The 288,358-nt window shown below is 35.3% G+C and overlaps 1 protein-coding gene across 1 annotated transcript; it reads right to left on the bottom strand.

Moving 5' to 3' along the window:
• Nucleotides 1–172,458: 172,458 nt before the first annotated feature.
• On the bottom strand, nucleotides 172,459–272,934 carry TUSC3 (tumor suppressor candidate 3). The gene is made up of 9 exons (XM_062493526.1): nucleotides 272,808–272,934; nucleotides 237,594–237,763; nucleotides 228,727–228,844; nucleotides 226,830–226,970; nucleotides 226,132–226,272; nucleotides 218,057–218,146; nucleotides 187,373–187,436; nucleotides 174,845–174,919; nucleotides 172,459–172,553 (listed from the first exon to the last, which is right to left on the bottom strand). Exons 1-9 carry the CDS (start codon nucleotides 272,931–272,933, stop codon nucleotides 172,459–172,461), a joined length of 1,020 nt encoding a protein of 339 aa, XP_062349510.1. The 5' UTR covers nucleotide 272,934.
• Nucleotides 272,935–288,358: the final 15,424 nt, after the last annotated feature.

Genomic DNA, 288,358 nt, shown 5'->3' with positions numbered 1-288,358 from the left:
CTTCTCAGAAGACAAAGATCACCTTCTGGTGTCAGCAAATATTCTGTGTGACATCAAAGCTCATCAGCTAAACAGGAACAGGGAACAGCACAGACAGTCTTTGTGAAGGACTGTGATATGCTATCACAAGTGTGAACTTGCTGTTCATAGTTCACTCTGATATGCTGTACTATTTGGGAAATCTAAAGCCTCATTTCAAGTATTTTGGTGGTATTATGTATGTTTAAAGCATCATTGTGCTGAATTTACTGCAAACTGAAAAGATTTTCATAAAGATGATTTACTTGAGAATATTTTTGAGTGTTTCAGTAGAATTTGTTCCCCTCAAAAATTAAATTAGTGGATCCTACTCACAGAGGTAAGGGATAGCTTACTATCTAAAATACTGAGGCACACTTAGGATAATATTTTTTCACAAGTTTGAAATGTATCATGCATAAAGAAAGTTGCTGTTCCTCTGGTTAAACAAACAAACAAGCAAACAAACAAAGTTTCCTATGGATTTTAATATTTTGTAGTTTTGGGTGGAATGTAGGGTCCTTTCCATTTCACTGCTCTTCAGGGTAAAATCAACAATATTGTTTCTAAATGCAATGACTGAACTGCAATTGCATTAGCAATTAAACTATAATTATTGTAGTTTTTGTGCAACATCCTTTGGAATCAGAAATGAAAAGTTACCATTTGACTGGCTACCTAGCTTATTTCAGAAATGGTTGTTTAGAAGTTAAGCCATTGTTAATCTTCAAAACACTGCATAAGTCTAATGTATTCAAACCTTTCAAAAAAGTCATTCTGCCAATATTTTATTTCATTCCAGGATCAATAAGTATGCACAAGCACATTAGAAATAACCCCTCAGTGTAAAAAATTTTCATCTCTTTTTTAACATTTTTTTGTGTCAGTTCTTCAAATGATAGAGATCATATTTTACGCATAAAGAGGAAGTGGTGAGAATTGGTTTCGTAGCTTGATAAATGCACATTTATGCTTATGTTGGTTGCTAAGTTTATGCTGTCTGTGCTAAGAGCTGACCACTGATTCAAGTTATTTTAACTGAACCAAATACAGGACAAGACAGAGGGGGAATGCTTTGTCACCTAGGGAGGTGGGAATCTCTGACTTCCAGTAAGTTATTGCTAAGGTGTATGCCTAGAAAGTGGAATAAAACTTTATCATCCATTATAAGTTGTTTGATTTTGGAAGTTACTCAGACATTTGAGTCATGATTTGAATTTGTATTTAGAGCTAAGTTGGTACTAAATTTCTTGTTACTGTGAAGGCCAAAGGTTGTGGAAACCAAAGAAGATGAGCAGGATCAAGCAGAATGTGCATTGAAGCCTTTTAGACCTGAAACACCTGGGGAACATGTAGACCAAGACAGTTAATGCTCTGAAAATATTTTAGGATAATACAAAATTCAAATGATGGATACATCAAATGATGTTATATATAGCGCATAATGTATATTATGGAAAGCAGAAAGATTTTTTTAATATTACAGGGGCTTTTTTTCATGTGTTGTTTTTCTATTTTTTCCTTTGCTAAGAATTCACCTAGGGAATAGTGAAAAGATAGTATGTTGGAAAAGAGAGGGAACAACATCCAGGGGGAAAAATGAAGGGATGAAAGAGTGACTACAAAGCAGTGTGGAGCCAGCATGAAAAGATTTACAAAGATATGGGGCATGACTAAAGAACACAGCCCATCAGTGTGTGGTGTACAAAAGGCAGACAAAGCTGATAATATTTTCTCTCATTAGCAGCCTTTGCAGCTGTCATATGCATCTTAATTTCTTCTCCCCAGAGCCTTTTTCTAGATGGCTTACTGGGTGCGAATGCATCACATTCAAGCTAACATCTCCTGAGGGAATCTTTCTAGTGGTTTCTTGGGATCATAACAATTTACAGTAAGGTATTACCATGATTAGTTGTCATTTCATATCTCCTGTCTCATCGTACCTTGTTCTGTTTCATATGGTTTGTAGAATATGGGCTATTTGCAGTGCATAATGTTTGTAAATTTTGCCATGTCTCTCTTCATATATTATTAAAAATGCATTCTGATTGTATGAACATTTGTTTTGGAACTTATTAATTGAACATTTCTACATAAACATATCAAGCTATGAGTTGTTAATGAACTATTTGTTTTGATTTCACTTTGAAGTCCTGTGTCTTTGTAGCACAATTGCAGTGCATTGCAGTAGTATAATCATTGCTTACTCTTCTGTTCATTGCAGGTTAAACGAGATTTCCTGCTAGCCATACAGAAAATTGTGAACTAGGTACACAACAATTGCAAGGCTATATTTCTCTTACATGAGAAATAAAAGAACTTATTTAGATATTCTTAAAAATTGAAAAGGTTCTCAACTGCGTCAAATTTCATTCATAGTTTTTATTCAAATGAATGCATATAAGCATTCTTTTCTCAGTATTTATTCATGTTGAATTGTATTGATAGATATACTCTAAGGAGAAAACAGTGTTATAACTTACCCATGGATATAAATGCTGTATCTTGAATAAAAGTAATGACTGTGGTTTCACTGTCCTGAAATTGTTGTGTCTGTTTGTAAACACAGGGATCTATTCTCCTCCCAAAGGCTGTCCACCCTGCAATAGAGCATGGCAGTGGAGCGAGGCTTTTTGCAGACTGAGGGAAGGTGATAACAGCCCAGTGAAGGTACTGGTTTACTAGTCCATAAGCCAAATAAATGTCTGTGATAATCCAATTCTGAAATTTTGCTGAGGAACAGACCTGAGAATTTCGCCGTCTTCCATTAATCAATCTGCCTTTTTTTTTTTTTAATCAGGGCAAGACTTAGATTTTTGTTAAAATAAAAGAGTTGTTAGCTAGAAACATTTTTGTCTTAAATTAAGGAGTGAATTTAACATCCATATCTACATCAAAATTACTTAGATGATCTTTTTTGACGGAGACTGAATAAAGGTAGCCTTGTAATGGAAAATGGAGGAAGAGGCATTTGTACTGATTAAAACCAGAACAGAAACCTGCCAAAAAATTAAATCAACCAGATAAGAACATGGATTTACTTTCTGAAACTTTCTACATTGCTGAAAAATAATATTAAAACATGATTCAGCAAAGAAAGACATAATAGGTGTATTGGCTGAAATTTAGAGACAATTTAGAAATAAGCACAAGCATCCCATGGGAAAGATAATAAAGCATTTTAACAAACTATCAAGAGAAATTATTAATTATATATCTTTTCTAAGTCATAACTGGAAATCAGTTTTTAGCTGCATCCATTGTTGGCTTCAGTACAGATGGATGTATATCTTTGTCTGCATTGCCAGAAGACGTAGGGTATGTGACTTAATAGTACTTTCTAGCTTCAAAATCTATTCTGTTATTCTAGGTTTTCCAACAGGATGAGCAGAGAAGGAGAACAACTGTGATGTATGTGTGCAGCCATGACAGCTACAGGAACTTTTATTACACATTTGGCAGCAAAAAGATTGCTCTAAAACCACTTCTCTCTTCTTCCTGATCCAGGAAGTCTCTGTCTCCCAAATCAAGGGAGAATCTGTATGTATCTGTGGCTGATTTTATTTACAAAATAGGTGCTAGAGAGTAGGCTATACCATCAAGCCTTTTTACGATACGCAACCTCTGGATCTCAGAATATTTTCAGTGATATTCTGCCTGTATGATGTATTTTAATCTTTCCTGTTAATGCTGCCCTTTCACATGTGAAGCAGTGGCAGGCTTTACATAAATAAAATGTGTAATAGGTTTGTCATACTTAGAATCTTTGAAAGCTTACCGCCACATAATTTTATTTTATTTGACTAAACCCATATATTTTCTGCAAAGCAATTCCAATTTGCAGCAAATATACCAAATGACTGGCAGACTGTTGAAAGAGGTGAAGACAATTTTTTCGACAAGAATGCTAATACTGTGAGAAATTGTGATTTATTTAAGAAACTTGAACCTTCAAAATCTCTTTGTGATATTCTGCTTCCATTTTGCTGTGCTATGAATGTGACAGTACATATTAGCACAGGGTGATATAACAGTGCTACTCGAAGAGTTGATATCTGAAAATTGTAAGAGTTAATGGTGACAGAATCAAATTGCTAGTGTCCATAGCAAGTTTGCTACTTTAAATGGATATTTTAGTTATGCAAATTAGCTAAACATCTTCCAAGCAGCTGTTAAGGTCACTGGCCAATGCTCTGAGTGAAGTCCAGCCATTTACTAAGCTTTACCACAGACTTTTGCACAATCATCATTTGTGGAGGAACAAAAGGAAATTTAAACAGAATAATTGAGCCAAGTCTCTCTTTCTATGTGAATTTAATGTAAAATAATTATAAACTTATATGTTAGTACTACATAATAATATTACACCAGTTTTATTCTCAGTACTTTTTTACGCCTTTGAATTTTTATATTATCAAAATGTGAATTTTATACTTTAATAAAGCATACTTTTGAAAATTGAATCAACATGTAACCTGTTAAAGGATTGCACACATAATTCCTTGCACTAATATTAAGAAAAAGGAAAGAACAGTTTCTCTGTGTACTGAATATTTGTCTCCAGGGAAAATTTGCAAAGTATTAACCATGCAATTTTTAATTTCATGAATCCACTGCTTTCATCCACAGGTGGAAATTATGACTTTATGTTCAGACAGAGAAGGTGAAGGACAGATATAGTAAAATTAGTTATTCTTATCTGCTACGTTTGGATATCTTTGAATATCAGATATTTAATAATAAATGTGTCATTAAAAATTAAAAGAAATTATTATAATTACAATGAGAATTAGATTCTAATACTGAAATACAGTTCTTATCATAATTTTTAAAATTTATTTTTGGTTTAGTGGAATGCACATTTAGATTAAAATGGATAAGGAACAGAAACCGAGCTGGGAATCAGAATGCAGTAGCCCCTGGTATAATTTTTATGGGTGCCACTTGGAAACTCTGTGGGTTTTGCCCACTAGTCAGATATTCAATGAAATTCTTTAAATTTTCAATGTTGAAAATTTCTGAAAAGGAAATTTTTTGCAGTTTAAAAACTTCTAGCCCAAAGAAAATGTAAGACACTGGTAATCAAACAGAAGAATTCTAATTAGCTAAACAAAAACCAGTGCAATGACCACTCCAGTAGGACATATAAATTATAAGGAATATCAAAGGCAAAAAATAGCACATTTTCTCTCTTAACCTTTACAACTCCTCCTCAAAATAAGGAAAGAGAAAACCACAAGATTGATGCTTTTGTGATGCCATACCTTTATAGCAAATCCATACCCAATCTCTCTTTAAAACAGCAGGAGTTTATTAACTGCTTTTGAAGCATAATTGGATAACGTAAACCACCGACTTAATTCTTTCATAGAATGTTTTTTAAAGTCTACTTTATAACAATATAAATCACTTTGGGACCATCAACAGGGCAATCAAAGGCACATATTCTGACCGCAGTCATGCTTCTGGAGTAGTTGAAGGCACTATCTCTTAATATTCAGACAGAATATCCCCTCACTGTGTTTCATGTTCATGCTGCAGTCTTGAGGTTCAAAACCTAACACAAGAATGAATTAACCTAACCTGCTCTGCCAGGTACTGCTAGCATCCATCCAAAGAATGGCTTTTGCCAACGTTCACTTTTCACTTGCAGGCACTGCAAACAAAATCTAGACTATGTTCCCTGACTGCCAGGGAAATGAAAAATAATTCAGTAAAGTAGTAAAAAACTGCTGTTGATATTATGGCAGCCACATCATTATATCTGAGGATATTACTGTTGTTCTTATAATAAAAAGAATACCTAATAAACTCTAATAATAATATACCTAGTTATCCTCTCTTACACAGAGCAAAAATAGACTTTAATATATGGTTTCAATATATCATTCAAGGCATATTTATCTTGATATATTAAAAAATGGAAAGCTGTGACTTCTTTTGAGATATATTTATTTACAAATAAAAGCATATTTTAAAATAGTCTGTCGTAAGGTCAAGGAAAAGAGAAATTAATTTTTTTAAAAGGAAACTCCCTTTTAGGCCTAAGCCCATATTTCATTTTTTCAAGGCCTGCTTCAACTGAACTTTGATGGGTTTCAGGTAACTGTCCCACTATTTTGGTAGTTTTCTACTGAACAGATATCTAATTTCATTCCACTTTCCTGCTAACATTTTCCCTATTCCTTTACAAGTATCTGATATGCAGCAGCAACAATAGGAAACTCTCTTCCATGTCCACCTGTTTTCTGTCTACTAAACATATAATTGGGAATCAACCAGGTCTTATTCTTTAACATTATTGTTTTTCCATTCAAATAGATGAAAAGCACAGGAAAATATTCCTCATTTCATTAAGAGCAGCATTTACTGATTTGTTGCTCCTTGCAGAGCTGTAAATGAATGCCTCTTTCTTTAATTTGTTTTACCAGCAGAAAAGAGAGCTGAAAGGATTTGAGTAAATGTATCTACCCATCTGCTATCTATTGCACTTTGATTAGCTTGATGCTCCTATGTTTTCCAGTATATTGCGTAGGATAATAATTTTGTGAGGCTGGATAAGCTTGGATACTTGAAAGGTGCCTGATAAATCTAAGATTTCCTTATGAAACAATTTTTTTAGCTATTATGTAATTCAAGTTTTTTGGCCTAAAAGTCTTCTAGTGGATGATCATGATCTTAGAGCATGAAAACCAGTGTCCCACTGTCAAAATTTGTCTTGTTTTAATATTTATTCTCTGGAAATTTCAACAAGTTTGACACATGACTGCAGCAGTATGCCCTTCTGTATTCAGGATATCAGATATTGCACTGTAGTGCTTATCCTTGCAAACCCTGATAAAATATTTCTTTCTGCTTCAGTGAGTGCTTCAAAGAATTTGGCGATTTTCCTGGACTGTCTGCAGCACTTGCTTCAACTTGTCCAGTAATTGCTGGTCCTTGGCAACCTGAGATTCCAGGGATGATATCAGTCATGGGTCTGGGCTCTGACTGGTGGGAAAAGAAGACTTTGGAGTGGTCTAATGTGTCAATAAGAAAGTGAAGAGCACCAAAATTAAAGCAAGTTGGTCCTGCTTATGGAATGCCAGTAAGTTCCTGTGAAATTATAATAAATTGATCAGGGTCATAAGTAATTTAAATAATATTTTCTACAATTAATTAGTCCTTCAATATTTGTTCCATTAAATATGTATGAATAGTTTATTAGGTAGGTCAATGCCAAATGATACACCAATACCTTAATGGCCCTTAATGTTGATCAGAAAATAAAGTGCTTCCTCAATGGTCCTAAAATTTTACCCTTATCAAAAATAATGATGTTTTCCAAATGAATACATTAAAAAAATAGTTTGCTCTTTTTTTTTTTTTTTGGCGGATGTGTGTTATGTTTTTGGAAAAATCCATAAAAATAGATAAGAACTGAATTTGTAGTTAGGGTTAAATATATATAGAATATGCTGATTTTGTAACCTATGCCCCAAAGAGCACTTCTGCATTTATTAAATTGATTGTATTGTTTTTACCTTAAACAGAATGAAACCTTAGTCTGAAATGAAACTGATATGCTGAAAGAAAAGTAAACTTTCCTTATATGTGTTATCTTTCTGGTGAAACTGTATATTTGTTTGCTTTCCAATAAATCAAATAAATTATGGACAGCCTTTTAAAGTAGATAAAAGTTTTCTCTCTTCATTAATCAAAAGTTTTGGAGGTTTTCCTTTTAATATAGCAGGGATGCATCCTCTGGTTGCCACAGAATCAGATTTTTATGTCTGAAATTATGCAGAAACTGATTTAAGATGTGATGAAACCTCTTCAAGTTACAGTTGTCTGGTGTACACTGTAGTAAATTTTGACCTTGTCAGGTGAAGACAGGTGAATTATGATCCAGCTTCTGTGAGAAATGATATGTCTACCATATTAGATTAATTTCCTGTAAACTTCACCCTTTTGCATTCCCAAACCTTGTAAATGTCATCTTTATCCATCATCATGCAATATTTTGATGCTGCTTATGAAGCAGTTCTTATTTAATTTTCACCTTTTTTAAGAGTTCTATTACACTGTTAAAATATGCTTTTTAAGTTCTGTATTTTTATTAAGTTTTGTCTAAGTCCGTGCAGCAGCCCTTAAAAAGTTAATTAATGTGGCTTAATTTCATGGATTTTTTTGACAGAACTTCTCTCTGAGAAAAACTGGATTATTTCATTCCTTTTTCTCATGTCTTCTGTGAAGAATAAAGGAAGATCTATATTGTTTTCATAATTAAACTGAGGAATGAAATAAGGAAATTCAAAGATTTAATATAATATTCAATATTCTTTCGAACTAGCTGTCTGTTGGCCCTTAACTTAATATGTAGCACTACTTTCCAATAAGAACTTAGATCTATGAGAGGAAAAGAGAGTAACTTATGGAAATCTGAAAATCCAAATATATAAATTAAAAATAAAAACTAAGACCCTAAGGACAGTCCTTTAAGTCTGTACTCAAAGCACTTTTTATTCTGTGAAACCTGTGTGGAAAGTACTGATGAACAGGATTTACTCACCTGATAAATTACATTGGTTTTGCCAATCAAAACCACAAGAGAAATATCCCATTTCCCAGGGCTTATGTGAAGCAGAAATTCTTGCCCATCTACTTTAATCCTTCAGGTATTAACACTCTTAAGAAATTACATTCCTAATGAGAATGCAATGTTGCAGTTCAAGCTAACATATATTACTAATTTATCTTACTAAGCTGAATCAGAAGGTGAATTATATCTCTTTTGTTCATATTCTACTATTAAATTACTAATATTTATATGGAATATCCATATAATATCTCCTTCCAGTTAATCATCTAAATGGGGTATTTAGGTGTTTCTTCAGTTTGCCTCTTCAGCTCCTCATAATCAAAGGTGAGAATGTAAAGGTGTTGCCTTTAAGTGAGATTGCTCTAAGCTTTATCATGTTGATTGTATTCATCATCAAATACACTGTACACAGACAGTTTACTTTCTGCTTCAATTTTTTAAAAAAATTGTCATTTGGAGTATATCGATCAAACTATTTCATCTTGTAAATAAAATCTGAGTTCAAGAGAAACTTTTCTGTCACATTTGAAACAATATCTCTTCTTGTTATCTTCTTGTGAAGAGTTTTCATTCAATTTTAATTAAAATTTATAAAAAATGCATGTGATTTAGGAGACATATTTCTAAGTTAATTTTTTTTTCAATTAATGATTTTAACTTCCTTTTGTGTTTTAAAACATTTTTTTTGCCTTCCCAGGTCTTATGAATATGGGTCACTGTCCTAGTTTGAAAGACAGGTGTTTGCTCAGGAAAGCAGAAGCCTCCCTTTGAACTGAAAAATGTGCTCCTTCCTTCCTACAGATTATTATGATTTTGAAATTAAGGGAGCTCTCAGGCAAAGATATGGGGATAGGAATAACAGTTCTTTACTAGTATATCTAACAAGACAAACAAGAACAACAACAGCTATGAAATTACCCACAAACAGAACAGTAACTCAGTCCCAGTGTTTTTTGGCTGCAGGCACCTTTTCCCTGAGCTGCAGTTCCCGGTGCTGGGGGCGGGCAGGTCCCGCAGAGCTGCAGGAGGGCTGGGGGTGATGGCAGAGCTGTCCCAGGGGGAGAGAGAGATGGAGAGAGAGCCCTCTGCTCACGGTGTGGGTCCTGGTGCTCAGCAGAGTGCTGGATGGTGGCAGGTTACAGTGAGAAGGCAGCAGGGCAGGGTCTGACAGCAGTGAGGATGGCTCCAGGTACTGGGATGGCAGGGATGGGACAGAGGTGGGATCGTCCTTCTCATCCGAACTCCGCAGGGGAAATGGGGCGAGCCAGAGCCTTCTGTCTGCTCCTCTGGATGTTTGGATATCGAGGGGTTTCCCTCTTCCCTCCCCCTTGTCACCAGGGCCCAGTCAACAGGTATCTTAGCATGACAATGGGGAAAATTCCACAGAGGGAAAAGGGAGAGAACCAACCCCCAACAGTCACATCCATCTCTCATGTATTGTGTTAGCAGTGGTAAACACCTCTCTACTCACTTGAGCTCTACTATTTGGTTTCTATAATGTACTCCAACACTTTCCATTGTAGTGCCAATCTGTTCTCTCATTCTTTTCAGTTTCTGACACATTATTTGACACCAGTGTTTTCACTAAAATACATATGTTTTTGTTCTCAACATTTTTGTGGCTGAAATTATACATTTGAGGTAAAATTGTCATGCAAATTAGAAAAAAAAAATAAAAAAAAAACGCCCCCAAAACAAACTGGAAAAAGGCTGGGAAGGAAAATTATAGGTTTGATAGAGATTGCATTTCTTGAAAGTGTCATTTCCTCATTTTGTTTCTTCTATCCCCTTTTTTATTATGATTATTTTTCTTCATTTCTAAACTGATAGTTCTTGTTTTCTGTGTGGATTTTCCAGAAGAGGGAGCCATGTGCATGTACATTTAAAATGTATACTGCAAAATCATAGTCATTAAAGACTAAACAGCATTTTTATGAGATTTATGACACAGTTTTTCTCTAAACTAATGGTTGCTAGGTGACCTGTGGCCAACATATTGAAAATTAGCAGGAAGCACTGGGACAGTGTTCAAACAACCTTGTCAGGACAGTGTAAACTTCTCATGCTCATGGAAGTCCTAGAACTCATTAGGGTGTTGATATGTTTTGTAATTTAGAACACACAAGTAGTACATTTAATGACATTTCCATATGTTAGATGTTGAGCTAACTTCATTATTTAATAGTATGGACAAGGATGTGCTTGAGACCACAAACTTTTTAAAATGTGAATATAGGTGATAAGAAATGCTTTTGAAATAAAAAACTTTTAGCTATACTTTTTAGTCAGGATGGTCATATTATAATAAAATTGCATGCTATTTGCTACATTTTAGAGATAAGTAGTATATTTGGGAATATGTTAATTTTTAAAGCCTTTATAACATATTGCACTTCTCAGATCAACAGTCTAAGTTTCAAAAAAAGAAAGGGCAATATGGAGGGCTCAGCATAGAAGCTGAGTACCAGAGTGCTAATTCCTGTTTAAGCCTCTTGAAATGCAGAAATCTGGAGTCCTGTGTTTGTGAAAACAACCTTTCAATAATGTTGAAGACCATGGTGGAAATGCTGTCTCTTTTAATCCAAGCATCTTGATGGTTTCCTTTCCTCTGCAAACCTGACAAAAACCCAACAAGCCAAAAGGTTCCCTGAAACCTAAGGACAAAGACACACTACCATACCAGTGGTTTGATAGCCCATGATATGTGGAGAAAACTACAGTTCAAGTTTGTGGGTGCTTTTTTATATTACTAAATGTGTGATTGTATAGCTCGCCCAATCAATTCCTGATCTGATGTTCATTCATGTTTAGGTTTTCAACTGCACCAATCTTGATGAAACTCTTTGGAAAGTTTTTCAATATCTTTCAAAGACTACAACACCCTGATTTAAAATCACTGCTTTGGCTGGCAGGCACTGAATAGCAACAGGAAATGGGCCATGTGTGCAGACTCCTTGCTTGCTGAAGCACAGCTGGCTGTGGCCACTACAGGCTGAGACCCAAGGTTGCTTCTGCAGTGATATGCCAACATGTTGGGCAACGAGATTCAGGTGACTGCACAAATCCTTTACATAGAGATCCTATCACACATCAGAGCAGTTTTCCCTTTGAAAAAGCCCCTTTTCAAGCTTTTCAGGACAGTGAAGTGGACTGATGTGGCTAAAGAAAGGGGTGGTAATACAATTGTCATCTCTGAACCTTATTGAGCAGGGTTTGTTCCTTTAAACTTGTATCTGAAGCAACAACCATGATTCCAAACAATGCTAATGTATGTCAAAATGAAAAGGTAAGCACGCTTCAAGCTCCCCTGATTTTCAGATTCAGAAAGTCAACCTAACTCCTTTTGTCAGAGATGTTTTCTGAAAGGGATTGCTACTAAAGATCCTATTTTGCTCTGTGGCCAGCTCATAACTAAAAGCCCAGATGACAGCAGCACAGAAGAAAAACTTCAAAGAATACATCTGATTCTGTATTAATTTATGCATAGTGTGGAAATAATTGTTCGTCTGGAATTGAGTGAAGTATGAAGTCTGGTAACATTCAAAATGACAACAGATTTGAAAGTCTTTCAGATCTCTAGATATTATAAGATGACTTCTGAGTGGCTAGCTATATGCTTTTCTTAGCAGTAAATATATTGTGTATATATATATTATGACTTGTGAAGTTGCAAGGGGGGAAATCCATTTCCAGCTTCTTCTAGTTATGTTCAATCCTTTAGAAAATCTATATAACAGTCTCTATCTGAAATGATTAAAAAATCTATACTAAACTCCTTTTTTTGAGAATTGTGTTTTGATAACCTTTCTACCTGTCTGTTCTAGACATCCTTCACCACTTGCCTGGCTGCATTTTCTGTAATTGTCCTTTAATAGCCTGAGACTAAATTATTAGAAAATAATTTCATCACCAGGGAGTAAGTGTTGTCAGATACCAGTGAGATGTAATACATCAAATGCTGCTGTGTACAGCCTTATCTCATATGCTATTTGTTTAGTTTTTTTCTTAGTTTTTTTTTGTTTTGGTTTTGTTTTTTTTTTTTTTTCAAATTGAGCTTTTGACCCTTGTAACTTATTCTAGTTCAGAAGAGGTAAAATAATGAATGCAAACCTGCATGCAGATCCATAGAATTAATGAACCAATCAGAACGACAACACATTGGATAGAAAGTTCCTGACATGAAAAACAGATACTACGGAGTTTCTTTTTATCAGGGCTTACGTTATTTTTTTTTTCCTCTTTCTGCAACTAAAGATGGAGTTCTATACAAAAGTTTAGAGAAGTTTGTTTTGCTACCACAAGTTATTTACTGTGCTCCTCCAAAGAACTCTGCTACTTGAAACACTTGGACCATAGTTCAACAAGACCTGGACAAGTTCTTCAATGCCTGAGTTTTAATTCTGGCTAAGCAATTTACTTTGTAATTTAGGGGAAGTATTTAACTGCTTTATATATTGACTGTCTTATTGCCAACATAAAAATATTAACAGTTAACAGCTAAATATAGGTTAACAGAATCTAATTAGGGTATTTTGGTAGTGTTTTGGTATCCACCAGCATGTCTTGGTTTATGTAATTTATTTAAATTATTTAATGAGTTTTAGTAATTGTCTCAACATATTATCAAAAGTAAGATCTGGTTGAAAATGCACCCTGAATTTACTGTTAGGACAAGGTGACTCTTCATTACTGTACTTCGAAGACAGGAGTGATGTCAGGTTGGATGAGTTTATGGGCAGTAGGAAAAGAACCTTCCTCCATAGATTAGTGCTGGCTAAGTCAGTGCTCACCTTTGTGTGAAGGATGTTGGCAGAAACCTGAGCAAGAGGGAGAGGAAGCCCAGCCTTCAAAGGTGAGAGATGCTTCACATGCACAGCTAATGTGCTGAAGTGCAGAGTGGGTGGCAGTGCAGAGTGTCTGCTCACACTGTGGCCAGGAGTCTTCCTTTTCTTTCTGGGCAGACAGTAAGAAAATATATGTGGTGGAGGAGCAAAGGTATATAAGATCAAAGCAATTTCTTCTTTATTGAAAAAAGGACAGAATATTTGCTTCACAGTGTAGGGAATATGTTAGAAGAGGGGTAGTTAGGCAACCTGGTCATAGCATGATCATGTGTTTTGCTGACACAAGAAGCTAAGATTTCTACCTACTACTCTCTGGTGTTCATGCCTGCTTCACGACAAATAGGAAATTTGTTTTGGCACTACTTTATATGGATGCAGTGGAGGTAAAAGCCTCTGTACAATATCACCATTCCCCAGAATGCACAGGATATAGTTTAGTTACTCAAGTTTATCTAAGGCCTCCAATTAATTTCCTTTTTTAAAATTTATTGTGGTACTCACCACTCTGTGCTTTACTGAGTATACACTCCATAAATATTTGTCCTTAATACTTGGACTGTTCTTGACTTTTAGGAAAGAGATTACAAGAAAAAGGTTTCCTGAATGGCCAATTTATCTGTGACAAACGCAGTGAAAAATACCATGGCTGATTGTGATTTTATCTGAGGATGGAGTCTCAATTTTGGAAACAAAGGCCTCAGAAGCTTAGAGTATAAATCTAGTGAGAACATATATTCTGATTTTTAGAGGAAAAAAAATGGCTCAATGTGCTCACTACTTTTGTCAAGCACTGTATATAAATTTAATGCTATTTTGTCTTTTTTGGGGGGGGGGGTGGGGGGAAGGGTAAGCTGTTTTTACCATAAAATTCATTATTTAGAGAATTGAAAGGGAAAATAAATATTTTTGAGAGCTTATTGAATATTTTCTTTTGTTTTAAAATAAACTATTAGCCCAATCCAGAATGAAATAACAGTTTTATGCCCCTAATAATTTTATTATTTCATTAAATGTTACCATTCATCCCCAAGTGCAGGGGAGGTAATGTGGATTCTGTCATTAAACTCAGTGGTTTTAGGACCTGACTTTTGGACTCTTTGAGAAAAAAAGCCAGTTGTGCTCAAGATTTTTGAAAAGTATAATTAATTAAAAGTACCTTTTAATTAATATATCTGTTTTATATTACATTATTGGGACAATAGTTCTTGAAAGATATTAATGATAACCTGGGACCTGCTGAAATCAGTGGGAGTTCTGTGCTAATCTTACGGCCAAGATTCCATCAACTTTGAAATTCCCTAGATGTTGCTTTTCAAAACTTTAAAGAGAAAGAAAGCAAAACTGCAAACTGAATGATATAATTACATACTGCAACAACCACCTTTCAAAAGTTGCTATAACAAAACATAATTGTTAGTGTTGATTTTGAAACAAGATAAAAGATGTGTACAGCTCTTGTATTTCTCTGATTTCATAGCTTATGACCCTGGAAAATCATGATGTAAAATATATTTTATAGAAGTCAGTTATTTGCTTCAACCAGTTGCAAATATCTCACAGGAGGAGGGAAAGATTATTTTTGTATCAAAAGAAAGAAACAGTTATCAGATATCCATATTATTTACGTGGCAGCTGTACCATAGATCTTAGCTTGGAAACTGAAAAAACCTAGCTCACAACTCACAAGCAAGTTTTGAATAACCTTCAGAAATCTATAGTTTGCCTTTTTGCTACACACTAAGTCCGAGAAAAATGAGAGAGATTTATAATAGAAGTTTGATTTATGTTTCCATTTATTTTACCAATGGAAAGGTGAGACTAAAGCTTAGAATAAAATTTACAGAATTAGGTTTCAGGTTAGTTCTGAAGCCAGCTACAATGAAAATTTTCTCCTCTAGATGTGATTTTGTTTCTGAAACTTTTGTGAATATTCCACTATTGGCCCAGTTAAAAACTTTTCTCTGAAAGAACTGCTTCTAAAGAAAACCACATTGGATTCATGCATTTGGAATAGCTCTGATATTAACAGACATTTGATGTTTTCCAAAGACAGAAACCAATTGATTGTTTTATCAAGTTAAAAAATATCCTGTGTATCATACGCATGGTGAGCTGTAGTGAAATGTACTATTTTTAATCACTATTTTATTGTTTCCTTGAAATACTCTTGACTATTGCTGTGAGGTGTGACTGACATATTTACACTTTGGGAGGAAACATAAACCTAAAGGTTGTGAGGTAAAAGGCACAATCAATACCTAGCTAGTAGAATTGTTCATCAAACTTGCAACAAGAGAATTGTGGAATCAAATGTTTGTTTCTAGAAGAGTATCACAATAGCTCTGAGATTTTTAGACATGAGGAATGTATGGGAAATATTTTCTCCTTGGTATTTGTTGCACACTAATCACCTGCACAAGGTACATGCATTGTTTCTAATGTGAATATGATCAGGGGAATTTTGCAAATAGTATTCTCTTTTCAAAAAGTGCCCAAAGACAAACATACATACATGTGATTTTTTTTCTTTAAAAGAACTGCAAAACTGAGTTTAGATGTTGTACAAGAAAAACAATAAAGTGCATATTTAATCTGTAGAAAGAAATTAAATACAGTTATATGGTCATTGGATTGATTTTTATGTACACTTTTGAAAATTAAAAACTGTGTCTATGTGTATACATTTAATATTATTTCCTTTATTATAAGACTGTACATAGAAATTAGTACTGAGAATGTTTTAAGAAAGCGAGAATGATGTCATGTTTGACTCCCAAAGAGAGGGAATTTGGATACAGTGAGATTATAGAAAAGAAAAATTATAAAGGTAAAGAAAACAAAGGTGGAAATGTAAGGAAATCTGAAATTACTCAAGAGCCTAAAAATGAAGTGACTGTATCAATTTCATAAGGCTGTAACCAGAAGAATTAAAGTAGAGGCTGTTTTGACCAAACCAGCAGGATAAAAAGCATTTTGTGAGTGATCTCAATGAGAACAAGATGCATGTCACTGAAATGAAGTGATATCATGAGTAGCTATTTGTCAAGGTAAGGGCATTTACTGCACTCTAATTTAGGAGAGGGAAGGAGTGAAAAGGCAAAAATCAGTTGGTTTTAACAGCTTGTTTGCTGGATGAATCAATAAATCTTTGGTGGCAGGGCCAAGTGATGACTGAATAGAACTAGACTGATAAAGTTGTTAGGTTAAAAATCAGGAAAAGCTTAAGTGATTGCACTTCCATCGAGGTAGAAGTTTGCTTTTCAGGGAGCCCATGCAGAGATACCTCAACAAATTGGAGGTCTGGGCAATCATCAACCATATGAAGTTTACAGGGTCAAGTGCTGCATTGTGCACCTGAGACAGAGCAACCCTGGCTGTGTGTGTAGGTCAGAGAATGAGAGGCTGGAAAGCAGAGCCATGGAAAGAGACCTGGGGGTTCTGGTCAATGCCCTGGCAGCCAGCAGGGCCAACCCTGTCCTGGGGGGTATCAGGCACAGCATCACAGCCAGGCAAGGGAGGGGACTGGCTGTTTTGCTCTGTAATTTGGCAGCCTCACCTTGGATAATGTGTGCAGTTTTGGGTGCCACGATATAAAAAAGTATTAAACTATTAGGGAAATTTAGGGTAGATATTAAGAAAATATTTTTCACCCAGAGTATGAACGAGCACTGGAACAGGCTCCCCAAGGTAATGGTCACAGCACCAAGTCTGGCAGAGTTCAAGAATCACTGGGACAATGCTCTCAGGCACATGGTTTGATTCTTGGGGTTGTCCTGTGCAGGGCCAGGAGTTGGACTCACTGATCCTGATGGGTCTCTTCCATCTCCATATGTCCTGTGATTCTATGATATGCTATGGTTAATGATGCAAAGATATTGACAGTGCATGGAAATCTCTTTTAACACAGATTCCTTAATCCAGTATTTTTCAAACTATTTATAATAGCATCTTAATTAGGATCCACTAAGATTTCTTATGGTACAGTGCTTTGCTTATGAGCAATAGATTTTGAGAAAAACAGCTGGAGACTGCTCATACTTAAAAAAAAAAATCACAGAAGTATGCAATGAGCAGATTAAAATGATTACTTAAAAATGCCATAAGAATGATTTTAAAAGAGATGGAAAATAATCTTAGAATCTGAGAAGAGGTATAAACCCTTTACTCCTCCTGGACTCCTAAAGGTTTTACAACATATTCAATGGCTGTTTTTATTTTAATTCAGAATTCATTTTCAGTACAGAAATAATTAAAGAATTTTTTTTTAAAAGAAAAGCTAGATTGTAAATAAAATTTTACACTTGAATTTCTTTCAGTCTTCCTGCCAGCAAATGAAAAATGTGATACAGATGCAGATACAGGGTGAAATTTTGTTAACTGCCTTTGGTGCCATGGCAGTCGGTGGTCATTGTTCCTTCAGCTGAGCTGAAGGTGAAAAAACACCATGTGAAAAAAAACCCAAAAAACAAACAGGCCTCTTGGAGGGCTGCTATTTCTGTCTTTTTAGGTTTAACACTGCTGATTGTTTGACAAGATTTGGGATGTGGTAGATAGGGTGTTTAGAGCAAAATTTGAGCAAGATACAGAGATTATTGCATGTATTACAGCTTTATATTTTTCTGAAAGCTGCATTTATTTTAGTTATTATAATGCAGAAACTCACTTTAGAGAACAGATGATTGGAGACCAGTTTATATAACCAAATCTACCTGAGTCATAAGGACAACCAGAGACTTTCTTTCTAAAGAACAGGGACCTGAAAGAATGTGTTATAAACCTATTTGTAAATCTTGTACTGGCAACTGTCTGCATAGTAAGAGTCTACATTCCTGTGAATAAGTAAAATTTATTATTGCATTTTTATTTTTCAGAATTTTGATGTGTGGTCTACAGTCATAATTTTCTGAGATTTTCTTTTCTGTGGAATCCCTTCTTACTGCTAATATGCAGAACTTGATTCAGGCATTTAATGATAACTTTCCCTTGAAATCAGGTCACTGACAGTAACCATACAACACTATTACTTTTCCATCACTGCTTTGATCATGTTACTGCATTCTGTCTTTCTCCCTCTCATCATATTAAGGTTTGCCACATTTGCCACAGAAGAGAAAAGCTGGAGACTGCTGTACTGTTTATAAACACAGACTGATATTTTGAATCATTATACATTTGTTTAGACAGGTAAAAATATTATTTACATTTAAAATGATGCATCAAAGATTAGAAATAATGGTTAAATTAACAAAATTTTATCAAAATATATTTTCTTTAAGAGAGAATTCAGAGACTAATACTCTTCCTAAACAGTTAAGGATGGTGCTACCATATTGAGGATGAAGAGTGGTTTGCAGCGCACAGCACAGGCTTATGGCAATAAAATAATTTATGCCAAACTGTGCAGTTTGGGTACAGCTGAACTCTTTCTGCTATTTCTATTTCTGACCTATCTTTTCCTTTTGAGTGTTTCCGTACAAGGGAAAGCTGTTGTTGCATTGAGAGCAGAGTAACAGGATGCTAGCGCAGAAAGAGATGAAATGCTGGGGAAAAATATTTTCTGTAAATGATTAATGATTACAAATTTTGTTTTTTCTTTTTTGAGCAGAGATTTCAAAATTCAGACAGCTAAGTAAGGCCCTGTAAAGAAGGTAAAAAATACATCTGCATAAAGCAAAATTGTTTTGGTAATTATTGTGCAACATTTATATCTAGTGAGATTGTATAGCAGTCAAAAGACAGGACTTGTAATACTGTCTATTATTCATTGGATGTCTGCATTGCATTCAGAGGAAGGTCCAACCTACAGACCAAGGAGCTTTGCTGTCGTGTTTGTGATTAATGGTTGTGGTATTCATGCAGAATTGAGCAGCTCAGTTTCAAAGAGCTGTATCAATAAAATGGATACTTAATCAGAAAAAAATCCAATAAAAATAACATCATTTATAATGAGGCTTGGTAGGTTCTAGAATTTCATTGAGGTTTTTAATCTATTTTTAAGAGGACTTTATTGGGAATGGGTAAAATATTGTTGAATTCTCAACTGGGTATGGTAGATCATACATTTGTGTTTCATTTTTTAGTTGCTGCCCCACCTGTTGTGTGTGCTTCCTTAATCATCAAGATGCCAAGAGAAAGACTGTCCTGGGGAATGCCATTTTAGAGCTCTTTTGGCAGAAAATCCTTCACCTGTGTGCAGACTCACGTTCCTTTCTCAAACTCAGGTTCAAGCTGAGTCTCCTCCTCTCCTATAATCAGACAGGGTAATTGTGCAGATAGCTGCAACTGCACTGATAGATTTCAATTAAACACTGCATGAGTGTGAATTATAATTTTTTTGTCTTCTTGGCACAGACCAGACATTTGTCAGTGAATATACTAAATACAATTACAAAAGATACAGAGAAAAAGCATAAATGTGCTACTATGACAGAAAGGCTCAGTAGATGACACAGAAGCTCCAGTTCCCTGATCACAGAAATGAGATATTACCTACTGTACTGTCTCCACCACCTTCATTAAAGCCATTAACAATTCCTGCAACAACTATTAACTGTGGTCAGTATTCTTGCATAAATTATAACTGTAGCATTTCTCATGGTTATTTCTGAAACTTTTGGGTAAAAATGACTATATTTGAAACAATTGTTAAAATTAACTGGAATAAAAGGAGAACATACAAAGACCTTGCAAAAAAATTCCAGTATTAGTGACAAGCATTTGCTCTTGATTTTTCAGGAACGAGTATTTCACAATGAACAAGTTATCCAGGTTCTAAGCTTCTATATCCTACTAACCAAGGAAAATGGGACTGAACAGGATTCCCATCTATTTTGACAGGAATGTCTTGAATTTCAAACTATTCTTGAGGAGCATCTCATGATTTTTATTTGGCTAAAGGCAGAAAAATTTCTTTGTGGCAATATCAGTGAAAGATTATTTATGCAAAGTTTCTTATTTCAGTACAGAAACTTATTGTTTTGGCTTAATTGCACCTGCATACTTAATACCAAGTGGATACAAATCAATATAATTTAATCCAGACCATAGCTAAGGAAGCATCATAGAAATTACATTCAGACTGATCAAAACTTAAATGAAGATATCTCTATTCATGGAGCACTGTATGACAGTAGTTCAAAGTTTGTTGGGCTGAAAGGATGAAAATGTGATCAATTTAATGAGAGACACATTTTCTTAAAAGAGAACAACATTAAAAATATCTCTCAAGCCTGTTTTCCTCCTAAACCTTTTAACTAATGTTTATGCAGTTTAGTGAACCGTCTTTAACCATCAAGGAAAGTGGTTGCCATCCCTTTTCCCTTCAAGTTCTTGTGTTCACAGTAGCACAATATTTGATGTTGGGTATGGTGTATATTTGCCCTTTGATAAGTGTTGGCTTGGATGGCCCAGATGGGATTGTTTGACTTGGATGCATTGGAGAGAAAAGAACAAGGCCAGAGGGTGTGGAATCTAAAGAGCAGGAATAGGAAACAAATTAGTTTGGTTGCTGGAAGGGGATGATCAGTTCCTGAGTAGAACTGATGAGCTGCCAAGGACTGTCATAATGAAACATGTCATTGCCTCCTGGGGGACTGTGCTGCAGACTTCCCTCTCAACGTGCCTTCGAAGGAATTTTGAACAGACTGATGCCAGACAAATTGCTATTGCTCTGCTGTTCCCCTCTTGTTGTAAATGCCGGAGTTATTTATTAGAAAAGGCCTAGGACTTTGACATCTTTCTAATGTAAACTGTGGTGGCTTATTCTGTTTGAATCAAAATTTATGTATGCCTTGATTTGGCAAGACAGAGTGTGAAGCTTTAATTTTGGGTCTGACTATCAATTAGTCAGACATTAAAAGGAGTTTTAAATAGAAAAAGCTGGATAGATACCACAAACACTGGAAAGATTTTTTAGTTGCTTAGATAAAAATATTTTCTATTTAAAGACACCTAATTTTTAAATTGGCATCAGAATGTCACTTTAGCTAAAATATTTTGGTTCCTTAGCGTCCTTTTTGATTCATCTATAAAGAAAACATATTTATAATTTCACATGATTTTTGGTAGTGCTAATAAAACTTATCTGTTGGATTATTTTAGGTATACTGTTAGTGAAAAGTGCTATGTATTCTGAAGTGGGTTTTTTTTGGTTATTTTCACCTCCACTTTTCAAAATCGTAGATACAATCATTTATCTTCTGATAGTAGTTCATATCTACACTCTTTCTTTGTCCCCAGAGTTTTTGTCAGTTTGCAGTAAATTGTTTTCCAATTCAAAATTTTGAAAATTTAATGTAGTTATCTTGACAATGAGTCTATAGAGATGATGATTTTGGCAGAAGATTAGCTTTAATTTGTTTTTACTGGTATTTAGAATGATACTTTACATAATAGTAATCTGAAATAAAAGAAACACATTTACAAAAAGTGAAAAATAATTTCATTGTATTTTACACTTGTCAAAGACTAAAAGATTAGAGAAACTGTTAATTTTGGATTGTAAAATATGCAAATAAAGTAGATACTGAAGAAGCTTTATGTAAAATGAAATAAATCCCTGGCCTTGTATTTGTCTCTTTCTTGTAGCCTGAACAGAATCTTTGTGTATTCAATAGAGACAACATCAACAAAGAATCAGTTATTTAAATAGAGCTAGATATGCCTTAAAAGCGTTCTTCAGTTGCAAATTAATTACTAATTCCACCATTACTAATCCATTGCTAATTCTACTAATCCTACAGTAGTGAAACTATCATCCCATTATAAGCACAAATGTTTTACTGTCTTTGCTTTTAATGTCTAACCTTAGGCCTAGATGACTCATAAAAAAGAAACAGTTTAGAGTTGAAGCTGAATATTCCACATTTTGTTACTATATTTTCTTTTATATGTAAAATGCTGTACTTCTCAACACAGAATTAATTATAGGAAAAATGGAATTTCTATTCCACTATCTGTCCAAGTCAAGCATTTTATTTTTTCTCTAATTCTAACCTGATTTATCTGAGGTTTAGACTATTCTCAATCTTTTACTTGTCACATTTACAAAACCCAAATTGATTCTATAAGTTACTATAAACAGTATCACAAACACTTCAAATTTTCATTTAAAAAATCTTTGTTTTGAGTCGGTTTTGGAAGGTTTTATTTTGTTTCAGAAAAATCCTATTCATCTCTGTTTCTTCTGCTTCCTCTGACATCATTAAGGCTTTAGTATGACTCTCATGTTTCATCCCAATTTGAGTGCATTGCTATAGTTTCCTGTCAGAAGGAAAATCTGCAGAGTTTGCCAGCACTGAAGACTCCTGAGACTTTCTGCCATTTCCTAGCGTATCTCTCTAGTCCCTCTTAGGTGCTGTGGGGTCTACTGCTGAGTCTCCAAATAGATACCCAGGAGGGAGAGAGTTTCCCACAGGTTCTGAACTGTATCTGCCAACTTCATGCTGATGTTTCAGCAGGTCCCATGTGACACTTGGTTCTTTTAAGTGAGCAGCTGTAGTCAGCTTTTGTTTTGATTTATGCGCCAGGACGCCGAAGTTTGCAATCCATGAAGATAACTATATTGTGGGTTTGCGTAATTAAAAGGCTTCTGTGTCTCCTCCGTGATGACTGCAGACACTTCCTTTCTTTATTTTCTCTTGTCTATCATCATAACCATAATTTCTCACAGTAACTGTAAAAAGCAATTTCTTTCACTTACACAGACAGGATTTTTTTTTTCCCAAGAAGAGTCAGCATCCAGGTGTGTTGAAACAAAACACTATAGTTGCATGATAAGAGCATAGAGTAAATTGGAACTTTGTTGATGCAATATATCAAATAAAGTTTTTATTTTCTTTCTTTTTCTTTTTTTCCTAGCACACTGATTTTAATTTGTTTTTCCTTGAATTACAGTGAATTTTGGTAGACTGGTTTAACCCCAGCCAGCAACCAAGCCGTACACACCCACTCACTCACTCACACACTTTGTTCAACACAACAAAACTCTATCCCAGCCCAAACCAGCATGCTGGCAAAGAGAATTTAATTTCTCTAAATTTAGGGAATATGGAGAAATTGCATGTCATTCTCAAAGGATATCTGGAAAACTGATACACTTCCATCATTCAGGAGTTTAAATAATGTTAGCTGAATTCTGGGCAGAAAGCAAGCTATTGAAATTTTGGGAAGAAAAATTTCAAAAATACAACACAAAGGAGTAGGACATGTAAAGGAAAAATTTTTCTCCCTTAAAGGATTTAAGAGATGCTCACTGCAGTAGCCTGAATTTACTGAAAAAGACTGAAAGGAATCAGGAAACAAAATTTTTCTGTTTTCTTCTTCCTAATCTTTAGGGTAAATGAAAGTGGAATATAAATGCTACAATATACTATGATTTGGGGTCTATGCCTAAATAAGACCAAGGACTTTGGGGGGAGTGGGGGGAAATGTATATTACATAACTTCTTATATGAGCCATGGTTTTTGGACAGTGTAGATTATTTATGAAGTGGCATGGGTTTTGAACTACTTTTGCAAACCCTCAGTTTACAGCAATAAGCCAAGTCATCCTCAGGACAACTGGGCTCCTGAGTTGACAGATAGGGACAGGAAAAAAAATTGTCCCCCTTTAATCTAGGAGGAAGCAGTTAGTGACCTGCTGAGCCACTTGGATACTCACAAGTCCATGGGACTAGATGGACAAAAGCTAGGATGATGAGGGAGCTCCATTATTTATAATCAGTCCTGGCTCACTGGGAAGGTCCCAGATGACTGGAAGCTGACCAGTGTGACACCCAACCATAAGAAGGAGGCTCTAGGGAACCACAGACCTGTCAGCCTGAACTTGGTGCACATCAATATTATGGAACAGATCATCTTGAGCATGATCACACAGCACCTACACAACAGCCAGACAATCAGACTCACCCAGCATGGATTTAGGAGCCAACCTGCCTGATCAACCTGATCTCCTTCCATGAACAGCTGACCCACCTATGGGTGTTGTCTACCTGGATGTCAGTAAAGCATTTGACACAGACTCCTGCAGCACACTCCTAGAAAAGTTGGCAGCCCCCGGCTTGGACAGGTGCACCCTTGGCTGGGTTCAGAACTGCCCAGATGACAGGGACCAGGGAGGGGTGGTGGATGTTGCTGCATACAGCTGGTGTCCAGTTGTGTTCCCCAGGGATGAGTGTTGGGCCCAGCCCTGGTCTACCTGACCTTAGTGCCATGGTCTAGTTTACAAGATGCTTTTAGGTCATAGGTTGGACTCAGGGATCTCAAAGGTCTTTTCCTACCTAGCTGATTCTGTGATTTTTTTTGTTCTATCTGCTACCTCCTACCTCTTCACCTCTGAATGAATATCTGCCAGTTATTTGCATGCTTTTGAGAGTTTCCTTATACACTTGATGATGATCAAAGGATGGAATTTTTTTATGGTACTTAGGCTCATGAAGATGCAGATAAGTACCAGTGAGAATTAGACACTTAGGTACCTTTGAAAATTTCATTTGATGACTGTTAAGAGCTAGAAGTTCCCTTAAAAATCTTGTCATGTATACTTAATGCCTATCCATATTACAGAAATGGACTGTGAATTGGGATTTATGTAATAATTTTTTTCAGCTCATTTGTAAGCCTTTGAGAATAGATCAAAATTCACTTTGATTGACTTTCCAAATGGACATTAAATCATTCTTTCATCAACCTCTTATTTTCAGCTGAATAGCTGGATAACAAGAAAGGAATTCCATTCTTTTATTACGTTGTACAGAAGAGGGAAAGAGGTACAGTGCAGAGAAAAATGGCATGGAGAGGGAAAAAAACTGTAACAAGGACATTTCTAATCCTGCTATTCATCCTCTATGGTAGGCAGAGGGCTAAAAACAGGCTAGGGGTTTATTATACTATGGGAAGTATACTATGCAAACATACCCAAGAGAATTACGATGTAACCAAAAACCAGAGTATTCTTTTCTTCCCTATATTTCTGTTTCCCAGTGCCCTTAGAGGCAGCGCCTAAGGCAGAAGGCTGAGCTGTGTATGAGTCTTTTCTACGTACCACAACTTTAGTCAGTGACAGAGCACCCAGAGCTGTGTCTGTACTAATGGTCCATAGCAACTGAAATGCTCAGATCCTGTGGCAAAGACCTGTGCTATCCATCATCTCAGTTACAGCTGTTCACACTGTGAGCATTTCCAAGTCCTCCATAACTATCCCAGTCTCCAAATGGATGTGTGATACCCAAAAAAGCAGAATGACAGCTTCCAGGCTACGTGTTATTGAGCTTTAGAATGTTATGAAGAGTTTTAGGCTCTTCATAAACGGAGGTTTTTCGTAACAGCTTGGTTCTCTACGAATCATGTTTCTTCCTCAGAGCTATGTGTTTGGACATTGTGTCCTCCTCAGACCAGCTGCCCCAGGGCTCTGTGGGATTTCTGAAACAAGTTTAATTTTAAAATGCCTTCTAGAGGTGGGTTAAATTTTGATTTAGTTTATAATGGCTTCTGTCACAGCAAGCATTAAAAAACTGGAAAATCCGATTAAGGCTAGTCTTCCATTCCCTTTCCTAAAATGCACAGACCTTGTACCTGTGTTTGAGGCTGTGGTATCTGTGGATTTTTGGACTACATAAATATAAAACCCTTTAATTTTATCTTCACAGCAGCTGCAGAAAACAGAGACAAAATATCTCCACACTAAAAAAATCTTATTTGTTTTTGATTTTAAAATATTTTCTGTTCTAGTTCAGTAAGTTCTACTGAAAGTTTGTTAGTCTTTTTCTTTTCAATTTTCTTTTATTATAATTTTTAACTTTTGTACCACTGTTAAACACTTTTTTAGTGTCATGTATTTAAAAGCGTCTGGACTCTGTGTTTTCTGCAAAATGTAGACAATAGGTGCATAATATAATGAACCAACAAAAGGCTGTGCTCCACCTTTCCTAAAAACAGGATTTTTTTTCCCATGTGTGGAATATTCAGGAATCTACAGTAATGTGTAGACCCCAAGAAACAATAGAAAAAGGAACCGCACTGTAATAAACTCATTCACTTTTCAAGAAATTTTTAATTTCAAGCCATTTAAAATATTTCTTAACTTTTTTATTTTCCGTTTGTCATGAGTCATGTCTGTGTCCACCCCATCTCTGCAATATCATGCAGCATTCCAAAACCTTTTATTTCACTTTCTGTAACTTGTATTGTAGAGCTTGCAGAATGTACCATAAAATAGAGATGTAAAAACCACTCAAACTGGTTATGTTAATAATTGATTTTACTCCAGATCAAGCAGACAACATTATGAATTACACAGAGCTAGCACTGCTGCTACTAGGTAATTAAGTGGAAGAAGAAAGTGTTATTATGAGGCAATACAAAAACTATGTTAGAAAACACATAAATATTTACTCATGTTTCTGATTTTCAGGCTATACATAACATATATTTTAATTCAATTCTGACTACCTGGTTCAATCCTTTGCATTACTTGAGGGTCATAAAATTATACATGTATCAGTAATTTACACCATATAAAAATTTAAAAAAAAACCAGCAGAATTGAGTAAAAAATACTAAAATAAGCATTAATTTTCATCTCTTATCTTCTTTGAACTTTGGCATTATTTTTGAACACTGATATTTTTTTCCCCCTGGGGACAGTACATGCAAAAGCCATTGTATTCAAAATGCTTCTTAGTATTCCTGTTATATTTTATTGGTTGGGTAGCATTAGGCTTCTTTTGGTTCTGTCACATTAGGATTCTTTAAACTCAAATGTGACTTCTTCATTAGACAATGAAGTTTTTAACATTAAACGTGTAAAAAGTCTAAATTTCTGCTTTCTTTTACTAAAGGAAAGTCACTAATGAACTTGCATATATGCTTTAATCTATTCATTTTAGTGTACCCTGTTTTTATTAAGTATAAGATGGTTTAAGAAGGCTGTGGTTTAAGAAGGCCATGAACCATAATAACTCTTTACCTGATGTCACTTTTTGATCCTACAAAATCTCACAGAAAGTTTTTGGCAATTATTCACCTTGTAATACCATAGTAGTACAACATTTCCTCTCGCTGTTCTTTTTCTCCCTGCAAGTAACATACACTTTTTCATGTTGTGCTGTTTTTCACAATGCTTTAATAAAAAAGTGTGGTTTTTTAATATGTATGTTAAATAAGAGAGCTTTTTTAGAGCACTTTTAACTCATGCTTGAAAACAGCATCCCAGCACTATCTTCCAGACAGATTATTGCAAGGCAGTTTTTAATTCATTATAAAAGGTTTTAAGCCAATGAAAAAAAATATTTCAGCTGCATATAATGTGATATACTGTATATTTTGATGATTGGTCAAGCAAACACTGCATTTCAGAAGGATCTAGTAGGGCATATAGTGATACTACAAGGGACGTGCCTTTAATCTGAAGGAGCGTAGATTAAGACTAGCTGTCATGAAGAAATTATTTCAGAGGGGTGAGACAATGGAACAGAGTCCCCAGTTGTCCCTGATCCCTGGAGCTGTTCAAGGCTAGGCTGGATGGGGCTTAGTGCAAGGTGGTCTACAGGAAGGTGCCCTGTCCATGTCAGGAAGGGCTGGAACTAGGTGGTTTTTAAGGCTACTTCTAAACCATTCTATTATTCTATGATCTTTTACAAATCTGTGTAGCTGGGAAACTGGGATAACTGGGAAACATATTTTGTCAATAAATGGAAAAACAAACTTTCAAGTTGAGCAACTAGAGAACTAATTTATGATACAGATTGTGAATTTGTATTCTTGTTTGTATTTGTTTGGCTAAGATTTCTTTTTATCATTCAAGCTCAGTATATGTCATTCATCCAGAGATACCCCACAGAAAGAATCTCATTAAAAAGAAAAACAGCAAAAAACCCAGGAGACCTCTGGGAAAAGCTGTTGTGCTGGTGGGAAATTAAGCTGCCTTTTCTATTTGTTTAATTTTTTTTTTGTTTGCCTTTTATCTGCTCAGACCATTTTCTTTACTTTTTAATATAATTTCCTCTCTATTTGTATTATGAAAATTCATTTATCATTTATCAGTCATATTTCACTGTATCTGTGGTGGTTTAACCCTGGCTGGGTGCCACATTTCCACCATAGTTGGTGTGTCAATTGCTTCCTCAACTGAACAGGGAGAGAAAATAGAATGAAGGACTTGTCCATTCAGATAAGGATCGCTCACCTATTACTATCATGCATAACACAGAATTGACTTGGTAAAATTAACTGAATTTATTACCGATCAAATCAGAGTAGAGTAGTTAAAAATAAAACCTAAATCTTAAAACATCTTCTTCCTACTCCTCCCTTCTTCACAGGCTTACTTTCTCTCCTGAATTCTCAACCTCTTTCCCGTTTCAGCAGCACATAAAGGTGGGGCAGGGGGGTTGTGGTAGGCTCATAATGTTGGTTCTGCTGCTTCTTCCTTCTCAGTGTGAGGACTCCTCACACCTCTCCTGCTCCAGTGATTCTCCCACAGAGACAGTCCTCCATGAACTTCTCCAATGTGATTCCATCCCATGGGCTGCAATTCTTCATTAATTGCTCCAGCGTAGGTCCATTCCATGGGATGCAGTCCTTCAGAATTAAGTTGGTCCAGTGTGGGTCCCCTGCAGGGTCACAATTCCCACATACGCTCCTCTCTCCGCAGGTCCTGCCAGGAGCCTGCTGCAGCACTGGCTTCCCACATGGTCACAGCCTCCTTTGGGCATCCACCTGCTCCAGCGTGGGGCTCTCCATGGACTGCAGGTGGGTATCTGCATCCCCATGCTCCTCCATGGGATGCAGAGGCACAGCTGCCTTACCATGGTCTGCACTGTGGGCTGCAGGGGGTCTCAGCTCCAGCACTTGGAGCACCTTCTTCCCTTCTTTCTTCACTGACTTGGGTGCTGCAGAGCAGTGGTTACCATGTATGCTCACTCCTCTCTGTGGCTGCTAATGCTATGGGAGAATATTTCTTTTCCCTTTAATATGTTATCCCAGAGGTGCTACCACCTTCACTGATGGACTTTACCTTGGTCAGCAGTGGGTTTACCTGGGAGACGACTGGCATTGGCTTCACTGGATGTATGGGAACCTTCTGGCAGCTTCTCAGAGAAACCAGATGTGTAATTCCCCTGCTACCAAAACCTTTCCATACAAACGCAGTACACTATCAAAGAAACACTGACTAGATTTAATACAAAAATTAATGGTTATTTTATGGTATACTGTTAGTTAAAAAACTAAAGAAAGAAAATAATGGGTCAAACATTTAATAAAGGATCATTTATTTGTCTGTTTCAGTTTGGGAACTGGATCCAAAATCTTTGCAGCAAGAGCTCAGCAGCCACACTAAATAACTCACTTGCTAATACTGTGGGAAAGCATATAAAAATAAAAAAAATCACAGCAGGACTAATAAATCTGTGTTGCAGGTAGTTAGTGGACTCAATTCATCCCTGACGTAACTTCATAGCAGAGAATGAGGCAAATCTGGCCTCTCTGTATTTGTGCTTTATCTGATTCATAAAACACACAAAAAATGGCATTAAGACAGTTATTTTTTTTTTCTCTATGAGTCCTAAAACCCAGAAGAAGATATGTTCTTTGTAAGCTATGAAGCATGCACTCAGTATTATTGTCATTTTGGGATCTCTATGTAATAGTGTTTAAGAAATATGTGAGAAAAAATATTAGTAGATGCAGTTCTAATATTCATGCACCTATAGCTTACCAGCTGCAAACTGGGGAGTTTAACCTCAGGATGCAACATGATACTTGTATGATATCTATACAAAGAATAAAATGCGTGGTAGAAAGGTACCAGTCCTCTGATTTCTTGCTCCCTCTTCACATTTCTCTTTCTGATTCAGGACTCATCTGATATTACAAATGCTGCATAAGCTAATGTTTGAAATTGTTTCTCCAAAGGCTTATATATATTGAAAACAAATTACTTGTTAGTAGATTTTTGAACTTTTAGGCAGATGATTTTGTAAACACAAGTGTGCATTTTTGAAAATGAATTAAATTCAACTAGTTTAATTTCCATGGAAGTTAATGACAATTATAAATTTCAGTAAATTTCAATTATTATTTCCATAAATACAGAATGGAACCTAAAGAGAAATAATTCTATTGATGAGTTAAGTTCTTAAAACAAAATATAATAGAGAAAAGCAATACATAAAAGAAGAAATGTAGTTTTCTCATGGAAAATCTGTTTTTTTTAGCATCCTTATAAAATCTGAGAAAGAATTTGCATTCAGTTATCACAGGCGTGCATCAGAAGTCCAAGGTGTCAGCCTTACAATTTCATTGATATTCATGCTTTCTATAATAAAAATTACAATAAAGTTCAAATCCATCTTGGAATTCCACTTTACATCTTTTAGATGACATGAAGAATTTTCAAAGCTTTGGCTTTTAAAGTATTACAAGATAAAACATGAGAGTTACTATGTCTTATATTGTGTGGGAGACTGGAGTGTTGGCATGTAAATTTATGTGTCCTTACACAAGTTTCTTCAAAAAGATAATTTCTTTTATCCTTCTGTAACAGCAAGGGGTTTTTACTGTACCATTTTAAACTGTGTGAGCTCAGTGTCTATTAACATGTTTTACTGCATCAGATTGATTGATTTAATGAACCAAAAAAATATGGAGATATGTGTGATTTTCAAGTAGTAAGATGTAATGCTCTAGAAAAGATAATTCAATAGTTTGCTCTGACTGGAGTGTGCTTTTGGAGCACATTAAATAGAATATAGGTGATATGGCTGATTTGAATACAAACTTTCTGCCAGTTGGTATATATTTCTGTGCATACTAATGACCTCTTTTTTCCATGTTATCTTCCTCCTTGTCTGCTTTTCAGTCTGTGTCCCAGGAAGAGGAGTAGCATATAGGTACACCATAATAGAAATATTGCTCTAGAGGTTGCTAACAGGCTCAAATCATGATGTGGGTGAAATCTGAACCTAATTTTTCATAAAATGTTAAGGGCTATAGTCATAAAAATACAAATGTTTGTGCCTCTGGTAGATATAACTTACTGCAAAATGAATAAAAATTCACCCATCCACTTTAATTTTTACAAACCCATTTTTTGCCTCTGGTAATGACTCATTCTGATTTCATTCTACATTTTAAGAGGAAGTGGGAACACAAATATGTTTCTCACACCATACATGGGACCACAAGGATTGTAGTGTTCTATTTCTCATGGATGTTATGTTCTATTGTTGTGTTAAAGCTGTGCAGCCATGAAAAGCATTGCATTTGGGTAACTATACAACAACAAAGTGTGACTGAATAGCAACTAACTTATTTTCAAAAGCAGGAAAGAATTAGGATATGGAGATACAGAAGGAATTGAGGCAATAAAGTATGGATTCACTTTATTGTCAACAGTAGCATGTAGGAGTTTGGGAGCTGTTAATGAAACACAAGACGAAAGGACATAATATCTCAGCTGACAGATTAGTTCTCTTTTATTTCTGAATTGTTTTAATTTATTTTTTTATTCAGAAGAAAGCATTGTGCCGTGTGACTGTTTTAACTTACCTATATTTTCTGCAAGCACAAGATCAGCATGCAAGAAATCTTGCAAATTACTCTGCTTTGCAGTCCTCAGATGAAGTCCATTTTATTCTCCCTGTTATATAATTCTATGCTGTCATTTATTTATTTGGTGCTATATACTTTTTCAAAAACGTCCCTGAAGTAAGACTTCTTATTAATCCCAAGATATGCTTTATATTTCCATTTAATCTTTGTAATATTTGCATTTATGTACAGTTTCTGCATATGTTGTAGCGCACATCTCGGTACTGGATTCAGTCCTGCATCCTCACACCTTTTTCAGTGAATTTCCATAGGAAATCCGTAATTTTCTACACTTAAAAAAAAAGAAAATGCAAAACTGACAGCAAAAAGAATCTTTCCTTTCTGGGACACTGCCAGTCATCCTAAACTTGAAGGACCCCATCCAGGTCCCAGGCCAGGTGTCTACCCACTTTTATTTTCTACTGTTGCTGCTGCAGTGACCTGGCACCACCATGTCCTTCTCTGCAGCTGTTCCCTTTTAGATGTGGAAGGGGGGGCTGTTTGCAGGCATTTGGTGTCCCTGCAAGCTGTCACAATTCACTCTTCCAGAGCTGGTGCTGACTATCAGCAAGCCATTCTTAGCAGCATTGCTGAATATTTTCCATGAAATAATAGCCACTTTTTCAAAATACAACTCCTGATTATAACCAGAATGTAATTTTCAGTGTTTATAAAGGAGGTGTTTTAAATGACAGAACTGTTGTTTATGCAAAACCAAACTTTCCAACTATGTTGTCTTACCAGTTATTCCAGTTAGTGAGATGTGTATTCTGAGGGATAGGGTATGCCTAATATTGTATATATTAAGTCCCAAGTACCATTGTATTGATATTTAATTAAGGAGGTTTTGAGACACTTACTCCTATATACTTTAACTATATACTTCAAATATTTCCTTGAGTGCATTAAACGAGATTGACCACTTCTGACTGTGGCTTCACAATTTAACCTATAGTTTCATTTCTGTTTTTTGGAATTTTAAGTCTCTAATTAGCCCAAGATTAAGCTAACTTTTTTTCTTTATTCTTCTCTATTTAATCTGAAGAATTATCTTATTTATTTCACCGTTCATGGTAATCTGCTAAATCTGCTATTCTTACATGTAGTTTTGTTTCTTGTCAATCTTAGCTTCCACTAATTTGCTTATTTGTGCCTTTATAGAGGCATTTTTATGCACTCTGTAACATGGGATCTTCCTCTTCTCTTAAAGTCAATATTTGTGAAAAATTCCAAAATTCTTTAATAAATGCCTTCAAAATGTTCTTATTCACAGACTTTTGAATATCATTTAAACTCTTTTGTAAATTAATAAAATAACCCATCCATCTTCTTCCTTTTTAGAACATATGGAACATGTATTGATATTTTTTCTTTGGACTCAGACTTCCAATACTATGATTAAAACATAGATTTTGTTAATTTGCTTATTTTCAAATAGGAAATTCCCTGGGCCTTTTCCTTCCAGCAAAAAAAAAATAGCAATACCAGAATTATGGGCAGTTTTTTATTTTTATTTTTTTTTTAGCCTGGGCTTGAAGACTTTTCTCTATAGTTAACATTTTTTTTTAACTGTTGTGCCTCCCTTTTTAATTTTTTGATATATTCACTTCAAAGCTTTACTGCTTAGTGTGTGAAATTCATCTGTCTTCTGACAAAATCCAGGCTTTCAATTTTGACAGTTTATTCAGTGTGTTTATTATTTTCTGTATGAAATAATTCACTTCCCACTACCCACTTGCATAGTATTTACTTTACCTTTTTTTTAGTATTAAGTCATTGCTTAGTCCGCTCTTATATTCTGCATTAAAATATGTCTCCAAATTATCAGAATTGTTTTCGGTCATGCATATGCAGTTTATATGCAGTATCCAGGATTTCTAGCAGAATACATTACTCTCCAACATGTCTATAGATAGGCTCTGTGAAGGATCTTGCATAGATTCAGATGTATTTCACAGAATCACAGAATGGGTCAGGTTCGAAGGGACCATGCTGGGTCAACTGGTCTGAAACCCTTGCTCATGCAGGGTCCTCCTAGAGCACAGGGCACAGGGTTGTATTCAGATGGTTCTTGAATATCTGCAGAAATGGAGTCTCCACAGCCTCTCTTGGAAGTCAGTTCCCGTGCAGGGTCACCAACACAGTAAAGAAGCTCTTCATCATGTTCAGGTAGAACTTCTAATGCATCAGTTTCTGCCCATTGCCTCTTGTCACCACTGAGAAGAGTCTTGCTCCATTCTCTTTATGAGGTGCCCTCCAACTTCTCTCCAGGCTGAACAGACTCAGCTCCCTCAGCCTTTCCTCATAAGTGAAACACTCCAATCCCTTAATCATCTTTGTTGCCCTCCACTGGACCTGTTCCAGGAGCTCCATGTCTCTCTTGTCCTGAGGAGCCCAGAACTGGACACAACTGATGAACTCCTGATGTGACCCCACCAGGGCTGAGCAGAGGGGCAGGATCACCTCCCTCAGCCTGCTGGCAATGCTCTTCCTAAAGCCCCACAGGATCCCACTGGTGTTCTTGGCCACCAGGATGCACTTCTGGCTCATGGACAGTTTGCTGTCCAGCAGAACCCGAGGTCCTTCCCTGGACAGCTGCTTTCCAGCAGGTCAGTCCCCAGCCTGTGCTGGTGCAGGGGGTTACTCCTCCCCAGGTGCAGGACCCTGCACTTGCCTTCACTGAATTTCAGAGTTCCCAGCTCTCCAAGATCCTTCATAATCATGACTAGAAATCTTATTTACAGCAGCTACAACAAACCATGCTCCCTGAAATTAGATTTTAGAAACTACTTCAGAGAGTGAAAATGCTGGAACTTTACCCTTAGTCACTTATCATTTTGTTCAGTTCTACTCTTTAGGCTGCAGTGAATTGCAAGTAAACTTCAGAAAAAGCTTTCCACGATCTCTCCTAAATTTTCACCCTTTTGGTTAGCTTTATAGAAACACAAACAAAGCTTTATGTTGCTTTTGAACGAAAAGTAATGAATTAGCCTGTTTTGAGTCCGGTTTAGTTGTATTTATTTTTGGTTTTGTTGGTTTGGATTATTTTTTTTTTAAGGGATTGGTTTTCTTTCAACACAGATGTATAGGAAATGAAGATAGGTCAGCTAGGGAGTCCATTAAACTATACCAGCATTTCCATTAAAAGTTATCAAATAGATAAGGCAATGAAACAAAATTTTGTTTAGTGAGAACTAATTTGTTATATGAGTGAGAGCAGGCTATGACCAATTCCACGGAAATAGATTTTGTGGTATAATTAAACTGAATATTAGACACAGTCTCTAGCTTAATATTGTGAAACTGTTATATCATAGAAATATTGTATATGTTTGTAATTCTCCCTTGCTTTATCAGCACATTTAGTTCTTAGATGCATTCTTCAGAGATTTGTTCTAAGATGAGAGTTAAAGACCAGTTCTCATTGAACTGCCATGAGATTATGGTACTTACTTTCTGAAAATCTTATGAACGCTTTTTACTTTCATTTTCTTCTGTGGTCTTTTTGAATAGAGCAATACTAGCAATTTACTGTCATGTTGTCCTGTGCAGAGACTAAGGTTAACACTTGGACTACAAATCAAAAATGGCTGTTTCTTTTCTTTTTCATTATCCTGTTCTCTTTGTTCTCTCTTTTTTTTTTCCCTTGGTGGGGTGCATTTTGGATTATGTATTTACCCTACTGAGAACAGCAGTATTCTGTAAAATCTGTATTGAAACCCATGTCTTCATCATTATCTCACTCTAAGTATCCTTATAATCACAAATGTAGCAGGGTTTCTGTTGCTTCAAAGATGAAGAAATTAATCTCAAGTGGTCCATTATCAAAGGTGAAAAAAGCCCTCGTTTTTTTTACAAATGTAAAATAGTAATCCGTATTCTGATTACCAGAAAACACTGATTAATTGCTATTAAATAAGCACTATCTGAAAAATCATAACTATTCAAAATGCAGTTGCTTTTTAGGTGTATTTAAGGAAAGAAATCACCATCATGTCCATATGTATATCTCCCCCATATAACTCCTCATAATACCAAACTAAACTATAGCCATTTCAACTTTAATACTATTTTTCAAATTCCTGAAATACTCAGCAGTTCCATCATAGGCCCAGGGGAACATAACTGCTGTATTTACAGACAGCTGCTTTAGTATATTTAGATAATTCATCAAAAGGCTTTCACTACAGGATAAGGAGTTTGAATTACAGTTGTAGTCAGTACCATGGAGTTAATAGATATGGTGATTTTGGTCAATAGTGTCCTACTCCTATTGCTTTGTAAGCCAAAGAGTGCATTTCTTTGGGCAGCCAGGAGTGAGATAGACTTTGAGTCCTAGATTGCATAAGCCTTTGTATGAGGAGTCTGCATGTATGGAGAGAAAAGAGAGAAAGAACTTACTAAAGAATTACTTCCTCTGATATTCTGACATTTTAAACCACAGTAACCAATGCAAATATAGTTTGTGCTAAGCACTAATAACAGTATGTAAAGTCTGTCTACCTGTAATACCTGTAATATATTCTTTTTTTCCATTTATAACCTCCTACTGTTGTAATCAGAAAAATATTGGTTAGAACACTATTCACTCCATTGTAGAAATATATTATTTTTATATTTTAGTAAAAACATGCTTTAGGGTACATTTATACACAGGTGGTTGGCAACTAAGAATGTATAAGAAATATGTATTAATGGTATATTTCTCCAGCATTTCTATTTCCAATTTTAACATCCAGTTTTATCTTTATGAAAATACTTTCACAGAAAATGAAGAGACTTGTTCCTTTCTTGCCCAGTGCTGTACATCAATCAGTGTTCTGGCTGTAAGGGATAACACAGACTGCAATGTATGAGATAGACAACTTTTCTTAAAAGAGTGACAAATACACAGCATAACTGGAAGAACACTTCTTGCTGCATTCTCTCTCATCTTGATTTTTTTCAGGGTATGAGTTTCCTTAGATGTTAAAAACCTTCAAGTCTCTCCCTCTTCCTCCCACCCAGCTAGGGTCTGTACTGTTTGCCATCAAGCCACATCATCTAAATAACATGCTGGAAAAGAGTGTGTGCTCTGCTCAGTGCATCACTATCTTGAAATGCTAGTGCCTCCAAGAGAGCCTATTACTCTGACAAAGGAGAAGAATTAATACTGAACTCGATAATCAAACAGATGTGAGCATAAAATAAGTTTCTTTAACCTCAATTCCAAAAGTGGTTCTTTTTTTTTCCTTTTATGACTAGGAAGCAGATGCATTTACTGCAGTAAGCAATAACTCTACCTCTAGGAGTGTTATAGCAGAACATAATATATTTTTGTATTATGTACACCTTCATAAGGGGCTAGTCAAATAGAAGATAATTATTAATTTTGGGGGTTTATGTCAGCAGCATTCATGCATCTTCTGTAAATATTTTTCACTTAGACATTTCCTTTTCACTTACAAAGAAATATCAGTTGCTGGATCCATGGATTTATTGATTACTTCTGAAGATGAACTCAGAGTTACCTTTATGTCAATAATGACTATTTTATGGTTTACCATGTTTGCAATTTCAAAATAAATAACACAATTGCATTTTGTCCTCTGACAGGAATAATTAACTACCTCTGCACAGCATTTCCATAGCACATATCTGCCAGTGATTTAGATTGTTTGTGTACTCATGCTACAAGTGATAAGGGCGAGGAAGAAGACATCTGTCATCTAATTTATTTTTCACTGCATTAGTATATAAAGTAAATGCTGGTTATGCATTAATGTTAGTGAGATAGAACATTTCTTTGCATATTTTTTTCTGCTTCTAAACTGCCACTTTTACATCCTTATGGTTAGAAAATAAATGAATGCCTTCTACGCCTTCTGTTTCCTGTAGTAGAAATTTCAGAGCTCTGTTAGAGGGAAAGATCTAATAGGACCATGTTCAATGAGTCTACCCTCTGACGGATAGATTTGTCTTATTTGTAGTGAGTGTAGAATGAAAAAGACTTTTTTTTATTCACTTCTTGTAGGGAAGTAGCTAATCTGTTGTACTGTCTTCCAGTCTGTAAATATTAATTCCAGCATTTCTATCTGACAGGTGCCAGACTCCTCAGGCATTGACTGGTTTAAGCACTGGTCTTTGAAAAATGAGTCACTGTTTCCATATGAATTATTTCCCTCAATAAAATTAGTAGTATATGAATAAAATTCTTCTTACCTTTATGTTCTGCGAAGTTTCACAATACTTCAGGACAATCCTACAGATTGATTTTAATGCGTTCCTCACAATTTCAGTCTGTTTTTCAGACTGTTTTTCTATTTCAGATAGCAGTTCGGGTCTGCTATCTGTTTTTGTCCTTGGCTGAAAAAGAACATGCGCACAGAAAATCTTCCTTCCTTTTTTTTTGAGCCTCAAAAGTTACCTCTCTTTAATTGCTCAGTAACAAAATAAGTAGTGAACTTTTAAAACCACAAGGATAATAGGAACATTCAGAGGTATTTGCAAGATCTTTTGTTTCTTTTTATCTTAGTACATTTGTAATTATGGTTTTTATTTATATTACAGAAGTGCTGAAGAATTCCAGTTAGGAATGGGCCCCTTCTGTATTAATGTTCAATTGAAAACGGATTGTGCCATGCTCTGAGGAATTTGCAGTTTGATTTAATTCACAAAACTGACTTAATTTAGTAATTTGAAAGAATAGCTGTTATAAAGGAAGTCTATTATATCAGTCTGTGTGATTTTAGCTATGGTGTTTTATGCTTTACTTTGATATTTAGCTTTTAAAGTCAGATGGACAATCTGCTAGCCTCACTTTGGTAATTTTTACCCACCCTAACCTCCCCCCCCCACCGGAAGATTTAGTCCTTGCACTTAGAGACAAAAGCTTGAAAAGGTGAGATTTCTAGATTGAAGTGAAGAATGGAAACGACAGTTTGAAAGCTATCTGATGAGATTAGGGCCTTTTCAATTTTGAATTTTTATGACTTTCAGTAAGGTGAAAAATTCATAGCTTAAGTTGGTTAAGCAGAGTTATACAATACTGAGTAGCATAAATACAGGGTGTTTTGCATTTATATTTCCAGGACAGTTTAAAAAGTGAGTCAGTTTAAATATGTAGAAGACTGGTATGCACACCAAGAAAATACCCAGACTGTCATTAGTTTTAAACATTATTCATGTGTCATCACTAGTTCATTTTCTTTATAAAGGTTTTCACTGAAGTCCTACTCTCGCTTTTGTAGTGCCACAACTACAGTGTGCATCAGGAAAACCTCATGAGCAACAGGAAACATATAGGAACAGATACAGTATGAAAAAAATCTTAATTTTGTGGCAAAATAATTTGATAATTTCCCTGAAATTACTGGAATCTTGTGTCAATTTTTCACCTGATGCCCTAGGACACGCAGCGAGTAGTGGTGCCGGAATCATGTCTTAAAACATATCCAGATGCCAAAACATCTGGTTGAAACATCTGATGGGGAACTGTTTTGATTCTAAGTATTCATAAATAATATTTTACTATGCACAGAAAATTAATATAAAATTCATAGTCACTGATTTTTTTTTTGTCTGGGTAGATGTTGAATGGTGCTACGGCCCTAAGAGAAACCATGTTATTTACATTTGTCACACTGATATTTTTCAGATTCTATACTAAAAATTTTATATTACAATATTATAATAATAGGATAGGTGATTTTTTTTCAGGCTAACTGAATGTAGATGAATAATTTATTTGAATCTTACTATTTGCATATTTATTCTCAAAAATCTGTTTATGACCAAAAACAAGATCACTGACATAATCACACAGGATAGTATCATTATAATTCATATCTGTATTACCAAAACCTCTGTTATAGACCAGACCTCTGTGAGTCTAACTTTTCTGTGAGTTAGAGACAAAGTATACAACCAAGACAACACAAGTATAAAGATGATCAGGAAAACACAAAGATTCAATTAACAGCTGCAAATAGGCTTAAAGTTCAGTGCCAAATGGACATTTTTGCCTTTACACGCTGTTTTTTATGTAACAACATTTAAATAATATCTATTAACATTTTACAACAAAAGTGATCTTCTTTCATAATAAAAAAGAAACTTTCTGATAATGATAAATATTTCCTTAGTCTGAATATTAAGATGAATACTAAATCATGGAGATATCTCCTACCAAAAAGATGTCCCTAGACCAAGTGGTAGGGTAGATATTTTTCTGTAAACCTCTGCCTCTCTGTTTAAGATCCTCTGTTTAAGGAGATGTTTAATCTCCTACTAACCCAATATAGGCCATATGTGGCTTTCATTTTTTACCAATAATGTAGGCCACTATAATTTATAAGTGGGTAATAAGGACAGACAAAGCAGCATAGTATATGAGAAAGTGCAAAAATGTATTTGCTACATTTATTGTATACCTTAATTTATGTTTTGGAGTACTCAGCAACCTGGCTCTGTCTTTTTTGCTAAGAAACAAGATTTCAGCTCCCACCTATATATCTTAAATAGGCTATTGAACATTTCTTGATGGAATACAACCATAGAATTGCTGTACAGTCAACATAATAATTTAGTTATCCCCTGCAATGTTATTAACTTTTCTTTTTCTCTTTGAGAGAGAAAAAAGTGGGGTACCAGTGCTCATAAAAAAGAAACAGATCAATAAATATTCACTAGAAAAAGAGGTGCAAAGTTGCAAAGTACACTACAGAATTATTTTCTTCACTACAGCTCCTAAATTATTGATTTTTTTACCACTTTTTTGTTTTAGGTCTTTAGAACTATTCATATAACCTGTTAGTTTGTGTTGAGAAACTTCACAAAATTGTGCTGCATGGGATTTTTTTTTTTTTAATATTTAAGGATAGTTAGCATTTGTATGTCATAGAAAGTTGATAGTTTTTTCCTTTATCGCTAATTTTTGTCCTTTAGAACATGTTCCAGTTCTATGTCTCTCCTTTCTCCTTTCTTCATTTCAGGTTTATATCTTCTAATTTATGGATCAAATGTTGCTTGCCAGCCTATCACTGCAAATATTTCATTAGCTGGTCTGGATATACGCTGAGGAAAAGGAGGGAAAAATGGCTTCATGCCTCTTATGTGGTGTAATCTCTTTTCACTCTAAAATACTGCATCTCCAAACATGGAGCAGATACAAACCCCCCTGGAGCTAATAAAAAAGCTGTTGTCCATGGCAACTCTTTTCAGCCAGAATCTGTTGCTGAATTCCTTCTTCCTTTTTTGGTGCCATTTGCCAGATCCACCTCTACTATTTTTGTTTCAATACTTCCCAGAGGGATTTATCTTCTAAATTCTTTAGTTGCGTGTCTTCTTGCTCTTGTCCATAAAGTTCATGTTTTCTGTCAGCTCACTGAATCAAAACATGGGACAATTAAACAATTACTTTGAGAGTCAAATACATTTTTCTCCTAATCCTGAAGGCTGTCTGATCATTTACACTAAGTAAACACCAATTGCAAAAAGAGGGTATGCAATTTTTAATATAATTAATATGTCAATTGAATTTACTTAATTATTTTAAAATTCCTGAGCCTACCATTTTCACAGAATTTTTAAACATGTATCTTTATTACAGCCAAACTGCTTTTTTACCTAATTGAAAAATGTTATACATGATACAGGACTCACAGAAAGTTTTATATCCAGTGAGATCAGCACAGAAAAGAACAATTTTCTGCCCTCTAATAAATCTTGTAAGTCTCCACTAGTTATCTGCAAGCGTATTCACTCAGAACAGAATGTGTTACTATGTACTTGAGGCCGTATTTCACAAAAAATAAATTGTGCCATGCTGGGTTTCTTTCCAGGCCTTTCTGTTGTCATGAATCTGGGGGCTGCTCTGTGATTCCCTTGCCCAAGGACCGGGTGACAGAGTGGCAATGCCCAGGTGCCAGCAGCTGTCAGTGCCCCAGAAGTCCTGCTGTGCTTCCTGCAGCCTTGCAAATAACCCTTGCAGGAATTTTCTCCTCTTACCCCATTCTCAAAAAGTATGAAGAAATTAGAGAAGTGCTGTTAGGCGCAAACCTCTCCGGCTGACTAATCTAAAAATTGCATATTAGCCTGTGAATCTGTAGTACTTCCATTGTCATTTTCATTTGACACAGAAAACAGCTGTCAGTGAATATTTACCTCAAAGGAATCTCTAGGTCATTCAAACAAAACCCTTAAATTTTATATTTTTCAATATTATTTGGAGTCTTTTATTTTATTGTTGTTAATCACATTTAATATAGAATTTCTATAGATAAATGGATTAAATTTTTTATGTACTTCAATTCTGCTAGGATGGGACTCGTTTTGTTGTGGTTCTTTTTTGTTTTTCTTTTTTTTTTTTTTTTGCAAACAGAACAGGCACGCTCAGCAGTCACAGAAATGTTTCACCTGTAATCAGAAATTCCCCTCTAAGTCACCTATCATACTGGAGATGATAAAATCTCAATTTAAACCATTCCTATTTGATCTATCTTGTAACTGGTTATACTATCTAATTAGAACTTGAGGATTAAATTTTGAAATGGATTCTTTTAATGCAGCTAAATCGCTCCAGGATCTAGAAAGTAAACCCAAGTGACATTTTATTTTAAGAACTACTGTACTGCTTTTCATTTGAACATTGACAAAATTAAGCATATTTTTAGATGGAGTAGTTCATCTACCAGTAACACCTAATATGTACTAAATACTAGATGCCACAATTCTTCACATCCTGTAAAGACCATGATTAAGGCTTATTTAATATACAGGAAAAATGACCAAAAACTGTTTAATTATTGAACTTCTATTAAATAGCTTAAGATGATTAGTTTTCTTTTTTTAAAAGGAAACATTTTATATTTTAAATATTAAAAAGCCCCCACCTCATAAAATACAATACTGATTTTCTCAACAAATATTTTGCATTCTGGGCTATATGGAAAAGAATTTTCAGGATGTCTAGTAATTTTTTTTCCTTTTTTTAATTAACACTTCAAATTTTTGAGAGACGATAGTAATTCTGCTTTCATATCAATAGATGTATGACCTGATCTTGGATTTAAACTGCTCTGGAAAGAGGCAGTGTGGTGAAGGAGAGAAGCTCAAACACTGCCCTGGGAATGAGGATATTGTGGGTTGCAGTTTTAATGCAAGACCTTTGGTTAGCTGGGTAATTTTTAGTGTAAGAGTTTTCTACTTGTGAAACAAATACAGTAGTATCCACCTAGGCATTAAATGATTTTTCACTAAAAAAGCACTTGCAAAAGAGAAAATTATTTAATAATTAAAAATAACCAAGGTTTCTTTGTAAGAGAAAAGGTGAATTTATGGTAGTAAGAAACATTCTTGTGCAGTGTCTTATTGAAATATTGGAGAACAGTGTGAAAAACAGATTTTTATTTAACACAAAAAACAACAATTTACTCTGTAATTTTCTGTCAAAGACAGTATCACTGTAAATGTTGAGCTGTCAATAACAGTGACTTGTCAAAATTCTATCTCCAGGCAAACAGGAGAGAAAACTGTACGGATGGAATTATTTTTTGTTTTCTTATTTTCATTTTATGTTTAAAAGGGAAAAATAGTGTGGGTGAAGGCTTACTTGCTAACAGAAAAATTGCCAGTGGAAAGAGGAGTAGAAGCAGGCAGTTAATAACTTAAAAATCTCTCTGATGCTATTGGAAGACAAGCTGTAGGAAACTACCATAGTTCCGTGCAGCGGAATACTCTGCATAAAACAAATTGTTACACAGAATCTGGAATGCACAAAATAACAAAGATGTCTAGTGGACTTTTAGGCCATCTAGAAAGTATATTGTTTTTCTCAAAATAGAACTAATTTATCATGTTTCCAGTCATGACAGGACAATGAAAGCATGTTTTTGTACAAAATCAAGAAAACAGCTGTTTATATACGTGCTTCTGTGTCATGCGCCTGCCACTCTGAAGAGGCTTCTATCTAGGATATGGCAAAATAAGATTTGGTATGAGAGAACTCCTCGACCATCTGGAATTTTGGTAGGAAAAAGCCCAGGACCAGCCGCAGGAAATTTGGTTATGAAAGGTGGCACTTTTGCATAGGAAGCCAAACTCAACAGCCCAATTTCCAGGCGCCATGTAGCAGGGCACATTTGGCACTCCGATGGCAGCCAGGTTTGGTGGAGGGGGCATCTTTGGTGTGGGAGAAATCCTTGACCATCTGGAATTTTTGTAGGCAAAAGCCCTGGACGGGCCGCAGGCAAGTTGGCTACGAAAGGTGGCACATTTGCACAGGAAGCCAAACTCAACAGCCCACTTTCCAGATGTCATTTTGGATGGCACACTTGGCACTCCAATGGCAGCCAGGTTTGGAGGAGGGGGCAGGTTTCTTGTGGGATAAATCATTGACCATCTGGAATTTTTGTAGGCAAAAGCCGTGGACGGGAGGCAGGCAAGCTAGGCCAGTTGGCTATGAAATGTGGCACTGTTGCACAGGAAGCCAAACTCAACAGCCCACTTTCCAGATGTCATTTTGGAGGGCACATTTGGCATTTCGATGGCAGGCAGGTTTGGAGGAGGGGACAGTTTTCTCATGGGAGAAATCCTTGACCATCTGGAATTTTTGTAGGCAAAAGCCCTGGACAAGCCACAGGCAAGTTAGGCAAGATGGCTACAAAAGGTGGCACTGTTGCACAGGAGGGTAAGCTCAACAGCCCACTTTCCAGGCTTCATTTCGTAGGGCACATTTGGCACTCCGATGGCAGCCAGGTGTGGAGGAGGGGGCAGCTATGGTGTGGGAGAAATCCTTGACCATCTGGAATTTTTGTAGGCAAAAGTCCTGGATGGGCCGCAGGCAAATTAGTCAAGTTGGTTCAGAAAGGTGGCACTTTCTCACAGGAAGCCAAACTCAACAGCCCACTTTCCAGATGTCAGTTCGCAGAGCACATTTGTTAGTCCAATTGCAGCCAGGTTTGGAGGAGGGGGCAGCGATGGTGTGGGAGAAATCCACGACCATCTGGAATTTTTGTAGACAAAAGCCCAGGATGTGCCGCAGGCAAGTTAGGCAATTTGGCTACAAAATGTGGCACTTTTCCACATGATGCCAAACTCAATAACCCACTTTACAGAAGTCATCTTGGAGGGCAGATTTTGCACTGCAATTTCACCCAGGCTTGGAGGAGGGGGCAGCTCTGGTCTGGGAGATATCTTTGAGTGTCTGGATTTTTTGTAGGCAAAAGCCCTGGACGTGCCGCAGGCAAGTTGGCTATGAAAGGTGGCACTTTTGCACAGGAAGCCAAACTCAACAGCCCACTTTCCAGATGTCGTTTTGGGGGGCGCATTTGGCACTCTGATGGTAACCAGGTTTGGAAGAGGGGGCATCTTTGGTCTGGGAGAAATCCTTGACCATCTGGAAATTTTGTAGGCAAAAGCCCAGGACAGGCCGCAGGCAAGTTAGGCTAGTTGGCTATAAAAGGTGGCACTTTTCCACAGGAAGCCAAACTTCATCCTTTATTAACCCTAGATTGCATTATTAATTGTGAAGGTATTGAGATTGAAGTTCTTAAGGTGCATGTTCTTTCTTTGGGAATTCTAACAATGGGAAATTTTAAGATGGAGCTGATACATAATCGTATATGTGGATATAATATCTGACTCTGTCAATTTCGATTGGGGTTTTTGTCTGGAAAAAAGGTTGCTTCCACCAAAGGATTGATTTCCCGTAAAGAGAATAATTTACTAATTTCACAATACGGAAGTATAAATCCAGGAGCCTGAATAGTTCTTTTTACCAGCTTCCAGCACTTTATCCTGAGTTAACTTCTGCCTTAGAAAATATGTATTTTTTGTTTTGCATATACTGTGTTTGTCATTGACAGAGCAATTCATATGAGCTACCTGACCCCATATGACCATCTGTCTGTTTTGGCTGGGCCATGATGCCTGTAAGCACAGATCTGACCTCAGCTACTGGCATGTTACAAACAAGGTCATCAAACCAGCTGGAAGCCTTGCAGGAGTCAGGCTGGATGGTGGAAAACTTTTGAGAGGTCCTTTCCCAGCAGCCCTTCTGTCAACCACAGGGGCAGCAGGACTGCAGTAGCAAATTTGGGAAATCCTTTGAGTGATGAAAATCAGAGTCAAGGTTTGTGGTTTTTTGGTTTTGTTTCTCACAGTAAAAAGTTTTTGACTATTCATTAAGTTACACCTTAGAGCTATTTTTTACAGTCAAACCATCCAGAACCTGGTATCTATACAAATAGCAACTTACAGTGATTAAAATACACAGTTAATATGAATCAAATTTCCAAAGTAGTCATTCATGTTCTTACATTTGTGCAATCTCTATTAAGTTTTTAAATTACTTACAGTTGCTCTAAAAACACTTTTAACTATGAAGATATGCTTATATGCATATCAAAGAAAAAGGCTCAAATAAAGTTACAAGTTAACTCTGTTTTTATTTTTCTACTTGTTGTGAACTGAAAATGTGATTGTATTGAGATTATGAATAATAATGCTGTTTATGTCACATATTCATTAAATGTTTTTTTTCCTAACAACTGCAGCTTATAAATAACGCATAAATGGTATAAATGAAAGCAATTATTTTATCCTATATATTTGTGAATATGGTTTTAAAGAAAGCTTTCTCTGAACAATTACAATATCTCTGAATTGGTATGTAATTTTTAAATAATTTCTGCATATTTAATCCTTAGTATCCTTGGAGTAATAATATCTTCCCAATCCTCTGGACCAGGACCATTTAATTGTTCTAATGATCTCCTTGCTGACTACTAAATTGTTTAATTAAAGATTCTTGTTTTAGCCCTTTTAAAATACTGTCTTTCCAAATCTGGCTCAAGTTACCCTGTGTACTAGCAGTATTTTCAGGCTCAATGATACACTGAATATTTCATTATTGACCAGCCTGAGTCCTGAGTGATTTCCTGATGTTTTCTCAGCTGAAGCTGCTTATGCTTAACATGTTTATTTTTTTGGGTGTCCTGAGCAATTTTTCCCCCAAAAGAACAAATTAATTCCTCAGCAGAATGGAAGATTTCTATCTTTTGGTAGTCCAGTGAGAGAGAAAGACCTGGACTCAAGCAACATCCAGAGGGGAAAGAGCTTAAATATTAGGGGAATGGAAACAGTGAAGCACACAATCTGTAGAATATTCCTAGCAGAAGGAAATTGAAAATCCATCTTTTATAGTGAGCTTAGTTACTGCTGGTCTTTCTATGAGTACTGGCACTCTTTTTTAATTGTTTAAGTCCTTGATTAATTAGTTATTTTATCTGTTTCCAGACAAAATGTCTTTTGTCTTTTTCATATTCATTTAGCTCTTCGGAATGTCCATATCGATAAATGTAATAAGTAGTCCTTCTGTAGTAATGACTCAGGCAAAATACTTTTTATTTACAGAACCATAAGAAAAATAGAATTTCCTTTCATTTCTGCTTGTTTCCAATTTCAAAAGAGTCACTCAGAGGAGCTGTGGATATTTCTGACTACCCTCATTGCCTTTTTGCTTGTTTTTGCTGTCATTGTTGCAGTCATGCAGTGTTATAATGCACATTTATGGTTTTGTGTCACACTGAGGATGGTTTGTTCTGTTTCCCCTCTCGGTTTGTAGCGTGGTTCTCCCCTTCCCTTAATCCCTCCCTTTCCCCTGGCCAGCCCTGAGTGGCTGTGACCCGGGGTTCCTCTGCCCCTGAGTTGAATTGAAAATACCCCGCGTTTCCCATGCTATCTCTCTTCTCCCTGGAACATTTCAGGACAATAAACTTGGATCATCCCGGGAAGGAGAGCCTCCTCTAATCTTTTGCCTTTGTCCATGCCGGATAAAAAACCCCTATCTCTCTGACCCCAGCTAGCCAAGGCAGGTCAGAAAGACCAGGGGAATTCTAGCAACTAGGCAAGTAAACAAAACTTGCTTTTCATTTTTTAAAAATAAGGCTTCTGTTGTGGATAATCTTAAACAATAATCTCATCAGATCATGTGTATACCACAGATCATTCTTACAGAACTGAAGAATAGTTAAAGGATGAGAGATGATTACAAATCCTCCAGGATGATGCACTTCAGGATGATGCTGGAACTCACGGTCCTTGTACCCTCTGAGCCTCAGCTGTGGCTGTTATCAGCCTCCCTGTGTCCCTGCTCCCAGAGACTTCTGCAGACCCCTGTGCTCTTCTCTTCGGAGCAGAATAGCAATGCTCACCTGCTGCACAAGCTGACATCTGATGGGATACTGACAGCACAAAGATGCTGAGGGCAGTGGAGAGCTCTGTGCCTCAGTGAACCACCCTTATCAAGCTTCTTCTCAACTTCAAGAACTATTGCTATGAGAAAGAAAACCACCTTTTTCCCACATGAAGTTAAACAAGGTTTTTTCAGTGTGTCAAAGAAATTCAGTGTCTGGTTTGAATAGAACCTTGCAAAGGGATATCAAAATTGTGGATATGTGGGATGTTACTTGGGGAAAAGAGACTTTTTTGTCTTCTGTGTCATTGATACTGAACACATTCTTTATTTGAATCAATTAAAAGTATTTTATGAGACTGTAGATTTTAATACAATTTTTAGTTCAAAGAAGCATTCAGATTTTGCTATAGAAAAAGCCTGCTGCATGACATTTATTTTCTTTTTAAATAGATCTTTTGTTATGATTATGAATAATCTTACTTCTTTTTGCCTCCTAAAGGGGGTGGAAGTGTCTTATAAAACCAGAATTCTCAATTACATTATATATTGATTTTTTTTTTCCCTCCTATCATCATGTGACCTGAGTCAAAAGCCAAGATGAGTTCTGTTATTCTCCTTCTGGAGAGAACTCAGAGTAGTGCGAATGTAGGATTCATAGGAATGAGTTCCATGCACAGGGGGCCACCCTCTCTGAGAGTGTGTGAAGAATGAAGTGAAGAATGCAGAAGTCAAAACAGAATTCCTGAATGTACTAAAGCCTCATCATCACAGAGAGAAAAAAATATCATGGACTCCAGGAAAACATATTATCTCAATATTCTTTGTGGGATACAATCCCCAAAGTAAACTATACCACTAGTCTCCCTCACAGTGTGAAATACTTAGCTCTGCACATTTGAACCAGGATTAATAGCAATGGTGCTATTTTATGCTCCATAAAACATGCTCTGCTCTGGTAACCTCCTGCACTTAATTTTATGAAATATTTACTTTTCTTTATCTCTGGTCCATCTTCTTCTCCCAAGATCTCTGTAAGGGCTACAAAACTCTCATTAATTTCAAGCCATTTATTCCCCAGTCCTTTTGGCTGCAGGTTTCCAATTAATGTAGGAGCAGTCAATTAAGTGTTTAGGAAAATATATGAGCCTCTTTCAAATTCTGTGGGGCAAAAGGGAAAGAATGGAGAGGATTAGAGATCCATGGTGGAAGCTAAGAGAAATGAATTCTTTGTTTTTCCAAGGATACACCTCTGGGTGAAAAATGTTGTACTTGAATACTGTACATCTTCTAAAGTGTTTTCTCTTAAGTCAGCAGACTCATCAAATTATTGCCCCACGTTTCATACCTCCTTTCAGCTGGACCTACCCTCTTGACTCTCCAAAGCTTTTAGGAAATGAAACAGGATGAGGGTCTGGCTGCTCTCTGCCTGGGGCTGCCAGGTGTCTGCAGCACTCATGTCAAGAGGCAATGTTTCCTCACAACTGGAAGAACACATCTAGAAGAAACAATCTTGTTCTGCTGAACAGCAGACAACTCATTGGTCCTTGTTTTCTTATGGCGTGTGAATGTGTAGTACAGTACAATAGATCTGGGAGAAAGCCTTATTACAAGCTGGCAAATTATTATTTTGCATTCAGGAGCTTATCAAGAGGTTTCTCAGTAGCATGTTGGAGCAGGATAACAAGGGAACAGTTAGTATATTCCATCTAAGATGGACTCACAAGCATTTTATTTCAGCTAAGTTATTGTTCTCTAGTACACATGTGTTGTGTGTGTTCTTCAGGCAGGATTAGTTCTTGGCCCTGCTGATGTCAGTGAACTTACAGCTGTAAAAGTTTGGCTAAGCTGTTTTTCCACACTTTGAATGAATTCAAGCCCCTGAGAATTATGAAGTTCTCATTTCTGTGTTGCTTATGAAAGCAAAAAAATGCCTTCATTAAAGTAAAATGTTTTAAAAGAAACACAAGGAAATGTTCCATGAAGTAGCAAATAAGAGGAAACAAGGTTCTTTTAATGTTGACATTGATCAGAAAATATTTCATTTCCTATGAAGAGAAACTGATGCCTATTAAGTCTGACAAACTTCTGAAGTGTCTATTTTTGTACCTGTTCATATCAGCGCCTATTTCACCAGCAATACAAAGCAAGACAAAAAAAAATTGTGTCTGCCTGGTACGTAGAATAATCTTCTCTCAGGATATCTGCATCTACAAAAATCCTGCATATGCCTGTAATGCATCTAAAGAAATAGAAGATTAATAACTGGCTCTTTCTGTCCTGAGAATTATTTGTGGAATTTGATTGCCCACAGCCCACATGGAATTTAGCCTTGCCTCACTGTGCATCACAGAGAACACTTAAGCTGCTTTACTGTTGCTATAATCACCCAGAGGTTTACCACAGGGAAAGGAAGGAGAGGAGGGAAAGGAGACCCAAGAGGTACACAATAGCAATCCTTTGGTCATCCCCTCCATAGAAAACATCACAACAAGCATTAATTGATCCCCTCCTAGCTAGAGTCCACAGGAGATTGAATTCACACCAATCCTATTGGTGGTCTATTAAAGTATCACCTCTCTCCATAGACCTTTTCTCCTGTACTGAAACACACTTTTTTGATGGGTGCGATCCCTCTCAAGTAACCCTAATTTATAGTGAGGTTTAATGTGACTTAGGATGCAATAGAAGATGAAATTATAAACTTCCATTTTGATTGTCACCCAAAATCATTCAGGGCACTCAGTTCATATACCAAAATTTAATAATGATTTTTCTCCTTTAAAATGTATTCAACTAGAAAAAAAAGAAGGCAGTAACAAAAAATGCTCTATTTAGTTATGTAGGAAAAATTATATACCCTAATTTTAAAAAATTGTGTTTTAAAAATATTCTTAATATTCCACCATTTTTTCTTCTGAACTCTGTAATGAATTTATACCTTATCATTCATTATTCTACCTAGAAATCAAATTTTCAAAAGTCATACCTGTGATTTTTTGCTGAGATTCTTTACTGATTTTTACACTCTAAAATGTAAAAATATCCATCTGATTTGGTGACATTACCACAATGACACACGGTTTCCTCCAATTACATTTGTGGTAAACTATCACATTTCTGTTTGATTAAAATATATTTTAAACAAAGGAGATCAGTTTTGAAATGAAGTTGTCAAGAAATGGATAACTATTCTTTACCTCAGTAATTTATCTTGAGAATTAACCCACTAGCCACTCTCATAAAGACAGATGTACACCTTTATTTTTTAATATAAATCTGCATGGATTTAGTGGCCAGACTTTTAAAGCATGATTTTTTTTTCTATTAAAGTAATATATTTTTATTGTTTAAAAGGATGGTATTGTATTTTCTTAGATACTTTGGTTAAATAATATCTCAAGGTTCTTTTTTGATGAAGTAAATTGGTTTGCCTCCTTAGTTATCTTCCTCTTGCATTTGTACCTCAGTTAAGATTTGGGTTTCTTTGATTCTCTTCAATTTGTCAATCTCCCTTTTACATTGCAGATGTCTTAATGAGCTGTAGTACTCTAATTTTATTTTCACTGGTGATCATGCAGATATATAATACCCAATTATTTCAAAATTACTTGCTGCTCACATTAGCTTCCTGGGTATTTTTGGTTGTCAGTCCTTATGGAAATATTGCCACTTTCATATAAATTACTTGCTTTAGGCATACAAATTCTAACACACCAGTATTCCCTCCAAGAAACTCATCCAAAAAAAGGAGCTTGATGAAGTGAGAATTTAGTATGCCCTGGGGCATCTATTGACTTTAATGAGGCATTATACAACCCAAATACCTTCCCATGTGGGAATCCATGAGTTAAATTTGAAAATATTCAGGATCTGTAATGAGAAAAATAAGGGTAAGAAAAGAGAATTATGCTGAAAAAAATAATCCTCAGGTGGGACTATGATTCTTCTAAATTCAAGATTGCATTTTATAATTTTATTTTATTTATTTTATTTTATTTTATTTTTATTTTATTTTTAGTTTTTATTTTAAATATTTATTTTAATTCTAAATTTATTTACTTATATTTTCTAAGATTTTATTTTATTTCTGTCTGAATAGTAAACTGTAGTAAGAAACAATACAGTGGAATCGGAGGACAAATCCTATCCCTAAATTCTAAAGGGAGACTTGATACCATTACCATTTATTTAATTTTTTAAGAAGCATATATGTCAGGTACAGCCAAAGATTAAACAATATCACTGTATTTTCATTCCAAACTTGTTCATTGGAAACTTTTCTTTGAAAGAGGAAATAAATTCGAAGAGTACTTCACCTATTACTTTCATTTTCAGTGCTTTTGGAAAAAGACATTAGAAAAACAATCACAGATCACTTGGAAACTTAAATCAGTTTGTTAATCATTTCAGCACATTTATACAATCTAAATATGAAAGCTGAAAAAAAAGGTTTCTGATACTGATTTTAAGCTGAAGTTACAGCAATCTATGGCCAAAGGCAAGTGAAAAATGGGGAGCAAAATAATGCTATTTTGTCTTTGTCCGAGTTTGAAAGACAGGTGTTTGCTAAGGAAAGCAGAAGCCTCCATTTGAACTGAAAAATGTGATCCTTCCTTCCTACAAATTATAATTTTGGAATTAAGGGAGCTCTCAGGCAAAGATATGGGGGTAGGAATAACAGTTCTTTACTAGTATATCTAACAAGACAAACAAGAACAACAACAGCTATGAAATTAGCCACAAACAGAACAGTAACTCAGTCCCAGTGTTTTTTGGCTGCAGGCACCTTTTCCCTGAGCTGCAGTTCCCGGTGCTGGGGGCGGGCGGGTCCCGCAGAGCCGCAGGAGGGCTGGGGGTGATGGCAGAGCTGTCCCAGGGGGAGAGAGAGATGGAGAGAGAACCCTCTGCTCACGGTGTGGGTCCCAGTGCTCAGCAGAGTGCTGGATGGTGGCAGGTTACAGTGAGAAGGCAGCAGGGCAGGGTCTGACAGCAGTGAGGATGGCTCCCGACACTGGGATGGCAGGGATGGGTCAGAGGTGGGATCGTCCTTCTCATCCGAACTCCGCAGGGGGAAATGGGGCGAGCCAGAGCCTTCTGCTTCCTCTTCTGGATGTTTGGATATCGAGGGGTTTCCCTCTTCTCTCTCCTCCCCCTTGCCACCAGGGCCCAGTCAACAGGTATCTTAGCATGACAATGGGGAAAATTCCACAGAGGGAAAAGGGAAAGAACCAACCCCCAACAGTCTTTCATTATGATTCCAAGATCAAGAATGTTATATGTATATGAGAGCATGAATCAGCAAAGTAGGAAGTTGCTTTTGCTCCACAAGATTGCAGTAGTTGCTAAGATTCATTAATTGCAAAAGAAGCAAGACAAACTATGGCTTCTAGAGAAACTTCTAAAAACCCAAAGGAACAGATTTTGGGACAGTTCATGTATGTGAACTAAGTAATTTCAAAAGGAGTTACTTTTTCTTGGTTCTGCACTGGTTATTTCCTTCCCTCTTTATGAAAGTTTCTGAGGCAGGCTACTCAAATTTGGAGAAAATGAAAAGAAGAGAAGTGTTTAAACTGTCCCTGAAAACCAAATAAGTCTATATTTCCATGTCAAATCTTCACTGGTGTAAAGAATTTCTTGACTTAAAATTATGGAAGCTTAAAATGATTTTGCAATGGTTTTGTAAAATCCATTGGAAAAATGGTGGGAAAATTTTGCTTTCTCAGAATGACTGCTTCAATATGGAAATGTCCTCATCTTCTGCTAGTCACAACTGTCAGCCCAAACAATAAGAACCCACTAACAAAGCCTATCTAATGAATAAGGTCTATTAGAGTCATCAGGTTCTGACAATAAAGGATTGTGTATCTTATGATAATATTGTGGTTTTTGACAGGACATCACAGAAGTGTGAGGTAATTTCTACAATACATCAGAAGCTATTCTGACCAAAGAAGAATATCAAGTTATTCTGGGGCTATAATTAAGACAGGAAATTATGCTTTTCAATATCAGGAGCAATTTCACATTAAAAGTCCCAAACCTCTGTATTATTTCACAATAACAAATTATTGTTGAATATGTTGCAACATATTGCATAAATATTGCTTTCACATCTTTCAGTTTACATAAATAAGCAAAACTGGTTTAAATCCTCAGGTAGACAGGCCTTAAGAATTGGAGCTTGTTCTGAAGCTTCAGTCTTTTTTGTTCAAAACTATGTTTATATGTTAGCATAGAGTGGAAATTTGTCACCAAAACGGTCAGTACTTTTTCTGTGCCACTTTTGCATGCATTTACTCATGAGTTTATTTTTAGGTATGCATGTATTTGCTGAAGGTCAAGTGCTCAAGAGCTTGGGCACCTAAGAAATGTTGTTCCAGAATAGAATAATGGTTCACTGATTTCCATATCCTGTTCTAGTGATGACCAGTGATAGATGTTTCACATCTACTTAATGGTGCAGTAATATATCATGCAGATATGATTGCCCTTATCCTAGACAACCTTGGCTGAAGAGCACTGAATTGCCAGAATTGCAAATACTAAAGCTGTTACGGGCATTGCTGTTTAATGGTAAATCTTTTGTTTGTAAATCATTCTGCCTTTAATGTGTTTGTCCAGCTTTAGAAAACTGCTGTTTTCATTACAGTTTCACCAAAGAATTGGATGCCTGTGAAGCCAAATTCACTTTGGGAACAGGTGATGATTCTGGTAATTCATGATTTCCAATGGTGTCAGTGGAAATGTATGCTCATACTCCTGAAACTAGGAATAAAAGTAAAAGTACAGAACTGGATAGATGTTTTTCCATTCAATCATGTTTATAGTGATTTATACATACAAAAAATCAATTCTAAACACAAAGTTGACTGTAGACACCTGGTATGGTACTCCTACTGTGTAAATGTTGGTAATGTAGCAAACATGGAAACCTGAGAAGGACAAACAGCAGGAACTAGACAAGACCTTACCTAAACATGAGAAAAAAGGTGAATAGTTGTCAGCTATGTGTTTATGTTCCTAATAAACACTGAAAGCAGATAAATATTTTCTACATTTAGTAGAAATCCAAATTCATGCTCTAGCTATTACAAACATGAACAATCTAGTTTGCTGTTGAGTAACATTCCTAGAGGATGATGTGCTCTCTCAACAACTGTACTTTGCACCTAGAGGTACAGCAGGGATAGAATCTCAGATACTTTAAGAATTTTTAATGACGTATTAGGCATAGGAGGCTAAGATTCAGATTCAGTAAAAAAAGTCAAAGGAAAAAGAAGTAGAAGGGAGCTGTTGGTCCACTTTTCTGGGTATATTTGTTTTTTCTGGCAGTTATTCATCTGGTCAGTTGTGGAAAATTGTAAAGGTGAAGACTTCAAGGCACTTTATTCAATGTTTTGGTCTCCTTTTTTTTTCTTTTTCTTTTTTTTTTTTTTTTCGTAATGCAGTCTGCCCTGAAATTTAACCTTGATCTTGCTGCATTTTACTTATATTTTTTATTTTGGAAAGCAGAAAATGCTACTTTATTCTTCCTTTAATTACTATTTCATGATTTGAGACCATTTAGATTAGATAATAATAATAATACAAACTTTACAGTGGTGGCGGTCAGACTGGAACAGGCTGTCCAGAGAAGTTGTGGATGCCCCATTTGAGGGAAGTTCTGAAGTCCAGGTTTGATGGGGTTTTGAGCAACCTGGTTTAGTGGAAGGTGTTCCTGACCATGGCAGGGGGTTTGGAACTAGATAATCTTTATCGTCACTTCCAGCACAAAACTTTTTATGATTCTATGGAAATGAGATATTTTTTTTTTTAATTCTAACATTTCTGTGTAATTGTGTCTCTATGTATGTTGAAAGTTTTAGTTATCAACTTGACAGATTAACTCTCTTCTAAGGAATATAAATTAAAAAAGAAAATAAGTTTATACTTCAATTACATAAATGAAAATATTATCATGTCTGTCTTAATACAGCATCTGTTGAATTCTCCTAAAGTCCTAAGTGGAGAGAGAAGAGGCAAATCTGTAGAAGACCATCAGATAACAACAGTTCAAGGACTCATAGGTAAGTTTGTCAGGCAATGAACTGCACATTTATTTGGTTGTTTGAGTCAACAGTAGAATGTTTTTCAAGGTCAGGCAAAATATCCTTGATGAAGTAAAAACTGTGCTGTATAAAAATTGATTTTCTTTGGTATCAGGGTTTTATCTAGATCATTCTCAGAACATTCTACACAGCTGTTTTGAAATAAATGATACAACTAGTTTTCTGTTATTGACTCCTGGCTTCTAGAGTCCAAAACTGCATGGCAAAAATTCCTCAATCAAACAAATAAATGAATAAGGAACAATCTAAATGCAGTATTTTGTATGTATATTAATTTTACAGATCTGTGAAATTAATTTCAAAGGCAGATTTCACTAGTGTTTATTTCTCTTTTGCAGTTTAACATATTAGAATACATCTGTTTCAATTCAATACATGCTTCTATACATTTTTCTCAGTTTTAGAAAAGTATGAAATGAAAAAGGATTGGGCTTTTTTAAAATAGAAATCATTACTAAATTCTTGTGGCATTTTAACTCAAACATTGAGAACTCAAAATCATGGGTCATACATGATTTTACCATGATACTCTGTTAAATGATTGTGGTTCAGATTAATTTATATGTGAAGCTCCCAGGAAAGTTGATGCTAAACTGCCCACATATCAAGGACAGTCTGTGAGTCAAACTACAATTATATTTTGTACAATATGAAAACTCTAGTACTGCAACAATTTGTACTTTTATTTATTCCACTGGTTAGCTTAACATAGGTGCTGATGGATCCCTCCCTAATGGTGGAAAGAAATTGCATCAGCTGTTTGAGAGAAATGGAAAAAGAGGTAATTTTTTTTTTAAATGTGGAACAGAATCAAGGTTGCATTCATACAATACAAAATCAGCTCCCATAAGTCTATAATTAGTTAGGATGTTCTGCACTCTAATAATTTCTTAGAAAAATATTGGCCTAGGTTAGTGTTAACTTAAGGTACATTAACTTCATACACTGATTTTAAATGAACTATGGTGGCATAGAGCAGGCAGGAAATTGGTTTGCCACTGTGACATTGGGAGTCACAGCCTAGAGCCAAATCAGCATTTAATCAGCTAAACTGTAACTCCAGTGCAGCTTATGCAGATCAGCCCTTTCAGACTGATTCACAAAGCCTGTCTGGCTGCACAGATGTGCCAACAGAGTTACATCTAGTCAGAAACATTAGTTAGTTCCCTAAAATCTAGAAGTATGTAAATAGCATTTTTAAGCCAGATGTAGTATTTACTTATTAATAGTACACCTAAAGCCATGAAATCAATTTTTAAATGTGACTAGACACTATTTCATTTGAAGAAGAGATTGAGTATTTTTGTAGATCAAAAATACTTTTCATGGAGTACAAAATTATGACAACAAAAAATTTGTTTCCATAAAGGTGCTTTATAATGCAGTCTTCAAATGAAACAGATGTCCATTTGCACCAACAGGGAATTTGGCTCATATTGAAACTTCCAGTGACCCATATTTTGCTTCAACTAGGCTTCATTTACACCTTAAGGGTTTGCTGGACATCACTGCTCTCTGTGAAATCCCAGCCAATAGATATTAAAAGAAGTTCAAGATATAATGCCCAAAGCAGGTAATTAAAAGAAGCACAGACAATGTTCAAACATGATACTTGTCCTTTGTTTTTCTAAGGAAGGACAAGCTGTTAACAGTGAGATAATTCCGTGATAAAGTCCATCTAGACCCATAAGTTGAGAATCTCACTTCTACCACATCCACAATTTATACAACCATGTTGCTGTGCAGAAGGGGGAATATTTTCCCTTGCCTTGGCCAGATATAAAATCATGCAAATAGGTATACCAAGGAGGAGCAATTTTTAACCTTCTGGCTTTGCATCATTTTGGACCTCTAAATTGATATTAAAATCGGGTTAAATGCCTTCTGTCCTGGACAGCCTGTGGCAAGTCCCTTTCTCATGTGCAGGTAGGTATTGCAAGAAGGATGTGTCTACAAACAGCAGCAGCTACCACTGTAGGGTGTATTGGTAGCCTATCTTTTTTTTGGTATGAGTGAAGAGTTAGAGGATTTCGATGGATGTCAAGAACTCCTTTAATCCTGTATGCAAGTTTGGCATGCATAAAAGTGGGTATTCATGCACTTTTTATTCCACAGTAGCAGAGATAGCAAGTTTTAGGTATCCATGCTTTGTCTTCTGTAGGGTACTTTTGATTTTCTTTACATTTCACCTGTCTGTAAAGTGCTGTTATGACAGCTGACTTCTATTGTTTTGACATTGCTCTTACCAATTTTTCAGGTGTTTTCCCTAAAGCTTTGCAGCCTCATTTCCTCCCATTTCTATGTTTAGCACTGTCTATCAGTTTTCTAATTCAAAACTGTCTGTATTGGTTCTTTTTCTTCTACTGCCAATGTTCACTTGTAGTTTGATGGCTATGAACTCCTTTTTGGTCAACTTCTTCATAGCTATAACATGTGTAGACCCCCTTTTCAATTTAATTTCTACCTCCTTATGATGTTTTTGTATGTAGATTATAAATCCACCAAGTTAAACCTGCATTGAGGGAAGCAGGATTAAGGGAGTCCACACAATACAACACTATTTCAGTACAGTACAATACAAGCAACTCAGAGTAAAGGAAATCCATGCTACAGCACAGAATTTACATCTCTGATTTTGACGCTAAGTATTTAAAGATGCTGAGAATGTCCATTTATTGGAACTCAACATGAGCTGAAAAGCCAGATTATAAAATATTCTATTTTCATTAATGTCTGCACTAATGAAATGGACTTTTAAGAGAGAGGCTTTCAAAGGACTGAGAAATCATATTTTAAAAAACAATTGCAAGTCATTTTGATGCAAAGGCACATGCATGGGGTGGAATGAAGAAAGGGGAGATATATTTTTGCTGCTAAGGCTGAATTAAAGAACAAATTTAACAGGATTGCCAATGCAGCCTGTTGGGTATGTTTTCCACAATAAAATTGCTGAGAGATATTTCACATTCTACTTCATAGCTTCAAATGGCTTAATTGTACCATTAGGTCTATAACCTTTTAAGAGTAACTGATGATTCATAAAAATCTCTCAAAAGAAATAATCCTAGAAACTCATCATGTGATAGGATTTTCAAAGCTTTCCTCTATTAATTGTTATGTAGTTCAACAATATATGTGATTTGTCACCACATCTAATTATATTAATTATATATAGTTATGTTGACAACAGACTTGTCATTTTCACTACCAAGCAAAGAAATAACTTGATCTAAAAATTGAAATTGCAAGGTGAAAGACAATGACATCAAAGAAAGATAGGAAAAAGATAAGGAAATTTAGGAAGAAAGTGATAAGGAAGAAGGACTGGCTGAGAAAGAAAAAATTCAAGGATAGAGAATCAGATCTTGCTTTTCTTTGCTTTTAGAGTTATCTTAATTTTTAAATAATATTTTTATGTAGATAACAACAATTTGTAGAATCATATAATCATTAAGTTTGGAAAATACCTTTATGATCATATAGTCTACTTGTAAATTGTAAATATGCCATTGCCATATCCATCACTAAAACATGTCCCTTAAGTGCCAGCTGTTGGCATATCACATACCACTGCTCAAAGACTTTCTGCTTCCTATAGACAACCTTGATAATGCATGTTCATAGATGAACTCCAGGCTGAGTCAGCTGGGAAAACTGTTTGGGTTCAACCTCTCTGAATATAAGATATACAGTCAGCATCAAAGCAAGGCAAAAAATAAATAACTTTATTATGACACATATAAAAGATTTTTCTCTTCTCAGGCATTTTTACTGCAGTTCCAGAGAAAAAATGTCACTACAGATTTGTAAACACTAAAGAGACAGATTTTGTCAGAGAACCATTTGAATGCACGTTTAGCACCAATATTAACCAAGAAATACCTCATGACTTGACAAAGTGTGTGTAACAGAAATGGCTCATATGCATGTGACTCAGGAAGATGAGCCATGCAGTAAGATAGTTATTTCTGTCAAGTAATGATGCAACACCAAATTGTTCTGACGTGTATCCTTTGGGTCTTCAGGCTGTTAAGTATGCAGCTGAATGTGATTCCTGCTTTTTCCCTACAGCTCTTCAGTTTTTCCTTAGACCACTATCAAAATTAGATTTTTATATTTTTAGGAAGAGTGTGTGTATATGTTTTCTTCATTTTTGTTTATACCTTTTTAATTTGCAACAAAATTATACAATTTAATGATACAACTGTTGGTAACAACTTTGTAACAACAATTTTTACATTTACAGGAATAAAATATATGTTTGAAACAGATTTTTATGTGTAGACAAGATAACGTGATAAATTGGTATAAGCTAGTGGGAAATGTTATCTCCTGAGGAGGAAGTGGTGCTTTTACTTTTGAAATTCAGGAAAAAGGATTACAGGATTCTATTCCTGTAATGTGGTTATTTACATGGAGGTCTCCAAGATCTACCTCTTCATGAAGAAGAGTTTTGACAATATGGTCATCTATAAAGAATGACCCTGTTTCTTTGAAACTTGTCAGTCTGTCCTCTCAGTTCTGTTGATCTAGGCCTAGGAGAATATGAAACCTTGTTTATCATAATGTGCTTCCCTCCTTTTTGGATTTGATAAAGAGAGCCTGAAAACTTGCCATAGCACCCAGCTATAAGCTGAAATATCGCAAGAAATACCAAGAGGCATGACTGCCTATTTTACAGGCCTACTACACACCTAAACATTTGGCAGAGAGAGAAGTAAGCTCCTAAAAAAGCTCTTTGCCTTGTTCTTCAGAAGCGACTGCTTCTCATGGTGGCTTTTACATGGAGCCAGGTTTTGCCAGTCATGCAGTAAGTGACATGTAACATTCATTGCTGTCTGAAGTCTGGGCTACAGAGGGTTTGAAAAAGATCAGAAAGAAAAGGATAATCCAAGGAGAGAATCTCTAGTTCTGCGACACCAGCTTGTTTTGTTTCTATGCAGACTTGTCATAGTGGATAAATGAAAATTTTGTAATCACATTTAACAGCAGTATTTGCTGGTAACCAACAGGAAATGCTGAGAAGTGTAAGGAAGTACATTTGACATGATATGGTTGTAAGATGTCTGCAGCTGTTTGGGAGCTTGGAGCATTTTCTGGCAATGGGTAGGTAACAGCTACTAAACCCATGCAGCCTGGGAGACTGGATCCCCTGAACTCCTGTGATGTTCAGCCTGCCTCAGCTGCAAACACCCAGAGGGAAGTAATCCCTGACACTTAAAAGCCACATTGTCACAGTGGGTTTCCTAAGGTAGTGCAATGTTGAAATTAATTTCACAGAATAAATCCTCCTTAATATTACAGCTGCAGTGAAAGTTTTCATGGGGAACTGGCCTGACTTACCTGTTTTCCTTGACACTACTGGCATTCCACTGCTGCTACATACCATGATTTATGGTTTTTTTTTGTTATTTTCTCAGTACTCACAGAGCTATTATTGAAGACAGAACATCATAGGCTTACAGCAGTTTGCAGATAAGAATAGCAACAATATTTGAAATTTCAGATTTTTTTCCTGGCTCTTACCTGCATTTTAAGTTGACAGAGGCTCTTCTGTAAAAAGTTGCTGCTGGCTTAGTATGGACAATACATGTGGTCCCTCCATAACCACTGACAGTGTTTTCCAGTCTTCACTTAACAGTGACTCTATTAATCCAATCTGAAGTTTTTAAAAAGTCAAGAACTACAAAATACTGTGATGTGGTATTAGGGATATAGTTGTCTACAAGGACATCTCCTTGGAATACTGAAACTCTGTGCTGAAGCCAATGGCAGTAGATCCAAAAGGTTTTGAACAGCACAATTCTTTAACTCAGAGTTTTGTGAACAAATATGGAAACCAACTTCAAGCCCTGACTGAAAGATCTAATAGATAATAATGAGAGAAAACATTAAAATCGATGAAGTCAGAAAAAGAAAATGATAGTGTATCTCTTCTCATTGGATGCTGCTGTAGTTGCTTAAAAAGTAGATAAGAAGGAAGTCTGAAAATAGTGTTTGATATTGTTATAATAATTCTATTTTTGTGATATTTTCATAGTACCAAAGCTGAAAACATGCAGTGATTTTTCACTTGTGTTTGAGAATTTGAAACATTTCTTTGACAATTTGCTGGGAATTCATACCAGTTGTTTTGTTTGTTTGATTGGGTTTTTGCTGTTGGTTTGTTTTTTTTTTTTTTTTTTTTTTTTTGGTGGTGGTTTTTTTTTTTGTGGTGGTGGGGTTTTTTTGTTTGTTTTTTTGTTGTTTGTTTTTTCTGAATTTTTTTCATATTTTGGTCTTTCATTGCTTAATAGAGGTAATAGAGGTCGTAAAATATTTATAACAACAGGTGAGATTGGTCTTGGAATAGTAATGGATTTGTCATAAAGCACTATTTTCCTCAATGCTCTTCTGCCCCTTAATGTTATTAGCATTAGTGAAACTTAATTGTGTTTAATGATGTCATATTAATAGTTTAAAAATTCAGTAGGAAAACTGTTCAAATATTGAATTGATTTTGTTTGGAGAGAATTTAAGCTCAAATGCTGGTATCTCTCTCCTTTCCCTGTTTCAACAACTGAGTTAAGATCTGGAATGCTCTAAGTATCTGTACTCTTTCAATACAATGTTAGCACTGAATGTAAACTTATAAAGGTATAAGACACCCATTATCCTTCCATCTATGTTTTTAAAAGAATTGCCTCTCAAGCAGAGACACTTTCAAACATTACTGTGTTTGTTCTGACTGATACCTTTAGAAGAAAATACTTAATACTAATAATAAAGCTCTGCAACTATCCCTGAAAACTGGTAACTGTAAAGAGGGTAATTCCTTTACACCAGCTACAGAAAGATTTAATCTACTATATCCTAAAAAATATTCCCTTGCTTTCAAGGGCCAGTATTTCCTTGGTGTGGATTTTCCATCTGTATTTTCTTTTCTTTAGGCCATGTGTCAGGGAGCCTTCTGCATTGAACTCTTGCCTATGTCTCTGGCCACTCCTGACAGATAGCCAGCAGGGCTAGGAAAAAGACAATTTTTCTGCATTCTTCTGGTCATACTTCTGCAGGCAGCTTTTTTGTCTACGGCCAGAAATGAGAACCGTATCAAGGATATCTTCTTTTATAGCTGCCTGAGGGGTATGATGAACTATGGTGGCAGTCAGGAATAAAAAGTGCCCAGCACAATAGTCTTTTCATATTGTCTTCTCTCAAATACCGCTTTTTTTTTGAGGATCCATGTCAGTTTTAGAGGTGTCTATGTAGGTTTCACTGTGATCAGCACCCACCGCTGCCTCATGGATAGAGACCTACCTGTTAGTGCTGGAAAGTGCTATGGTTATAGATTAGTTACACCTTCCTTTCAATTTCCTAAAACCTCCTCTCATTTCCCTTAACTTGTAGATATTAAGCCTTTTGTGTGTCATCATTCCATGCTAACCAAATTTCCATTACATTTCCCTTTAGCAGTGCAGATGGCAGTGGAATAATGTTTGTCCCATACTGACACCCAGTGTCACTGGCAGGATTTTATAACATATGTTTAAGTTGCATCACCAGATTTGCTGTTCTGGTTACTTTGAACTTGGTAAATCACAGTTAGTTCAGCTTTGTCTATCATGCTGCTAAATGCTTCAGTAAATACAGAAGTAGTCAGGCCTTTTGCTTCTTTATCTTGCATATCACTCACTCTTAGCCAATATGCCAATTGTATTTTTTTGCAGCAGTTTTGATGAATCATGCAAAATCTATTACCAAAAACATCACATGCCAAGTCAGTTCTTGGGTGCTTTCTCTTTGCTCACATAAGTATAATACAGCTTTCAAGTGTCTATGAAAAGGTGGATTTTCCTCGGTTCTTCTGCTATTTTCTTTCTTTTGTAAATTAAATGAATATGTTTCTGCAATAGGTCCTCTTCCTGTGATCACATGACATAGCAACACTGTTTGCACAAGCACTCAAAAAGAGGATTTTTAAATGTGTGACAACTTACATTTCTGTGTCTTCAAAACATTATTGTGAAAGTTATCCAATTTTCTGATTGGAGTCAAGAGGGGAGGCCTTAAATCCAGCAGAAACACTCCCCTTTTGTCTCACACCTCAGTTAAATTGCTCAGCAGACAAACATATTTGTTTTCCTTCACAGATAGTTGGTACATAAATACACAAGCCTTCCACCTATCCAGACAGAACCTCAATCACCACGCTTTTCTGAGTCCATCTGGTTGAGTGGCAGATGGCAAGCCATGTGTTTAATCCTTCAGATTGATATTGAGCCCCCTCACCCTGAGGTTTGAGTCCCTCAAGATTTGAATCAAACTGCAGTTTTTTTAGTATTTATCAGTAGCTATAGCTGGAAAGTTATGATTAAGCAATTGCATTTGAACGCTGTATGCTTAGATAATCTTTTGCTTTAAGGAAAAGAGAAGACTATCCCAAGATGAATGGTCTGTCCGGATGAGAGCCACCATGAGTGAAGTCAGCAGAAGTCAGCAGTAACTAGGGGGGAAGTAATTCTGGCAGTGGGTGATTGCTGCCACTGACTCATTAACCACCTACTCAAAACAGACCCCAGACTCAAATGGGGAGAAGAATTGTTCTGATGGACTAATTAGCATGAGAAATGAGAGGTACAGCTGGCAGAAAAGGGGTTTGAGTACTAATTAATAGAAAAGTTATGCAATTTGTAACTAAAGAATGCTGATACCTTTGTTTGTTAAGATGTATAAATAGTTCAAACTTTTGATGGCTGCTGAGCCAGGCTTTTGAGGGTTACTACCTGCTACCTACTTTGTGCAAGCTAGAATAAAATACAGAAATGCTTAATCTTGCTGTGTAAATTGGTGCTGTGCACTGGGTAAAAAAGTCTGTGTGTGGGACCACAGGATGAACATTGGATCCAACATGATATTTACATGTATATTTATATAATATCATTAAACAAAAATTTTAGTAGTCATTTCTTTTAGCCTTTCATTATGCTGTTGATAGAAGTCCAAATTTCCTATTGACTTTTCTGGAAGTTCAGTACTCAATCTGTTTAAACAGCTGGATATGTTTACTTCTCCTTGATTTATTTATATATTTAAGAAGGAAAATATTAATAAACAAATTAATATGGTGAAAACAAGTTATACTAATAGATAAATATATAATTTAATATACAGAATGAAAGTCATAATGGAAAATGCAAATAACAACACTGTTTAGAAGTCTGTATTCACTTTTTATTATTACCATAAAAAAAGGGAAATTTGGTATGTGTTTTTCAGAATTGTTTTTTTGGGGAAATGGGTTAATTAATATTCTGGAGTTTAATGTTTGGCTTTTGTCTCTTCTGTAGAATTTACAATTAGAAAATTTCAAAATGTCTTATAGTTCCTGCCTTGATATGTCATTTTTTTGTCATTCATGCACTGATTTTTTAATTTGTAATATGACAAAATCTTTAGGAATCTTTCTCATATTTTATGGAAGTTTTTACTCTATTTTCCTTTCTTTTCTACTGTGACATTAATCTATAGAGTTATGTCAATATAAAAATACAGGTAATGTGCCTGGATGCTATATGTAATGAAGGTGTGAATCAGTAGAGATTAAAGCATTAAAATATGCATTTGTTGACTGTCAATGTGATTGAATAAGATGTAATCAACCCCATTTTTTTACTCTTTCTATCACTTTCAGTATTGGATGAATTGAATCTTCCACTGGAAAGGGAGCAATGGAAAAGCAATTTCATTTGGAGAATAAATATCTTTCTTTAACACTGAGACATGATTTAAATGCACCTAGTTCTAAAAACAGGCAATATTGAAAAGATTACAGATTTAAGGAGAAGGAAGTCAAAACAGAAGGAGAAAGTTGTGGGGTTTTTTACTGCCAGTGTAAAAATAATCTGTGATAAGGTCACTGAATCCTTAGTAGACTTTATGGTTCCTAGAACAATTAATGCTCATTTTGTATTGGCAAGCTTATAAATATTCAGGTTGGTATATTTATTGGATTGCTCAATCCACTTCTTTTGTTGGTGATTGAACTTTCTTATAGACAACGTTAAATTTAAACAGTAAACTTCCTCTGGAATATTTTTGATCCATGTACATAACTGGACTTAATTATGATATTTGGCAGCATTCTGGAGGGTTTGTTCACTGTGATAAAACCCCATATTTTTCCTGCTTTATTTAAAAATATATTTTAAAATATCTTCATGAGATAGGAGATTAGTAAACAAGACGAACAAGTGGTATATTAAAATTATCTATGTATACCCCTAGGAGCTTTCTTCTAGTTGTAGACTTACCTTGTACTTATATGTTTTATTTTGAATATTATCCAATATTCACTTGGGCACTCCATTACTGGCATCAAAGTGATTTCCCTCCTTGTACAACAGGGATGGAAGCTACCTGACAGGGTTCCAGATACAGGTAACCACTTGAAATGTAGGCAGAGGATCCACCAGAACCTCTTTACACATACATGATGCCTATGGATGGCAAGTGACAAGTTGTAAGTGTCACATCTGGTTAAGACATAGTGTGGACTTGTGATTTTGGAACCACAAAAGCAGCAAATTAAACCATAATCCCTCACTCTGCTCTGGTCCATTTGAAAAGCAAAGGCTTCTATCAGCTGTGGTATTACAACTAGCATAGATTTTGATGTTCAAAAGGACCTATAGAACCTTTAGAAAAGTCTTCAGAATAATGTTATGCAAAGAATAGCAGCTAACCTCTCTTAAAATGCAGACTACCTGGGTAATGCAGAGTATCTGGGACACTAAAAATGAAAACCTGAACAAGTACACAGTGTGAGATGTCTTTGCAGTCAAGCTTCTTTGTGAAATGGAGGTGTACAGGAATATCCACAATACAAATCAACTGGCATAGACATCAAAATGTTTTAGACACCATGTCATATATCAGATGACATCAGATATGGGAACTGCAGAGGAAACAGTTATGAAGATTTACTTTTTTTCTACCTAATGTACTATACAAAAATCTGGTGTTAGTAATGTCTTTTTGACAGAGAAAACAGAAAAAAACAAAGAACAAAATCCTGTGACTGAATTTCAGGAGCTGAAAGGATGCATATATTTAGGCTTCATTGAAGCAGTGTACTGAATTACCATGAATGTGCTTCATTGAGCAACTTTGACAACAACTGATATGAGAAAAAGCTTATACAGTGATGCTTCTTGTATGCCTATCTATTATCAACCTCTCATTTCTATGAACTGAACTGATTTACAGTATTCAAGCTTCTAAAACTTATGACTAGAATGGATATGAGAAGAACCATGGTGACAGCAAACTTCTTAATAGTTTATAAAAAGGGTGAATAGAGAACAATCTTGCCTAGTAAAATAATAATCCTTTCAGATTGGGTTAATTAGCTATTTTTGTGATACAAGTAAATGGTCTTCAAGAAGACTTTACTGGGTTTCAAGGCTATATATGAAAATGTTTATGATTTCTGTCACTTTTGCATACAGAAATCAGTTGAAGTAGTTATAGACTTGAAAATATGCCTTTGGTGTTCCTTGTCTTTTTTGGAAATATTCAACCAAACTTTGATGAATAACAAATGCTTACCTTGCAATTAAACCCTACTCTGATGTCATGTCATACTGTAAAAGATGTAATTTAAAGACCAAGCAAGTCTCATAAGAAGGCAATAGAAAAGCAAATCTTCCAAACTTTGGTAATTCTCTATAAATGTGAAAACCATTCATTGTTATAGTTCATAATTTTTCAATTGAAAGTAGGATTGAAGAGGAAATTTGGACACAATGAGGCATAATAATCACACCTTCAGGAAAAAACATTGGTCAGCATTTTGAAAACACACGGGGAAAGGTGGAAATGGAAAGGAAAGGTTATGTCAGCTAATAAGACCTCTGGATTACATATACAGAGGAGCAGAAGTAACCTTCACACATCATCTTGTTTCCTGACACACAGCTATCATTTTTGCTTTATCTGAATTGAGTTTTATGTACGTATCTATGCTGCCTGTGTTGAGGTCTTTGAATAAGGATACTTGTCACAACAAAGGCAATGAGTTGGTTTTCAACAGGACATGAGAAACATATGGCCTCAGAAACACACTAGTTCTGGTTTTAAAAGCAGGATGGGGCAAGAAATGCTTTGATAGAGAACAGAGATCAGAAAAAGTTATGTCTTTAGCTTAGAATCAGAAAATACTGAAATCCAGATAACATGAGGAATATACAATATTTATATGACACTACCATCTGAAGTCATACGTGCAAATGAACACTCTCTCTGTCTCAGAGAAACATTCATAAACAGTGAAGCAATTGTACCCTGGGTATAATTATATATTTTTTAAAATTTTATAAAAAATGCTGTAATCAAATCAATGAGCAAAATCAAATCTCTGGAAGAAAGATTATCTGCAAGTCTATGACTCCATTTAAGATTTTGTCATCTGTTGTAGGAAGCTTTTCTACTAAAAATTGCTAAACACTCCGCACACATCATTGGATTTACCTTCTGACTAGTGAGATAGCCAAGCACTAATCTAATTTGCTGATTTTGAAATGGAGAATCTATGTGCCTCCCAATGTCATACAATAAGTCTTGTTAACAGTGTAAAGAATAGGGGCTACAGCTTCAGAATTACTTTCCCTGTTCTTTGATGTTCAAACTGTTAACTTTCCTTCATCTTCTCACCTGTTTGCAAGCAGCAAAAGAAAAGGAGAAGCACATGATTAGAAATATTGCAGCAGCCCAAATTAACAGGTCCTGGAATAGTCTGCGTGTGTTCATGTTTAGTGAGCAGACAGGATTTCAGCTGCCAGATGTAAAATTGTGTAATATGAAACTCTTTTCCATTGACCTGTACTTCCTTATGTAGTCTATGCCTGATATAAGAGTAACTAAGTATGCAAGTATGAAAAAGGTAGAATCATATAGTCGTAGAATAGTTTGAGCTGGAATGGAACTTTCAAGGTAATTTCACCCAAACTGCCTGGAATGAGGAGTGTAATCTTTAACTACATCAGGCTCCATTCAGTCTGACTTTGAATGTTTCCAGGGAGGGGGCATCTGCCACCTCTCTGGACAACAATTCTATTGTTTCACCACTCTAATTTTTTTTAAAAGTACCTCCTTATATCTAGTCTGAATCTACCCTCAATTAATTTAAAATCATTACCCCATGTTTTATTGCAATAGGTCAGGTCCTAGTGAATGTTTGTCCCTCTTAGGCATTAGAAGGCTGCAATAACGTCTTGGAGCCTTTTCTTCTCCAGGCTAAACAACTCCAACTCTCAAACTGTCTTCATAGGAGAGGTGCTCTATCCCTGTGATCATCTTTGTGGCCCTTGCTGGGACCCGCTCCAGCACATCTATATCTTTGCTGTGCTGAGAACTTCAGAACTGTCTTGCCTTTCCAGTTTTAGTTGCTTTAGTTACACCGAACAGTCATCTGCTCTTGTCCTCTCTGGTTTATTTAACTTTGGAGTAGATTGATTGCATAGTAGCATGTTTAGGTAATTCCTGTGCAAATAAAAAAGAGGTAATATGGTTCCTAAAACTTCATACATAAAATATATATGGTAATGCATCTGTTCCTAAAGTCAAAACTTGTTCCAAGAGGTTGTTGTTACCATACTTACACTGGTCAAAACCTTACATCTCTGGCTCAAGGTTAGAAGAGAAGAGTGAATAGCCCAACAACATGCTGGGTCATTTTGGTTTGAAACTGTGGAAAGGAAAAAAAAATTTCATTAACATGAAATTGTCCTTAATAATCTTGATGAGAGCTTTTCTGGCTGCTCAAGAAACAGAGATGGGAAAACAATGAAGATGACTAAATGGAGTTCAAGTGTTAAGGTTACAATAAAACATAAAGTTAATTTATCTAGTTTCAGGGTTAATTGTAAGGCTTCAGTATAGTTCTGAAGCTAATGGGCCAAATTATTTTTTAATGTGAGTAGAAAGAAGTTTGAAAGAATATGAAAGACAGTTGCATTAACATCTCCTTGAGACTGAATGGTAACTCCAAATATATTACATCAAAAAATATTGTGCATAAGTGATTTACAAGGAGAAAAAAAAGCACTTGCCCTGGGAAAACTGAATTTCTTACACCCTTAGGCTGTAAATTTAGCAATTTCCCAAACTGCCAATTGTCTTTTTGCATCCTCTTGTCCCCAAAGTTCGAGCTTAGAGCAGTGGTGTTAAAATAGATAGTATTTTATTATGTACTCTATTATTGACTGACTGCTGAATGTATTCTTAGCATTGTACAAACAAGTTAGAGACACAGAAGCTTACCCCAAGGACCTTGCAACATAGGTCAGACACAAGCAAACCAGCTTAGGAACATTAAAAACTGACAGCATATACCCAAAGTTTTGAGGAAGTGTCAAAATCTTTACAGAGGTTAAAATTAAAATGATTTTGCTGGGAGTGGTGGTCATACATTAAGGAGTGATTTGATGGAGACTGATGAACTAGATAATATAAAAGAGAGTTGATACCAGGTCTGCAGAGACCTGATCCACTTTACAGTAGCTGAACCTATAAAGTGCTGTGAGTTTCAGGCATGGAGGATCAACAGACAAGAGGGTGATAATGCAAAAGCTTTTGAAACAGAATGTAAGAGAAGCAGAAAGTAAATTCGTGCTGTAGATAAAGTAGAAAAATGATGACTAGGCAATTTTTAAGAAGTAGGATAATTAGCAAGGGCATTCTAGAAGTCTTAAAAAACTATTAAATATGGCTGCAATACCAAGTATCACCTCTTGGCTCTCAGTTTTCTCTATGTAAATGTGCAATGTAACAAATGGAGATGAAAAAGAAAATATGGGGGAAAAAAATCCTTTCAGCAATGTTTTATCTGTCTTGTCTTTTTAGGCACAAGGAAGTTAAATGAAATATTAAGATTCATCCAGCAATTTTAAAATCTTTTTTTTCTAGGCTATACTAGTACAAAACCATTCTAAACCCATTTACTAATCATCTATTAATAACTGTGTGACATCTGTTAAACAAACCTTCTCAGACATGCTTTTTTTCCCTGCAAAAAAGACCTTTGCTGACTTTTACCTAAATAGTGCTCTTTTTTTCCCAGGCTTTTTAAATTTAATTAAATTTCTTATTCTAATTTAATTTTGAAGTATTAGAAATTCACCATTAGCAAAAGATTTGATAGCAAAGGATAACACATAAGTACTGGTAGGTGGTATTGAGAAGTGGAGTTTGATTAAAGAAATTAGATTAACTCCCTGCAGAAAATGGACATGCCATATCCTCATGCAACGCAATCCACATGCAAACCAACTGCTCAAGCAAAATTCAGACCTAACTAAAATAAAGTGGAGAAAGTACAGCTATTTTGCAGCCACATTTTAAGAGAGAACATAATTTCCTAGCATGGGAGAATAGGAGACAGATTTACACTACTAACTTAGTATAAATTTACATACTCATGTCCTGAAAATCCCAGAGGAATGATCTGCCAAAAATCATCTGTCATGGTATGCATGTTTCCTGAGGGAATGTGGCTGTGAGTCACACCTTCTGGAGACAGTGTTGACCCTGTTGGTGGTGATTAACCCCCAGTCCTGGTGCACCACACTGCATCGTTCCCCTTATGCTGAACTCCCTATAATCCTTTTCCTTCTTTCATAAAGTACTGACATTTTTAATATGGCTGAACATAATGAATTAATAGATATGTCTGCTTTGTGCTTCAGAGTGTAAAATACAGTATTACTGAGGTTGGTAACAGTCTGAGTCTGACTGTAAAAAAGCCTTTATTCTTCAGGTATGCCAGAGTATAGACAGTGTTGGGTAGTTGGGTGCCTTGGATCACCCATATTGGATATGGAGTCATTATGATACTGATGGGAAGAACTACATCAAACTCATGGTTTTTACTGTCTTCATTGCTGCCAAAAGAGCAAAGAAAACTGACCCTGCTGCTGTTGGTTGGCGGGTTACTCCTTTTTTCCTCTTGAAACACAAAACTGGTGAAGTAGCTGTCACCCTGGCCTGTGTCAGCACTCTGCAATGCAGTGTGCAGAGTTGTTTTAGAAGGCAGCTGTTTCTTTGCCAATGCTGCAGATTTCAGATTTACTTCATCCCAGCTGTTGCCTCTCCTTCCTCAACCAAAATCAGTGGAAGCAGAAAAGAGACCTAAACACAACTTTAATAACTGAAGGTGTCTGCCACTGCATTGTCATTACAGGCTGGGGCGAAAGAAAAGTTCCTGCTCTAAAAGAGACACAAGCAGCAGATTTAGTAGAACCCCAGAGGCAGTGCTGAATCTTTTCCTCTTACTGTGATAGAGATTGCAAAGTTAAGTGAGAGACTGGAATTAGATCTTCTGTAAGTCTTTATAGTTGCCTTAGCTCTTTGACAGGTGTGAAAACTCTCAGAACATCCTGTCCTTTACCCTAATTATAGAATAAGAGGGATAGGACCTGTTATAAAATTGTTTATTTGCAATAAAATGCAAATGTTTTGCAGTCTTTCTGAACCAGTAAATGTGAGCTGTGATTGCTTTCCATATGATCTCCTTCCCTCTACACTCATTATAATTTGTGCTCCAGGTATGGCTGATATTAAATCCCTATTAATAGTGCTAAGAGGTCTATCAGGCACTTAGATAAGAGGCCACTAAAGATTTTCCATACAACTGCAGGTGTTATAATTCAAATACATGGGAAACTGACTCACACTTCATCAAAATCCTGTCTTGAGCACCACAGAGCACAACATGAAAAGAAAACCTAGTGCCAAAGAACAACATTCTGTTTTCATTTATGTAAATGAACCTTGACTGTCTTTTCTCAAGCACTATAGGAAGAGATGAAACTGAAATATAGTATTTTTCGATTCCTTTTAATTTTCTGTTAAATCTTTTACTGATACACTCAGTCTCCTAAGGAGAAAAATCCCATGGAGCAAGAATTTGATTAGGTAATTCTTAGGATCTTTTTCACTTTTTCTGTCTGATTTATTATTCTAATTACCTACTGACTGTGTTGGGTTTTTTTTTCTGTCATTATTGAAATAGAGAAGACAGTCATGAGACCAACTCATCAGCCATATAAAAAGTTTTGACATAAATTTATGCCATTAAAAGCTGTTCTCAAATGTGAAATCCTTTATTAATAGCAAAATATAAACATATATAAAGAAAAAAAAATTAATGAACACTGGTGATGGTACCAAACAGAAATGAAGGGTGGAGACTGATGGGAACAGGTAGACATGTCAGAAAAATATTTCCTGAAATTACAATAGTGCAGCTTGGGGAGAAGATGGGGTATAAAGTGTGTGAAAGTAAAGACTAACAAAAGGTGCATTAAACGGGCTAAGGAGAAATTAGGGTATTAAGAGATCAAAAAGCATGATGAGAATGGGAGAAATATGAAATAAAATTGTAAGATTTGGGAGAATGCTGCAGAGATGTTTTTGCTTGTGTTATCCAGCAGGGGGCAAAAATCAGTGCCAAGAATTGACTAGAGTAATAAGCAAAAGTTATCCAGAACATTGTTCAGAAACATGTTTAAGATTTTTACATGTAAAACAGTAATTTTGAGAAATAGCTAACCATAAATATGGAAGTCACACTGCAACACGCCAATTGCCAGAGATTCTAGAAAACTCTGGGGCTTACACATTAAAAACATGTTCAAAAATATACTTCACATTGACCTCCCTATGATCAGAGCATATAGGATTACTCCTGTAGGACAACGCTAGCACAGTCCTTAAGAAACATTAGAAGTCACATTAAACTGTGCAAAAGACATTTACTCCCCTTTTCTACAGTACTAAAGAAAGACTTAAAAGTACAACAATCTTATTTCAGATAATATCAGACTGTATATAAGTAGGTGTTAGTGAAAATATAGTTTCTGTGAATTCTAACAGGCAGTAAAGAATTGAGTGTATGTGGTTGTCCAAATCTGAGCTTTTGCCCTCTCAATTTGAAGCCTGTCTCTTCCTAGATGCAAGTTATATGGGCAAGTTTTACATTTTGAAAGTGCCTGTGCTAAATAAAATTGTCATATCCAGTTTAATGCAGAGTCATGAGGAAAGGTGGATTAGGAGCCTAAATATACATGCTGCTTCTGCACATATGCTGCTTGGAGCATACAGAGACTGGGAAAACTGCAGGGAGTTTTCTTCCAGAAAGAGGAGCTGGCACCAAAAGTAGAGTTCCCAAAAAGAAGCAGTCTTTGAAAGACAGGTTGGAGGAAATATCTAAGAAGTGGGTGCAGATCCTGAAGATGAGGTGGATGCATGAAACTGAATGTCAGAGGATGCCACAGGACCCTGGCAGGTGATGCCCAGGATGGGTAACTTTGAGCAGTGTGCAAGGTCAAACAAGTAAAATGTTCATTCCTCACACATATTCACTTCTAGATCCTTCACCATCCTTGTTATCTTCCTTTGGATGCTCTCTAAAAGCTTTATATCTTTTATGCAAAACTGCACAGAGGACTTGAGATGAGGCCACACCAGCACAGAAGTTGTATTGCAGTAAAACATAAAAAGAAAATAACTGTAAAATTTTAAGAAGTAAATATTGTGGGGGAAAAGCATTACAGAAATTCTTTTGACTCAAAATACTGGAATAGTTCAATAGAATTTAGCTATTGACTGTATTACCTATAATTAGAGATGAGATGAGAAAAACACCAAACATCAATCTTTTAGACCTGGGGTTGAATGTTTGCCAATGAAATATCTAAAAAACTAACAGCAGATATGTATGACAAAAGTCAACTTGATGATAAAGTGTCCAAATTGAACTAGGAGGTTAACTAGTACTGTGCAGGGGGAGTATGTCTTGATAATACTAAGGAATAATTTCACCCCACGAACAAATCAGTTCAAAACTGAAATGAAGAAATGAAATTAACAAATCAGTTTGAAGCTGCAAGCAAGAAATGTAGTTGGGCATCAATGACAACATTTCTCATCCGTTAGACTGCAGCCTGATTTTGGCATGGACTTTGTTATTTAAGTGTTTTATTTTACTCTTGCAGAACACCATAAATGTCCATAATAACTGGGAGCAATTATGCTTTTTGAACCATGCTGGAAAGAAAATGGAAATGGATGTCGAGCAGGAAGGACGCAGAAAGAACAGCTCAAAATAAAAAAAAAGATACATGAAAAAGTAAGGAAAAGAATTGGAAAATTTGCAATGGAACAAAATGAGAATGGCTATTGTTCAAGCAGCCTTCCCTAATACATAATAGTCAGCCAGCCAGCCATAGTGTAATATCCCACAAAGTTATCCTGCCTTATCTTTTTTTTATAAAAGTGCAGAGTGGAATGACCACTGACATGAGAATAAATTGACCAGGGATTCTGTGTGTATCCATCTCTGTAATGTAGAAGGAGCAGCTTAGTAAAGCGTAAGGAAAAAAATATTTTAAAGGAATATTTATCAAACCTAATGGATTGATTCAATTTGAACTCCTCATTTTTTCAGTAAATTCCCTCTGATTTGAAATATTATGTACCACATGTTGCTCATTCTACAGCAAGCAATCAATTGTTTTGCAGCAATAGAAATGTGTATTACTGATTTAAGCATAGCTAATGAAACCTTGCTTATTAACTCTCTTGTTATTCTCTCAGGTCTGTGATCCCTGCTAAGACATTAGGTTAATATATCAAGGTGCTGTACACTTGAAGCTTGGCTTTCTCAATATGTTTACATCTTTATTTAACCTCGTGTCTGTGATTAATGGAATGTGCTACTTCTGCTTTACTGTAATGGATGGCTATGTTGGAGCAATGCACAGCTTAGTAATAACATCTCATTCCATAGAAGACATTATAACAAAAAATTCATAGATTAACCAGAGCTGACAAATGCATTTTTACCCTGTATTTATCTATCTCTTTCTCTTTGACATCTCTTTATAGCCTAAGTGGCTTTCCCTGTAAAATCCCACTGATGGCACTTCTTCTCAAAAGTTCTCTTCTAACTACCCCAGGGATTACTTTACCCCAAGAACTGAGTTGGTGTATTCACAGACTGTGTATGAAAGTACAGATACAAATGCGCAGTTCCTCCTTTTAGAAGCCAATTGTGCACTTCAAAGGAATAAGAAAAGTATGTCATATCCCTTGGTTACTAAAATGTTAAAGCATTTTTATCCTGAAATGAAAGAATTATAGAAATCCTTTTGCTGACATGTATCAAGCATTACAAAAAGATAATGTGACTTGCAATTTTTGCAATAGTGGGCTAATTCATGTAGCTACAGGAATATAGAGAGGACCACAAGACTGAAGGTTAAGATGCATCCTGAATTGACTTATGAATTTATCTGTTGCCGTGCTTATACTTAAAAGAGCAAACACATTAGAAAAAATAGTTGACTAAAGAACATATTTCTAATGTCCTAAAAGAAAATAATTTTAAGTCAAATACAAAATGCTTAACTGATCCAATTTATACAAAAGTTAAATTTTTGTCTTCCAACATCAAACTAATGCTGCATAACTGGAATAAATTCAGGAAAGACAAGGAGTTTGTTGTGCAATTGAAACAAAAGTTTTTGTTTTTTGTTTTATACTTTATAAGGTTTTGCATACTTTCTCATTCAGGAAAGACATTTCTATTGAAATGCAATCTATGCTACCTAAAAGGTATGACTAATGTGACTAAAGAATGATTTTACTTTTCTAGTAACATAATGAACTTCAAGAATAATAATGAGCAGTAGGTTTAATATAAATAAAAGGAAGTACTTTCCCATAAAACCACAGGACATAACCAGGATTCTGATTGTCAGAGGAACTTGGGGGATGGGAGGGGTGTGGGGAGGGAACACTACAAATGAGTTCAGAAATAGATTTGTCAAATTCATGAAAAATAGATCCTTGGCAACTATAAAAAAATGGTCTTGGGTAAAACCTTGGGAATGGGAAGTTTCTAAAGTGGAGATTGGAAAGGAAGAGGAAATATCAAGAAGAACATTATCCTGTATGGAATTGACAACCATGATTTATGATTTTCTGTATGAATTACAACTGTTATTGGTGTTGTTAGAAAAAATATCCTTGTCTAGGGAAACCCTGTACTGACCCTACACTGTCATTCTTCAACCATTCCTGCCACTCTCTGTTGCACCTATGTTTTGTATCTTGTTCCACTTAAAATTTTATCAGTAAAGGATTTTTGCTTAGTACCACAGTTGTTCTTGGAATTCATTCTACAGTGACCACAATAGCATCAAACATTCATAGAGCATGATTTAATAGAGCATCCTACATCAAAAAGTTCTAACTTTTATAAAGCAAATGGAAGATAAAGGTCCTAAACAGGTTTTGGACATCTAAGGATAGAGCAATACATACAATAATGCATTCTTCAGGTCTTTCTTGAAGGAACAGGTCCAGGCTTTGCGTCAAAAAAACAGTGTGATTGTCAAAATCGGTTTTGACTGTGTTAATGCAGATCTATTTATCTCTCGGAATTTGCCTGAAATTTAATGTTTATTGAGTGTTGTATTTGTCCTTTTGATTATGCTCAGCATCATTTGCAAGTGTAAATATTATTCAAAAAGAATCTGAATGAAAAATCTTTTGTATTGATTATTGTTAAATTAATGCTGCAATTAATATTGATATACTATGAAATTGCTCTAAGATTTTTGAAGACTTTTTAAACAGTCTTACCTGTTATCTAAAGGTCACAATTGCTTAGTTGGAAATTACCAACAATTTGCTTATCATGGTAACAAGCTATATGTGATGTTCTCTAAAGGATTTAAAAAGCTGTCAAGGACTGCAAATATTTTATGATGTTTTAAGTTGTCTTGTGAAAGAGATATAGCATTAAGTTGTCTGCCTTTACAATTACATTAATTTGATTGGTGTACTCCCATTACTCTAGTTTCTATTCTAACATGCTCTATATTTGATAATCCAATGGCCTCAGGAAATGTACACAGTGCTCATGTTGTCAAGACAGCATGTGATAATGTTCTCTGGAGTGTGAAATTTTCTAATAGAGCCTGCCAGAGTATAAACTTGCTTGGATATTGTCACAACTCTAAGTGTAAGTCGAATTTTTTGGCTACTGCTATTGATGTCCAAAATTTTCCTAGGTTTATTACAAACACAAGTATTTCAGAAAACCTCTAATATACTCTGAGCTTCTATTTTGTGGTGACTGTGACAACCTCAGAAATAAATCTTTCTTCTAGAGTTAAAGCACAAAAATGTACCAGCTATCAATAACGAATCAAGGTGCATATAAAATTACAGCATCAACGTGTGAGTCTTTAGATGTTTTCAGGTTTATTCAAACTTGTATTTTGAATAAAATTTATTACATTCTTTATAAAGAATGTTAATGTACACCATTCCCCAGTGTTTTGTAAATTAGCCATTGATGCAAAGCAAACATATAGATAAGTAATTACTAATGCAAAGCAGCCTTTTCGTGGGCAAAATCGATGCAAATATTTTTGTCATGAGAGATAAATCGTCAGTGAAAGGGAAGAAGTATGATTCTTCAAATGATGCTTCAGAACAACTGAAAACTATCTTTGGTAAACAGTGATTTAAAGGCATATGCACCAGATACCTGCAGGACATCTCCTTGGGGTTTTTTTATTGACTGAATGGATGTTAAAGACTATTAATCTCAGTTCTAGAGGCTGGCTATTCTAAGGTGGGTCTGCATTAGACACACATGCTCTCAAGTCTTTTCCTACATGTTTCTGTTTTAACTCTGATGGAGATTAGAGATTCTTATCTACAGGGCTTTAGAAAAAAATTGAGTAGTCATTTGTTTGCCTATTATCGCTGGTAGAGTGAATCCAACATCCTTTATCTGCTTAACAAATGTCTTCATAATGTATCTGGGTGTAGCACAATTCTCGACAACCTTTGAAGAATAAATACCTGAGATTAACCTGTTTGTTCTGTCAGAAATATTCTGATTTTTCTTTTCTTTTAAACAATCAACATACTATTCAGGCGAAGTTTAACTAATGATTCGTTTCCCTGACTAATTAAAGAAATGCTCAACACTACACAGAAGCCTTTCAGTTCTACTTCATGAATAAATGAACAATCCCTTTCAGATAAATCCAAGCCTCGCACTTTGGTATAATTATTTCAGTGAATATACTGTTCCTACTGATGGCATAGATGATTACAAAGTTTTCTTTTCAAGATACATAAAAGGAAGTTTTGGTTCATGATCTATCAGCAGCTAGGATTTAAGACCCCTTCCTGTATATTTGCTTCATGCATGGCTGACTTTGAAGGGTTTTTTCTCTATGATATTAAAAAGCAGATGTTGCTGTAATTTTATTTGGTTTTTTTTTTCAGATTACATAAATTAGATACTATGTGAGTGAGAGAGTTAAAAGCTTTCAGCTGGCATAAACAAATGACAGTGTCACTCATCCTGGCTGGAAAGACTAATAAATGATAATAGTTTTTCAAAAAACACTGCACTTGTTTTCAAATAAAGAAACACATTGAGACATTTATAAGTTTGGGGAAGAACATTCATATAATTCAAGTAAATTCAAGTAAGAAATCTGACTTCAAATGGTATCCTTGCATCACATATAGTACATCTAACCAAAGCATAAATCTTGGAGAGATTTTTGTTGTTGTTGTTGTTGAAAAGGCATAGATAAATATGGACATTTAAGAATGAGAACATTTTACGTAAGTGAAAGAATTAGCAATGTTACATAGCTGTTAACAATATCTGTTTGCTCTAACTGATCTAACTGTGACAAAAGGTAAACTGATCCCTTCATCCTCCTGCCAAATGCCCCATTCTGTACAACAATGGATTCTGTCTATATGGAGTTAAATCTCACAACATGAAGACTGGCCTAATTCTTAGTCTGAAGTGAAAGGCATCATGATAAACACCTCATCATGCCTTGCCTGAAAAAGAAGAAATTAGACCAAAACAAACTAATGTCCTAAATTAATGCATAAAATAAACAGAAAATCCTGATTATATCAATACAGCTGTGTACAGTCTTATTAATGTAGGAAGGATTGTCTAAGAATACGAGTGACACAAAGGAGAATATTTGTTAGACCAAATGATGTAACTGGAAAATCCTAAATGCTCCATGACACATAGGTTTTTCTGACTTCGTTACTGAGAAATTCAAGCAATACACAGGATTTGAGGAGATTCAAGCTCTCAACTTCATTTCCAACTTGCTGCCTTTTAATGAGATATATTATAATGCAGACATAGCCCTGAAAGCTCTAATTTGACAATGTACTGCATATCCATCCCTTAGAGAAACCGGTGGGGTCATTGCTTTCTCTGACTTACTCCATGTGAATCAAGTATTTACATAGGTTAATGCTTCATGACTAGTTAGTTCCTTTAAGTGACCTGTCTACAAAGCAGATTGTCCACACTTTTCCTTATCAATGTTTGAGCTCAGTTTTGGGAAGTGTTTGTGTAAACTGACATCTAGAGATGAAGTTCTCTTTTTGTAGATGAGCCTTAGAAGCATCTGGTTTGCTCCAGTCTCCTAAGAGGACAGTGAGACGAGAGGGAATTACCTCTGATAATTACGAGTGGAGTTTGGTTTTGTTGTTTCTTCCAGACACAAGAAAGCTCAAGATATGTGACTCAGGTATATTTTTATTGGCTTCCTCATTCATGATCACGGAATCACAGAATATGTTGAGTGTTAAGGGACCCACTAGGTTCATCAATGTGATGATGGGAAATGTGAGTTTTACTTTGAGCTTCAAAGTGTCTGTGATTTCTTGTGAAGAAGGAAAACTTTCCTGCTTGAAACAGCTGCTGTATGCAGCTGCTGAGGGGAAGCAGAGAAATCTGATTTCCCTTGCATGTGCTCCCAGAGTTGTGTGGTAGCTTCATAGCATTTCATCTTTCCCTCTTGGCTATTGTCTTTGCCCTTACACCATCACACTGCATGGATGAGACAGCCATGGATATTTGGATTACCTCCACAGAGGTTTCTCTTTTCTCCTTCAGCACATTGGCAGTCTTGTTTTCTCAGTAGCAAATGTTGCAATTATGGTGGGTGACTTGTTCTTGTAGGGTCATACAAAGCTTCATCTCATTTTGACCTTTGATGAAATGAATCATGTCATATATTTCACACATGCCCTTTCCAGATATGTGATGGCAATCTAGCTGACAGAGACATGGAGGAAAGGACAGGACAAAATAATAACTGATGCTATCAGCAACAACAGGAAGAGAAGATCACAGGATTTTTAGTTTTTCCAGCTATATTTTCTGAGAAAGTAAACATGTATTGTTTGTATAATACACAAAACCTTTTTCTTTCTGCAGTAAGTTAATCACTAAAGGGAAAAAAAAATATTATATTCCACAATATACTTTATATCATTTTTCTCTTCTTTCTCTATCTGCTATAACAAAGACTTTCAGTGGTTCAATTTCTGGAAAATTCATCTGACTTCAACAATGTAACATAAAGGTTTCTCAGCAATTATTAAAGAGCATGTTGCTGAGTTCAACCCTGTTGGACACAGCGGCTCTAAAGTTTATGTTTTGTAGAAGCAGTAAAAAAAGCATAAGCATAAACTGAGTAAAACATTTTCACTTTGTAAAAAAAATGAACGTAGGTCTGCGAACAATCTGGATTCTTCTGAGGTGCTTCTGAGGAAAGTTTGCCAATAATTTATCCAAGAGTGAAACAAATATCTTTTTCAATGGCTTGAACAAAGGGGTGCCAATTTCAGTATAAAACTTATTGATGCAGGCGAGCTTGGTTGAGTCTTGATTTTTTTTTTTTTTCAGAAATAAGTGCAGTGGTGTGAACATGTGAAATACCCTTAACAAAGAAGCTGCCAAGTGTCTATTTAAATAGGTGTTTGTATCACCACGATTCCCAATATTGTCTGTCTGCATGCTGCACACAAAGTGCACATATTTTTCCACAGCATTGCACTTGCATATCTGCACATTTAAAATTATTCCTGTATTAGTGTGGTTACAAGTGGTTACAACACTTTGTGGTAGTTTTTGGGTCTGAGTTTGTACGTGGCTACATCCCTGCCCTGTAGTGCGGTGAAAGTTGCTGTGCATAGGGATTTCTCTTGCTGTGCAATAGATTTTTCCTCCTTGCTGCATTTTCTTATTTTCTTGGTAATCATGACACCTGACCTATTTGGCATAAAAACAGTCTGTGTTTATGTCCATTCTGTCTGGAGTTACCTTTTGTATTTAAGATGAGGTTTAATTTTCAAAAACTCCTTCATTTTAGAAAGGATAAAACTTTTTGGTCCAGTAATCCAAGTGGAGAGACTAAATTTCTCTTTAAGGAAGAAATTGAGAACAATCATTATGTGTGTCACTAGGTCTTTTATTGTCTTCATGTGTACCTGGTAAAAGTCCTTTCTAGTTTTAAAACCATGGCCTTATTTAATACATAATAAAAGTGATCTCTGGATGATGACTGTGTAGTTTGGAAACACAACACTATGTGAATTAACTAAATCTCCATTTGAAGACTTCAGGGTTAGATAATTTTTTTCTTCAGTATAAGTTTTAAGCAACTAAATAATATAAATTTTTTGAACATAATTAAATCCAAATCATAAATTAAACATGTAGATTAACAAGTAATAAAAGTCTATTTATTATGAGCACTCTAAGATCACCCAAATATTTCTGAAATTGTTTTCTGTGAACTTGTCCTGACTATAATATCTGGTATGGGAATTTTTTCAATTTCATTAAGACTCTTAGTGTTCCCATTCCTAATCTTAGATTGATAACAGTATTTCATCTGGAAAGAATATTATACAACATCTTGCCAAAATCAATGATTTATTTGTCCAATGTCATAAAGGAAACCAAAGAAAATGCCAAAGGAAAACTGACTCTATTACCTGCCTCTATTACTTACCTTACAAAATTCTGACTCTATTACCTACCTTTATCAATTAAAGCATATATCTGTGCAAACATTAAAAAGTTTACTTGGATATGATCTCAGGGGCCAATAGCTCTTGATTCAAGATTTTGCTTCCTCACAAGCAATAGAGGTTGTATTTTGAACCAATAAAGTTATTTTAATATGTTAAACTGCTTTAAATACTTTTATGAAGTTTTTTACAGGTTCAGTTGGCAATGTTTATATATGCAAACAGAAAGAGAGGTGCTTTAGAAAATGGCCAGTTTCACAGAAGACATGTACCTTTATATGTGCAGAATCTAAAATATGAATAATGCAGAAATACAGTATTATATTATATTATATTATATTATATTATATTATATTATATTATATTTATTGTATTATATTATATTTATTATATAATAATAGTTCTCATGGTTCTTATAAGGTTATAAAATCTTTAAAGTTGAAAAAGACCTCCAAGATGATTGAGTCCAACCTTTGACTGAACACCACCGTGGCAGCTAAACCAAAGCACCAAGTGCTGTGTCCAATCATTTCTTGAACACATCCAGCGATGGTGACCCCATCACTTTCCATTTCAGTGCTTCGTTACTCTTTCAGTGAGAAAGTCCTGCATACTCATAACTAGACATGTTAAATACATTATCAGTGCCAGCATAATGACTTCTATGAAAAAAGGAAACATGTACAATGTTGAAATGGGTACTGTGCTTATTTTTTTTTAAATTTTATATATTGCATAGATTAGTTGACTGCAGAGATGGATATTTAACCAATTTCAAGAAGTAATTGACAGGAAAAAAAAAAAGGTGTTTAGTTGTGGAATGAACACTCTAAGAATCACAGCAAGAAGCATGCCTTTCTTCTCCTGGGGTGCAAAAGATTTTTGTCAGAACAGAGCATGCTGAAGGCATTGCTAAAACCAGAAGTATAAACTATAAATCCTGTGTGAAAGAGCTGACCTCAATTCTGCTTCTTCAAAGCAGGAAATATCATGGGAAATGTGGGAGAGGAATAAGCTTATCTACAAACTGGTATATGTGAAAGAATGAGATGTGCAAGTGAGTAATAAATTAGATGAAGCATTTCTGAGCTTTGAAATATATACTTCAAATAATTTTCAAAATTAATACAGAAATAGAAATATTTTCAGCTTTATTTTTCTAAAAAAATATGCATTTTTATTGAAAAAAATAAAGATTCCTCCTAATATTTATTTGAGACTGTAACTTTTTGTGAAACCATGTGTGAGGTCAACAAAATGTTGAAATTCCAATATGCTAAACTCTAATCCAAGAAAAAGAAATTAATTTCAAGTGATTTTGTGACACAGATTTGAAATATTTCACTGCAACTCATATTCTGTGTGGAAAAGGCATAGGATCACATAATTAGCATCTTTTACACTTTGAGAGATATTAACAATCCACTGATATCTTTACTCAATGTCTTTGTGATGGATGAAACCTTTCTTTATGGGAAGCCATCATATTACTTACACAAGTAGCAATGCTTTTTTCTTACTTCCTCTTTCTCACTTTTAATGTTCTTACTCAATGTGTGCATGCTGCTATTTTTAAACCAAACACCACAAACAAAGACATCTGTGAAAAATTTACCATAGCCTGATATCTATTGAGTTTTGTATTTTTTTTTTTGGTTTTTTTTTTTAATTAAGGCATTCCTGTAATTTGTGTACTTCTAGTGAACTGGAGAGCATATATAACATCATTTCATAAGAGACCCCTGAACCCCTTTACAGAAATTTCAATGCAGACACCTCCATAGTGCCAAAAGGGTTTTAAAGCATCACAATTAATACAAAGGACAATATGGAAAATACAACTTCCAGACCCAAGGAAATAACAATACTTCTCTGTCCTCCACAGTAACATGTTAATTCACAAAATTTTCTATACTTTCTGCGCAACCATAACTATAATGATTAGTGATAACAGCAACTATGATCTTTGATAGAAATGAGGAAGCATAGTTCATAAAAATAGATTTTATTCTGCACACAGCAATTACTCCTGTTGTCAGCAAGATGAAAATTTACTACCCCAGGAAGTCATAAAGACTGATGCATTCCTACACAACACAGTGTGTGCTGCATCTGAATGAGACCGTCCTTTCCAGGAGCTTCACCCTCACCCCTGTACTACACTGTACAAGCTTTCATCTCTGGCATACTACCTGACACTTTGGTACAGTGCACAGAGAAGCCAAGCAGCAGACCAGAACTTTTTATGATTACTGCAAGGCTGGAAGTATTTCCTACCTATTATAATTAAGGGGGTCGTTCTTTGTTTCAGACAATACATTAAGAAGTGTGTTTGACATGACTGAATTTCTCTAATGTCCAAATAGACAATGGAGCAGTTAAATGTTTTGTCATGTCTTTTAGAAAGAATCTAGAAAACCTGTGAAAATGATGCTTGCTTGTCTCCTGATGAATACTCTATTTGTGAAGGTGAAGAATTTGGTGCAATACATCATCAGTTAGATGAAAAAGGACAACCTTATGCATCACCAAGTCCAGGAACAATACAAATGATTGAAATTTCTGCAAAACCTTAATGCAATGGCTGAAATACTTGGCAACAAGGAAAAAGAAAAAAATTTTGTATTTGAAGCTACATTCTGCTAAGGGCTTGCAATCTTGCTGTAGAATTCAATTTCCATGGTGGTGAGTTCTGCTTTTGACTGGAAGAGAGTCAATTTTTATCACAGTAGGTACAAAGCTTTGGATTGTGCAGAAAACAAGGTCAATAACACAGGGATGTTTCCAATGCTGTTGAACAGCTCTTGCACATGTCCTCACCCCACCTTGCCAGAAAGGAGGCTGGGGGTGCACAAAGACCTGTGAAGTGCCAGAGCCAGGACAGCCAATCCTCACTGACCAAAGGGATATTCCCCACTACATGGCATCATGCTCAGCATATAGAGCTGGGGGAAAAAAGAGGAAGAGGGGACATTCGAAGGGATGGTGCTTGTCCTCCCAAGTCACCCTTAAAGGTGATGGAACCCTGCTGTGTTGGAGATGACTGAACATCTGTCTGCTCATGAGAAGGGATAAATTAATTCCTTGATTTGTTTTTCTTGCATGTGCAGCTTTTACTTTACGTATTAAACTGCCTTTATCTCAACTTACAAAATTTCTCACTTTTAGTCTTCCAATTCTCTCCCCTTTCCCACTTCAGGATGTTGAGTGAGGAGCTGTGTGGGGCCTAGTTACTGGACAAAGTTAAACCATGACATGGGGTGAGAATAAAAATTATCTGACCCCCTGATACCACAAAGTAATGATAGCTTCATGAAGTTAATATAACATCCTATTATTGAAGATTTGTAGCCAATTTGGACCAGGTTTCAGAAGTATCTTTATTAGCTGTGAGTGTCATGTCAGCTGATATAGGTATTTACTGACAGAGTTTCTAGGTTTTAGTACTTTGGTCTTGGTCTGAAAAGTCTGTACACATATGAACCTTCATTTAAAGGAAAAAAAAAGAAATCGTTTCCATTCCTAGCCCAGTATCCATTCTCTATCACCTTTCTGAAAGTTAATGCATATTGGGAAGTTCGATTGACAGAATCATATAACATCCAGAGTTGGAAGTGACCCACAAAGATCATCCAAATTCGAGTTCTGGTCCTGCACAGGACAACTTCAAGAATCGCCCCATGTGTCTGAGAGTGTTCTATAAATTTTTCTTGAGCTCCACTGGTGCTGTGACCACTTCCCTGGAAAGCCTGTTCCAGTGCCCAAATAAAAATTATATTTTAAAGTACCCACACAGATATACAAAAAGTGATTCTTCTATTTCTTTTATTTTGGCTTCACATGGATACTATATATTGAACATTCTTAGAATTTCTTTCTGTTCTGACAGACTGAACAACAGAGATTATTGATTGATCTCTTTAAATCACTTATATAGAGAAATTTCCTTACTGTATCCAAGAGATCAAGTCAAAGTATTCTGGTACAATGCTCTATCAAAGTGAATTATAGATTAAACAAATAGAAACTCAGGGTTTTTTTCTGGCCTTTTGCTAAGGAAATGTATGTTCATTCAGTGAAAGCTTGTCTTTTACCCATTGATTGCTCACCATTTTTTATTTTGTTGGGGTTTATAATCAATACATCACAAGGCAACCATAAATTCACTAAAATTATCAGGAAAAAAGAAAGAACCTCCTTTTACAGATAATGCTTTCTAAATCAGTAGTGGCATACAAAAGCAGTGATAATACAGTAGTGTTTGGAATTAAGTTCTTGTTTAATCAAGTTCCATGCAAATACCCTACATTCCACCAACCACAGAGCTTCATAACACTCTCAGGCTGGCTGCCTTTTGAATTAATTTCAGGATATGAGCCTTCTATTAGAATCTGGGTGATCAGATTGGCCAATTTGTACAAAGATGTGTGGGAGTTTGAGGTGCAGGTTCTGCCGCATTAGAGCTATTTCTACTTGATGCACATGAAGGAAAAAACAAAAAAGAAACCCTTCCTAGAAACACAAAGACTTTTTCACTTTTCTACATTTACAGAGATAGTGCTCATTCACACAGGAATACCTTTGTGTCTTTCTGTGTTCTTTAGGCACTAGTTTCTGATATATTTTTAGTGTCCTTCTGATCATACCTTCAAATATTAGAGGTTTTGTTTTTTTTTAGTTTGTGGTGCGCAGTATATTCACAGTTTATTACAAAAACAGCATCCTTCTTCTAAGTTCATATTATTTTTACAGTATTTACCCTAATTGTTTTAAACAGCGACCTCTATGAAGTTTCTCATGTTATCATATTGATTCTGAAGTGCCTTTAATTTACTGCACTAAGATAATATAATCACTATCACTTATTATCAGCTTATATATAGGTTTTACCTCACCTTCCCAACAGTAAATCCAGGTGTTGAAACTTTATACCCAATGAAGGCAGTACAACCTGAATCATGTATGCTTTAAAAACAGATGATGAGTTCTTAGTTAAAAACTATTACAGACAATGCACTAAAATGTAGTCTCTAAACAATACCATTAAATTTCTTTCCTGAACAAAGAAAGTTATGAAATAGTGAAAAATATTTTTAAAAAGTTAAATCTCATATTTGAGCACTAGGCTATGTCAGGTTTTCTCAGGGTTGCATATCCAAAAATCTCCCACGATGTCCCATGTAGTACTGCCAGGGTGTTTGTCCACAAAATGTGTGTTATCATTGTATACAACTTGAACAAAGAGACCTCATTCACTATGACAATTTATATATACACTACATCCAAACTATTCTGACTATTTGCCAAACATTTAATGTAGTAAAAATTATGGGTTTTTATAATTTCATTATATTTATTCTCATTTTCATAAGGGTATAAGGAATTCCATTTTATAAATTCTTTTGCAAAGTATAACTAATTATTTTCATCACAGAATGTCATATTTTCTTACTATGACTATTATCTTAAACAATCAAGTTTTCTAAACATCTAGTTGAAGAAAACTAGTAAAATAATACACAAATTGCCATTATCACAAAAAGTCCTCAGTACCTCAAGGGAATATCTCAGCTGTGAAAGCCAGTATTCCAAACAATCACATAGTTAGCAAACCTGCAAACCTATAGAAAATTATATTAACATATTATTCTACTTGCACAGCTTTACAGCTCTGCAAATCATATCACTATGGAGTACTGAAAAATTTCACCACAGCACTGAATTCCATTACAGAGCCTTCATTACTGAATTATTGGCCCATTAAAGCTACCAACACATCATTCTTGAATAATCACCATAAGGATGAGCCTCTACTCTAAAACATAATGACAGGTATGTCTCCTGCAGCAATAATAAAATAACAAATTAATGTACACTAATACAACAAATACTAAGTGGAGTTGACAACAAGTTAAAAGACTGGCATGCCTGTTTAGTGTTCCCTAAAGTAATAAGAACAGTAGGTAAAGAATTTGTTTTAAATACACTATATCTTAGGGAAGACATGACGAAGCAAAAAACTGTCCAACCATCTCTAATATCCAGCCATGGAGGTACAACTGAGTTGTGCCTGTATGTTTGTATAATGAATCGGTTTATTCCATACTTTCTGGATTTTCCCCATTCATTAATAGAAATAACTGGGACACTCACAGTATTGGTACAACCAAAATTCTGAAAACAGAAGGTCTGTGTTTTCCAAGAGAACAGATACTACAGAGCCACTAGTTCTGCACATTTTTATATGTGTTTTCCAAAACACCTTCAATTTAAGCTGAAAAGACTCCCTTGTGGGAATGAGAGAGTGGATCATTTTCAGTGCTCAATCAGTTCTCACAATTTCTTCCAAAACTGCCAACAGGGATGCCAATTAATTGGAGCGAAGATAGATTTTGTGATGCACTTGAGATCATTATTGTATTTCATACAGGCCACTGACCCACTGTTGGCTAGTAAGACATTACTGATCAAGAAACTTCAACTTCTATGATTCATTCAACAAGGCCTCTTCTTCTTTTTTTAAAAGGGAATTAATAATTTTTCCTTCTTTTCAGATGAAAATTGAATTCTACGCTTGAAGGATACACTTTAGCTGAAATGCAAGTTACTGAATTCAGTTCAGATGCAATTGGGTAAAATATAATGACCTGCAGGAAGTGTTCCAACTTTATAATCAGATTGACCCTTGAGGCTCTCAGGTCTGTCAGTCTATGAAGTTTAGCTGAAGCATTCAAATTTTTTGAATCTCCAGCACTGTACTCTATGATAAAATTCTTAAAGAAGAGCTCTTCTCGCAGCTCTGAAACAGAGAAGGTATCCCAAATCAGCTATTTATTATTATCCCTTTATTGATAGAACTGCATCACCCGTTATTTTTGAACACAACACATTTTCACTGTAATTATTTTTTTTCCTTTTAGTCCCTTTAAAATGAGGGAGAATGGACAGATGAGGAAGGCTGTTACTTCCAGCTGTTTCTTGTCAAAGAAATAGCTTGAACCCAGCAGGGCTGGTAATTCCATCTTATGATATTTCAGACTTCCATGCATGTTTATGCTTTTTGTTTTCCTGGTTGTAATATATTTTAGGACACTGTAGAAGGGCAATTATTTTTTCAGTTTGACACACACTGCTACATTGACTGTGTGGAGGCTGAAGTGTCTTCAGGGCTTAGAAATCCATAGACTGGCTCCCTGACTAAGCCTCTTCAGTTAGTGAAGAGTTTCTAATTTTCTGATTTCTTCTTGATGAAAAGAATAAAGGCAGTAAAGCTGTTTGTTTTTTTTTATATATATATGATTCATTTTCACCTGGCTACAGTTTATTTGTCCTTTATTGTTTTTGAGGAAGAGATTTGTACAAAGCAGTTTAAGGGTAAGATGATGTAGCTGTGTCCACACTCACAAACTGTACATCTGTGAGTAGAGTGAGTACAATGAATATAACTCCAAAACTCTTAAATAACGACAGTTTTTACAGTTTCCATGGTTGGATGGAAACTTGTAGTCAAGCAAGTCGAGTTCTTTCTTGCTGTAAAATGCTTGCCAATGAACTTTCTGACAGTATATTTTATTTCATTTGGTCAGATGTGATAAGGCTGCTGACTACAGCATATGAGTTAAAGATGTAACAGATGGTGAGGATACACTAAAACTTCAAATTTTTGCATATATAAGGCAGCAATACTCCGTCTGGGACTTGCTGTGTCTTTGTGCTTCATCAAACACCTCATCAGACTACAGCAGGCATTCCAGCTCTCCTGCTTTACAGAGAGACTGTCCCAAACTTCTAAATATCAGGACAAAATTTTCAAAAAGCCTTTTCCTTGAATGTGTTTAATTACCATGGGAAGAGTTTAATATTCTTAACTTCACATTTTCAAGCCATACTGAAGAAAATGTTGATGTGCCAACTCAAGCAGATTATAGGTGCATGAATAATTAGGAACATAAATATTTAATGAAAAAACCTCCAACTTACTGATGAGAAAAATTGATATTTTTAACTTATAGACACATAACATTGGGAAACTTAGTTATTAAAATGGCTAATCCCTACAGGAATAACTGTCTATAACTCCCTTTTGGCTGAAAATTATAAATGGTAGGTAGTGAAAAATACAAATATCCCTCAAATGTTTTTAAACTTTGCTGTTGATGCTGTTGACAGTTTGGTATTATTTCTATTATTTCATTACTCTTTTTTTAATTACTGTGAATAATTTGCCGGTTGTAATACTCAGGCCACTTAAGAGGCCTGATACATTTTTTTGCATGTGAAACTACTTAGAGTTTCCACTTCAGTGTATATGTCCAGTGACAGCAGATGGCTGCTGTTCAGTAAAAAATACTGTATTTTTAAATCAGCTCTTAACTACAGCAACCTTGTGGAACTAAAATACTACAGAAAGGATACAGAACAGTAAGTATTTTCTCTCCATTAATTTGATTCATTACATTGTTTATTTGTTACCAAAATGTACTATAAAATATAAATGAATACTAATACATGTCCATTTGTAGTAACTATAACCCAAGATATGCTGAACATATTTGTGCAAAGAGCATGAAACTAAATCCAAGATACATTTAATTAAAAAGAGATTATTCAGACCCAACAACCTAGAAAATCAAATTATATCTAGCTGAATTCTGGGACAATATTAGGTCACTTAAATCCTAAGCTGAATTCCAAATACAAAGTATTCTGCCTCATCAATCACAGTGAGGGAGGAGGAGTGCAGACTAGGCAGCAAGACTTGCTCATCTCAGCAAACAACTGACTCTAACAAAGGCTATTGCTTTCAGCATGTGCAGTTGTAGGGCTGGGATGGGAAAGCAACAAATGCAGGTGTCCTCCTTATCAAAGGTATTTGTAGAAGCGCACTGCCCCAAAATCTCTCAAGCTTTTTCATTGCACATCGTCTGACTTCCATCCTGTGCAGTGTGCAATACCTAAGGGGGAAAGAGGGAATCCTGCACACACTGACAGCACTGCAACTCATCCAGAAAGAATTGTAGCTTTGTGTGTTAGAATTTGGCTGGCCTACAACTAACTTTTTCCCTTTGTACAAATGGAGGCATCCAATGGAATAATTGCATCTAAGGGATATGTCAGGAATAATGGAGCGAGAGAGCTCTCTTGCATTATACGAGCATGATGCCTCCAGCTATTGACATTTTGGAAACTTTTTCTGGCTTCTTCCCAGGATGATTCTGATACAGTTAAAAGTGAGATACAGAAATTCAGAGTTGAACAGATCCATGTACTTACTGAAGAATGATACCTTCTCTTTTTAATGTTAATTAGCAAGTGAATAATCACCAAAGTTCTTGCACAACACTCCAAACTAGCTAGAGATTTTAAGTAATTTCTGCCTATATATTTTCTTTTATACAAGCTTTCCAACAAGACCGAACAGCTTTTATAGACCTCTTTTTAGTAGATATTTAACTGTAAAGAGAAACTGTTTTTAGAAAAGGAGAAAAAAATTAAAATGTGAAGAATGAAATGGGGAGACCAGGAAAGAGATCTTACTCCCTTTGCCAGCCATGTCCTTAAGCAGCAACTCTAACTAACCTTTTAATTTAGTTGTTTTCATCCTGCAGCCTTTATTTGGGCTGTAATAACCCTGCAAGGATAACTTTGGCTTTACTCTCAATCGACAATTATCCGCGTAAGTACCTTGGCCTACTTCAACCTGCACTCTGAAATATTATACTCTAAATATTTCCAACTGTTCCCACAAATGAGTCAATTCCTTCCAGCTTTTTTTAGAAAGTTGTGTTTGACAAAGTGTACAGCAATCAGGACATGACAAATGGAAGCCTTCTTGCTCTTCCGAGTCATCCTGAGAAAGAATCACAATGTGTATAAAAAGAGAACAAACACATAAAAGAGCTGCTGCAGAATGAAAGATCATCAGTTTCAAAGGAAAATTTGCAATTTTGCTGTTGAATACTGTAATTAAATGCTACAGTTATAGATAAAAGACATCTGCACATTCAAAGAAGTTTTATTCAATATTTCCACAAAGCAGGAAGAAGGAGATCCTTTACAATCTGATCCTCAGGCTTTATTCAGCCCTTGAAATAAGGGAATGTCATGTGCTTTGGCAGGAGCTGATATATTCACTGTTTCCTTGATCTTCATTATCAGTGCACAGAGATATATTTGAGGGGACATTTGTGGTGGTTTGACCCTGTCTGAATGCCAGGTGCCCACCAAAGCCACTCTATCACTCCCCTTTCCAAACTGCATGTTGGAGAGAAAATATAATGAAAGGCTCATGATAAGGACAGGAATCACTCACAATCATGGAGCAGGCTGCTCCTGCAGAACTGTGCCCTGTGGAAAAGGGGCATATACTGCGAGTAGAGAATAAAGTCCTGGAAGAAGGTAGTGGTTGGGGGAAGGTGCTTCTAAGATTTGTTTTACATTATCCTGCTCTAATTTTGACTGATAAAAAATTCAACTAGCTTCCCCAAGTCAAATCTCTTGTGCCCATGATGGTAATCAGTGAGTGGTCTCTCCTTCCTTACCTCAACTCACCAGCCTTCTGTTATGTTTTCTCTCCCTCTGTCCAGTTTGAGGAGGATAAGCAACATGATGAGCAACTGCTCTACAGCCATGGTCAAACCACCACAACATCCAATTTTTTTTTTTTTTCAAATGCTTGCAAAATGATGCCCCTCTTATAAAGCAACTTTACACTTGCAGAGGAAGTTTCCACTTAGCTGTGGTCAATAATCTGCAACATGTGAGAGGGATGGATAAGCCCTCTGAAAGTAGCTGTGGGCTAGACCTTTGAACAGGCAGAAAGTACAGATGCATGGAAGCTGGATTACAGCTATCAACATGACTGCACGTTAGTTTATCGAAAGAAATGGAGAAGATGTGGCATGTTACGAAACAGGAATAAATCAAATAATTGTTAGATTCCAGTGTTTATAACATTAAAATTTCAAAACATCCTTCATAAGTTTAGACCTAATTTTTTTTCCACAGAAAACACCTGAAGTGTTAAATGTATTATTCTCTGATTTATAGCAGAAGAGTATTAGAAATACTTGTTTCAATACTTTTTCTAATGTGGGAAATCTACAGTAGTTCCCTAGGCAATTATTTTATGTTTTGTGCCCTTATTTACAGAATGTCAGCTGTTGCCTTTGCACCTAACGCAAATGTAATGTGGCAATGCTGTAAATGCTGATACTGTAGGCATCAGACTTTATCACACTGCAAGTCAGCTAAGCTTTTTTCTTTGTGCAAGAATTCTATCAGGATCCCTAGGCAATAATCTTTTTCTTGCATTTATGCAACTATACTAATATTCTAAGTCTTACTAATATTTCACATCAGCTTTTTCTCATGCAGCAAAACATTTGTACCTTGTGCCTTAACTAAGTTTTTTCCCTCTTTCTCATCACCCTCACCTGTTTCCCATCATCTCCTAACTACAGTGCTTTTGATGCATGTTACCTGGACCTCAAAACTACATTCTTCTTTTGTCTTTCCTGGTTTGGAGTTGTCTAATTCAATCCCAAGCCCTCTCTTCTACACACTGTGATGAATACATAGGATGTATAATCTTTACTAATGTTTTTCTACTTTTCATATCTCTGTTTAGTGTTTGAAAGGTCTCAGAAATTTCACTGCTCTTCTCAAGGAAAGCTGATTTCCCTTTTACTTTCTAAGGACTATCATATACTGCCTGGATTTTATATACTGTCAGAGAAATCTGGAACCTGTATCTGTTAAAGTTAGAGAAGGCACCATTACAACCAGCCTTTTTTCTGCAGTGCAGATCATGTGGCTGTGTTGTCTCAAAACAGACTCACTTGTTGCCACACAAAACTTTTTCAGCTTTTCAATTTGCTAGTCTTTTAATTAAAATTTCTGGTCACCTGAAGTCTTCTATCACTTGCCTTCTGGTCAAAGCAAAAATATCTGCTGTTCTTTATTAAGATCAGTACTTCTCTAGGTCTTTCTCCTCCTTGTAATACACCTCAAAATTTTGGTATGTTTCAGTTTCTCTGCCATTTGACTTTGAGAGGTTCATTGGTGTTTATTGTGTGGAATTGGTCATATTTTCTTTTCAACTTGTCACAATTCTAAGTATAATTTATTAAGAAATATTTGAAATTGGATCAGGAACCACACTATAAGGTTGATGACTCCCATTTGCACTTGGATCATTTCAAATTTTGTTTGAGGAAAGAAACGTCAATCACTCCTCATCTCTTGCATCAATTTCCTCATTCTTTATTGCAGGTCCTGTATATTTTTCTTTGAACTTTTTGAATACCTAGGTCTCATAAAATTTCATACCCTAATTCCCCTCCATTGTCCTCACACATTGTCCACAATGTCGTCCATTGTTCATGTACAATTGTCCAGCCACATTTTTTGAACAAAACTGGAAATTTGCAGAATCCTAAATTCACTTGTATAAATTCAGACCTCATTGTTGTTTGTTTAATATTGTTTTGTTTTCTTTCTGGAACACTGCATCTTTTCCACTTTGCCACAACCTCTTTGCTCTGCACTGGGCTGACAGGTTTGACAAAGTAAGGAAAGCTGCAGATTGGTGTCCCTCAGGGTTCTGTGCTGGGACCAGTTCTGTCCAATATTTTTGCTGATGACATGGATGAGGGTATTGAGTATTTAATTAGTAAATTTGCAGACGACACTAAGCTGGGAGTGTGTGTTCATCTGTTGGAAGGTAGGAGGGTTCTGCAGAGAGATCTGGAACAGTTGGATGGATGGGCAGAGTCCAATAGGATGAAGTTTAATAAATCTAAATGCCAAGTCCTGCATTTTGGCCACAATAACCCCCTGTAACGTTACAGGCTGGGGACAGTGTGGCTGGACAGTGCCCAGGCAGAAAGGGACCTGGGGGTGCTGGTCCACAGCCAATTGAACATGAGCCAGCAGTGTGTCCTGGTGGCCAAGAAGGCCAATGGCATCCTGGGCTGTACCAGGAATAGTATGGCCAGCAGGAGCAGGGAGGTCATTCTTCCCCTCTACTCAGTAGTGGTGAGGGCACCCCTTGAGTGCCGTGTCCAGTTCTGGGCGCCTCAGTTTAGGAAGGACGTTGAGAAGCTTGAGTGCATCCAGAGGAGGCAACAAGGCTGGTGAGGGGTTTGGAACATAAATCCTGTGAGGAATGGCTGAGGGAGCCTGGGTTGTTCAGCCTGGAGAAAAGGAGACTCAGGAGTGACCTTATCACTCTTTATAATTTCCTAAAAGGTGGCTGTAGTCAGGTGGGTTTGGTCTCTTTCTCCAGGCAGCAAGTGGCAGAACAAGAGGACACAGTCATAAGCTGTGCCAAAAGAAATATATGTTGGATATTAGGAAAAAGTTTCTTATGGAAAAGGTAATAAAGTACTGAAATGGTCTGCTGGGGAAGTGGTGGAGTCACCGTCCCTGGATGTGTTAAAAAAAAGGCTGGATGTGGCACTCGTGCCATGGTTTAGTTGAAGTGTTAGGGCATGGGTTAAGCTCAATGATCTTGAAGGTCTCTTCCAACCTTGTGATTCTGTGATTCTGTTATTGCAAGGGAATGCATGGGGTAGTGATAAGTGAATTAAGAAAGAAAAGCTGCTGTGAGTGATATGTGATTATTAGGATTACTGTTAACAAACAGAGAAACAATCAGGGAATGTAATGAAATTAGAAGAATTATGGAAACCAGCTTGCTAGTATATAATGAGGGAAATGGCTATAATCCTCACCCATCCTATATTGCTATTTACATGAATGTAATTGATAGATTTTATCAAGGTAGGACATTCCAAATGCTATAAATTTCAAGATAATATCTACAAATATTATATATAATACTAGCTAATGCTTGCCAAACTAATGCAAAAAAACCCCAATGTAAACCAGTAAAATCCTCTAGAAATCCATATCTATTGCTACTCACTTTTTTATCCTCTTCCTAATGGTTACATAATATGTGTACTATGTGGATGTGTTATCTTTGTTGTTATGTAAAGGTTACTTTGCTTAATTTCAGTAGTAACAAGTGGAAAATAACATATGAATGCGTGTGTTTGGAGTACTAAAATAAATAAACAGCTAACATTATTTTTCATGCTTAAATTTCATCCATCTCTATAAATAATTTTGGCACAATAAGGGGAGAATAATATTTGAACATTCGTGTGTTTTTATCTTAGTGTTCTGATGATAGTTACATTCTGATGGCATTCTTGTGCTTGTAAGTAAAAGTTACAAGTTCAGAATCATTCAGGCTGTGATGTACAGCACTGTAAATCAGTGATTAAAAAAAAATAGGTGTGTTTTCTGGAAGAGGGATCTACTGTTTGCTTCTAAGTCTGAAGGCTACAAGGAGTAGTGCAATAGGACACAATTTTGACCCTAAAGGCAAAAGAAAAACCTGATTACAGTGTCCCAGCTTCTTTTCAAATATGTCAAACATTAGTATTGCAGAGCTATTGAATCCAAGTGTTAGATTGTAACATGTGAAAAAAGGTTATTTTTAACACTGTGAACTAATCTGTTGTTCATTTACCAGTATTTCAGTTAGATCATATTCAATTCAATTTCTAGAAATATATCAATGCCTGCTGTATAGCTCTGCACTAAGCCTCTGGGTCATCTCATCTTTCATTATTACAGTTTATTTAAACGTATTTCTCCAATTGCTCAATTTATCACTTCTAAAAGTGAGATATTTGAATCTCCAGATTTTGATTCTAATTTCACTAGTTTTACTCAGCCCTCAGTAAAGAAACAATTTTACCATCTTTTCTGACTTCCGAAAATTTCATTTTTTAAAATTGTTTAAATCGGGATTTATTCTTTATTTGGAAAGTTTTATGTAACTGGATCCTCTCTGTTCTTCATGCATGAGAATCTTGAACAATTCCCTGTGCCTGGATGCTCTATTTTTTCTGACCATTATAGACCATTTTATGACCATTATAGTTAGTTGTATGGTTCCTTTCGCATAAATGGTACCAGTACTGGGGAGTCAACTGTACCCAGAATTTCTATATTTTTCCATTTATCAAGATCTTCTCAAGACTTTTACTTTTCCATGGAGCTGAGTTTTCTACTCAAACCATGCTTTCACACAGTCCCTCCAGGACTGGTCAAAGCTCCTTGTCATCAGTTGAGGAGGAGAAATAGACCCCTTTATTTCCTTCATTTGTGGCTATGCTGAATGATATTCTTTGAAAATGACCAGTTTCTGTTACATATTTCATTGGAAACACCTCAGTTTTAAGTTTCAGGAACATAATTCACTGTATTCAAATCAGAATCAGAGGTAAAAAACTGTATAAAACTAGGCAAAATTTTGTAACTGCTTTGTATGCTTAAATAAACCCCTCTGGCAATGCAAGAGAAATATATTGGAGGAGTTATGTACTACATTATTAATGTTTAAAAAATGTAAAATGTATATTGATATCCACCATTCCTTTCCTGAAAGATGTTGCAAACTTTAACTGGCAGCTACGTGCTAGAAAGGCAGAACGTGTGTTTCATTTGTGAGAAATATAGTCTCATGCTTTACAGAAGGCTGTTAAAATAGAAATGGTTATTATTTAATCTCTAAGTTTCTGGAACTTCTACTAATTCCACAATGAAAACTCAGGGAAAAAAAAAAAGTATTTTACCCTAAAAAATAAAAGCTGACATTGAACTTCCTGTTAACTGAGAAGTGATTCAGAGTCTTTAGTTGCAAAGAAAAAACTTTACGTTTTCAACAAAACAATCCCAGCAACAAATAGGGAATTTGTCTATGTAAGGAACAGTCAGATTGCAGACCTCTACCCTAGCACTCTGGCAAAATGCTTACAGCAAAAGCTTAATCCTAAATAGACATAAAAGCTGAACAAGAAGTTTTCCTGGTCATCCAAGAAAAAAACTCCAGTATTTCCTTCCTGTCACTATTCCACTGTTATTCACTGCAGTTCTTTTTCATCCTTTGTATTCCCTTTCAGGCCTGCTACTGTGCAAAGAGAAATGGTATATTGAAGGAAGAGGATTTAATTGATCAAAGTTACTCAAAGCCAAGTAATATACACATTATCAAGAAATAAACTTTCAAAACGAAGAAGAATATAGGTAATTATAATACAGGGGAAAACTAGTATTGAAAAAAGTGGCACATTTTGCTAATCAGTGGAGGTGACATCAGAAAGCCTCTTATGCAGCTATGGTAAAGCTAAGAAAAATATCTGAAGATTGACTCCAACAGCATTATAAAAACAAAAAGTAAAAAAACCCAAAAGAAATAGTGAGAAAAACCTGGAAACACCTACCTGATAGATGAGCATGATATCTGCACTGGTAGCCTGAGGATAATCAGAGCCTATCAAGCTTGATTTTTTTGTTTGTTTGTTTTTTTGTTTCATCTTAGCAAATTACACCAACTGAAGTTTATGCTACACCAGACATTAAAGAAGCCAGACCAAAAAAAAATAAAGTATTTTCACGGAGAGGTAGATTTTCAAATATCCAGTAAGGTGTAAGCTGTTAGGAGCTTTTCCTGTGATTCAAATATTGACAACACATCTCCCTTCCCCCTGGTTTCAACACACTTCTCTTGCAGTGGACATATTAATCTGGCCTCTAATCTTAGCATTGCCAAGAATGTACGTTTTCCAAGGAATAAAAGAATTACACATAATTGAATATTTTAGAATGCTTTGAAGGTAGTTTTGTGAATTCCTGTGAGTATAGCTTAGGTAGACTTTAATTGTCTTGTCAAAGTCTTGAGAAGTCTGAAAAATGAATTAAACATGAATGGAACGTCCAAATATTGTTATGGATAAAAATCTAACTAGACAACAAGAGAGAATAAATTTTTTATTGTGAGAAATGATTAATAGTTGTCTTTCACACAAGAACTGTCCCTGAAAAGCCAGGGAGGACTGAGACAACAAATGGGAAGATTACTTAGGCTAATCAGGACCAGAAAAAGCTGTGAAGAGCTCCAGAAAGCTATAACCAAATGGGACAGTGGGCAATGTGACAAGCAGACAACTATGTGATATTATCAAAAGATAAAATGCATAAGAAAGAGAAATGCAAACCTTTCTTCTCACAAAATGGAGAGTTGTGAGTATCAAATTGGAAATAAGTCTACAAGTCAATAGTGAAATCTCCTCTGAGGTTTTGGTGACTGTGCTTTTAAAAAGATGCTTCAAAATAAAAGAAGCTCAAGAACTGTGAAAATACTGAAGCTGTAGGGGGGGAAAGGCTGAAAAGGTTAGGATTATTTGCTTTAGAAATGAGTAAGAGAGAATATGAGGAAAACCTACAATACAATCAATGGTAGGCAAGATGGAGAGAATATATTTATCTTCTTGTTTCATAACATGAGAACATAGAGACATTCAATTTAGTTCAAAGGTAGAAACCTAAAAGATTATTTGTATCTTTTCACATATGTTGTAGTTAAACTGTGACACTTCTACTTTCAAGAGTTTATCTAGGCTAAATTTAACGAGATTCAAAGAGGAATCGAGTATTTATATTATGACCAAGCCAGAGTTCTCCAAATTAGTGATAAATAAAACTTTGGATGGTTAATTCTGTCTTTTATGGTTTTTATACTTAAATCAGTCTCTAAAAATGAGAAAGAAGTAGGTGACCTATATAGGGGGTCAGATTATGCCATACCTATGCCAACTGCAAAATGCTTGACTCAGTCCCTCAAGATTCTTATTTCTTCTCTTTTTAAGCATAAATTACTGTATAAAATATGCACTCAGTTAACACAGTATGGCATTTCTTTTTCTTGTGTGTTTCTGTATAGCTTAATTGAATATGCAAATTCTAATGTACAATTACTTTAGTTTTTTACAACATTGCATTATGACTCAAATCAGCATGCAACTCAAAGTGAATTCAAAAACAAATAAGAAATGAAGGTAGTTACAAATGCAATCTGAAGTACATGAACAACCACTTTATTTAGCTAACAAAAATCTAACGGATGCCTGAGCATGTTTCCCAAAGGAATAAACAAGCAATTAAAAAGTCAAAATCACAAAAATGTCAGTGGTTATTTTGGCTCTCTTCCCCAGCAGGAGCACTCATTAAATAAACATGAGTATTCTTTTTACATTTCTGTGTTTTTGGCTTTTCCTTGACTGTTCATTTCTCCTTTGCCTTTGTGGATTTTTTTGCTTTTGTTTTGTTTGGTATTGCTTTTTCTACATTTTATATTATAACCTGAATATAAGGAATATAAATTGCAAACTAGTGTTTCCAGATGTTGGAATTACGGTTGTGTGAAAAAAGTCCCCTGAGCAGAAAAGCATATAGAAATGTACTTATTGTGAATCAAAAATTTCTTTATTTTACTAAGATAATATGGAGTTAACAATAGGATAGGAATTTAACCTTGTATTCTGAAAAGCATTTAGGAGCTGTTCTATTAATTTCACAAAGTAACAAGTTCTCAGTGCTGGTTTCTGTCATTTTCCCAGTTATTCTAACTAGTCTACTAAATTTTTCTTCTAGAGTTGATCCATTAAGTAAAAGGAACATGTGTTTTTGATTACATATATTATGGCATTAAAGATTGTCTTCTTTAATACTGCATAAAAAAATGTTTATGCAAAAATGAACTGTCGAGGAACAAGGTAATTCTTAGTTACATTAAAGAAAATGTTATTTACTTGGCTTGGGTTACAGGAAAAATGTGGAAAGGAATAATGGTTCACCTGCCTCATTGTATAAGCTGATTATGGATTTTGGAGAATTTCCTTCAATAATTATTCATTACTATGTTCCTTTCATCTTTCTCTCAAACACTTGGTGGCAACTATTGGCAAAAAGAGAATAATGAAATGTATTAATTGCTAGATTTTATTAACTGTAACAGGGATTATTATGTTCCCTATAATGAAATATTTGAAAATACTAATTTTAGTAGAAAATCACTGTATTTTTCAATGCATAACCACATCAATTTTTTCTGAAATCAGAAAATTTTTAGTCATTAATTATAATGTCTAATACATTTTTAAATAACTCTCAAAGTCCTGTAAATCTTACAGGAGGACACCTGGTCCTATTTAGGGTTCAGTTGAATATTTGGCAAGAAATATATATCAATGATCTTCTTTTAAAAGCCATCCTGTCACACTCTCAACAATGTCTCTCTCAGCAATCAGTTTGAATATTGCCTCCTCTCTTTCCCTTTTAGTTTCATTAACTCCTGGCAGTAGACAAACTTATTCATAAATGAAAATGAGAAGAGAAGACCTTGATGAGGTTCATTATCTCTGAAAGTGATAATTATGTTATGATCAGAGGACAAGATGTTGATGCAGCAAATTTTGATAGGTTGAGTCTCAAGCATAAAATTATATACCCAGTAACAAATGTCCATGGTGATAGCTTGGCACAAAGTGGAGAGTGAATAGTAGCTTTCTGTAAAGAAAAAATTGTGGTGAAAGAATCCTGGTGGAAGCGTAATGAGAAGAAAAAGAGCACATAAAACAGGTCGGAAAGATTGCTGTTTTCTCTTTGTAGTGTCACTGGAAAGTAAAAGAAAGCTTAAGTGCAGTCAGAAGTAAATATCCATTCCAAAAAAATGGCAAAAGCTTAAAATGAGATTAGGTACAATGTGCTCAGAGTACTTTATGATCCTTGAAAATTATATAGATTTCAGTCTCAGAAAGAAGAGTACAGAAAAAAGAGTTTTACTTTAGAAAACTCTACTTTGGGTTGTGACACTCTATGGACATTATACCAAGGTTGGTTAAATAGTTAAAAACAGCAATACTCCTGAGTCAGAAAGCTGTGATTAGTCTGCCTCATCTTCTGCATAATCCTGTAGAAATGCCACTGTTAAGCACAGCAGCTAGAGTTATTTAATTCCCACTGAAGATATTTGGGCCTACTTTCTCCTTGAAAGACATCTTATTCCTTGCCCTACCTTGTTGCCTAGGCTTCCTCAATAATTAATGTAGAAATAAAACATTTCTGGAGGACAATTAACTTCACCTGTATTAGGATCCATCTTTGGAGAGAATGAATCAATCTGTGGAGGCATATTATAATCTAACTACTATAAAATCAGCCTAGGTATCTGGTTTAGACAGCACATAACTTTTACTTAATACTTAAATTTAAATCTGAATACTTAAAATTAATTTGTGTCATTTTCACCCTTGAACTTGAACACATAGTTTGGATGAAGAGGTTTTGCCCATATGATCAAAGCCAAACAAATTCTAGGGATTTGGCTGAACCTTGAGAAGTGAAACAAGCTGTGTTCATTTGCAGGATAGCACCATGAGCTTCACTGAGAACATGGAGATTATGCAACTGAATATGTGGCATATGGATCACTAAATAAAAATCTAATTTGGATAAATCAGGGAAAGTTATCAGTATCTCTTATCTCTTCTTTCATTACTGGAAGTATTTTATGGTCAGTGGGTTTATTTCTTGCCAAGCAAAATATTCCCAGTGGACTTTCAAAGGGCTTGATCACTTAGACTCATTTCAGATGTCAGAAAACTCAAGGGTTGAGTCCAGTTCTGGATTAGATACAGACTGACCTGCTGAGGGCAGCTCTGACCTGCACTTTTTAAAGGAATTTGGACAAGAAGGGCTAAGATGAAATGCATTGAAGAAATATATTAAGAAGTGATCCTGAAGCAGTTAATTCACAGATGATGTAAACAAGCTTAAAAGTATCTTGTGAGAAGTACAGCTTGATTTCAATGTCATTCCTCTTCCTTTAGAGTTTACTTCTGTCCTTATTACATGTATTCAGATGTTGAATGTGAACCTGTAACCTGGTTAAGTCGGAATTTTCATTGAAACTATGATGCAGAAAATATAAATGCACTACTTGCCTTTCACTTGCTTTAGTTTATTTTCTACTATAGAAAGAAGAAGTAGAAGAATAAAAATACATTATATTTCACTTGTGAGTGTTTTGTCAAAATGTCTGTCTTTTATAGGAGAACTCTTATCCTTTAGTTATTTTGAAATCTAGCAATTGGGAGCCTAAAATATATACTGTAATTATTCTCCCTGCAAAAATGTTAACAGTTAAGGGGTATCTTTGCCTCCTATTGTATCTGCCTTCTTTTGATGCTCCTTTTAAAGGGTTTCTTTCTAGGATAAATTTTTCAAATGTGTCTTTGTAGATTAGGTGTTGAATGTACATTTCTGAAAATCCCATAGGGTTTAGTAAAGTGATATATACATTGTGTGTATATTTAGGAATGTTTGGTGGCAAATGGAAGTCAAGACATTGGAAACCAGTGTATTTAATGGGTCAACTTTAAAAAAAAAAATTAGTAAGCACAAGACTAGATGTTCCATGGCATAACTGTCTTCTAAAAAATCTTCAGGTTTTACCAATAAATCCTATTTTTTTCCTTTTCCCCTGGCATTTGCTGTTAGATTTTTTTTGCTGTACAGTTACAGTAAAGGATGCCTGCTTTGTTCACTGTGTTTTTAAGTCCAAAGTCTGTTTTTACTACTGCAGTGTTAAGGTGTCATTCTTTAAACGGTAACCAGCATTGTTTTATGAGTGAGTGCCTGACTGTCTCTACTCTTCAAAATGTTCTCCTGCAGTACAACGTTAAAACCAAATTTTGGCCACCATTATGAAAACAGGGATACTTCCTGTATTTATTTTTGCATCAGCTCAGTACAGAGATTGTTTTCATCTGTGAAATGTCTGTAGATAGTGAGTTAGTAAGAACAAAGTAGTTGTATAACTTCTATTGTTAACTACCCTGTGTTTCTGTATGTTTGTGAGCTGCAAAACCATGCATATCACACTGACCTCTTGAATGAAGGCAAAACACCTGCTGTGTACTTGCTTATGACTTATCACATTGGAGCATGAATTCTGCCCAAGGATACTACCTTTTAATGAAGAAAAAGATTCAAAAAAGAGAAAAGAAAGAACAATAAATAGCTATGATAATAGCAGTAATTAGAAAGCTCCCTTGCTAATGTAATGGTTGCAAATACCAGTGTATGTTTGAGCTTACTCACATAAATAAGTTTTTCATATCTAGCAGGTGCTTCTTCACAGCCCTAATCAAACAATGAATAATGCTTTGAGTCCTAACAGTTTAACAACATAGCAAGAAAGCAGGTTTACCTGGGGCAAAGAAAGAAAAGGCATGTGAACTTATATGAGTAGGCTATACTAGGGGAAAAAAATATGTCTGACTAGCTCAGTCTGGTTTTTTCCATACATAATTGTTTCATTGTTATGGTTGAAAGGAGGGGAATGTCTTGTATCAAAGCAAATAGCAGGAATATTTGATGTGCAATTCCAAACCATCACCGACTTTCCCTAAATGGTAAATATCTTTCTAATGCCCATCTTTTGTAAGGGGCTAAATGAACACAGGGTATGAATATTTTGCCTATTTTTTTAAGCAAAAGACAACAGTCAGTTATTCGGTCAGAATGGCAATTTCCACTGTACAAAGCTGAACAACCTAAGTCTCAACCCCAGCAAAGTAATAGAACTGATATGGTGGTACTTGACTAGTAGAAAATTAAAATCAGGTAAGGTAGTTAATGATAATTAAATAGATTTTCTTTGAAAAATATATACTCTCAGTACTGATAATCTGATATTCTTTTATTTTGCCTGTAAGATTATAAGGCAATTGATAAAAAGTAATTGTCAGTAAGGCATTTATCTTCTTTCTGCATGACATTTTGATTAAGAAAGTAGAACGATACAAAGTCAATATGACATGCATTCACTGAAGCTGACTAACCAGCAGCCAAAACATAACAGTAATTGTCACTGAGGGGGTCGATTCCAGTTGGGTCTCACAAAGATTCATTCTGGGTCTCATTATGTTTAATATTATAAGTATTGGGAAAAACCCCCTTAAAATCAATACCGACAACGTTGGCAGATGACATAAGGAATGAGATTGATAAAAAATGGGTATGTTAAGTCACAGAATATCAGCAAACATTGTGTGCTTTAGCATAACCAAATGAAGCATCATGTGGATAGAAAAACACATGTAGCTCAAATTAAAGGAGATTTTCTATAGAAATTACCATCCGTAGCATCCAAAAAGTTAAATTAGGTTATAACAGAAGAATAAAATTCTATAATAGAATTTTAGAATTGCAGGATGTGTAAAAACAGAGGTAGGTAGACTTAAAAATCCAAATAATAGAATAGATAGAATTTAGTATTTGTTCATTACCTGAGCAGACTTAGAGTAAGGAATTCAATTCCACTAGTCTTTAGAAGTAAATATACTTCAGATACAGCAGAGGCTTCAGAAACTTTGGAACCTTTACAGCTCTGATATAATTTCTTTTCTTCTAAGTTATGATGGTGGTTCTGGGTTGGAAGTTGGACTGGATGATCTTAAATGTCTCTTCCAACCCTGATGATTCTATGATTGTAATTTTCCTGCCAATTTCAGTACTTAAGCAAGATTATTAAGGGGAGGAATTTGCCTCTTGTGTTTTCTGTCTCCAGGCAAACAATACTAGATGCTAGGTTCAGCTGTATTTCTATTACTGGTAGTATTTTTAATATATTAAACAATTTTCAGGTTGTTTACAATACGGATTTTCAATGTAAATTATGGCCTATTACACAAAGGAAATGTGTATGTTCCTCTAGCAAGCTAGCAATAAATGCATAGTATTTATGCAGCATTTTTCTTGTGTGGTTATTTAGTCTCCTTTACTCAAACGTTGGAGCATTCTGTCTTCCTACTGACATTTTCTCCACCAATCCAGACAAAGTCACTTTACCTTTGAGACTGAAGGGTTAACCTTCTTTTCTGTGTAGCCTTTATGTTTGCTCTAAGAGTTATAAAAAGGATTTGGAATGAAGTGTGGAAATGAAGTTAAAGCACAAGAATGTATTGCAAGATAAGGTAATGCTAAGAAGAAATACAGAATTTATAGAACTGCTAGATTTATATTTGCCTATATTTAGATTGAGGAGTCACAACAAGACATTTAATCTGTGATAATATTCTAACAGAAAATATATATTTAGGTGTATGTGGCTAGGAAATCCCAAACTTTCTAGCTTAAAAAAAAACAGCATAGGAAAAAAATTACAATGTATTGAAGTGTTGTAATAAAATAAAGAATAGAAAACAGACAAAGGGAACGTTAACTGAGTCTTTTTATGGAGAAACTTTTTACAATCAACAATTTTATTTCCTTGATGTTCCACAATTCAGCATCATTAGCTACTTCTGTATAGGATAAATTAACAGGGCAAAATACAAGAAGAAATCATAAGTATACAAGAACAAGAATCACTTTTTAATGTCAAATATTCAATGTCTGATCCTGTGTTACCCTGCATCTTGCCTAGTCTTTCTCTAATGAGCAACATCATATATAAGATACAAAATGCAGTTTTACCATGTGAAGGAATTTGTGTGCTGTGTAGGACCTTTGCACTCTTCTGAGGCTGAACAAAGCATAGGCCAGAAAAGAATGGGTGGAGAGACATGGAAGGAGAGACAGGGATGCCTACTGAAAAGGTCCTCATTCAGTCTGAAGTCCACAAATACCCAGAATAATTGATACTCTGTACAGCTTTGGTTTTGTTGTTTATTTTGGCTTATTTGCCAAAAATTATGAAAAGCATCCTTTGAAAGGTCTGCCTGAAATAGGTAGTGTGGTGTTAAGGCCAAGAGTTACCTTGCCTTTTTAAATTTTTGGCAGCTGCACAGCCCGGAAGGAATGAGAAATATTAAAAGTTACAAGGAGTACCTTGGTTGATGGGCAGTGTATGAAAGATGCAGATGTTAAATAGATTACAGCAATGATAGGAAAGGTAAAATGACTTCGCTACAAAATCAATAGTATCATCATCTACTACTTTAAGTTACGATGAACTTCTGCACTACAATTAATGGATGTATTAACAAAACAGGGAAAGGAACCCAGTAACATGAACTAGGCAAAAAGGTGAAAATTCCACAAGGTTCCAAATTACTTGAGTGCTTTTACAGTACTTCTGATAAGTAGCATTTTGTGTCATATGATGTTTATAATCACAGATAAGCTGATCATTCTAAAATCAGTAATGTTATTTTTTTGTGAGTCATATCATTGTCTTTACCACTGTCCTATCAAAAGTCTAAACTTTTATACAAGTTTTATTACAATTTTTCAGATAAAAGATATGTCCTGATACATTTTCCACTATGGTCCCCTGAAAAAGATTTTTGTTATCTAATAATTTCCTCTAAATTTTAGCATTAGTCACTCTACTTTATGATGTGGCTTCTATCAAGCTCCATTGATCAAGTTTTAGTAACTTTTTCTCTTTGACCTGTGTTTCCTTCTGGCCTGGAGTATATTAAACAACTTTCCAGTTATGGAAACTTTGAGTGCAGATAGTTTTAATAATTTTGATTTGTTGCAGGAAGCAAAAAAGCTGGAATCTCAGCAGGATTAAATACATTCAGCTTTCCATAGTTCTAAGAAATTAAATGGCAGTGTGCCAGTCTATATATTGTGGGCTTCTACATATAAATATGGAAACAAACTACTTTTCTTCTTGCAAAAACTATTTGAAGCTCTTTTACATAATACTACTTTTGTATTTTTACTTTTTTTTTCCTGGGGAAAGTAAACTCTTCCACATACTGCTCTAAGGATTTGCAGCTGTGACAATGGGGAAAAAAGCAGTGCATTCCTCTTGACAGGCAACAGAATGAAAACAAAGGCCATCTATAATTCAGAACTACTGTGTATCAAATAAAAATAAAATCATAATAAAGTAACAATGATGTGATTCATGAACCAGAAATTCTGATTGTTCAAGAAATGTAGCAATAAAGTTAAGAATGTAATTCATTAGTGATATGAAATAGAAGATTTTCCCAGAAGGAGCTGAAAAAGTCTAAATGTAATTTCTTCATTAGAGTTTAATAGAAATTGAACATGAATTTGTGCATAATTAAGGTTGAATTAGCAGCAAAAGTGAGACAAAACATCCATAACATCCTCACAAATGATGAGAGTATTTTGTTTAAGAAAAGCGCAGTCCAGACAAGTGAATTCCATGTTCAGGATATTCATTTATATTTTACTGCAGTGTATAATGAGGTTAGTGTGGTATTCAGGGTGCTTAACAAGAGGTAAGTTCCCAATGGTCAAAGTATTAATTAAAAAAGTGTCCTGAATAAGCTACTATTCTCCTTTTAATCGTTATGACTGTAATCAGTGAAGACATATAAATTGTTTGACACCTTGTAGAGCTGAAGATTAATTTAAGTGTTAATCAGAACTATTCTTTTTTTCTATGTAGCAAAATGGCAATATTTGAAATTTCAAGGACATAGGGTTATAAGTGAGTATATAACTGAAGATCAGGAGTTGAAGACTGGGGACAAAATTTCATTCTCTGCTTTGGGAAGCTTGAAGTCTGCTGTTTTTTGACTGCTCAGGCAGATGTGTTGAGTGCAGGTACTTTTTTGGGGTTTTGCTTTTCATGTAACTTTCTGCAAGTTTATTTTTGATTTCTGCTTTCAACTTCCTAAGGTAATTCAACTACTGTAATTCTGTACTACCATTTCCCACACTGTGTAACTGTCAGGAGGAACATTAATATGATGTAATGGCAGATATTTGTCTCAGAACTGGCTGTAGGGTACATGCTTACTTTCTTCCTCAGGAACTTCATGGACTTCCCAAAGTGATACCAACCAAATTTTAATTCGATGCTGTAGCACCCAACAGTATCAAATCTCTCTTAACTAGACTAAATTCATTCCTTTCAGTTAAAAATGCATGTTATATTAAAAAGAAAGGTCTGAGTTGCAAAATGTACATTCCAGGCATAAGCATATTAATAGATGATGGATTAATTAATTAGGTTGCTGATTAATTTCAATAAAGCAAAGAGTTTGTCTTGAAAGGAATTGAATTTCCAAAACTGAAGGTGCACAGATGACTTGCTTGAGTATTCACAGTGTCTGAAATGTGAAGAAATAACAAGTATGGAATATGAAATGTGAGGATTGAACAGTTTGCATACTTTGAAGATAAAAAGCAAAAAGCCTGACAGATATTCCCATTTTCTTACAGAAAAACAAGGGAATTGGAGAAAGATACAAAAGTACCCTTTTTGTGGGATCAATCTATGTTAGTGCGTAATGAAGAGAAAGTTAATGCTCATAAGTCTGAATACAAAGCTTAAAACTAAATATTGCTGTATATAAATACAGTCCCTGGAATGGGGAGTACAATACAACAGAAATAGAAATACTTTTGTTTAATATGAGTTGCCACTCTCTCTATGGTACTTCATAGACTGATTTCAGAGGTGGGAGGGAGGTGTGGCATTTTTCATCCAGAAACATGTATGTGCGGCATGCATCTCAACCAGGGGTACCTCAGAAATTGCTCCCTTTTGTGATCTGAAATTTTTTATTCACTCTTTTAAACTGGAAAAACAAAAGAAAATTTTATGGGCTATATATTCATTAATCTAAGTGAATTTAAGCATATTAGTAGAAACTAGAAATACTTTATTATTCTATTAATTCTATTAATACTTATTATTTATCACTGCTTTCCACGGAAGCCAAAAGGTAAATTGATTACTTTTAACTATGACTTGTTATCCCTGCTAGCTCTTTCTACCTATGATCTTGGAAGTTTCTGTAAAATATAAAAAATATTTTTGTTTCAGAGACAGTCTTAAAATGCCTCTGATTCATCCACATACTTTTTATATAATATCTATATATCCTAAATGAAAAATATAGTGTAGTAATTATAGAAAAAATAAAAGTTAAAACTTTTTTATTTTTACTCTGAGGCTCTAAAATTACTACATTTTTGCCATAGTGCTGCATTTAAGCTTTCTGTTGAATATTCATATGACCGTAACACTGGCAACCTTCCAACTTTCTCCTCAGGGCTTTAGATGCTTCTTATGGGTGCTGTTTTACATTTGAGATTTTAATCTTTTATTAGACCAGTAATATATATCTAGGATTATAACTATGGTAATATATAAATTTTTTTATTTTTAAAATAAAGGAAAAAGAACTGCTTTCAGAAAAATTATTATAGCAAGTTTTAGTACTTGTCTACATCAACACTTGAAATGTTTTTCTTATCCACCTACAATATAGTAATTATGCTTTTGAGACTTGCTTCATTACTATTATGTCAAGTTACCATTAAAACAGAAATTTAAGAATAATTTCATCTAATCATCACCACCCATTTTTTCAGCAAAATAATAAACGAAAGGAACAAGAACATAATCATTAAAATGATGATTTAAGTTTAGTTAATATAAATGTTTAAGCAAAGACAAACATATTAGAGTGCAGGATTTTTTTTAAAGTACGTGACAGCTCTAATATAGTCCCTTTTTAAAAGGAGAATAATATAATGTGTCAATATTTTTTCACTGAAAAATACCATGTTCACAAAGGTAAATCCTGTATCTTAGGCTGCTTGTTGTTCTTTATCTATTCTTGGAAATGCTAGAAAGAGATGTGCTAGAAAGAGATCCCTTCCCTCCCCACCATCCACGACCCTCCCCCCTCCACCCCCCCCCAAAAAAAATTTTTTAGTAAGGATCTCAAAAATAATGTGAGAGGTAAATTTGCTCTTCCTACAGAGAGCAAGCAATATATATAAACATATCACAAATAGTATCCATACAGCAGTGGTTTACTCCTTGTGACACTGGCCATCTTTTGTCCCTTTTGTTTGTATTTATTCTTTGCCTTCACTGCTAGTGATTTAGCATTTAATGGGATAAAAAGCTGAAAGTAGGAGGAGTGCCAGAATGAAAAGGATGAGAGAATTTGTGTGTCTGCTTTGTGAACCATCTCTCCAACTCTCCTAACACTCCCACTGTTTCTTCTGATTGAATCCCTTTCCTATCTTTTTCATTAATGTAAGTCACTTATGTAAAACACTACCTTGGAGAAACGGAATGACTTTGGAAAACTGTGGAAGTGCATAGATCAGAACATGAAAAAAAAATCACATTACATAAAGGCTTAATCATTCCCTGAACATCATGTCCAACTACAGCAGAAAATCAATACTAATAGGGAAACAACCACCAACAAGAGTGTTAAAGACTAGTGTTGCACTAGTGTTACTTCAGTTTACACACAGAAGAGATTTGGCCATCATCTGTTAGTCAGACTCATGTGCAATTTATGACAGTGTGATTTATGGCTTTAGAGGAAGAGTTAGAAGGGAGATTTTTGTAAAGACACTATGAAGATTGTGGAAATTACATTCAAATATCAACTGCTTAATAGAAATGTTGGATATGTCACTTCTCAGAAGGAACAGAGACACAGTTCAGTGAGATAAAGGTACAACCCCTTAAAGTTTTTACTTTAAAGACAATAGATTTACAGTCTGCACAGTACTTCTGAACAACGTGGGAGACAAAGGAGCCTTGATGTGTGCTTCAGCCAAGCACTGGGGTTTAGGCTGTAAGTTAACATATTTGCAACTCAAAGGACTGTGATGTCCTGGCTAGCATTACCCACTATTCCTTTCTGGCACAATTTGGGTTACTCACCACAAGCAAAATAAGTTGGTAAACCAGTCTGAAAAAAGCTGCACTCCTGTCCATTTTATACCTCACCTGGAATTAAAAAATGGCTCCAGCATTCCTCTCTTCTAGGTTGGCATTTTTCACGAGCCCTAAACTAATTTACAAGAATGCTAGATATATAAGCAAACTTGTCTGAAAAGTTTTGGTTTCCTTCTTGGAATAAATCTGTGTTTTGTTGACACTTCAACCTGAGGTAATATGGTATACATCAGCATTTTTAATGTATGCTAGTCATAAAACCACTGCTGCCTGAGCTTACTTACTGTCACATTTTAATTCCCTAGTGACTGTAACAAAAGAAAATTTGATATAAACCCTTTGCAAAATTGTGTTTGGGAAACAACCAATACCATTTACAATCCAATAGAAATGCAACTGTTTAATGTATCACTGCATTCTGCTCTGCTCCAGTCTGTCTACCTGAGTATAATATCCCAAGCATTTATGACTCTACTTACGCTAAGCACATACACCTAAATCAGATTCCTGACTTTTTTCTCCTCTTCTATGGATTGAAATGAGATCCAAATGTCATTAAACTCTTATATTTTGTTGCCTATCCTATAAAAATATAATGTTTTCATATGATGTCAAAGATTCAAGACCCATTCACAATTCTGGTCTTTTCTCTAAGTCCAATGAGATGACATATCTGTTTGCAGAACCATCTGCCTTCTAGGTGCCACTATTAACATTGATTTAAGCACAGCTATAATTTTTGAAATACAGATGAATGAAAAAGAAGAATCTGACCTTGTTCTCTTCAGCTCCTGACTTGCCTTGTAATTACTGGCTCAGTTCTTTGTGGACATTTTCAATGTATTCTCTGAATTGCTTACACTGCTAAGGTGTTTTTGCTTCCTACTTATGTTTTAAATTCTATTCATAAACAAAGAGCACTTTTTGTCCTTGGCTGAAATACTTAGACAATCACCCTCTTGGAGAAATATTTGGAAACGTTTTTCTCTCCATGAGGAACCAGGTTACTAAATGGAAAAAAAAAACAAACAAACTTCAAAACATGGATTTTGATATGACTAGAATAAAGAAAACACTAGGGACGAGGTTGTATGAGTCAATGTCAGGCTGCCTAAAATGTAGAAGTTAAATTTCAACCAGACATCAGGAATAGCATTTAGGATAATCATAGAATTGAGAGAAGGATGCTCAGCTTCCAGAATATTATAGAGAGCTGAAAATACAGCTCCTTTCTTGGAGCTCTAACCAAAGGGAGCAGTGAGGGATAGTTGTGAAACTGGGATTCAGTCAGAAATCTGATGCTCTGAGTGATGGTGTAGGACACTACTGACACAATGGCTACAACCTTTCAGGAGGGTTAGGCATTCAATCCTTTTGTGTCTGAGCCATTCCTCACCTCTGCAGCCAGGACTGAATGTTTGCAGAAAGTCTGGTGGGAAGGATAAGACCACATTGGAACAGTCCTGGATTCTTCTTCCTGCTTTAATAAACTTAAGGTTTTTGTCCTATAGCACTTCACTGAAAACGGTATTAATATGATAGTAGCTGTGATCAGTCAAGTCTGTGCATGCCTTTTGCCTTTCAAAATCATGTGTTATTACAGAAAAAAATAAGCATTAATTGAGCAGCAAAGAATAAATAATGAAACAACTATTATTTCACTTTAAGATAGAAATAGTAGTGTAGATAACGGTTAGATAATGAATAAACTGAAGACCTTGTTTCACATGAACAATTAATTTTATCCCAAGAGGGGAATATGATTGATGCAACACAATTAGTTCCATCTTAACAACGTGCTTAAATACCTATTTAAATTTTAAGCACATATTAAATGCTATATCTTTAAGGAATGTTTCCGTTTCAGACTGTAGTTAAAATTGTCTTTTTTATATCCTTTTAATATGGACATAGCACGAAAACTAGAGTTCAGTAAAAATCTAGAAAAATGGGACTGTGGTGTGAGACCACTGAAATCATTGAAACAACCTGCTGGGCATTCAGAATGACCCTCTTGCTGCTCCTGTATTACTCCTTCATGAAATGGCCCATTTTAAAAGCAATTAGGTTATCTTCCTGTTACTCAGACAAGGAATTTTCCAATTTATAACTAAGTTTCTTCATAATCACTTTCTTTACACCCGCTTTTTGTTTTGTCAATACTTGTCATCTACCTTGAGGAGCTTCACCTCACCCCACTATTGGTTTTCCTTTGATATATTTAGCATAGCTTGCATTTTTGTGACTGAAACAAGTCCAGTTTTACCCTCCCCTATTAAAAATATGCTCCATTTATTAGCCAACCCAGAAGCAAATATTTTTCAATATTCACTCTCTGTGACCCCCACCAGAAAAATTCACAAATCATAGAGGGAGTTCATGTAAATATACAAGCTGTTCCTCACATTCAAAGTCTCTGAGAGATGGCAGACCACTGCAATTTTCAGAGTAAGCAGTGTCTCAGAAACAAAGTGGTACCATGACAAGAATGCACACCATTGGCTTTATTTAATAGTCAAGGACAGCTTTCATGGATCTTTATAGTTGTAATCAGAAATAACATTCTTGTTTCCAAAACTAATTGTCATCCTGCCCCCATCCCCCTTGAATACATATTTCAAAGGAATTACTTCTGGTTTCTAGCCAACAGAATGGATTTTACAATTCATTACTGAAAAAAGAATGACATTGAATTTAACCTCCTAAGTGTAATCCTTTTATGTCTTGCTGGCTTGTAATACAGCCATCTTGGTTTTAATGGCAACTGTTTTCTCAGATTTACAGCTCAATTTTCACAAATGCATGAAATACTTTTCATAGGTCTCAAATGACACATGTTCAGGAATGTTACAATAATCAATAAAGGCATTTTTAGAGTGTCACTAAACATTTAATCAAGCTTTCAAGAGTCTTGTGCTGTTATGGTTTTCTCCTGCTGGCATTAACTGCATTAGATGGTCTGTAGAATCCGATTATTTGTCCTTCGTGGAACATTCACTTTTACTAATTGTAAAATAAAAGATATATCTTGCACAGAGTGTTGATAGAGACAGATGCAGCATTAACAAGACATTGAGAACAGCTGTCTATCTGCTACAGATTTAGCATAAGTTTCAGGAAATATAAGTTTCAGAAGACCTTAGCATGTTTAAGGCGAAAAACTAATGAATCTTCATGCCTGATTTCCAGTGTTGATTTCTCTGTTTTCTAGAGAATAGTGGAAATTTAGATGTTGCAAATCTTGTGAGAGATTCTTAAGTATTCTTAAACAATACCCACTGTTCCTTGTGAGAGTGGAAAACATCTTGAAACAAAGTATAGCAAGTTTATGTGAGAAGGACAGGAAAAAGCAGCATACAGTGCTAAGTCCAATCAGGCTTTTATCAATTACTGCTCTTAACTCTCTACCTAATTTTGACTATTTCTTTTGAGCTGTGATTTGCATCTGGCTTTACATGATATAGGTGCAATGACCAGCATATGAAGAGTATTTCTTGTCTGCCAAAGAATTGAACTTCCAATTTTTCTTCCTTTTTTATTGGTAAAATCCAGATGCACTAAGATTCTTTTAGTCTGAATTCCACATGCTAAATATTATATGCCTAGTAAGGTGTCATTTGATTCTATTTAGCTATCACTGTGGTTTGTGTTTTTATGCTGTTATAAGTTTTATGTGTGCTCTTTCTCCAGTTTTGACTTTTCAATTTTATTGGTTATGTTAAACAGTTTTTTAAGTCACAATTAAGGGTTTGTAATAAATGTCTAAAGTCATATGGTAGATACAGCTAAGTGAAAAAAGTGTGTGACATAATTGTGCACATGGACAACTATGTACACAGAATTTTGATTTAATACATCAAACAATTTGGGAAAATTGATTGTCCTTAGTGTACAGTAAGTTTTGCTATAACAGGAAGCACTGTGATTCCCACAAGAGCTAAGCAAATAGACTTATATTTGTGTACCAAACTTAAAATTGCTTTTAAATCTCTGGAAATGGCCAATAAAGTTCAGTCATTCATTAAATAAGTCTACTTTTGGTGTTTTAACATTTCTCAAAAATTTGCACAAAATATGTTGCAACATCTAAGATCCCAACATTCTGTATGTAGCAACCTTAGTAAATAATAATCAGTTAAGACTGAAAATGCTGTGCCGAGCTACATGTCCAGAAGAAAATGTTCTAGTCCTATCACTGGAATTCTTTTCCCCTGAGGCATACACACATTGTAAAAAGAACTATGATACACATTGTATATAATTTGTTATGTATTGGGTATAAACACAATATCAATTTTGTTTTCTGAAAATAAATTATTTGTAGTGATGACAGATAATGTCCTAAATTCCTACGGTAATATATTTTATTTATGCCAATGACAATTACATGGCAAAATCGAATGTGTTATATGAAAACCACCACTGCATAATATCCCAGCATAAGGACAAGGGACAGCGAAAATAAATTGGTAATGATTTTAATTCAGTTGAGAGCAAACAAAATCTAAGAATATAAAGGAAATAGAAAACGCTTTTGGCGTAATATTTTTCTCCTTCCTAACGTTAAATTCTCTCGCGCTAGAATTTCATTATAGTGACCAACATTGGACATGAGTTGTTAATGTGGGACTCTTAGCTCTTGGGAAGTTTAATGCTGCTATTCCTTCATTAATAAGAAACTGAAGGTGAAAAAAATATCATGCAAACAAACAAGTTTTTCTGTCTCAGCTTTAGTGTTCTCACAGTGCTGCCATACAAGCAGCATGTTGCCACACCCTTGAGATAAGCCAAATTTTCTACATCGGTAGGCAAAATTAAAAGAAATGTTTCAGTCTAAGTTCTTGTTCAGTTTTTACTACCAAACAGAAGCAAGAACTTTCACAGTCCTAAATTAGACACAGAAATGTCACCAAATGACTTTCTGTGTTTCCTGTCTTGAAAGATTTAGAGCTCTGGGACCCCCAAAATTCTCTCTGAATGCTATGAGCAACACTTTATCTAGGGATGCCAGAGAAAACTATAATGACTTTTTAGAAGAATAGTTCCATCAAATTAATAGCTGGCTGAGGCTCAAAGTTCTATGGCTTGAATACAAGCTTTTTGTGGATCTTAAAAATAAATGTCTCTTTTTCAAAAAAGGTTGCTGACATACATGTCTATATCCTATCCGAATGACCGTAAAAATCTGGTCCAATAAAAAATGAATTGCTGGTCATCCTTCATTTAGAATAAGGTTATTGTAATACATAATATCTACCATATTTAGTCATAGATAGCTGTATTTGAAATCCATAAATGTACGGGCTTAGACAAAATAATTCTGCTGAGTTGTTGAATCTTGTCATATTGCTTAGAGTAAGGAGGCATTTTTGCTTGTTACATTAAAGCAGAAAACCTGAACAACACACAACAGTCTAGAAGTGAAGGACTTGTACAAGGAACTTGTGCAAGAAAGAGTGTGAAAATAGGACCAGATGTGTTATTGAACTTTTTCCTTTAGGAAAAAAGTCCTTTAGGGTGAATTCTGGAAAAAAAATTGAGGTCTTAATTTTCATATTCCAGAATCAAGATGCAGTTTTAAAGCCTCATATATACCTGATATCCAACATCAGACTTCTTTCCTGTTTTAACATTTTGAAATCTTAATAATATTACTACTGTATAAATGATAGTGTGAACCATGACTGCCTGAGTCTAAAACTGAAACAGAACTTAGTCTCTGTGGAAGCATGAAAAACTACAGTATCTTCTCCATATCAATTAGTCCAAATGAAAATAATTTCTATTAAATTATTGCACAAAAAGAATAAAAATAATTATCTGGCAACTCTTCCTAATTTTCAGAGTGATAGGACTAACTAAACTTAGCAGGAATTCTAAAAGTTCTATACTTATGTGTCAGGAATATTACCTCAGGACTATAGCCTCCGTGACTGGTGAAATGAAGTATAGTAAGTCCTCCAAAGCTTTTTAAATTTTTTTTAATCAGAATTATTTGAAAGTTTTTATTAAGGAGACAAGTTGGAATTTAATGAAATTATACACTAGTAATAGTTTTGAAGGAAAGGCTAAGTGCAATGGAAGAAGATATATAATCCATGGTCGGTATTTAAAGTAATAAAAGCGGTAGGTTTCTCAGACTTGAAAGAAATAGCATGTTTTGTGCTCAGTAATGCTTATTCTGGCAGTTGCTTCTGGCTATGTATCTCATATAATTTTAAAAGGTACAAAGACATGAAAAACTTCTTACATGAAACGGGACTCATGGATATTAAGGTGACAGAGGGTGAAGTGAAGAGTGTAGGCTTTGAAGAAAGCAAGGCAATTTTCAAAGAAGCTAACTTTATATTCTTTTTCTAGAGTTATTCTGTCAAAGATACTTAGCTCAGCTGTCATTTCTTCCTTACTAAAACCATATGTTTCTCAACTTAAATCGTCACAGATCCATCTGTGTTATTGGTGGCGAATAGCAGTGGTTAACTGCATACTCTGCATGCAGATCATTCTGTGGTATCCAGACTCAATTTTCATTTAAAAATATCAGCAACCAAATCTCCCAGCCACAAGCCATAGACATTTTAAGTTTCTGACTAGGAACAGAGAAGAACAAGATTTCTTTTTTCTTGCCTACATAATTTTTTCAAAGACATAATGGGAGGGAAAAAAAAGTGTGATTTTTTAATGTAATTTCTTTAATATTCTCTAACTGAAAACAAGCATTTTTCAATATTTACAATGGCCTTGGAAGACCATACAGCTAGCATACAAGATATTACTCTATTCCATCGTGCACAATAAGCTTTTATCTATTGCAAAAATTAACTTTCAAATACCAGTAAGTATTAAAATTTCAGTAACATCCACTGCCCCATATCACCACCTGAGACATATTCAGCAAGATATTTCAGCTAATAAAATGCCATATTTGATAAGATATGTTATGTGGATTACATTTTGCAGAAGTTGAGTCTTCTGACTTAGGAAGTAAGGGAAAGAAAGTGAAATCATTGCAGTGACAGCATGGTTTCAAGTGATGTATTATTTTCCAGGAAATATGCTTTCTCTCAGTTTCAAACAGCTTTAACAGCACCATTAAAGACTCTCAGAGTTTCATGCTCCTATTGAAAATGCCACCCTTGCATAACTAGAAGCTTCTTCAATACCAGAATGTTTTTGTTTCTGGCATTATCCAATATATTGCAAGAGGTAGAGAGTCTCATTCCAGCATACAAGTTACCACGTTGTGGATTTCTTTTGAACAAAATAAACCCCACCCATAGCACCTTTCTGAAAGGACAGCATTTGAAGATCCAGAAAAGATTATATTTGAATGCTGCCTTCTTTCCTTTCCTAACTAGTATTTAGGAAGGGGAGAGGTCAGAGAGGTAAAATCTTTCTCCAGTTGCATGGTAAGGGTGACTTGCATCCCCATGGCTGCCCTTCAAACTTCTGAGCTAAAAGACTGTTAGTGACGTGTGGGATGAGTGGCAGGAGCAAAAATCTTTGAAACAATGCATTTCTTGACTACTTGGATACTTTTCTTTCCCACAGCCTCCTAAGTCCAACTTAGGGCCAGTACAGAGAACTCTGTTGAGAGAGAAGAATTTTTAAAGTTCTGACGCAGCCCAAGAGCATGAACCATACTCTAGGCCACTATTTCTCTACTCCAGCCTGAACTAAGTAAAATACCTATCTTCTTCATACCAAGAAAATGATATAAAAGAATTTCTTTTAGTCTCAGACAACTGGTCCCAGAAAAACAAAAACAAAACCAAAAACAACTAAACTTTCATTAGCTCAACAGATTAAGGATAAAAGTGGACTGAGACACACCTCAAAAAGTATATGTTGGTGAACAAATGCAAAAAATTTCAGCTTTCTAGAAGCTTGGCAGTCATGCACAAAGCTATTTTGAATGGAAATATTTCCACAGCAGCTGCCATAAGGATGAATCATAGAACTGGAAGAAAAGAGAGCTTTTTGGTGAACTTGAATAAAAATGCTGATAAACACCAGCACAGATTTCAAGCCTACAGCCATCAAAGTCAATAGTGAGCTGTCAGGTACTTGGCTGAATGCCAGTATGGGAAGACCTCAGCAGACTTCAGAAATGGGATAGCATGGAATAAAATTATGCATATGAAATATATTACAGAAATGCTGAAAAAATGAGAGCACATTCATGCAAACAAAAGTAGTAGTTGCATAATGGGCTTCAGAAAGACAGTACGGAATGCAGTATTGCCAATAGCTGTGAAATGTTCCATTTGAGATGATTGTATAAACTCATTCTCACCCTCCTGGTAAGGAGAACATCTGCCTGTGTGCCAAAACAAAAGAGTAGATCTCACCTCAAACAACATAATGCACAGAAAAGGAAAATATTGGTTCATTTTGGTCTTTTATAGATAGCTGGGTTCTGCACTTATATATATATATGTATATAATATATGTAAACCATTCAAATATTCACTTGTTCTTCTATTCAAGTGCACTGCAAACCATCCACTACTCTGCTAGATGAATAGAATACTTTTTCTACTGAAATAATAATCAGAGAGATCCTGAAATTATCTCTGTCTTCTTCTAGCTGTGTGTGTATTAACTTTGTCCTAGTGGTATTTTTTATTATGATTGAGGTACTAAAAGGAAGCCAATAACTTTCGAAATATATTGCTGAAGGATTGCATCAAAGCTAATTACTCTCCTCCAATGCAGGGTTTGATAAAGAGCTAGCTATTTTCTTTTTCTTTCTTGGGCGTGCTTAATTTTTTCTCCTTTGACAAGTATTTTGAGCTATCTCTTTCCCATGATAAATGGTAATCCTTTCAAAAAGCAGCCAGGGTCAGGCTGCATACTGTCTGTGTGGGCAGAAAGGTTTGAAAAAGATTCCTTCTTTCAAGTGTCCATTCCCACTGCTCTGTTTCTTGCATTGCCAAGGTTGTTAACAATAGGGACTGTTTCTACATGAGAGCTGAGAAAATCCTGACTCTCAAAGAACCTGTTTCTGAGAGATCAAAACCAGTTGTGCTTCTTCTGAAGTATCTGATTCACTGAGTTGCTCATAGAGTATTCCCAGTTGAATTATATTTTAGTAAAAAAATCCACCTTAGATGAGTTTTCTTGACATTAGTATAGGCTGTTTTATAACAGTATTCTGTTGTTTTTATTATATTCTCTGTTTAATAGAAAGATTCCTAAATCATAACTAGGTAAGCCCAGTGAAGTCTAGGTATGGCCAAAAATCATTAGGGGAAAATCCAGAAACACTCCACCACTCTCCATGAATATAAAATAATAATAATGAAAAAGAATGAAAATTACTTTTTATCTCCCAATCTTAATGCACTCTTACTTCCTCTACTTTGATGTCAAGGTTCCATTTTTCTTTTCCAAGATGACAAGTTCATAATATCAAGAAAAATTAATGGACACATTTTCAGAAGTGCTAATTAATTTGGTCTGATCAATTCCTGGCATTTAATCTTGATTTTCCAAGGAGCTGGGAACACATTTCAACACTGGGTGATAACTGATGCAGCAAAGCCACAGAATATCAGTAGAGCAGTCAGTCTGTGTATGAAGACATTTAGTATAGACAAGTAGTCTGGTCCAGGGAAGTTCTAATCATACTGAACTCCACGGAATGCCTTGTGTATTCAGGCATCAAAGTTAAGATTTCAGACTTTCAGTTAGAGAATATGTCTATTATTAGAAATATTGAGGAATATTGAGAGTATATTTCTATTCATTAGGCCAGGCAGCAGGATGACTTTCTAGCAATTAGGAAAGATAGTAAGCTTACTGCAGTAATACCCCTGCTCCAGATCTGTCAGGAATGATCTATCTCCACCACCTGAAATGTCACTCCAGAGGATCTTGTATCTTTGACGTCATGTTCCTAAACCAAACTTTTCAGCATTTCAATGATTCCTTTCCTCATTTTATTTTCTTCACTTTTACCTACTCATTTCCTTTCTGCCTGAATTAAGAAACGTATTTGTAGCTCATCAAGGAACAAAAATAAGTATGCTGGAAATAACACATTTTATAGCAACTTCTGAATTTGCTAGAAATTAGTCCTTGGCAGAATAGCTCATTTCTGCTTACCAAAGAAATGAGAAAAAGTTTTAAAACATTGCTAACTGTGGACAACATTAAATGTTTTTTTCACAGTAGAAAAGAAAAAAAACTGACGTGAAAATGTTAAAATGAAGCCCTAGATAGTCTGTCCAAAATTAATTAAGCCCATTTTGCTAACTGATATATATGGTACAATAGGCAAACCCCAGATGTCACATAGAGATTTCTCACTGGCCTGTCTCTAAAGTGTTTCCAGGTGTTCTGAGCACACTGTTCATCTGATTCATCTTCTTGCACAGTGTGCAGCAACCCCAACCAACAGTATTTCCTTCCAGTGTGTGATGAGCAGGCTCAGTGGGATGGATAAGCTGTATGAATGTTAATGTGGAGTAACAGTACCTTGTATTTGAATCTTAGGTGCTTTAAATATAAAGTTTGTGTTTTGTGATTGGTTGGGGATTTTTTAAAGAATGTATAGCAGGGAACTTACGGGTAATTGTATTGTAAATATATGTTTTGCTGTTTGCCGTGTCAATCTAAATTTCAATTAAATATAACTGGAAACTCTCATGAGAGAATCTCTCAGTGGTACCCACTCTGAGAGCGTGGTGGGTTTACCTTGTTTTCCAGGTGCCCACCAATTCTGCTCTGTCACTCCCCTTGTCAGCTGGACAGGGGAGGGAAAGCATAATGAAAGGCTTGGGAGTTGAGATAAGGACAGGGAGAGACCACCCAGCAATTATCATGGGCAAAGCAGGCTCACCTTAAGGAAATTAATTGAATGTATTACAAATCAAACCAGAGTGGGATAATGAGAAATAAAACTAAATCCTAAAAACACCTTCCCCCATCTCTTTTTTTCCTCCTGGGCTTTACTCCTGAATTCTCTGACTCTTCTCCCTACTCAGGGGAACAGGGAACACATTGTGTCTGGTCTCTCCTCATCAGTGCATGGACTGCTCACACTCTTCCCCTGCTCCAGTGTGGGATCCTTCCCATGGCAGATAATTCTCCATGATCTACTCCAATGTGAGTTCTTTTTGGAAACTTGTCATTTCTGCCTAACTCTTAGTTTAGTTGTTGTCAAACCAGAATTTCCGTATTTTAGTAATGTAGCTTTATGAATTGTCATGCTAAATCTATCATCTGGACTTCATTTTATAATTTAAAAATCTCTTCTGCCAATCAACATCAGAAATAATTATACAGGTAGAATGTTTTAGAATGAGCGTCTTTTGGGATGAACATCTTTATTTTTTTATTTTAATACAAAGTGTAGAGTTATAGTTGCTGGAAAACTCATGTGGAAACTGTGTCTAACTGTAAAAACTAATGGGAGTTTTTGGCAATATAGCAAAAGGTATCTCACTAGAAGCTGATAACTACCAGTGTGGGTGATAGACAATTGAATAATGTTTTGATGTAGTAGTACATGTCTAGTGACAGAGTTTTTACACATTTAATATTATTTAATATTGTATAATATAATTTCTGATGTTATCAACCTCCATGTAGAACTAATGAAATTTGCAACGTGCAGTGCTATAATTTTAGCATCTTATAATACTGAAGTGGTAAATCTCACCCCTGCTTCACACATCATTGCCATTATATATAACTGGAAATTTTCTTTTTCTGGTCTCTTCAGCATGCTCCATGGCATGGTAATGAACAACTTTCTTTAAAACTGGACTTTATAATCTTGCTGCTCCACCCTCAAAGCCAGTTCTTATTTACCAATTTAAAATGTCACAGTCTGGGGGTTTGTTTAAGACTATTTGCTAATTTTTCATATTCACAAGGAATTTCTAGTGTTCTAAAATTTTGAATGTACATCCCAGTGTCTTACAAATGAACTGAAGGAAGACTGTTGTAGAACCCTTCAGCCATCTCAGCCTCACAAGGTACTTTTGTTTGAAAGGATGGTGACCCTCTATTGATATAGACACATTGATGACTTTTATGGACACATTCCATATCATCCCGGCTTTATGAGTTTAATGTAAAAATTATCATGCTCTGGAGATCTAGAAGTCCAGATAGCCATTCTCAGTCAGACACCAGACTCCAGGCACATCTTGTTCAAAGGCAAAACAATAAACCAAAAAAAAAAAATAAAAATAGAAAGTATGAGTCTTTGAGATGGGACTTCATATGCAGAAGGGTGCTGGAGAAAATTGTGAACACAAGATACCTGAATGACTAGTAATAATCTGATTTTGGATTAAAGACCAGGTTAAGTAAAGAATAAACATATCTGTAGTCTTAAACTGCTTTGATTACATAGCTCAAACATTTGTCAAACTTATTGTGCAGGTGAATGTGCTTATTTCATATCATCTCTGCTTGATGTAATAGAAATCTATTTCTAGAAATCTAGAAATCTAATATATTTAGAAATTGTTGTCTCTGAACACCCTTAAAAACTGTTTATCCAATATTCATGAATGTGAAATTCTGTCAGCATTGAGCTGTATTTAATAAAATTGATTCAATTTTATTTGAAGAAACTGCATGATGTTTTATTTTTTCCTCAAAGTTATGATACACTTAGAGCTTTTATAATGGGAATGTCAACAGCTCAACCTCTCCCAAAAAAGGGCAGTTTGATAGAAATTCAGGTCTAACCTTTCCATTTCAAATTTGAAATCCAAATCAGGAAACAGGCAGAGGTTCCCTACAAGGCAATTCAGATATTAGTCAAAGTTTCTCATCGCTGACTATGGATATTGTTGATCATTCACATGCCAGGTACTGCATTACTGGACTTCAGGAAACAGAAATAATTTGAACTGAAGGGCACTAAGTTCATTTTTAGAATCAATTCATTGTGTCAGTGTCTGCACTATAAATTTAGGATAATCATATGATACTTCAAATTAATTAATTAATTAATTAATTAGTAATAGCAATATACCGCTTGAGAACATATTTCCAATAATATTGCCATCTTTATTCCCCCCCACTGAGCTAGGTGACTTTTTTTACGGACCTATAACCTACCTGGGCTATTTTAGTAAAGTTTTACAATAGGCAGGGATCCAGTTTTAGCTCTCTAGCACAATACCTGAAAACTGACATCCAAGGTGTTTTGAAGGGGCTTGTGTTGTCAACATTCAATTCAGACCTTTTTTCTTAACGTAAACAGATGCAGAAGATGTTTTTCTTCATGTAGCTATCACTTATTTTAGAACTCCTGATCAATCACCATCTCAAGATTATTACTGTTTGCTTTACTTGTTTAAGCAGGGAGTTTTGGAGTGTATGAATTACTATGGTTACAGTCTGCAAGGTGAAGAACAATAGATAGTCCTTGACAGCAAAAAATATTTATTAATTTCTGATGTTCTGCCACTTTTAAAAACCAGATAAATACAAAGAAATTCTGTAAAATATCAGAAAGGTTATAAGGTATTAGAAGAGTTAAAATATTCTTGAAGGTATTAAACCTTTTAGCAGATGTGAAAATAAAGCATAGACCTTTTTTCCTAGCTCTATTTTAAGAAGGATTTTTTTAAAAAAAATAATTGCTTCCAGTATAGATTTTTTTTTGCAAGAGATTTAGAAAACAAAGGTAAACTTGTGTGACCTTTCCCCAGAGTCTTGAAAATAGTAGCTTATCAATGAAATTATTCAATATTACTGAATGTGATTTTTGCCAACCAAGACAATGTATTAACTAAACCATGCTTATATGGCATATCACAAAAATAAATGAAACACTTATTGATTTATTTTTATGAATTCAACGGAAGTTATATTAAAACAAGCTCACTTTATTGATGCCTCTGTCTCATTAACAACTTTTACATGTTTTAAAAATGCATGCTACATAATTCTACAAGAGACCTTACTTACTATTTGAAGCATCATTAAAGCACCAATCTTGGACTATGAATGAAGGACAAAAGGCATTTAAAGTATATATTTATAATATTTATAGTGTATAATTAGATGGCCTCTTTTTACATTTGGTTTCTCTATTCTACATTTGGTTACTCTAAGCAGACTTACTCTTATTAACGACTGCCTTTCTTTGATTTACGTTTATATTAGATGAGTTTATCAAAAAGATACAAATTCTGTAAGAGTCCTTCTGTTCTGTGATCTTCCTGATCTCACTTGAGACTTCTTTCAAAGACAAGCTTCAGTTCTGAAAATTTCCCTCACCCTAAGAGACTACAGGCTTTATCATGTAACCAAAAGGTGTTGTTAAGGGTTCTTACCACTGAGTTTGGCAAAACCAGCAAACCCAAACTGATTCATCACCTATATACATATATATTTAAAATTATTTTTTTTATCTGTCTGTGTATAATATTAGTCTCGTCATAACATAAAGTTAACTTACAAAGGGAAGAATTGTGAGAAATTACCTCTTATCTGACACCAATAATGTAAGCACCTGATGTGAGCAGAATATGGCAGAATCATAGCAATCACTGCAGGCAGGGGGTAGCTGATAGGTAGGAGCTGCCTTTTCTGGCTGGATGCATGATTGCCTCTGAGTTCAGAACTGAGAAAATGGCCTGACACTGCAAACTAGAGAAAGCTATGTCTCAGAAAGGATCTGTTCTGCTCATAATAGGCACAGAAAAGATGTGGTCAGTCTGAAAAGTATGAACACAAAGCTTTCAGGTGACCTTTTCTTTCTCTTTTCCTCTAAATTATTATTTAATGTTATACCAGTCTGTCACATCCCAATATACTGACTTCAGATGAACTGCTGTGTGGGAGCACATCTGGGACGAGTCTGGGCTGCCATGAGAGCCCTTCATCAGTTCAACAGCTGAGGATTAGCCACCTGAACCATCTCTGCAAACAGTGGACAGAGGCTGACATGGGAGAAGGATGATTATAGAATAGCAGATTGTTTTAAAACCTTAAGGAATTTGGAAGTGTGTGTTCTAGCTCAGCAATTAATTTTTATTTGCTATTATAATGGAAGTTTAACAATAATGATAAAAATCTCAATTGCTTATATAATAGTGTCTGGGGGTTTACAAGAAGTATTCAGCTAGGTAATTAACATGGAACTAAGTATATATCAAGTAAATCCACAGCCCAAGCTGCAATCCAATTCAGTGTTCTGGGAAGTAAATTGAAGCTAAATATATAAACTATTTTCACTGTTGTTATACAAACACAAATGTTGGCAGATATTTTTCTGAGATGACCTGAAGTTGATTCCTTTATAATTGCTATTGAATTAAATAACACACTGAAAAAACACCCAAATAATTTCTTCTTGAGAAAGTATGTTATTTGACTACATATGAAATTTTCATTCTGTTTTCTGTCCTTGTGTCTTATTTAATCAAAATAAATTGTGGAAGGGAATTCATTTTTAGAGAAGAAATTGAAACATTTTTATTTGAAATGGTAGAATCAAGCATTTTGAAGTTTTCATTATCCCCTGGTGGTTTTTTTTTCAGCCAAAGGATGCTCTCAAATTTTATAAATGATTTGGTATATTTTTCTAAAAGGATTTTTTTGGTAAGATTTAGTCATTTATGTCAGTAAGCTGTATATTAAATTTTATTAAATTTAAATTAATATGAAATGAACACAAATTAAGAATAATGTCTCTATCCTCCTCCTGAATGAGAGGCAATGCAGTTTACATGCAGTCACTTTCAGATGCAAAACACAAGTGGCCATGTGTCTTTCAACTTTACCTGGCAATCCCACTGTACATAACAATTTTAAGTAAGAGGTTGAAAAGTGATTCAAATGCAGCATAAAATTTCAGAATCCCAAAGTGATTTGACTTTCCTGGAATATCACCTGGAAACACAGTGCTTTTGAAGGGTAACATCCTAGCACGTTCAGTGTGTGAGTTCAGCAATGTTGTAGAAAGCAGTGAAGGCAAGGATGGTTGAATGGTGCAGGAAATAATGACCAAAAGGTGACAGCAAAAGTATGGAACCTTACAGTGCCTTAGAAAAATAGGGTGAAGGAGGTCGAGCAGGCATGTGATGTGTTCTCGGGTATTTGGATATCATGACGAGTTCCAGAGAGAAGTTGGCAGAAAACCAGAAGAGTTTCTTTGCCATTGTGTTAGCAGATCTTGTAGACATAAACTCCATGAGAAGTAATGCACACTAGAAGCTGGATTTTAGGTACGGATGTTGAATCATAATTATTTGGGGATGTATATATGAGACACACATTACATATGGGAGGCAAACCAATGTATATCACGCCAAGCAGCCCATGTCTGTTTTGGCAAACATTTTTATGTCATTATTTGCAGATTTTAATCTTTTTAACTGAGACATAGTAACAGCTAAATGCAAAGTGTTCCTTTCCATCAGATGGAAAGGAATGCAATATGAATGGAATACTGCAGACATTGATTTTGAACATCAGTTTTTTCTTACTTTTGTGAGTCGTGCAAAAATAAAGTAAGCAGAATATATAAGTGTTCTGTTGCCTTCTGGTAGAGCTGATAGGCCCTCAGATACCAGCCACCAGATACTAGTACATGATCAAACATACTGAAAAATAAACTGGCCTTTTGTAATGAAAAAGATTGATGACAATTTTCTTGTATAGGTTGGCATATTTATGAAGGTAAATATTTTGATTTTTAAAAAGAAGATGTCTTTTGCCTTTAGGATATAAAGACTGCAGTGGTGAAAGGACAGTTCTGTGGGAAAGAGTTACTTTTGATCTAATGAATACAAAGGAGACATTTTTACCTCAGGAGGAGGTGAATGTGTGGTCATTATCAGTCACATAAAATATTTTAGTTGCCCTCTGCAGTTGTGACTTCTGGGCTCTCATAAATCAGATGAGATGCTGATGGTCAAACAGACTTATATTCCCTGACTCAAAAGTACTGTTTTTCTGCAGTCATTTTGACCCTGCACTTATCATTTAGTCCTGTTTTAAAATAAATCTTAAAGAGCTATTTTTCACAGCTGGCTTATATCCAGCAAAGGAAAACTAGTACTTGACTTTTACGCAGTTAAAAATGAGAGCTTCCTAGTTTAAAACTAACCTGGTCTCCTGTGAAATTCTACCGGTTTCCAGTCAGCAGGCCTTAGAAACTTAAATGTCTTTGTGTGGGGATGAGCTCTTGTACATGTTCAAAAGGGCTAACACCAAGAGCCTTGAGGAGAGCCAGGCATTTAAGGCTGCCCTGCTAGGAACAACCTCTCCTCACACTCTTCAAAGAGCTCTTACATCTGAAAGGTACCTGAGCCCTGCTGGGTTTTTTTCTGTAATAACTTCTTGCTGAGTTTTTTTCTTGTTGCTTTCTTCACATTCCAATGAGATGTTGGGCTCTTGGGTAACTTGGAGATCAGATGAGTTTTATCCACATAGTCCTAGGACGAACAAAGAAACTAATTACAAATGGCGCAGAATGAAGCTAAAATGAAAATTGGTCGCAGTGCCACAAAAAACTCCAGTCCAGAAAAAAAGAAAAAAAGAAAAAAAAAGTCCACAAAGAAATTCTTTACCGTATCAGGAAAACTAACTGTGGTAAAATAATCTGATTGTAACTTGAATAGGACTGTCTTCAGCTCTAATCTCTCTTAAACTTTTAAAACTAAAGTTTGAAATAGTTATTTCTCAGATAACAAGAAAGCTCGAAAATATTATTATTATTATTATTGCTATTGTTATTGTTATTATTATTGTTTGACTCTGAGGAGTAGCAGTATTGATCAGAATTAATTCTTTCTCTCTTGGGGATGATTTGAGGTAGAATTATTGTGAATAGTGCAAAATACATAACCAAAGCTAGCTAGTTTGGGAAAGCAGGATTTTGTACTACTAAAATTCTGTTAAAAATCACTATAGTTAGCTTTATTTTCATTATAGTCATCAAATTACACAGTTAGTTAGGAAATCCAACAAACATGGTAGCACAAAATTCTGGCATTCAGTTCAATGAAGAAGTTCATAATTTACTGTGAAAGAATACAACTATTTAAAATGTACTGTGGATAAAGCCAGCTTCCAGGAGTCATAACAGAAGTTCTGTCTGCAAAACAGAATAAAGCATCTGAAAAAAGCAAGTTGTTTTTGTTACTGAGAAACCCACCCAGAATCTGCATTTTCCTCCAGGGCCACGGCCAGTATTGCTCCCCAGCATGACCTCTTTCTTCTCTGTATGTGCAATTTGGTTTCTCCTGGTTCACCACACTCAGGCAACCTAAAAAAGCACAAACAGGATAGTAAGGACACCATAAGGATTGATGACATGTACTCCCTGCATGAAACTGATGACAAGTTGTCAAGTGTGCAGGTTTTCTGAAGGACAAGTGTGGGTGTGTTACCTTGCAGTGTCATAGACATACCATGGCCTCAAAAAAACCCCAAGAATTGCTGCACATAGACATCTACTGTCTCTGGGGATGTTATGGGCTGCTTGATTGCCTGGTCACTCAACTGCCATTTCATCTGGAACTTCTCTAAGTGCATTAGACATCTCTTCATCTCAGTTAATAAAAATAATTTTTAATCCAAATGATCTTTCCTACTATATGATTTTAACAAAACTGTACCCATCTCATCAGTGTTAGAGCTTGTCTAGAATTTTGATTGACTCTTTCTAAATTCACTGCAGCTCAAAAAGCTCACTGCAGTTCAAAACCTCAACAGACTCTTTCTAGCTTCCCTGGGAGTTAGGGCTATATATCTAACTCACCTTCCTTCTACCACCAGTCCAAAAAATTTTAGATCTGTGATGCTCATATACAGCCTTAGAATAATGTAACTCTTGGATTATTCAAAAAACAAATACTTACTGCACATGCTACATATCCTAAAGAATCTCATAAATAGCCAGCACATCACAGGATAAAAGAAATAGAATATATTTAAATGCATGGAGGGAGTGGTCAGTTGCATAAGGGCCTTCCAAGCCATAACCAGGGATCATTATGTATCTACTAAAATTAAGACAGAAGAACATAGGTGATTTCTCTCTGCTGTGCACTACTCGACTGTTCCAAACACTGCATTCATTAAAAAAAAATTCCCTGTCTTAACAAAGCTTTCATTAAATCTTAAGTTCTGTGCAAAACAGATTTGAGTTGTGCTAAAAGATCATTACATCAGAAAACAGCTGTGTTTTTTACTGAAGTATCAATAGAAATACAGTATTCTGAGGAATGTTAGAATTGCTGACAATCGTGGAGGTGGCAAGAATACCAGATGTAATTGCTGGAAATAAAAGCGACATTCTTAATTTCACTAAGTAATAATCCCTTTGTGACCACTAGCAAGTTATTTAGGATACACGTTGCAAAAGCTAGTAAGGAGTTCATATGCCAAAATACCTCTCATTTTCAGTAGGAATTAACATGTTAAATATACCTGAGTTACAGATGTGGGACATGTTTTCTGAAATTGTTTAGGAAAATGAATCCCCAGAGAATTCAAATGGCAAAATTTTTAAAGAACTTATTTGTAGAATAGTGTTGGATGATATTAACCAAGGTACAGGGAGACCTTGAATTTTACAGTGGTTAACAGCTTTGAAAATATATGGATATATCAGCACAAATGCATGTTTTCTATGTGACCTAGATGCATACTCTGGATTCTCTTGATCAGGATTAGAAAGCTCACCCTGCACAGCTGGAAATGCAAGAAGGTGATAGATTCCCACCAGTTCTGAAAACTGTGGCCAGGTCATTTAGGTTACTTGAGAGAGTGCTGACTTCTTGGAAAATTAGGACTACAAATGTAATTCATGTGGCCCAGAGGAGTCACTGAGGAAAGTGAACAGCCTTTCCCTTGTTTTGTTTACCTCAGAGAGCTTGTTGTCTGGAAAAAAGCTGATTCTATAATTCAGTTGATTATCCCACTGATAATGAGGACAGAAAATTGCTGAAGATTTGTCATGTAGGACTCTTCCTTGTGATTAGCTTTTAATACTCCTAACTCAAAAGCAGCTTTCTCAAGTATTTAATCACCTGGGACTACTAAGGGGAGTGCAGCCCTCACTGGTTGACAGGAAAGGGTAACACAGAACATTCCAAGGCTGGTGATGAAGTAGAAGTTATTTCATCTTGTTTTTTGCCCTCTGAAGGAGCACAGATAAGTTCACTGCTACAAGAAATAAGAAATGCCCTCAGGCACTGAAGATCTCAAGAGTGCATGTGTGTCTCTCTGCCTCTCTCTCACACCACCAAAGAAAGTAGCTCTTTAAAAATCCTGTTTCAGACAAATAATTTAACTCATCCTGTAGAGCCAGGAAAGAAATGAATCTGCACTGAATTCCAGGATTGACGGTTGAGTAGGACTTTCTCACACACTGGTGTAGCACCGTGTATTTCTAAAGGTTACACTTGTTTTTTTGATTCAAAATTAGGACCAAAAAAAACATACAGGATATGCTATTTTTCTTTCCATCCTCTCCTCTCCTCTCCTCTCCTCTCCTCTCCTCTCCTCTCCTCTCCTCTCCTCTCCTCTCCTCTCCTCTCCTCTCCTCTCCTCTCCTCTCCTCTCCTCTCCTCTCCTCTCCTCTCCTCTCCTCTCCTCTCCTCTCCTCTCCTCTCCTCTCCTCTCCTCTCCTCTCCTCTCCTCTCCCACACCATGTACATACTCAAATAATTTCAAAAAAATTTTCAAAATAGTGCTTATTTTTTGGTTTACGCCAATAGTCCAGAAGAGTAGGTGGAATGTTATTATCAGATAAATCTTTATTCTTTTGATAGTGATTCAGCAAATAGCAGTATACAGAGTCTGACTATAAAATTGGAGGTAAGCTGAGGCCATGCTCTCAGTGTTTACATTTTTATTTTGACAATCTGTTCCCTTGAACATTTGTCCTCCTTTTGGGCTTCCTTCTTCTTTCCCAGCCTGCATGGTTCTCTTGGCCATGGACTGTGAATTAAAGGCATTCCCTCCACGTGGATCTGAGTGAGCTTACCAAGCCATGACCTCTGAGGACAGGGAAACACCTTTACTGAGGGCATCTGGCAGAGTTTGGGTGTGAGCAACATATCCAGCTGTTCATCACTATCTGTCAGGGCTTTGGGGCTTGTCATAAAGCTGACTTGGGGAAACAGTGAAAACTAGTATTGGCACCTGATGCATCTGGAATTTTCAAGCATCTCCAGCATTAAACAGAGGCTGGTATATAGGAGTTTGGCTATGCAGTGCTATAAATCCTTTGGATGTAACTTTGTGTATGTAATTTATGTTTTAAAGGGAACACAGGTGCTATTTGTACCTTTGAATTCACAAATTAAAGTGCACCACAAGAGACATATATTCATGTAAATTGAAATTAATGAAGACGCTTCTACAAAGCTTAGCAAAGCCAAGCTATGTACCTTTATAGATCTCTGCAATAAAAGAAATTTATAAAATTGAATTAAAATATTAATGCAGTATGCTACTGTATTAACATACTGCAACATGAAATGAACTTTATTCTTTCAGAAAAACAATTAGTATTTAATATAATTTCCTATGTGTTAATACTGCAGCAAAAAGGAAACATAGTCATTTTACAATTATCATCACAGCGAGATAGATTTTCAGATACCTTTTACTTTGTCCTGCTTTTTATTTTCAGCCTTGGACTGAAACTCCCAAAGCCAGATTTTTCTGTTTCTGCACAAATACTCAGTTTTCTTCCACTTCCCCCCTCAAATATATAAAGTGAGTTGCAACCTGAAGTCACTGAGTATCATGGCTAGCATCACGCCATGTGGAAGCACAGCAGCTCTGAGGTCTGATGCTGGGCCAGAACCTACACATGTGAAGGAATGGCAAGAAGCTGCGTCAGGGGAGGGACAGGTCGGATATTACAAAAAAAGTTCTTCACCCAGAGGGTGGCTGGGCACTGGAACAGGCTCCACAAGGAAGTGATCGCAGCACCAAGCTTGTTTGAGTTCACTAAGTGTTTGGACAGTGCTCACAGGCACAGGGTGTGACTCTTGGGAATGTCCTGTGCAGGACCAGGAGTTGGACTTGGTGATCCTTGTGGGTCCCTTCCAACTCAGCACATTCTGTGATTCTGTGATATCTGGGGTGAAAATTTTGCAATGAGAAGGGGAGAGCCCGGTGCTGATGACAGAGTTATCAGAGCTCTACTGAGCTGTGAAGAGAGAAGGCTTCTGGCAGCTCCCCGTGTGGAGGTGCACTGAGCAGAGCAGATGCAGCTGTGGAGACCTGCTGGCAATGCTGACAGACAGTACCAGAGGCTTTGTCCCCTGAAAGAGGGAGCACAGACAGAGGTCAAACAGCACACTGTAACCACCACAGCCTTGCAATGGGTGGATTGAATCTACTTCACAAAAAGAGAGAAGTTTCTCTGTGGTCGTTGTAGTGTCCTTTGAACACAGGAAGCTGGGAGGAACAATGAAATATTCTCTGCAAAACCCTGTGCAAAATCTTAGTTCTGAAGAGTCTGAGCAACTTCAGTACCTGTAGATTCTTCCAGTAAATACTTGCACTATGTCTGCTGTACTGTAGTAATCCTTTGTGGTTTAAACTTTTTTTTGTTGTTTTGAAACTAATACATATTTCTATTGAAAGGTGAAAAAAATCTTGAAAAGAAGATTTAAGTAATGAAAATCAATAAGCATATGTAAGGAAGTGTTTTGCACTATCTGAATGACTGTTTAATGCAGATCTTGACTTATTTAGCTCATTTAACCAATAGGTAATCAATATCACTTCAATTTTATAGCAAACAAGAAGAAGGGGAATTAAAAATACTAGAATTAAACCGTTGTAAATTACATCAAAACAGTTGAGGGTCAAACAACATCCCTAGAAAAACAAAATTTTATTGTCTTGTAAGCCAGTTGGCTCTAAAACTGTTGGGTTATTACACTAAGCAAAGTATAGCCATCTATCACTTCATAGTCCTAAAGTGAAACTTGAAGGACATTGGTTTAAATGAAATTTCAAATTATTTATTTTTAAACAGTCTTCAGATTATATAAATTAGTGCATTTTATCTTATACTTGCAATGGGCAAATAGTATACATTTACTGCACCCCAGCAATAAATCTGAATAAAATGCTTACAAGGGGAATTTCAATAAATGATGGAATCGCAGGCCTCTACAGTCCTGTAAATATCCTCTGAGGCATCTCAGTACCAGCTGACTTTCATATGTTCTACAGATGCCTGGTACACATTCATTTCAGAAAGGAGCTTAAATGGAAATAATTTCCGCCATAATGATTGAAGGACAGAAAACATCCTTCTTTAGTTGTCACTGTGCTCAGATTCAATTCATGATGAATAAACACAGAATGAAATGGGGTGATGAGGATCAACAACTATTTCTAAAGTTTATCATTTTTCATTAATGCATATTTTCTGAGATAAAATAAGTTTATGACTACATAGCGTTTCTTTCTCTCCCTAAAATTTGATCAAATCCATGGTGTTAAAAAGCAAATTTTGTGATGACTTTTTAAACAAATTAAAAATATTTGCCTCCCTTTCTGAGGGTTAATATCCTGTTTTATTAACCTTTCTACACATCTTTCTGTAGTTTTAATATACAAGGAAAAAGAAATCAGATAGATAAGGCACAGCAGTGGATAAGAGATTATCAGTAGTCAGGAGAATGGATAGTAAGTAGAAGGTACTCATACAGATGAGAGCTGTAGCCAGTTAGCTGAAACTGATAGTGAAAGATGAATCCAGCTGAGGAAATTAGTTTCTGGTCAGTAGAAAGCAACTGAAATGCTACATTGGCAGCAGTCTCAGTGGCAAAACTGAGAAATAAGAACTCTCAGTGCAGGGTCTGAGAAATAACATTCTCCAGGTAGCAGAAGCATGTTAGAAGAGCAGCCATGGCAGGAACTCAGGTATGAAGAGATTTGTTTTGCTCAGAACTGACAGAAATAAAGACATAAGGTGATTCTATTTTAAGGATATTAAAGACTTTAAGAAATAAGAAAGATATGAGAGGCATAAAGAGTGATCTTTTGGAGTTGAAGGCATATTGGGACACATGATAAAAGATGAATTACAAGCATGACACTGGGAAGTCTTGGGTCAGACAGATAAGCAGAGAGAGCTTCATAGTATTTCTAGAGGGAAAAGGATAACTCCACTAGTATTATATCTATGAGAATCTCCCATTACTAGATATAGACTGAGAAATTAATGAAGCAAATATTCATAGAATCGTTTAATCCCAGACATGGCAGTTGAGAGAGTAACTCAAAAAATTAACATGCAGTAGAGGAAATATTTTAAACTCCATTTCAGTAAATACTTAAAATGCTCATGGTGTCAAAAGTAACCAGAGCTGCAAGATTGTATATTAAATGGAAAATATGTAGAAATAATAAAGTACCTAAATTTGAAATGGCAGACGTGGGGGGGGGGGGGGGGGGGGGGGGAAGCACAACAAAGAAAAAGAAAAATCCTGAAAAAGAAACAGGTTGGAGAAGATGAAGCAAACTGCTGAGGGATAGAAGTATGACAGAAGCAAGAATTAATTTCAGTTGAAGGTACTATAAATACTCAGAATCTAAGTCTCAGAAAAGACAGAGCAATCCTTGGAGGAAAAAAACCCAAAACTTACAACATGAACACCTTGGGATAGATATATTTATAGCATCTGAAAGAAGAGGGGAAATGGAGGGATGATCAGCAAAGCACGTAAGACTAGAAGTGAAGAAGCACAGAGAAGTATTAAAACAAGCTTGGTCTTTGGGATAGAACATGCAGCCAACTAAATAACCAATATATGTGAGTGACAATGGGGATGTCTTGGTTTTCTTTCTTTCTTTCTTTCTTTCTTTCTTTCTTTCTTTCTTTCTTTCTTTCTTTCTTTCTTTCTTTCTTTCTTTCTTTCTTTCTTTCTTTCTTTCTTTCTTTCTTTCTTTCTTTCTTTCTTTCTTTCTTCTTCCCTTCCTTCCTTCCTTCCTTCCTTCCTTCCTTCCTTCCTTCCTTCCTTCCTTCCTTCCTTCCATTCATTTGAGGACAGTCATAGAGAAAAGCAAAGGCAGAGAAAAGCAATATTAACAGAGGGGAAAATGTCCTGGAGATTCCCCATCCTGTATCCCCCCACAAAGAATTATGAAAAACTTTAAAAGGGCTTGAAGAAGAATATAATGCAACCCGAATACAAATTAAAAATTGAAGACAATGCAGAATAGTTCTAACAAATTAATAGCATGCCACTCAAATTTAATAACTGCCTTTGATTTTTCCATAAGTAAATTCATTTGACTTAATAGAAAAAAATTGATGGGGAAGAGAGAACAGAGAAATTGTAAGATAGATGAAGAACTCACAAAACATGACAAAAGTTTATTGTCCAAGAGATTTTAGTGGAGTTCTTATAAGATAAATTTGGGACTCAGTGTTTAGAATTTTTTGTTAAGGTTCTTAGTAAAAAAATGAAAATGTGAATATGAAATCAAGCAGTATTACAAAATAAATAAATGCATTCAGCATGAAGAAGAAAAGATCAATAAAAAAAAAAGACAGTTCTCTCTGAAGTGCATACAAGGCTGGTGAACACTTGTCTAACAAAGAATGCCAAAAATTCACAGAAATTCTCAGACTGTCTCTTGACACCAAATCATCATCTCAGTTCAACATGATGCTTGAGTCCCTTCCATATACCTAATGGCTACTTTGCCAACTTTTTGCTGGCTTCACTGCAAACCAATTCACTCTACACATAGTCCAAAGGAGATGGACTAAGCTCTGCACTTGGCATTGGCACCTGGAGATTAAAAGCTTGTTACATACTTTTGAGAAAATACCTTGCTTTATAGGTGAAGACTCATTCACAAGTTCTGTATCTGGCCTTTTATAGCTGCTTTTTGTCATTTTCTACAACCGCTTTTTAATTAGATTAAATCTTATTCATATGCCAAGTTTAAAATATGAAGGAAGAATGTTCATTCTTATCAAGACATTTCCTCTCACTGATACCCAGGAGATGAGGAAATGTCTTCATATTCAAAGCTACTCATGTCAGTCCTCACATAACCCCGAGGAACCTTTTCTTCAGGGAGCACAAAGTGTATGTGGCTGTTGCATTCTCACTGCCAAACTCCCTGCTGCTTACACTTAAGTAGAAAAGTTTTAGCAGTTACTCTGTGCTACAAAATTTACATTGCTTTTGCTACATAACCTTTCTCTGGCTGACAACTGTCTGATTGCTGTACTTGAGGAGATAGTGGGACAGGCTGACCCAATCAAATCATATGTAGAGCCAGAGTTCAAGGAGGTTTGGGGTTTGTTATCAGAAAAAAAGGTTCAGCCAAACTTAGTTCTGCTCCTGTCAGTCAGATCTTCTCCTTTCCCAAATTAAAACGAAGTTTCTGGCAGAGACTGCAAACATGAGAGAATTATACTAGTAGCAAAGGAACTTTTCATGGGAAGATTTAATTAATTAACTATAATGACCACAGTTTTGATCATTTAATTTTCTCTCAATTTTATTTGTCTTTTTGTGTTTGTGTAAAAACAATCAATTAATCTGGATAGTTTATGCATTAGTAGGTTATTATAATGGGAGAATTAGAAAAACAGCCATCAATTGTATGTTGAGTAAGACATTAATTTATCCCCACGTGTAATTGGAACTGCACAAGTGGTGTAGTGGTGAAAGGGCCATTCCAGTTCTTAAATATCCTGATGTCCTGGACCTGGGAGTACAGCTCTCATCTAATTAAGCAAACTTTACTCAGTGAATGAAAAGAATGTGAAATTAAATCTTCATGCAAACTACCGTGCTCTTTAAGTCTCCTGAAATGCCAGGCATTATTCTCAAAGGTGAGGCAGGTTAACGAAGTTGGAAACCTCCTGTTCCTCAGGTCACCTCTGAACCTGCATGCTCTAAAATGTGTGTTTATGTAATGCTATCTATTTTTAAAATAAAAGTAAAGAAGTGTAGGATTACTGGGAAATTCAAGTGAATAATGAATCCTGAATCATGCTGTATGTTTCCACTGGAGCTTGTAAAATAGTGATTCTTTAGCCTGGTTTCTTATCTTCATTACCAATCTGGGCCCTACTTATATCATAAGTCAGAGAAAATATGCTCATGAAAGAGTTAATAATATTTTTCTTTTCATGACCACTTTCCAATGGTAATCAAAGAGTTGTAGATAATGGATTTAAAACTAAAAATGCAAGACTGTTTCCAAGATCTTGAGCTGGTACAGTGAAAAAACCCAGCAGCTGAATATTCTGTTTGCACAAGATAACTATAGACAGCAATTCAGTGTTTTTAAATGAGCAACGATTAAAGCAAGATTAAAAGCACGACTATACCTTTCATAGGTCATCATACATTTGTTTTTTATGTCCCATATGAAATTAGTAATAATTGCACCCTTGTGAAAAGTATTCCACAGAAATTAAAGAATTTCCTGGTCCCGTACATGCAGAGAAGGTGACATAGAAACTGATGCAGAATTATTAAGGCAAGGTGGTAATAGCCAGAATTTTCACCTTATCAACCCTGCCTGAAGGGCAGAAGTTGGGATGAAGCTGAAAATTTTCTGGCTCTTTCTGGCCGGATTTTTTGTTTGAAATATTTTGTTTTATAAATCAATAACAGTAAGCCCTGAGGACAGGGACCAAAACTCTGGCACTGGTGAGAACATTATTCATCTTCCTTGGCTGGTTGTTCAGCCCACTGGCATCCAATGCTACACTGAAAGTGATAGCCATGCCTAACAGGAGTGGATGATAACTTATCAAAAGGCTATATCTATTGGGTCTGTATTATTATATTGCAGTTAAAATGAGTTTTTCAATTGACTGAAATAAAATGGAGATTTAGCACTGAGTGAGATTACTTATGAGTAGGATAAAGTGACTTTAGGTTTTAAAGTTACACCACAGATGTAGTAAATACATATCTTATTATTAGATGCTGAAACTCATCCATGTGTATCAAGTCAGCACAAAAAAATATAAAAAAATATTATACTACTCTCTGTAGTTTAGAGATTCCAACGCTGGAAAATGTTATAATAATTTGAAAAGGTAGATAGGTTATTATAACATTAATAGCTTTCCTTCAAAGAGGAAAATTGGCTCTCCCCCCAAAAAAAAGTCTTATCATCTCTAAAAAAAAGAAACTAATGAGTATTTTTTACACCTATCTGTCAGTATGTGAAAGAAAATGTGAATTATTCCTCTAAAAATGCATCTCTATGTATATCTAGTTCAGTCAATATTAATTTAGCTGTGTTTCTCTTCATTGCTCTTACTTAATCTATTGCAGACAAAAAAAGGTTAGGAGAGAGAAAACACTTTCAGAAGGACAGATTCTCCCCAAAATATACAGCAGAAGGAAGCATATGGGTGTTGGTTATTCACTTTTGCCCCCACTCCTGAAAATGTCTACCTTATTTTCAAGCTCTTCAAAACAGAAAATTTTCTTTCCTAGTGTGTTCAGAAAACACTTGGCATCATTATATATACCATTATAAAAACATCCATCATATACAGTTATTCCATGAATGTTGATTATTTCCTCTGACCAACCTGAAAAATTCTTCTAACTCCTTACACTTGCATCTGTCATCTTACATCTATTCATTTGTATCTGACAAAGCTAAATGTGCTCTGCTCTTTTCATCTTCCCTTTAGCATCTTCTTGCAGTCTTTTATGTTCCTCCCTGCGCTCTCTTAGATGTGTCAACATGAGTGCTCACAGAAAAAGGGAAGAGTTCAGGATGATCTAATAGATATTCTAAATCAGGAATTGGCTTGACAAAGTAACACAAGATAGCCTGCACAGCCTGGCACACTGTGCCCAGTGAGGCAAATGGTAGAAATCATCTTAGGAGACAGCCAGGCAATTTTATGTTCAGAGAAAATTTAAGGAGACAGTGACATATCAGAGAGTAAAGGGAAAGATAAGCTTAAGAGGGACAGACTCTTTGGGATAAGTTGGCTTTCCTTGTGTAAATAATGTGTAAGCTTGTGTGAGACATCTAACTTCAGCAGCTGATGTTTTATATTACACTGAAGCAAAAAGTTTGCTAATAAAATCAAATTTGATTTCATTTAAAAGGAGCACAGAGTTGTTTCAGGAGTTCAGGGCAGGTTAAATGCGACACATCTGAGATTTAATTTTTGAAAAACTATCTTTTCTAGCTAGAGATTCTGCAGATTTAATGTGCTTGATAAATCACTGTCATTGCTACAAAGGGACTGACATAGCAGGTATAGTAATAGAAGCCCAAAGGAAACACAACTTGGTGAAGATGAATGACATCAAACAATACTTTTAATGGAAAGCAACTTGGACACAAATGCCTTGAGCTGCTGTTTTTTTTATCACACCTTTTAAAATGTTGCATTGATTCAACAGTAATTTTGAAACTGATATGTAGGTATACACTGTAAGAATTTAGAAATATAAATGTATCCAATACACATTGCATATATTATTAAAGGTGTCTTTGTTTTGTTTGTCTAAAACAATGCAAAATATGTGAAAATAAAATGCTAAAGGCTGTTTGAGTTTTAAGCTCTGTATATATTTGGATATTTCCACAGCACCCATCAAATTTTAAGAATAATAATGTGGAGTACAAGCAAAAACTATGAAAAATATTATGGAATGGATTATGGAATGAATTATTTTGAAGCACATTTGCATTTGGGCAAATGACTGCATTTGTACTTGGGTAAAATCTAGTTACCAGAAAACCATCAGAGGCAGAATTTAGGGGAGGCATTTGGGCCACTTTAACAATTAAATTCTAAAACTAAAACCTTATAACTTTTGCCCAGACATTATCATTGATGCATAAAATAAGCAGCCACCTTAAATTTTAAAGTTATGATTAATAATTTTTTGGCACATTTGTCATTGTACAGCGCTGTAGCATGTGCTACACAGAAAAACAATGATGCAGTCACTGACAAAGGAGCAAAGGTGTGTTATCAAAAGTCCATCTTAGGAAGCATGGGGTGGATGGGAGGAAGAACTGGCAGAGCAAAACTATGAAAAACTCACTTGATAAATGGGCTGAGATAAAAACAGTTTAATAAATGAGGGGAAATCCAAAAAGAATCCTTGTGATACAAAGGCAATCTCTCAGCTCCTCTCAGAAGCAGACCAGTGCCCAGTCAGTCTCTGGACAACATCCACCTTGAAAAGTCTGCCCCACCACTTCTAATTATGCATACGATGTTACATGGCACAGAACAACCCTTTGGTCCACTCAGGACTGCTGTTCTGGCTGTGTCCACTCCCAGCCTCCTGCTCCCAGCCTCCTTATTGTGGGGTGCAGAGTGAAAAACTGAGAGAGCCTTGACAGTGCGCAAGTCCTGCTCAGCAACAGTTCCAGCATCAGTGTGTGAACACCAGCATTTTAGACACAAATCACAGGAGCACAGTGATATTGCTAAAAAGAAAGTTAACTCCATCCCCATCAGATGTGAGTAAAAACATTATGGACGGAAACTTAGTTTTAGTCTTTGTCCCTGCCTGTCAGGGAATTATTTGTTATTGGGTATGACTCTTCTGCCTTTTCAAGAAGTGCAAGAATTTATTGTATCTTAGAAAATCTAGGTAGAATATTCAAGCCATATCTGATTAAATGCCTTTGAAGCTGAATAAAGTATGACAGTTAATTAAACTGACAGGGTGGGATTTATGGAACATGGCTGGTGTGACCTTTATGCTTCTCTGAAACCCAGTTTCTAGTTCAGGGATCTAGAACTTCTTTGTCAAGATAATGCTTCATTTTGGCAATTCTATTCAAAGGTGGAATGATTTGTTTTATCTTCCAGCACACCTAAACCTCTGCAATATTGATCAATATTGAAACAATAATATATGAGACTGTCACATAGCCATTCACTAGAGTATTGGAACAAATAACAATATAAACTATACCACTCCCAAAGAGTGGTAGTTCACACCAGCACTTACTGTACTTCCTTGGACTAAAAACAATTCAGGTGAAAATAAATGAACAAATCCCCTACCATTATTTCATTTTACATTCATTTTCCTTCCACCAAAGTTTCTTCTATCATATATAACAAGACTCTCTGAAGTGGATGCTGTTTGCCTGCACTTGAAAGATGTTATTTTTTTTCCTGTGTGTGCAGACTTCATTCATGGTCAGCATTTACTGCCAGTTTCAGTTGTCCAAGCAGTAGTGCCTGAGTCATTCCCATATAGTTTCTTATCTCCTTTCCTTCCAGCAATTCCTTTTTCTGAAGTCTCTGAAGATCCTTGTCAGGAGTGACTAATCAGATGTTGTTTTAATTTTACTAAATACAAAATCTGTGGTTTCTGCCTTCTAACCTGTGTCAACTGCACCACTTGAATTAAATTTACACCCCGAAATGGAAAAAAGATTAAAAATCCTCACTGCAGTTTGAAAGGCTTTGTAAAGTTTGTGTCACAGAAAGAAAATGAAAGTTGTAGCATTTTCCTTTCTTTATATGATTCAGAGAGGAGTGAAAATTGCAGGTAAACATTCTTATTGGTGTAATGTCACTGGAGGTAATTTCTTTTGCACAATTTTGTCCTTCTGTCACATTCTACCCAACTTCCTACCCCACTACTTTTCCTAGAGGTATTAAAAAACAATATATCCTTTCACAGCCCGTATACCCTTTCTAAACTCAAGTCAGTACAAACCAAAGTAAGTTAATACAAATTCCATTAAAAACATCAAACATCATAAATGCTGGTGGCAGAAAACCATAAGTTTGGACCTAATACTCAGTAAGAAATAGCAGTTTAAAAATGATACTGTAATTTTGGTTTGTGGAGAAAAATCTCACCAAAGATTTGTCATTGCTGAAAACATGTGCAGTACAAATCCTGCATAGGCTCTGTAACTGTGGTAAGCAATGCCAAACTGGGAAACAACTTTACCTAAAGGAAATGTAAACACAAAATAACTAATTGATCCAAAGGGATTCCATGTCATTAAATATGCAGTCAAGTTTGTATGCAACAAAATTCTTCCCCAAACTGAAAATAAGGCTGGATCCACAGCAGAATTGTCTGCCTCAATGTTAGGTATATAAGAAGTCAACTTGAGTTTTTTTGTCACAATAGATGCATTGGATTACTAATTTTGAATATTCATCACCAAAATAAATTAGAATTAACTGAACAGCACGGTTGGTTGCACTGACACTTAGATATTGACATAATCACTGTCTCTCAAAATTCACAAGGCTAATGTACACAGGCAAATAGAAGTTGCTATTTTTGCACAGTCATCTACCATATTTTTCTATGATTAAAACTGATAACACAATTTGAACATCACACTCATTGCAAGACGCTTTTCTATTTTATGTATGCAGCTATAATCATTGGCAATGCCAGTTGGCACTTGTCAGAAAATCCATGGTCTAAGTTATAGCATTTCTGTCTTGTGGGAAACTTTCTGATTTTTTTTTTCTTAGTTGAATGAATATTTGCAGAATAGAAGATTAAAAGGAGTATAAAAATCCTGAACCATCAGTATAGTACAGCTTATACAATTCATAGGTACTATCATCTTTTCCTTTTCCAGGAATTGCCAATAAGCAGAAACAGTCATCTGTGAAACTTACTGATCATCTTCATTATGTTCTTCAAAGTGGTAATGACCTTTTTTATAACATTAGAACCTGTATTTACTCATATAGGCTGTTACCCTAGGTAGAAACAGCCATGCAAAAGAAATGCTGACAGCTTTACTTATAGCAGGATCATGAAGAAAGACAGAGAGTACTTGAAAAATATCAGGGCACACTAGCTCTATTAGTTTAAATGAGAATTGTGTAGTGGCTGTCACTATGAATACTGCTGTGTTCTGGATAAACATTACATAAATCATACAGTCCCATGCATAGCTCCAGATTTCCTCCAGCCTTTATCACAAAAAGTACTCTCATTTGTGCCTGCATGCTTTACTCATGACCAAGATCAGCTTTGCAAAATAGAATGTAAATAAAGGTTGGGCTAGAAATATGGGACTTACTAGAAAATTAAGTGAGAAATACAGGTGATATATATGGGAGAATGATATTTCTGATTATGTGCTCTTCCTTTTCCTGTCCCTAGGTTGATCCTGGAGACAGGGGTTGTTTCTGTTGTGCCTCCAGGAGCAGTAGAAACCCAGCTCCAGGTGGAGCAGACTGGCTCCAGGGCAGCCCCTCTCCCCCTTGCAAAGCCCCGATGATCTGTGGTGTCTCAGACCCATCTTGGACCTCAGTCTAGGCTCACCCCAAATCTGCACCCCTGTATACTCACAAAGATGTGAATCCAATGGAAGAAGAAAGAGAGGAGCACTTATCTCTAGGTGTAGGATTTTACTTCTGTGGGAGGAAATATTCCTTATGATTACTTCAGGGCAGAGTGGAAGTCACACAACACAGTGGAAGTCACAGACTTCCGCAAAGGCAAGATACAACCTTTATAAAAGGTGGCTTCTCCTTGGCTCCTGTCATTCTTCCAGCTCAGAAAGAACGAGGATGCCTTAGCTGTCAAGGTGGCAGGTCCTTTCTGCTGTAAAATAAGATGTCTTTTGCCTGGGTCCTTCTGAACTGGGACTTAAAACATTTTGAAAGCTTGAATTATATCTCAGAAGATATTTCTTCATTCAAGCAGATAACAAAAGGAAGCAGGAAAATAGTACTTGGAAAAAAATTTTTTGGATGTCAGAACAGATGGAAGAGCTACATCCCAAGCAGACAACAGGATACATTAGGTACTTTTCCATTCTTGGGTCATATGCTGGCACAACAGTCAGCACACTTCACCTTGAGAAGTTATGAAATTTCGAATAAAACAGCTTTCTCTGTACTTCTGCTCTCCAAAATTTCAGAAGGTAAATTACCTGTTAATTTTTTTTCAGTCTGTCTCATTGTTTGATTTCTCACTTCTCTCAGAACTAGCTAGAGATTATCCTGGAACATTTTCAGTACACCCGCAGCCTTCTGTTGACTCTCAATTGAATTGTTTCTTCCTAATGACATTAACCTATACAGAAACTGATACAGTATTGACTTTAAAGGCATTTCCCTCACTCTCTCTTCCTAGAATGAAAAGCTCAAGTTTAAAGGAAGCTTGTTGACTAGATTATCCTTGAAGGTTCCTACTGCACATTTCTACCTTTTTTACTTCTCTCTAGCTGTCTGTCTCCACCTTGACCCAGATATTAAACCAAAGTGACTAAATGTGTAATGCAAATCATCAGATCACTGACATGGGATGATTTTAGAAAAGGTGTTTGGAAACTTTGACCTATAGACTATAAAACTGCAAAGCAGTGGCACTGGTTTGGTTTGCTTTCCACTGTAAAAGCCTTGTGGTACCTTAGATGCTGTTAAAATGATAGCACATCATCTCTTGGCTCTCTTCTGTCTTAGGCCAGAGCATTTGCTTTTCATATAAGTAATATAAATAAAAATAAAATATAAATATATATATATTTCATCATTGCTTTAACTTTGGAATTTCATATATTGCACAGTTTACAGAAAAACATAAAATATTTCCATTTGACATCTTCTGTGTCTGCCCATATCCAGACACCGGCTATTCCTATTTATTCTAAAAAAATTCTAAAGACTTAAAAAAATATAAAAAATTCTTACCTCTCTTTCCCTTAAAAAGTGAATGTGATCTGTATTTCAATGTGTGTGAGAGAACAAAGATTGGCTGTCCCCTCAAGGCATATGGTAAGATAAGAAATAACCTTAAGGCAATATTGTGACTTTTGCAACTATTGCTGTTTTGGACTTGTAGGGTAACGAAGTCCATTCCTTCAGTTTTAGCTGCCAGAGGCAATCTGCCCACAGAGGACAGAGCTTATGTTTCACATTTCTTGTCTTTCATGGATAATGCTAGAACTAAGAAATATTTGACATATTAAAGGAAATCTCATACAAATCCCCATAGCCTCATAATTTTAAACTTTTTTTTTTTAATAGGCAAGAAATATTAAGTTAATCACTCAAATATTGAGACATAAGGCTGTTTCCAAACTTGTTACAGAAAGGAGGATGCAATGTGCTCAAATTCCACCACACCAACTGGGCTATGGGGAAAATGAGGGAGACTCAGCATTGCACTCAGAATTGCACTGCACTGAGCTGTGCAGATGTAAAACTGCCATTAAAAAAAGAGAAAGCCTGACCAAACAGTTAACATTTGGGAAAAGTATAAAAAAATTTACTGTCTTACTAGGGAAGTATTTCAAGGTTAGATCCCACAGCACTCTCAAAGAAGGTCCTGCTGGAAGGCAATTATGAGCCTGGAACATGACCAAATCCAACACTGCATACGGTGCACATGGAAATTAAAATAGATGGGATAAAAATTTGGGTTAATCTTATTACATTTACCTCAATGATGAAGAATCAAATAGTTTGAAATATAAAAGTACATTGGGATTGAAATAAAAATCAGTTATTATAAAGAATTAAAGGTCTTTCTTATTCTGCTAGCAAATGCATTACAATACTTCAGCATTTTCCAGTGAACCCAAAGTGATGGGGGAATTCATTGACAAGAATTATTCTCAGGCTTGGAAACATGGAGTGAAATTGCACCTAGAACACAACATTAGCCATTACAGGCTCCCTGGGCAAACTGTCTATGTATTTCTGAGACCATGAGACTTATTGAAAGTGAGGTGGCATTGAATTCCTTCTCTGCATCACTGTGAGCCCTCTGAAGTGGGAAGCTGGCCCAATGTTTTCAGAGAATGTGTAATAAAGGAGTATAACTCTCTCTACAGTCGCTTGCCACTAGTTTCCTGCTTGGGAATCACAGCACTGTGTAGTTTGGGTGTAGCCTGCTAATTACTTTTCTCTTTTACTCATTCTTCCTAGTCTTAAAATAAACCCAAACGAAATGAAGCAGGTCAATAAATTCCCAAATATTCACTGAAGCAGGAAATGTAATCTCATGGAATCCTGATTGCTCTAGAGACTTCTGAAAAAGAGTGGATGCTGTGCATACCTGTTGAGGCTCTAAGACACAAAGACAAAAGGAATTTTCTTGCATCTCACTCATCAGGATTTGTTCCTTGATTTTTATTGCTGATGTATAAGTGTGACAATAGCATGAATTATTTCTGCAGACACAGATAACCACTAGAATTTATATTCCAATAGATTAATATAATATTGCAGACAAGGCACAAAGTTCTAGTTATGTCACAGCTTAATGAAATTGACACAGAGCAAACATCCTTTCAGTAACACCAAAAAAATTAAACGTCTTAAAAATACTGGCTACCTGTTTTGTCATGATGAGAAGACCAACTATGTTGCACTCTAAATGACTAGAAGTACTTGATTAGGCAACAATGATTTCAGATACTGAGTTTACAGATTCTTAAGAACAGTGGTCCAAATTTGACCTATGCTGTTTTCAGCTGGCTTACTTCAGCTATGAAAGAGGAAACTTAATAAGCTTAGCTTACACTAAAATAGAATTTCAGCATAATGACCGAGAAAGGATATGGTTCAGTTAGTGTCTCATGAGAGGCATGATCAAGAAGTATGAGTCTCTGTACTCTTTCCAAAGGCACCTAAATTTACATCATAGTTGTGTGCATATTTGTCCATATTTATACATGATGCAGGCATTTGTGTGACAGGTTGTCAGCTTGGAATAAATTGACTGACATAATCCCAATACAGTATTTTGCAACCCAGGACCACCAGGGACTAAAGAACAGAATTCTGTGCATGTGGAACTTCTGAGTACCTGCAGCGATGAGAGACTGGATACAGTGGTCTCCATTTCTGCAGGAATCTGTCTGTCTCCCTGTTTAATGCATTCCCAGGGTCTAAATTGCAGTTCCTGCTTCAGCAGCCCTCAACAAGTTACAAGAGCAAGTACACCCGCTTCTGATTTTATTCTACTATTTGTACATCATCCATCTTTCAGTCACCATTTTCAACAGGAATTATTTTTACAGCTGTCTCAAGAGTCCCCTTCCCTTCCCTTCCCTTCCCTTCCCTTCCCTTCCCTTCCCTTCCCTTCCCTTCCCTTCCCTTCCCTTCCCTTCCCTTCCCTTCCCTTCCCTTCCCTTCCCTTCCCTTCCCTTCCCTTCCCTTCCCTTCCCTTCCCTTCCCCCCCCTCCCCCCCCTCCCCTCCCCTCCCCTTCCCTTCCCTTCCCTTCCCTTCCCTTCCCTTCCCTTCCCTTCCCTTCCCTTCCCTTCCCTTCCCTTCCCTTCCCTTCCCTTCCCTTCCCTTCCCTTCCCTTCCCTTCCCTTCCCTTCCCTTCCCTTCCCTTCCCTTCCCTTCCCTTCCCTTCCCTTCCCTTCCCTTCCCTTCCCTTCCCTTCCCTTCCCTTCCCTTCCCTTCCCTTCCCTTCCCTTCCCTTCCCTTCCCTTCTCCCCACTGATTTTTTTTAATTCTGTATGGCATTAAAACACATTTAAGTCTCCAAAGGACACACACAAACAATTATGCAATGCATTTTGTTGAACTTAGGATACAACATAATGATGTCTTAGTTCCTGCTATCAAAAAAAAAGTCAAAACCATAATTTGATAAAAATTCTCATAGTGTCAAAAGTTTGACATTTGGGGCACTATTTTTTGTCTGTTTGGTAATGCAAAGTTCTGCTTTCTCTTCACAGTGGTAAATTTAAAATTATCTCATTTGCTGCTCTCTGTTTGAACTTTTCATTTCTCACCTTTCATGTCAATCACAGAATGTAGAAAGGGAAATAACTTCTTGGTGATTGGACACACATAGCTTTAATCATCTGTCAGCTCCTGTAAATCAGCAGAAAGAACAGTCAAAGACAGTTCAAAAACTATAACCAAAGTGTCTAATGTTAGCCAGGTTTCTCTGACTGCTTGATTTAATTAAAAAAAAAGAAAAGAAAAAGAAAAAGATTAAACGTGAAAGTAAAGTACACTGGGTATCAAAAATGTTAAATATATAAGGGATCATTATAATGATCCTAGATTCCTAGATGTAAGAGAATATCTATAACCTAATGGCTAATTAGACTTTGGAGAACTTAATGTGTGCAGAAATCTGATTAAATGGAGAATATGACAAATTATTTCCTCTACTTAGGGTTTTTGAATGTGGATACCATCAGTCCCATAAGCTGGATTTTCACACTGGATACCTTCTCTGAGGCCACCTGAGGCCACCCATTTCCATCTTCCTACCACCAGTCTAATGCAAGAATTAAGAAAAACATCTTGACAGAGATTAAACAGAAATAGTGTTTGAGATAGGTGAGGCTTTCTGTGTACTCACTACTTGTTACCTTGATTATTTTGATGATAAATACATCTCTCTTTAAACGCAGTTAGCAAACCAGACAAGGGGGTGGTCACCTACCATGCCTTGCTGCTGATATTTCCTGGCTCTTCTTGGATTTTGTCATCTTGCTTGTTCCATCCTGGCTGCAGAGCTCAGCCACTGCTGGTGACAACATGGTGAGTCAGGGAGAAGTTTTTCTCTGTTGCCAAGTTATTGACAGCAGTAGCTTATTTTATTTTGGCAGTTCCTTCCCTTCTCAAGGCCTTTTTTCTTCTCTTGCTTATGCAACATTTACTTCCTTTTCAGATTCCATAAATATTTGCTTATAGTATTGTTTACATTGATTTTAGTGCCAAGTGTTTGCAAAGTTAGACTTTTTGCTTCTTTTTAGTCAGTAAAATATCACCATAATTGTTAAAGGAACTCAAATAATTTTCCTAAGGGACCTATGATTTTTTAAAGCTTTTCATTCATGCCAGGAAATGAATTTCAAGTCAAAAGGCAATTAAATGAACCCTGACATTGCAATCAAACCTTTTTCTTTGATGAGTAAATCGCAAGGAATTTGATGAGAAGCAAATAAAGGTAGTTATGAATTTTAGTTCCATACTCTTTACAGAATAAAAAGAATGCAAATTAAGAGGCAGATGCAGTCAGGAGCAAAACATCTCACAACATCATCAGAAGATAAATTTATCTTAATTCTTCAAGTACACTCATAGCTTTTTCCCCCCTTGCTTTACTATTCCTCCATGGATTAGTGGAAACATTAGGACTGATTTCTCCTCTTGAGACATTGACAGAAGTAGTTATGAGATGCAATTCTGATAATATCAGTGATTGACAAAACAAAAAGTCTTGGAAGTATGGTAAAGATAGGGCCAAGTGCTCTTTTGTGTGGAAGTTCCCAAGGTCCTTTAAAAGTGATGCATGTAGACATTTTTGTGTCTGTCAAATAAGCACAGAGACCTTCAGGATCTAGCAGAGTTCTATAAGACAATGCAATGATTTCACAAGGTGCAGACAAAGTGAAGCAGATGCAGTGTGTTCAGTCAGAATATTTACACGCTTAGAAAATAAACATCTGCTAAGTTTTTATTTACTTTAAAAAGTTCAAAGGGTGGAATGAGTGGCAGAATGCAGTTGAGCACATTGTAATTTTTATTATTTCAGAGCAATCTGTATGGCAAATTCCAGATCCCTGGAACTTTATTGTAAATACCTAGTCATAAATATTATCAAATACACCAAAATGTGCTCACATACCTCCTGCACTGATTTTATGGCACTCTGAGGAAAAAGGAAGAACACTGCAGCTATTTCCCCAGTAGCTGCAAGCACTTAGACACTGCATGTCACCAGTCCTGACTAAGTTGCACAATAGTAAGAGGTAAAAATAAATGTGAAACAAAATATTTTGTTGGGGGGAGGTGAATCCATAGTCAACGATATTTCATTATATTATTTGGGAAAAAATACTTATCAAGGCAAAGTAGAGAAGTTGCTGCTGTGCAAATAGTGATCAGATGGGAGAAAGGTCTAAAGGCAAAGACTCCTGGCAACAGAGTTCTACTGCATCAATCTCTACCAAACATGCAGATTATTACTTTACAAACATATTGATAAGACAACAAACACAGACACTATTCCACACACTATCAGCATGTGAAGAGATTTTTAAAGTCAGATTTTATGAACCTTTAAACTGTTCCAGTTTCTTTATGAAATGATCAGCAATTTTGCTCAAAATTAACACACAGAAGAAGGAAGATTATTCCCAACAGCAATATGCATTTTATAAATGTGTAGCTTTTAACTAAGGAGAAAAGGTTATCAACAAGTATTTAAGGAAACATTAAAAACCCTTAAATAATCAAAATCTATTTACAATTTACAGCTAATTTCCTTGAAATATGTACACAAATTGTAATTCTGTCTAGCAGTCAAATTTTGCAACTGTGATTTTTTCCATTATAGATTTATGTGTAATTGTAAATGGTGGATAATTTTATCAATCATTACAGCTTATTAGATAGAGCTTAGTAACACTGCCACTGAATTCAGTAGATTTGATACAATTCTAAGATATTGATTAGATTCTAGCAGTTAATGACATTTAATTTGGAAGGGGTTCCATCTATTTGGTTTATTTTATCTTGTTTATTTTGTTTAATTTAATTTCACTTTATTGTCTGTTCTATTCTATTCTATTCTATTCTATTCTATTCTATTCTATTCTATTCTATTCTATTCTATTGATTTTCTGCTTTATTTTATTGATTTAACTGATCAATAGCTCCAAGTAGGCTCAGATTTTGGCATCTAAAACCTTCCAGTTTCCTTGGCCATATTACACCTTACCAGTTAAATGGGGAAACTACAACTGTGACTTGCACATTTCTCTAGGATAGGTGATGCTACTTTTCATTCATTTTCTTGATGTTCACAGAAAGAGCTAAAAGCTTTTATTCCTTTAGACAACTTCAGGGCCCACCTTTCCTCAAGTTACAGAATCAGTGATGTTTGTAGAATTCAATATGGGAAATATCACAAGGATTTTAGTATTATTTAATTATTTATTTCATTAAGATGTAATATTTGAAGTTCAGTAAGCACTTAAATAAACTTATCCATAGGGAATTTACTATGCTTTCTGAGATCAAGCTTCCCCATTCTGAGCAGGCACATTTGGAGCTGTGTCCAGAGGCAGGAATCACTGCATGTAAGAAGGTGAGAGGTGGGGGAAGACGTGGCCACTCCTCCAGAAGCTTTCCAGACAGAGGAGCTTTGAGAGTGGTGTACAAAAAAGGGTGTGCTCCATGTACTCTCAGTGATGATGTGCTGCCTCTTTCCCTTATCCCTCCATGGGTCAGCTGGGCCAGGTGTGGTGGCTGCTCTTTGATCCCTGAGATGGGTGCAGATACTGCTGTCTACACCTGGTGCTGGCCAGGAAGCACTGCTGGGGAAAGGGAGTGGATGCCAAGTGGAGTAGTTATCCAGATTTGTGCTATATCCCTGCAGGGACTCAAAAAGGGCTTTGACAAGGAGGTAGGGGGTTTCCACCTGGGTGGTTCTGCAGAGAGCAATACAAGTGCAGGATGTCACCTACAGCTTCAGACCTCTCAGCAGCTGAACTTGCATTATTTTTGTTTTTATTTACAATTTTATTTTTATTCTTACAATTTTTTTTCATTTTATTGCAATTAGAAAAAGGATGCAGGGGTTTAGCATTTGGAGTTGCAAGGACAGCAGCAGTCTTTAAAGTTGTTAGCATTTTCTCTTAAACATTTTCTCTGCTGGCATAAAGGGGATTCAGCCACAGTACTGCTCAATAGTGTAACTACATCTCTCATCCTGGCAGCTTGCACCAGTACAACATACTTCATGAACAGTTTCTTTGATGGACTGTGCCCCTGTGACATTGGACAAGAGCAGTAATGGCAGGCAGTAAGTCCATCAAAAGGATTCACATTGAAAAAGCTGCAGACCTTGTCAGAGGGTGACCTGTGCGTGATGGCATGACCATTAATTTTCTCTTTTGTAAGTTTTTTTCCTCTTCGTTAGCAGATTAGTCTTAATTAAACACAAGCTGTTAGATCAAAGGGAGCTAGATCAAAGAATGAAAAAGCCTAATACATTTATGCTAAAGTACTTGGCATGATACTTTCTGAAAAAGCATATGAAAAGTGTTATCTGACCATACACTTGTAGCCAGAGCCTGAAAAATAGAAGCCTCGACTTCATAGCTAGAGTCCTACAGATTATCTGTTTGTTTTTTTTTTTTTCAAGTCATACAAACACCCCTTCCAGGACTGTCTCAGATAAAGGTATCCACTTATTGAAAATCAACCTGGAAGTAGTGCCCAGTTTCAACAATAAATACAAAATAGTCTTGGCCATGGTACAAATAAGTATTACTAGTTTAGGAGGCAAGTGAATTTGAAGATGATTAAGTGGAAATCTGCTCAAAGTTTTAAGAAGGATTTGACAAGACAAGCAATTTTCCTTTGAGCTTGTATTCAGCTTTGAATCTCACTAGAACAGAGTTTTCATTTCACAGGCAGTCACTCACTGCACACACGAGCTTTAAAATTTAATGAATGCATTCTTTGCAGGAGATTCTGGCAATAGCTCAGATATATTAGTAAGTGCAATGATGTCAATCAAAAAATGAAAAAAGAAGTGCAAGCAGTGTCTTCCATTATTGTGTTCATATTGATAGTTTCACAGCTGCTGTGTTTTGAATTCTGGAACTGTTCTCTACTTTGAACAAAATATTATCATAAAAAAGGAAGCATATTAATTAATATAATGTAGTTAGTATAATTAGGAAAATAATAGATCTAATTATACAATAGTATATTAATGAATATACATATTTTAGGGAAAGTACTTTCAAATTAAAAGAGCCGATGCTAATTTTAATTTAGCTACTTTAAAAGGTAGCCACACTCAAACATGCAGCAAGTTCAGCTTCTGTTATGGTTCCAATTAACACCTATACTTGCACAACTAGGATTTACAAACATGTTGAGGGCAAGGCCAGGGGTAACCTCATGAATAAAGTACAGCTGAAGGAAATTGGCCCAGCTGCTGGGAATAAAAGAGGAGGAGGAGCCACCTCAACCTTGGTAGAGAGCAATAAAGCATAAGAGAGGTGGATGATGTGGATTCTATGAGCAATAGCTTTGTGTGACAGAAGCTGGCCTCACTGTTGTAGAGGCTTTTCTGGAGGGCAGAGGCTGTCCCAGGCACAGCTGAGGGACTTCAGCCCAGTGATGGGATGGCACTGGTACGTTGCTTTCTAAAAACTGTGGGTATGTGAACATGCACGTGAATGTTTGTTATAACTTTATCAAAGCACTCCTTGTGTATCCTGTTGGCTCAGACCTTTCTGTGTCATGCTGAAAATCGACAGGACAAAATTCAAGTCTCCTTGTCACAATTGCTGTATAGGTCATGTGAAGCTATTTCAAGCTTCAAGAAGCTGCATCTATCTGAGATCCCTGATTTTCTTGATCAGAGATAGGTGAAATTAAGCTGTTTCTTAGAAAGTTAGGATGACAAAGGCAATAGTTTTTAAAGGCTGGGTTTTATGAAGGTACTTTAAGAATGTGGAGCTGCGAAGAAAAGGGACCAACACATGAGTCATTTAACACAGAGTTATCTTTCCCACTGTATGCTTGATCAGTGGATGATTTCCTTAGATCCCACAAAACTATATGGTCTCCTGTGCTCACCTTGGACAGGATGAGCTCTAATATATCTGGGGTTTAGGTATGTATCTTCTCTCTTCTGCTTCTTGAGAGTGCCTAATATGTCACTCTGTGCTGTAGATGCCTGGCTCCCTGTGCTTCTGCTCAGGCTACTGCCTGATGCTGTGCCAGCACAGGTGCAGCACCCTTCACTCCTGGTATTGTGTCTGGCTGGAAGCAAAGCAGCCTGTACCTTCTGTCACAACACCAGTGACATGCAACTACATGCAGGTGGAGGGGAAAACCACTATATAGATGCATTGGGGTTATTCTATTCTTGTTTAGCTGTACTTATTTACTTTCCAGTCACCTTTGCCATCTTCTGGAGCTCATATCTGCTTGCAAATACTGGAAACTAATAACTTATGTTTATAGTTGGAAATTTTTCATGTTTTTTATGTTTCATGTTGCCTGATCTCTTTTCCTATTGTAGTCCTGTGTTGAAACTACTGACTGCAATGGGAAGTATAGGAGATGTAATTTGTAAATAAGAAGTTGCTTTCTGTTATGAGACTCGTAAGCTTGATTTAATTTCTTTATCAGAAGCACTAAGTGCTCTTGTTCCTGCCATGATGCTTTTTTTCAGGACTTTGAAGATGATACTGATAATTAGCACAAATGTGTGCCTGCTGGTAGCATGCATGAAGAACTCAGCCCAGCAGTCTCCTCCTAAACTAAGCAAATTGGACACCAATCAATTATTCTTAAGTAGGAAGACAAATACTTTGCATAAGAAAAGATCAGTGTAAAATGTAATTGTTTCTTTTATAAGCCAGGATTATTCATTACTTTGTATTTCATAAAGCTGTAATCCTAACTACATAGAAGGCTATATGTCAGATCTACAAGCTAAATTACTCCTAAGATTGTTCTGTTAAACTCGGAATCATATGCAGCATCCTCTCTGTACAGAGTTTGTGCTGAATGAGCTCTTCACAAACATTTTCTATCATCAGTACTATATAAAATCTTAATTTTATGTTCTGTCTTGTAAAAATAGTATGGTAGGGCTCCTTGTGCATGTTTTAGCACTGAGCACTGAATGCCAGCAGTCCCTTACATCATACATAACAGCTTTCTTGTTTTACTTGTTATTTAGTAGACTTATCAGAATACCAGATACTGTTGACTGCAATTAACCTGTGGAAGTTTAAGTAAAGGGTTATCAACACATAGAATATCTGAATGCAAATAATATTTACGGGAGAGTGAAACCTAATTTCATTATTTCTTCATAATGCAGACATTGGTTTGGAAAGTATGTCAAGCAGACTCCATGAAAACTTGCATAGATATACTTTTTACTTAATTGCAGCCAGCATGTGATAATTGAGAGCTGGTGTACATAAAGAGTACATTTTGTACCTGTAATTTATCTATAAATCCACTGACATAATATTATAAATCTAAATATTGAGCAGTACTCTTGCTTTTAGACTTCTGACATTGCTGGGAGTACTGCTGCTTGCCTTGTCCCATCTGAAAATTGTGCTGAAAGCTAGTCTGTTTCAAACCATTTTGTTATACATCTTCATTTATCTCTATTATCTTGCCTAGTTTTTTGTCTTTATTAATACATGGCACACTAGAGCACCTTTCAGTGCTGATTTATATTAATGTCAAAAAAACTGCAGCCTGCAAAAAGGAAATTCCTTCCCTCAGGAGGATGATAAATATCTACTTAAGCCTGTAATGACATTAAATGTTAATGTTTTCCTGAAATGAATCAGACAGAAGAGGTATTTAAAGGATGTGTGACCCAGAAAGCACAACTAAGTGAAAACAAAGTCTGTTAATGCACTTCTTAAGGTATCCCTCAGTGTGAATGACACTTGAAAGTACCAAGCCACTTCAGAAAGACAAGTGCTGATACTTGTGCACTGCTAGCAGTAGAGAGTCCCTTTAAGGAACAGTAAATTTGGAGGGCTTTTTAGTAAACCTAAGATTTGGGAAGAAAAGAAGGCTGAAAGAAAGATCATTAAATTAGGGGATTTTTAAGGAAAGATAGGTTTAATATGGGATAGTGGATTCCATGGCTCATCCTACTGTGCCTTGTAGTACTACACAACTCTTTTGAAGAGTTCTTAGTGATCAAAATGTGTTTCTTCAGTTTTTCATGAAACTTAATTTTATAATAAGCAGTCCCTAGAGGCATTTAAAATGTCCCTGAATGCATAGGAAAAAAGGTGTAGGTTATTTGTAGGTATATTATATTCAGATTTCTTTTGATAGGAGTCTCTGTGGGGTCAGATGTCTTAAGACCTTATGATATTTTGGTATTTAGCTATGTAGCCACTTAAGACTGAATTTCATGACCCTTTTAAGAATTGCCTCACCTGACAACAGTTTGAAACATGGAAAAAACTTGTTTCTAGATCTGTGGAGGCTAGATTTTCCAGTGTTATCTGTCTGCCTTAATTATACTTTATAGTGGCTTTGTTCACTGTCATAATGCGCTGGCATGAATGCTTCTCTGAAGTAAAATGCAGCTTTCTTTTTTATTTTATTTTATTTAATATTTTTTTTTTGGTGAAACCAGTCTGGGGAAGGAGCTACATGCCCAGCAAGAAATCTTCCTTTGAGGAAATTATGGTAAAATAGCTCTTGCAGGAGAGATGGGCTGAAGGTTTTGACAGATGTGATTATAGAACAGACGTAGAATGAAGTTGTGCCATTGTTGTCAGTAATGTCTTGAGGCATTTAAAATGCTCATTAAAATGCCCAAAATTTATAAAATTTCCTAAATAACTTGAGTTGTGAGGGTAAGTTTGAAATGAACCTACAATGGCTTCAGGACAAAGGCAGCATTATAAAGCAATGAACTGTGGCTCTATCCTGCTCTCACTGAATGAGAAGTGCTGGAGAAATACTTACTCTGCTCTTTCTACCTATTCTCTGTATTCAGGACTTTTGTCACATTGTATGTTAATCAAACATCTTAAGTGCAAGTAGTTGCGGTGTTTGCATGGAAAATACTGTTTGCAAATTTTTATTTTTGCCAAGCCGTGTCTATTATTCTGTTGTGCTTTAAGCCTGTCCTTCAGAAACAACTGGGCTGCTAACTGCAGGAAGGTCTCTGGACTGATGTGACTGTACAGCAGAGGCTGATTTTTAGCTTTGCTTGCTCTTGGTATTTTTCTAATGTGCAAGCTGTGTGAAGAAAGATCATTCTGCTTCAAAGTGCAGGGGGATTGGGCCAGCCCAGCCCTTTTCTGAGAGCATCACCTTAGGAGACCAGCAGGGAAGCTGATAAGGAAAGAGGTTGCTTGGGTCAGGCACTCATGGGATATGTGTGTATGAGGGTTTGGCCTGGGGCTGGACACCTCTGAGTTTATGAAATTCTCTGAGAAGTCACAGAACAATCCAGTCGAGCTCTGTGGCTTATGCTTAAAAGTGGCAAGACAGAGATTCAAAAGCCTGAAGAAAACAGGGCATCTGAACACCAATTATCTGATGAGGATTTTAATTGCCATCATAGTTGGGCCATCAACCTGCCATGGCTTTATCCAAGATGGAGGTGGAGGAAAGAATTGGCTAAACACAGCTGAGGAGAGTGAGAAATAATAGAAAAGGAAGGGCTAAAGGCTGTTCAGCACCAGGTATGATTATTCCTAGCTTCAAATGCCTTGACTAAGGAAGACTTTTTATAGGCACAGATAGATGGTCACATCCAAACTTAGAATTGAGGTGATTTACTAGATGTGCTGGTGGTAGATAACCCTCTTGAAGGCAAAAACCGGCTGCAACCTTCTTCTAAGACTAACAATAACTTCTGCTAGCTTTGACCAATGAAAATATTTTCAGATAAATTTATCTAAATAATTAGATAAATAAAAAGTAAATATTTTCATTAGCAATGGAGTAATTTAGCATAATGTTTACCTTCATTCTGCTAAATGACTCCATTGTTAATGAAAAGATATACTATAACAAAACAAACTAAAACTGAATAGGACTCTATCAGCTTTTGAAACACAATGGAAAGCTTCCCGTTCTCTACTCTTAAAACCAAAGAGTGAAACTCCTGCACCAAATGCTACTGGAGGGGAAACAAACACTTATGGTAGAGTGTACTCTCCAGCCTATATAAACTCTTATTTTGCACTGTTTTTGCCTGAAGCACTCCTTGGTAATGACTTGCCTTGAGGCTTTTTTTTTTTCCTCTCTAGAGTAAGATTCCTGGAGCAAAAATGTAACTATTAGAAGATTAAAAAAAAGCTTTCCAACTTTGGAACTTCTAAGGCTTCTTCATTTCTCTGTATATTTGTGATGCATTTTTAAAATGCAGGGCAGAAAGGCTAAATACAAACCAGAAAAATATTCCTTATTTCATTCAAGTACTTTTAGAGGGACCAGCACTGCCTAATGTTATGTAAGTTACTAATCTCAAAATATACAGACCTGTGTTAATGCACAGTAAAAACATTCCTTGAAAATACAGGATGATGCTTCTTTTCAGAGGCATTTTTTGTGTTGCAAAAAGAAAGGTGATGTGAATAAACAACCTCAAATTTCTATCTGGTGCACGTTACTATAGCTAACTGGGGTAAATGGAGGACATTGAATTTATGTACAAATACCTATGCTAAAACAACTCTATAAAGCTGTGTTCCTGCATCTCCCTATACCAATGTCAAAGAAACTTAGACTTGAGATGCTTGACTAATCTTTAGGGAAGATGAGGGCTCAGTTTGCCACATGGCAGACAGCAACCTCTGAACTTGCACAGCTCTTAGTGTATCCGTACTTCTTATAAAAACAGTGCTGCTGTTCATACATGGGGCGTAGGGGAATGTCTGCTCTTGGATTTGAGGTGTTCCAACAGGAGGTCTTTTCATTAAGAACTCCTAATGAGGCATTCCTTTGTACATGTGTGTGCATCTGAAAATTAAAGATATGGGGGATCAAAATCCTCTAGGACAGGAATATAGGGGAGTAAAAAAAACCCTCCAAAGCCTCAACAAGAGCATAAAATCTTCAGCTCATACTAGAGAATACATCTATATTACATTTTTCTCTTGAATATGGTTATTCAGTGCTACCAAACATAGAGAGCAAAATCATACTCAGTTCATGTGTTATGAAGAACTGGAAAAATAACTCCAGAGTTTCTCAAATGGCATCTTAAATCATTTAACAATGAGATCTTGAATTTGCGTGTGACTGCCTGATGAGACACTGCTGCCATGTGGAGTCATTTCTAGGTCCTTAACAGGACACTGGACCTTGTTAATGTCACTTAACATCACTGTGGAGATTTATTTGGCTTTTCTGAAGAGTATCTGAAGTTAAATTTAATTTAAAAAGGAATAGTGGGGGGATTTTTATATTTTTTTCCATTTTCTTTGCAACTTCAATTGCAGGGTTTTGCTTCTATGAATCTTCTATGCTTTGATCCTCAAGTAGAAATTTCTTTTAATAAAAGTTTTTAGGTGTCCACTGATGCAAACATGAACTAGTGAAAAGTACCTTTAAGATTTTTTAGTACCATACTTGTACTTATTTAGAATCTGAGTTACTTTAAGAGACAATGCTTGCTTATATAGAACTGTACCTTGAATTGCTCTATCTTTGGGAAGCATAGATCAGAACTATGTACAGAACTCAACAGAAATCCACAGAGATTTTGTGTAGTTGTAGTGTTGTCCCCTCTTTTTGCCCAAACCCCTCTATTGATGACACCAAACATCTTCTCTTTGGCTGTTAGTGAACACCAACAACTCTGCTAACATGTTTAGTTTTACTACATCTTTTTCCTGAGTGTTAGCCGAACAAGGTATGATATTTTTTTTGTTTTGGTTTGTTTTTTTTTTTTGTTTTTCTCTGGATGTATTCCAAGTTTTTACCTGTCAAACTTTTAGTGGACTTTTCTCCCTATCAGCATAATACTGTGAGCTTATCTGCAATGCAGGTTGCATTGCACATGCATTTTCTACACATCACTGATGAAGATGCATTCCAGTGGTACCAGCACCAGTTTTCAGGAACGTTGTATTTCTGACTTTACTGCTGCAAAACGAGACCATTAAGCCCTACCATTCTCTTGGTATCTTTTAATTGGTTTTCAAGTCACAAGAAGGACATCTCTTCCAATTCCATATTAGGTTTTTTAATAAATCCTTACCAAGCGATTTTTATCCTTAGGCATTTTAGACACTATTTTAGCCATCTACAAGCTTTGTGAACTTAGAAAAGGTGTAGGACTTGTATAAAGGAGAATTTCAGATGACTATGTTTATCCTTTCTCTCAGTAAGCTTACTCTTTATTGCCAACTGAACCATCCCATCAGGAGTGGAAATTGTTCACTGGTCTGTATCTTAGCTTTCCCTCTAGACTTTCCTTTTCATAGGTGACAGATGTGTTGGCAATCTGTCAGTCCTCTGGCACAGAGGCAATCTGTACTGATAGGTGAAGGCACCTTGCTCAGCAGTTCTGCAATCTCACATGTGATTTCTTTCAGAGCTCTTTGATAAATGCCATTTGGTCGCAAGATCCTACCAGCACCTAGCTTACCTATTTAAAAGAATTACACAGAATGTGCCAGACCATCTTGACCTAAATCTTCTGGCCTAGCTGCTGTAGAGAACTTGGCTTCCTCTGTCAGTCTTTATCAATGGGTACATCTTCTTATACCTTTGTCATCAACTGTCTAGGCCCCGCTTTGGGTTTACTTTAAGAAATCTGTGTTACTATGCTACCATGACAAGCATAATTTTCAGATTATTTTTTTTTTAACCTGTTGTTTTACACTTGACCTGTATGCAGCTGTGTTTTTATTTTAGAATTGTGGCACATATCTTAATAATGCTTCTAATGAAGCATTAAACAGCCACTAGGCTGTTTGTAGGTGTCTTTCTTTTTGGCTGTTGTTGGGGGGGGTTGAACCATGTAGGTTTGTTTGCATCACTAGCTATCTTTATTTCTAATGTACTCCAACTTATTTCACATTTCACTTGATTGTCCTGTCTTGCAACAACATTTATCCTACTGTACTGTGGTTGCTGTTAGGGAGTAGCTATCCCATGAGTATCTCTTGCATATTATGTTAGCTTCCATGCACTGCTCAAGCTCCTGCTTTTGATTTGGATACCATTTGAGATCTATTAGTTGTTACAGCAGTCATGTGTCACTGGAATGCTTTACCTCATCATAAGCTGAAATATGTAGCCTCATTAGCATGAGGTCTTGAGATCTCTCACTATTACTTCCTGTCTGAAAATTGCAGTTTTTCTTTCACTTTCCAGCTGCTGTTTTTCCTGTAAGATGTCCACGCTGTTGCACTCTATGTATTCTTTCCCATACAGCCCCACTTTGTCACGTGCAGATCTGGCTGTGCCATCCTCAAGTCATGAGCCTGATAACTGTCCTATTGATTTTGTTTATTTTCCTACCAGGGCTTTGAATGCTTGTTATAACATACAATTTAGTTTTTCCATCCCATTCTCAAGCTTGTAGCACTGACATAAAGCTCTTGCAAATTCTGTCCTGGCTTCCTTACACTGGCAGGTGCTGGTCAACTGGAATCATGAGCAAGCTGATCCGTCTTCCTGAACAACAGCTCAAGAACCTCTGAAAAGGCTGTAACCCCCTTCATAGCCCACACCAATCTGTGAACCAGGTGCTTTGAGTTTGTTTTTACTTGGCTTCTAATTTAAATACTGCTCTACAAGCTTCTAGGGTAACTAGTAGATCTTGCTCTATTTTTGTGTATGATATAAAAGCTGTCATTCTTTTTATTTTTTTTTTTTTGTCCAGAAATGTTTCCCAGCTCTTAACATACCTGTATTTCTGAAGAAATGGGTAAAAGCATTAGATGAAGTAATTTTTGTAAAGTCTAGACAGTTTTATCCCCATATTTAGAGGCATTTTTGTATTATAAATGAAGAAATTCCTAATGCTACAGACAGTGAATTGGTAGCTGGAACTCTACCTCAGTTCTACTTACTTTCTTCCTTACTGGTAGTTTATCTTGTGATGATTGCTGTTTCCTGAGTCACTGACAATATACTATGTTGGTGTATACAAGGATTTATGAGTAATTCACATAATGTGAGATGTGCATAGCTAAAAAATGTCATTTTTAAAAGGCATTACTAATTCCTACATAAACTTTTCAAAAATCTTGGTGGACACATAAAACTGTCACTCCAGCTCCAACAGCCTCACTTGTACTGTGTCACAAGCATCACTCAGGAGAATACCTTCCTCCTGTTGCTACTTCAGAAAATAAGTACCTATTGGGCAATGAAATATTGTTGCCCCCCACCCTCCCGTTTTGTCACCACAGACTAAGCTTAAAACTGATGTAAGCCTTCTTGCCTTCAAAATTGCACAACTAATTCCATTATGAATTTCATCCTTTTGCATAAGAGATGAACTTGTAATGCATGTATTCTACACACTGCTGAGTCAGGAAAAGAACTCCAGGATGAAAATGCATAGAATACAATTTTATGTTAATGGCTCAGCATGTTCAGAGGTTCTCACACTCTAAACAAATACTCTGCTACAAAGCAGTGAGGGTAAGGTGTAGTCATTTAATGATAGCTTCCACCAGGGTCTATCTATTAATAGTAGATAAAGAATCAATGTTATTTTGTTCAGTTCAAAAACACATCTCAAACTTCAGGTGAAAAATCTCAGAAATAAACTTTGGATCCATGTAGTACAGCTAATAAGAGACTTAAACAGAAGCCCGTGATACTGAAATTTATTTAAATTCTTGAGCAAACAATATTCATAACATTTTAGCACTTCCCAATGAGATATATACTATATGTTTCTATAAATTATGCATTCATTGCATAAAACTGCATTCATTTCTCTATCACCATACTATATAAATTATCACAAAAACAGATGGAACCAACAGAAGATTCTTGAATACGTGTAACATTGGTGGGCAGAAAATAGCAGTCATAGCTTATCTTCATGGTAAGCAGCTCTAAATGAATCCCACTTGAATTCATTTAATTAAGAAGCTGAAAAGAAAGAAAACATGATTAAATGCTGAAAAATGCATATAAAACATAGCAAAATTATTTGAAAATAATAACCTCAAAACATTAATTTGAAAAGTCATTTGACATTAGTGTAACAATCTCAAGTTTTTATATTCCATTTAGTGATTACTAAGCAAGCATGAAAGTTATCAAATAAAACATAAGTGATTGAAACTTAAATTTGCCTATTTAAAAAATTAAAAAGCAAAACACTCTTCAAACATCTGTTCTCTTTAATCAAGTTGTGCATCTGCTCATCTGTAGTAACTTGAAGTGAGAAATCTCTCCCAGGGGATGTTTCAGGTTTATTTAAAACCATCTTTTACTGCTGAAGTGACTCCAGACTTGGGATAGGATAGTTCAATTGGCAAGGCTCTGTAGGGCAGCAGACTCTTAAATTCTCAGTATTTTAATGAATTAGATGCCAATGATACTGCTGTTTCTTTAGACCTGGAAGGAAACTTTGTGTTTCTAAAGTGCAGATACATATTGTGTGTCACACCTTTCTAAGTACTTTACTAAGTCGCATAGACTGGGAAATGAGAAAGCCGAGAGAGACTTTTGCATGACTATGGACTAACTGTACAAACACACAAGCAAGGAGCTACTGAATGGAAGAACTGCCTCTGTCTTTGCCTGGTAGGTCTTTCAGCTCCTAGATATGCTGTGTGCACTAGCATATAGGTTGTAGTAATTTCACCAGTTTTTCCATTCATGGCATTAATTAATTAATCATTACAAAACATAAATTCAAGTGCCACATGCTTAAAAGACTATATCAGTATAAAGACATTCACTGCTGCAAAAAGCTGACAACCTCGTTAGGCAAGACATACAAACCAAGGCAGAACAGATGGCAACTGGCTGGGTGCTGGAGGGTGAAGGGTTTAACAATAGGGAAAGCAAGGAAGAACAACTTTATGAAGAGATGAACTGTAGAGGGCTGAAGGGGGAAGTAAGAGAATGCTGATCCTATGTGACTAAAAACATAACCCAGCTCTAGATGTGCAAGACCACGTATAGAAAGTATCTGAGTGCAGAAGAAAGAGGACTAATAGTAATGAAAAAGTTTGGAGAGAAGAGTGGGAGGGGATGGAGATTTAAATAATCAGAGAGGTAGCACTGATAGGCTTAAGAGGCATAAAAGACTCAATGATGTAACAGCAAAAAAATACAAATACAGCAGTTGAATGAACGTGCTACTACCACAGCTGTTGAACTTTTTGTCTGTAAGGGAACTGCACCTTTAGCAGCTAAGAGACATGATATAGAATATAGATAAGAGAAACACTGAAAGTTCTAAAAGAAATGTGAGAGAAAATTTAAGCAAAGAAAGAAAAACCTTAGGGCAGAAAGCTGAAACACATCAAGTTCCATTTGAATGTGAGGACAAACTTTCTTATTTCAAGGGTGAGACAGCAGTGGAACAGGCTATCCAGAGAGGTTGTGGAGGCTCCTTCTGTCAAAAAACCTGCCTGGAAGTGATCTTGTTCAACTTGCTGTAAATGAACCTACTGTAGAAGAGTGACTCATCTCCAGGAGTCACTTCAACCCCAACCCTTCCTTGACTCTATAGACTACAAAATGCCAGAACACCAGGAAAAAAAACATAGAGTAGCCACAAAGAAGATAAGGGGTGGACAGTTTCTCAAAAATCAAGAGTAACAAACTGGACAGCATCTGTTGGGATAGATCTGTCTGCAGATCTATCCCACAAAAGAAAATATGTTCCCTTTTCCAAAACAGGGTGAAGCAGAACAGGAAAGCCTGGATAAACTGTGCCTCTTCAGACATAAACTAGATGGCAACGGATAGAAACAGGTGAAAGGAAATGGCAAAGTGTAAGGCTTACAGTGAAGGCATACATGCAAAAAGAGGCATTTTTAATGGTGATAATCACAGAAGGAAGGTCCTACTGGGAGCAGAGCATGCAAATGGTTTGCCATGGTAAGAAGCACATCATTCCTAAAAGACCTGCTAAAGATCCAGACATCTAGAATGCAGATTGCTCATGTTTTAAAAGATTAGAAACCACCACTGCTGTTGACACTTCCCATAGAGAAGAATATGGAGTGCTGTGAATTTTCATTAATTCAGCATGCTGTTAGATAGTTTAGATGAACATAGGGAGACTCTACTGTGTGGCCTTCCTTTTCCATAGGCATTTTCTTTCCTGAACAACATACTGTTTAGCCCCATTAACAGTAGTAGTATAGAAAATACTAAATGTAAGGGGTTTGTTTTTACAACTGTGTATTATTATTTTCCTATCTTTTAAAATAATCCTGATTTCTCCTGTTTTAAAGAAAGCAGCTATTTTTTCTGGGCACTATAGATCAATTGTGAATCCTGGTATTTATCAGAAGTAGGTTTACCAATTCATAAACTTAAGGTGAATCACTTTAACTGTGCATGGAAATACCTAAAAAGCTGTTAGTAGTGCTCATGATTATTAATAAATTTAATTTCATATGTCTGTAAATACTATTTGTTCTACCTACTAATATTTTTCCAGTATATTTCCAAGAAATAATTATTCTATTTTATTCACTTGCATTCAATTTCAGTGTTATACTGAAATATTAGGATTTCTTTACTGAAACTAATTTAATTGCAACAAGGGTAGATGTGTATACAGTAAATGTGAGGATTTTTCAAGCTCTGGGGCATTTGTAATTTGTGTGTCCTCTTGCATTGACAGTCCTTCCCCAAGCAATAAATGAATACTTTATGTCTGACTTAACATTTATGGGGTTTTAATGAAAATAAGGCATCTTTTATTTATCATGCTCTGCACAGCTTAGTTCATTTTCTCTACTAGCCGATAAAGAACATGTATTTTCCCTTCCATCAATACATAGTTCAGAAGGCTGATTATATTTATGGTTTAACTTAAAAAAAAAAAAATCACATTACTCTTGTAAATAACACTGAAATATAATGGCTATGAAGGATAATTGAAACATTCAACTGCAGGGTAGATTCTAAAAAAATTCAAAAGCTATTCAATCAAAAATTATGAAAATAGAATTTTCAGGTGTTCATTTCATTCAAATTTAAATTAAAACAACAAATTATAAAATGTAGGCTAGAAAGAACAATTTAAAGTGTTAAGAATGAACAGAATGAAAGTGCTAGAAGTTTAATCCAGAAAACAAAGCAGAAAAAAAAAAAGGACAGGTAATTAGTTGCAGCCAAAGCTAAAAATCAAAAAACAGGAGATTTTTTAGTATCAGTTAAGCGTGGATAAAACTTTTCTGTGTCCTTTTGAAGCAGTGTTACAAATATTTACATGCCTGAAATTCCCAGTAATACAATAGTGTGTTTGTGTACCAATATCTTCTGTTGTTAATATCCTCTCTCATTCTTTTTCATAATCTGTATTTTGTTTTTTGGGCCGAAACTGCCTAAGCTGTGGTTTCCAGAGATCAAAGCTCTTTCCTGACTACAAAGTCAACTCAGAGTTCATGGTTTTGGCCCATAGTAAAGAATAGTCTCTGCACCACTCCCATGTGTATGAATTGACAGATGAGAGAAAAATGCTCAAAAGTATAAGATAAAATTATTACAAAATCTTTCAATAGTTAACGATATCAATTAAAGTGAAAATTTTAGCAAAATGAAAAATTTCATCTTATTCCCATATAAAAAGTGGATTAGTACAGCCGTGATAGTCCTGCCATGGCAAAAGTGGCTCTGGCAGAGAGATTTGCTGCATGTGAACTCATCCATCATGATTATGTTCACTTAGTGAATAACCTTCATGACAACCCCCACTTTGCATCACCTTTCCCATTTCAATGCTATATGGTATAAGAGTGTTTTGCCAGCATACTAATCAAACAATTTTTTGCCCAACACTAGCCTTCAAGAAGAAAATCCTGTGAAAGAAAGAATCAAATCAGAATTGGAAAAGTCTGAAGTGGATCAAAAAGAGTCGGTCAAAATTACTGTCCCTCCCTATGTATGTGTCCTATAAAAAGCATCTTTATAGACTGCATAAGAAAAAGAAATAATGGTCTTTCTCTACTTTTTGACTCTGGCTTTATGTTTATCCACCTCTGTTTTGATTTATTTTGCTACATGGAGGTCATTGCAGAAAAGAGGATGCACAGCAGGTTGTGTTACTGGTTCACTTTTTACTAATGCATGATGTTTCACAAAGGACTGACTCGCTTGTACAGTGCCAGAGAACAGAAACAATTTAGGACATTTGAATTTTTTTCTTTTTTAGGTAGGATAGTCGATGCTTGAGGTCATGCATAGAGCATTAAAGCAATTTCAGTTTTCTTTAACTGTTGCTTTAGGCAGACCAACATAATGTTACTTTTTTCCTGACATTGTATTTAGTATGTATTGTATTTAGTATTGTTAAAGGCAAAGCTTTACTAGCCTGAGGACAATTCATCACACAAAGACTGATAGTTTCAAGGTGAAATCTACAATCAGTGAAAGGAAAAGGATAGACACATTTCACATCTTAAGATATATCTGTACTGGGATCAATTGATGAGGCATGGAACTTCTTGGAAGATCTTGGAGAATTCAGACAAGAAGATTAATGTATTTTAGCATATATGACTGAAGTTAAAATGCAGGATACTAAATTAAAAGGGGAGAGAGAAAATTACAGAGTTTATATACTCGATCCTCCTTAGTGTTTTGCATGTTCATGAGAATTTGTAAGAACTATCCATAAAAAACAAAGAGGTTTCCCTGAAAAACTCTACAGGATTGTGATGAAGATGACATGTTGAGACCAACTGACGTGTCAAAGACTTAACAGTATGTTTATTTAAAATAACAGAAAATTGGGACAGAGCTACCCAAGAGATCAAGAGAAACATGAAAGATTTAACACTGGAAAGGACCCAATAAGTGAATTACACATTTGTGAAAATAGTAAATGAAATTTGATAATAGCAGAGCAAAAGGATCAGCTCTAGTGATGGCTTTAACTAATTCTGCATTGAGTGAGGATTTAAGATTGAATGATTAATTTATTACCATGAAAACTTGGAACAATCTAGGATGGACCAACTAAGCCCAAAAGATCTTGCTTAATCATGCAGAAGCAGTAAAAAAAAAAAAAAAAAAAAAAAAAAAAAAAAAACCACATAACACATAGCCAGCTATTGTTTCCTATGTATTTAGGTGTACACACTGTTCATTTCTTTACTAACTTACTTGATGTGTAAGTTGTGGTATTGAGTCTACTTAGCTCCTTAAGACAGAATTTGGTTTACAGCTCTAATACTTTTTTCACAGTAACAACATTATGTGGCACTACTTCATTTTATCTGGAAGGATTGTGATAAATTAGTCTTTTAAGCATTGTCCTGGATTTTTTTTTTTAACCAACTTTAGCATATTCTTACTTACTTTTGATATGCATCACCCATCAAACAAAATTTTTTAAAATTCAACTTTCAATAAAATTCTGCCCCCAAGCCCCAAATCTTGCTGTCCTTTATTCTTAGCCCAGATAATAAAAGAGAAGCATGAAAGGTACATAAGCCTCCAACTTCTGCTAGACGTTCATTAAAAGATATCAGATATTTCAATAAGTTCTAGATTAATTGTGGGAAAATAAAACAAAAGAATCCACTCCACCTAGTATTTACAGCAAACTGATTAGCCCTACATTATTTAAATTAAGATTTCCAAAGCTTATAATACCTGATACAAGATATACTCAGTGCTTAAGTTTGTACTAACACCAATGGTATCATGTTGGCATTCAAACTCACAGAGCATACTCATGCTGTTCAGCACCAGACCTCCTAGGTATCAAATAGCAGCCAAATTACAAAAGCAATGCAAGGTCTGGCACAGATATCTAAGTATGTTGCTAATCGGTCATATGAATGTTCCTAAGATGAACTAAAAATGAAACTAGTACAGCTGTCAGGTTGTCTTTAGTAACTGATAAATTGCATGGCAAAGAACATGCCATCACCACCTCCTTCTCCATTTAATAAACTTGCTATGAGAAAATGGAAGGGAGCGCAGACCACGGGTTACCAATCTTTGGCAATGCTCCTCAAGTGAGCTTTGAGCTGCAAATTATCCTCATAAATCCTGCTTCTTAAAAGTTTAAGACTTAAGCAGTTAATGGAAGGTAACAATACCTTACCCTTAGAAAAACTGTATTCTGCCTTTCAGCCCAAGTCAGTCAAGCTAGAAGTACTCTCCAGAGAGGATGCTGAGAGACCAGACAGACTATCCCAAATGGCAAACTAATAATTTCATACTCACGAAATTTTGCGGTATGAAGCTACTGGGCCCTTTACAGACCTCCTTCCTTAGCAGAAATTACTAAAAAGCCTGAGCATACCTTGTGCACGTACTGCAATGTGAAGAATTACTTTGTCTTCAGTATAAGTGTTATTAAATAATAAAACTAATCTGAAACAACCTAAATGTCAATTAAACAGCCTAAAGAGACCAGTCTCTCAAAAAATGAAAATAATTCTGAAGTCTTAGAGCAAAAACTAATAGAAAAATTGTAAGGTAATAGGTGAAATGTTACATCTAAGTTGGCTTTGCAAGGCTGAATACTTATTACTGGAATAAAACAGAATACAAAACTGACTGTTGTACTAATCATGTGGCTTAATCAGAGAAATCTACTTTTTCACTTGTCAGAAAAATTGCAACTGTTTATCTGACAGGTGCATATATAATTCAGAAAAACTACAATCTTTTCTCTCCTCCATGGTGTGGCTGGCAAAAGAAAAGGGTACTTCTAGTGAAGTCAAATCTTAGCACTGTAGAGTGCTTTGCTGTTTTGTGCCCTGTCTTACGTACATCTTAGTTAACAAAATCAGTAACTAATAAAGTCTTACAAACTAAAGCATGTTTTCTTTGTGCATTTTTCAGGGGGCACTGATTATGTCACACATCTGTGCTCAAACCCTTTTAACTGGTCTGCTTTAACTGTCATGCTAACAGTTGCATTCCAGCCCTTTTTGCTTTGCTTATATTAATCACCATTCTTCCTGCTTCTACCACCTTCCATTGACTTGTTTAGCTGAAAGTAATTCTTAAACTTCTACAAAGCTATAATGGTCTATAGGATGAGAATTTAAAGACAGATTACCTGTATGGGTAGCCATGGTATTTGGAGCGAAATATTGACAGCAGGAAGCTGAAGAAAAAGACGACAAGACCAAGGCCTACCAGACATATTACTTGAAAAAAAAAATTTTGTTTATTAGCACATAAAAGATTTAACAGTGAAATGCCTATAAAGAATATTATTTATGTCAATCATTTATAGAGAATTTTGACACAGTTAGATACAATATGTTACTCCCTTGACTACTGAAGCCCACTATCTCCTGACAGGATTTCAAACAAATATGGAAATAATATTTATGTTATTAGGAAAAAATGACCTGTCAGGGCAAATGTATTTTCAAGAAAAAAAAAGCAGAAATTTGAAAGTCAAATGTATGTCGATGCACACACCTTACTGCTGATAATAGATTTAATAACCCATTAAATTATACATATCAGATATAATGTTATTTCAGGTATTTGCTTGTTCATTTTGGAAAAAAAAAAATACATTTAGAAAGCTGTCCCTTGACTAATGGAATCATGTTCTCTCTAGCCAACCATCTATGGCTGAAATAGCAGTAAAGGCAGCTTAGTAACTACTTTATCTAGTTATTAATGGCTAAAAATTGTTCTAAGTTCCAAGGCTGGCAGCCAAATCACTTTTTACTCTTAGCTCACTAGCAATATAAATCTTCGGGTTCTGAAGGTAAATAACAGTGATGTAGATTTTCTGATACCTTCCAGGTGAAAGTGCTTTGCATCTTTTCAGACAAAGAATGAACTAACAAACTAAATGCTTAAATTAACAAACAATATTTGGAACATCTTTTGGTAGCCTGTGGAATAATAGCATAAAACTTGATTGTGATAGCCCACTCTATTGCATAAAATATTTTTTTAAAAAACAGGGACGTGTTACAAACTTAAGATGCAGCTCATCTACATTAGATAATGTTCTGATTCTAGTGAGCTACATTGATTTTAAAAACTCCTCTTCTTATACTATTTATACTTTAGCCAATGCTTTGCTATTTAACTGCAATATTCATGCTTCAAAAGTGTGCTGCCTTTGAGCAAAGGATGAGCAAATGTGAAGCCAAGGAAACTGACAATGATGCATTTTTTCATTAAAACTGACCATGTGGAAAAGTGATACATGTCAACCGGAATATAAAATTTCTCCAGTTATTTTGAGAAAACTAGCCATGTCCAAACCTAATAAACACACTTCATTTTAGAGAAATCACGTCTCACAAATATGATTTACAAGCATGCATGAATGAATTGGAAGCATGAACAGTACAATGCAGATACACAGAAGACATTCCCATAATGGCCAGAAAGAGCAAAGAGCCTGAATTTTTCCTGAAGTCCACTGATATTTCACTTTCCCTGTGTTCACAGGCCCTGATCTAAGATCATATTCCAATTATGTCACTGTATCCTTTGACACCACTCTTAAAGCTATTTACTATAGAAGATATTCAGAATTAATGACACATCTACAGCTTGCACCCTCAAATCATTATAGATTAGAGATATCTAGCCATTCAACCAGCTATTATGAGGAGTTTTAGAATGCTTTTTAAGAAAATAGTCGGTCAGCCCTATCTACAATACTGTGTATTACAGGGAAGCTAAAGAAATGATTTCGAGAGAAAGAGGAGGCAGTGTAGGAAATCTGGTCTCTTCCAAAGACATTCAATGGCTTATATGAGAAAAATAAATTAGGGGATACAAAAGGTGCAAAGACAGATGGGCATATTTGTTTCAATCTGTCATACTCAGTAAAACCTTTTGTGATTTAACAGTGAGGAAGTTTGATTCTCGATAAAACATTTCCATATTGTGTGTTTATGTGATTCATTGACAAAAAAAATTTCACAAATATTCTGAGTAACAACAAATTTCAGAAAAACAAAAATTGCAGTTCAAACTAAATATCTTTAGACATTACAGATTAGGATATGTTCTGTATTATACCTACTGCTGGGTTTCCACCTTCCTCTGGAGACATGATACTGGCAAGAGTACCAAGTAAAAGAATTTTCACACTCTTTTGGATGCTGTCATCTTAAATGCCTAAATCCATTTTGAATAAAAGTGTTTTGAAACTCTTGTTCTTTATATCACTGACTTCTGATATAATTCAAGAGATAAAAATCATTTAGGCAATGTAGTAGAAATACTGTGTCAAGCTGTAGCTTGGCTGAGAATGCTTAAAGTGTATTTTTATAGTTACTACTTCATGTGAATGCAGTTTTACCAATATTTTATGCTCTCCTCTTTTTCCAAACAACTAAAGGTAAACATTGGTTTAAGGTAGAGACCTTCTGAAAACTTAATCAGATATTCACTTGTAATTTTGCAGTGTCTTCTAATTGTCTAAGCATTAGCTTAGCTGTAAAGTACAACTTACTTCTCCTTTTTCCAACATCACCTTTCGAGGTAGCAGCTTCATTCAGGAGTACCATTCCCATGGTGATAGCAGCATCTGTATCGCCGTTGTCAAGGAAAGCAGCAGAGGCATGGACACCTCAGAAAGCCACAGAGGTACATCTGTGAACTACAGCTTTCAAGTTCATAAAACAAAAGAAGGTTTTTACATATAAATCTGCATATCACAGTCTGTACTGTGCTGATACACTCACCTGTGGCAAAAATGTGCAGGATTTTTCTTTGCGCATTCTGGATTTGAAAAATATGAAAGAATGTTCAAGATGCTTTAGAGAACAAGTCATCAAGTAGGACACAAATTCTGGACAGTTGTGGAAATAGCCATTCCCCAAGATTTTAAAATATTCTGTATCTTGTTAGCAAAAGATTTTAGAAAATGAAAACTGTTAAGATCCAGAAATCATTCACTAAAATTGCACACAATTCACCGGTTATTTGACATAAACTGAAGCAGTTGGGCTGGTTTATCTTTCTCTGCATTTAGATAAGACATTAACTCCCTCTTTAGTGTCATATTGCATAATAGTTTAGCAGAGAAACATCTCAGAGGCAAAGTCCTCAGTCACTCCCAGTGTTTTTTTGTCTCATTATAACTGTTACAAATGTGAACAAGTACACAACGATAAAACAATTTCACTAATCTAGCAAGCTCTTAAGCCATTCTCTTAACTGTTTATTTGAAACCATATTAAAAAAAAAGAAATTGCTACTACTGTGCATAACACCTGTTCTGAAGCAGAGGCAAGCCTGAATGCCACTCTGAAGCAGGTATGAATCATGAGAGCCATAGGTCACAATAGCAGGAAACACAAACTTCAACACATTTTACAGATGGTCAAACAAGGCTGGATGGAGTTCTCAACATTACTTAACTCGGGGCATGATGACTACAAATTTCCAAAATAGGATGTTATTATTTATGCACACAATTCAAGAAGATACTTCAAATGTGATCCCTAAGATCCATAAGTAATATCTGCATCAGGTAACATTGCAATTATACTAATTGCAATATTAATATTTTTTTATTTTAGGAATGTTCAAAATTAGACCAAAATGTCCAAAGACATCTGAAATTTTCAATGTAAAATTTTAATTAAGCTGAGCTTAAGCAAAAGGATTTAGAACTGTCAATGCTAACATAATCACACTACATCAGAGATGAGCAGCTGATTCAGGTTTGACTTCAAAATTTTATACAAGCAATCTGAGAAAAGTCAAATTAAGAATAACAAGATTTTAAAAAGTAAACATCAAAGATGGCAGAAGCAAAAAGGCAACATGAAGGAAATACAAATTTTAACATCACCTCTTTGATGCAGACATCGACCTACAGTCCTAAATTAAGCTCCAATTAAAAACATGCTAGTAGTTAAAATTAAATTCCTCACACACTTACAAGCTGCAAGGCACAGATCCAGTCTACGAATAATTGGTTATGTTCTAGTCTTCCAACAGCTTATGTCTGCACTTAACAAAATATTTTAAAAAGTGCAAAATATTGTGAAAAAAATTAATCTTGGAATCCATGATACAAAAATTGCTTTCTAAAAATTTTACTTGTTAAGATTCAGATTCACAAGCATATGAGACTGGGAATCTCCTGTACTACTCCTATGCTTCCAGTAGGGAAAAAGAACTGTCATGAGAATCATCAAATTCTTTATTTTCAATGTTACAAAACCATAAAGATGAATTAATTGAGATAGTTGTCACAAAAAGGGCTGAGAAAAATAATTTCCACATATATTTCTACCCTATTAAAAAAAAGCCCCTAAGGTAGCATTGTATGATAAAATAATTTTATTTTACAAATTCCTCATTTAGATTTATAGTAGTGCTTTTCTCTTAAATTTAACAGTCATGGGGAAAAAAATCCAGTCCCAAGATGTAAAGGTCCTCTTGGGAAAGTGCTACTTTTTGAAAAGGTTTTGAAATGCCTTGTAAATGTTTTTTTTTTGTTTGTTTGTTTGGTTTTTTGTTGTTGTTGTTGTTTTTGGTTTTTGTTTTTTTTTTTTGCTTGATTATCTCATGCAGTATCAGTACATAATGTGGTTCTTTTCTATTTCCCTTTCCTAGCTGCTTCTGAGAAACAAACCAACCACCTAAGCACTAAAAAGCCATTTGGGAGACATCCCTTCTGTAGCATAGTTCTTATTTTCTTTGTAGACCATGCGTTTATTTCACTTTTCTAACCATCAGGAACAACAATATCACAAAAGTTGCTTGCTTTGCAACTGAGAATTATAGATCTGTAACCACCTGAATTGTGTTGGGCTTCTCCTCCCCTCTCTTTTGGAGCTTCACATCATTACCCCTAAAGCTTCCCTCACGCTGTCACTATTTTTGCTTCAGTTGTTGCTTTCTAACTTTAGTCATCACTGCTGAGCTTTCAGCCTCATTGGCTGCCTTTTACCTTCAATGATATCAGCTTCATAGCCACACTGTAAAACTGTGCATCGTACTTGCCCCAGCTCTCTGATGCTAAAATAAAAATTTAACTTGAGCTGTCATTTCGATACAATAATTAGCTTTTTCCTACAGAATATATAGCTTGTTACTATTTTTCACTCATTTCTAACATTCTGTGTTATGCCTCTACACTACTTTGATATTCTACAATATAAAGCGACAGTCCCAGCTCTGAAAATAATCTTTTACAGTATTGCAATTCTCTGACAGTGCAGAATGTAAAACTTTAGCAAGTGGTTACCTGGACAGTTTTTCATCTGAAAAAAATGATGCATCAAAAGATGTACTTATTTTCCAATTCCTCTTTATCTGCCTCACTATGCATTATGAAACTGTTTTGAAAAGATGAGGGGAATATGGCACTCAGATAAGCCATGGCAAGCAAATGTTTTAAATTCAGATGCTCATGTTTTCTGATAAATGTATAGCTCTACTGACTTTTTTTGGTGTAAATCCTGTTATATACCTTCTCAAATTATTATACTTTTACATATGAAACTTCTGCTTTTCCTATTCCCAACTGACACATGCTTTTCACAAACCTGAAAATATAAAATTTACATAAGGCTTTTGAAAAGTTGTTAACTATGACACAGGGAGAACAACAGTTTTAAAGTAGGATGAAAAGGATAGAGATCATGACAATTTATAAGCTTATAAAAAAAAATTATCAGCAGCAACAGAATAAAATATTCACCCCTGAAAAAAATCAAGATATTTTATCAGAAGTAGGGAAAACAACTAGACCAACAACTCCAAACAAAACAAAACAAAAAATATTGGATCAATAAAATCCAAAATTATAGATATCCTACAAAATGAAACCAATTGCTAGTAAATTTGGGATACTTATTATTAACATACTTTAATTGAAAATTTAATCGTAGAATGCCCAAAAGGAAGAAAACCTGATCATTCCAAAGTTTATTAATGTAATACATGATTTATATCTTTATATCACAAATTTATTCATAATTAGTAGTAAGTGAGAAATGAAAGAAGGAGAGAAAATAGCTTGTCTAGCATTTGGTTACTTTAATGAAAAAAGTTTGGTGGTCTCATTCATATTCAGTTGTATTTCTGCCAAGGATGCAAAATCTGGTATTAGTGTTACAGACACACAAAGAAACAACTATATTTTAAAATGCAGCTCACACTGTTGCTTAATAACACATGAGCAAGAAAAACTAGAGAACAAAATATTCATCCACTTGAGCCTGTGCTCAGTTTACTGTCAGCTAAAATGGAGATAGATTGTCATGCAATCTTTAAAAACCACTGGTTCAATTTATCAGACATGGAACAAATAAAAGCACATACTTTTTTGTCAAGGAGTAATATGATTAACAGAAAGATCAGTGGTTTTGTCTTCTCTCTTTTTTTTTTTTTTTTTGGTTTATTTTTTGTTTGGTTTGGATTTTTGCTGAGGGGGTGACTATTAGAAATTCTTTGCTGGTCCTGTACAAGAGGGCTACTGTGCTGATCATCTCACGGAAAATGGATGATTCCTCCATCAGAAGTGGAAAAAGTAGAGAACAGTCTGAAAATTATTTATTTGAATATGGATTTATGGATTAATTGTACACAATCAAAGTATTAAGTATTTTTTAATGATCTGAACTCCAGTCATAATGATACCAACAACAACCCTGAACATACTTTTTGTTTAAAACCTTCTGGCTTCAGCTACACTGACTGGTTTTTCAAGAATTTTAGGAAGTACTACACAAGTCTTAGCACCAGAGTTCTCCATAACTCCTTGAAATATGTATCTCACAGCAGTCAAGTAGCTCAAAGTTTGCATTTCAACCACTGAAACACCAACTATACCACACCACTTTCGTTTCTGATGCTTTCTCATCATTTTAACAGAGCAGGGAATAGATTTCATGCTAATATAGAATTTCCTATAGTGAAAAAGTTTATTATTAATTTGATTAGTTTCAGTTTCAATTTATGAACCAGTCTTTCTAATCCACAGATAATCTGATGGAACCATTGCTCTTGTGGTGCTCTTAGACACCTGAGAATGGAAAGGCCTATAAGGCATATGGAAAGGCATAAAAGCTTCAGAAGAAGAAAAATACTCTGGGATCTGTTTTAATTCAGCTGCAAAACGGAGCACAGGGATACCTGATTAAGTTTGTGTTAAATCACTAATCAAACATTCAGAGTTTTTCACCCTGATTTACACCCTAATTATTCACATTTAGGATCAGCTAAAACTAATGCTGGAGAAATGATTTTTACACTTATTATTTATGACCTTTCTGGTTATATAGACAACATCTGATGAAATCTCAGGTTTAGTCCTGTCCACTTACAAATTTTTATAGTGTGGTTTGCCCCATAACATATTTTTCTAGCTTTACTTACATTTTGTAATCCATTTCTCTAAATTTTCAAATATATATTTCAAATAAATATTTAAATCACAAAAGTATAAAAACCTCCAGAACCGGTAGATGTATAACAGTATTTTACTTTCATTAATGTTAAGCATACCAGAGAAACAATTAAATGAGGGAATTTCTTAACAGTTTAATTTAACTTTTAAACACAGCTACAATTCCTAAAACAAACTTCATTTGAACTCTTTTTAAGTATTTATGAGGCTATATAATTTTCTCTCAGTATTCTATTATTGTATTACAAACATCTATCTTATTTTCAAGCACTTTATTTCAAACACTAGACCTAGTATGTCTCATCTGTTAGCACACACTTGATACTTGCTGGCAGACACAGTCTCTCTTGATTTCCCTAAAAACCTATAAATATTTTTGAGAACATCACACATTCTTTTTCTACACCGTAAGTCATCATCAATATGAATTTCAGCTGTTGTTTTACTCTCCATCATTGCTAGGATCTGGGCAATATAATTTATTTCTTAGCTGAATGCACTGGAGGACTACTCCATTCAATAAAATGTATCTGTGGATCCAAAAGGTAAAATATTTAACTTTGGACTAGATTTCTGCATCTTTCAGCCATTCAAGCAAATCTGTTTCTTAACCATTATAATAGCCATTAAAATAATTAACTGAAGTCTAAAGACACCCTTAAAAATGTCTTCAGCCTGTGGTCAGTGAATGCCTCTTGTTGTGTAAACTAGTAGTCAGCTATTTGTGAAAGGCAAATAAAAATGGGGCAATTGCCAGAGCAGGTGACAGCTAAATTAGCTTTGCAAGAGTCTGTACTTCCACTGGAAAATTTTAAGCAGCAATTGAAAATGGTTGAAAGATACTGAAATTCAGAGTTGGTAAATTCATGCAGAGGACACATGCCATATGTGAAAGTAGTTCACCAATTCCAGTGTACCACAATTAGCTGATGAAAGATTATGAATTGTTTCATGTTGCTTTAACAAACGCCCAACTGTAAATTTAAGGTTTCTGCATATCTCTCTTACATTTAAGCAACCTTAATGTCTTTCCCAAAGGGTCATATTATGAATTGTTTTAAGGTCAAGCAGTAGAGACTTAGGTAATATAAAACTGTCTTGATTTTTCTAGCTATGATCTCCTTATGCTTCATTACATTTAGGAGGAATCAGACAGCTTCCAGAAGAATCAGAATAACTTATAAGGTTAACAGGCAGTACTGACAGCTAATGCAAGTAACTAATAGAAAATATGCAGGATGTTCTGCTGCTTTGGGTATTGATTTCCAAAGTTAATTAGGAAGCATGTTTAAATATGCCGTAATGTTGTGTGTTTAGTCCTAACTTTATCCACCGTGGCCTTTCTTTCTTTCTTTCTTTTCTTTCTTTCTTTCTTTCCTTCTTTCTTTCTTATCCTTACGATAAAGAATACAATAATCCTGTCTCACTGCTTTAGTTACCAGCCTCATTCACCTTACCATACAATTTCTGGGGAACACACAACTAGTTGTGCATATTGATGCACAAGTGAGAGAATCTTATTACTGAGAGCTATGTGTTCATTCTACTGACTTCTGACTCGAAATTTCAGATTCTTATGCTCAATGACTCGGACACACAGAAAGTCATCTCTTTACATTCATCCTATGGAAATGTTTCCTCACACCACAAAGGCACTTAAAACATTTAATTTAAATTCTCTCTGTAGGACAGGAAATCTCTTTCATAGTAGGTGTCATTTTAATGCTATCAAAAAGATTTGGCCTTTTCCCTTTCAATCACTATCTCATATCCACCTATGCAGCTGTCCTATTAAACTTTGCCTTGGGAATTCAAATTAAGAAACTGAAAAGACATTTCCATTTTTACTTAGGTGTATGTGTTTAATCAACATCAATGCTAAGTTTAATAGTAACAATAAGAAAACGTACCAGGGTAATCATAACTAATTCCTAGAATAATGGTTTAGGTTTATCACCTGTATAGAAGATACAATAAATATACAAATAAATAGTTTGTTTAATAACTGAAACTCCTTCAATAATGAAAATATTTACTTTTAAATTCACCTCTTAAAGTAAGGAGTCACTAAAAAAGGGAAAAAACTATGACATACTATATTCAAAGCAGTTTTATTTCTCCAGGGAATGACATAAAAACTTGATGAAAATTCCTTAGAAATACTGAGTAGCATCTACAAAAAGGAGGAATAAGAGAATTTAAGAAATCTTTCAAATTCAACAAAGTCTATCCAATATTATTATTTCTTATCTTTCTTGCTGTATCTTGACACCCAGAGCAATATTTACAGCTGAACACTGCACACTTCAATGCCTTTTTGGTTATAACAGTCATATACCCTATCTGTATTCGATTGCAGTTAATTACAACAGTAATACTGATTGGGCAGTTTACCACATGTCATTTCTCTTAGGCAATGACAGCTCCTCATTCCAAAGTTATCTCTCTTATGCCTTTATGTCTTCTTAATAACTGTAGCAGCCGTATTTCAATATCCTTGTCTTTAGTTCCTCTTTCTCGTCTCTCCAAGAAAGTCACACTACTCAGCACTTACAAAAATTTTATTAGTACCCGATCATTTCTGCTGACTCCTCTTATCTGTGACCCAATTTCTTTCAGAAGAGGGTTGCAAGAAGAGACAGGACAAGCCTGGAATGTCTTCTGCATAGGGAAATAATAGAATTTTTCAGCTTGGAAAGGAGAAAAGAGAAGTATCTTTGGTGATCTCTATAAAGGTCCAAATAGAAGGGAAAAAAGAGAGAGAGAATGGACGATTTCCTATTACTTATATACTAAGCTCACACAGTACATTTATTGTGCAAATTATAGGCTAAAAATATCCTAAAGGAATAAATTCTGAATACTACATGAAGTTTAACTGAAAATTCATTGCTATAGAATATTAATCCATAATTAATTAAAAAAAAAGATAAAAAAGAAGTAAGAATTTATTAACTGATGCCTAGAAGCTATAACATTCTTTATGGTCGATCTGGCTTAAAAAACCCTGAATTGTTTATTTCATCTGGTTCTTTTTTTTTTGCACAATTTTTACCTATGTTCTTAAAAGTCATTGCTGCACTAATACACACGGATGCAAACTGATGATAATTTTAGAAGATGCTAAACTTTATTGCTAAGTCAAAATGTGTTTAGATTTGTGCTCTTTTTGCATGGTAGAATTGGATATCTAACACAGAATTACATTGTCTTACCAGGATCACAACTGTAAACAGTTATTTCTATGTGTAAACTACATAGTCCTAGGGTCCTTGGAGATACTCCAACTCTTCAAAAGCAAAACTTTGAATTGCAGACTGTATAATGCCTACCATCTTCACAGTTCCACATATGTTACTGCTTTTATATAGTTTATCAAAACAAAAATTCTCTTAAAAAATATATTCCATGCTCCTATTTAAATAAGTTTTCTTTGTATCATCTGCCATATTTATTCTACAGCAGTTATACTTCTCTTTCTGTAATGACTTTTTGATACATTTTCTACTTTATCAGAAAGTCTCTATACTGAAATAATTTTACACCCCCCAAAGTGTTATGTGTGTTAATTGAACCCAGTTGCTAGAAGCACTGATTTTCAAGCTGATGTGGGGATATATATCACATAAAAATTCCTTCTCAATTGCATATGATAGCAAGGTTTTGTTTTTTCTGAGTAGGATATAAAAATTGGCCAATTTAAAAGAAAACTGAAAGCAGATTGAAAAGACCAGCGTATTTTTGCAGATATAACCTCAAATTAAATTTATACCTAACTCTTATTCAATATTACTTTTTCTCTGGAAATAATGATAAAAGTACTTTATTTTTAAATTTTTTTTGAACCTGTTGATTTATGGTGAACAATGAGGGATAATGCAGCATGCATAAAAGCAAACCTTGGCTTTTGTTTTATTCCTAGGCAATAAAAAGCTAAAACATAATGGATCAATAGATACTTCTATTCCATAAAGTCTTCTGTTCATTTTTTTAATGAAAGCTTCACTAAAGCTATTTTACCAATTCTAAAAGGCTGGCAAAAAAAATCCAAAGGGAAGCCAAAATGTTACGTCAGACAAGATTGTAATTCATACCAGAACGCACCATAAGCTGTAGTTTGGTAGGTTCAGACTGGAAGAAAAACAACTTCACATTTGAAACTGCCCAGAGAGATTATGTGATCTCCATCCCTGAAGTTTTGAAAAACTTATACCAGACAAAACCAAGAAAGACAAGCTCCAGTGTTAGCGACAATCCTTCGTTAACAGGAAGATTGTATCACGTGGTCCTCCAAGACCCCTTTCAACCAACACTTACATCATTTCCATGATTACTTCCTGAAGTCTACAATACAAGACAAAGGGGAGACAAAGAACAAAACTAGTAAGAGTCATCTTGTCAGCATAACACAAACTGCTCAAAGTAATAGCCTGGAAGTCACAGAAGTGTCTAATATACAAGTACAATGGTATCTTGGAGGTATTTTCCAACCTTAATGATTCTTTGCTAACCAACCATGTCTTTTCACTGTTCTCTGCTACATGCTCATGAAGAACTGCAGCTCAAAGGAAAGGCTCACACTGGAGAAGTTCGTGTAGAACTTTCTCCCAAAGGAGGAAGCAAGGGAAGAGTGTGATGAGTCCTTATCCTGAGGAAGAAAGAGAGGCAGAAACAATTGTGATGAACTAGACAAAACTTCCATTCTTCATCCCCTTGCACCACTGTGGGAGACCAGGTAGATAAATCAGGAATAAAGTTAAGCCTAGGAGGAGGAAGTGAGGTGTGGGGGAGTGTTGTTTTAAGATATTTTTTTTTACTTCTCACTACCATTCTCTGATTTGATTGGCAGTAAATTCAATTAATTTCCCTGAGTCTCTCCCTGTCCTTGTCTTGACCCATGAGCCTTTTGCTACATTTTCTCTCCCCTGACCAGCTGAAGAGTGACTGAGTAGCTCTGGTGGGCCCCTGTCCAGCCAGGGTCAGGCCGCCCCTAGTGCCAATGAAGTTCACCCCTATTATCAGTCCTTGGTGAGTAGTACACTGTATGTGGATATATATACACCTGGTAACTAATCAGTAACTCTGTACAGATTTTACTGAATTTAATTTTGCTTTATATTAATAAACTGAGTATAAACTGAGTATGTGACATCTTCACAAATCCTCAAGTCCTAATTATGTAGCTATGGCATGGAAAACCAGATCTTTATAGAGAAATTGTCTAGTGGATGGGGTAGAATCACTATCTAAAACAAAATACAGAAATGAAAAGGAAATTAATGTTTTTTTCATCTGAGGTATTAAAAATTCACTTTATAGAGAAACACAACGCTGCATTTCAACATCTGGCAAGAAGTGACAAGCTTACTACTACAAAGTAAAAAGAAGCAACCAAACGAAACATGTATTACTGGAATACTAATGTCCAGTTTTAAAATGCAATACATTCCTCTAAACGAAAAAATGAATCTGGCATATTTTTTTCTATCTCCCACATTTTCTAACAACATTTTCTGAATAAAAAAATAATGAAGAAGCAACTGAGCAGCTCAGAATTACCAGCAACATGGAAAGAATAAAGGAATATTCATGAGTAACTGCTAAACTCTGTCAACACTTTGTGTGAAAGATTTTGTGAAATTTGAGTGTGACCAAAAACTCATCTCAACAATATTGAGCCATGAAATGAAACCTTAGAGAATTTTTTCTGCAAGTAGTAATGAATAATATCACTGAAAGGATTCTTTGAGACAGATGCATTAATGTAGCTAGCCAACTTCCTGGTTTAAAGACTGTATCTGCCAACAAATAGGTATCATTTTCATGCCTGAGTCAGAGAAAATATGTCATCAATAAAATTTTTGTTTATTATTAATATTCTCTGGTTTTGGGGTTGACTTTTCTCATTCTCAAGCAGTTAATGGGATTGTTTTAGATAACAGATTTATGTGGCAGTACATGAAAAGCAGAAAACCATGAAGACATAGATTGCAGCTCTACAAAGGAAATCACAAAGATGATACCAGTAAGATGCATACTCTATCTAATAAACAAGAAACTTTTCATATGAAATGTGATAGCTGTCTCTGTGTACTTTTTAAAAAATATAGCATTTAAAGCAATAATCACTGAGTTTTGACTTGGCAGTTTTCAGGTGGAAACTCTACACAGATGGACACTCTCTAGCCTCTCTGGGCAATCTGCTTCCATTCGCACACCCTAACAGTAAGAAGCATCTTCTTGTCTTCAGATGGATTTTCCTGGTTTTCAATTTTAGTCCACTGCCTCTTGTCCTCTCAAAGGGCACTACTGAGAAAGTCTGTCTACTTCCTCTTCATTTCCTCCAATCAGGTATCTATACACATTGAGGAGATCTCCCGGAGAGTGTTCTCCAAGTTAAACTATTCCAGCTCCCCCAGCCTTTTCTCCAAGGATAATCCCCTAATCATCTTTGTGTCTCTTTGCAGGACTCACTCAATTAAGTCTGCACTATTCCTGTACTGGGAGACTGAGAACTGAAATAGCATTCCAGTCCAATTACAAATATTAGATTTCCTCTGCAAAATACGATCATAACTTTGAAACTAAATTAATATTGGCTATTTATGAAACATATAAGGTTTCACAGGTAGCAAAATGGATTCCAGGCAAATGAATGTAATTAAGGTGCAATGACGGTGCCGTCTTCGGATAGGAAATGCCAAAGATGAAGGTAGATAGGGAAGTTAGAGGAAGGGCAGGTTTTAAAGCAACTTAATTTCAGAGAGAGAATAGGAGAGTAGCCACGATCATAAAACTTGTCTATTACTGCAGATTGGGAAATATTATTGTCTTTTACTTCTTCTCCACAGGTATTTGTGATAGAACTACTAAGCTTCAAAAATGGTTAACGATGATTAGAGTTTTCATTCAATGAATAAAGCTGATAAGAACCAGGGTTTTAAAAACCCAGAGAGAATATGAGGTTTTTTTAATGAAAGTTTATTAAAACTTTCACTGAAAAATACCTCCCGCCCAGAAAACCCAAACTTAACTCTCTCTCACTCAGTAAGACTGAAAGAGTAAAAGTAGGTCTCAAAGTCTTTCTGTGAGGAGGTGGCATCAGAACAAATGTGATTATTTGTTTCAAGAAATAGTAGTAAACTGTTTAGATAAGGTGTGTGTGTGGGGGGGGGGGAAATCCAAGGACTATTGGAGGGCAAACGATCTTCATGCACAGCTGGTAAATTTCTGTATGCTTTTCTTGTAAGTAAAAAGAAATAAAATTATTTTTTTCATTGAATTTTTAATTATTATGAGAAAAATTTAAAAAATAAGAAAATTAGTTTTTGCCACTGGAAAGGTAACAGTGAAAAGAAAAAAAATAAATTGCGAATAGTAAGCAGGGGTAAGACTAACAAAGGAGGTAACAAGGTGCACATAAGTGAAAAAGCAATGCCAATGTTCCTTGGCCGTAAATAGCAACAATGAATATTTATTTCAACATATAATAAGTAAGCCAAAATACAATACCTGCTTAAATGTTCAATGATATTCACTGCCAGAGCAATTTTAACAGCACACTGTGCCTCATCTTGTTTTTTTAATATTTATCACCAATTTGAAGGATACTCAGCAGAAGAATAATATGGGACTCTGCCACAAACTGAGCTTGGCTGCTTCCATGTATGTAACTCTGTAAAACAAAAATGGAAAACATTGCTCTTTAAGAAATCCATTGAAAATGGCACAGCCAGATATGTGAGAATAAAACCTGTTTTGCAGAAAAATGCAGATAGCAACAGCTAGGAACTAGTAGCACAGTTTATGTACGTAGCTTTAGTAAAAAGGAACTTTTTGTTAAAAATTTAGGCAAAGCACATATATACAGTAAACGTAATGTTTCAAACACGAAAGCATTGTGCTGGGCTCTTTTTCACACTGGAATAAGAACATACATTTATTTGCTCAGGTGATACAATTTTTCAGAAGGGAGGTGATAAAATCAATGGCATGCCACAGCACAGTTTTTACAAAAGTGAAAACTGAAGCCTGCCTTAAACAAATCATTCTACTTTAGTCTTTCTCAGATTGAGTGAAGTTTCTTCATTCAAAGTCTATTTCGTCTTCCTGCAGTAAGGTACAATTGTGTCCATCAAAGTTCCTAATGCATAGCCTATCTTATTTATATGGAAACATTGTAAAATAAGTGTTAATACTAAGTCTGCTGCCCTCTATCCCAAATAACTATTGTTAATGGGCTCCCTTTGTACATTTTAAGAACCTGTAGTGTATTAAAGCTGTTAGTGTTTATTGTTAACTACCTATGACAACAATAAAGGAAGCAATAATCTGAAGGATGGTCAACATGCACAAAATAAGGGAGATTCTCTTGTCTTCCTCTCCTGTATCAAACTGCAAACAATGAGTACAATCTCCCTGCAGTGAGTAGGACCATAAACTAGATTAGGTTGCTCCTGTTCAACCTGACTGAATGTTTTCAGGGATGGGGCATCTACCACCTCTCTGGGCAACCTATGGCAGTGTCTCACCACTCTGACAAAAAGTTCTTCCTTATATCTTGTCTAAATCTTCCCTCTTTTAGTTTAAAAGTATTACCCTTGTCCTATTGCAACAGGTCTAAAACATCTATCCTCATATTTCTTAAAAGATCCCTTTAAGTATTGAAAGGGATATGCAATAAGGTCTCCCCAGAGCCTTGTCTTCTGATTCATTGTAGATCACTGTGATAAAATCCTAATAACAACAAAGAATTTAGAGCAGAGTATCTTTCCCTGCCTGTTGGTTAAATTAACAGAGCAATTAGTTTTATTACATGATGCAAAATACGCATATTAATATCAGAATTCAAAAAGTGTCTCAAAAGATAGAAGTCCTTAGGAAACAAAATCATGAAAACAAAGATATAGTCATTAGCAATATTAAGTAGGTGAAAGATAAGAGTCATAGCTTCCATCTGATACTCAATATAAAGAAAAAAAAAACATGAAGTAGATAACAGTGTATTTGCAAATGTGATACTTGAATGAACCAAACAAAAATGTGAAACAAAATAAAAAACCTGACAAAAAAATTTGAATAAACTCGAAAAAGAATATTAATTTCAGGCTAAATGTCTCCCAGGGATCCATGTTACAACTGTATTTCTTTAAATGTGAGTTGCTAAAGGCATACATGCTTACAAGGAAGTGGAGGTTTTTTGATTTAGTTCTAGAAATCTTATGTGTATATTAAAAAGCTAATAGGAGACAATTGTTACATTTCCAGAGAGGGTCAGAGATGGATAAAATCAAAGGGAGTAGCCACCTTCAACACAAAAGGCAAGTTTCACCTATTAGAGGGCAAGAAACCTCAGGTCAACAGAAGAGCTGAAGTAATTGAAAGCACTAGTTGAAAGCCACTTTGTTAAAGTATTAAATAAGGCAAATGTTTACTGTACAGTATTGCCTTCAAAAAAAATACAAATCATCATTTTAACTACCAACTTCTTTGATCTATTACAAATATTCTTAGGTAGATTATTCTTAACAGTTACCTATCAATAGATCTGTGTGTGATTAACAGAGTCCTCAAATTTCTTCCCCAAGACATTGTTCTCCAGGTACTTAAAACAATAGCATGGCACATCTCCTCCATAGCTATGGGTCAACCAGAGCAATGCTTGAAGTACAGAAAGTGACAGACTATTCTAGTGATGAGGATTAACCAAAATAATTTACATTTGACAATGTATTGTGAATCGTCTGAATTTATGACAGTACCTCATCCCATTTCTTATGAGGAATGGATATTAAGCACTTCAGAAAAGAAAAACAGGGTGTGGTTTTTCCTCAATGAACCTAAAGACCTACTTTCTAAGACAAAAAAACAGAGCAGAAGTTTTCAGAAGACAGAAGAACAATATTTAATGTAAAGAATTATGGCAAACAGCTTGAAGAGCAAACAGTGAGAACAGTATGGCATTTGTCTTTGTGTCCTTCCCTACAGGCATATGACAATACTTTGAGGCCACTTGAAACATGGATTATATGTGTACTGACACATTCTTATGCAAATGTAGCCCTCCTCCCACCAGTTCTGTACACTGCAATGGCCACTGACCCATCAAGTTTTGAAATTCACGGCCATCTGTGGCTCATACTTATCAAAAATAGAATGTATTTAAAGAAACATTTTTAAAGGACTATTGAAGAATTACCTATTTATCAATTCTCAAACTAAAGAAAGGAACTGGTCACATGCAAGGTTTCTTTATTTTCATACTACTTCTTTCCTTCCATAAGAAGATTGCTGAATGACCCACATGCAAGGTACACATTCTCATGACATTTTATTTCCAGCTACAAACCATTAAAACACTGAGAAGTATAATTTCTGGTTTTGCTATCTTTTCTGCTTTTTGACACTGAATCCACTTAATATTTGGAAACTCTGAAGTCTATCCAGCTGCAAATGCTTTAGGCAAATGCTTTAAATAAATTCATTAATAAACTCAGATTTTTATTTTAAAGGCAGCAAGAGGGAGGACCATATAAGATGCAAAGACGAAGTCTGTCAGAAGAGAAGCAGACATAGACTGAACAGAAAACTGGACAGCTACACAATTAACCCTGCCACACAACAGACAACAGCAAATGTCATGGTGGCAGGACTAATAGGGGAACCAGAGCCTGAGTAACTCACACTTCAAACAACCAGTCATTTTCCAACTCCAACATTCTCCCATCTCAAGTCTTATTTCAAAGAAGCTTACTTGAATTTTGAACTGAAATAATCACATCCCTAAATCAGGCCATTTTCTTTGGCAGCTACAAACAATTGTTAAATGCATGCATATTTTTACAAAACTGTGTTAAGTGTTTATCCACTATTCATAAACTCATTAAATATTTAGTGTTATTCAACTGCAGATGGTACACACACACACTCACACACACACACACACACATATATATATAATCCCACAGCAGAATACTCAAAGATAACAGCAATGTGATATCCTTTAAAATTTCTCTATATGCAGTGTATGCTTGTGATTTCCCTTCAAGAGTGATAGTTGTCACAGTTCAGTAATACACTTAAGGATAATCTATGCTCTTTTATTCCTTTCTCTTAATGCAATGTATAATCCAGAAACAAAGTAAGAAATAAGGCCTCTGCAAGTCATGTGCTAATTCTTAAGGCAAGAAGAAGTTGTGGAGTAACCAAAATTAAAACATGATTTCAGGTGCTTCAGTAATCTGTCTAAAAACAAACATGACAATGTTTCTTCCATTAGTATGTACAGGAAGGATGCTAGCATGAAGGGAGCTGATTAAACTGAGCTGGATTTAGTAATAGCCTAAATTACAAAGCTAATTCATGAAGTATAATTTGGGATATCTGAGAAATAACTCATCCCGAGTTTATGAGATATGACACACATCTAATTAAATAGTGTATTGAAAACTGATCAAAAGCAGACAATTTTCTAAAAACTACTGTTGAAAATGATGAGCTGAATTTGGATTGTATGTTGAAGAAATCCCTAGATGGAGTCTGTGCCCCAAAGGAGACAACGGGCCACGTTCAAGCTAATATATGCAGAAAGCAATGAAGCAACAGAGTAGTTCACTGCCCCAAAGAGAGAGTTATGAATTCCACACCATTAGGATAAGCGCTATTAATCTGTCTTCTTTTCCTACATTAACATTCAGGGCGAAATTCATCAGAGAAAGGAACATTACAGAAGGCTATGGATTACTTAATTATGATCGAGCCTTTGGAATGGCATATTTTAATTAAAGACCACCAATTTTGCCAAGAACATGCATTAGATAAAAGCAGTTGCTATTTTCTCTTAATTTAGAAGGGAAAAGAACTGTCCAACATTCTCAGTCAATTCAGATTTTACATATTTTCCAAGTCCAGGAATAACAGGACTTTCAGCAGTATTTAAATGTTTAAAAAGCAGAAGCTCTAAAACATTATTTCATTATACCATTTCAAGACCTTTTCATTTTAAGTATGAATGCAAGAAAAGCTTAAACATTTTATAGAGGACAAATGATTCATTCAGTAAAGCAAACACTTTGAAACCAAACATGAAGGTATATAAATAAATGTTCTACAGTGTGATTTAATGATCACACCTGCATTTCTCCAGACAGGTTTTCTTCTAAGCAAACTGTGTAACACTTCAAAAGTAGCTTAAACAACCTAGTAAGACTAAGAATAAAATCGTATACAGCTCAAACAGCTCTGACTCTGTTACTGCAGTCACCTGTTTAAATATTATGTTTTCTGAAACCAGTACAGTTTCACATTAACTTCCCTTGAAGCATGTACTCCAAATATGCTTTTTAAATTCCTACATAGTAGTATTTGTCCAGTTCATACAGGCAAATCAGTTTTAACTTACTTACGAACCCAACAGGGCTCCTACAAAGTTATTGGCATAGTAAGGTCTATGAAAATCTCAGAATAGAAGCCTAATCTAATTCCCTGTTTTCTTTCCATCACACAAGATACTATTATCTGCTGGGGATAGCACATGTTCAGTGACCTATTTTCCCTGTAGCAGCCAACCCTCAATAGCTCTTCTTGCAACCTATGATGTGAAAAGCCATGAGATGATTCTGGTTTAGGCCTAAGTTACTCACATGTGTGAAAATGGCTACAAGCCATCTGTTAGCATATGGATGTGATTTGCCAAATTAATAATAAAACTCTTTTTGGGACAGAGGGATGTAATATGGGTGTGAGTTTATCTTAGAGAACTTAGTAACTTAGAGAATCTCAGTAAATAAATATATGAATCCCATCTCAAAAACTAAAGAAAGACAGGAAGTCTTGAAGTTAATTAATTTACTAAAATAAATGTCTGACTAGTCCAATCACATATTGATATTCAATATTTAGGAAGATGTCCAAGTATATAATAGGGTAATTGCTTTTACTGTAGATAACCAGACATAAAAGGAACATCTGGAAATGATGGTTAATGGCTTCAAAAATTAATGCAGTATTAAATACAAAATAAATCTAAACTCACTGCTAACAGAAATACTAAATAAATTCATTTTCATTTCTAGCAAAATGAAGACCATATATGACAATAAGAAATGTGCAGTCATCTATTTGAGACAATATTTTTTCTAGGAATCTTCATTTTATTTAACAATAAACAGAAATTACAAACTTTAACACTATCCCACTTGAAATAAACAATTTCTTTCTAACAGCTACTAGCTTTATAAACATTTCTAACTCAAATATAAGCCAACAGCTCAACAGCCTGGTGAAAATTTAATGTATTACAGTCCTAGCAAGCAATCTCTCTAAGCAACGTCTCTACAGGAAATGCCAGCGAGCTCAGTTATAGACCAGCAAGACCAGGACTAACAACAGCTGAAGTGTATACATCAGCACATACAAAATGGTAAGGAACAGACAGAATTATTAGATGTTGTACTTATGTACTTTCAGTAGTTTTATTCCTTTTATTCAAGCACCTTACTCTAAAAGTTAGTAGGATATCTAAAAAATCAATTGGACCTCAAACAAAACTCCATGCGTTTATTATTTTTTCAGCATCTTTGGTGCAACAGTTAGTACAAGTGTTCAGACTCACTTACTAAATATGGCCATAAATCATATCCGCCACTTTTGATAGGTGGGTTTAATAATTCTGGATTAAATCAACCCTTTCTAAGAAATATTTATCGTTGGGGTTTTTTAAAGAATCTATGCAATACAGATACACACAGAAATCCTACACAGACTCTTTGATTCCCTCATTTTTAAATTCAATGAATATGAGTTACATGTTCCAGGCCTGAGCTCATTTCTGTGTTCACCATTGCTCAAACCAAAAACTGAGCCAAGAGACAGCAACCAGTTTTCATAGGACTCGCTGGCTGAAACAGCCTATGCTGGCTGCCTTCCACAAAGTCCATCTGGCACCAAGCACGGAATATGATCTGGGTTTCCAGCCCTAGAACAAAAGTGGAGAAATGCTGCCTTACTTTTGAAGACTAGCAGGCTGGAAAGGGTAACTATACTGCATTATTTAGGGTTTATCGAAGTACTATCAAAGGAGTCCAATAGTAGAGGTTATCTCACAAATCTAGAAAATGTAAACACTCCGCTCAGATATAAAGAGGCTTTGATATAACCTGCTGAATAAGAATTTCTTCTGAGGGACTTCTTCCATAATTACTAGTTACAAAATAATAAAGAAATGATGCTGCAAGCCTTCGAAGAATCATGCTTTGTGGATTTCAGAAAGAACCCAGAACTTAAACCTCCCATGAGGAATAAAACATTGCTACCCTTACAGCCTTAATTCCCATGTTACATAATGGATGGAACAAATGCAACAAATGTCTTCCCTCTAAATGTGCAATATGACACACAGTACCCAGGTGAGAGACTTCAACAGAGATGAAGATTTCCAGGATCTCTGAAACAGCATGTTGGTAGGTTGGGGAAGTTTGAGAGACATAGATTAGCCAACTTGCCTAAGGAAGTAATTTTTTTGCAATTATGATATCTTGCTTAACAACTTGACTACTTTTTAATCAACTTAAGAAAAATGGGAAAAAAATCTCAGAGGAAAGTGATGCTCCTGCACATTTCATTACAGCTGGACAACCAAAGCAGTGATTCTACTGAAAGAAAAGCTGTGAAAGAAGTTCAACTGTTAATAGTTGTTCTGGAATATGGACTGCTTGCATAACACATGGAAGCCAAACCCTGATACTTCTAATTAGGAAACAAAAGAAATTGAGATTTTTTTTGTGAACAGTATTTTTCTAAAATCACAAACATATGGGTAATAACAAATATTTTCTGAACTCACAAATATCTCTTTACTTTTTCCTCTCTGATGCTGAGTACAATATGGGATAAATCTCATTGATCTCCAAAATAAATAGTTAAAGGCACAGTATGTGTTGGGTTTTCCTGGGATGTATTATTTCTTATTTTATATTTACATATGTCTATGTACACAACAGGACGGGAATGCTGGAGCAGCTGTCTTGAAGCTTTATTCCATCACAATCATCAGTCTCATTTTACAGAACCAAGCAAGGGAGATGGAACAGCTTCAGTTGCTATCAACAGTATACAAAGTTCTCTTTGTTACAGTCTTTTAACAACTTTCCAGCCAATATAATAATATTAAAAGCTAACAAGCATTTGCTTAGGCCAATTAATAAAGCTACATGTACATCTTGCTTTGAACAATGCTTTATTGTAATAGCTTAAAACAATGGATAAACCTTCATCTTCAGCATTCTTGTATTTCTCCATCCTGAGATTTGCTTTCACACAGCTTTCTGACAGTTCTATACCTTTTCTATTTCCCACAGTATGCATCTAAATTCTGTCATATATCTATTCCACAGCTTTCCACCTCCCACAGGAAGTGTGATGATCTTCACAAAATTGGTGTTCTGACAAAGAATGGTCATGGCAAAACAGGAAAGAGCTACAGTACAGTAGAACAGGTTTCCTTACAAACAATATAGATGAAAGAGATGAAAAAGCCATTCAGCTAAGCACACATAGTTGATGTTATTTAAATTATGGTTTAGAATCTACAACTAGTGAAAAAAAATTGTACCTTTAAGTTTCTATTTTATTTGGCCTCTAATAATATTTTCTTTTGACAAAGAAATAACGGCCATTTTGGACAAAGCCTTCAGCATAACCTCATACATCTTTTCACAGTATTTATAACTCAAAAGACGTTTTTAATTTCCTAGTCAGGACTTGCTATATTTTCTCTTTTGAAATTTCAAAATGTTATTTCAATTGGATTTCAAGCTGTGAGGCATAGAAGGTAGTTTCACTTAAATGCTGAAGTGCCGCAAGCAGAAATGAAAACTGATTACTGTAATACTAGTTCCAAAGTATGCTGAAATCAAAGGGTTGTGAAAAACACAAACAAAAAAAAAAAGTTTACTTTGTAGTGGAAGCAAGAGCAGTTGTAAATGCCAAATTACTTTGAAGTTACAATCCATTTAACAACAATAGATGGAGACATTGGGAGACAGTGAATAAAGAGCTTAATATTTGCATGACATCTGATGATAAGGCAGTAACATTATTGTTCTTAACTACAACTGAAAGGACAGATGGTTGTCAGGGTCAGCAAAATGTTACTAAAACAGTGCTGTATACAGTAACAGTGTACAAACTTTGACCATAAATCAGGTGGGACTGAAATCCAGCAAATGGAATCCTATCAATGCAAGCCATTCATTCATATTCCAGTTGTGTCTTGCCACCAATTAATAAAATTTCTAATAGATATGGGAGCACAACATCCAGTATTAATGCAGTGGGATGTTGAGAAGCTGAGTGTACTATACAGATGGCAAAGAGTTAAAATCACTGAGTAAATGGAGCAAGTGTTATCTGCCAAACTGCTGAGGTTAATTTGTGGCTCCTGGGCAAGAAATAGAAGTCTTCTCATCTTAACCCTAGAAGAAATCCAGTGACTGAAGTGCACTCATTCCTTGTGGCGCCTGCACTCCCTAATTCAAGAACTGCTGGTGTATCACAGTGCTGTATTTTTGCTGCAGCACGAAATGAATGTATGAAGTTACATAGCTGTTTTGGGGCCACTAACAGCTTCAATACCAAATAGAGGAAACCTAACAGCCACAATACAGGCATTTGGGGTAGTTTCACATTCTCCTAATTCTAATGTCAATGCTGCGGAACATGACAAGGCTCAATGGGCACTTATCTGGAAGGGAGGACAATACACCTTGAACAGGCTCCCACACAGGTATAAATATCCAGCCATGATTGCTCAAGCTGTCCTTGCTGAACTTTTCACAAGTTATCTCACTCCTTCCAGACATGAAATTAAACAAGGAAGACCCTCCTGAAAAGATAAGAGATACACACCAGCAGTGCAGCAAGCATTTTATGAAATAAAAGTTATAACTCCACCTTGTGAGATATCAAGTTTAGGCAGTTAAACAACTTGAAACATTGAAGGATAATATATCAGGACAAACCCCTCTGAGACTTGCCTTGTTTTTCTATTCCAGGAATAAAGCCAGAACACCCTCACTGAAGATCAAAGGAAGGAGTTTCAAGTGAGGGAACTGCCATTCTCTCAATTTAAATGAGAAAGCTCACAGGACACAGCCAAGATGATGCGATAATTACTTTTATTTAGGCCCTTTTGACTTCCTGGTTACTTTTGTGGTAGACACAGAAACTTTATCATAATCACAAGATCACTCCTTTTTTTAATAATCGCTCTATAGTAGGCCAGATTGTCATTTTTCTTTTATAGGAACCTGCTAAAAGATGAAATCCAGCTGTGATGAATGGATGAAACTTTCAGTTGCCACTATAACTGCCTGTATTTTCAGTTTATTAATGTGACTGTGATTTGTGTTTTCATCACAAGCACCTTGCTGGGAGACAAAAAATATTAGTAGGACTACACCTTTTATGTATTATTAGCTTGATTTTTGCTAAATTTGTCTTTTTACTGAAAAAAAAAGGCTTAAGAAAGAGCTTTTACGTTTATGTTATGGATGTGTAATTTTGTCTCAACCGAATTTAGCATGGGAGTTGGTACAAGAATTCATATTTGGAATCAAGGAAATGTATTAAGCCTTCCAATTCTTTCTTGGAAGGTTTTAGATTTATTATGGTTTGACTAAATATTTCAGAGAAACTAGTGAGTGAACTAAATAATCTTAACAAAACAAAAGAAAATGTTATATACAAAATGGTTGAGTACCCCTTCCAAGACCAGAAGGAGGGGACAGCCATGGACTACAAATGGGACACGGACAAAAAACAGTAACTTCTTTTACCAGCTCTCAAGCAACTCCACCTGTAACCATTTTTGGAACCAAATGTGTTATCAATCATTAGACATTCCAAAGTATATCAGAGCTGTATTTTGGCTTGAGCATGCCTGATGTACTACTGGGTTTCCTACCATCTGTTCCAAAAGTGTATTTTAACTTGACCTTACTTCTTTTATTTATGCTAATCAATACAGCAGCTATATTACATTCTGCATCACACAGGCTTCTCAGTTGTGGGTGCAATTTACTGTGGCACCAATTGTAAAATAATGTCATCAGGGCAATTTACTCACTGAAATTAAAAAAAAAAAAAAGAAAAAGAAAAAGAATGAGCAAGCTGTAATAATACAACTAAATCTAAAAGGATAATAATTTCATTTATGACCCCACCAATAGTAAAGCCACAGTTTCTGTTTTGTGTCAGGATTAAATTACATGGAGCTGTACTCTATGTCCTGGAGAATACAGTATAGGCCCAATGTAAAGATGTGTTTGCATGGAAACCTTTTATATGGGAACTTCTTGGCATTTTGTATGAAAACTTTCTAAGCATAAGAAGTCTTGTTGAAGGCACACTGTTACCAGTAATGTATCTAATTACAAAATCCCTAACTAGTAGGGCTCCTTGTCAATCTTCCCCTTGTGATCACTCCAAACCAAAGACTGCCTTAAAGGACTTAACCCAAATTCCTGGCCTCTCTCTTGCTCTCCTCTCTTTTCTAGTTCTAATCTCTGGACCTGTCATTTTACTGGTAAATAAAATCCCTACTATTGACTTTGACGTAAGGTGTCATTTGCACCTTAATTCAGGTTAGAGGCATCTCTAATTGGACATTAACAGCTTCTTCCAGTTATCTTCTTCCCAGTACAATCTCTCTCATTTGCTCTTTGTTTCTGTTAATTAACTCAAGATCACAAAGAAGCAGTCATTTGGAGAAAAGAACTAAGGAAAAATATAGCCTTAGCATGATTGCAAAAAAATTCAAAATGGAACTGAAAGCCTAAAACAAAAGGGTCAAAACCAAATTCCTAATAAGTTTTGCTGAATTTTGTTTTAAAATTTCTATCAGTATCTTAGAATAAGCCTATACTAATCTGAATTAGTACAGCTGAGTTATTATTAAAAAAATGTTCAGCGTTGCCCGGAGCAATTTTTTACATGGTATATTAGGTCTAGTTAGAAAATTGGAAGAAGTACTGCTGACATGACACAGCAACTGAGTAAAATAAAGCCTTTAGCAGGACAAATTGAGAATACAGGAATCACTCCATGTTTAGATTATAAAGTTCGAGAGCAGGCACACCTGAGAAATAGGAATTTATTTCACAATAACAAACTCTTTAAATCCATGATTTATGAGGGCAGTTATAAGAGTCAATTATTCAAAGCCATTCTTTAATGCAATGGCAGATGCTTCCTAATTATTAGAATAAAGAGAAGATTTTTTTCAAAGGATGTGCATGCCATTAAACATCCTGTTCTTCAGCAACGATCACATTTCTGATGATGTATTTTATAAAGTTCTGTTTATGATGTCAGGCAATCACTGAATAAAACATTAAACACCAGTAACTAAAAATTTTATGTTATGACACAAAACCTCAGACCTATTTGTTGTATTATCCTTAGCAAGTATTCCAACTTGAAATGAATACAAATCAAGTACTGCTGTCAGCAAGACAAGCTGCATTTCAAGTTTCTTCCATCCACTGTCGCCAAGAAAAACATCCAAATAGTCACGCACTGAAAAGTTCCAAGATTGCAAAAAGCCACACAAGTTTTACAGACATTCAGAATTATCATTACATCGAAGCTTATACTGAAATTTCTTAAATGCTAGCCTTACTAAAGAAGTAACATTAATACATTAGTACCCAGAAGAGGAGAAAAGAAACCAAACAACTTGAACAGTGAATATCCATGTATTTGCGACAAGAAAAACTAGGAATTATTTGATATGAAATAAAAAAATTTCTTAGGATATTTTAAGGGCTTATTAATGTGAGACTTTGATACTTGGACTACAGTTTGCAAGGAAGTTGAGAATATTACAAGTACTTCATTGTGGAATTACAGTATGCTTCCTGCTCAGAAAGGAGAGAATAAGCTTAGTCATACTCTACAAATATCGGAGTCAGAGTTATTTAATGCTCAATTATTGTGCCTCGATTCATAAAATAACAAAGTTGTACTTCTCAATGCAATGTTTTAAAATAAATAAACATATGACTGCGGACAAATAAGTTTTTTGGCTAAAGGCAAAGGTAATATAATGAATTTCATTAACAAAGATTGAAATGCAAAGCATAATTTTGAGAGCAAAAACAATACCTCACGATAAACAATTTTCTTTGTCTGCAGTAAGAGAAGTTACAAGGCTTTAGTAGATTGTGGCTGGCAAGTAAGTACTACTAATTTGGGAAAAGTGATTGAAAAACAAAAAATTTAAGATTGTTCAGTTATAAGAACAGTATATCAATTAACCAGAAAAAGGCAAAATACTGATGTCGAAAATAAAAAAAAAAAAGGTTTCAACACACACCTCTTTGTTAATACAAGGTATGAAGCTCTAGTTAAAACAGCTCAAGGTGACTTTGACCTAAGCAGATTCCCAGTCCCATATATTTGTAGAAGAGCAAAGAAGTTTCTTTGTACCTGAAATAATTTGGATGAAATAAAGATTCAAAAGAAGTCAATAAGCACTTTGCTATTGATTTCAACGAACCAATATTTCATTCTGATGGTTTATTGCTGATAGAATTTCAGCACATTAATATTTAGAAAGATATATAATATTGAGCAAGCCACTTAATTGCATAGAACAAACTATAAAGTAAAACCATTTACTCTATATTAAAGAATTCCAATATAACATTTATTTCTACATAACATTTAGCTGCAGAAGGCTAAACTGGCTGTCACAAGAAAAATCAAGCTTTTAATACAGAACAGTGGGTTCTGCAAATAACCTTGGGAAAGAGATTCAGCAGGTAAACTGCCAGCCACATTTTTGATGGTTAGAAATGCCTCTCTCCAAGGTTCCTTCTAAATTGACCTGGAGATTAATTATTTAGAGAACCAAAATATGACTTATATTGAGTGACTGAATAAGAAAAAAACATTTAAGGGAAGTTTAATGTCATCCTCCTAATGCTCCACATTCCATCTGGTATCACACATATAACAGTTGAAGTTTCTCTGAGGTGAGGTTTTTCTTCTGCTTGTTACGAGAATTGGTTTTTTTTAACATGAGTGCATATAACTAACTTACTCCAAAAGGCAACTAACAGATGGAGTTCTGAGTTTTACGGCAGTGTCCACCTCAACAAGGAAAAGTGATGGCTAGAAGCTTCTGTACGTAATATATTTGCACACTGTTCTTGAAGATTATGAAGGGAGGGAAGGTCTGATCACACATCATGAGGAAAACAGTCACAGTCCTTTAAGTACTACTACTATCTCTCAACTTGTGCTAGCAGGAGGCAAGTTTCTGCCAATTCCATCTAAACATCTTTCACATGTCCTAAAACTTCAAGTGATATGGAATGTGGCATCTGCCTTGATAAATACTCCAAAATATAAGCTATTTTCAGCACTAGAAAGTGCATCTTTATGTCTTAAGCAGTTTAAGAGCCCCCTCATAGCGAACATCTTTTGTGATTTCAAGTATCTGTCTCCAGTGATCTATATTACCTCAAAAGTTAATCAGAACAGCTGGAATGCATCACAACTGCATGTATGTCGAGCTTTTCATGGGTCTGGGTCTTCAAAGAGACAAGGGCAGTTGTTGGTTGCTGTAAAGTTGTTTACTGCATGAATACATCAGTCTTTAAGGCAAAGAGGTCACAGTATTAAAGTCTGTGCTAAAAGCTTTCTGGCATAGAATCCCAAGTAGAAGCAGCGACAGCAGCTCCCACACCTTTTTTTTTTCTTCTTCTTCTTAATTTTTTTCTTGTTTTTCTTTTCTTCTTCATTTTTTCCTTCCTTTTTGTTTTTTCTCACCCCAATACAGGGGATTTTATTCATAAATCATCCAATCAGCTAAAAACATGATTCTAAAACATTCTTCCTACACCTATTAGGGCTCAATTCTGAAGTACAAAAGTAGTGTCAGTCCTTACACATAATTTGCGCATATAGTTCTATCTATTCACATAAATGGTTCTATTTGTTTTATCTAGAAATGTAAGCAATGTTCTGCTATGTTTTTGTTATGCCTGGAGCTAAATTACTGAACTTTAAACTAGGCTTTTTACTTTCTTAAGGCCCATAATGTATATTCCTACTTACTTAAAACTAAAACTTACGATTCTATTTCATGTCTGTGTGGCTTAATATATTTTAATTTTTCTAAAGGCTTTAATTCAATCATTCTTTTCTTTCTCTGAGGGACTGAGAGAGGCTTCCTATTTTATACACTCCAACACATGTATTATTAGCACAACCATGTACTGTTCCCTACCAGTCCACATCTCTTCTTCCCTTCTTTACACCTTGCTAACTCTAAAGAACATGAATTAGTATATATACCATACAAATCAGTAAGGATGTCCTCTGGAACAGGAAAGCTGGCTAAGAGAAAGCTAAGAGCAGCTTCTAATATCGATGTCAATTGTTTAGCTATCAATACGTGTGTGCTGTTGACAGGGCACTTTAAATAAAATTTCCTTAGTTCCCTATGTACCTGGAACTTTGAAGACAGTCTTTTGCATACACATTGGAAAAGAAAAAAACAAAACAAAATAAAACAACTATTTTCTATTTCTAGAAAAGCTTAATGAACCACTACTATATGAATTACTCTGGTCGATTATAGTCTTCAGAAGCTTCCTCAAAGAATAATGTTCTTTATCATTATATGAACTAAAAAATTGAAAGAAAAGTTGGATAATAAATGAAGTATGTTTCATCTCATCTTCATTTCATCTCTCATTTTCATTTCTTTCAACTGGCTTTATTTCCAGTTTACATTTTAGAATTTTCTAGAATGACAAAAGCTACCAAGATTCAACCTGCATGAAGAGAAGGTATGAAGAGAAATATGAAAACATGTTTTTAAAAATAATACTAGTTTAGGTATAGGATTTTAACATTATATATTTTTACCTTGTTTTAGAGCAATTAACTACTCCATCAGCAACAGGAAAATTGAGAAAAACTGCACTTAACCAAACTTAGCCTCATTCTGTAGGATGAATACAGTAGCCCAACCTTTCATGTAGTATAAAATATGTATTGTCAACCATGTACCTTGCTAAAATCAGGAATACTCTGACAGAAGTTTGCAACTTGCAGAGTTCATAGCACAACATCCAAAGTTGATCTAAAGGCCATTGTAAGAATTAATTTGGAATCTTCCTGTCAAAAACACCGTGTTAGTTATCAGCCTGCTGAGTGATGCTAACAGAGAAAACAGTCAACTTTATAAGACTTGGAATACTGTTAACACACCAAATGAACTATCTTCAGTAGTAGAAGTTCCAACCATCACAAAATATGGTCAATTTTGTGTGATACTAACAAGGTCTAGCTTTCAGCAGAGCCACAATTCTGCCTACACAGAATTTTCCAGGCACTTAACATATTTTATGAGTTTTTCATTTCCTAAGAATGACTTACTATATCTTAGTGTTACTTTCATACACTTGAAATACTTGAGATAGCTGATGAAACCTTAAGTCCTGTCAATCCTTATTTGCTAACCTATACATTAGAAGATTGGAATTTCATTTAAGTAGAATCCAATTATTACTTCAGAATATCTAAATGCAGTAATTATTCATAAGACCATCTATATATTTTAGTTGAGATAACACATCATTTTTGTAGAAATTACCTCAATAAGTAAAATATTGCTAACAATGACCAATAAGTCAACGGAAATGAAAAGACAGCCTTCAATGCTCTCTACAGTCCATCAGTAATGCTCAAGCCCTTGATTAACCTCAGTGTAAATTCTTAGAGAATTGAAGTGGGCTACAAGAAAATTAGCACAGTTGTGTTACCATGTAAAATTTGTACAATACTTTTGAATGCACTGGTATTTTGTGCATTAGCTAAACCATAGGAAAAATTATAATATTTATGAAATAAAATTAACAAGCCCATCAAGAGCTGCTCAAACCAATTCTCAAGGACAGGGCTTGAATATCTGATTAAAAAAAAAAAAGAAACTAAAATTCCTATGATGGTGATCACAAATAGCATGCAATAGTATTTGTATATTACACAGTGTGCTAGCTTTTATTCTGAAGTTCACATTTGAGAGCTAAACTTTGAAGTTCCAACTGTTTGGTAATTCAACACACCCCAGAAAGAAAGACATATTTAATGTCAATTTACTAAAGAGGAGGCTAGAAATGTGTTTGAAAATTACTTTTTTTTTTTTCCGCAGAAATGCTCATAAAAATCTCTGAAATACACCAGAGCGTTACTTCATACTATATCAAGATTGACAGAAACATTCAGAATTTATTTTAACAGTTTGACATATTTATCATTGCATTAATATCAAAACTGTATTAAAAAGTGAATTTCAGTACATGCAATGAGAAATTGGCTACACTACAAAAGCACTGATAATAGTGTTATCTCTTCTGTTCCAGCAAATATAACCTCAAAGAGGAAGCTTCCCTCTATTGACAATTCAAAGCTTTCTTGAGTATTCACATTATGACTCTGACACTTGCATGACTGATAAGAGGCAAAGTCAGAAAAAGTTTGAAGGTCATTCTTTTGTCTCCCTTGAAACTGGTATTTTTAATACCATCTAGCAAGCCTTTTCTGGGAAACTCTTTCTTTGGAAATGCACGCTTTTTGGGTAGATATTAAAATGCAACTACTGCATGATGGAAAGTAGTCTAGTCACTTTTTTTAAAAAAAAACTGCCATATTAAAATAAAAACTTGAGGAATAATAGAACTGACCTTTAAAATTAAAAGAAGCAGCACTGCGATTAGGAAATATGCCTATACATACACAATGTTTCCTAGTTATGTTAAAAGATTAAGCTTTTAAAACTGATTATATATAGGGTCTAAGTAGCAGCTAGAATATGTATTTTCACTCAAATTTCCAAAGAGTTTCAGAGAATCATAAAAACATTAAAGGAATTAAAATTGTGCTGGAAAGTCAGGAGAAACGGGATAAAAAATATTTCTCTAGTGTGAGCTGTTAAATACAAAAAAATTGTATTCACAGCATGTTAAAAAAGCAAATTATCCTCATAGCATATTGAAAATGAATATATGACAAAGGGGCCAGGGTTCAACCACTGTACTTCAAAAAATTACAGATAATCCACACTGAAATGTTTTTTACATACAAAGGACGCAACATATTTTAAAATTATCATGCATAAATAGCATTTAAGTTAGTTTTATAGTTTCTTAGTCGAGAAATTAAATTTGGTAATTAAACAAAAATTATATCAAACTTGTCTATAAAAGACCTAAAGTAAGTCACGATGTTAAATTGAAATATTCATTTAAATTATTGCAAATTTGAGTTAGCTTTTGAGTTAGCAACACATAGACACCCTCCCAATTCCCCACCACACCATTTAGATTCTGTTCTCAACACCAGAATTACTTTACAAGTTTGGAACAAGAAAGTTTACCTTTGGTATACTCATTTTCTAAACATTTGTTTGAAGAGGCATTTTTACTTTCAATAAAAAATTACAAGATTGAAGAGAAAGAATCTTCAACCTTAGTAGATAATATATTTTTGTATTTAATGTTCAGTCTAGCAAAGCCCTTAATTTAGGAAAGCAAAGCATTTAAGCCAAGATTCTGAGGAGCCTACAGATTTTTGGTCTTTTCATTAAATAGAGAAAAAGAGCAGTACAGTGCTACTAAGATAAAAGCAGACAGGAGTCAAAGCTGTATCTTAGCTTTTGTTCATATATACATATATCAGCAAGAAATGGATTTATCATATATGATATCATATTTATTTAATGATCTTTTACCAGACTGTGGTGAAACATAAGACACACCTTCTCTCAGTAACAGGCATATCAGATACAAGTCTGTGATTGAAATGATCTTCATGGAACTAGAGCCTCTTGCACAAAATCACTCTTCGTATCAGAACGAATTTCAAAATTTGACTGGAAGAACAATTACTTACATAAAGACGCTCATGTTGAGCTGCTGTGGACCGAAAGACTATGTTTAAATTAGCAAGTAGTGCATATTCATTCTTCAAACCCAATATACACACTAACACATCTCAAATCATTCTATTTCACACTAGTTCCTCTTTTGTCCAACAGACTGAAAAAAACAGTACCATCTAGGAGTGTACAGGCTAATTTCCAAAGGTCACCTCCTGCAGTATTTCATGCAAAAGGATCATAGGTCATGTGCTCTGTTTATTGCAAACTAAAGTACAGAAGGTGGGAATAAAGGTGGCACAGGCATCAAAAAAGCAACCCTCATCTGAACTAGGCACTGATGCAAGTGAACATTTCATGCTTTGGAGGAGGGCAATGAAATCGAGAGAGAACTGAGATACCACTCATGAAGAAGGATATTACAGAGTAGAAGAACTGAAACACATTCAGAAAGAGAACTCCTTGTAGAGAACAAAAGATGAATTTTCTAGGTAGAATGGAAACAGATACTACTAAGAGCAGACCTCAGTGATCAGTATGTGACACTTGACAGATTCCATTCTCAATTACCTACTGATTCCACAAGAATCAATAACATTTTAAGTGTGCTTTTGATATAAAAAGGGACACTGTAAAGACAAAGGAAGCACAAAATAATTTCAGGTAAAATTACCTGAGATAATTCAGTAAAATAAACTGAAATAAAGATTATATTGACACATTATAAACTTTCAATTTAGGATTTTTACATTTCAAAAGGGCTCAAATGAAATGAAAAAATTAACAAGGGAAATCACCCACACTAGAAAAATTTGGTGAACGGAGTCAGAGACTAACCATTAACATTTCTTAAGTTATCTTGAACCTATATCCCACACATCTTAAAAATAAATAAGAAAATAAATAAATTATTGACCTTTCAGAGAAGAATTCCAGAACTAACTGATGAACAATCCCATATGGAATACAATGAACAACCAGAACTCAGAAAGAATGGAAAGAATATAACTAGCAAATACATTTCCTCTTAAAAGATAAAGAACTTAGGGACAAAATAGAAGTTTCCAGGAGGCAAACGGAAATTTGCCCATAAACTAAATGCAAGCAGGTAGCTCACATTTCAGTCATTAAAGCAGTGAAAAAGCAAAAAAAGTTAATATGCAGTAAATAGTGGCAATAATCCAGTTGGCTAATTCTGTGACTGTTTATGATTAATAAAAGGAATACAAGGGTCCATAGCTGACAGAATGCAACTACACCACATGAAATGTCCAGGAAAACTCAAAATACAGAATTCCAAAACTAGCACGAGTCTTAAAGCCCAGTAACTATTTTACGTATTGATTCAAGACAAATCTATCTGTTCACATTAATGTAAATCTATAGAAGAGCTTGCACAGAAACCAAACACATCCTGAAAATAAGGAAGTAGAATTTCAATAACATGAAATGGTTTTGAATAAATTTTGAAATAAAGAACAACTAAACATGTGAAGGAACATTAAAAATGACATTAAATATGGCGCACTTGATCCTAAGAGGTCAGATGCATTAAATATATTCCCTTTTTTTAAAGTTCTTAATGCTCCTGACAAAAAAAAAATGCCACTATTTATCTGGACTTTGGCATTTCATTCTGTTGTATTTAAAGGTGTTAAAAAACAGGATTAGAACAAATTCTATAAGAAGTTTGAATAACTAGCTCAATAGGAGACAGGCCGTTTAAAAATATACAAAGGAAGCTTATATTTGGGAGCAATTTATGAAATTTGAAGTTGATGACTTGGGTGCAACAGTTGGCATTAATGAATTCAGCTGAGGCCAGAAAGGAACTGAAATTAAAACCACCACTACTTTATACAGGAAGAACTAAAAGTCATATGGATCAAAAGTGAGAAGAATTTCCATTAATTCTGTTCTCATTGTAAGAAAATAACTCATACAGGAAAAAAGGTATTCGTTTTATAAGTATGGGCTGAATGTGATTCATTACTGTGATCATCTAAGTCACAATCAAAGTACAAAGTGTTGTATGCATGATCTACACAATAATTAAAAATGTTTAATTTGAATACAAAAGGTAGTACAACAGCAATGCAAAATGAGTCTTGGAGCAAAATCTTAATTGAGAGACTTTGATAAGATATATTTGCCCATGACTGGACAAGGCATAAGGGCCCTCCTGCTACTGCATATTCATGCACTACAAATTAGGCTTTAAAGGTATTTCTGAGATCACAGCTACATAATATGGTGTAGATGACTCAAAGGGAAAGAAAAAGGCAAAATATAAATAAAACAATTCAAACAAATTTCTGCGTAAGGACTGAACTTTTTAGCTTGGTATTTATGTTAATAACCCAACTAAACAGAGGGACATTAAATAAATCAACAGATGTGTACTTGTCACCTATACCAATAAAATCCAGGAATTTGCTGAAAGTAATTTCTGTTTTTTGTTCTTTTTTTTTCCCCGTTATCCTTTTCTTTTTCAAGCTGTTGTTCTGTGTTTACTATTCCAGCTGTGCTGTCTCTTTTCAGGATGCATTTTACCCTGTGCTATATACACTGTCTTTTTTGAAAGATAGCATATTCAGAACATAGATGTTCTTAAATTTATACAGAAAATAATCCTCTAAGTAAGAATGTTTTGAATGTGTCTTTAACCTGGCTCCTTCTAATTTTTTCCCTCAGCTTTAAAGAAGCTTGTGTAGAGGGATTTCAATTGTTTGTTTTTCACTAAAAGAAACCTTCCAATATTTTAGCAGAGATAGGAAATTTCCAAATAAACAAACAGGAGAAGAAACCAGAGAACATAAAAATTTAAGTCTTTTGTACTCTTTTTATTTTTCCAGTTACTCAAGTTTGGCTAAATATTTGTAGACCCGAATTTGATGCAGTGTGTTTTAAATGTAAGAGCAATACAGTAGACCACAGGTTTGCATCAGCAGTACCTGAAGTGGCAGAGACATTCACATCATAGTCTAGTGGTTCTTTATTTTCCAGAACTAATTAATAATAATGTAAGTGAATAATTAGTGGGATTTTAAATTACTAATAGCATAATTTTAATTCAATTTTGATCTTAAATCAATTATTAAAATCTATTGCTAAACTGTACAGCTGATCCAATGTTTGCATTATCTCCATTTACTGCAGCACACTTTTAGCTAAATGCTCATCCAGTTCTTTACAGGGCCATACAAAAGGACTGTGGGTACTATCAGGCTGTACTGGTTTTAACACCAGCAGGCAAATTACTCTTCAAATAAGCCACTTCCATCCCTGCCCTCCTTTTGGTAATTTCCTCATTTCCAGCATTAGGAATATACTAAATGACAATACTGGACAAGACCAGACAGCATTTATTAAGTCATTATAACACTGATTGAAGTGTTCTCTTTCTATAAACAAATAAAACATCAATAATAGACCTACTCTTATTTTTTTTAATAGTATTTAGCCACACAGAAAACTATAGAAAAAAATCCTACTTTTATACATCTAACAGGGCTTACTCTGGTTAATATGAACTATGCAATATATTTTTTCTTTGAAATATTTTTTAGAACACTGACTATAAAATAATCATGAAGCAAATTCTTCTTTAATTCCATTGACCCATATTAGAAGTGTGAGAGACTGGTAAATGCAGACAACTTCCTTCTTTAAAATGGTAGTGCTATTTTTATTGCATGTACAGCGTTTTGCTATGCTAAGTGACCGCAGGACCTGTAAACACAAAAGAGAATATTTCCTGCTTTTGTTTACTGCTCAAAAGCCAGACTTGCAAGACTGTCAGTAAAGAACTATTTTTAATTTGCACTGTACCAGAAGTTAAAGCACCACAGCCTTTAACAGATTTGGTTTAAATATTAATGATAGACTTCTATGGGGAACAGTGAAAAACGCCTCCTTTTTGCAGTACAAACACACCAAAGAACTACAGTCTATTTCAAATAAATATGAAAGTTTGATTTTGTGAGTACTGAGAGTAGGTGATGCACATATAACCTGTTCCTCAACCCACTTCTGTACATAATATTAGCTTGACACAAGATGCCTTTAAAATCTTTGAAGAGCAGATGAATCACAGCTGTTATACACAAGCAAACTCCACTAGGATGGGCTACAATTCTGCAATGTCTTTTTAAGTGAAGAACTGAAGTGTGTGTGTCTAAAGGCTAGTGCAAAACTAAAATGCTATCTTGTTGTAAAGCTCATATAAAGCCTATTCCTTTTGTGAACGTGCTTCTCAACAATGTGGACATAAAAATAGTCTGAATGCTGACCAGAAATCAGAGCAGAAGTTAAATTATGTCCTCCTTGTACTCCAAGAATAAGGAAAAAGCAGTTCGAAAACAATAACTCCCTTAGATTTTGGTGACTTTTCTGAGAAACACTGCTTGCTGTTTACATAGCAAGACAATTGACTTAGCAATGTCTGTTTCTAAATATAAGCATTTATGATGTAAGAGCCATATAAGCTATTCTTGAGCAAGATTAATTGGAACTAATATAAATCAAACTTTTCACCCAAATGTTTAGAATTGAATCCAAATAGTTTAGCTTGAATGTGTCCTTTGGACATAACAGAAGAGCAGAAAGCTTTAATATTACTAACACATGCTGGTATTTCTGACAACATGAGCTTCATAGAATCTGCAAAATAGTTTTCAGATTTCCAGGATATTTTACAGTGCTCACTGAGAAAAGAGAAGTATGTATTTATACTTTCAAGTTATTTTATAATTACAATCATTACAATAAACAGATGCACAACCCCAACCAATGAACATTAGATAAAGAAATTATTAATCTGAGGAATGCAAAAAAGGAAACAAAGTCCTGAATTTATTGAAAGATTCTCATTATTTGTTCTAAAACTAGGAAAAGAAAAATAATTTCTGCTATTGAATCATTTCTGTGCCAAAAGAAAAACAATTACACCCATGTTCCTCCTTCAAGCTGATTTTCACAGTTACTTTCAATAGATCTACTGTTGTAAAAGACACAAATATCACCAACTCCTCCTCTGCTCCAACCAACTACAAAAACATTTGAACTCAACAGTCAACTCCTGCCTTTACCAGAGCACCTACTTTCACATTCTGTTAATGTATAACCCTGCCAAGTACCAGCTTATTCTATTTTAATTTTAGTATAGGAATAGGTTTTGCCTATCTGAGCACACCAGCTGAAGTCAAAACTGATTCCTCAGCTACCAGGGTTCAGACTGTTTAAGCTTAATGCTGTTCTGCTGCTACAAAGTGAGGGGGTAAAAAAAAAGAAACTACCAAGAACAGGACTCTTTTAAGCCTCAAATCCAAAACTAATAGTAGTTGCAGCATCATTAACCTTAAGAATATCTGTAATGCTTCAAAAGAATATGCAAGGAAAAGAATGAAAGCAGGTATGTGTGTCTATCCCTGACTGTAATATATCTACAAGATCTGTGTGGCAACATCTATAAATAAAAAAAATTAAAAAAAGAATTAAAGTCTTATGAATGATTCAGAGAACAGAAAAACAAAAAACATATAACCTGCCACTAAATATCCAGGAACTCAGAAATATTTGATATCTAATAGGTGAGGTATATAGTAACACCTTACTTGCCTTTGAAGGCTCAGAAGAACAGACTGCATGTACAATAAAACCTTTCAGTTTACCTTTTAATTTAGTCCTTATGTCTTCTTCTACTGTATCTTCCTTCAGGAACAGTCAGTTAACATGAAAGGTTAGCCAAAGAAAGGAATTAATGCTGGCACCAGAGCTAGACAAAAAAAAATGTCAGAATAATTTTTGTTTCCATGAAAACAAACAAAAAGCATTTTATATTTAATGAAATATCAAGTAACAAATCATTATTGCCTTGCAGAAAAAAACCCCAAAAACTAAATATAAATCAAACCTAAATTTCCTTATGTTCAATTAAAAAAAAATAATAAAAAATAGTATCAACAATAAAAAGGTATCTTTTTTAACCAGAGATTATAGGTGAATTAGTCCATGAAGGTCTATCTGAAGTATGCTGCTTCATTTACACTAACATGCTCAAATACATGTTCTATCTCTTGACATGGTTCACAGGCATAAGAGAACTGAATCTCCTACATTGAAACGACAGCATTAGAGCTAACTAGCAAATTAACTAAGAAAAGGCAAGAGCTCACCAACATAAAAACACACCAGCTCTAGAAAGATCTGCAGGACATGAAATATTTTGAGACTTTCCTAGTAGTTCATAAGGCAATTCCCAACTGCTGAAATTTTACTTCAGGAAAAAGAACATCTGCATCCTTGTACAATAGACTGTTTCTACAGAGATTAGGTAAGATTCACAAAATAATCCATCAAAAAGAGTGAAAAATGGTGTTTCACAATATGGAAAATATGCTTCTTTCCTCTATTCTGTCTTCCCCAGTCTCCGAGTTGTAGGATTTTAGAAGAAAACAATTGTACAATAGGTACAAGAAGAACATCTGCATGGCTCTATTTAGAGAGCATAATCTATAGAGAGAAAAATCTCTACTCCAAGTAGTACAGCATTTTATTGTTTTCAGTGTGGATTTTGTAGTGATATCATAGTGTCACTTAAGCAAAAGTATGCTGTCAGAAGTTCTGAAAAGCTATACCACTGATCTAAGTTCAAATTTTATTAAAGTCAATGTTAAATTCTAATTAAGAACTCAGTTAAAGCAGCTTTACTGTAGAGAAGGATAAAATTTACCTTGACTGTTCCTGAGGGAAATGAAAAACAAAAGATAAAAATAAATTAAAAGGTAAAATTAAAATAATTCTGTGGATGGTTAAACACTGGAAGAGGTTGCGTAATCTCTAACCATGGAGACATCCAAAATTCTCTTAGACAAAGCCCTGAGCAACTTTTGAGCAAGCAGCTGGACTACACAATCTTCAAAGTTACCTTCCAGCTAAAACTATTTTACTATTTTAATAGATAAGGCTCCTACCATATACATCCCCACAACCAATGAAGTCCAGGAAGACAGAAAATATTAGATTCCTGCCTGGCATTTAAGCTGGCTTTACAAAAATGGCTCTTGTTCTATTAGTAACAAAAGAACATGAACCAGTTATTCCCATGTGCCATTCTGGTTTTCCACCTTAAAGTATATTTTACTGAATTGCATTACCGTTCTATCTTCAGATAGCTCAAAAATTCATGTATTTGAGTCCTCCATGATTTATGACATGAGAGCTGCTCTGCAGAAAATAGTTTCTCCAAATGAAAGTAAGCAGCTTCTAGGAGCCCATTCACACCTAGCAAATGGATGGCAAAGAGTGGGGGCAAGGGACATTTTTCCTGTGATAGTTGAAAGTGGTTATCAGTCAATTAAAATTTCTGTTCTTACAAGAAGCAATTAAAATCTGGCAGGATTTTAAAATTTTTATTTTATTATGTGTTATCATGATAGACTACTCACTGCATGATTACTTGCCTGAAACCTGGTTTACTTCATGAGAATATGTCACATCTTTACTTAGAGAAAATAGCATCAGTAGAATTGTACTATGGAACTTCTACAGCATGTATGCGTCCAGAATTGATGATTTAAGAACACAGAGATTCTAATTCCTCATCTCAGCATCACTTCTGACCTGACCATCTTCCCACCTCTTCTTCCCACAAGAAAAAAAAAAAAAAAAAAAAGTACCAAATATTGTGTAAGGTTTTCCTTTTCTAATGTCAAGGTACAAACACAGGTTATACAGAATGCCAGATACAATTGCCTTGCAATCTCAAAAGCCTTACACTTCCAAATGATAACTTTTTTGACTAAATCATGACAGAAATTTAATTTAAAAGCTTTAGAACCCCTTTATTTGTTGTAGCTTCAGAATAGACTCACTGCTTTGATAACCACAGGAAAGTTATTTAATTAAATACATTCATAAGTAATGCACTACTCATTTCAATCCAGCATGCCATTATAAATAATTGGCTATTCCAGTAAAATATTAAGATGTATTTTCAACAGTATTATGGCTGTGATTAGTGGCAACAGATGCACCAAAATACTGCTGTGGTAAAAATCAGGCCAATCTGGATACCTTTTGTTAGATATTGATAATAACCTGTACGAACTCTTTTTTTTTTATCCAAAAGCAAGACAAACATAATAATATATCACACAGTAAAGTGACTTCTGTATCTATTGCACTACTACCATCAATATGGCTGCTTTTAGCAAAGTCAGGCATTACAAAGACAATCTTGGCAAACTACTTCAAACATGATTCCAGATACACTGAAGGTCAAAGGACACTGAACTTATTATGGCTTACTGAGCTTGAAAGGGTGAGTTGTTCTTTAAAAATGTTTCAAGAAACAATTCCATATATTTTAATTAGATTTGTATCAGAAACCATAGAAGAAATAAACTTGGTAAGTGATATTTTATCCTGCTTAGCAGTAGAGGACTAGTACCAATCAAGAATTCCAATATTCTTAGCATTAATTTTTCTGAGTACCTTTGTTTTGCATTGATAAATGAAAAATTATACCAGCACTCAAACATATTTTTCACTTAATTTCAGAAACATACAGACTACTACATAACTATCAGCAAGCAAAGTGAGTAAAGATCAATGGTTATAAAACTAAAAAAAGGTAAGTAGGGGGAAAAAAACAGGATGAATAAGCTCTACAGTTAAACAAACATTTATATTTAATGTGATATTAGAAGGTGTTGTCTCTAGAAGATCTTTTGATACACCAACTGCTTCCTAAGGACACAACCTATGTTATACTTAAGGAATTTTAGCAACCTTTTAAATACAAGAGAATAAAAAAATATTCCAATTAATATAGTGGCAAATAATACCATTGTCCATTTCACAAAGCACCAATTTACACCGGAAAACCACCTAATATCTGGTAATAAAATACTGTATTTTTCTCTTCACACAAAAACTTTTCTAATTTCTAATACTTTCTTTTAAGAGAAGGAAAGAAAATTAAGAGCTTTGGAAACCATGTTAAATCAGCATTTTAGATCAATCCATGCTCTCATTTAGAGGAAACTTCCAACCATTTAAAAGATGCAATCTTGAGCATATTGCACAATAAAAACTGTAGAATTTGTATGCACAATAATAATAATAATAATAATAATAATAATAATAATAATAATAATAATAATAATAATAATAATACTTATTATTATTATTATTGTTATAATAAAGACAGCTAACTCATGGACAGATACACCTAAATGCTCTCGTAGCCATTGCTGCTATTTGTTTAAAAGCTGATGAAGATCTAGTGAGAATTGTTTGCTATTAGGTCATTTAAATAGCAGCAGGACTACCTCTACAGAAGGCTCAAACCCATGTAATTGCTTTCTCCATTACTACTTCTCTCACCACCAGCTCTATACAGATCAAGCTCTGAATAAAAATCAGAAGTCTCACAAGACTTTACCCACAGACACCAACAGAATGTTTAATTGCAACTCTCAATTCCAGTAAAACAGGTTCAGATTTTAGCATAACACAGTCAGTAAGGGCCCAATCCTAACAAAATTATTTGGCAAAAGATGGAGAACTCTAGAAATAGAATAGAAATATAGTACGTGTCAAGATAGAAGACTAGCAAAGTTTCATTAATCTAAACTGGAACTGAAATAGCAAACAAAGTTACTGTGTGATTCAGCCTTCTACATAAAAATTGATGCTTTTCCATGTGGATGCAAAACCTGAAATTAGTTGATAGCAGTAGGGAATAAAGGAAACAATTACAACAACCACAATAAGAGAGACCATCAGCTTTATAGAATGGACCACATAGAAATATAAAAATATGGTTTCAAAGCTTCAAAGAGTACAATAATGCAGTTAAACTAGCTTAGGCAATCACAAACACAATGTAAAAGCCAAAAGTTTAAGAACTAGTGATGTTATGTGCACAAGACACTGGCTAGAGTAAGTAGTGTTGTCTAAGCAAAGGAAACAGATGTCCTTTAATCTTCTGTAAAACCCCCAGGAATTTAAGAACAAATTAAGTGTCATCTAAAATTACAGCAAGAACAAAGCATATAATAGGAGTTATTTGAGGCAAAGAACAGTTATGAAGACAGAGTATTACCATTTTCAAAGTCTCCTGGCATATCTAGGCTAGTATAGAACTGAACCACTAACTTCTGTGAAATAAGAAACACTAAGAATCCATAATTTTGAACTTAATACTAAAACTATTAAGCCTGGTGACCTATTCTATACATCCTCTTAAAAACCAGAAATTTCTATGGTAAGACTGTCAACAAAGTTTTAGAGTATTACATACAAGTAATCCTTGCATGCAAATTTGCAATTGTTACTCAGTGCTAGGCACTGGAAAGAAAGTGATGAGTTAAATTTCACCCAGATGTAAAGACAGTAGTTGCTGACAATTTATGAAGAGTTACAGTGAATTATCATGGTTGAATAAATCTCACAGAAGGTTAGATAAGCCCATTTATTGCTTCAAATTCACAGAAACACAGATAAGTGTTAGAAAAATTAAACAGGGAAATGTTCAAGTCTTATTTAAAGGAAAAAACTCAAACCATGATGTAAAATCAGTAAAGATTAATAGCCTACTTATTAAGCCTCTAACAATTCTAAAGTTAGAGCTTTAAATGACAGCTATACTGGTCAGTCATATCTTAATTAAAGCAGGATCTTGGTAATCCTGCATTTATTCTTCTTTTAATTCTTAGAGTCTAACTGGTTTTACTTACTGTCACATACAAATCTCCAAAGAGGTCAGAGTACTGACATATGAAAAAGGAGAGACAGGTGAACAGAGGCACAACCAACTTACCTGAAGTCATAAAATGTATCAAAGCCTGAAAAGAACATATGCTGACCAGTTCAACAGATTAGTATCTAGAATTTAAAACCATCTTTACCATTAATTCCATTACTTAGTTGAGTGTACTAACATTCCTAAAGCAGTAGCACTTCAGACACACAGCATATGAGTTCACACTCTGAAAAGTCAGACAAGCCAGCACAAATTCAGGAATATTTCAAAATTATTAAATGTAGGGTATACTTCCAAAACAGGGGTTTAAGACAGGCATTCTGTGCAAAATTGGATAAGGTAAAAACTAATTTGTCACAAACAGTGCTTTTTTGTATACAATATTTTTTCTTTCTGTCACTACACAGAAAAGTGCCATAACTTTAATACTGCAAGGCAGTAATGAAAAATTCCAAATTTTCATAAATCAGCATTTTATTGAGATTATTTATGTATCATCAAATCTATTTTTAAATAGCGAAGTTCACAGATGAAATCCTGTCATATTATGACATCAGTATTCTGCTCCATTCCTGATAAAACACAGATCGTTGATTAATTTCAAGCCATCATTTTTTGCTATGCCAATAAAGATATGACACAAAGAGAGCTTAAAATAAGTCTTTCCTTTAACATGTAATATAGTTTCCTTTAACAAGAGATGGACAAAACTGAAAATAGCTCACTGGGCCATGAGTTATAAAAAGGAAAAGCTTCCTGGTCATTGCAAGTTTTGTAGATTCCATCTCCAGAAGCTGCTTCAAAAGTGGTAAATAACAAGGGGTGATAAGGAACTAGCCAAGGCCATTTTTACTTTCCTAATAGGCAAAGAGATCTGATGAACATTTGCTAACTTGTGATCAGGAAGAAGCAAATAAGGTAATCCTTTAAAGGCAGCAGTAGCAGGATATAGAAGTAATTTTGGCAATAGTCAATGGCAACTACTTAGTAAAGCTGATAAAGTGTTTAAATTGAAGGAGCACAGAGATACAGGAAAAAACATTCTGTAAAGTTTAGTGGAAGAGTTACAGACATGACAGAAAATGGTACAAAGCACTTGAACACACTTAGCATCTCCTTTTCTAGCTAAAATGATTGGGAGAGGAAGGTAAGAGGTAACAAACATCAAAGGTTTGTGGAAAAAGGGGTTTGTGTAGCCTACAAGGAAGTAACAAAACATTTGTTTTCCACTGTGTGATGAAGCACATCCCTACAAAAAGACACAATTTCTACATTTATCTTTGGGCAGTGGGAATTGTGTGGTATGGAACAATTTCTAACACATTCACTACAGCTAGGAGCTTCACAGAGAGAAGTTTGAACACAACCATCCATTTCATTGCTCAAATCAGAGATGGTGGCACCTTCTAAATATTTGAAATTCCCAGACTCTGCTTGCAACTAGATTTACTACTCTGACAGACTTTCATAAAGACCTAAGGAACTGCAATTATTTGCAATTGTAGGCTCACTTTAGCCAGTGACTGTCTAGACATCATTTCCCCTCAAAATAAAATTACAATAACCAACTCACCACTTGTCCATTCTGAGGATTTTTATGCGCATACGGTGGTCCACGGATGTGATTCCACATCTGACCAGATGTCATGGCAAATACAACGCACTAGAAAAAAAAGAAAAACAACATATTGATTCATTTCTGGTGAGGGACTGAACAGAAAACCATTCTGCTGGTTATTCTTGCTTTAGATATGTAATTTTTTTCCACTAACCAGTCACAGTATCTACCTCTATTTGAATTTTAGGATAGTATCTTCATACGTGTTGCTTTCAGAAAATTCTTAATGACTTCTACCATTCTGAAAATTAGATAGCTCAAGCCAGATTTTCCAAATCTCACTTCCAAATCTCCAAATAATCCTAAATTTATGCACCACATTTACACATCTACGTGACAAGTACTTGCAGCAGTAGAAGGCATTCATTGCAAATGTTCTGGAAACTAGTACTCAAGATTTATACAACCTTCCACGAAAATATTTCTGCCTCTAAATCCTACACAAATATTTAGCTTACCTCTTTGCTTGCACATGTCTGAAATCATATATAAAGTAATAAAAAAAATCTAGTTATTAATTTTTTCCCTATTTTATGAAATTCTCACAGTGTGTGTCCTTTATGACTGTGATTCATTTTAGCTATGACAAAAAAAAATGGCTAATATGTTGGAAAGGTTGAAAATTCCCTACAGAAAAAAAATGTGAAGTTAGGTTTGGGGTGTGTGACAACTGTAAAACAGACCTTAAGTCTTGTAAAAGTTCATACTCCAGAATATACATGACAAACACCAGTCATACCAAGAGTCATAAGACTATTTTAAAGAGGGAAATATAGTACATTTGATTACCAAGTGAGAGAAATAGGAAACATGTATCATCTAAATATGTCTTTTGTTTTATCAGTATAGATAATCGTTATAAAAGCTACATTTTAAGGACAGTTACTACATGCTCATTTTTACTGTACATTACTATTCTCAATAGCATCATAAAGTCACAGAGATATAGGCAGGTGGATTATGAATGTAAAAATTCATACCATAGTGACTAACTAAACTGGGGTTTACTAGAACCATTTAGAGTGTTTTCTTTCAAGAATGTTAAGTAACATGTTTGTGAAGTAAATATAAGCTAGTGTAGCTCTGTATCCCTGTAAATGCAGCACTACCACCTCTAGAAATATGAACAAGACCTTACTATTTAATCTTGTCAAGGTTTATTCAAATCTGCCTTGGCTTCCCTGGCTTTGGGTGTTGGTTTCATTTGGGGTCTGGGGTTTTGGTTTTTTTGTTTGTTTGGTTGGGTTTTTTGTTGTTTGGTAGTTGTTTTACCTATGGGTTTTACCTATTAAGCTGAAACAGCAATTTTTTCCAAAGACCATACCTAGTTTACATTATACTGGCATATTATTCCTAACCCCACCCCCCCAACTTCCCCCCCCCCCCCCCATCCCCCCCACTATTCTGTTTAGGATTAAATAGATAGGACCAACATATTGATGTAATTCAGTGGTGATGAGATGACAGCAGAGACAGCCAAAGTGTAAACATAGGCTACAATGTGTCAGTATGGAATGACAAGAAAAGATGCACAGGAACACACTGGAGATCCTAAGCCTATAAATATTACAATAGTGAATAAAGAAACACAGACATGGGAGCTTGTCAAAAGCAGTTTTAGTGCTAACAAAGAAAACAAAGGATGAGCATCCAACATATTTAAGACCACCTTGATTTACCCTATAAATTCTGATGTAAAATTTTGTTGCAGAGCAGTGAAGAAATGAAAAGCATGAAATAGCCCCAAATGGATCCTAAACCAAGGAGGAAGAAAGCAGCACCATCACACTTCTCCCAACAAAGATTGTGGAATGCTGCAGAATGCTGACAATTCACCATAAAACCACATCACCCCAAAGCAAAAGAATGATCTCCAGATCCACAGAGAAGCAGCGGAAGAGTAACCATGACATAAGAGAAAGGCAAAGATACCAAGAAGTGCATGCAGATTGATTTAATCATGATGTTATTATTGAAACCTTTCTTGTAATAGAAAAAAAGAGATACATTTACAAATATGGTTTAATTACCACTTTCTTGTAGTGTTTTTACTTTAACTACAATAAGAAGAGGTAATTATTTTTAATATAAAATGTGTTTCCTTTTGCTGTTAACAGGATTTGGAATTTGACAGCATAATAATTAACATGGCAGATGAAGACATACTGGTAGTGATTGCTAGCAAATGGATTGTGTTTTTATTAATAATATGCAAAAAAATGAAAAGAGTATACAGTGACATTACTGGGAAAAGACTAAGTTATTTCTATACCTTGCAGATTTTTTTAGCAGGGATATTTATACTGCAATTTTGGTGATGAAACACATAATAGGTATCTTATGTGAAAGCACTAAAGTGTAGAAATTGAAATATGGATAACAAAAGTGATCTAGAATTGCAAAAAATTAGATGAAAAGTCAAACATCGAAAGACAACAGATGCATAGAGTACACAAACTGTGCCTCTCTGAAAGAGTGCTCTCCATGAGAAGTTACTTTTCTCATTTTTAAATTACTGTTTGTAATTTATATTCTCCAGGGCCAAATCTGCTTCCATATGGCAAGATCAAAAAGACTTTACCCCATTTTATATATAGTAATATATTTTATAAATTATAAGTCTCCCAAATTACCAAAGATCTTTAATGCTTTAAATACCACACAGTGGGACAGTATAATATCTGACAAAAAACTAACTAGGAGACACAATACTGGGGAGAAGAAACTGTCAAGTATAAACATAACTGAAAAGCAAGGACTCAACAATATGGTTATTTAACCTGAAGGCATTTTTCATATTCTTTTACTTCAGGCTGCTTCTACTTTTACTTCAGTGAGTAAAAAACCTAATTTGGTTTACCACACACTGGATCTGCCATGATTTCCTTCCATCATGTTGCTTTTTATGGTGTTTTTCAAAATTACTTTTGTAGCAGCCAAAATACATTTTCTAGGCTCTCCCTTGTCCTCTTCCAATCTTCATCTATTTTAAGTATCATAAGAACAGAGCATTTTCATCATATTCCTTATGCAAGAATTCAGTATGCTACATATAGTGCTTGACATTAAAGCTCATTTTGCTGTGCTCTATATTCTTCAACTGCAATCATCTGTGTAAAAACACCAACATTGGAAATGACAGACTTGTACTGTATGTGAAATATGCACCATTATCTGCAGAACAGATGCATGCATCTGTAATTCATCACTCTGATACACAATGCTTACAATTCCAAATGGCATAGTTTCCATACAATGCCATGCTTTGGGATCCAAGTTTCCAAACTAACCACTACTGTGAGTTGATTTTTCCCAGTTAGAGACTTTGCCAAATTAATTCATACAAATGATCAACTTGTTACTGAGTTCATATTCATACTCTCATATGCAGAGAGATGGTATTTTTCTGCAGTTTTCTTGGATCTCGTTAAAGTTCAAAGGACAAAAACTGGCGCAAAGGAGAGGACTCAAGGTGAGCACCTATCTCTGATCATAATGCCACTTTTCCATAGTAGTCTCTATTTCAGCAGTTCTACAGAGAGGAATACAACAGACACACCTTTCATCCATCTGCTCCTTTCTTTCTCCTTGCCAGACTCAAGAACAGCATTAACTGCTGCATGCCACCTGATTTATCAATGCAGTTCAGGGTTTTTTTCAGGGTTTAAGCTATTTTAAGAGCTTCCAGACTTAGGCAGCTTATTCTGCACCTAAAGGACAAAAATAAGCAGAGTATTTGACTCTGTAGCTGAATACTGGTGTATTGGCTGGTGTAGTACAAAGGAGAATAACAATTATTTGCTACCACATAGTATGGTTCCAAGACCAAATGCCTAGAGGATTTCTTTAGTGACAATTCAGTTCAGCCCTATTACGGGGTCCTAGGTGAGTACAGCCCATGTGTAGATGGATCTGCTGCAGGTGATGCTTCCTTGATGGCTTCTGTTCTTAGTTTCACTAAGTGCTTTAGCTCACCTGTGGTGCATCTGCATGTAAATCACAAGGTTTCTAAGAACAGATACAAGATAAATTAAGCACCAAGAGTCCCAGCAGAACACTGAATTGTGAGCAAGACAACTTCACATGTACATAAGCAGAATTTCTCGACTGTTCTTGGTCTTACAAAATTAACAAATTATTTATTTGGGTTTAATCCCCTTCTCAGAGGCTAAATTTTGTTTAACACGGTCTGCTGGTTCATTAAACAAAACTGCTAGAGACTTAAAAAGTCATTTAGCATGCATTTTGAAGAGAAGCTTCCTATTAGCAGATACTACACAAAGCAAATAATTAGATTTCTTCCCAAGTTTAGACCAAAAAACATGGAAAATACTTTGTAAGAAAAATAATGGAATTTTAGATTAATTTATGAATATAGTTAAATTCAAGCATAGGTTCAATAAAATGTGGACATATGGACACATGACAGCTAGTTCTACACTTTATTTCTATTTTGTTCTGTATACATAAATTCTAACCATTTCAGAATTATTGCTTTAAAGAAATGTAATCCTTTTTTATCCAGTTGAGCCTTGCTTTTGCACTCAGTGAAAGCTCTCATGCTAGGAGATCTGTACTCCATTTCTAAATTCATCACTTATCAGACTCTCCAATAAGAGATATATAATTGAAGGACAGAGTACAACACAGAAGCAAAGAGAATGGATTTCTGTATCCTTAAATGTGCATCTCTAATACCTCTAACTATAGGAAGAAAAGGAAATTAATCAGAATTTACTGATGTTCTTTTGGAGATGCCTACCTAGTCACACTGAGAAACCTTAGTTTTTCTGTGTATCTTTGAAAAAAGCACAATAATTTTTTTATTCTTATTTCCAGAACGGGGTGAAAAAGTCACCAGTAGCCATAAGATCCTCCAAGCTCCTTTGGACCAATCAATAACTGCTGAAGAATGTACTATGTGGTGTGAGTACTGGGGAGTATATCTGCACAGCACACATTTCTCATACCCATTAACTGTTATGAAAACAGCAAGCACACACTTTGTCTTCTCATTCAAGTGACGTGTCATATTCTGCCCGAGAGTTAACTCCTAGACAGCTGATTTATAATCTCAGCACAGATTTTGTCTTCCCTGATTCCACAGGTATATAGACAAATCTGAAATATACACATAAAATAAAACTGAAAATTATATGCAGAAAACAACAGAAAACAACAGCCTAGTAAAGAAAATGCTGTCAAAAGACAGTCTAGCCAACAGAAAAAAACTCTCAGCACACTTACTGCTGTCTAAAATGAAGCAATTCCTTATCTAAACTGTTAGAACCTTGCCTAGTTTATACCACCTGAACTCTTCTTCTCTCTGCTTAAGAAATGAAGAGTCCTAAAGAGTTGGAATTTCTTCTTGCTATAAGCATAAAAGGACAGGAGTCTGCAAATACCTAAGGACTGAAGTCCATCATCTTTGTGTTGGCATGTCAGAGAGGAAAATATCCATAGATGAATAGCAGAATTTCAATTAAAGCTCAAGATAATCTAGGGGATAAATTTTGCACGTGATTTCAAAACACATCTTTTGGGATATTATGTACTGGGATTCAGTCATCCTGGTTTGCCATCCTAAAAGTCCTCTGGGTAATGTTGCAAGTGAAAATGCCTAAGGCATACAAGATACTACCAGAGCCTGCAGTGCTTCAATGAGGGAATGAAACCACAAATATTGCTGTTGTGCAATCTAATGGTGAGGGCAAAACCAATTTAATGGTCTTATGTGAGCTGGCATTGGAATCAAAGTGTGAGATGAGACCTGTGGTCTTGCTTCTGCAATGCAAGTCTATCAAAACTATTAGATGCATCATTAAAAATGCATTCCTAAATACTCTTCTAAAACACTACTGTAAATATTGTTTATGAGACACAGCAATTTTACATCAAATTAACATTTCTGGGGTTCTCTGTCAAAACAGCACAGACTCTATGCTGAGAATTTTCTTCTAATTTTTAGCAACAGATTATTCAATCAGGCAGAGTGACACCATCCACTTTTCATTTATATAAAAAGTATCCAACACTTTTTTTTTTTAATATTTGGGAACATTAAAAACTGTTCAAAGCAAAATGAGAAGCTCTAAAAAACAAAATAATTGTCAATACTTCTTTTGGAAAGAAGTGGGCTTTCTGTAGATTTTACACATCTTGACAAGATTTCTCTGTTTAATTTGGTTTTGAAAGTTAAAAAAGGAAAAAGTATCCATGAAGAACATAATAATTAAGTATTAAATATTTATTAACTTATTTATGACCTTCATAACAAGAATTTTCCTAGGCATTACATTCTCTCCTTAACTAGACACCATCTTATCAATTTTTCTTTTTAATGAGCTTTTATTAAAAAAAAGAAGCTCTAAGTTTTACTGGTAGAAAAAAAAACACTACATGAGAGAATCATTACTATACAATATTGAATAGAATGATTACATTAGTGATTACCCATTTTCTTTTATGAATCCTAACAAATTTTAGTCATTAACTGAGGTTATCTGCCCAAAAGCCTGCAATCTGGAGTCCCTGCTGATTCCACCTCAAATAAGTTATAAAATTAACTTGTATGTCTGTGCAGGTCTGAATAAAACCAAAAAGGACTCATAACTGTATGATCTCAGCTAAACCATCACTTTACAGGGTATGGGGTTTTTACTACATTGTGAAGTCAGAACAATAACAATTAAAATACTGAAGCATTGGCTCAATGCTTTGATTAATTACAATATACTTTCAGATATAAGACCATTTTCTAAAACATCCTTTAAGTGCTATTAATTTTTAAAGTAACAGAATTTTACAGGGAAAAGTATTAGCAACAATATGTGGCATTAATGCCATTTTAGTTCCTTGCTTGTCAGTACAATCGGCAGGATGACAATTACTGAATGACATTAATACATTTCTTAAAATATTTGATTACATTTGGACCTTTCCTCAGGAGTTCAATTAAATGCCATAGGTTTTCTACACAGCAATTTACAGTTATGTTCAGATGGAAGCTGTTGAGCTTCTGCTAAAGAGAACTGGAAACATTCTCAGAAAAAAATAATGTATTAATCTTCTCAATTTAATTAGGAATTTAATTACATCTTCAATTATTTATTGCACCTAGTAGTAGAATGATTCTACAATTTGAAGAACAACTCATTTTTAGCTTCTGCAAGACCAAAAAAACAAACAAACAAAAAAAAAACAATTCCACAAAACAATTAAAACAAACTTTCAATCTGAAAAGTCTGAGGTATGAAATTGAGATGAAATTGCTGTCTCCAGAGACAGAGTGCATGGTTAAAGGAAATATCACTGAAGTTGCACATTGCACATTTTCCATCAGTCTACTCAGTTATGTGAAAAACACCATGTAAATAAACACACTGCGATACACTATTAAGCAAATTAAAGCGTCATTCATTATTTATGGTTTTGAGGATTTAGTTGACTAATATTTCAAACAGACTTGGCTAGATCTAGTCTTTCCTCAGTGCTAACACTAAGCTCATCCTATTCTCATTTAGGTTAACAGTACAGTGTTAAGGTCAGTACTACTGGAACCAGTTTTGGAAACATTTCCCTCTTTCTCTTTGTTTCTCAGAACTTTTATCATCATCTTACAAACATACAAGCCTTTGTTTCTTTCTCAGCCTTCCATTACTCTAGTGATATAGTCTGACATATCAATATCTACACTAAACCAACATTTTGGATTTTATCAAAAAAGGGCATGCTGAGCCATAGCCGTAGACATCAGAAACAATTATTGGAAATAATTTCATATTAAAGTTCAAACAAAAAACTGCAGCTATCACAGAATTTGCTAAATTGCAGTGAGTCACTCATAGTAACTGATACTCACTTCTTATGAGATTTAGACCCAAAATCTGGATTATGAATCTTTTTCTGACAGTTTCATTCTGAACAATGTATTAATGCAATGGTTTTTCATTTACCATGCAAAAAATGAAAACATATATGCTAAGATTAGGAATTAGTAAAAAGCATATTAGCAGGGAAAATCTGCATACCAGAGCTGCCATGGCCCAGCCAGTTTTGTTATAGATGAACTCTAGATTATTTCTTCGCAGATATAACAAGCCACCAACAAGAGATACCAGAAGAGCCAGTGCAATTGTACCAGAGTAGTTAGGAGGCCTGAACACTCTAATCTGGAAGGAAAAATACAAATATAGATTGTAATAAATGCTTACATACATCTTCCATGTAAATATAACGGAGCACCTGAAATCTGGTTTCAGAGTCAGCAAGACTAGTCCCTAAACACACTTCAACGAGAAAAAATAGCACTTTCTTTAATAAGCACATATATGAAGCAAGTTCATGTTTAATTTTGGACTATGAAACTCTGAAACATTATTTCTTCGACAAATTTGCAGACTGTGTCTGAACTAAAAGCAGCTACCTTCAGATCTAAGTGTTTTGTATATAGCTTTGTAAGCACATTTTATTTATTAACAACTAATTATTACTGCTTGTTTTTATCCAGAATTACACTACATAAAATTTAACAAAGCAAACAGAATATAATGTGCAGACTGCAGAAGCTCTCACAGTACCAAAAATGCTTTTGTTTCATGTGTTGTAGTGTTGTAGAACCCTCAGTTGACAAAGAAAATTACTAAGGGAAGATGGAATTTATCATCTACCTGTCTCAAACCACAAAGATACATTTGCCTTCAACTTTTAAAATTGCTGCTAGACTTACATGAACATCTGTTCTGTCAGCTATCCATTTAGCTAGCTGTTCAGCTGCAAATCCGATTCGCTGCAGGTCAAATGTGTCAGCTCTCTTGGGTTTGCCCTTCGGAGGAAAATGCATGAAAGTCGGAGCAGAGTTCATATTCAGCTACAAAACCAGAAAAAACAGCAGGAAAAAAATTACTAACTCTATCCTCAAAATATAACACCACAATATCCTCAATAACACAAATCTAATTAGCATAAAAATAACACTTGCCTCCATAGATTACATTTTTGAAACATCCTCATATACAGTCCAAGAGTGCTCAGAATATTTCTAGTAGATTCTTCAGTACGTTTAATTATTTAGAATGTTTCTCCCACAAGCTTTTCTACACAAGAGTATCTTATGCTTTAAAGTTCTCTCACACTGTAAGACCTTTCCTGTAACTGGTAAAACAGAGACCCTGCACACAACCAATCTATTAAAGTATATTAAGTTATAATTCTAAGGGAACAGAGTAGCTTGACATTGTTTGGCTATAAGAGACTAACCACTAGTGACTAGGCTTTTTTTTGAATCCAAAAAGGGCTGGATAACTAGCTTCAACAATGTAACTTGCCCTAGAAATTACTGTTAATTCATCCATTGATGCCACTGGAACTATTCACAATATATGAAAAAAATCCTCAAAAGTGATAAACAAATAGATCTACATATACATTTGCTACTTGAAATTTTGACTTCAGCTATATGAAATTCCTCTGTATTCAGGCCATCTCTGAAATCATGCAATAAAGCACTTGAAAAAATGGAAATTAACATAAACAAAATCAGGGGTAATACTTAAAGGTGATGTAATATGGAGCTCTTTAAAGAAGTAAGCAAGTTTAATTCCTGAAAAATTAATTTCACACCATATAAGCAAAATTTTCTATTGAATTTCAAGTACAGAACTAACTGAATTTATCAACAGAAACTACCAACTATTAAATTATTTTCTGTCTAAGCAAAAAAGTAGTTCTCCTCTTTAATGAAATTATTTGGAAATAAAAAATATTCCAAGAAAGGCTAAGACACATGTTGTGAAATAGTTATATAAAATAATTTATAAGATACAGAATGATTTAGACAGAGTTTGGAGGCAGCTGATCTGGAACTGCTTTATCACTTCTCTATAAACATGGCAAAAGCTGTAAAAATAAAAATCACTTTACTTTTGGGGGGTTTTTGCTATGGCTTCAGTATTACATGACTTTGCACACATAAATATAAAATCAGAACTGCATTTCCCTCAAATCCACCTTATAATAGTCATTAATAAAACTTATTCTTAACACTCTGTCTCTTAAAAAACCCTTATATATTTATACCTAATTTTGTCTAAATGTAAACATGAATTTAAATGCATACCATTTGAAATAAACTAAATTTGTGCCCTTTTACGCAACAAATAAGTTGAACTGGACTATTCTAACGTGTTGATTGGCTTAAGGCAAGATCAAACAAAATATTTTGTATTATTATAACCATGCAGGTTGCAACATATATAAAGTTCTAAAATCTATATAGTCTATTGTTTATACAGCCTTTAATGGCTATATAAAAAAAAGTCTTTTAATTTTTAAGCAAAATCTTAAGCCATTAATAACCATATTTTACACAAGGCATTCTATTATTTCAACTGGAAGTTAAAATACTTATTAATAATGCAATCTATAAACAAAGATTATAAACTACACTTGGAAAGTACCAGAAGTGGTCATTCAATGATGTTACAGAAACTGCTCTTTCACAGGAGGAAATTGTATGCAAAACAGGGGTAGACACCTACATATAGAAAAAAAATTATCTTGAATTAGTTGATAAATTGGTATGTAGTTCTAAAAATTAACAGTGTTTTACAATATTCAACATTTACCTGCTGAAAAACATCTGCCCCTTCATCATAATCCACTATTGTGAAAAACAGTTTGTTTGAAAAAGCAGATGAATAGCGCCATGAATTAGCCAGCACTTGATATTCCTCATTAGCTTGCCTGTTAAGGAAAAGAAACAAATGTATATCCATACGCCATTCACTTGCAAAAAAAAAATCCTATTATCAGCTACAATGGTTAGATGAATTACATTTGCAGTATCATTCTCAACAACCATATTATCAATTAAAAAGCTTCCTCTCATTATGCAATTTTTTGCTTCAAACTTGTCATCTTCAAAATTAGAAATGTGTTAAAATTGAGCTATACAAGAGAAATCCCAAGATAATATTAAGAAAAATGTATGTTTTCCATATTTAAGTCTCAGTAAATAGTACTGGTCTGAGTAGCAAGCAGCAAATAAATCTGCTAACAGATCTATGCAAGGAGATGCTTATGTGGCCCTTGAGTGTGCTATCAGGGTATACTTGCTAGAAACAGCTATGCATAAGGAATTCTGAAAGTAGGGGACAAATAAAGTAAATAAAGTAGGGGACACAACTGTGAAAGCCATATGTTCCTAAAATAGCAGAGCCATAGGAGAACCAAAGAAACTGCTAAGCACTGAGGAAATTATCCTAATTGAATAAAAAGTAGGCTTGTAAACAGTACAATAAACTCCCAATTATTTCTTTAAAAGTTGTTTTAAATGTGGTCATTTTGTACAACATACAATCTTTTCTATCAGCACTTGAAGGTGATTTGCTACTAAATATCCTCCTAAATAAAATAACAAACATAAAAACCGACCAACCAACCCACCAAAAAATCCAAAGAGAACACAAACCAAAACAGCCAGTTTTGCCCTTACTTCACTAAGAGGAAGGGAAAGACAAAGGGAATTCCAGGAGAATAATACCAGCAGAGCCATCCTCTAAATACAGTGCCATAAAACCATAGGTTATTCCACAGGACAAATCTATACTAAGAAAAATTGAGGGGGGGGGGGGGGGGGGGGGGAAGGAATGCTTACAGCACTTTCTGATTGAGAACGACTCCTTTGCTAATTTCCATGTTACTGTTTAATCACATCCACTGTAGAGTCCAAACCAGGGTTTTACCACTTGACAACTCATCTTTGCATATGGTAAGATACAGAAGTAGTATAAATAAACGCATTCTGCTGCTTTTCTCAAAACAGTGTTTCTAGAAAAACAGTTCAGTGTGTTTCATGGTGCAGAACACTATTTAAAAGTTGTAAATGCAAAAATCTGTTTGCTGTTTGCTGCAAGAGAAACTCTGCACTGAACATATTTAAGAGAGAGTAAAGAAGGGGAAGATCACAGATATCATAAGACCTTCCCCATTTCTCCATAACTGAGATCACCCTTAGACATGAAATATATTACATATAAACTTCAACACAGTTGTGTAGTATTAAGTAATCTACTGTACATAGAAAAAGAAAATCTTAAAATGCTAAGAGTTAAAATGAAAATTGATGATCTCTTACTCCCACAAAGAATTAAATAACATGAAGCACAACACAACTTTCACCCTTATAACCTGACTTGGCAAAATTTGCTACTTAACACCCTACTCAATGGGCAGTTTGCAACTAAAAAGAGAAAATAAGCAATTAAGACATTAGATTGGTTACTTCTAGAAACAGGTATCATCACTAAGCAGACCAACATATTCAATGTCATCCTGAAGAGGGCAGTCAGACAACATCAAAGGAATGCTGTAAAATCTTAAGCAATATCTGTACTGCACTCTTCTGTTAAACCTTCTCTATTTTAGCTAAACCATTTTTATTATAAGAAAATCCATTCATATTGATGCCACCATTCCTCATCTACTTCACTTGTCATGAAACAGTATTTCTGGGAAATTCAGGTACTCTACTTATGGCTCCACTATTTGAGAGGACTCTTGTTCCCATTGATCTCCACGTATTTTCCATCTTTAAACTGTTTGAATTAATGGTTAATTAATTTAATTAATGGTTTACTAATTTATTGATATAAATATATATCAATATAAATGGTTAATTCAATTAATTAATGTTTAATTAATTTGAATTAATGAATAAATGTTAATTAATAAATTAACATTTAAAGTATTATTTTGCAAAAGGCTGCATTTTTTTAACAGACTCAAAGCACAACTGCATCCTCACACGGAAAAAAGTAAACCATTCTATGATGCATCCTCATAGCAGCTCTGGAAGGGTGTGAAGAGTGAAACAAGGAGCAGCAGGAATACAAAATTAAAGGATTACCACACACACAGAACTGAGGCTCATCCTACACACCACTACATCGTTTCCAGTTGATACATTTCTGATAGAATAACATTAGTAACTCTTTGTAGCACTGGTTCATTCATTTTCAGACACAAGAACAGTAAAAATCATAAGCACTTGACTGAAAATATTCAGTCTTCTCTTATCAATTATCAACTTGACAATATCAACTGTCCAGTTTTTATCTACCTATCTCTATCACTAGATCATACCCATTCTATCAGCTTGTTTCTAGGATGTTAATTATACAAAATTACTAGAGTAGTTGTGTGAAATTCTATAAAGGCATAAAAGCAAATAACTACACTTCTGAACTCAACAGAATATAATGTCAGCACTGCTCATTTGCTTGACATGATTTTTTGATAGATGGAGAAGATTTGAATGTTATTGCTGTTATAGTCACCTCTGAAATTTCATCATAATAGCAACACAGGAGCTAGCAACAACAACAGTAATATTGACCAGCTGCCAGAAAATAGTGGCCAGATCAAAAGGGAATGCTACTATTAGATTTACTCAGAAAATTCAATATACTGGAAAGTAAGCCGCTAAGCAAAATGCTCTACAGAAATTCTTCCATTATGCAAGAGGTGCACATGAAATATTAAAATCAAAATTTTTATTTAAAAAGATTAATTATGTGTGTGTGTCTATAGCAGTTAATCAGATTTGTATAACTTGAGCTATATTTAATGAGATTAATTTTATTCTATTGGTCTGACATTATAGTAAGGAAAACAGAAACCGAGTATTAGGAAAAGAGTAAAAGAGCGTGGAATTATTTAAGAAAGAAAGCAGTAAAGCATTTTCTGGCACACTATGTACTATACTTAAAAAAGTACAGTTGGCACAGAATGTACTACCAGGTTACTGACCAATACTTATCCATCTATTTAAAGTAAACTGAGATCAGTGCTGCACTTTACTCCCAATACAACTTTTGCCTTTTATTTGGAATGGCGCTCCCCAAAACTAAAGGAACAAGGGGCTAAATGCATATTTTGACATCTTTTCAGTGTCAAGAAGACAATAAATTCAAAATGCTTATTTGATTTTGTTTAGGATGAGTCGTAATGTCTTGATGAAAAGCACTGAAAAAAAATCTACAAATGTGTACAGAAAATTCACTAAACTCAACAGAGTACAAACAGTCATTGAAAACCACACAGGTTTTGTAATCTAGGTATCTATAAAAGGGGAAAGCAAGGTAAAATCCATGCTATTCTATTTACAGCATCCCATGAAATTTTCAATATTCTGCAGATGAAAAGAAGCTATGAGGCTCTCTTTTGTAGAAGTTGCAAAGTAAAAGAATAAAAAATTGCGATCTCAGGAATAAGGAGTCCCTTATGATCCAAGTAAAAAATTACTGCCTTTTTAAGCAGGACTCATCAATGCTTTTACAAAGGTCCTGAAGAGCACAGGAAAATCAATTGCAGAACTTTCAACAGCTCATTCCAAATTTTCTGTTCCTTCATTGAACAAAAGTTCAAATGGTAATACCCTCTCACTGCATTTAAGAGACCTGTCAACTATTTTCTCACTATCTGCTCTTTACCAGCCAGCAAAAAAACCAAAAGACATTGGATCCTGTTTCTTGTTTCTGATGATGCTCCTTGACTGTCACAATTCTTTTAGCTATTGACCTATTCTTGCATCAACTACATGAAAAGATCTCTCTTCTGAGATTATTTTTTAAGCAGGGAAGCAAAATTCCTCTTTTTTTCAGAATTAACAAACCACCTCTTGGAGGTCTCATTGATAGGGTAGATGTTAATAAAAGTATTTGGAATCTATACTCATGTATTTTGCCATTTCCTTCTATGCACAGTCAACAGAAGTCACATCCACAGCCCCTTACAAAACAACATACTACAACATTAAGCTCAAAACTTAAAAATACACAAGTTGTATATTGCATTATAAATTACCATATAGATAATCGTGCAAGAAAGAATAGCTTCAAAAAGAGTTAACTTTGAGCTCATTCTTCAGCATGCTTTCTGCAGTAACTACAAGCTTGCTCCAAAAGATGTTATTAATAATTTCTAAGAGTTCAGTCTTGTCACTCAAAGCAAACCAAAGCAGTCTTTAGAAAACATGTGCCACGCCTGAAAAATGGACCCATGTCCCTGATGTCTTACATATATTTTTCTATATATCTTACATATACATTTATACACACACACAACTTCAGCTTATCAGTGTTTGTTTCAGTGCAACAAAACTTCCGACGCTTTTAAAAATGCAATAGTCTCATCAACAAAGGGTTGAAGAAAATTACTGGCTACCAAAACTCCTCTCCATTACCAGCCACCTATGTCTTTTTTCTTTATAAATCCTCTTTGCACAGTCCTTGCAAAACTGTATTTTCCAAGAATCTGAAAGTAGGTTTGTTACTTCCACTGTAAAATATTAATAAACAGTTCTCAGCTTGCAGCAAGTTTGCTTTCACAAGTGGCTATCTGCAATTTTTATAGTCTTTCTCTGTTGCATTTCCCCATTTTTCTCCTGATCATTTATGATGGTAATTTTAGGTTTCAAGATTGATTTACAATGATTCAAACAGGCTCAGTTACCTCTTTAAAAAAAAAAAAAATTCAGAGGCATAAACAAGCATAGCACAAAGTAGGGAAAACAAAATCTTGTTTGTTTCAAGTAGATGTAGAGAGATGTATATGTCTAATTTTCATGTTTTAACCATTATCTTATAACAAACTGGTGGCACAGGTCAAAGTATAGAATCTTCAGCATCTTTAGCCTCTGACAGAGCTCTCATGTTTTCAAGGAACACTAAGAAAAAAAAAATCAAAAATCAACATGAAGTATGCATCTTTCTGTTGATGGGCTTCAGCTGTTGGGGAAAAGCACAAGTGACCAGTCTTGTTCCTCCGACCCAGAAAGGGATACCTTTCTAAATGAAAATACCTCAGATATGAATTTGAAAAATGAACCAGCCAAAAAAGTGAACTGTTGATAACAAACAAAACACCTCTTGTATGCACTTGTATGCAAAGCAGAGATGGTTGCTTCTGCCAATCAGATAAGAAAAGCAGAGCCTAGGAAGCAAACTAAAAGACTTCATATAATATGTTTCTGGAGTGGTCAGATGGTACAGCAACAAACAAAAAAGAAGGAGTTACTTATAACAACGGAAGATGCAGAGGAGCAGTCAGCATCAGCAGGCTTGAGCTAAAGCCCTTTTGCAACTGAAAATCAAAACACTAATAATCCAGTGAGGCAGGGTGGTCACTGAATTCTGGCTGGTAAAAAGGAGCTGATCACTAGAAAAAACACAGTGATAATAAAACGAGGGAGTAGATTGTGAGATGCAAGAAAACTAAAGGCACAGAAACTGGCAGCAAATTTTCACCCAAAAATGCATTCAAGTTAGTCTAGTAGTTACCATTTACCTGTATGCAATACAAAGTACAGGATGAGGAACAGTCCTTTCATCTCTGTGATGACATTCCCGTTGGAGTTATGTTTCTTTTCTCCTGCCTACACACACAAGTAATTTTTTTCAGTAGTGCAACTGATGTGGGTAACAGAGATAAACTACCTAGTTTAGTGAGGGCCTAAGGAACAAGGGGAAAAAATGAAGCTAGTCTTACATACCAAGGCGTCACTATTTAGAGTGAGATTATTTCTGACTTCTCATCCAAACTGATTCATCATCACAGTGCATCAAAGGGCCTTTTAGTATCTGCTTCCAATGTGCTGTTGAAGAATATATACACCAGGAACAGCAGTAACAGGTAAATCAATTAAAACTAAGTTTAATTTCCTGGAACCAGAACAGTTTAATCAAACACATTTCCAAATATGCACGGAAAAAACCCCATCCTATGACATTAGAAACACTTTCCATCCCCATTTGAGAGCACATTGAATATCTAATCAGTTATTCTTACTAAATTTCCATAACACCAGCTATGTCATATTGAACTTAAACAACTGGGACAACAGGAAAACTGACATTTATGCTACCATTAATAGAGTTGTGATGGCATCAGATGGCTTTCAATACTCTTTTAGATCAGAAAATTGAAACTTGTTTGTCCACAAAGCTAGATGAAAGAGCTCCAAATTCTACTTTAGCATAAAGACAAAATTTCTTTGCAAAAAACTCTAGAAGCATGACTGGAGGCTCTACTAATATGTATACATAGCTGCTGGTTTTCAAAAGCCTTCATGTGTTAGTACTAGATTGATTCAGAAAGAATTGACTTCAAGGATATTTTTTATATACAAAAACTTTATCTAAATATCTAGAGTCCCAAAGACTTCTTTGTACACAGCATTTTGACACTAAGTTGATGTGATATCCATGCACTTTCACAAATCATGCGATTTGTATGACTGATGTTGAAACATCCTCCTTGCTGCACAGAGAAAATCCTTAAATTGTCTGAGACAAATTTGGGCAGCTTTCCACATATATCATAGAAAGATAAAATACAGAAGTGTCAAATCTAGACACCAAAAGAAGAAGACAAGTTTTGTTTTTATAGTCTTGTGGTGCATAAACTAACCACACTTAATTTTTAGAGGGGAAAAACGTTCTCATTCTTGTGACAAAGTTACTCAAATCAAAGATCTCAGATTTCAGACTGGATGCCTTTTCATATTTGAAACATGACATTGATTTTTTTTCCTATGCAATTATTCTGAAAATATTTTGACACGTAACAGTAAACTTAAATCTTGGATAAGAGCATCTTCACAGAAAATTACAGATTAAGTTAAAAAAAATCTATTTTTCCTTTAGGCAAAACAGCTAGTGAATAGATAACAATCAAGTAACGCATGTGTTTCAGCTCTATATATCCTTTCAGCACTCCTGTCCATTAACTTGCCATTGATTTGAAAATGTTGATCTTCCGGATAATGGTTTTATGTGCAGTATGATCAACCTCACTAAATTCCTTTTATTTCACATGAACAAGTGGATCACAACTTCTAAGTTATTTAAATAAACCCAACTAAAAGTAGTATGCTGATTTTTCCTTCAATTTATGCCTAAAGACTTTCAGTTGTTTCTGTACAAGGTATCTAGTCTGGGCTTTCATAATATGAAATTTATAAGCTCTTTTTCAGTACAGTAAACAGTATACAGTTGCAAACAAAATTAATTTCCTTAATAACAGCAATATTTATATTGTTTAACGTGCCCTACAAAAGACCTGTACATAGAACAGGGGAAGAATTGCCATGGCCATTATAATGATAAATACAATGACCCTTATAAAGTTGAACTTTGTGCATCTCCTGTAGTTTTACCCACTGGGTAAATAAGGAATTATATAAAACAATATAGTAAACTTTCAACTCCTGTATTATGTCCTGAAGCTGAACTCCAGAAGCACAAAGAAGAAACAACAGCAAAAAAAGAGCTGCACTAGAAATTCATCACTTAAGAGTGTTGGATAACTCCTGAACCTAATCCTTCTGCTTCACAGTTCATATATGGAGGGTGAAGTACAAAAGACAATTTATATCCTCTCCCTCAAAACTGATCAACTTACTTCAATGGCAGAAAATTAATATATAAAAACCAAAAACCTAATAAAAACTTTATACAATTACAGATACCCAAGTTAAAGTTTAGTTGTAAATATCACATTCCAACACATCAGAAATCTAACACGCTGCTACATTTATGAACTTTTTATATAGTTTAAATACATGTATTTAAAAACAAGAAATAGTATTACCTACTATACAGCCCATATTTTTCATAGTCCTACAGAATATTTTGCTGCCTATTTAAATAGCATTTAGAGCTTTGAGCTTCCTGCTCAATTCAATAATCCCATTTATTGCTAAACACAGTAATTTCTAGTGCATATTTTCGCAGTAGAAGATTTTATTAGCACAGTTTGTGATTTAGTGAGGTAATTAAGCACATGACTACCTTTCAGTACCTTGGCCCTATTTCCCTATCACTAGTAATTTTTGGATTAACTTATTGCACTAGGAACTTGCAGAGAGAAAGCCTGAACTGAGAAGACTACCGGAGGCAGTCTAATACATATTCAGAATGGAGCTACCAGAACACATCAAATTGCTGTGACAGACAGTATTCCACAATACCTATGACCTCATGGAAAAACGTGCTTGCATGTAAGAACTGTCCAAAGCTGTGAAATCAGAGGGTAAATCACATCTGTGTAAGGACTTTGGGCATCTCAACTGAAGAAATCAGTGAAGTGTCATACTATTAAAAGGCAATCAATCACTTTTGTCACAAAATGTCTTTGGAAAGATCATGGTTAACTGATAATAAAATAAAGCTGATTTCTTATAGAGAAAGTCTTCCTCAGTTGTGCACTCATTTTATTCAACTGTAATTTAACAAAAAACCAAAACCTGGAAGAATTCTAAAATGTGACATACAGGTTGAAAAGATGCTGTAACATGCACACCAGCCTGCTGACTAGTGAGCATCTATCCCATGCAAACAACAACCCTACTCAGCATATTGCACGTTGATTCCAGCACTCATTTGAAACCTGAGGTAAGGAAGAAGAGAAAGGTCACTAAGGTATAAATTACCTGCAAACAGAGCACTGCCGCTGTGGCTGGAGAGCAGTGAACATCACTATCACAGAGTAGTTACGAGGTGGAGCCTTCACAAATCTTCGGAATTTATCTCCATTCATGCGGATGACCGAACGCCTGGAGCTCCACTCCATCAGCTGCTCCACTTTCTCAGCCAGGAGATTCTGTAATTGAGGACAAGCATGAGGAATATTTAAGCTTAAAATTTAAGTGATTTGTACCTATCTTTTCCCTTTGCATCCTCCAGACTCCTCTGGACTCAAGATGGAAGTTATATATAGCTGTATGTAGCAGAGTTTAGCTTATAGCATAATTTAGTCTTTCATGTAGATATCAAGATTTTAAGTATTTAAAAGAATAACCCAATGTGGTCTTAGAAAGAATGCATAAAATAAAATCAAACAGGTTGCTACCAAAGGCAAAGGCAAACGAGTAGAGTAAGGATCACTGCCTAAATAGAAGTAACCAGCACAGCAATCATTTAATTTCCATCTAAAAAACTGAAGTCCAAGAAAATGCAGCCTTATGTTGCATATATTCTATTTAGTAAAAATCACAGTAGGGTATTGTCAGTCATGAGTATAAAGATGAAAGAAAAATATACCTACAAAGAAGAATAGCAACTTTGTTTAGAATTTCTTACAAATGTATCATACTGAATTTAAATTCATGCAAGTTTCATATTTTGCTACAGACAGGACTGCACAGTCATATAAACTCATCTAGGTACATTCCATTATGAAATCAGCATTTTAAGATGATCTGAAGACTAAGAAGCACAAAATATTTTGATTGAACTACCATTCTGTGAGAAAAATCTGCTTGTGTATTGTCTTTTGCTTGAAAGCGTTCCATCACTTCAATGATTTAAAACCAAGTACGAAAAGACAGCCCTCTTTATCTAACTATTCCTATGAAAATCTATTTAGGGTTTGGTTTGTTATCAAGTGAGCCTGATTCCACACATGCTCAGCAGAAAGTGTTTCATTTCCTAAGTTACCTAGGTTCAGCAAGGTTGTACTGATCATGTTCTAGGTGGGTTGATGCATACAGCGTATCAGGATTAATGTATCTGTCTTGGCTTAAGTCTTCAGCTCCCTGCTCACTGGCCCTGTGGAAGCTGCCTATATAAAATAAAAACTTAAAAAAAAAAAAAGTTGAGAAAATGGGAATATTACAACTCAGAAGCTGAGAAAAAGTGAGAAGGACAGAGAAAGAAGCAGATGGACAGTAACAAAGTGAGGAAGGCACACCAAACAAAGAGGAAACTAACTTCAGAAAACTTGGAGATGCAAAACCTCTGTTAAAACACATGAATTAGTGAAAGGGTTTACAAATTGGTCGGGCTCCAATGTAGAGGGACAGAACAAACTGGCTTAAAAAACATATTGAAATAGGGACACTCTCAGAAAAGACAGCACGATGACAAGTAAGGCAAGGATAAAAGCCAAACACTGCGCAAGAACAACTGAGCAGGGAGACAAGATGGCTTTTCTGAGAGTTTTCTGAAAAACTGAACGAAATAGAAAAATTAGGTCATCTAGTAACATTTTGAAAAATCAGTAATGCTATGAATGAGAGTAGAGAGAGATATATGAGGGGAAGGAAGGAATGAACTGCAAAGATAAAGAAAAATTGTATTTTGCCTGTTAGAATTTCCACCTTCAAAATTTTCAGAGCTCATTAGGGTTTGTGCCCCTTAGGCACAGGTCATCTTGAGTCCAAAAGAAGATGAATGTGGATCATGAACAGTTCTGAAATACTTGCATTTACTTGACCCTATAAAAAAATCCTTTCTGTTTCTGTTTCAGGTTTCTGTTCCTGTTCTCAGAGTTTAGCTCGTATTTGCAATCATAAACATGAAGGAGAGATTACAACTCTGTTTATCATGAGAACATCAATTATTTGTTTAAAACTGTAATTTTTCTTCTTTTAAAAGACACATGCTTCTGGTGGTTTTGCTTCAAGAAGATATTATGTAAGTTCTTTTCTTTAAAAGGAATCATAGAGAAGATTACATAAAAATGAAGCCTCCACATTTGTAAGATTTCCTTCAATTAGCAGTGCCAAGATTAAATCTTTTTTCATTTCAAAAGATTTACTCATTTTACATCAGGCACTCTAGCCAGTAATGCACCATAAAATACAAGGAGCTAAAAAGGATGGGAAACTAGTATATCCAAAAGCTTTAATTATTCAAGCAAAAAGATAAACCTAAGAGAGCTAATAAAAAGACATAACTTTTATATTAACACAGGAATGATGCATCATATCCTACTTGGTACAGAAAAACAAATACTTTTCAGATTAGGTCTTATTTAAAGAAAAGAAACCCATGACATAACATTAAGGGTATGAAAGCAAAAGCATGATCTTGATGGAAAGAAAAAAAAAAAGCAGAGGAGGAAAAAAATCCAGCTCTATTAGTGCTACATAATTTGCTACTATAAAATGCAGTTATATAGATGAATCTTAGAGAAGTCCCAATTCTAGTCTTGGAAGCTAGTTGCCAGTAAAAAAATAGTCTTGATTCCTTTAGATTCAGCCACATGTAACATCACCTTCACATAGCTCTTGTGCAATATTTACTATAATGTTCTCAACCACTTCTATCACTTGTTGTTGTTTGGATTTTCCTATATACACAAGTAAAAAGCTAGTAACTGAATCAAATTTGTACGTGCATTACACTATGTAAAGTCAAACGAACAATTCAGGAGTGTAGTCATTAGGTACAATGTATGTATTTGCTTCCTGCATTGAAGAAATATTTTCAAACAGAAAGTTATGAAACAGACTGCAGACAGTGGCTTGCATCATGAAACCTTCTGCTGTAGGCTACACTCCCTTACGGAACTGACTGCACTTCAATATTCTACCAAGTTTTTTGTACACTATTTCAGAAGACTTCTTTTGCAGAGTAACTGATAGAAGAGACCTTGGGACTGACATCTCTAGAATTCACTAGAGTTCATTCTAGAATTCATTCTAGAGTGCAGTCTTTCTGACTTGTAAGACTTTAGAAAAACATGAAGGTCTGACATCAGTTCTGTCATTTAGAAAATATTTTCACAATAGATGCTTATGAGTAAGTTAGCAACCTTTTCCTCATTTCATTTAATAATGAAATCTAAGAAATAAATCGGAGAAATAAAAGTTTGCATTTTAGCCATGCATTCGACCTTAAAGCTGAGTCTTAAGGAAATATAGCACACTTTAAAATTCCAACTAATTCAGCTTTGAATCAAAAAGGCACCCACTTAACAGATACTACACTCAAAAAATGGGTCATTGTGTTAACAGGCAGGGGGCAAAGGCAAGTGTGTTTTAAGTATACTAAAGCCAGCAGACCAGTCTTAAGGATTTCACAATTCAGAATCTAATTTGGGTATTTTTGTAAGAATTTTTTTTAAGACAGAAGCATAGAAAACAGAAAAACATACGGTTGAATAAAAGCATGAGCTCTACCTCAGTCAAAATTTTTTTCCTGTGCAAAAGGATAGCGTTAAAAAGTGAAGAAAAACTGACAGAAAAATGTTTATAATCAAAAGGCAAGATTTTTCACATTACCTTAATAAAACTAATATCCTAGAAAGCACTGTTAGAAAACACAATGGTCTATCCCAAGTTCTTGCTGTGAAGATACTGAAAATGAACATGTTTTCTTTTACCCTTTACTGTCCAACTATACAATCCATGCACACAAATGTCACCAAAGTGAATTCCCATTAGGATTCTAGACACACAAATTTTATTAACTTGCCTCTTTCCACCCCCTGGGAAAAGTCTTCTGCCAGAGAAAATTTGGAAGCAGGAAAGAATGGCTGAATCTAACAAAATGCATCTTGTGACAACAGAGATGCAAAAACTGTTACTCAAATCCAAAAAACAAGGGACACTACCTCATTTTCCAGATTTCTAATTATCTACTCCTTTCCACAGTCTATAAAAGTAAAGACCCTACATACGCTTAAACCTATTTGTTTACAGAATTCCTCTGAGCATTACCAGATTTATGCTGATAACTGAAAGGGTTTTGGTTGAAACACTAGGCAAAAAAACCCAAAAACAAACAACCCCCCAACCAAACCTTAAGTATGAGAAAGGAAATTCTTCCTGCGTAAAGAAAACTCTGGGTTTGATGTTGCAAATAACTACAAAAGGATCAACAGATAACAGTCTGTAAGAGCACTGATAACATTAAATCAATGGATGAAGTAGCCACCGTATATAATTTAATTATTTTCATTAGCTGGTGCCCCAAGAAGAATATAAGAACATGTATGATCTATGTGTGGAAACAAAATGAATGCTAATTTCTGTAAACAAACAGAACTGTAACATTACTTGCAATTTTCTAACAAGTGACAATGGCACATATGGCACATCAACATTTTCACAAAACTAAATAACCCTTAAAATCTGAGAAAAATCCAAAATCCAGGAATTTTCTTACACAAGAAAAGCTGTCCATTTTTTAGAAAATGGGATTACTTCAGAAAGCGACCACCTATGAAAATTGTATTTGCTCCTGAAACAGCAATAGTCATTGGCATCTTTTCCTCAATCCTGTTAAGCAGATGAGCACTCCCCACTGAAATAAAAGCTGCTTGGGAAAACAATTCTAAAAAATTCTTCTTTTATCCCTAAGGCTAGTAAAATATTTTTCCATTTGCAGTTGTCCCTATTACTGAGTCATGAAGAAAGCAAAAAAGGTAAATTTCATTTATTATAGATTTTGGTTTCCAGTAATGTTATGAAACAACCAAGCTACCTGCCAAAAAGCAAAGTGTGACAAGTTATGAAACTGAAGATGCTTGTAGGCCAACCTTCTGGCACCTGCACTTGAAGCAATTCCCTATTAGGGACTAGTTCCCAGTGATCCCATATCTCCTCTCTGCTTCTCAACCCACTAGAGCTTGACATCTACAAGCCTGTCCTTTCATATCCTGTGACTAGCAGATTAGCTACTGAAAACACAGCTTTATTTATTCACTCTGTCAAGACACAGTGCCTATAAAACAAAGCATAAACAATAAGAATCAACTTGCATACATGTGTGTTGCCTCACGTGACTATTAATCTTTCTTGCCCAGATTTTCTAAATTTCTTTTGGCCCAAATAAGACTCTCTTGTGGGCAGGGGGTACCAAATAATAAAAAAAACAAAATACCACAAATATTTTCCTAAGTGCTGTTTGCTCTGTCTGTCCAGTGGATGTCTCTGATATTTTCAAGATTTCTCCTTTATATTTCCTTTCATTTACTTTGCCTTCTGTTAGAATAACCTGGCACAGGTAACTTACAGCAGAAGGGGCTACTGGAAAAAAGCAAAGAACTAAGTACCAATGATATTACTCAATGATTCAGTGTTCAAACTAGATTCCTTCCCTTTGAAACACACCAGCTCCAACATTTTGCATTTTTCAGGTTTCAGAAGAGGTTTCAGGTCTTTCTGATGCAACAGGGTCCCAAATACTGGTCAATATGTGAAACAGTAAGACTAAGACCTCAGCTCTAGAAAGATAAAAGTCAAAAGCAGTAACATGAGATACCTATACTAGGAAAAGTATAAATTTGCCAGGGACTCAATCCACTGATAAGGCTGAAGCATTGGTTATTACTGAGCCATTCCCCTTTCTTGATAAAAAAATTCAAATTCACTCTAGTAGCTAAAATTTCAGTTTCTGTAGTGAAAGAAATAAAGTAAGGAGTTTCTAATTAATTATTTGATACTACATTTGCTACTGGAGATGAGTTATGTATTTCTGAAATTATGTTGCAAGTTAACAAAAAAAAAGAGAGAGAGTGTGAGAGAGAGAGAGAGAGAGAGAGAGAGAGAGAGATGGCTTGTCTGCCATGTTTCCTTTCTGTGTATTTTACCAATTTTATTTTTACACTGGCTAAGGCAGATTGAAAATCCACCCTTGATGAGAATTCTGCTTTGTCCACTCAGGTGCATCAAATCCCCAAGAAATGCTAGTAGCTCTGTACACAATTGTTTCAGGACAATACTCATTGTGGGGGGAAAAAAAAAAAAAACAACAAAACCCAAAAAAACCCCACACATACATATATAAAACAAAAAACCACAAAACAAGGTTGCATTGATACTGCATGTAAAGTATCTCATAAATCTATCTAAAGCATGTAGCTTGAATTCCAATTTAACAGGCTCCATTTTAATCTTTAATTATGCTAAGAATAATCGTACAGAAAACTAATTGCACTAATAAACACATTTCAGCAGAAAGTTGTAAGAACAGTTAACTTCTCTAAAAATGTGTCTCATAAACATTCATAGATATGCAATTACTGACCCCATTAAAATGGTGGCAGAAAGGTGATGGATTCTCAACATTCAAAGTGTTCTTTTACAGTCATTCATTCCTCTGTTGTCCCTTGGTCACCTGATGCCTTAATAAAAATGTCATTTATGCTACCAACATATCAGTATCCTTGAACATACAAAAATATTTTTATAATTTTTAAAACTCAGCACACAGTAGCAGTATGTATTTAAATAATTTAATCTAATATTTCCTACACATTAAAAATGAAGAAGATAGAAGGCTACTTTCCTGCATAACTCTTCTAAACAAGATTTTAGTTCATAAACTTGAAAGTGCTAAGAAATGTAATTTCTGTGATCTGTCTACATCTTCACTCTTCTCCCTAATATTTTCTAGGCTATTCTAAAACCTGGAGAAAAAAATTAAATATAATTAATCTTTGTCAAAATTTATTCCTCTTCAAAATAAGGCAAGCAGAACCAGTAGCTTTATTAAAAATACTTAAGTCCCTATTTTGAACTCATCTTTAAACAGGAATAGAAAGCATGGGTTACAAACTGTAATTTCTTGATTCACAACCCTAGGCCTAATAGAGAGCTCCAGCATTAAGAATCTGAATATTCCAGTGAGCAACATATTATTCTCAGGCATACAGTCATAAATTAATTTTTCTATTGAGAATGACTATCAGTACAGCAAATATTTTCTTCTCTGATTTCTCCTCTGCAAGAAAAGAGGAGCATGAGTTAAAGAAAATATTATTAACCACTAAGATATACAGAAATCTGTTTGGATACTTATTTTCCTTATCAGATCATTTATTTATTTATTTACAAAAAGCCATTGCCCGAACATAATTGAGAAGCCATGTAAGCTGGCACAGTATGACTGATTTAATATTATGCTCCATTGGCACAAAGTCATTTAGCTGTGACTGAGGATTTGCTTTTTGGAATGAGACACTGATTTTCATCTTTACATAAAACGCCTACATTTTGTGGCATTATACCTAAAAATATCCTTTTAAGGCTGAATAGATAAATGAACAGAGAACCAAAACTATTGCGGTTTTTTATTTTTTTTCCTGGCCCATAAATTGTTCTATTAGCAGTTCCAGAAAAATCTGGATTTGATTTCCTATTAAATGAAGATGCCGTTTTCTGAACATTCTAAAAGTATTAACAATATTTTTTACACAGTTTAAAATGCAACACTGAATACAGCCTGCATATTGCTTTACATGGATGCACTTTGTCCATTTGATTTTACAAAGATCATCAATTTCCATTGAATGTAATCAAAAATTGACAACTGATTTCAAAATATAAGAAATTCACACTACTTTGTATTTAATACTTTTTAAACTTTTCACAATTTGTCACAGATTTTATAGTAATTTATATTCATTAAAAAATAAAGTTCATCTAATTTAAATAAAGCCTGCAAGATCAACAATATGAATTAGAGAGTAAGACTAGTACTGTAAACAAACAGCTTATTTCAGGAAAGATAATACCTATTGTATTGCATTAAATAAACAGAAATCAAGCCATTTAAGTTTTATAGAAATAAGCCTAGATAAGATGCCTTGTACGACTATAGACTTTTCCCCCGATCATTTTACTTTGTTTTTTCTTTATAAGCATGAAAGTAATTAATTATATAATGAGGAATATCAAAAGATTGAATTATGAATTAGAGAAAAGATTCTACAACAAAAGCACCAGCTAAACCTCACAGAACATTTTGCTTAGGTCACCTTTGTACTGGAAGGATATTAGTCTCAGGAGAGCATAATATAGGACATCCAGGATGATTCCAAGAGTACTTGTTATACACAAAGGCTAAAAAAGCTCCATTTACTCTCAGTAGAAAACAATTCAGGGTGACCTAGCAAAAATATTGGAGAAGTTCTTGATTAAAGATGTGAAGAAATCTATAGCTAAACATTAAAATTGTGCACAAAAAGTCAAAACTAAATCTGCACATATATTTCAAATCATTAAGATCAAATTCTTAATTCTAAATTACTATAATTGTTTCCATTATTCAGAACCTTCAGATTCCTTGGAATTTGATTCAGCCATACATTTCAGAGTACTAAGTTTATGATTTTAAGCAGATATTTCAAGTTAACTCTATGCACAATAATTATTTCACAAATCAAAACTATTTCTAAATCCAGGAACAAATATCCAAGCTTCAGATTATCAAGATGTTTAATATCAAATTATTTGGCCTGCCATTTTCAAATATTTCTGATATTTAGGTAAAATTAAACGTAGCTAAGCCAGCATTTTCAACTAGTTGCTATTTATATTGCTAGTCTGAGTTTCTGGACCCCAAAGGGGTTTTCTGTTAACTTCAGCTTTCTGCAAGAATCATCTCAGAGCATTCAGCAGCCTGGTTCAATTTACAGCACAGAATTATGAATTAACTACTGAAAGCCATTCAGGAACTAATAGGTACTTTGTGTATATACTCCCTTATATATACTCTGTTGCTACAAAGAGTATTGACTTTTCAACACATTGTTAACACTGTGTCCACGTTTTAAAATAAAGTAACTCTTCACTTCTTCAGTGTTTGCTGAAATCAGCAGGCAGCCTTATTTAATCTAGACCATTTGAAATGTATTTCTCTACTAAAAGCAAAGGTTTGACACTAGAGGAAGACTACAGGATATTTCTCCTCCTTTCCCTTCATTCTAAAACTAGAGTCCACAGTGCCTTTGAAAATGTGAAAATTATCTCAAGCACTGTATGAACATTCTCCATACAGTGCTATATAACCAGCTATTCCCTCTCAACTTTTCTGCAAATACTTTTTCCAGCTGAATCTCTTTAACTATTAAAAAAGAAAGTGTTACAGACTAAGTCATAAGAACCTCATAATCCAGGATCATGTTGCTCATATACTAGTTTTGTACATACCAGAACACATAGCTCTAGTACCCCATATACCCCAAATGAGGACATGCTGCCCTGGGAAAAATTCAAATAAGTTACACAGTTTTTTACTTAGGGAAAAGAAGAAAACAAAACGACAGCAACTACCCAGCCAAAAAAAAAAAAAACCAAAAAAACAAAAAAACCAAAAAAACACAACAACAAAAAAAACACAAACAAACCAACCAACCAAAAAAAAAAAAAAAACCAGCCACCCCTAACCTCTGGCAATTCCTGACAATGCTCAGTCATCTTCCCAGTACAGAAGTGTTCAGTGATGTTCAGACGGAATCTCTGCTGTTTCATTTTGTGTCTCCAGTCCTGTCACTGGGCACCAATGATTCTGGCTGTCATTCTTACACTTTACCCTTCAGATATTTATTTACATCGATATAACTCTTCATGAACCTTTGCTTTTCTAGGATAAACATTCCCAACTCTCTCAGTCCTTCCTCAGAGTATTTTCAATTTCAGAACATTAGGCGGAAAGCATGATATTTAAAGGATGTGCATGAAAAGATACCACTTTACTGAAGAGTGGTTCCATACTATTTTTTTGGTTTTTTTTCATGAACGTAAAGCAAGTGCTACTTTATAGACCAAGTAGCATCTAGAGAAAAAGTGACTTGGACAGACACCAACAAAACTGTTCCTTTGTTCAAAGTGTATTTGTTCCCTCTTTCATGATAAAGTAATTCACAAACTGAATTGCTGAATTGAAATACTGCCAATCATCTTTCCATTTCTATCCCTTACTGCCCATTTCTCTGCATATTTATGAAATAACAAAGACTTTATGTTGAAAGCTGTTGAAGTAATGATGACAGTAACTCCACAAAGAGGTAATTCACCTCAGAATTTGAGGTTGCTTTGACTTTGATGGAATGTTACCAATAAATCACAGTTTGAAAGGGGTCAAAAAGCCAAAAGAGCAACAAAAGTTCAAAGCATTACTGGATTTTCTCCCTGAAAAATTAAAAACCTAAACAGAATCTGGATAGTTTTTGCTCTCTGTAAACAAGCATGCTAGAGAGACATTTTACAAAGTCATTGATAACTCAGCTCTCTTCTCTCCGAAATCACCATATAGAGACTAATCCCTCAAAGCCCTTAAGCACTGTGCTACATTGAAGAATTAACCAGACAACCAAACTATGGCTAAGGCTAGGAGAAAAAAAAAAAAAAACAAAAAAAAACAAAAACAAAAAACAAAAAAAACTTTCTTCCTCTTCTTCTATTTTCTGTGTTATTCTGAACACCAAGTTAAAATACAGATGCTGTATTTTCGATCCCTTGAAGTACAGAATAGATGACTAAACTGCTTTAATAAAAAGAAGCATTATTTTAAAAAATTATGAAAGGCTATCTAGGGAAAGCATCAAGAATTTAAAATTAATTAGATTATAAAGGAAGACTGGGAAGGGGCAGTACCACCTACTGTTAAAAGAAAGTAAGTTAAGAACAAATCAATTCAACATTTAAAACGTAAAATGCAGAGCAAATACAGAAGAAAGCAGAGAAGATTTGGTTCTGTGAGTGAAAACATACCAGAATGAAGGGGCAGAAATTAAATTGTTCCAAGGCACATAAACACTGCTCAGTATAACTACTTGAATGGGAAAACAATGAGATCTCAATCAAGCATACTGAAATGATTTTGACAGCATTTCCTTATGAATAACGCTTGTTTTTTGGTTTTTTTTAAATTGCTCCAACAAGGAACACAAGAGTACTGCAACTTCCTTTGTTTTTACAGAACAGACACTTAAAATATAACATAAAAGAATTTTAGAGGAATCTGAGCGACCTTTAAAAAAGTCAACAAATCAGCAGAGTTCTCCATACAAGCAAAGAACAAGTAGTTAACTTCATACAGAGAATTCATGAAGCATCTAGTTGAAAAATATTTTGTGTACGAGTACTCTGGCTTCTTCATTTTCCAAAACATTAAAAAAAAAAACCCAAACCAAACAAAACAAAATAAATAACAAAAAAAAACCCACAAAAAACAACAACAAAAATGCCTGAACCCCAAAGCCAACATACAGCATGAATTCCTTTTTTGCTATTACTGACAGAATTTTCAATTACTTATTTCTTATTGGCACCTTAATGTACATACAAAAGATTATCTTGCTGATTAGTATGCTGGTAAGCTAAAAATCCAGAATTAATTTCTCACTTGCCTCTTCACAGCAAGTGAATTAAGAGAGTAATGTCAGAAGAAAGATATGGTGAAAAGTAATTAACACTTTATATCTTGTGACAAGGCAGTTAAGTACTCTCTAAGATATCTAACTATGCACAAACTAGTCTGTGTGAAATTTAAGAATTTCAAAATTGATAATAAAAAAATTGTAGACAAAATAATTAATCTTTAGAGTGGAAATAGCTGTTACTAGCAAAGGCACTGAAACATCTTATAACTACCTATGACACATACAAATTTTACTTCTTCCTTAAAATTCCACATGGTCTTTACGTTTTACCCATTAACCCAAGTACCCATAGGATTAAACCTCCTGTAGTAGAAAAGAAATAAATCTTATACAAAATATCATTACTATACTCACTAAATTAAAAAAAATAAAATTACTCCAGACATGGCTGATATAAAATCTATCATGGTTAAAAAAACCTGCAGATTTAAAACAAAGCAAAACAAAAAACAACAACAAAAAAACCCCACTACCCAAACAAAAAAGCAAAAACCCCCCTTAGATTATTATTTTGCTAAAGAGACACATAATTTCAAGACCTAAACAAGTCAAGAAATAATAATCTTCAATTCTGTAACAGAGCAAGTAGAAACCTATGATTATTCTGCATTTAAAGGTAAACAAAAATACCTGCACGTTTGAAGTGCATAATGCTTAAGGACAGATTAAAAAGAGAGTGAAAAAAATTATTTGGCAGCTTGTTTTATATGGTTGATTTTAAGGAATCTGTTGATATAGAATAATGAAAAATATGAAAAGAGAAAGGAAGCATGACTATAAAATTTGACATTTCACAGACCTATCCTAGAGCTCTGCTTTGAAAACAATTAGAAGAATAAATCAGAGAAGCACTTCCCCTCTTTTTTTCTTTCTGCAGTTCAAAGAGAGGCACTTCTAATTTTCCCAAGAATCACTTCTCCTGATTACCTAAAAGCACACAGATATATTCTGAAGTCCTCTTTAGACCCCAAGTCCATCACTGTAAGAACATAACAGAGGCAGTACTTGCTCAGGCCACAAGTCAGCCTAGTTCACCTGCAAGAGTGGATTTCCACAGAACACTGCAGGTACTAAGCAAACAGGCACACTAGTGTATATATCTTCCCAGCCCTCACCATTTGCATCTCAGGGACATCCTGAGGTAGAAAACACTATTTTTGTATTTTAAATAACTCCACAAAGAATTAACACTGAAAAATTACCGAAGCCAAAGGTTACATAATCTATAAAAGGCAAACAATTAATATGTGAATAAAATTTACACACATTCTTGTCCTGTCTTGGTTTGAAGCTAGCTGAAAAAGATTCAACATAGATACTTCAACATATTATCCTATATTTAAATATTCTAGTTTTGATATCTGCATACTTTAAGGTCAATATTAAACAGTACTTAAGCTCACCACCTTCCAGCACCACCACCCCCCGGCCCCCATTCAACTTAAGATTTTGAAGTCAGTTTGGCAAATAAAATAGCCTGGGGAATCCACAGAAATAGTTTCCTTGCAAAAAGTTTTCCTTTTTGAGTGTGAAGGTCTTCAGTACTGCACTTTTTCCCATGGAACTCTAAGACAGACACTTCCCTAGTTCCCCTACAAATGCTACAACAGTAGCCACAATAAAGAAGGAAGGAAGTTTGCCAGTTTGAAGACAAGATACATTGCTACTAATATTTTTTTACAGTAGCACAATGGTCTAAACTAAAACAGGTGCTACTGGAAGAAAAACCCAGGAAAAAAAAAAACACAGAATGGTTCTGATCTGTTCACGTCTGAATTTAACAAGACAAAATCATTTACAGAGATAACCTAAGAGGCAAGTTAACTGGAAAGACCAAATGAGAAAAAAATCTTTGATAAGCTTACTCCTCTCATGCTCCCTGAAGTAGAGTAAGAAGGTGGATCTTCTGATAGATAAAGAATAATTGCTAGAGAGAAGATAATTAGATATCCCTGAAACCCATTATAAGTGATAAGTAAGTGCAAAGCACATCAATATGCTTAGCAACAACACTGGTGAATATTCATAGAACATGCAAGAACAAACTCATTACAAGGAAAAATGCCGATTGGGAATATTGTCATTGGTCACACCACTTTAAATATAGTCACTCTGGAAGATTTTCATCAGAGAAACTTCTTGCAGCCTTATAAACATGCCAGAGAAAAAGTGATAGTACTTATCAGCTCATTCCAGTTTTCATCTGGCACAATTTACACTCCATGTTGTTTAAGGTAGTCATGGTTTCACAGTTTAAGAACTAGACATTAAAAAAAAAAATTCATTTTCTACAGAACTGTACTATTCATTCTGTCAAAATTTCCTTCTCCTTGCATTAAATATGTGCATGTCCTTAACTAAAATTCTCAACTTACACAATTAGTTTGCCCCCTCTATATTTAGAAGAAAACAATTACGAAAAACTCTCATTCTGATAAGCCTAGAAATGAGTAAAGTAATAGGAATTACATTCAGGTTCAAGAAATCCACTGCAGACATTTCAACTCCTCCCAGAACATTTTCAGAGAAATAATACATCAGTGACCACAGGGAGGAGAAAGCATCACCAGAAATTAGATGCAATTACTGCCCTAATCCCTACAGACATAAAGACTGAGAATACACTTTATCTCCATTTGACAGAAACCTATTCTTTTACAAGAACACAACATGATTTGCTATAAAGTTTTAGGTCTGAACCACATTTAAAAATAAGTATGAGGCATTACTTTCCAATTTACTTTGCTGGTATACAAGTCCTTATCTCCCACTCCAAGAATGCAGCTAAACTGAATTGAATTTACTCTGCAAAACAATGCACATAGGACACAATAAATACAAAAAAATAAATTTAAATAATGTAGTTAAATATTCTGCACTATGTAACATGGTATAACATATGCAGGACTGAAATTGGATGATTATTAACCAAGACCACAAATGGGTTGCTTAATACACACTCTCCAACTTAACTGATATCATCTGACTGCCTAAGGGACTTACTATTTGACTCACTGGTTTTGGCCAAATATCCAGTAATTTATTTTTGAGGTACAAGGGTAAAAGAGACCATAATTTTCTGAAAAAATATTGCTTTGTCAAAAGCTTTGTAAATGAATTGTTCAAAAGACAAATGAGAGTGCAGAAAGGCAAGTACTTAAAGATTTCATAATATAGAATAGACATGGCTTGTGAGCCAGATGGTTTTTTACCAGCTGCTTGTAAAAGGGGCTGGGAGAAATAATCTGTAGCATGACTAAGTCAATTTGCAAATACACAGTTCTGTCTTCAGGACAAGTTACCAGAATTTGTAACAATAAAGTAAAGCTTCATATTTATACAAAATCAAATATCCTATTTGAGGCACATTAACAGTTCCCAATAAGAACAGAGTTTAAGCAATGAGAAAAACTTACTCTCCTGGTACTTCTAAAAGGCATTTAAACAGGCCATCAGGGAGAAGTAGCAATATGCAAATAAAGCAGTTTTCAGACAATTAAAACTCAAAATTTCAATGAATACATGAAGTTTCAGGAAAGAGTATATTTTAAAACCATTAATGCAAAAAGGAAATGCTTTCAGAGAGGCTGCAGGTTTTAAAGGAAAATTATCCTAGAGAGAATTCAGCTGCTCAATAAAGTATAGAAAACCCTTACAGCAAGCTCCACTATCTGCTGATCTTTCCTGACAGTCCATACTACAGCTCCTTTTTCATTTGATACCTTTTTCGTCACCGATTGTCAGGAAAATATTCACTTTTTCCACAGATATTAATGAGAAGGAAGAAAGAAAGGTAAGTACTATTGATTTACTGATGGCAGATTGGACCACCAGAACTCTTTGAGGAGAATAGAGAATGGAAAAGAATTTCTTCTTCTAGGAAGATATCCAGGAGATATTCTAAAAGGAGCACAGGACCAACAATGATAGGGGGAGGAATGCAGACCTGGAAAATGGTTGAGAAGTGCAAGGACAAAGGATGCAAGCTTTCTGCCATATGTACAACTTATGGCTGAACAGTACACTCTAATATGTGCTACAAAGCTGAAAGAAGCAAGAAGTTACTTCCAAGGTGTTAAACAAAAGCCTATGACAGAATCCATGACAACTGTACTGAACTCACAATTGAATACAACCTTTGAACTGCAGAGCAACACATTTCCTTGATATTACATTGACATAGAATTTATAGGCCAAATTATGCTGTTCAGCAGTCAAGTATAATATTATAGTTTCATTTACACTGAACTAGTTTTGCAAAGGAATTATTCTTTTGGTATTGTTATTTATGTAATCGGAGCACTAAGAAATCCTGATCAAGGAGCAGAATGTGTTACTGAAGAAGAACATTAGGCACAGCTGTGGTCCCCAAGAGTTTGGAAGCTACAAGTCAAAGAAGACAAAACACGTCATTTGCTTATTTATATATTTCAACACAGAGAATACAAGAGAGCAGTGACAAGCACGGACTAACATGGTCTACAGTTGCTTAGCCACATGTTTTGTCTAGTGACTGACAAGATTTTAGAACCTTGACAGCAAATAGAACTCAATGAGGGATTTAAAAAAAAAAAAAACAAAACAAAACAGTTTTTGCAGTGCTTTGTGGTATGCTGTATCAACAGGAAAACAATCAAATAATCCAGAGAAACTTGTTTTTAAGACTTAAATGAATGGACAACAAAGAAGATGCAAGATAATGAAGAGCAAGAAGTTGGTAAAAAATGCTTACGCATAAAAAGGGGAAAGTAGAATATCTTCTGTAACTTTTGTTTACTATTCATAATTCATATTCAGAAGTAAATGATACGTAATCTGTCACATATATTGATGGACTAGGGCTAGAAAACAAACAGAAGACAGATGTGGTAAGTAAAACACCGTCATTTCTGCAAGTTTTCAAAGCAGCCTTTGCCTTAATATTCATTAACTGTAGAGAATCTTTATTTTATCCCCGAAGCCCTAATTATTGTGAACCCACACTGTCATCTACATTTTTTTGCAAGACTGCATCTTCTCCCTTTTCAGAAAACTTAATTAAATCTTTAATAAGCTAGTATAAATGTAAAGGATGTGGAAAACAAAATATCACCTTATGCATATTTATTAAATTTCTGCAAACCCTAAAGCATTTCTCCCCAAATTAATGGTATGGAAAATATTTATTTCAGTTTACCTACCAATTTATTTTCTTGCAATAATTCCATCTGTTGTTCTCATGGCAGGGACCTTGGTACTAAAGAGCATCTGAATATAGTCTGCAGAACTTGGTATCAACCCCAGATGATCATTTCCTCAGGTAATTGATTAAAATGCTGTTTTAATCATTGTGTGAAATTAAGCATGAAATCTACTCAACCTCAGCAAGTGGACAGCCTTATTTTCTCATTCTTGCATAAACTGTAGCATATAATGCAACTTAAGATCATCAAGGAAGTTACCAATGACATTCTAGTGGTGTTACCACCATATAAATATGAACTCTGGTGTTGAAACTGGTGATAGTATAAGCACAATTTCTGAAAATACTTAATCCAATACAGTTACTTCAGGTAACTCATTAGACCACTTTGACAAGCAAAGATAGTAAGATAGATATGACAGACCACTGAACTGAATACTAATGGCTGCATGCATGCAAACTATGTTATCCAAAGAACAAATATTACTTTCAAGTAATATTAGCATATTTAAGTCATCCAGGGGACCAAGGAGGACAAAACTATGTTCAAATGCGCCAAAGAATTAAAAACCTGCACTAGTTTTAGAGAAATTGCACGAGCTCAAAAAAAAAAACCCCAAAATTTATCTTAATTCCGACTCAGAGGCTTCAGATGAAAACCCTACAAATTATTTGACTGGTTAGACATCTTCCCACTGTTGATTTCCTCAGGTTGTGGAAAATTTAACAGCTATGAAAGCATGACTTGCATTATTCATCTGGTCTAACTTTGAGATCTACAAATGGCATTTACAATGATAGCACCAAACTTCAGTGCTGAGCACTCTGATAAAACACTTGGCTAATATTCTAAAAAACTGCATCTAACCACCTTTCAAATACCCAAAGCCCAATGATCAACAAGTGGATCTAGTCTATCACTCTGCAGTGCATGTTTTGTTCTTCAATCAGCAGTGATATAAGAAATGGTTATCATTACCTATCACTGGTCTAGCCCTTGCCAGTATGATAGGAATGAGCAATAATATAATCAGCTAATTATTTCCTCATTTCTTTGTTCAAAACTTGCCCTCTCCTCATCAGCTTAGAATTGGTATTAATTTTCAAATGGTTGTCATTCTTCCCTCATCCCCCCTCATCACAGTACCCCAGGACTGTCCTGTAGAAGTGACCTTCACACTTTGCTCCCAAGAACACAGAGCAATCAGGTGGGTGAGTACAACATAGAGAAATACTGCACCATTAGTTTTTAATCACAGGAAATAAGCCATGTCATGCATAAACATACTTGTCTCTCTCCAGATGACTGATGGAAGATGATCAATACATTAGACTGAAAAATGACTTCTAGAATCATCTCATTCGAAACAGTCATGTGAGCCGAGCATCTCTTATTAGTTACTTCAAGATCTAATGACTACTCACTGCAGTACCATTCCTTTTATCAAGATGTAGTGTAGCTTCAATTAAAAAATGGTTTTAAAAATCATACATTCTTGATAGTTATTGTTTTTACAATTTTAAGTGTTGTAGAGGCCATCCCATTTAATGTTCACCTACAATATAAAACTTATACTATCTGAAAAACTGATTCAGTCTGATATGCCGTATCAGCTATTTGTGTGCATAGAAAGAACGAAACGTGTTTATCATAATAGTAACATACACGTCCAGTTTAGCAAATTTTAATATCTTCTAACTCAAACGGGCAATGCCCAATTTAAAGGTCAAACAATGACAGATTTACTCCTAGGTCAATATTACTTAATTACTCTCAGTCCCAGAAAGCTAAAACTTCATTCACAGTCTAAGACCATCATCAATTAAAGGGTCAGATATCAACCCAATTATCATTAAAGAAGTATGTGCTTCAGTAAGAGAATGGGCTCTTAAGCATCTGCAGAACAGAGGCCAATATTTGGTAGAGTCTTAGTGCAGTACACAGTGGGAAAAGAATGTTACTCTTAAGAATGCTGACCCGCTGTGAAGAACATGCTTCCATACTACCCTGGTTAAGATGCAAACAAATCCCCTCAACAGACAATAAAATCATCATTGCAATACAATTTGTGCATGGCAAAATATAGGTCTGATTACATAATAAGTTTGAATATAACTGATTTGGCAGTTTCACTTCATTCACTATTCATGGCTAAAAGATAGAAAAAAATACTTCAGGCCAGAAGCAACTCTTGTGAAAGAACAAATTAACTATGAAGCAAGGTAGCTGTAAACTCTTTTGAACAGTAACTCTACTCAGTAAGTTGAGAAGTATGTCAAATGGACAACACCACTCTAGATAGTAGGAGAGATGAAAAGCACCCACTCTCTTTGACAGCAAAACACTTGGCAAAGAAGATTAATAAAATAACACAGCATGAGCTGTAAGATTTGTCAATTCTCTCCCGATGCAGTTTTAACTACAGATGTAGATTCCTTAACAGCATAATTCTGCAAAGGTGCAAGACCTAGCTTTGATGAACCACTCGTAACTGAACATTCCTCATGGAGAGATCCATTAGAGGAAAACAGCTCAAGAAAACCAGAGCTGGTAACAGTAGAAGGTTGGAAGATTACAGGCTGGTGAGGAGATAACACTTCCCCTCTCTGGGTATCCATTTGCAGATGCTGTTAGAAAAATATTCCACAGGATTAGGTGAAATCAGACTGAATGAGTTAAGCCATTCTTAGCCATCTTATACTGAGATCCTAGATGATTTGATGTCATAAAGTATTCAAAGCACAAAGTAGCTTTAAACCACTGATCAGAGATGAATTAAAAAAAGAAAATATGTCTTCTGATTATCACAGTATGGCACACGATTTTCTGTTCTGGGAAGAGATAACATCTGAACCGTTTTCACACAACAGAACACAGCAACAGGACAAAAATCACTTCCATGAGGGCTCCTGCCAATAAATGGATAACAAGAGAGGCAACGATTAGAGCTTAATGAATGAGAATCAACCCTTTTATAGATCAGAGCAAAGAGTGATCATGATGAGATCAGAATCCATTACTAGCCTTATGTATTTCAGGGAACTGCAATAAGGACTGAAGCAAGAAAAATAAAAGCATTTAAAAGAGATCCTATCTGTTTTGACAGCATTGCACACCACGCCATTCCCTTTTTCTTGTCCAAGAATAGCAAAGTGTGAAGAGTTTATAGACCTAATTCATGCAGACTAGTTTGAATTTTCAGGGAAGAAATGCAGACTCCAAACCTGCAAGTCAGAATGAAGACCAGCAAGCCAAAAGCAAGGAACATATTAAATCTCAAAAACAAAAGGAGGTCACATAGAAAAATAATTATGCTGAGTCTCTGAGAACTACCACACTTTATGCCATGATTAGACAAGTCAAGTCCAACAGAATAACAATCTGGTTGAGTATCTGTAAAACTAAATGTCCTTTAGTATCTTATGGTTAGAAATACTAATTGGAGTATCTGAAGAATTTATCCTTGTAACTTCGCAGTGTTTGGAAAAAACAAGGAGAGCACATCACACACTTAAGTATATGCTAGCAATCAGAACAGTATCAGCAGGAATTTTCACAGAGAAAACCTGAATCACATGAAATAGCAACTGAGTACTTCCTTCTGCAGTGTGAGCTGCAAGATAACTTTCTCAAACAATGATTTATTAACCTGGAAACGAATGATTGATTTGAGGGTAAGTTTAAAAAGTTAAAAGCCAAAAAATAAATAATAAAAAAAGGAATTCTTAAATTTCTGTCTTTACTTGCGAGGGGTGTAGACCTGGAAGGAAAGCTCATATGAGGCAAATAACAGAATTAAGAACAAATACAGCATTCGGTCAACTCAACAATGGGAAGCAACTCAAACAGTGGCTGAAATAAGCTGAGGGGAACTAGGAGGAAGAAGAAAATAGTATCATCTAGGTTATCTTGAGTGCTGCCAACTGAGCCCATTTGAGTCCTGACAGGATATATTTGTATAAATACCAGCATTATATGCGCACACGGTCTCTGATTGTAGATAAATCAAACAAGTCAGAAGGCAAGAGAAAAGATGAGTACCAAATAATCAAATCAAAGCCTCCATTCCTTTCCACATTCGTCACCAGATATCACAACGATTACAGGTTTGCTTTCCTCTCCCATTCCAAAGAAATCCAGAGGGTTTTAAAGGAAAGAACAAAAGAAAAATTTCTAAACAATACAGATCTCTTCAGAGAGATCAAAATTTTACTCAACCTATTTTTGCACTTCATTCATCTCTTTCCTTAGAGGAGAGCAAAACATGACAATCTATCTTAGAACAACCGATACAAAACGGATTGTGGGAATACTTTTAAAATCCATCTGTACATACAAGAAGAGTAGAATATCAAAAAGAAGGAGACATTTAAAAATACAAAAATTATTGAGAAGAATGTTGCAAATATTGTAGAAAAGATGAAACTAAAGGCTATAAGGAAAAATATCTAGATAATCACAGAAGAGTGACATTATGTAAGAAGCATGATGAAGGAAAAACATCATATGAAGAAAAAGTAGAATCGGGGGAGTTACAACATGAATAAACAGATTGGAAGAAAAATAATGCAGTATTACACTGAAGGCATGAGACATACAACCTAATAAAGGAAATGAATATAGGCAGTCTGAAATTTGACTTTGAACAGACTAGAGAACAATTTTTGGCAGAAAATACATTCATAACTTTCCCCAGGGCATCCACAAATGTTCCAGGATGACGTCAGCTCTCTGAGTTGAGCAGGCTTTAAGTTTGCATCAATATATATGAATTTCTCTATTTCTAGAGAAAACAGAAAAAGCTAAGATAATAACAAAAACTAAAAAAAAAAATTAGGAACTAAATTATAATAATCAACCCACACACAAACAAAAAGCCCCCACCATTCTGGGATATAGGAAGGAAATAAGGAGAAATTTAGGCTAAACAGAATATGAATGTAGTCACAGGAAGAAGAAAAAAAGTAACTTTTCCTGTACCAACTTGAGTTTGCAGCTGGTGAATCTGCATTTTGTAAAAAAAAAAAAACCCAGATGGTTTAGAAAACAAGTTATACTTTGAAAAACAAAAGAAAAAACAGATGGAAAAGGCAATTAAAAACTGTACAAAGATGACCACAAATGTCAAAAATCTGCAGAATCCCTACCAGAGGAAGGATACAAGACTATAAGAGACAGGCCTACTATATCATGCTTTTTTCAGTAGTATTACAGCTAGAGCTGCATAAAATTAGAAAAATATGCACCCTTGCAGCCACACTTTTTCAAGACCATATGAAGCTGGCATTGTCCAAGTTTCAAAACACATGAGGGAAACTGGGGTTTCTTGACCATGTGCAACCATAAATATTTGATGGATTTCTATTATACATTCAGTTTGTTCTGCTTTCAGAAAATATCATAACATACAGAACTAAATTTAATAAATCCTTTTAAGTCTAACAGACTTTTGCAGATTGACAAAACCTATCATGAGCTCTTACAGCACTTTTTTTCTAAAATTAAACTTACTAAATTTGACATATTATTTGCTATTAAGAAAAGCACAGAGCACATAAATACTTGTTCCAATAAGAATTCAAGAGAATTTATTTTGCCATACCTCAAAAATATCAACAAAAAAAAAAAGAGAGAGAGAGAAAAAAAAACAATGTATACCCCTTTCTTTGCTATGAAATGGAAAAAGCAAGAAAAAAGGGAAGTACCAACCTTTACAGTTTACAAAATGGACAAGCAACCAAAGAAATTACACAGGAAATCAGTTACATATCTAACCAGTGAATTCAAATTCCTGAAGTGTGCAGATGACTTTAGCATTAGGGGCAGTCCTATCAATGTCTCTCTCTCAAGCTCATAGGGTAAGACAGCAATTTTTTTTCTTCTACAAGGATTTCACAAAGTACTGCCTTGTTTCATTGCTTCATATGAAATTAATGAAAGCCCACTTTGGTTTCAAGGTCAATTCTTCCAGAATGAAGAAATTACTTGAAATGTTTTTTCTCAAAAATTTCAGTCAACCTGCCTCTCTAAAGAGAAGTACAATTTTAGGATATTAACAGTAATTATCAAGGACAATCAAAATTATATACAGCACTTTACATGGTGAACAGTAACAACATGATCCAGACAATTTAATGAACAACCTCCTATCAGACCAGAAAGTGAAGGCTACAAAGCAAAGCATGGAAACTAATAAAAATCCCACTTCACATTAAGGAAAATTCACATTTTCTCTCCTTGACAGAAATAGCAAATTGTAACACAAATGTTCATATGACACAACTATTTAATCACTAAAATTTGGATTCAAGTTCAAACTGTTGATTTTTCCTTCTTTCTTTTCAGGATATGCAAAACCATCCTTTTCCTTCTTTTTCTTATGATAAAACATTTCAGTAATGAGATTTTACAAGCAATTTCAGAAAGCCAGAAAAGTAGGCAGTAGAGAAAGTTTTAAAGGCATCACAATTAACTGAGTGCAAGCTTCACTTTGTAAAATTAGGGAATTTGTATATTACAGCCATTACACCTATTTTAATGTATGTTTCAGAGTACTATGTCTCCTAATACTTCTTTCAAACTCTTCATCACAACTCATGGTCATTGTGAGAGAAATCTTCATCTACTTTCACATTATTTCACTGTCATTTCATTGCTAATGATTATTCATCAATTCTTTGCCACCTCTGACATTCACTCTCCTGACACTTTATTGTCAGAGTTTCCCAGCAAATTCTGTTTCTCAAGAGGCAAAAACACACACATAAATATGACAGAGCCACCAAGTTTAGCATTTTTCCTCGTGCCTAGTACCTCAGCATTTTCAAACAACAAAACCTTTTACCTCTCTCAGCCACCCACATGAGATTCTGGCACACTTGCCATTTACCCACACATGAAGAAACAGAAACAGTTTCCTGAGCAGGAATTCCTTTAACCAGAATACTACATTTCCAGTAAGTTCATTAGAAGAGAAAGTTCATTAGAAGACATAGCATGGTGCTAAGTTAATGAATGGATTCAGTGGTTCAACAGGAGGTAGACAATCTCCACTGCCAGATAAAGCACTTAATCCTTTTAATACAAAATAATTACTTTGCACTTTTAGGCCTGTTTCTGAGTAGTTTAAGGGAAAAAAACTATTCAAGTACACCAGCACATAATTTTCATCTAATAAAAAAAAATGTGATTAGTTAGACTAAAGCAGAAGTTCATTGTAGAATATTAAATCATGACAGTACAAGTACAAGCAGTCAGGAAGCTTTAATGCAAAACATAACAGTTTAAATATGTTAAGAAAGTGCTATTTAAACACCAATACTCAGCATTCTTTTCTATGCTGAAATCTAAACATTTAGGTACCTTATAGTGAATGACTCAATAACTCACACTGAGGAAACTGGAATTAATGTCTATGTTAGAAAAATAAAAATATGATGTGCTTACCAAAATTGTATTTCACATTCATAATATCATGAAGTCTAAATTTTTATATTCTGAAATTAGCTTCTAAAATCCACAAGAAACTGAATTTTTAATTCTATGCATTTTTCATTCTTAGAAAAAGTGACTATAATGGAAGCCAGCTAAAAGTGTCTCTCTAAGCCCATTTCAAAGCACATTTTTAAATTTTTTTGTAGAGTCCAGATTCAGTGTAAAGACTTGAGTAAAAATGTGTTTTCTCCAGAATATTTTTACTATCAAAACAGTTCATTAGATCCAGGAAAAATTCCATTTTCACTTGGGAGAAGTACTGACATCAAATTACTTTTGAAAACAAAGCTGCTGTATCAGCTAATGAACTCGTAATTTTCTCCGTCACAGACAAGCAAGCATGAGTTCTGCATGACAGCACAATGCATTCCTTGCTCAAAAAAACTGATGTTGCTATAACTGAACAGCTTCAGCTAGATTTTTCAATCACTTAAGACACATGCTGAAAGAGAAATACATGGACACAACCATAATGGTATCACTTTAATACGATAGGACAAAAAAAAATGCAAGATTAAAATTCTATTTGCTATGATTCTATGTGTCATCTGAATATGCAATATATACTTGAATTTACAACCTATCTAACATTACTCACTTGAGGCTCTTGTAAACTGAACATACCTAAGGTGTCATCATATCTATCCTAACTTTATGAAGGGGATTAGGAGGGAAGTATTCAGTTCTTACACAGGTGGGATCATCTTCATCAGTACTGCTACTGATGGCCCTACAGGTGGCTAAAGCTCCAATACTAACATAACAGAATTCTACAGTGGGGTGACTTTAGGCTTCATTGCTTTCTGGTGTAGCTCACTTGCTAATATGTTTTCTACAGTATAAAAAAATTTGCACTAAAATTAATCAGCTTTAGTGTCTCTCTTCTCATTTGTAATTTCATTAAAGCAAAGTGAAATAACGTGGTATTCAACCACCTGTAAATTAAATCATTATAATCTTGTGCTATACTCTTTTGCATGGTATCTGTAGATGCAATGAGGTACTTATATTAATCCACACAGAGCAGTTAATTGAGGAATTTAGATCTACAGCAAACGAATAGAAACCAGAGTGGGCAATTTTAAAGTTGAACAAGCTTCTCCTGTCTGCTATCAGGTACTTAGAAAACATACATAGATTTTGTGTAATCTCCCCTTGCTTGGATATTACATTCTTGTAATATCCAAATGGCCTGGAATACTGGAAGAAAATTGCAGATTTGAGAACATCTATGTTCCCACCATGACCTCTATTACCTTCAAGTACTCCAGGGCTGGCTCTCTGAGCACTGGGCGTAGTGCACTCTATACTTGGTTCTTTCAGCTATCTCCACTGCCACAGAAAGTTACAACTGAGAAGGTGACAGCTGCTTAAACAGAGAAAGCAAGTGTACAGAGGTCATCCTAAAAACCCCTCACTACTTTAAAGTAACCTTGATTTCTTTCACTGCCCTCCCAACTGGTTTGGCAGGCAGTACTCATGTCCAGATGGTGGACAAGTAAACCTATTTGAACAGATTGTATTACAATGTTTTACACTGAACAGTTATTGGATTAAATATATAAATAGCTGTGAGAACCCAGGACTTTCCTCTTTCAAATGATCATGATTCAGCTAGAAAATTATCTTCCTTCTTGTCACTCCTCTGTTGCCCAGTGAATTCTGCAACATTCTCCAAATCTGTGTTGGGGTAAGAGGACAGTTTAGAGTGCAAACAATGCTCTAGAGGAGGAAAACAACTGATATACTTCAGAGCAGGGACTTCTAAAATTAACACAGTAATGAAGATCCTCTTAAGAGGGTCCAAGTACCCAAAGGAACAGATAGACAAGTGTTCAGGGTACTTATTTGAAGCAGCATAAAATTCCCCAGAAATCAAATTAATATCAACATCTCTCACCATATCAGTTTCCCAGACATGCTTTAACCACAATTCTAATGTAGAAAAGGCTGGAATGTCACATTTGATTGAAAATTTAACTCCTATTGTGACATGTTCATAGCATCCAATGACTTAAGGAAGCTTAGTTTCTGTGCACAGGATGGGCTAAAATACAACATGTCAAACAGATGAGGACGGTCCTTTCTTTATGTACTAAAGTAGAACTTCAGGTGAATATTACTTTTAAATAAATTGCATTATGTTAGCAGCCTCATGAACCAATATGCAGTTACATGAAGGCACTTTAAAGTTTTACTCTAAAACCTACATTCTCCATGAAGTCTGGTTAAAGCACTTTGATCATTTACAGCACCTAGATTTACAGACAAAAACCCACAGATGTCAACACCAAGACAAACACTGTTTCATCTAGACCAATGCGTGCACATATATGTGTGTGCATATACAGGCACACACCCCCACATCTTCACTGACTGATTTATTCAGCTTACAGGAAATGAAAAAAGGAAAAAGCTTACAATGCATTTGAAGTGGAAAATGATTAGCAATGCCCCTGACAGACTACAGGGAGAAATTTTCAGATCCCTTGAAGTTGCAAAATAGAGCTTAAAGAGTAGCTAGGAAATTTGGTAAAAAGAATGAAAAATAAACAGTAGATTCCAACTGTAGCTGGAACCAGTGGATAAACAGATAATGAGGAACCCGAGTGGTTTTGTGGCAGTTACGTTATCAAGAAAAAACAGCACATGCCCTAAGAGAAATTCAAGGCAAGGTCACTTACAATTTTGGAGTCTCTCAGTGAATACAACCACCTTTAGATGATCCTCTAAGACCATAAAACGACTTCCAGAGAGAAGACATGTAAATTCATCGTAGGAAAAGTGATGCTTATGTATTAGCTTGAAAATATGTTGTAGTGAAAATGTATGGTCATGATGGCATAAACACCCCATTGTAAAAATTCATGATATACATTCAATAAGAGGAAAAATCCCCCAAATGTGGGCAGCACTGTAATAAAGAATGCCTGCTTTATAATACTTCAAATTGTCCTAGAAAGATTATTCTCTGGTTGATTTCAGTATCACCCCAAAACCAAAAAAGCATAAAGAAAATAAAAAACAATTATAATATCTAAAGTCTGTCCAGCAGATATCAATAACTATCTTTTCCTTTAAACAAACTGCCCACTAAAGAAGTTAGTCCACTGCTACCAATTAATAAGAGAAATGAAAAGAACAAAATATTTTAAGGTACAATTTGAACCACTGAAGCAAAACAGACAAAACAGCTACAATTACCAACAAAAGTTTAAGCAGTATTACCCAAAAATAACTCTCCAACTTTATAGTTAAAATAAACATATTCCTCAGCATAGTGCAGAAAAACTACTGCAATATAACAATTCATTATACTAAACAGACTCTTAATGGACAGCAAAGTTCTGAGTTAAAGGTCTAACTTCAGATTCAGAATACACCCCAGCCACTGACAAGATCTGACAAACAAAATGTATGAAAAAGTCTGAATGTATATGTATGACCTGAAAACAGGAAAATATAATGAGAACTAGCAAATTAATTACCTGAACAACTGTTAATTATTTTTTATTAAAAACAGGCTGTGTCAAGAGACTTCACAAAACAACCAAATTAACCAAAATACTTAGTATAAATTATAAAAAAAAAAGTCCAAGAAAAGAACCTTAAACTATAAATGGGAATTTCACAGTATTACCTAAACTTCTGATTGACAAGCTTAAAAATCTCCACTGAAGAGATATTTACATGGCTCAGACATGAATACGTACACAGTGAAATCTCAAAAAGCTAAACAGAAATGTCAATATCCAAGATTCAGTAGACTATCATAACTGGCCTTTTTAATGGCAATTGGATAATGAAAGCAGCTGAACAAGCTAATTTTGTAATAGTAGACAGCAACAGTGATCTGAAACTATGAAAAAGCCAAAGTAAAAGCAGAGTAGAATATGGTTTCTATCCTTCAAGCAGCAGATGCTACAGCCTATAACCTTGAGCAGCTCTGTGAGCTCAAAATGTCATTCCAGAGGGACTGCATAACTGCAATTACCACTTATGTTATGAATCTGATATATTCTGTGCAACACAGCCTAACACTGCTAAGCTTAATGACCAGTTCATTTGAACTTCAAAAATTAGTTGCTTTAGATTCAGCAGCAAACAATGAGAAAAAGTAATGGAATGGCATAGTTAGGCTAAAGACTGTAACTGCTTAAGAAGAGATTATGAACTTGGGGTATCCCACAATGGTATTATCAGATACAGTCATGAGAAAAAGTAAAATCTTAATAGCAAATCCTATTAGGTGGGAGAACAGTCTGTCCAGAGAAATGCTGCAAGTCCTGCCACTGCTTTAGCAGTTATGAAGAAGTGTTTTCCTGAAGAAGCCTGCAATAGCAAGGGTACAAATCTTTTCCATGTCACAGAACTATCTTCTGTAACCAAATTATTGCCAGGCATTTTTTTTGAATTTTGTCAGAAGCAATCCACTCAATGCATGTATGGATTTGTTTACCTACCTTAGAATATGAAGGACTTGTGATATTCACACATAAAAATATGAGCTTCCCTGTCTGAAGTGTAGCTTTCAGGTTCACTTTAAAATATCTTTCCATTTGGTTAATGGCAGTCCCTCATTACTGAAAGTTGTAACCAAAAAATAGCTATTATATTTCATATGTACAAAAAATGAATAAGATATTAGTATATATTTTTATAAAACCTCATAGCATTTGATGAAAAGAAAACTTTTTTTTGTAATTTTAGCATCCCTCAGATTTATTAGAGCAAGAGAACAAGAACTAAACCAAATACCAGGCAAAGGTCCTTTAGTTTCACCATTATCTTAGCCAATAAAATGTGACCTTGAAAACACTTTTAAAAATTAAGCGAATAAATCTGAAGACCCAAACCAATATCCAAAAAACCGGTGCTTTCCCATTCCAAATTTACTGACTGATTTTACCAGAGCAGGTAGAACTCAAGCAGATATAATCTGTATTTTCCATGTGGTTGCACAGGATGTGCTGTATAAATGGTTATAGAACAGAACAGGGGAAAAGATCAATTATGTCACTGACCTGTCTTATGACAGCAAGGATGCCAAACAGAGACATTTGGGACAGAAAAGTTTCAGGAATCCAATCACAAAATGCTATCAGGCCACTATAAGCATCCTTGATTTCACTTACTGTATGCAGTCACTGCAGTTTTTTATACAGATTGGTTAAAGCCAGAACTGCTAGTCAATCTTGCCAAGTTTTTGCAAAACTTTAGTTAATTAGAAATAAAGGAGAGAGGGATATGGATGCTTTATGCGGTTGTAAGAAAACAGCAGAAAATAAGGAATTCTTGCAAACTTTTTTTCTCTATGTTGTCCCTATTCTTTTTAGGACAAAGTAGAGAAAAACATTTAGAATTACATTTAAGGAATCTTATATTTTCAGGCATGGCTCAGAACTGTTATTTCACTTCAAATCCAGAACACTTATTTTAAAGCTTTAAGCAGTGTTCGAAAAAAACTCTCTTTAACAATAGTTCAGATATCCAATTACACAAATACATATAAAATATCCACTTAAAATACATCTTTAAAATGGCTTGAAGGCAAATCTACAGCCAGGCCTGAGTCTGCCTCCACAGATTCAATCTTCACCACATTTCAATTTTTAATATAGTTTTTAAAGAGGAGTCTGTAATTGCTGTAACTGTCAAACACTTTCATGCATCTTATGTCAAAAGCAAAAACATGCAGTGCTCCACAGTCTGGGGAACCCAGAATTTTCACAATTACAAGATACCAAGAAGGCTTTATATTCAAGTTTAATGTTAAACAGAATTTTAGTAGACCAAGAGAAGAAACTTAAATTTCAATTATCACTATGTTTTTTAAATAGTATCAGAGATTCTGTTAAAGGAAGAATTTATTTCTTAAGCTATATGTGAAATTGAATATATGTTAAACATTCCCCATTCATCACAAATCTCTTTTCCTCTTTTCTTTTTCTCTGCTTGCTCTACCATGTTTCCTAAGATTTCTCTCAATTAAATACACATGCAGAACATTGATCAGAAGAAAAGAATGTTACAGATCATGGAAAACAGCACCAAGTGATAGAGCAAGAACCTTAGTACTATTCTTTCAATTTTGGAGCAAGACCAAGGACAGCAGGTTTTGCTGGCTCTAGCTCTGAATTGCTACCTTTATGGTGAACCACTACCAGAAATTAGATGGGAAAGACATTTTAAAGTGGAAGATGCCATTCCGGCTGCAACATGATAATAATAACTGTGAATGAACAGAACAGGCTCACTATGAAAACCTAAAGGAAAACAAAAACACATGGTGCAGAAACAAGGGGATAGTGCCAATCTATCCCAGTTAATTGCAAATAAAACAGAAAAGTATGCTCAGATTCTGAAGATTCTCTCAGAAAAAATATTATACTTAATACCTTAAGCCGTAAAAAAATACACAGTTACTTCTATTTATTTTTTAAAAACCAACCAACCAAACAAACAATAATCTGTTCTTTATGGCTATGATGAAGACAAGGAATAACAGGCTGAAAAATGTAGGCCTTGAACACACAGGTTAAATCTTTAGGGGGAAAGAAAAAGACAGAAGTTGTAGAGTCAGCACCATTAAAGACTTCTGCAGGCACAGCACATACATATTTGTCAGGAATAATAGAAGTATGGCTGAGCTTTGGGATAAAATATCAGTTAGATTGTCCTTCCAACTCTATCTCCCACAATTTCCCACAACTGCCATAACTTCTACACCCAGCTGAGGAAATGAGACAGAGAGAAAAAGGTAACGAACTGAAATAGATACATGAGTCTTGAAATATTTTAAAAATAATCACAGCAAACTAAGACATCACAGAACCTTGCCTTACAGAAGAGTAAAATTATTACAATATTTTTATATGTCTTCTGAATTTTTTAGCAGACTCACGCTCAACAAAATACTTACACATGAAGAAAGCTTCTATGTTGATCTAAACAGATACCATCCCTATGTCAGATTTAGCAGTAATGACAAACTACCTGCAGAAAAAGTTACTCAAATTGCATATCAGTGGTTTAACTAAGCTTCTGAGCCACCCACCTGAAAATGGAAAATAAACATTAATCTCTATGAGAAATGCTTTTAATATTGCAAACCAAATGTTCTCTTTCTGTGTGTTTCAGTCACAAAAAGTCTGTAACAGCAAGTCAAGCAGCATAATTCAAAGTGAATTAGTCTGATTCCTTTAATTTTTTTAATAGTTTAACCCACCTCAAATTTGCATAAGACATATAAAAAGCATTGAAAGGTTTGGGAACAGAAAATGCATGTATGTTAATACAGTCACCTCAAATTCTGGGGAAAGAGTCATTATTTTCTCTTATTATGCATACAGTTTCCAACACAACAGTCCTCCAGTATTTAGTTGTTACTTCACAACCAGTAACTTTTCACTTTTTTTTTTAACTTTACTTTTTACTTTAAATACAGGTACTCTTCAGTACCAGAACTAAAATCATAGAAGCAGGCCTTTCAAAACTAGTCAGCTTCTAAGTGTGAGCTATGGGGGAAAGCTGCAGTGCCATTCTTCATCTCATTTTCAAATTAGACATTCCAACGTTTTCTATTTATCTCCTCATTTGTGAAGGCTGTCATGAATGTCCATCATATGGGAAAGGTACAGCAAGATTAACGAAAAGCAATAGGAATGTTTGTGTGTTTATAAGTTAATGAAGTCATTCTAAAAATAACTTCCATGAAACCAGATGACTAATACTCTATGAATTTAAATTATTTCCAAATAGGTCTTTCAATTCTTGCAGATTTGATCAAATTTAAAACCAAACCTAGCACTTCTTAGTAATTTGTCAGAGAATACAGTTTCTTTCATTATCATTAAGAATATTTTACTGTATAGGAGTAGGTATTTTAGCAATTTAAAAACTTGCATATTTTCTAAGTACAGATTTAATGTAGTATTTTAAAATGAACACAGAAATTTATACCAATATTTTCCAGCTTCCCTAGTTATTTCTGCTAGCATCAAGTCTTTCAGAAATATCTAATATCTTAACTCAGTCCTCTCCTTCCTGCAAAGTCATCTCCACCTCTTCCAGGCTGATACAACTGATCCAGACATCTCCAATCATTCAGACTTTATGCATACCTTTCTATGCAATCAACACTTAAAAAGATAAAATAATAAAAAATTAAATCATTGTCTTCACCAAGAATACCTTCCTTAAGATTTAACTCCAACATCTCAAGTTCTTGTAATTTTGAAGCACTTTTTAAGTAATCAGGTCTTTTTAAAAAAATTTGATTGGGAAAGCAGTTTCTTCTCTCTAGTCCTTTACCTCTCTTGCTGGACAACCATGTCAACAAAGACACACACAAAGCACAGAGAAGAGAAGAAACTGAAATGTGAGGTGGTTTTATCTCATGAGATGCACATTTCAACCCCAATACATTAGCTTTTCTCTTGCACCATTCACTTTGAAACAATTCACTGTGTGTTCAACCATTTTTTCAACTTTCAAAAAAAAAAAAAAAGCTATGTCAATCTTACCAGTCTTTGTATAGAAAATCTTCGGTTCACTTGACACATTTAACTTCCATCACCTTTGCCTGTTACCACTGTCTTTCTGGACAGTGGTATGAACAGCAGTTTTCTGAGGCACTCTTTCAACTCACACAATTTTCCTCAAAACAGTTTTAAAATGTTATTTCCAAATGTCTTACTCTAAGTACAAGTTTAATTTTTCAAATACAGATGTTTTCCTCATTATATAAATTAGGTAAGGTACTACAGCTTTTAACATGAAGGTTATAGGCAAGAAGAGTCAGACTTTAGCTCTAACATATACAACACAGACAAATACAATGTATAAAACCCTGAAAATAAACAAACAAGTTACACTCTACTTTAAGCTTGCATTTAAAGTGAAGCAAGCACTTACAATATTGCATTAGTTTCTGTAAAGATGCAGTCATAGATACACTATGCCCACATAAACCCAAGGGTTTGTCTGTATGAGCAGTCCATTGTGTTAAAATCAGAATATTAAACAGGAATGAAAAATGGCAGCAAAAACATCCAGAAGACTAGGACGTTTTAGTTTAAATCAGTTAAAAATGAAAATACTGAATAACAAGCTTTATTGAGGAGAAACACCTGCTCGAAGTGTAGTACCAAATAGGTGGACAAAAAAACAACCATTTCCATCTTTTTATGTACCACCTCCCCAGCAGGACTGGGAAACTTTCTAAAAAGTAGTTGCACACGCCCATTTTAATTTGCCATTATTTACTTCTTAGGAAAAGGATTTCACTTAAAAGAAAGATTATTGCAGCTATCTTGATAGCACAGCTGGCACTCCACATGAAAGTGTCAACAAAAGTTGCAGTGCCAGCACATCACAGCAAGAGACAATCAAGTGTCAAAGATTAAACACATTTTATTAAGAAAACCTAATAAGTTAAAGTTTTGAAAAGAAGTTAGTTATAGCAGCAGAAGGGCAATACATTTACTGCTTACTCATTCCAGAGAGAGCTGAAAAGACAATGAATGCTTAGAGTGAAGGTGTTCATTTTCCACAATGACATCCAAGGGATTTACTTCAATGATCTACTTATCTTGCTAAAACCACAGTCAGACCATTATTTAGATACTTAAATAAGAATTTTACATACTAACTTTGGCCTTGTAAAATCATAGAATATTGTGAGTTGGAAAGGACATAATGATTTGGAAGTGACATTGAGTCCAACTCCCAGCTCCACACAGGGCAATCTAAAAGTCAAACCATATACACAAAAATGTTGTCCTTACATCTCATGAACACCTACAGGCTTGGGGCAATGACCACTGCCCTGGGTACCTTGCTGTGTGCCCAAGCATGCTCTCAGGATCTCTTTGCTAATATCACATCTGAACTACCCCTGAAGTAGATTTAAGCCATTCCTTCCACTCTTGTCACTGGATACCTGTGGGAAGACATCCCTGACATTTTCCATCTTTGGCCTATAAGCCTTAATAACCTACATAGTTCTTTAAAGAAAAACAAAACAAGCAAACCCCAAAAATTTTGACCATCCTTCTCTTTGTCTGAGCTGCTAGTTCAGAGAAAGAATCAGCTATAAAAACTGTTCCTTTCTTCTCCTCCACCAGCACAAAACACAAGTCTTCCCCAAAACACTAAGAGATGTAAAAAACCAAACAAACAAACAAATCTATAGTTTGGTTAAAAGCTAACTCCTCCTATAAATGAAGTTACAGTGAAACTGTGATGACACTACTGGGTGGCCTAGCACTTGGTATGCAAAAGCCTGGCCTGAAATCTAGGGCAACCTAAGAAGAAAAGTGTAACCAGATCTAGTAGCATTGAAATCTGGAAAAGACAAGTATACACACTACACATTTTTGCACATTAGTCTATTTAAATACAAAAGTTGGTGACGGTAAGCTGCCGATATGAATATGAATTAAAACCGGTCCCTCCTCCACACCTCTCTTACCCAGAGGACACCTCGAAGAGAGGACCAGCACCTACACCTGCACTCACACACACACCTGCTGCCATCGCTTTGGTGCAACGTTTTTAACTCTGGGCATTTCATCCCGTGGGCACCACGAACACGGGATTTAACTTCGACCTCCCGCGGGCTCCCCGTCCCGTTTGTCCGCCAGGCCCCCTTGGCGCGGAGCAGACGGGAGCCCAGCCCAGCCCTGCCCGGCGCAGGAGGGCGGCCCGTGCCCCTCTTTGCTCGGAACCCGTCATTTCAAGGCCCACGACAGCGCAGGGCACGGGCCTGGGCAGGAGCAGCGCGCTGGGGACCGCGATCCCGGCGTGCGCCCCTGCGCTCCCGCTGCCCTGGAGACGCCGCCGCCGCCGGCCATCGCCTCCCGAACGGGGCAGGGGCAGCGGCTGCTCGGCGCCTCCCGGCCCCCGCCAGCGCCCCGCTCGGGGCTGGGGAGGCAGAGGGGCCGGCGGAGCGCCGGGCAGGCCGGGCGGGGGGCGCCGAGCGGACGGGGACGCGGGGACTCCGGAGAGGGAGGCAGCGCGACAGGGCAGCCTCGGGCGGGCGCGATGGCGAAAGAAGCGAACGTCTCTACCTCCTTCTTTTTCTGTCCTCCCCCGAGCTGTCCGCAGAGGAGGAGCAGGAGCAGGAGCAGCAGGGGGAGGCAGCCCCCGGCCGGCAGGTGCGGCAGCCGCCCCGCTGCCCCGGCACCCAGCGCCATGTTCCGCCCCCGCCGGCGGCACCTGCCGCACCGCCACGCCGAGCCGGCCCGCGCCCGGCCAATCGCAGCGCCCCGCGGCGCGGCGCCGCCTGGGAAATGTAGTTCTGCGGGGGCGGGCAGCGCTCGGCTCTGCGCGGGTGCCGCGGGCAGCGCTGGTGCCCGGCCCGGCCCGATCGGATCCGGGAGGTTTTGCCCGGTTTTGCCCGGCCCGGCCCGGCCCGGCCCGGCCCGGCCCGGCCCGATCCGATCCGGGAGGTTCTGCACGGCCCCCGGAGGGGGGGGGGGGCGGGGGTTGGTTCTGCCCGGCCCCCGGGGACTGGGGGTTCTGCCGGGTCCCGGGAGGTTCTGCCCGGCCCCGAGGGGTTCTGCTCGGCCGGGCTCACAGCTGCGCTGCTGCTCCCGACTGCCTGCAGCGCATAGTGCAATCCTCAGTCGAGACTAAAACAGGGCAAAATACCAAAAGCCCCACCAAAATCCGACCCAAACCATAAAGATTTCTTTCTTACTTGTTTATGCACACACACTTTTCAGATTTCATTATGCACACACAAAGCCATCTTTGCAGATAGTAATATTAATGCAATATTCTGATACAATTATACCGTGTTTAATTTCCAGAGCATTAACTGTGCAGCTCTAAATTGATAATCTGATTCATGATACAGTCCTCAAATCGGTGATTGTGTATTTCTTGAAAGTGCACACTGCAGTGCACAGGATAGGTAATGTTAAATTAATGAGCACATACTTTTCTATTTTTTTCCCTAGAATTCCAAGTACACTCTTTATGCTTCATCAGTTACTTAAGCACAGCTGTGCTGAAGACTCAGAAGGCAGAACTATTCATTTCTTTAGAGATCTTGCTGTATCACTAGAAACTTTTATGCATTTTATAATAAAACACCACCATGAAATAGAAAACAGAGGCCCAAGAAGATATTTAAAAGTATCGCCTTTTTTTGGGGCAGAGAATTTCTAGGTGGTATTATCATAATATCAGATTCTACTCTGATGATACAGCTGAAATCTGAGCTCCAAGCAGTTAAACCATTAAATAGGCCATTTTTTTCTCTTCACTTGTATTTGCAAAGTGTTTTTCAGAAGTTATATCTATCCCTAGGAATAGTAAAATGTATTCAAATAATCTACCAAATACTTATAAGTTCAAGAGAGTTCAGACCATTTGTTGTCCACATCCATCAGATTCTGACTATTGTTGGGCAATAGTAACAACCGTAAAATGGTATCAACCATGACATTGGATTACAGAGAATTCTAAGACCTCTGCTCCAAAGAGACAGGATATATGTATTGAGCAGAACCGTGTGTTTTTAAAAAACACTTTTTTTCCTTGTCTTTATTTAGGTAGAAGATAAAATTTCAATGGAAATTTTGCACTGGAACAAGAAAGGCATGTTAATTAGTGTGCTAAAAAATAACATTTCATTAGAAAACCTCAGGCCACTCTTGCTAAATCCAGAAGGCGATTTCACTGGAACCTTGTTTGAAAAACTCTTGGTATCCTCTTGAGCCTAAAATATTGTGGATCTTTCACATTGTCTCTGAATGAAGAGAGCATTAAAACTACTGAGAACATGAAAACAACTGGGAGCTCTTCATTCTTTGAAAAGGCTACAAAACTTATGTGATAGAACTCAACCCCAACTTTCTTATATTTATTATTAATCAATAGTCTCAGCTTTCAATCACCTGAAGTCCATACCTTAAGCAGGAAACAGCAACATGGACAGTTTTGTTTTATTTCTATTCTGTTCAGAGTTTCATATAGACCAGAACTTTCATAGCCTGGCTGATTTTATCTAGCTCACTGGATAAAGAAGACTTCACACAGTTGATGCAGTAACCAGGATGTGCTTGCATACGAAAAGTGACCCAGGGAAACTGCAAAATGTTTTCCCACAAATATAATACTCTGAGGCTATCTGGAGTCTATGCTGAGAGAACAAACCTCACAGATTCCACGTGCAGCCACAGCTGCTGCACTGCTGTGTGTGTGAACATGGACCTAGTAAGGAAGGCCTAAGTGAAAAGAAGACAGCTCTATTCTTACCTCAAGGAATGACAGAGGAAGGAGTATAAGCTTGGAAAAAAGTACAGTGCTAGAGAAGGTGAGATTAATGTGAAGGATTACATGAAACCTGACTGGTTTACATTTGCTGTGTTATTGGTCTTGAGAGTTAGCTCTTTTAACAGAGTAATGAGTGGAATCAGCATTCTTACCTAAGAAAACAGAACATTTTTGGGTGCTGAAATGCAAATGCAATGCAAATAACCTTGGGATAACGAGGGAAGTACAGTTTGGGTAAAAGTCTTCTAAAGGCTTAGTAAAGAAAAACTGTGACCTATACATGTCTTGTGAACTTAAATTTTCCTGTGAGAAGTGTTAAATAAAAGTGCTGAAAAGCCCCCTGTGGTGTGGAGGACTGTCTTTCTTAGACACATGAGCCCTCCTAAAATGTGATGAAATAACCAGAGAAGAGCTGTGGGGATTGGCTAGAGGGGTTATCAGAGCAAAAACAAAAGCAGTGTGAGGCTCAGATAGCAAAGACAATGAGTGCAGGAGCAGGCAATGGAGTGAGGGTACCTAAAAGAACAGCAAATGAAAAGAAGGTGCAGTAGTAAGCAGGTGCCCAGTGTGTGGCTCTGGAGATAAGGACTGTTGTGAAGCTTGGCCAGGGAGAATGAAAGGAGAAACAGTTAACATGAACATGACAAGTCAACAGATAACTAACTCAGATCAGACCTTGCAATCCAGAAACATTTTAAAAAATTTAAAGACTGAAGATAGGAGGGGAAATAAAGGGGAAATATTAGCTTAATATTTCCCTGGAAGAAAAAAAATAAAAAACATGAACTGTTTAAAAGCATTTTAGTAATGCTTTTAAAATTAGTTATTCCTATCTTGCATGTATTTTTTAAAAAAATGTGTTGTTTTTTTTTTAAAGGGAATATTTAGTTATTGATTCATGAGTGAAGAGAATCAGCTCTCGCAGAACTGGAAAGTTTAATATAAAGATCCAAAGGTTTATAGGTGAAACTCAAGCCAGCATTTTTTTTTTTCTTTTAAAATAATCTCATTAAATTTAAATCTGACCTTTGTTATAGGAAATCAAGTCCTGAAAGAAGACATAAAAGAATTAGGGTTAGCCATATACAGACGTAAAAAATAAAAAGTTACTGCTCTAATTGTCAGGTATTGTCATTTTACAAATTTAATTGTAAAAATTTCCACAACCCTACAAACATTTTCTGCAGCAATACAGTATTACAAGCTCCCAAACGTAAAACTTATTCAGGCATTTTGATTTTTTATGAAGCCCATCTATGGAATATTTATTTACAGTCGCAGCCTGGCCCAATGGAAGCAATGTCACATGAAGCTTATATGCTGCAGCTTCATGAAAAGAATTGCATTTGTCAAGTAAAAGTTAACATTTAACTGACTTGAAATGATACAGTTTGATCATTTTACTGAACTATGATGAACCATATAAGCTCTAGGAATGCTTATGTGTTTCCTTGAAACTAAAGATGGTAGAATGTTTTTATGCTTTTCATAGGATGTGGAAAAAGAAATTATTAATTTCATCATGACCTGGGATCAAAATAATGTGTCAAAACTTTCTGCAAGAAATTCAGACTACTGTTCTAATTCCTACATCTGAAATTTGTAGAGATAACAGGCTCGCAAAGTGCATCAAGTTAGTATGATCCTGCTTTAAGAGGAGATGAGGTGTGGTGTCCAGGTGAGGGTACAGATGGAAGTGTCAGAGGTGGTAGTAAGGCCTTCTTCAAGAGAGCATACTGCGAACTTCTGGACAAACAGTTTCTAAAGGAAAATCTTTTACTACTTTTATATGGTTATTTAACAGTCACAAGTCAGAAGTTGCAAATTTTAATGTTGAAAAATGGATTTACTCTAACAGTAAAATGTAAAGATATCCTCTTTTGGCTTTCAGCCCTCAACCTTCAGAGAGCCCTTTTTCATTCAAGCCCCATTGATCTCTCCCTACCCAATGAGCCACATCACATCCAATTCAGGTCTGAAGGGTGGTGTACTGAGTTATATATTCTCTATCTGCTGTTGAAGATGAAGCGTGCAAAACAAAACTTAAGAGTTGCTGAGAGATGCTGCCTCCCAGAGAGACAAGTTGCCATTAATCAATTGCTGTCGTTAATAGGACTATTACTTCTCACAGATGTGCTTTTCAAGATACTGAGGCTCTAGGGTTTTGGCATTGCACAGGTCTTGATGCATGCCATTGGAAAAAAACCTGCTCACACATATGGTTTGCAGTAGTGCAGCAATTGCTGATTTCTGTTCTGAACTTTGTTTACTCTCAATAAATAAGATAAAACTGCCTAGCTACGTGGCAGTTTATCAATTTATGGAGTGACCTGTTTCAACCTTCTTTTTTTTTTTCTGGGGGGGGTGGGGAGAGAATAAAGGAAAGAAGGAAAAGGAAAAGGAAAAGGAAAAGGAAAAGGAAAAGGAAAAGGAAAAGGAAAAGGAAAAGGAAAAGGAAAAGGAAAAGGAAAAGTAGGGAAGGCAAGGCAAGGCAAGGCAAGGCAAGGCAAGGCAAGGCAAGGGAGAAAATAAAACAAAAGAGGGGGGAAAAGAGAAAGAAAATCATAATAAAGGCAACAGTTGCCCAGGCTGGTAAAACTGGAAAATACCGTCTTAAATTGAAAGCAGACTAACAATTTTATTCATAATGTTTTGTTCCTGAAAAGCACACACCAATCTCTTCCTTGGGAATACAGCTATAGTACTTGCAACAAAGCACACTGTGTTTGCTTTTGCAAATAAATTTAATAGCATGCTTTATACCCCTTGTATAAAAGATAAGTACAATGAAGCCAGATTGACTAGAAAAGCTCATAGCAACTTCACTTCGGTATTTTTCATTGCATTTTGTTTTAGTAAATTTCTTATTTGTGTATACAATTTTGATGTAAATATCTCTATCATCCTATTTCACTGACTTTAACAAAGATTCCAAGAAATATTATTGTCCCCCTCCCCTTGTCACTAGCCATCAGTGCTAGGACCTAGCTATTAGTGCTTCTTAGTGTGTCAATGGGAAAAGAAATCCACATGCAGAGAGGAAAAGAAAAACCAACCCCCAACAATTATACAAATAATTAATAGTTGGAATTGAATATTCAACATGAAATAATTTACATCTACACCAACACACCATATATATTAGGATTTTATTTTTTGTTTGTAAACTTTCCCTTTGCTTTGTTCATAAATGAATTTCATAATATTATGATGAATACATTTCATGTTATCTTGGATGAACAGACACATAGAGAATAGAATAATCCATATATTCAGGAAAACTAAAACAGCAATCTAAGCATAACCAAGAATGTTCTTAGGATATATATTATATTTAAAGACTTAAACCTGGGTGTATACTTAAGGCACCTGTCATGTCATGCTTGTTTTACCATTATCACAGCAAATGAAAAAAATTTGCATTCTTTATTAGGTGCTTCAATGGGAATCTTAGATTGAATCATCTCTCCCAGTTAGTGGGTATTCAAAAATATGAAATGCAAGTGTTCTTTTGGTCTGTATTAATATGATGGCTTAATCATAACTTAGGGTTTATAAGCATGAAAAGGATAGAGTATCTTGAAAAATTAATCCCAGCAGTCTAATTAATCTAATATTCAAAAATTATATTCTCTGTCAGTACTATATTTTCTAATACACATAGAAATATAAGGACTTTAATTTATAGTTAGTCCAATAAACAGTCTGCTTTCTATGTTCCTGTACTGCTACTACCTCAAGTATCACGAGGTGTGTTAGTGTCTGTTGACCTTTTTGGACAATTTTTTTATTTTAAAGACACTTATGAGAGCCAAATTAGCATTGTAGTGTAAGAAAATATCCAGGCTGAAAACATAAAGCATTTTTAACTTTTGGTGGGTTGACCTTGGCTGGGTGCCATTGTTATTGCCCTCCACATCTGTAGTAAACAGCTCATGGGTCAAAATAAGAGCAGGAAGAGATCATTTGCCAGTTGCTGTCACCGGCAAAACAATCTCGATTTAGGGAAATTAGTTCAATTTATTACCAATCCGATCAGAGTACAGGAATGAGAAATAAAACCAACTCTTAGAAATACTTACCTGCCATCCCTCCCTTCTTCCTGGGCTCAACTTCACTTCTGAATTCTCTGTCTCTTCCCTCCAATATCACAGGGGGACAGGGAATGGGGGCTGCAGTCAGATAATCCCATGCTGTCTCTGCTGCTCCTCCCTCCCCAGGGGGAGAACCTCTCACACTATTCCCCTGCTTCAGCATGGGGACTCTTCCCATAGGAGACCATCTTCCACCAAATTCTCCAACCTGAATCCTTCCTATGGGCTGCATTTATTCACAAACTGCTCCAAGGTGGGTCCCTCCAATGTGGTCACAAGTTCCTGACAGCAAACCTGCTGAGCTACGGGCTCCTCTCCCCATGGGTCCACAGGTCCTGCCTGGATATTGCTTCTTTGAGCATCCACTTTCTCTGGCAAGGGGTCCTGCAAGGGCTACAGGTGGATCTCTGCTCTACCGTGGGTTTCTGTGGGCTGCAGGGGCACAGCTGTCTCACCATGGTCTATCTGTTCCCAGATGAAAAGATAAATCAGGAAAAAAAAGTCATACTTGATTTGAAAGCCATTTACACATCAGCTTACACAAAATGTCTTCAATCTGTGTTAGGTTCTGTGGGGACAATCTTTCAGCTAATTATTTAATACATATCCATATAAATGTAAGTACCCTGAGCAAAGAGATTGAGCTCTGGATTAGGAAATGCAAATCAGCTTCAGGAATACCAGCAGCAAAGCTAACAAGAGATTAGCATAGAAGCTGCAAAGCTAACAGGGGATTACCTTTCAGAAGAGCTTACTAGTTTATCCTCATGAACAAAAATTGTAACAAAAAAGATGAGAACAAGAATAACTATGAAGAAAAATATTCAGGGTAAAATTACTAAACTGTTCCTGCTGTGAATACATGGGACTGTATTTCGAAGCACAGGGCTGAACATACACTTCACACTGGACCTTCTACCTCTAACCAGGTGAAAATCAAGGGTGCTTTTTAAAGAAAGGTACTGTGAATTAATTTGAAAGCCTCACTCATTCAGCAGCTGGGCTTCAAGCATGTTTCTGTCCAGAGATACTTGGACTCCCATTTTAAACAGCTAAAATGGGTTTGCCTTAGGAAATATAAGGACAGTAGGGCAGAGACCTTGGCTGCTTGGCTGATATTACTTCTGTTTCCAGCACACACACAAACACACACATATGTGAGTACAAACCTAAATGACACATCAGTCAAAAGAAGGGTGTACTGTTGAGAGGCACTAAGTACAAGAAGTTAGAAGGTTTGTAGAAATAACAGACCATATAAATAAAATGTTAAAGCAGTGATGTCCTAGGGTATACTAGAAATTGTATTAGCGCAAATAAAGTTGTCCTGAAATGTGGGAAATGGCACACAAAGTTTATTTTGTCCACAGAATAGCAGAAATACATTGTTATTTCACAATATTCACAAGTCCCATTTAATATGTTTATATTATAATTATGTCTCGCTTAAAAAACCCAAACTCAATATGCTGAACTGTACTATCTAGCTGCATGCCAAGTTTGAGAAAACTAAAGCTGAATTCAGTTCAGATGGGGTCTCACCTGAAATCATTATTAAGGTTTTCCTTGTAAGCTGAATGCTTCAACTCTGTGTTTTGCTTCAGTGGGAGAAAGCGTTTGTTTTTCATTACCTCTGTTCCACAACTGGGCAACAGACACCTTCCTAAAAAGAAACTTGGAATTCATTGGTTTTGAGAATATCAGCCATACCTAACTTAACTCTCATACTCTTACCTGCTCTGGTTTTCTGTTAAGTAATTGGTTTGGGCTGCTTTTTAAATTTTTAACTGTCAATAATTATATGGTTTGTGTTCTGGAAGTAACAGGAAAGTTATAACTCATAAGGGAACTGAAAAATAATTACAGTGAACTTCAGGTCCTTTCCTAACCAACAACAAAATGGCAGTCCCTTAGAAAGTTGAAGACTGCTTACTCTTTGTGAAGCTGGGAGTATAGCTAAAGCATAATAGAAAAATTATGAATATCTTGTTACAGGCCCTCCCTACCATAGTGGATACATATGAAACATTGTACATATTCATTTCTGTCTAAACCAACAATTTTGTTCTTAGCTGTATGAGGAGTTAACTTACTTGATATGTCTAGTGAAAGGCACATAAATTTTTAAACTCTTTAAGTATTTCAATTTCAAGTTGTTGATCCCAGTCTTGTCTTTAGACAAAGCAAGTAGAGCACCATGCTGTATCCCATTCACTAAAGTTCCTGTATACATTTCTGGTTGTCTGGACTAAATCCACCCTGAAGAATTTTCTCTTCACAAATATTTCAATGAATCATACCTGTTACAGATGAATTAGCAGCAGCATGAAAGGATTGAAGTAAATCTGTGAGTAATCTGTCCAAAACCATTTAAACCAATGCAAAAGACAAATCATTTACCATCCCTATTTAGTAGGCTGTTGTTACATTGAAATTGGACAGGTGCAAATTAAAATTATCCACACAAATTTACTTGAGATGCTAGATTAATTAAATTTCCCAATTTAATTATCCTGACATAATATTTGTGACATGCTTATTGCACATTATTTCACTTTTGGCTAAGTCAGTCTCAAACCATTCATTTTTGAAACCCTACCATTACTATGCCTGCTTTAAACTGAAGAGTGTATTTGTGGTGGTGTCACACCTGAATGATGCAGGTTAAGGAGGAGATGGATCTCTTTGCCAACCTGTCTTCCCTTCTGCTGCTGTAGCCTTCGAGACAAGTGCGACTGAATATTTTACCAAGATTTCTGTGCTTATTACTACTAAAACACAGAATAATACTTGCAACTTTTGAACTGCAGCACTACCTTTAACATGTAAAAATATGACCTTTAAGCAAAAAAAAAAAAAAAGACATTGAATTTCCTGTGGGACATATAAAGTTGCTGCAATTGTCCTTATGACAGTTCTGTGGGATATAAACATCTTAATATTGTAGGCTTTATTGAGAGTCTCAAGATTCTGGGAAAACAATTTCAGGCTGATGACAATTAGTCTTCCAATACCAAAATCACCTGTTTCTATATAACTATGATGTATCTGCTACAGGTGCAGCCCTCTACCACAATAGTCACAGGATATGGTATCAGCAATACAGAAAACAGCAATTATTTAAGAGAAAGCTGAAGATTTGGCTTTTTAATTCCCTTAACATATGGTGAATGAAGATTTCAGAGTCTATTTTCAGAGTTTGAAGTCTCCTATATGCTACTAAATAGTCTTGACTTAAATAAAGCTGTGAGTACTTTGCATATTGTGCTCTGAGTGTTCAAATTCATCTTCCTGCCACCTTTTTGCCCCCCCTCATGACAATCCTGAAAGATAGAGTCAATAATGCCACTGATTGTATGTTCTGGAATATTCTTCCACCTACACAATATTTGTAACAGAATCACAGTTTTTCTTTCATTACTAAAACGTAAATAAGCACTTGTGTTGGAAAGACTACAATTTCTGCCTGAATGTTCAGATTCAACTGGTTAGTTTAGATTCATTCCTTCCTGGGAAAGAACAGAGGCACTTATGATCTTACTACTTTTGACAAGTAACTTTGACATACTACTTACTAAGTAACTTGCTGCAGTAAAAGCAATTGGATAAGCAGATTCAGAAATAGCCTTTAAAAATGTCGTTCTTAGGCTTGTTGGTTTGTGGAGCAAGATAAAATACTGATCCTAAAGACTTTACCAGATTTGAATGCTGTATTTTTCTTTTTCTTTAGACAGAGTAATATTTTCTTAAATTGCTCTCAAATTTGTAAGTACTTCAGGTTTGAAGTAAAACTTCAGACCATTAACAAGTCCAAATGTATATGGAAGAAAAAAGGAACATGTACGAGTGCTTCTTTCTAGTAGCAACTTGGACAACGCTTACTAGTGTCTTCAAGAAAGGCAGCACTTTTAGATATTAGCAATGCTGGATACAAGTCCCCCACATACACATGATCTCAGCTGACTAGCTACTAGCTAATGGGTCTGGGAAGTGTTTTAACTCTGCTTATTTTTCTTTATTGCAGGTGATTGAAGTCGAGTGGTTTGTTTGTTTGTTTGTTTACTCTCTGTTTTATTTGTTAGATTTGATTTTCAGTTTGTTTGTTTTACCATACATGACAATGGATTTTAAATAATTCGTGTTAAATTGTAATCTGCACATGATACTCACTAAATTACTGGCAACAAATATAGCACTATTTCCTTTTTGGTCTATTGGCCCCTGAGATCAGACTTTCAGATAGTGTAAAACTTCTGCTCTGGAAGTTTTTCTCCCCACTTACTTTAGTTTAGTTTTCAACTCCTAATTGCTATGTTTAGATTTCCTCCCTGGTTGTAAATTTCTTGTTTTCAGAGAGAAAAGCCCACTTAGATGGCTTAGGAAGTTATTAGGGATTAGAAAAATGGCAAACCTCTGTGCCCTCTGCAAATATGTTCTTTACTTGTTAGTTATGTTGCTAATAATTGAGCTATTTTTATTTTCCCAGTTTTTTTATTATTATTATTATGTTTTCCCCCTGTGATTCATGTTGCACATCACCTGATGACTGCTGTCACTTACCCCCTAAGGCCAGTGTCCTGGTTAAACCACCACAGCCAGGCAGCTTCATGGATGCTTTGCCCACTTGGTTGGTAAATCTTAAAGGGCAGAAGAACTGCTATTCCAGCTTTCTCTGATACTTTGAAGGGCAAATGCTACTATGCCAATCAAGTGTAACATTGCTAACAGTAACCACTCAGTAGCACTTGGGGTCACACCACCTGCATTACCTACATGCAGAGCAGTGATTGAGAGTTTGACCTAGTGCCCAGGTTTCAAGTTGTGTTGCACCTTGGGTCCTCATCCTTCTCCTTGGAAAATGTTAGGCCAAGACCATTTCCACTGCTTCATCGCCAGCACCCTGTCATGTCAGACACTCACAAAGGCTGTGCAGAACTAATCTCTTCTGACAAATCAAGAACTGGGCAGTTCATCCACTCCTACTTCTTGTTGGATTCATGGTGGAAGTATCTCGATCTATTTTATCTTAGTGCTACTTCCAAGAGAGGTAACACATTGTTATGAGATCTGCTCTTCATCAATTCCTCTGTGACCATTTTATTTATCCAGGTGATTCCAGGAGATTTCCAATACTCTGGGATTTACAAAGACTCCCACTGATTCTTCTTGTGGTGCAAATACTTCTATGATTGTACACCAGAAGTGGTACAGCCTGAGTTCACCAGATCAAGTACATGGTACAGTTCCAGGTACACAGAGCAGTGCAGACACTTTAGTTCATTGGTGACCACTGAGGGTTTTTCCTGAGACCACTGCCACCTCTGCTTTGAGAAAGTCAGAGGTACCTCATTGCTCAAAAATAACACATTGGCAAGGAAATATATTTAAGCTGTGTGTCTATTGTCATCCACACAGACACATATCTTAATCTACCCTTGCATCATAGTGTGGATTTGGTTCTTCTGTGTGACAATTGAACAGAATTTGGGTGAGACTGAGATGCTGATGCTGAAAGATGTCTTTACTACAGACTTTTTATACGATTTATTGTTATGCAATCTAAATCTTAGTGTGCTGGGATTCTGCAAACAATGCTATGCATGAGGCTTTTCTGTTAATACATCCCAATTCGTATGCTTATTTAAATTTGCAATCCCACTGATTGCTTGATAAGTTTTTATTTGAGTGTTTCACATTAAAAATGAAAAAAAATGAAAGTACAACCAGATGCTTTCTAAATCTATTTAGTTACTGCTTGAACATGTTTGACTAAAACTTGTGGTTATACAGGCACACACATGCTACATTTGCACATTGGTTTTGTTGATAAGTTTTTAATTTTTTTTCCTGGTTGTTGAAATTCTCTGTTAAATATTGCAATACAGAGCACAATACAAGAGAAAAAGGCAGCACTGTGTATTTTTCTGTGTTCAGAAACTATTGATAAGAAGATATAAAGAAAGAAATATAGGCAATTTTCATCCCAAAGATTAAAAAAACACATTAAAAAAATCTGGGATGACAACCTTAAAATTATAAATGGTCTGGTGACATCAAGGCAAGCGACAATGACAGTGGTCTCAAAATTCATCAAAATGATACAAATGTTTGTGGTGTTTAATTATTTCTGATATTATGTATCTACATGGATTACATTCAGCTTTTGATGAACTTATTTTAGGTGAATAAAGATTAACTGTAAATCTAAAAAAAGGTTGACAGGTTTTTTTTTTTTATACAGCTACATGTTTAACAATTTAAGCAGCTTTAAGGAAGTGGATCTCAAACAGCTACATCTCATGTATCAGAATAATAAAGAGTCATCAAATCGGAATGCTTCTGGTGGTGCTCTGCTGAGAGCAGCTGAATGCTTCTATTGAACATTTTTGTTACTGTTCTAGCACGAAAAACTCTTTAGACATACTGCTGACAAAAGTTGGAGACTGTTTTATTGCTATCTGTTATCATCACCAATCTTGTTGAATCACTTAGATCACATAGCACGCCTAAGATATTCAAAAACACAATGTTTTATACATCTATAAAAAATAATTTCAGTCCTTGGTCATGGACAGGGGAATCCTGAAAAGGATTTACAAGAGAAAAACAATTCACAGTAACCTCACCATATCATGATCCTTAGCTGCAAACAAAGAAGTGGGGACTTAATCTCTCAGGGTGATGTGGCTGACTGCATTGTTGGAATACTGCATATTCTATTGCTGTTCATGTTTAACAAATTGGAGAAGGCAGAGAAAAGAATCAAAAATCACTGAGTGCTGAGAAAATGCCTTGGAGGAAGAGACTTGAAAACTTAATCTGTTTAGCATGTCAAAAAGAAGATTGAAGGGTGGCTTGACACAGTGTATAAGTATTTCCTTGAGGAGCAGATACCTGGCATTAAAGACCTTTCTATTTTAGCAAAGAAAAGCTTTAATAAACCATAATAACTAGAATCCAGACACAGTCAAGGTAAAAAGAGGACATGAATTTTTAAAATAAGGATGTTTATGCACTGACTCAAATGGATGGAAAGAGACAGAATCTAACTGTTGATTTTTGGTGCAAGACTAAATGTCCTTTTAAAAAATAAACAGTTGGCATCAACTGGCTGAAATTCAGTGGCAGATATCATACATAAGGTCACAGTAGATGACATAATGCTGCCTTCTGGCCTTAAATACAAGTGAAAAATACCTATATGAATATTAATTATCAGAACTACAAAGCAGAACTATATTTGCATTCACTAGTGTGTTTCAGGTGGACGCTAATAATTAGTTTGATTATAGATGCTGATAATATGCATCTACATCTTTGAGAGTTGAACTCTACAATCAGATGTCTGAGCAGAGCATTATTGCAAACAAAGCTACTTAATTCATGTAGTATAATCAACTCAAACAATAGTGTACATATTAAGTTGGAGTCTTAATTGTGGTGAGGACAAAATCTGAGCAGCAATAGACCAATGCAGGAAAATATAGCTCCTCTTCTGTCCCAACAAGAGCAATTCACTCGGACCGAGGAGATAACCAGTAGGTGAGGTTTCAGCACGCATGTTCTGTCTAGCAATATGGTTGCTCCTACTCCTTATATCCCACCTGCTAGAGCACTATTTTCGGCAGGAGAATCTAGTGTATGTAAAGGGCCAAGTCCTTTGAAAAGAAACTTCATGAAGTTATGTGAGGGCCCAGAAATACTTAACAGATTATGAGTGACTGTACTACAGTGTGGACAGATCTTATCCATCAGGGGGCTGGCATCAGCAATGCCTGGCTCCCACCGAACCCACCATGTTATGTACCCTTCACCACAAGAACGTGCCGAACTTATCAATGGTAATCAGTCTAAACTGTCCAGAACCTTAATTTAAGGGCTGCATATTAATGTCAGTCCTTCTTCTTACTTAGTTAAATCAACTCGGTGCTGTTCTTTTGCCTCCGATTTTCATTAACGTGTTAAAATGTAAGAATTTTTCCAACTACTTGTGTGATTTAGCCATATAAACCATAAGAAAATCAAAATCCTTAGCACAACTTTTTTATTTTTGTAGTAGACAATAAAACCTTGACTGGGTATCATGCCTTATACTATCCTATAATACTAGTACATATAGACTAGGAAATAATATCTGGAAATATTTGCCAACTGTAGGAAAATTGAGGTGGGTTTGATTCCATTTGTAATTAATGCAAAACAGTCTTTAGCTTATTTGCATATTTTAAAAGGAATGAACTTTAATTTGATGAATAGACTGTGCTGTACTTTGCAGAGAAAAGAATTAGTGCAACAAATTAGCAAAGTCAAAATTTATATGGTAATACTTTTCTCTATGGCCCAACCTAAAACCTCAGGTGGTCGTAAGTCCTAATACCTAGAAAAAGATTTTTCATTAATAGATTTGTCTGATTTAAAGTTGGAGCTTCCAGGCATACAAAAATATCTTGATAGTGGTTAGAATAGATTTTAAACCCTGTGAAATTAACAGGAATATTTTTTGGCAACTATTTATTGCTATATCACAGTAATCCTGAATGAAGAATAGAGCAGGTAACCATCTAAATCCTGTACAGAAAAAGGAAATTAAAAAATCACAGTGTCAGTATCTCCAAAACAAAACACGAAGGGTAGAACATAGTATTCCTTATTAGAAGTGTATATTACATAAAGTCTTACTAGGAATTGAGTTTATTTGAATTACTTGTAAAGCATTTAATTGAAATATTTGATGCATGCAAGTTTAAAACACAAGCTGAGAACAATTTTAGAGGAATTATTTGAAAGTACACATAATAAATGGGTATTCCTGTGTCTGTATGGTGAGGTCCAGAACATTTTGATATCAGAAGGAAGCGTAAGACTTCATAAGTAGATTTTGATGAGACACTTCATGACCAGAATTAAAGGGCTCATAATCAATATATAAATTACATGTTAATGACTAAGCTTAAAGACTTCACAGTTCAGAAACTGATGGAAGGAATTTGCCCTTGGAAATAAGGTGCGACATTACCTAGTTTGTTTCTGGAGGTAATTACTATTAACTTGGGGATTTTCTCAGCAACGCCTCAAGGGCAAATGAGTAAATCAAGTCTGTTTTGATAATTTGCATACAAGGTACCTTCTTAATTGTATTTAACCATAAAGTCAAGGCACTTGAATGCTGCTCGGGTAATTGATCTCCAAAGTGCCTCACCTATGTTCTCTCCTCTGTATATTTCAAGTTGATATAGGTGGCT

Source organism: Cinclus cinclus, chromosome 5 (genome assembly GCF_963662255.1).
Source record: "Cinclus cinclus chromosome 5, bCinCin1.1, whole genome shotgun sequence".
NCBI lineage: Eukaryota > Metazoa > Chordata > Aves > Passeriformes > Cinclidae > Cinclus > Cinclus cinclus.
This window is presented reverse-complemented; position numbering and strand designations above follow the sequence as displayed.

Excerpts from the sequence above, each read along its gene's own strand:
- TUSC3 (XM_062493526.1), bottom strand. The coding sequence starts at position 272,933 with ATGGCGCTGGGTGCCGGGGCAGCGGGGCGGCTGCCGCACCTGCCGGCC. Across the intron at positions 237,764-272,807 it reads GAGGACAGAAAAAGAAGGAG|AATCTCCTGGCTGAGAAAGT; the intron begins GTAGAGACGTTC and ends CCTCAATTACAG. Across the intron at positions 218,147-226,131 it reads GCTGGGCCATGGCAGCTCTG|TGCGTTGTATTTGCCATGAC; the intron begins GTATGCAGATTT and ends TTTTTTTTCTAG.